The following is a 288,358-nucleotide window of genomic DNA, read 5'->3' as shown; positions in this document are numbered from 1 at the left end:
TAGCCACTTTGTAACCCCAGCTCAGAGGCCTAGATATAACATATCTTAAAAGCAAAAGGAAAATTTTATCGAGAGAAATAAATTAATTGGAAAACTTAACATAGAAAAAAAACAATTTAGAGGAAAAGAGAGTCATAGAGATACCAATCATCTTACCATCGCCCCAGTTCTGCTGACTCAGCACGAGGTCTAGAACTCTATTGAAAAACAGCAAATTCCAAAGTATGTTCTATAGACAGCTTCTCAAGTGGCCTTTAAAGAAGACTGGTGATAATTAGTAAACCTATTGCATTTTTTTTTAAGATTTTATTTATTTATTCATGAGAGACACCGAGAGAGAGGGGCAGAGACACAGGCAGAGGGAGAAGCAGGCTACGCAGGGAACCCGATGTGGGACTCGATCCCAGGACCACGCCCTGAGCCAAAGGCAGACGCTCAACCACTGAGCACCCAGGCAATCCACCTATCGCATTTCATATAAAAGGATGAGTGAAAACCCTTCCAATTTGGACATTTTTTTCTTTCTAATTTGGATATTTCTACAGTGTGAAAAATCATTTTTTTGAGATTTTTTTTCATGTTTTTATATTTTTTTATATTTATTCTTTTTAACATTTTACATTTTTATTTATGCAAGAGAAGGTGTGAGCAGAGAGAGGAACAGAGGGAGAGGGACAAGCAGACTCCATGCTGAGCAGGGATGTGGGAGCTTGATCTCCTGACCCTGAGATCATGACCTGAGTCAAAATCAAGAGTTGGATGCTTCACTGACTGAGCCACCCAGGTACCCCTGCTGCTGTTTTTAAATGTAGACTCTTCTTCTACCCTTCCCTTCAACCTTTCCTTAAGAGAATCACCATCTCAGCACCTGGCCAAAGGGCCATAAATCCAGGAGTGTTAAATTTAAAATAGTTTGTTAAAACCCCAACATTTTCTTGGTGGCCATATACCAAGCTTCAAGTACTCTCTTTTAGACAAGTGTTGGCAAAATATTTTACCCAGAATTAGATTTATGAATAGTGCAGGATAAAGTGACTAATTGGCAAAATAATGAAGATGGGCAGGGAGTGATGGGGGGTGGGCTGGTGTCGCTTTGCTTACAGAGTTAAGGTTCTAGAAATAATAGAGGATAGGATATGTTCCTCAGACATAAATAGTTATAATGAGTGTGGTAACACATAAAGGATAACCTACTTAAACACATGTTGCCTGTTGAAGAAAATGAACAGACCAGAACTCATGGGACAAAATAAAATCATCGCTTTTGAGGCAGCAAATCTTTTGCTTCCCAGAGACCCCTTATAACAGATGTCACTTAATTAGCATTCCACTGGTTCCACTCCATCACAGGGGAACTTGACCTCTCTCACCTCCAAATTATGGAGTGGACCAGCAGAAAAAATGTTTCCTGCTCCCAGAAAATGGCTTGCAAAAGGAGAAGAGTCTAGTTGTCCATATAACATAATTCTTCCCAGGCTTTACTGGCATTTATTTGTTTTTAAAGATTGCATTTATTTGTGTGAGAGAGAGCACAACTAGGGTGAGGAGCAGAGGGAGAAGCAGACTCCCTGCTGAGCAGGGAGCCTAACACGACGCTGGATCCCAAGACCTCAGGATCATGACCTGAGCCGAAGGCAGATGCTTAACGACTGAGCCACCCAGGCGCCCCTTCACTGGCATTTAGAAGTTAGAAACTGGCCTGAATTCTGAGGGCTAGTTCATGACACAACAAGAATTGGAAATTAATCAACCAATTAATCAATTAATCAATCTGGCCCCATAATCACAATTCTATATGCTACTTGGATAGAAATAAGACAACTGTTGATTAATCAATTGGGTGAAGGGAATAAAATGCTTGGAAATATAATGATTAAGAGTACAATGTTAGTGATGCTGTTACTAATATCGGTACCTAAAATATAATTGTATGAGGACCTATAGGAATGTCCACCTCTCTCCTTTATCAAGTGTTTACAAGTGTTTTGGTGAGACCCGAGGGGTATTTCACATTGGTTCAGGCCTGTCCTCCAAGGATCTTCTAGATAAGGCTCCTTGTTGATGTCCTTGAGGTAGTCAGAATTCTAAAACATTTCCTGAGATTTCTCACCTCCCTGGTATACACATCTTGCATAATCCCTTGGCTAAATATGGTAGATGGATTTTACTGTCTGGTGAGGTTACATTATATACGTGATATATGGCACAGACGACTTTAAGATATGGAGATGACTCCCCATGGGCCTGACCTAATCAGGTGAGTCCTATAAAAGCAGGGAGGTGACAGGGAGATGCTCAGAAATGAGGATAGGAAATGAGGACCACCACCAGGAGTGGAGACTGACCCCCCAGACTAAAAAAAATTGGGACCTCAAGATCCTGAATGATACTGAAAGTGGACTCTCCCCTCAATAATCTGGCCTCCAGATCAAACCAGCCTGGCCAACACCTTGATTTCAGCCTTACGAGATCCTAAGCCAAGAACCCAAACAAGCCCACGTGGACCTTTCACTACAGAACTGTGATCATGGGGTGCCTGGGGAGTTGTTGGTGAACGGTCTGCCTTCAGCTCAGGTTATGATCCCAGGGTCCTGGGATCGAGCCCCACATTGCACTCCCTACTCACTGGGTTGCCTGCTTCTCCCTCTCCCTCTGCAACTCCCCCTGCTTGTTCTTTCTCTGTCGTGAATAATTAAAAAAAAAAATAAATAAATAAATAAATAAATAAAAGAACCGTGAGACCATAAATGGGTGTTGTGTTGAGCTGCTAAATTTGTGGCAATTTATTATGCCCCACAGAAAGGGAATACAGTCCCTGAGCCACAGTGAGTTAAGGGAGGGGCCCAGCATGGTCAGCTTCAGAAGGCATCCTCCTTGAGAACATCTCTGTGCTCAAGCCGTCCTGCTGCATGCAGAGCAGAGCCTTCCAGGAGGAACCAGGCCAGCTTCCTGCAGTGCTCCCCAGGGGCCAGTCTCTGGGCATCTCACAGAACTGGGGAGAAATTTCTCATAAATCTCTGAATCCTTCTGCCCCCAGGACCTGAGCAGTACTGCCTGTGCCTGAAAGCAGCCAGCCTCCTGGGGAAAACAGCCCTGGCCCCCTTAACTTTCAGCTCTGTCTTTCCACAAACCTCAGTCCTGAGCCTGATGGAGAACCTGAGAGAACACTACCTCCTACTTCTTTTCTCTCTCCTCTCTCACCCTAACCACAGCATCAGGATGTCAGAGCCAGACACCAGCTCCCTGATTTCTGTGCAACAATGTGAGCAAAAGAATGTTAGGGACAGCAAGTCTGTGTCCTCCCAAATTCATATATGGAAGCCCTACCCCCCACCCCCTCCCCGCAGTGTGATAGTATTTGGAGGTGGGTCTTTGGTGGGAAGTGATTAGGTTCAGATGAGGTCATGAGGGTGGGGGCCCATGATGGGGGGTAGCACCCTCCTAAGAAGAGAGAGGCTTCTCTCCCTTGTGTGCACATAGCAAGAAGGTGCCCACCATCCACAGAACAGGAAATGGATTCTTAACCAATACTGAGTGTGCTAGGACCTTGATGGTGGACTTCCCAGCCCCCAGAACCATGAGAAGTAAATTGTTTAAGGCCCACCCCCCTCATCTGTGGTATAATTTGCTATAGCAGCCTGAACTGAGTAAGACTGAGAAGCTCTTGGGGGTCCTCCCCCTGGGGCTACTGCAAGGCTCCCTGAAGGCCTCAACAGTTTGCAGGTCACTGTTACTCTCTGGGAGACCCTGCCTGAGAAGGAAGCCAGCCTGAGAAAGGAAGAGTCAATAGGGAGCATGGTGGGGGGTGGGAGAGGGCGTGGCAACAAGACCTTGAACCTGGATTCCATCTTTTTATTTTTATTTTTTTTTATAGATTTTATTTATTTATTCATGACAGAGAGAGAGAGAGAGAAGGAGGGAGAGGCAGAGACACAGGCAGAGGGAGAAGCAGGCTCCATGTAGGGAGCATGATGTGGGACTCGATCCTGGGTCCCCAGGATCACGCCCTGGGCTGAACCACGAGGCCACCGGGGCTGCCCTCCATCTTTTTAGACCAGAGCTAATGCATGCATTTTTTTTTTTCCACTCAATCCTCTTTGAGTTGGGTTTTTAGCACTTACATGGAAAAAATTCTGTCAAAGCAGTATGGTTTGTTCCCAGAGAATTCCTCTGGCCTCCTCACCCAATCAGCCCCAGTTCTACCACAAGCACCCTCCCTCAACTACCCTTATCACACCTGACTCGCTGAAACGTCTGGTTCACGAATGCAGCATTATATTCGCACCCTGTTTAATGTTTGGTTTCAGGCTGATGGAGCTTTCTACATTTTTTTTATTCATTTTTTTTTTTTAATGCGGCATTGTCTTTCCTAAGTCATCTCTCCATTATTCTGGACAAATAATAACCAGATAAAAGTTTCCTAATGGCTTTAATTAAAGTTCATGAACTACTTCTTCTAGGGAAATTTAGCCAGCTCTCATGGTCAAATAGTTTATGATCTTTCCGGGCCAGAAGTGCAGGAGAAAGGAAGATGTAGAGATGCCGTAAACAAACAATCGCCCGGGGCCCTCGGTTTGGGAGATGAGACTGTCAGGGGAGAAATAGTACATATAAAAGTAAAAAACGACTTTGGTGTCCATGCAAGGGTGTTTGTGTGGCACTTATATTGGAGATTAGGAAAAGCTCTACAGAAGATTTAAATGGGGGAGAAATGCCACACTGTCCAAGAAGTCATCTCTGTAGATGCGCTGCTTCTTTTAAATGAGTTCCTGCACCCTGGTGAGCCTGAGAAAGTTGCTATGAATATTTTTTTCCTAAGATTTGAGAGAGTATGCATGCACGCACACACATGCGCACACACAAACACACATGTGTAAGTGCATGCGGAGGGTGGAGAGGGGCAGAGCGAGAGGGAGAGAGAGAGAATCTCAAGCAGAGACAGGGGCACATCTCACGACCCTGAGATCATGACCTGAGCTGAAATCAAGAGGTGGACGCTTAACTGACTGAGCCACCAGGTGTCCCAAGTTGCTATGAATCTTAACTCATTATTTTATCCACTCTATTGGGGCAGAGTCAAACCTGTTGCACAAGTGTGTGCTGCCATTAGTAAACAAGATCAAGCGTAATCATGATAAGCTTTCACCACCACTTACTGGGCACTTGATTGGTGGTAGGCATTGGGCTACACACTTTACATTCAGGCCTCTGCAAGGTAGGGGCACCTGGGTGGCTCAGAGGTTGAGTACCTTTGGCTCAAGTTGTGATCCCAGGGTCCTGGCATCGAGTCCTGCATCAGGCTCCCCACAGAGAACCTGCCTCTCCCTCTCGCTGTGTGTTTCTCATGAATAAATAAACAAATAAAATATTTTTTTAAATATGCAAAGTGGGGGATCCCTGGGTGGCTCAGCGGTTTAGCGCCTGCCTTTGGCCCCAGGGTATGAGCCTGGAGTCCCGGGATCTAGTCCCGTGTCAGGCTCCCTGCATGGAGCCTGCTTCTCCCTCTGCTTGTGTCTCTGCCTCTCTCTCTATCATGAATAAATAAATTTTAAAAATCTTAAAAAAATATGCAAAGTGAATAATAGTATTTCCCCTTGGTGAGTTTCAGGCAGGTTAGAGTACTTACACTTACAGTATTCTATCAGGTAGCTAGTCTGTGTGCCTGGGTGGGGGTGGGGGAGGATTCCATCCACACATGAAATGTACAGTATACAACTGCTATTTTCCTAATTCACAGCATCACCTTCTACACAGACCTCTATGCACTCAACACAGGCACACACGTGTGTGCACACCCACTTCCTGCTCCAATAGCTCGTTTTGTTTATCCTCAACCCCAGCATTTTGTGTTCTAAGGAGGAGACCCCAGACACAGCCTGAAGCATTAAGTATTGATCCAGTTGAGCCAATCATGGCAATTTCATCCCCCTTCTTTAATTTGTTTAGAAAGTGGTCTATGACCCAATTCTGTCAAAGGAGATACAGTGAGAATACATGGCCAGAGCTTCCTGAAAATGTTTCTTATCTCTTTAAAAAGGAAGAGATGCAAGGAAGAGAAAGGCTCTTTTTTCTGCTTCTGAACAGTGATGTAAGCTCAGGACCCACCACAGCCATTGTGTGATCCTGAGGGCAGTGAGACGTTATGCCAAGGATGACAAAGCAGAAAGTAAAAAAATAAAAATAAAAAATCTGGGCTCCTAATAGCATCATTGAAACTCTGCAGTGGCCAACCTAGAAGCTATTTCAACTTGAGATTTAATATTTGAAAAATAAATCCCTTTATTTATTGAACATTGTGACTTGGATCTGGTGAGTCTTGAAGTCAGACATTTTTTAAGATACTCATAATATTTCATTGCACATTTGTGAGAATTCCAGTAAATGAGATACCCACTGACTGACATTCTATGCCTCTTCTCCTCACTTTGACTCCTCCTATCCTGTAAGCCATAATGGTCTGTTATTCACTAAAATATTTTTTTTCCTACAAAAATAAAAGAAGGCAGCCACCCAACCTAACACATGATTATTTGACACCTGGTGGCTTCAATCATGATCCTAGGATCCTGAGATCAAGTTCCACATCAGGCTCCCTGCAGGGAACCTGTTTTTCCCTCTGCCTGTGTGTGTGTCTCTCTCTCTCATGAATAAATAAATAAAATCTCAAAAAAAAAAAAAAAAAAGCCTACAGCACGCCCATCTTGCTGGACTCCTTTATTCCCATGACAACCTTGATGAGCAAGCAACCACATTGGGGAACCCCCAGCAACAAGGAGCTTTAAGAGTCCTCCAGATGTGCAGGGTGACCTCCAGCAGACAACCAACAAGCTGAAGCCCTCAGTCCTACAGCCACAAGAAAGTGAATTCTGCTAACTGTGAGTTTGGAGGTGGGCTCTCCCACAGCCAACCTTCTGGATAAGTCCCAGCTGGCACCTTAAAGGTGGTCTTACAGAGGACCCAGCTAAGTCATGCCAAGACTCCTGACCCACAGAAACTGTGGGAAAAGGAAGAGGTGTTGTTTTAAACCCCTATACTTGTAAGCATTTGTCATGCAGCAATGCAAGCTACCCTACATGTTGGCATTTGCATCATGCAAACAGTAGGCATTTCAGGCAGCTTCCTTGTCTCACCCTGGTTCCCTCCTTGACTGAACATATTTTGGCAGCTACAGAGTTTGGGAGGAGGATTTAACAGAACCGAGTCATATCTCGCCTATTCGGTTCAACTAACTAAACTAGCACTACTGCTCCCCCTCCCTTATGAGGTGTTAAGCACAGTGATTAAGAATATTTAGTGCTTTGTAGTTTTGACCTAATTCTATTTTATAAAAAGCAGAGTTTAAAAAAATAATACCAGTAATCCCTGGGTTCTGTCTGTATCCATTTTTACAAGCATCTAACAGCCCAAGAAAGTACCTCCTCTTTATTTCTTGCCGTCTCTGGCAGCTCCTGGTAAAAACCAGCGTTCGAGGAAAGAATTTAGCGGTGATCAGGATGCAAGCCACAACAGGCTGAATTTCCAGGTGCTTTTTTTTTTTTTAATATAAAAATTTCAGAAGATCTGCAGTCAGAGAAACTTGGGTTTAATTCGAGCTGCTCCATAATTCACAAGGTGTAGGACTTGAGAAAATTATGTTTCTCCTAGCCTCCTGTTCCTTATCTGAAAAACGCAGAGCCCAATAATAACTGGCACATCCAAAGGCCTTCAGGACATAGTACCAGTAGCGTTCTCGGCACAGCACTTGGCACAGAACCCGCAGCCAAGAGAGGACGATGACAGAAAACATTTAACAAATGCCACTTCCGTGTGAGATACTGAACCAAAGTTCTACTTCCCCTAGTCCGTTACACTCTTATTACAAACGTAGTTGTATCATGACCCATTTTACAGATGGCAACACTAATCCCTAGAGGGAGCAAGGGACTCAACCCAGCATTCTATAGATCATTAGTGAACCAAAAGGAAGCAGTTTAATTTCAGAGCCGACTCCACCAGGCTCCCCTCTCCTCCATACTCTCCACTGTTAACTGCTGATCTTTAGCCAAGATTTCATTTCCCTGAACTTTCTTTTTTTGAAGCCTATTTGCTAATATTACATGCCCCGTATTAACAGGTAATGATACAAGGAAATGTCTCAAGTTGTCCTTTGAGATTGCTTTGCTAGAAGTCACACTTACATCTCCTTAGCTTTTAGGGAAAAAAAAATCATTTTCTTTTTAAAGGGAGAGATTTGGGCTTCTTCTCAATTTTACTTCCTGTTCAGCTCATCAGATGAACCTTGCAAATGATGCACCTGCTCCGCCAAGGTGCACTGTGTCTGTTCTCCATAATCTGTTGGCGATCTTAATTGATGTAGCACTGAGTGTCTCCGGTTGGACACACAGTTCATTTCATCTGATGGACTCTTCAAAATATCCAAGTATCAATTAGTGGAGTCACTGGGCACTCCAGGAGGACTGTTGCCTTTCTTCACACAAACGCATAATGCCCTGAAGGAGACCCCCCTCTTTCTTCACCCAGTCCCACCCGCTCTAGTTCACCCACACAGAGTAGGAAGAAGAATCTTAGAGATTTCATCCCCATCCTCTATTTGCATTTGAATAAACAGATTACTCTTCAATGAACTTTGAGGAACAAACAAAAATGCAAAACCCTGAAGTCAGGAAGACTAAAATACAATGATTATGAATAGGAGTAGAGGGAGAGTCTGGTCCAGGTAAACATACATTAGTCATGAGTTTCATATAGGCCAGAAATATTTCCTTCTGCTCTCACCCATCAAGGTGGAAAACTGATTCACCTGCTCTGTCAAGGCATATTGTGTCTGTTCTCCATAATCCGTTGGCAATCTTAATTGATGTGGCACTGTCTCTGGTTGGACACATAATCATAGCCTTAGTTCTATTATGTATATTCTGCTGTTGGAGGATGAGGAAAACAATCTACAGGTGTTACATTGCAGAATTTCATTAAATTCTCTCTCCAACCTGCCCTCAAACCAATCCAGTGGCTTATTAATTTTGTAAACCTAGATGTAGTTCATTAAAGGTAGGACATTCAGGTATTAAATTCCACTGATCATACTGGATGGAATAGTTTAAAAAGAAGCTGGATTACCTTTTCACAGAACTTATATTCAGAATTTGCAGTCAATGTTCGCATCTTGCCTCAGCATCTATTTTTTTTTTTTTTTTTTTTTTGGCCAGCCACCCATGGATTTTTAAGGCATCTTCCCCTTTCCATTCTCAACATAACCTCATCAATCCTAGAACTGAACCAAAGAGTCCTGAGCACACTCAGATTTGGGCATGTTATCTAAGCCCGATCAGCAAAAGTGAACAGTGAGGCTTTCCCTAGAAATATTAGGGAGAAAGGGCTCGCTTTTCTTCCCTGGATTTGACTTTGGTAGGATTTAGCCTGAGGTTGTCCTGGCAACCACGCTGCAAATAGAAAAGAAAGGTTGTCTGGGAATGGAATCAAGTAAAGATGCAGAGTTGAGCAATGAAGAAAGAAAAGAAAGTAACTTTTAACAGTGTGAGTCCCTGTTTCCAGCCCGACCTGAACTAGATCTTGCCCTATTCTGTTCAATTGTTTGAGCCAGTAAATTTAATTTTTCTGCCAGCACAAATGGGAATGGATATTTTGACACTTGCCACTAAAGGAGAGCAAAAAGATATAATTTCTGATAGTTGTTAAATGAATACAGATAATTTCCTTGTTCATTTTGATTAAAGCACACAAACAAAAAGAGGCCCCACTACACATCTGATAGGCATGGCTGGAAGCACTTTCTTTCCGAGTCTCCCAACTCTACGTTCTAACCATTTCTTCTATTGACTCCATGTGACCCATAGAGTGTGAGCTAAGAGCTCAGACTAGGCAGCCAGACCAGCTGATTCAATTCTTGTTTCATTAACCACCATGAAACCAGCAAGCCCCTTCTTACCCCCTCTGGGCTCCAGTATCCACATCTATAATAAAAGCATATTCCTCCTAAGGGTATTATAAGGCAAGAATGGGAAAATTTATGAGAACCATGGAACAGTATCTGGCACGCTCTTAATGTAAATGAATAAAATGTCAGTCTTAAAATCTCATTCACCTGAGAGTTGTCATATTTATAATAAATGTTCTATATCAATTGACATGAATATATAAACCATGGATACCAATTTTTAAATTTTTAAATTTACTTCCTCGTCTAATACCAACTCTTCCCTACTAGCTACCCACAGCCATTTTGCTCCCCGTGGTCCACCATCCCAAATTTACATCTAAAAGAAGGTTATAGAAATTGTTCCTCTGCTTTTTCCCAAACAAATTAAACTTAGAAAGGCACTTATAAACTGGTTCACATGCCTGTGAAAATACTTGGTTATAATTAATGCATTGACCTTACTCTATCTGTATGTATAATCCACCTGTTTCAAAATGAAGAACATGCCCTAACAGAAGAATAGGTCACTAATATTAGAGCCTGAGGGATCTGAAATAGGCTCATGGAGCAGTTACTATGTGACAGAGGAAAGTTACCTGAATACAAGAAATACTTCGGCTTACATGGTCACCTTTTTTAGGGTCTACTTGGATCCACGATCCCCAAAGAGACATTTCTAGTTAAGGAACTTAATTAGCAGAGTCTTTCATTAATCCTCCTATATCACAACAATTCTAAGCATCTACTTGCGGGAGAGACGGTGGAGTTACAAAAACTATGGTATATAATCCTCCTCGTGGAGTTCCCACTCTAGTGGAGAAGACAAAACCAAAATAATATAAAAGCAATGTGATAATATATCTCAGTAACTATGTTCCAATTCCCTCCTAGGAGCTATATTAAATGCTGGTGATACAAAGATGAATTCTCACATAAATCGTACCCTTGGAGAACTCAGAGCCACGTGCCTGTGACATATGTAAGACGGTAAAGCCAAATGTAATGCACTACTGTGGCACACAGGGGATGCAAGCAATTAATGATGTCTCTGGAGAGGAGGTTGGCTAGAAGGGTTGTCCAAATTCTGTGATAGTTTCTTAATAGGATGCTCTCTGGGGACAGGTGGTTTAGGAAGATTTTGAGTGTTCTCAGACTAAAAGGAAGCCTAACCATGACTGGGTCCCCAATGTTTAGCATGGTACTTCATAAATAAAACTCAGCTTAACATGGAGAGCGCCACTGTATTCTTCCTATCCCCAGGAGTGTAAATTTTATCTACTGAGAAGACATCTTTATATAACTTGGCGAAAAGACCCACTCAGATGAGTAGATGTCAGCTCTCCTCCAAAGAAGGCAACCTCAATGAGCAGAAAGAAAAGACCACAGGACTTCCTCTAGGGGCTAAGTATTGCCAAGGGCAGAAAATTAGATGAAATCTAAGAACTCCGTATAGCACATGCTCCATAAACAAAATTAAAGATTTATCACAACACAAGGTTATGTGTTTGCAGAAAAGGGCTGGGCATCCTTATAAATCAATGAGGAAAGAAAGAACATTCCCAGAATATAAGCTCCAGGAGAACAGGACCCAGGTATGTCTAATGTGCTATGTGTCCTCCATGCTGAACCAAGTGACCAGCACAGACAAGGTGTGCAATAAACAGTCTCTATATAGATACTTGATTTTAAATCCAAATTACTGAAGATTTACACACTATAATTTCCAGAATGAAAGGGGAAAATGATCTTTCAAATGCCATGGTGGAAATATAATTTGATGTGAACTTTAGAGGTTTGAAGAGAGCAAATTGGCAGTCTGTATCAAATGCTTTGAACATGTGCTTCATCATCATCATCATCATCATCATCATGTAAGCTCAATACCTTTTAGCTGACATGTCAGGCACTATGCCAAGTACTTAATATGTATGCGTTCATTTAATCCTCATCACAGCTTATGTGCTAGATATTCATAGTAACTCCAGGCTTACACGTATGGAAGCATTCTTGAAAAGAGACGTGTCAAGTTACAGAGCAAGCAAGTGGCTCAACCAAAATTCTAACACAGCCACTTCTGATGTGAGGCTCAAAGCATCTCAATGCTATGGTACATTGTCCCTAAATAGATAATATAATGCATTTTTTTATTGTGCTGTGTCATTTCTACTAATTATATGAGAATAATTAAGTCTGTGCTTCAAAATCCAGTCAAAGTATAAGTTTTGCTTAACGTTCTTGCTATGTCATTTTGTGTCTTACTAAAATTATATTACTTGAGGCTCTGGTTCACATTTCTTTGCAAAAATGTCATTTCCACTCAATAGTTTGGAGAATCTGGGGGGTAATAAGGCAGCTTAAAATTAAACATCAGTTACCATATCTGTTAAAATCTGTTGGTGCTCCACATTGCAGACCCCCTACTGGCTCTCTCTCTTCTTGGATTGCCATGCCATTATATTTCTAGAATAAGCTTCCTCTATACCAAGTCACTCTTCTCATTTGTTTTTATATTCACATCTACAGACCTCCACTTTTGGTAAATAGACCATTTAGTGAATTAGCTTTCAATGAACTAGTCCATACTTTCTACTCTACAGCCACCAGGGGAAAATATACTGAATTCGTTCATTATGCAGAACAATTGACCTCCTTCAACTCAATTGCTCCATTTTAGACTAGACTCTGGGATTGGTTAAATAATTTACAGTATAGTAATACAATAGAATACTATAGAACAAATAAAAATTATGTTGTACAAGGACAGTTAAAAATCTGGCAAGACATTTAAAAAATATTGAGTGAATACATACATTAAGGTTACAAAAAGAATAAAATATATTACACCACATCAAAGGAAAAATTGAAGTTGCATTTGTGTTTATAACGATATACATCACAATTTTTAATCATAGTTTTGTTTTATTTTTATTTTTTTTAATCATAGTTTTTTCTGCATTGTGGGATTATAGGCTTTTTAAAAAACCTACATAAACATATACAAAAATATGTACAATTGTATACATTGATGATACCTGGAAGAAAATTCCAAATACTTATCTGTATTATCTAATTACTCTAAAATAAATAGTATAGGATGTGACTCCACAAGGGCAGGAATTTCTGCCTGTAACCCATTCTCTAGAGTGCTCCCAGAAACGTCATAGGTACTCAATATATAATTTTTGAAGGAATAAATATATATTCTTTTATTATATAATTTTAAAGGCTATTTTTTCAAATGATACTGAGAAAATTAATCATCTGTAAAGTAAAAGAACTGGGTACCTAAAATATACCGTGTACCAAAAATAAATTGCAAATAGATATAAGGCTCGAATATAACATGTAAGTCTCTTGTCTACCTCCAATCTATTCCTGATACAGTCTGAGCGATCTTTCTACAACACACTTTTGGGCATCTCACTCATCTGTTTAAAAACTTGGAAGGCTTTCCCACTACCTGGGTATTAAAGCTTAAAATGTAAAAAATACTCAGCACAGCCTTGAGGCCCTTCATGGTACAGTACCTGCCAACCACTCCCATTCATCTTGTTCTCTCTCTCTACCCCAATTGCAATGGGATTGTTCTCTTCTCAGAGAGCTCAAGACTCTTTGCTTTAGGGACTTCCCACATGCCATTTCCATCCTCCTGGAATGTCTCCCCACAGAATTCTCATAAATAACCAATCACTCCTCATCTTTCAAATGGGTCTTCCTGGATATTTGCATGGTTTCAAAGTATCACCCTATAACATACACATTTATTAAAAAGGGAAAAAAACTGTAACTTTATAGTACAGAAGCCGGCAAACACTTCCTCAATCAAGGGGGCAAATCTTCCTCAGGGTATAGATTAAAAAGAACACAACATTACTTCTATAGTATTCCTGCCAAGATGCATAACCTGAAGCTAATTATGAGGAAACACCATCAAACCTAAACAGGGATATTCTCTGTCCTGCCATCACTCTTCAAAAACAGCAAGGTCATGAAAAACAAATACTGAAGAACTCTTCAGATTAAAGGACACTAAAAGACTCAACAAATAAATGCAATGCAGAATTCTAGATTGAATCCCAGACCAAGAAAGGACATTGGTGGGCCAAACAGAAGAATCTAAGAAGATTATGTTGATTAAAGCTAAAGTGTTATTGTTGTTAATTTCCTGGTTTTGTTATTTGTAATCTGGTTATATGAAAATATCGTTTCTTAGAAAATACACATTGAAATATTTATAAGCGAAATGGCATCATTTCTACAACTTACTGTCAATCATTTGAGAAAATAAATATATGTATACACACACACACACACACACACACACACAGTGTAGCTCTAGGTTATAAGGCAAAGTAGTAAAATGCTGACATTTGAGGAATCCAGGTGAAGGGGTTATGAAAATTCTTTATTCTATTTTTGCAGGATTTTTGATTAACACTTTTATTTTGAGATAATTATAGATTTGCATTTACTTGTAAGAAATAATGTGGAGACATGTCTCACACACTTTATCCAGTTTCATCTAGTGGTAATAGCTTGCAAAACCATAGCACAGGACTACAGCCAGGCTGTTGGCACTGATGCACCTGGCACCGATACAGAACTTCATCAGCACAATGCTGCTCATTGACCTTTCATAGCCACACCTCTTCCCAATCCCTGGCACTCTGACCCTCCACTGACCACTAATCTCTCCCCCATCTCTATAATGTGCTCCTTCTAAGAATTGTTTAAAAATGGACACATATGGTCAGTATGCTTTGGGGACTGGCTTTTCAGACATAGTAAAATTCCCTGGAGATTCATCTAGGTTGTGGTTGGTATTGATAGTTTGTTACTTTTATTGCTGAATTGTATTCCATGGTATGTATATATTAGTTTGCTTGAGGTTATTGAACATTTGGGTTGTCTTTTTTTTTTTTTTTTTCCAATTTGGTGCTGCTGTGAATAAAGCTGCTATAAACGTAAATATATAGGTTTTTAAATTGAATATAGGTCTTCATTTATTTGAGATAAATGCCCAGGAGGATAATTGCTGGGTCATAGCCTGGTCACATGTTTATTTATTTATTTATTTTAAGAAACTGCCACCTTGCTTTCCAGAGTGGTTGTTCCATTTTCTGTTTTTCTCAGCAATGTAGGAGTAATCCAGATTCTCCCCATCCTTACCAATATTTGGGATTACCATGATTGTTTTTCTAATTGTAGCCATTCTAGTAGGCGCATAGTAGTATCTCACTGTGGTTCTAATTTGCATTTCCCTGAGAGCTAATGTGGAACATCTCTTCATATGCTTATTTTCTATCTACATATCTTCTTCTTTTCCCCTTTGTTGCTATTATAAACAATGCTGCTAAAAATATCTGTGTTAAAGTCTCTGCATGGGCATATTTTTAAAATTCTCTTGCATGCAAACCCAAGAGCAGAATTATGGGGTCATATGGTAATCCTATTTCTGAAATTTTGAGCAACTATCAAACTGCTCTCAAAAGTGAACAGTACAATTTTACATTCTAACCAGCACTGTATTAGGGTTTCAATTTCTACAAATCCTCACCAAATCTTTTCATTGCCTTTTGATTTTAGGTATTTCTAAAATGTGAGTGTAAAGCCTCTCACTGTGGTTTTAGTCTACATTTTCCTGATGACTAATGAGGTTGAGCACATTGTCACATACTGACTCTGGTCATTCAGACACTTTCTTTGGAGAAATACCTAGTCAAGTCATTTGTCCACTTTTTAAACGGGTTACCTATCTTCTTACTACTGAGCTGTAAGAGTTCTTTGCATATTTTGGATATGAGTCCCGTACTTACCTGATCTACAAATATTTTCTTCTAGGCTGTGATTTGTTTTACTTCACTTTCTTGGTTTCTGTCTTTTGAAGGACATTTTAAATTTTTATGAAATTCACAGGTATTTTTAATTTATACATCAGAATATATAATTTATATATTGAAAAAATAATTATTTGGAAAAGATAAACTGAAATATTAACATGGATTCGTCATATACTTACTTGGCTTAGGATCACAGAGATGAAGTAAACACAACATACAGTTATAAGGGAAGCAGTCATAAATAGTATCCATATTCAAAGTATCCATTCTAAGCCTCACTACCAAATACGTCACATTACTATTTATATACACAAATCCCTAAGTCTGATGTAATATCATCCTACCATTCAACAGGAGGATTCACCCAGTATAAATGTCAGTCTTCTTCAGTGAATCATAAGGAATGTCATTAATGGTGACTACACAGGACACTATGAAGCCAGTATAGTGAGTACAGATATTTTAGTTATAATTGAAATACCACTGAGACATTCTTATTAAAACCTGAACTTTTTCACACGACAAATCTTTTTACTATTCATTAGGCCATCTTTTGATAAAAGGTTTGTATGAAGTGAAAAAACAAAACAAAACATTTCTCTCATAAAAAAAAAACATATCATCTTGAAATGGAAAAACACCTATTACAAATGAAACCTGACCAATAAAAAAAATTATATTCCAAGACCAATTTATGAAAGTCTCTAGAGAAACAATATTCCTTAGGTTCCTTAAATGAGTAACAAACTGATGTTTCAAAAAATTCACTTATTTTCAAAGAATATATATTTAAGAATTTCAACACTAAAAATAATGGAAAGTGGATGTTCGAAAAATACATTTAGAAAATTAGCCTTTAAAATTGCTTTTCAAAAAAAAAAAATAATAAAATAAAATAAAATTGCTTTTCCTCAGAAGAATCATCTTGAATCATCAATGAAGAAACATTGCAGCCCATCTCTTCTCACTACTTGGGAAACAGAGAATGATGTTAGTTCCATGTAAGAGACATAAAGAGCCAATAGTTAGATGAGAAATGGACTACCTGCAGATGGTTTTATCTAGAAGAAGGATACTATGCCCTAAAAGTGAAAACCAGACTAGAATTCCACTAGGAAACTGTTCAAATGATCCTATCAATAATTTATACACAATGATGTTGAATGAAATTTTTTATTTTAACAAAGAACATTGGGTGTTGCATGTTTAATAAGGAACGAGCATATCTGGATACGTTATAAAATGTTATCCTACATTGCTTTGCTTTTTTTCTCTTCAAATAGTTATTAATAAATTATTACACTCAGTTAAACTGAACATCAGTTTATAAAGTACCAATTATCAGAATAATTATTCTGGGATAATCCTTGGATATTTGCTGACCTGGAGATTCAATATTTGTTCAGTGAGGCAAAGTAGTATTGTCCTAGGGTATGTCTTTTAAACATCTACATTTTGAGATGTAGATGTTGTTCCCCCTGTCAAATATTATTTGCTATTTGATAAGCAAAACCCATATTAAGCATTAATCTTGACTGCCCCCTTTTCATGCTTATATTCAACAAATTTATATATACCTGGAAGTATGCATGTTGCCAATGCTTGTAGAAAACTTACTAACATTTAAGCACTATGTATATATTTATACAAAAATCCTGTATGAATGGAAATTAGGTACTTCATTTTAAGAGGAGGAATTTGAAGCATAAAGAGTATCAGAAGCTTTCTCAAGAGGTCATACCTAGTAAATGGAAAGTGGGCTTTTTGTCTTTAGAGCTCAACTCTTTAACAACCACACCATACTGTCTCCTTATTAAAAATTTAAGTGTTTTCCAAGCAAACACAAGTCTACAATCCTTTATCTGAAGCCCGAGGGGCGGAATTTGATTCTGTGTTGAGAACTTTTCAATTTTAGAAGGGTAATATACTTGTCTGGTAACCAATCATCTTACCGTTTCTGCAGTCGAATGTATGAATGAGGGTTACACCTGCCTCAACTCGGCTTAGGTTATGTTTTACCAACACATGAATTTTGCCTATGATTTTTCCAAAAACAAAAAGTCTGATGTTCAGAACCTTGTGTACTTGAGAATTACAAATAAGTAGTAAGTTGCCAACTTAGCATTGCATGGAGTTCATCCAAAGGCTCACGACACATTACGTTATCCATTCTGCCTAAGTTGACTCTTCTGCAAACCACAGCCTCCTTTAGAGACATTGCTACTGTATACACTCGGACTCTGAGCTTCCACAGCCCTGAGACAGCCCTATCCTATCTTAAATTTGAAGCACCTGAAGTAACATGAATTTGGGCGGTTGGGGGGGATCTCATTATCAAATAATTTTTTTAAATAAAAACTTGAAAGCATTTTTTTTCTTTAAAAACTTTGCTTAGGAGTAAAGAAAACTGCTTACATTTTTATATATAAAAAACTAATATTGGGCAGCCCTGGTGGCTCAGTGGTTTAGCGCCACCTTCAGCCCAGGGCCTGATCCTAGAGACCTGGGATCGAGTCCCACGCCTGCTTCTCTCTCTGCCTATGTCTCTGCCTCTCTCTCTCTCTCTCTCTCTCTCTCTCTCTCTCTCGGTCTCTCATGAATAAATAAATAAAATATTAAAAAAAAACTAATATCACCTAAGTCTACAAGTATACCCACAATAAAAAAAAATGACTGAAAGATATACTAAATTGTTAGCAGGCTGCTGTTAACAATGATTTCTCATTTTACCTTTCCATATATATATTTTTTTTCAGTTTTCTATACACATTTTCACTCACTCAGTTAACATAACATCTGTGTTACCTGCTGTTCAGTGAGTGAATGAATACTGGGTGCTCAGAAAAGAACAAAAAGTTTCTGATTTCCTAATGTTTATAGCCCACTAGAAAACCAAGAATGAATTTCATTAAGAAAACATATAGGAGGGCACTTGGGTGGCTCAGTGGTTGAGTGTCTGCCTTTGGCTCAGGTGATGATCCCAGAGTCCTGGGATCTAGATCTGCACTGGGCTCCCCACAGGGGGCCTGCTTCTTCCTCTGCCTATGTCTCTGCCTCTCTGTGTCTCTCACAAATAAATAAATAAAATCTTAAAAAAAAAAAAAAAAGAAAGAAAGAAAGAAAGAAAGAAAGAAAGAAAGAAAGAAAGAAAACATATAGGGAAAAATTCAACCAGTACTTTAAAATAGATATACTAAAATCTCACTGAATTACTTAAATTATGAGAGAAATAAAGATAAATATGAATTAATTTAAATTTATATTTCTTTGAACTTAGTAAAATGCTTACAGGGGGATCCCTGGGTGGCTCAGCGGTTTAGCACCTCCCTTCGGCCCAGGGAGTGATCCTGGAGTCCCAGGATTGAATCCCACACTGGGCTCCCTGCATGGAGCCTGCTTTTCCCTCTGACTGTGTCTCAGCCTCTCTCTCTCTCTCTCTCTCTCTCTCTCTCTCTGTCTCTCATGAATAAATAAATAAAATCTTTTTTAAAAATGCTTACAGTTTCATAACTTTCAACAATCTCTACTAATATTATCAAGGAAATGGAATAAAGAAAGTGAACATTGTAAGTGAAACGAAAAGTTACATTCCAGGAACATAAAAACTGTTGCATTGGAAAGTTGATTAAAATTTACTTTCAATTATTTATCTTAGTTCATTACTCATTTCCTTTACAAACCCCTTTTTAAAAATTGTGCAATGATACATTTTACCACACCAGGCCTGAAACATGGCAATTTTCAAAAGTATGATTTCCAAATTAATATGAAATGCAGTAGAAATCTTGCTATTTGCAAGGACACAGATGGAACTAGAGGGTATTATGCTAAGTGAAATATGTCAGTCAGAGAAAGATAAATACCATATGATTTTGCTCCTATGTGGAATTTAAGAAACAAAACAGATGAACATAAGGGAAGGGTAAGAAAAATAAGATGAAATCAGAGGGAGAAAACTATAAGAGTCTCTTAACTATAAGAGACTGAGAGTTGCTAGAGGGGGAAGGTGGGAGGGGATGGGGTAACTGGGTGATGGGCGTTAAGGAGGGCACTAAATGTAATGAGCACTGGGTGTTACATATAACTGATGAATCTCTAAATTCTATCTCTGAAACTAATAATACTCTGTATGTTAATTGAATTTAATTTAAATTTTAAAAATGTTTTAAAAATACATGGAATGCAGTATCATCTGCAAAATACCTAGTAAGTGATCAATACCCACTAAATAAACCAAAATATAGCTACGGTATACCATACACAGCTGACCCTTGAGCAACAAGGATGTTAGAGGCACTGACCCTCCACACAGTCAAAAATCTGCATTTAACTTTTGACTGCTCTAAAACTCAACTACCAATAGTCTGTTGACCAGAAGCCTTACTGATAACAGCAACAGTAGATCAACACATATTTTGTACACTACACATCTCATACACTGTATTCTTAAGGTAAGCTAGAGAAAAGAACTTTATTAAGAAATCATAAGGAAGAGAAAATACATTTAGAGGACTGTACCGTATTTATTGGAAAAAAATCTGCACATAAGTGGACCCACACAGTTCAAACCATGTGGTTCAAGAGTCAATGGTGGGGCCATAGCATATGTCCTATGTCCTATAGATGTATCAATAACATCTAGCTAAATATGACAGTGTAGCTAAAATGACATCTTGAAACAATTCAGTAACAGTCCCTTGGCCTATCCTAAAATGCAGTTTCTCTATTTATGGTTTTATAATACCTGGTGGAAGAATTCAGTTAAAATTCCACTTTTGATCTTAAACAAAAACAAAGACTTAGAGTGATGGATCATTCTCCTTACTGAACTGACCATTTGTTTACTCATTTGTGGTCAACTACACAACAAAAACAATTGTTTCAAATGATAAATTAACCAGCAAACATGGATACTATTTCTTTCTTCCTGAGCAATTATTACATGCCAGGAACTATCCTAATATTATAGAGGACTATTCCATTTAACCTACAGTGTAACCCTATTAGACAGCAGACACTATTATAAAGTCAAGGAAACTGACCTACAGAGAGCTTAAATAATTTGCCCAAATTATACAAATAATAAATTGTGGAGCTGGGATTAGATTTGAAACAAAATTATTCCAAGTAAATTACTTCCTTAATTCGTAAATCAGTTGAGAAGAGCTGAAAACAAAATTAAAATGAGTTTAGTATAACGATTTAAAGACTGTCCAGACATTTGTCACCACAATTCCCTCAGAGATCTGTTTTTCTTGCTTCCAAAAGTGATCAGGCCCTGAGACAAACTGAACATTATTAAATTCCAAAAAAAACAAGGTAGATATAATGGCAAATTATTAATTTGAGAAAAAAGTCCAACTGTCAAAGGAATGATGAATGTTTGGGTTGACAAGACAAGAATATATTTCTTTTGTTGTTATGTAAAAATCAAGCTTCATGTAAAATTAAGTCATAATCAGAAGACATTTGAAGAATATGCAGTAAAAAAACTCTTACCATATAGACCGGAATTATTCAAAGTCCTTTTGTTGAGTCCTTCAAAGGATTACATAGAAATTATAATACTGTTGATAAAATGCAACAAACAAGTAGCACTGGCTGCAGCAAAAATGCTTTTGTATCAGCTGAGATTCACATGTTAATTCCTTAAGCACTGACTGAACTCCAACAATATGCCAGAGACAAGGACCAGTGAATAGGACATACCAAATCTGATAAAGACCTAACCTGATGTCTGACAAAGACATAAGGAATTCCTTCCACACTACAGTCTGTTTTGCTTATTTAATAACCATTTATGTAAAAGACATTGCAACTAAATGTTTTGGCAAATATTAATTTGTTTATCACAACCATCCCATGAGGCAGTGTGAAAGAAAAAAATTATTCATGATACTTATTAAAAGGATAAGGCAGACTTTTTTTCAGGGTAACTAGTGTACTGTGGTTTATCAGCAGGGAAGAGGGATTAGGTTCAGTTTTGAATGCAACAAGGAGAAATGGGGATTTATAGAGTGGAGAGGGTTAGTAGCAAACAGAAGATTACAAGGGGGTTAAGGTCATTCTTGCTAAGTAACCTAACAGGTGAAGACAAGCCAGGGTGATGAGATACCAAGATATTCCCTGGGGGATGAGGAATTTGGTCAGATATCAATGGAGATCATGTACCATGGGTGGGAGATTCTGGCCAAACTGACTTATCAGGATTCTTGCCAAAGGTAGGGACATAAGCCCAAGGTCAGGCAGAGGGCTCAGAGGAGCTCTACTAAAGGTTGGTCAGGGACAGAATCTCTACTAGTAGGTATTACTTTAATCCGCATTTTATGAAAAAGGAAACCAAGGCAAAATGTGGTTAGGTAGACTGGTTAATAGCATACAGCCCGTAGATAATGGAGCCAGGAAATTACTATCAATGCTGCTTTACGAATAAAACTGTATATTTTGTCTTGACAACACACATGTGCACACACGTGCTCTACATCATCTTCATATGCATTAAGCTCTTTAAATCAGATTTCCTCTCCTAGGCAGTACTTGGGATGGGAATTGCCAACACTTCTCATGAACAATACTTTTACTCTGTTTTCTCTGCTTACTGACATTTTATGAACTAAAATAAATCAGGAACCTAATCTGAAATGAGTTGGCATTCGTTCTGCCCTGCCTAACAATATGTCGATTTTATATGTTAAGAAGGCACTATTGGCTGTGTACAAGCATCTTTTCACTTATCTTTTTCTAAACAGCAATATACTCAGATAAAAGGTTCACTTCCCCAAATCTCCTTTTAGGAGGGGTGGACCTGTGATGGAGTTCTCATCTATAAAATTTAAGTGGGAATCTATTGCATGGAAAACTCTTACATTCCTAAAATGGTGGTAGATCTGCCTGCACTTCCCTGTGGCCTCTTCTCTTCTTCTCTCCCTGCCTAGAATGCACGTATCATGGCCATGGCTTCCGTAGCCATGCTGAGGTTGTGGGTGGAGGCCCCACAGTTGAGAAAAGCAAAGCAGAACCACAAATGCAATTTGGATCCATGCCTGCATCATGGAGCTACCATCTCATCTTAGATTTCTTCTTTAGCTCACTTACTTTGTGAAAAAAATAAATGCTCATTTGATTAATCCACTGCAGTAGAATTTGTCTCATGCACCTGAAAACAAGCACAAATAATACACGCACTTTGAAAGGGAAATTATTGATGTGATTTTCTCATCCTTGGTGAACATCTCACTATAACTATTAAGTGCTTACAGTAAATATTACCACTGACAAAACTTTATTCAATAAAGTGAGGTACATAATTTTAAGCAACAACAAGCAAAAAAAGAGAGATATTACTCAGAAATTGCTTTCCCTATTGTTTCTAGCACTCTTCTTCTTCTGGTTATTTCAACATATGACTGCTACAGAAATAAAAGTTGCATTTTGAATTCAGGCCCTCTGGTATTGACCAGTTACTTGGAATAATGGTAACCCTAGAAAAATTAAAATGGAGGGGTTAGAGATTCATATTCTGAAACATCGATGGGATACAATGCAAATCGTGCAGCCTCAATCTCAGATATAATCTGGCCTGAATTTAAAGAATTTAAACAGGTCCTTAAATTCAGTCTTTGTGAAAAGGACTGTGAGGTTTTCAAAAGAGAACACATTCAAGTATATTCTGACTTCATTCTGAAAGCCCACTCACTACTCTTCAAGCACCTTTGTTTGCCTCAAAACCCGCTGCTTCCAGAAATGCAATCTTCATCTGTAAGTGGTTTTGTAGCAATGATTAAGGAAAGAAGATCAGAAAATCCAATGGCCCAGATTATTTGAGGAGAGAGGTGGCATGAAAAATGGTCCCTGGCATATAATTTCACTTTTGAGAAACAGAAAACCTACAGGGAGGAAAAAAAAAAAAAATTACAGACGCTAAGGTCTCTGAACTGCCTTAGAAAGAGAAAAACAGTTTAGATTGCTCTGCTGCCATAACAAGCACCGGAGTTTATTGTTTTGTTTGCAGACTGAGGTCTGCAGAAAATAAATATCCGTAGCTGAGGGAATCTAGAGATAATGAACATCCAGAAGTGCGACTACACCCCGAGGTATTTGGGCAATCGTTTTACTGACAGAAAAAAGGAGATAAAGTAGCAGAAAGAAATCTTAGCGGTGGTGAAACAAAGAGGGAGAGGTTACAAGAAAGAGCAGCGGATGGGTAAGGAAAAGAACTCTATTACCAATCGGCAGCCACATCTACACAAGGCTTATTAAAGAACAGAATTCACTTGAATTCTGCTGTATGGCCTTTAGCATCTGGAATGCTAAATCAACCAGAGAACCAGTTACAATCCCACAAAGCTGACCCCCATCCTGTTTCATTCTCTTCCATCAGCTCCATCTCCTTGCAGAGAGCACTGTAAGACCATCACACCCGCCCAGGAAGGTTCCATTCATACACATGGACAGAAAACGCTTCTAAGTCAATGGTACCGAACAGCTCGTGGTACCAGAAAACTCAAGTCAGTAAGTTCATTTCTCTTCTCTTTTATAAATTCTGTATCACTCTACGGAATGACTTTTTTAAAATGCTGTGTTGGGAGGTTTTGGTTGTTTTTAATTCACGTCTCAGGTCCCAGATTATTTCTAATACCTTGGCAACTAACATGGAAAATCTGGGTTATGTGGTGTTCTAGACAGCAAAATCTTAATATTCCTAAGGCGAGGCTGGGTCATTGCAAAATGGCCAAGTGTCTGATGAATTAAGCACCTACTTGAATTGCCTTTATTCACTCACATATGAATTTATTGATTCCACGACCATCTATCTTGTACCTCCTATACCCAAAGCAATCTTCCAGGTGCTGATCCATACAGGCAAGTGTCCTAAACATAGATTTTGCCCTCAGCACATATAAGATATGTTAGAAAGAGAAAATAAGCATATTTATAAGAAAATGTAAAAAGTAGGTGATAACTTCAATGATATAAAATAATCTGGGAAACCAGTATGGGAACATTTTCATCTATGAAATAAAGAAAAACTTTATGGACACAGTGTGTGAACTTGACCTTTATGACTGTTCAGAATTTAGTTATGATGACATAGGAGCAAGAGAAAGGAAACAGTCAGCTAAGGCATTATAATGGAAAAATGTATTGTTCATGGAGAAAGGTAAGAATATGTCTGGAGAGCAGCATTCATCAAAATCAGGAAGTGAAATCATGTCCTAGGATTCTCTTTCTTATTATTCAGTTATATCTGTACTGCCGATATGAAGTTTGCATGTCAACTCACTTTCACTGACTTAGTATTTTTTTGTTAAAATGATTTATTTATTTTCTTAACAATACATTGTACTTAAAAACATTACTGGGACTCCTGGGTGGCTCAGTGGTTGGGCGTCTGCCTTTGGGTCAGGTCATCATCCTAGAGTCCCGGGATCAAGTCCCACATCAGGCTCACTGCATGGAGCCTGCTTCTCCCCCTGCCTATGTCTCTGCCTCTCTCTCTCTCTCTGTCTCTCTCATGAATAAATAAATCAAATCTTTTTTAAAAAATTACAAACATACAAAAAAAATCAGTATCATTTGGCATAAATACAAAGTAAACATACATAAAATTTAACTGAAAATAATGCAAAATTTCTTTAGGCCTTGTTGGTTGCTAGAGGTCTGTTGTCAAGGTTAAGAATGCAGATTACTGAGAGTCAGGAAGGGATTAGTACCAAACCAAGAGTTTCTCCTGGACACAACGTAGGAAACGGAACCAGAAGAAAAGAAAACCAATGTCTCATCATTGAATGCAGCTTAGTGTTATGTCTGAGTTCCACAAAAACACAGCTCATATTTACCAAAGAGGTAAGTGGCGTATTTTGGGAAAATCAACCTACAGGAAAATCAACCTTGGTTTCAAATCATAACTCTCAATAAAATAACCAGCAATCCTATGTGTTAAGCTTTGTTGAAAAGGTGCCTGTCTCTGTCTCTTTCCCCCCTTCTCTATGTCTCTGTCATAAATGTGTGTGTAATATATATAACATATATCATCACATAGAATTACATACAGCATTATAAATATACCAATTATATATAACCTATGTCCTATGTAAGCATATATAAACATTGATATATAGAGATAGATATATATAATTGACCCTTGAACAACACAGGTTGGAACTGTGCAGATCCACTAACATGTGAATTCTTTTTTCAAAAAATATAGTACGGTACTGTAATGTTTTTTATCTTCCTTATGATTTTTTCCAGCTTATTTTGTTGTAAGATTAGAGTATATAAAACATGTAACATACAAAGCATGTGTTAACTGTTTATGTTATCAGTAAGGCTTCCAGTCAAGTTTTGGGGAAGTCAAGTTATACATGGATTTTTGACTGTTGGGGGAGGTAAGGAAGGGAAAGGCACCTCTAACCTTTGTGTTGTTCAAGGATCAACTGTACATATGAGAAGAGAAACAGAGAGATAGAGATATCTAAATGTAAATTTACATCTGTATCATTTAATGTCAATATACACATATATACAGATATATCTATATAGAGACATAGGTAGATAAATATATAAAGAGAAAGACATATATAGAGAGACAGGTAGATATCCAAATGTACAGCTGTCTATCTAACTGCCACAGATAGAGAAAGAGAGAGAGACTGGTATATGCTATACCTGCAATATAGTATTACAATCCTAAAAATAAGCTAGGTCAAAGTTTGGGACCAAATCATAGAACTTCAGACCAGACATCACTAAAAGTACTATTTCAGAAAAAAGAAAAGCACATCAGAAAATGAGCATAGTATCATAAACAAGAAAAACCATAAAAATGGTCTTGGTTAGTGCTAAAAGGGAAATAAAATGGCAACAGAACTTACAAAATTCTAATTTAAGCGCTCATCAATATTCATGTCTATAGATATAATCACATATAAATTTATTTAAATTTCAGAAAATTTTGAAATAGGTTACATATATTAGTCATATCAAAAATCTTCAGTAATGCTTTAAATCTCCCAGGCAAAAAGAGAACAATTCAAATAACCGGCTGCCATCTATAGACCTCATCAAGCAATAATTTTGTCCTTTTGTGGGGGATGGTATTCCCCCAGAGATTTTACTGATCTCTTTTTTGTTTGGTAAAATGACTAACTGTTTGAGCATTCCAGCAAAAGAACATAAATGACTGTTGCTTACAGTCAAGACTCAAATATCCATATGCAAATAATTTCCAATGTGTTCGTTATCCCAGTCTGCCATTATCCTTCTGCCAAGAAGAGTTTTCTAGGCCAATTTTCCCCACTGCTGATTGGGATATACTTAGAAAATTCACAGTGGTTTCAGCATGAGCCTCAGCAAACCATAATTAGGTGAGTCTGCTGAAACAAAACACAGCCAAACTAAATAATGCATTCCAAGACCAAGTATCGACTACAGTAGATAATATAAGCCTCTGAGCTGCCATCCATTGGCATAGATAAATGAAAATTACATTTTATCTTCACTTTATACTTGAGTCTATATGAAAAAGGAGGAACAAAGTGCTTGATTCTCACATCTGCCCTTTTCACCCTAGGTATTCATTTAGAAAAGAGTGTTGAGAAAGTATTTGTATATCCAGAGGAAACGTCTCGGTCTGTGATGTTCATAAATCCAATTTGTCATTCTGTCTTTATTTATCATCTAATTAGAGAAATCATACCATTTCTGACTCCCATTTCTCCTCACCTCTTTCCCACAGAAAATAAGAGCAAAAGAAGATGCATCTCATTTGATGATATGAGTTTATAGTTCACAAATTAATCAGTAGTTGGCTTGTCCATCTAGTGATTCTAATGGAAGACAAACTGATGATGACCTTAACTAGAAGAACACATTGTAGGCGAATTAAAACAACTTTCATTTTCTGAGAATTAACTATGTGGTAGACACTTTGCTAAGCATTGATAAAATGAATTGTGTTATGTAACACTGTAAGGTAGGAACTGTCGGTATCCTCCTTTTACAAGTGGAGAAACATACTCAAAAATATTAAGTCCCTCATCCAAAGACATAGTGAGAAAGTAGCAGAGGCTTGGCATGAACCCAGGTATGCCTGACTTCAATGCCCAGCTTCTTCCACATTCTTTGCCATTTCCAGATCCATGGACACTACAGCACTAAACAATCACAAGCCGGAAATGCTCAGTAGGATCAGTTAAAGTTAAACTAAATCACTTACATCCTCAAATACGATTGAAGTTTGGAGTCCTTGCAAAGCAGAGAAACAGAAGATGGAAAAATCTCTAGTGGCCAGAGAACGATAAAGGCCAGAAGCCTGAAGGTCATGTCATCTACCCTGCAGATTTCTATGTTGGCTGTTTCAAAGTTGCTGCTTAATTTTGTTGTCTTTTCTAACCTATTTATTCAAAAAAGGTCATTTCAAGCTCAATGTCTTCTTGATGGTGACATCCTGATCTTTATCAGAATTTCCAACTGGATTTACTAAAGCCTGAGAAGGTCAATGGCACTGAGTCATGGGCTCTGACCACCCTGTAGTTGAGACTATTTGGCTCACTGCTCTTTGCTCTTTCACTAATCACTCCCACTATTTGTTTAACATTGTGGTTCTTCAGATAAAATTCTTCATGTTAGGCTTAAGGACTCAAAGATTCAATACTACTTCCCATCCAATGTCTGCTATAATCAAGTTTCAATTAAATAAAATGATTTGGGAAAGGAAGAAACTGTATTTTATGTAAGAGGAATCTCATGCGTTAAATTTATTGTTAAAAAAGTGCCAAAGCATGTGCCAGATGCTGTGTAAGGAAAAACCGCAAGTTTTCTGTTCACAGGGAGATGGCATGCTTGAGGGTATCTCCTGTATATACACCAATCCCCTTTACATCATCTTCTCATTAATGAAAACTGTCATTTGAGGAACCACTGCTCTGCCGGAGTCCACATGATTTGGGTTAATCTGGCCCAATCCTGGCTGCTGAAGAAGGGTAGTGTGTAAAAAAAGGATGAAACACATGACTCAGTCCTGGCCAATTGGCACCATCCATTCCACTAGCCATATTGATGAACTCCAAGATGGGCTATGACCCAAGTGGGGCAAATGAGACTTATTTCAGAACTTTTTTCTGGAAATTTGAAAGCATGGCTGCTAAATCCTGGAGCAGCTGTAACCATCTTACCACTGTAAGGAAAGAAAGTGCCTGAGAGAGAAGAATCCAACACACACAGAGTAAAGAGAAGTAGAAAAATTCCTATGATGCTATTTGATCCCATAGATCCAGCTTAAGTTGTGTCTATCTCAGGGCCTCATAAGTTATAAGATAATGAATTTTCCTTGTTTCTTTTTTTCTTCCTGGGCTAGATTAAGGAGGAATTCTATTCACTTATAAGCAGAAAAGTTCTGATTAATAACTCTAAAAATAATCTTAGCTTTTATCTTTTTTTTAAAGGCTATTTTTAAAATGAAGAGTTCTATTTTCCTGCCATAATAAATACAGGAAGGTATCATAAGCTTTCTTGCTAAGTTAGGGTCTTAGGCTGAACATCCAATTTCAATCTTATCAGGGGAAGAGACTGGCTATAGTAAGTTTTGGCTCTGAAGCCACCCTGGAAGTAAGGGATTATAAAAGAAGTAGCTGGTACTCATTTATTTTCCTTTTTCTTGAAAAATCAAAGGAAGCATTAAAAAATGTTTATTTGCAATATATATGTAATTGATAAATGACTTTTCTGATTGGTAGAGACAGAGGCAATTTTATTAGATCTTGAAAGCCTATCTTCTACTTTGGCAAGGCTGGCTTACATCTAACCTGATTTGTCATCTGAGAAGAATGCTTCTTTCCATGGCCTAACTTCCCAAAAGTTAGAGTGGCAAGTATCCTATCTATTTTGGTGAAAAAGAAATTGGAAGACGACATAGCACCACTCACCTGAGGTTGTCGAAAAGGATCTGCCATTGGTTTTCTCTAGTCAACCAAGCCAACCATTGAAAGCCAAATGATGAGAAAAATTTAAAAAGAAACCAGCTGTCTGGGGGTAATCATACAGATCTTTGGTGATACAAAGGTTATAAGAGTCATAGATTGTCTAAGCCTCAATGGCCTCTGGGACCATCTAGCTCAATGGCTTCATTCCACTTTGGCTCCCTACAGCCCATTTTTCCTTCATCAGCAGAGATACCTTAGGTGAAATAAATAGAACAATACAACAATTGAAAAATTGAAAAATCTCCAACATTTCCCCACTATGCTTGGGATAACATAAAAACCCTTAACTTGGTCTAGCAGATGATTCACATTCTAATTCATGCCCACCTATTCTCTTCATCTGCCTAGACTCCCCCTACTGCCTTACTGACTGTTTTTTCTCATTTTCTGAAATGAGTTCCTTCCAGACTCAGGCCTGTTTACTTTATTCTCCTTAATCTCTTTCACCTGGACAATTCCAATTCCTCCTACAATCTTGGCTTACAGTTAATTTATTTAGAATTGTTCTTTGGCATTACTAAAACAATTAAAACTGCTCATGTAAATGTTAATTGGACTTGCCACATATTCTTTACATTTCCCATAATCTTTCATTATTTAGTTAGTGTATACATCTTTCAATGTTTGTTTGCTCACTGGTCTTTAAGCTATAAGGCCAAAGAAAATGTTTGTTTTACAACAAACTAATGGTCCTGGCATATAGCAGGTATTTAACAAGTTTCTTCAAAGAATTAGTAAAATAAATTGGAACTTCTAGAGAAGTGAATTATCTTCCCCTTGGAACCAAAAATGTTTTAGATATTTCCATATTTTTGATCCATGGATTCCAATGACTCTCTAGCATTTGTTTTTAGTGGTAATGAGAGATTGGCATATTTGTGTAAGTCATATATATATTTACATATACTATAATTTCTTTTCAATTTTCTGCTAATTATATTAATACAAAATTATAAATTGTAATATGTTAGGAAAGAAAATATAACTGAAAGTATCAGAAGGTACAGTATGTAGTAAGGTGGATGTTATCTCATATACAAATGTTTTATATAGGGACACCTGTGTGGCTCAGCAGTTGAGTGCCTGCCTTTGGCTCAAGGTGTAATCCTGGTCCTGGGATCAAGTCCCACATCGGGCTCCCTATGGGGAGCCTGCTTCTCCCTCTGCCTATGTCTCTGCCTCTCTGTGTGTGTGTCTCTCATGAATAAATACATAAAATCTTTTCAAAAAATGTTTTATACAGAATAGACATGGGTCTATCCTTCATAGGTACACATGTATACACATACATACATGCACATCTATACACACATCTGGATATAGTAAGTCACATTACAAAATGTATCTCATTATAAATTACAATCAAAGTGCTCAAAAATCACAAAACTAGCCTTCCAATGAATGATAAGCCCTTATTAGCTTCTAATTCTTCAAAAGCATTTTTTTTCTCTAGTCTATCACCACACTTATAAAAGTCACCATTGGTATCCTGGGGCACTTGGGTGGTTCAGTTGGTTAAGTTTCTTTGAGTCAGGTCATGATCTCAGCATCCTGGGATCGAGCCCCCAAGTTGGGCTCCCTGCTCAGTGGGAAGTCTGTTTCTCACCCTCTCCCTCGGGCCTTGCTCCTGCTTACGCTCTCTCTCAAATAAATAAATTTTTTATAAAAATTTTAAAAAGTCACCATTGGTATCCTATCTTGTATTTTGTGTCTTCTGTGACTCAAAATGGTAGAATGAACTTGGGATTCATAACCAACTAATATTCATGCAGAAAAAGCATGCATCCCCATTGTCTGAAAGTACCTTTCAATATCATGAAACAGTAAGATCAATAATTCAAAGCACATGTTCCCAAATCCAACCAAAGGCTTAGAAGTTCTAAGTTTTCTAAAATAAAGTACACACACACACACACACACACACCTCACTGAATATTTATTTTCCCTCAGTCCTTCAGGGAGTGGCTGCCCTCAGAGAAACTAGTTTCACAGTTCAACTGAAAAAACATGGACTTGTAAGTCCAGGAAACAAGTACTTCTTAAGTGAGGTTTGGGCGACCCAACAAGGAATTATAAATGAAAGAAGAACAAAATCCTGTGCCTGAAAATCTGTTAGGAATCTGGTTCCTATTTCCAATTAGTCTTATGTCCGTGGTCTTCTTTAAGAGGCAGGCTCTAGAATCTGCTGGATCTTAGTTAATCAATTTTAACTGGACCTTTAGTAGAGGCCAATATATGATGGAAAGGAAAGAAAATTAGCAGTGACTAAGAAGGCATTTTTTAAGACCAAAGTGCCTGAATTTAAATTCCAATTCTGACACTTCCCACAAGGGAGATCTTCAGCAAAGTACTAGAGCTCACCTGATCTCAGATCTCTCATCTGTAAAGGGGACAGGCCAGGGCCTTGCCATAAGGACAAAATGAGGGCATTCAGGTAAAATTATAAGCTTTGCAGCTGGCATGTAGAAAGATCCGGTGTGTATTTGCTACTGTTGTTACTTCTGTTATATTTATGGTCATCATTAATAAGCCTACTACAGTCTTCCCTGACTAAAATATAGCTCCTCTAATTTGTCATTGTACCTGCATATTTCAATTTTATGTTTCTGTTCCAGTATATTGGAAGATGTAAGTTCCAATTCCATTCAATTCAACACCAGACAGATTTGTTGAGGATCTACTATGTGCAAGGCAATATGCTAGGTATTCGTGATATGGACATGAAGAAGATACAATGCCTGTTTTCTTAAAGATTCTCTTTAACACTGTATTCTTTAAAAACTTCTGCCATGATGGGTGATGGTACATTTTATGTCTACGGTTTCTTCTCTTTCAGAAAGACTGTCAGTAAAAACCACTGTAATATATTACCCATATAACAACAGTGCAATAATATTGATCAATTCAAAAAGTAAAGAGTTGCTTAGCTGCATTTTAAGCAAAGCTTTAATAACCACAAAAACGAAACATACTCTGTTATCAAAGCTTATCTTCTCAAAATCATTAAAGCCAAGTGAACAAAAACATTTTTAGGTGCTTTCATCAGACTGAAAAAAAAAAAAAAACTTGATATTTGAATTAAATTTTACTAAGAAACAGGACATCTGAAGGTGATTTTGCCCATTATTTGATTTCACAGAAATAATTCAAAGTTCAATTCTACAGCTAGTTAAAAATTTTTTTTCAAGTACTTATTTAAAAATAAAACCTACACAGTTATTGGGCACCTGGGTAACTCAGTGGTTGAGTGTCTGTCTTTGCCTCAGGTCAGGACTCTTAGGTCCTGGGATCAAGACCTGCATCGGGCTCCCTGCAGGAAGCCTGATTCACCCTATGCCTACGTCTCTGCCTTTCATTGTGTGTCTCTCATGAATAAATAAATAAATAAAATATTCAAAGAAAAAAACCTACAATTATTGTTCAGTGAGTCATTCGAACTGAGGGTTTCAATATCATTGGGTCAATCCACAGTGTTGAAAGCACAAAAGTAACAGAATGGTAGAAAGCATACAATAAAATACATCACTTGCTTCTAGAAGGATCAGTAATCAGTCCATCTTAAATAATTCTTTTATCAAATTGGAGAAGTCAACCCCAGGGGAAAGCATGATATGGTCTGCTCTGATTCAGAACAGAAATGCTCACATTTCAGATACTTCACCTTGCTCCCCAGCCTGCATGTGGTATAACTGGGCTGGGTGTTCTGGAGGGGGAGATTGGGAAGACCAACATGTTGGAAACCCCTGCCCTATCCCAGGCTCAACAGCTATTATTCCACCTTACAACGAAACTGCTTGACAGATCAAAAATGTTGGCCATGTCTTTGCATAAAAAATGTAACATCTTTAGCTTCCATTTTTACTTAAAGATGATCTACCATTTTTGCAATTACTATAGTTGGATTTTCTATATTTTTTAGGAAGGCTTAGCTCTCCTTGGGAGCAATCAATTAAGCTAGAAGTGGCCATGGTGCAAAGGGCTCAGACCAACCTGAAAAGCCACCAAGATACAAAAGCACACCACCTTCCACACCAGGATTTCCCCCACATAAGAAAGCGCCCCCCCGCCCCCACCCCACTCCACCCCACCCTTGCTGCAATAGAGGATCTCACTCTTATATTTAAAACTAAACCCGTTCCCTCTGGATCTCATCCTGTGTCATCTACTCAAACTTCTCCCAGATTTCCTCCACCACCATTGGAGCCAAAATGCCCTCTGCTCTACCCAATTACAATTTAATTTATTTAATTTGCATGTAGCTCTTCTCTGAACCATCCTGGCATAAAGGGCTGGTGGAGGGGCATCCCATAATGGAAACAAACAAGGAATGGGCTACACAGGCTCAGCTTAACTGGACCATTCCACTCGGCCAAACACACTCTTTTTTTTTTTTTTTTTTAAGATTTTATTATTTATTCATGAGACACACAGAGAGGGGCAGAGACACAGGTAGAGGGAGAAGCACAGGAAGCCTGATGCAGGACCCCATCCCAGGACCCTGGGATCATGACCTGAGCCAAAGGCAGACGCTCAACCAACTGAGCCACCCAAGTGCCCCCAAACCTTGTTATCACAAGACTGTAATGACTTTGCAGTCTCTCCTTTTCCACCTTGCTCATTTTTCTCTCAGCATGTACATTCTCCTTAAATTTCCTTTTATTTCAATCAATTAATGTGTATAAAAATCCCTAAGCATACAAAAATCTCGTAATTTATAAAATCTTGTACCAAATAAAAAAACTCTACAAGAACTATTTTAAAAGCACCCATGTATTCAATTACTTCTTATAAAACTCTCATGGGTAGTTACTACTACTACCTTTGTTGTATAAAATTGAATAAAGAGGCACAGAGAGGCTAAGTCACTCTCTCAAGTTCTCACTGCTGGTAAACTCTGGTGTTGGGCTCCAAATGCAGGCATTTTGAATGTAAAATTCACACCCTTAAGTACAATACTTACATTCCATATATTAAATTCCTTAATTCAAATACATAAGAAAATTCCAAATAGCATTATTCATCAAACAATAGGGAATCATGTGGAAGGTGAGTCTTGGTAGTACATCAGATGACTAAAAAGCAAATTCACGCAAAGTAACATCCAGACAGATGGATTAGAGGCTGCCATAATCTCCTGCACTAATAACTGCCCCCGCTTCCTCACTCCCCATGGGGAGAACCTTTTCCATCCTCTCAAAGGCTTATCCCCAACAAGCCCTGACAAGTAGGCAGTCTTGTCCGATCTCACTGCCCCACAATCACCAACAACCCCAGTTAGGCCCTTGAGAATCTCTACCCCAGAAATTTTCAAACTGTATTTAAAAGATTCACTTGGGCTCTGAACTTGAAAAGCTATGTACTGGTAGGTTGGGATGGCTTAGCTACAGAGACAGAGAACAAATTATATCTACACAGACAAGCAGAGATTCCATTTGAGTCATGAAAGATAAAAAGATTAACTTTAATTTTTAACTTTATAGTTTTTGGTTCCATTCTCTCAAATCTGTGTATATTTTCTCCCTCTGAGATCTTAATACACTCTGATCCTCCCAACATAGTTATACATACACAAACACGTGCAAATATTTTTTGTTTCTGGAACTTAATCAAGTTGCATGAGGTTTCTGTTGGAACCAAAAATTACAGAAAGCAAGAATCAAAGTTATTATAACAAAAATAGCAATGAGGCTAATCGCTCAGTGGAGGCTACTCATCGTAAATAAAATGCTAACATATCTATACTGGCAATTCAGTCAACAAAGATAACATAAAAAAATCAAACACCCTACAATTTACTTTGGTATCTAAATTGGCCATACCTCTTAATGACCCTTCTTTCATAAAATAGACCAATTTTATGTCTGCTTGCATTGGTCCACTGAGACAGAAGTGTTTGGGTAGCCTCAGAGTCATAGATTAGGACTAAGAGGTGACACTGGGTCTAGCTGACCATGTAAGAGTCATAAAATTTATAGCATCAAGACCCAATAAGTCAGCAATCTGAAATGTGGGATCCACGTTGCCACAAAAGTCCTATGGCCCACTGCCCTGTGAGACCCTGTCTCTGGTCCCTATGATGTTATAGGGACATCACAGGAGAGACGTGGTTTCCCTAGCGAAAATGCAAAGTTGTCTTAGCAGCCTACACTGCTCTTTCAGTCATTAAATGGTTCAGATTTTTTAAAGATTTTATTTATTTATTCATGAGAAACACAGAGAGAGAGAGGCAGAGACACAGACAGAGGAAGAAGCAGGCTCCATGCAGGGAGCCTGATGTGGGACTTGATCCCAGGAGTCTGGGCTCAGGATCACACCCTGAGCCAAAAGCAGAGGCTCAACCCCCAGCGTCCCTAAATGGTCCAGATTCTTGACTGAATACTTACTTCCATATTAGATAATGTGCTCAAAAAATCTAAGGTAACCACAACTGCTGTGAAGGTAAGAACATAGTTCTCTGGCACCAGATGGATGAGAGACTGATCACGCTGCTCCTTTAGGGCTGTAGGACCTTGACTAAGTTGCTTACCTACTCTGAGCATGAGGCTCATGGAGGTAAATGAATAGAATGAATGAACAGAATAATTTTCCTTTCATAAGGTTGTTATAAAGATCATATGTGATAATGTTTTGAAAGTTCCTGGAGAAGCCCCCCAGCAGAGAGTACGCACTCATAAATGTGAGTCATCATCACCATCGGCCCTGTTAGGAACCCCCCCCAGCACATCCAACTCTTCATGGTAGCTGTTAGATTCAGGTAGTAAAGTGTGTCCCTCTCCTGCTGTGAATCCACTCGTATCCACTTACCCACAGTGTTTACAATTAATTTAACACTTACAGTCATGCTTATTTGTGATCTAAACATTTAAGACCAAAGGCTCTCATTTCTGAGCTCCCTTTTCATACATATCTTATTTCTTACCCCCTCAAATCCTGGATTCCTAACAATGTACTCTCATACCACCAAGAAATTCTAGAGGACTTGATGTGGAACTAAATGGGCTTTCTTGTGTCTCCTTTTGAGAATGCCTCTTGCCCTTAAAGTTACTGACGGGTCATTGTTATTTCTTAAGCAACTGATTAGGAAAACATGCTGGTTTTATGGGGTGTAATGTTTGAGACCTGAAAGCAGGAAACCTAAAACCACTCAGCTTTTTAAGAGACAATACTGACACTTGGTTCAAGTTGCCCTTGGGACCTACAAAACTGACCTTAGGGCAGTAACTCCCAGAGCAGAGAAAATACAGAATTTTAGAGACTGTAGCCTCCAAATGCTGTTGACCATGTTCAAACTTTACAAGACAGCTTTCCTGCATTTCCCTGTATCATTCGCTCATGTCTTGTGGTTAATACTTGTATAGTTTCCACTGTTACTCTGAAAACCAGGTGTGAGGTCATGTGGCAGGTACACGGTGACATTTTGCTGCTTTACACTCCAGCACATTCCCTAATTAAAGTGAAATGTGTGGTCCAGGAGAGGATATTTTCTAAATGAAACCAGTGATAATCATTTCAGAGATCTATTCTGAAGCTCATTTGCTTTATCTCTTTCCAATTAACTATTTGCTTTCTCTTCCCATACTGTTTCAAAACACAATTCCTTTCTTGGGTTTGGCACAGTGCAATCAATATGCATTCTTAATGTGCAAACTCCTCTGCTTGGACACTATATAAATATGAATACCATCTCCATTCCTACCATTTAGTAATCATCTGCCTCCAACTGTTTAATCACAGGTGGCCTTCTGTGAGGTGGGAAACTCTAGAGGGGAACAGATGGACCAACAGGAGCAGGGTAGAGCTCCAGTGGAAGAATTCCATATCTGAAAAGCAAATGGCCCAATGATGTAACATGTCCCACCTCTCACCTCCATTTCTATGTGGCCATCAACAAAGTTCTCCTTCCATTTAGAGCAGTTTATGTTTATGCAGAAAATGAACAAATGCAGAGTTACATCCAGGAACCAGCATATGCTATGACCCTTACTAAGGTACATCTTTAAAAAATATTAGCTTTGATTTCTTGTTGGATTAAATAGAGGAAATCCAACTTGCCACTTAGTGGTTTCACTGAAGGTCAGAATTTAGGATTGGTGACAAGCTCTAGGAGGAAAAGGATCTGGAAGCTAGGACTAAAGCTTGCCTGGAATGTTTAAAGGAAAACAGAAACTTTATCTCAAACATAAAGAAAATGAAAAGTATGTACCAAAGATGTAGCTTTATTGCTATTGCTACAGAAACTATAGGCCAAGATTTTTAAAGTGGCTTTATCCATGGGCCTCGGATTATTTCATGGTCATTGTCAAGTGTCCGTGGCATAGCAAGCCTGCAATCTTTTCTTGCCTTTATTGTGGATGTCTAGAAAACAAAGTAAAGCACCTCAGTCAAATCTCCTTGAAAATACACTAAAGATGGATCAACCAGCAAATCCATGATTGACATTCACTAGTAGAAGCATCCTTATCCATAAAATGCTTTCAGTAGAGTGTACCTGGTCTGTTTGGGGGTAGTCAGTGGTCTGACTCAATCTGGACTCAAAGGCTCTATGGGGCATGGTTCTCTGAAAAATGCCGAATGAGCTATTTAGCTATCCGAGTGTAAAATGGAGATGTTTGTACAAGTCATGTACCTGCATACACTTCTTACACACCTTGCATGTTAAATTTGGCTGAAGCATGTCCAAATATAGCAAGAAAGGACCTGGGGAGCCTCACTGACAGTCCTTGGCTTCTCCTTGCTTTGCTGACACTTGGTGATCACTTGTATCCTTGAAGTAATCAGGAAATCTTGACACTAAGACCTTAGATTCTGCACTCACTTTACAATTTAATCAAAGCCTCAATATGCAAAACAATAATGCAGTACTTAACGGTATAAATCTAGTTACTGCCCTTCAACTAGTTACATTATTTTACTTATAAACTCAGAGTGAAATGCAGATTCAAATTATTAAATTACAGTTTGAAGATATACTAAAATACCATTTATTAGAAAGTACGCATACACACTCTCTTATAAATACTTAGGAAATATCAAACTGTTACAAGTAGTGGCTATCGTAGATTAAAATTGAGTGGAGGAGATATGAGTCCTCTTCCTTTTTATGCTTTTCAAGTATAATCATGGATTATCAAAATAAAAATCTAGTATAGACACATTTAAAGTAAAAGAGTTAAGTATGTTATATGTAATGCAATGGCTTTGAAGAGCACAACACATTCACATTGGTGATTAGGAAAGGTAGCTCTAGGTGTGCCTGGGTGGCTCAGCTGGTTGAGTCTGACTCTTGATTTCAACTAGGGGTGTGATTTTTGGGGTTGTGAGAGCGAGCCCCTCATCAGGCTCCATGCTCAGATTCTCTCTTCCTCCTTCCTTCTGCCCCTCTCCCTGCTCTCTCTCTAAATAAATGAATTAATTAGTTTTTTTTAAAGTATAAAAAAAAAAAAAAGGAAGAAATAGTAGCTCTAGTCTCCTATGATTCTCATCATCCAATTTATTTTTGGTTTTTGCATTGCATACCCTACAGTATCAAGTCATTCCTGGTTTATACAGATAAGCAAATCCAAATGCTAAGCATTTTCCAATTTCCTTTCAAACTTTAGTCTTCAGTTGACTCATTCAAAAGCATGAGAATAAGGTCGTAATATTTGTTTCAAAGTTGAAAATTAAGAATAATAAATGATTACTCAGAAATTGCTTTCCCTATTGTTTCCAGCACTCTTCCTTCTTCTGGTTGAATAATAAATGCTTGATGTAAAAATAAATATAAAAGTGAGACAAGGAAGTATAGTCCAACGATTCCATTCTTACATGTGTGCCCTGGAGCAGCTCTCACACATTTGCCTAAGGAGATGTGCGCAACCATACACACTGTACCAGTCTTTGCAAGAATGAAAACTGTAAACAACTTATATATACATCAATTGAAAGATAAATCCATTGGGATATATTCTTACAAGAGGATTACTGCACAGTGATTAAATAAATGAAATAGGGATAATTTATCAGCCTGAATAAATCTAAAAAAAAAAGTTCAGTGAAAAAAGGAAATGATCAGAGGATGTTGCAGAAAGATATATTTAGCAAAATATTATTTACCTTACTTAACAACAAAAATATGATACTACATTTTAAATATTGTCCTGTGGACCATACATTTATGTTAAAATATTAAAATCAGTGATGTAGATACACAGCAGCTTCAAAATAGCACTAACTAGAGGTGGGGAAAAGAGGCTGATAGGAGAGGAAATGGAATAGTGTAGAGATAATTGCATCTGTAGTGTTTTGTTTCTTTAAAAAATTAAACATTTAAAAAGTTAATATTTATTATATCTGGGTTATACATAGGTATTATCCTATTTTACTATTATCTGTATTTTTATCTATTTGTGAGATATTTCACATCTCAAATGATATAAAAATGATTTTATGTAATATATACATATATAAAATACATGTATCTCTAATGATACGTATGTTTATATAAAAACTATTACTATATTGCAAATGTTCATGTATTTGTACATACAAAACAGAGATACTTATGAAAGATACTTTACATATAAAAGATATATAGAATATATAGTGTATTCATAAATATATAATTCAAAACGGGAAAATTACAGTGCTCACTTCAGTAATGCATATACTATGATACAGAGAAGATTTAGCACACCCCCTGAGTAGGAATGACCTCAAACTCATGAAGCTTTTCAAATTTTTGAGTACACTCATCGTGACCAGCACTGAGTAATGTATAGCATTGTTGCATCAGTATATTATACACCTGAAACTAATATAACGCCGTATGTTAATTATATCGGAATTAAAAAAATTAAAAGAGAATGACAGAACACAGTACATACCATATGTTACTATCAAATGAGAAACAAACAGGAAACACCCCCGAAATGAGATGATGGCATTCTGCTAGATGCTATACACTTCCTGTTATCTCCTGCCCTTGCACCAGTAACTAATACTATATACAGTACCATATGGACAGGGCCAGGGCAGAGCTGCAAACTTTCCAAATGAATGATGGATTGACAAAGAGTTCACGTGGGTGAATGAGATGTCAGGTTAATTCTGAGCTCTGCACAGCAGCAGCCGCAGTAACAAATAAGACCTGACACTGACCTGGTGTCTCCCTGCACCAGCCTGTTCCAAGGGCCTTACCTACTTAAGTTCATTTGCGTCCTACACAGCTGGGTGACTCAGGTGTTATTACCGTGCCCATTTCCCAGATGAGGAGCTGAATCACAAAGAACACCAAGCCACCTGCCATACCACACAGGTCAAAAAAAAAAAAAAAAAAAATCACCCGGGCAGCATCTGAGCCAGGTGCTCTGGCCCCAAAGTCGAGATTCCTAACTAAAGAGTTCCCTTGGCAGCTTCACTCACTTTCACTGGTGTTTTCAAACCATTTTAGGCAAGTTTTAAAAATAAAATATGGGGGGTGGGGGGGCTGCCAGGCTGGCTCAGTCGGTAGAGCAAAGGGACTCTTAACCTCGCCTTATAAGTTCGAGCCCCACAATTGGTCGTAGAGGTTGCTTAAAAATAAAATCTTAAAAAATAAAAATCTAAAAAAATTTAAAAATTAAAAAAAATTAAAATAATTAAATTTAAAAAAACAGCAAGTTTTCACAATACCCCCTTAGCAGCACTGACAAACAAAAAAATATTACCACTCATGGCAGGAATCTTTGCTATTGGGCAGGTGTAAACCAGGAGACCTCCCTGAACCCCATTTTCAAGAATAGCAATCAGCACAGAGCACGTGCCTCCCGCACCCCCCATTCCCTCCTCCTCCCCCCACTCCCTCCTTCCTCCACCCCATCCCTTCTTCTTATCCCCCCTCCCTCCATCCTCCTCCCCTCCCCCTCTACCCCATTCCCCCTTATCCCCCTCCCTCCACCCCCCTCCCCATCCCTCCCCATCCCTCCTGATACCCCCCTCCCCCCTCCCCATCTCTCCTCCTGATACCCCCCTCCCCCCTCCCCATCCCTCCTCCTGATACCCCCCTCCCCCCTCCCCATCCCTCCTCCTGATACCCCCTCCCCCCTCCCCATCCCTCCTCCTGATACCCCCTCCCCCCTCCCCATCCCTCCTCCTGATACCCCCCTCCCCCCTCTCCATCCCTCCTCCTGATACCCCCTCCCCCTCCCCATCCCTCCTCCTGATACCCCCCTCCCCCCTCCCCATCCCTCCTCCTGATACCCCCCTCCCCCCCTCCATCCCTCCTCCTGATACCCCCTCCCCGCTCCCCATCCCCCTCCCTAGCTCCTTCCCTATCCCCCCTCCACCCCCTCCCCATTCCTCCTCCTGATACCCCCTCTCCCCTCCCCATCTCCCCTCTCCTCCTACCCCCCTCCCCGCCCCGGGTCAAAGACATCAGGGCTTAGGAGTGTACCCGGGGTTGAACACGGGCTGGCCATGTTCCAGAAAGTCCAAGCCCCGGGCACTGCGCGGCTGCAAGCCCACGACCACCGCACCGAGGCCAGCGCAGCCCGCGAACCCGCAGGCCCTCCAGATGCCGGGCTCCCTCCGACCACCGCAGGCCGCGGTCCTCCAAGCGCAGGTCCCGCCTCTCAGAAGCAGCCCCGGAGGCGCACCAGGCCCCGGTGCGGTGACAGCTCCCCGCACCAACCAGGCCTCTTCACCGGCCCGGAAGCGGTGTGCTGGGCGGGGCTAAGAGGTCACGGCCCCTCCGTGCTGGCCCCGCCCCATCCGGGGAGTGCACGCTCGCGGCTTCCGGTCTTTGCAGCCATTTTCCCCGATCGCAAGCCTGGAGTGAGCTCCCCGGGGGTGTGGCCCCCTGTTCAGTGCTCGTGGCTGGGCCCCGTGGAAGCCTCTAGAAACTCTTTAATGCTGAGGGGGTCAGGGAGGAGCTGAGATCTGCTCTCTGGCCCAACACCGGCCTCGCGTGCACGTTCCCTGGCGGCGCAGGTGATGCGGCCTCCTCCTACCTTTCGCCTGGGGGGGTCCATGGCTGGTTTCTGACGTCACCACAATCCCGCGGGTGGAGCCAACATCCGGTTACACCAAGTGAAGCAGAGGCCCCTGGGGAGGAAGGGAAGCTGGGACTCTCCTAGCCGGTAAGCAGAGCGCCTGCACCCCGGGACCGCTGTGGCCCCCACCCCCTGAGAAGATGCTGCGGCGGCTCATGTTCTCATGACTCTCCCCTGCGACGCTCTCTCCCCTTTTCCCAAGCTCGTCCGTGCGCCTTCTTGCCAGGGGCCTCAGCTGCGATTCTAGCCCCACCTGTATTCTCTGCACGCCTCTGCCCTGCTAGATCTTCTGAGAGAAAATCTGATGGGACCAGTCACCAGCTCCCCCAGACGCAGAGCATCCTCCCTAGCAGGACCCCTCCAGCTCCCGGCCTCTCTAGGGACTGGGCCGCTTCCGGGTGTACGTGGCCTTAGGAAGTTCCTTAACCTCCAGGAGTTATCACAGCGTATGTTTTCAATGAAATGATACATGGGGGGCAGCCCGGGTGGCTCAGAGGTCTAGCCCCGGCCTTCAGCCCAGGGTGTGATCCTGGAGACCCGGGATGGAGTCCCACGTGGGCTCCCTGCATGGAGCCTGCTTCTTCCTCTGCCTGTGTCTCTGACTCTCTCTCTGTCTCTCATGATTAAGTAAAATCTTTAAAAAATAAATAAATAAAAGAAATGATACATGGGGAGGTATTCAGTAGCATGTTCAGGTAGTATAGGCTCTGTCCTATACCTGAACAGGTTGTCGAGGCTTGTCACAGCGTAGTATTAGTGAAGCCTCTTTCTCCCTCAATACTGGCATAATTTTGACCATGTGTCATTTTGGGCATCTTACCTATGCCCATGTTACATTTACTTTTGGATCAAACATCAACCTCCAATCCAGGTAGAGAGGGCTGGGTGTCATAGTCCCTCCGCTCAAAATCTGGCTATGACCTAGGAACCCTGCCAGGTGTTTTGTGGATAAGGACCATGCCGGCATAACAGATTCTCAACATGTCACAGACTCCTTTCTATGAACCCATGAGTAGTACAAACCACTGATACCAGGCCTCCAAGAACAAGCATTTTCTATAGAGAAGAACCAAACCTGCGTTTATCTGGTAGCATATATACGTTAGGACCTTTTATTTGGTTTTTAACACCCTTAAACATTTGTGTTAACACCAAAAATAAATTGTCTCGTTTCTCTGGGTTGAGCTGAAAAAGGAGAAACCATGCCTCGATTCTCTTGCTTTCCTGATGGATTAGCTCTGGCTCTTCCTAAGGCACAGCTAAGATCCAGATGACCTTTCTCCTAGCCCTAGGCTTCTCCAGGCCATGCACATAAGAAATCAAAAGCAGAGGAGAAGATGTAACTTGACAGTCTCTCTATGCAGAATGTCGAGAGGTACTCCGAGCGGCTCTTCAACCGTTAAAGGCTTCAGGATTCCAAATGGCCATGCAAGGCAGTCTTGTTCAGTACTTAGCTTGTCATGGTCCTTTGGGTCAAAGGAAGTTTCCAGAGAAAGATCAACAAAGTCAGTGCCTGCACGCCAAGATTCAAGAGACCAGAGCGAACATAACCATCTGTACTTTTTTATTGAACTGGGGAAAGTGGCAGAAGGAGAAACTGGCAGCTACATCTGTAGTCTAGAATTTATTAAGCTTGCGTACACATATATAGAGTCTTGAAGTTAATTTTTTTCTTGTGACTGACACATACTATAATGATATCCTACACTTACTAGAACACAATAGCAATGTTCACATATACCAGGAATGAATTTCACATACCAGACAAATTTCTAAGAGGGGGGAGATTAGACAACTCCTGGAAGCAGGTATTCAGCAGCTAAAAGAGCTGCTAAAATAATTGAAATAGGGTATTTTTATGTGTCTGGAAAGAAGTATTGAAAACACTATGCATTATTTATTTTTTAAATGGTGTATTTTTTTTATTGTGTCAGCTAAAAAAATTTTCTTCTTACTGCTGGTAAAACAACAAGCACTACAACAGAAATGATCCTTCACAGAATCAAAGATAGAGGGGAACAGAGAAATCTGATTATGGTGTCTAGCTTTCAAAATCGCACCTAAAGATTGTACTCCGTGCTACATTTGCATGATCTAAGTCCTAATGAAAGGAAAGCAAATAAGAATTAGAAAAACTTTCGACCGTTTTTTTTTACTTTGAGATGCAGTCCTCTGTGCTCATCCTATAGGCCTTGAAAAACTCAAGCTAATAATATCATTTAGAGGGAAATTGAAGAGGATGTCAAAAATCTTAATATGGAAGTCAAGATACTTAAGGAGGTGATGATTGCTGCAGAGGTGATGATCTTAAATTTGTGGAAAAAAAAAAAACACCCAAGATAGCAATGGCTTAACTACTTGCCTATTTATTTCTCTCTTTGTGTGTCCAAATTTCCTCTTGTAAAAGGGTACCAGTCAGATTGGATTAGGACCCACCTAATGATCTCATTTTAACTTAATCCCTGTTTTAAGTACAGTCACATTCTGATGTACTGGGGGTTAGGTCTACAACATCTAGATTTAAGTGGAGGGAGAGAGACAACAATTCAGCCCATAATGGGTAGGTATGAAATAAGCATCAAACACATCATTGGCCTCCTGTTAGTAGCGAAAGAATGGATTCTTGTTTGGAGTCCAGTTTGTCCCCGCTGGGTCTACCTGGATTGAGTAGAGGTCCCACACTGGCTTCAGCACACCTTGTTCTGCAGGCCACAGTAATGGGTTCAGACATGAATCCAATCAGAGTGGATCCCAGCAGTTCTGTAGGGATGAGTAGAGGCTTGCTGTTTCTGGGTAGACTTTAATCTATGAGGTTGTGCAGAAGCCAACTTGCCATCACTAAGTGAGTTCCTGGAATGGGGTAGTGGGCAGCATGGTACACCCCATGGACACTGGCCATAATTTCAGTCCTACTGAATGAAATACTGAGAGATCAAGTGAAAGTTCTACTGACATCATGTGAATGCTGAATCTGGCAACATGCCTGGAAGTAACATGATTCTCAAAGTGAATTTGAGTTGTTATTTTTCTCTTAAAGCTGAAAAAAGTTCTAACCAATCTAATAGGTACCATACATTATGGAGATGTTAAACTTTGAGTTGTTGCACTGACACCCTCTTTCTTAGAAACGAGGAAAAAAATAATGACACATTCAGGGATCCCTGGGTGGCGCAGCGGTTTAGCGCCTGCCTTTGGCCCAGGGCGCGATCATGGAGACCCGGGATTGAATCCCACGTCGGGCTCCCGGTGCATGGAGCCTGCTTCTCCCTCTGCCTGTGTCTCTGCCTCTCTCTCTCTCTCTCTCTCTGTGACTATCATAAATAAAAATTTAAAAAAAGATAAAAAAAAAATTTGTATAATGACACATTCATGTCATGAAACAAGTTTAGGCATTAGGAATGTTGCTAAAGTGCATTGAAAAATCACCTTGAATTATTTGAAGCCATGTCAGATCAAAATTGCCATCTCTCTAGTAAATAACAAGGATCTCACTTACCAGACTTGAACACATCCATGTCTCAAGATGTGAGGCATTCTGAGGACCATTTTGCCCCCCCTCAAATGGTCATTGATTCTGCAATTCTTCCTTGAGTGTTTATAATAGACTACAGTTCTCTACAAAACATAGCATCATGTTATCCTCTTATCTGAGGTCAACATTTTGGGCAAAAGGCTTCAAACATATTGAAGCTACCATTCCAGCAACTACAAGATCAAGGATACCTGCCGGAAAAATGAATATGCAACATTGTACACACATATCTAGCCTGTTGCTTTGGAAATTTAATGAAGATAAATGTCATTGTTAGCAACTCAGTGTTGCACTCAGGTGGCAGGACAAGCCATTCTTGTATGAGCCAAGCCCTGAGTGTACATTATGGGAGGATGTTTATTTATGATGCACTGCAACCCAGCCAGAATGCTACCTTGGCATTGCTGGTCTCGAGGAGAAGGAAACCCCAAAGCAGTTGGTCTCTACAGACTTAAAAGTAAAACAGAATAAAATAAAAACGAAAGCCTGTAGTCTCTGCATAATATATGTGCGTGAGAGAGAAAACACACCCATTAAACTGCAGCCTTTCAGAGCATGATGTCACAAGTCAGATCCTATTAAAGGAAGCAGAAGATGAATGTTTGCTCCAGGCAGCTGGAAGGAGTCAAAAATAAAATACATTGTCAATCTTTCCACTGGGTGCCTAAATTGTAAAAGATGATTTCCAGCATCACACAGATGCCTTCCAATGAATAACTTCTTCCCAAGGAAGAAATTCCAAGCAGTCAGTAAATATAATATATGGATAGTCTGATTAGCAGAGGGGGACTTGTATGTGATACAGTTTATTGGCCCAAATCAAAACCTGACTGATTTTTGGGGAAGAAGAAGAAGATAGATCTGGGGAGGACTGAGAGAAGAGAAAGAATCCACACCAAGCAAAGTGGATGGTTAGAGCACTCAGAGTAACTCAGTTCACATAAACTCCCCAGTTGAACACATCATATTCCTTAAAAGTGGGGATGCACTTGCAATGGCTCCCTCCAACCAGACTATATATATGATTACCCCATCTCTCCACTTCATGCAGTCACCTCTGTGAACCCCAACGACTGGTTTCATTATCCGCAAATGATGTTAATGTCATTTGACTTGGGAGAGTTTTAAACATTAAAATTAAGAATGACATTGGGCCTGTCCTCCAGCACAATTCTGTAGGCACACAAGGAGATAAAACATACACCCTACACCACAAGTATGTTGCCAGGGAGAAAAGAAGGTCCTCCAGTAGCCAATATATATGGAGGAGGGAAACCCTCTTTGGAGTAGGACCAAGAACCAAAAATCAAAGCTACTGTCTAATTTCAAACTATCACTAAACATCTCTCGTATATTATATACACACATCCGCACGCATCTGGGCAGAGAGCCACAGCATACGTCTTTACTTCCACAAGTGCACCACAATGATATATGCCACCGAGAGGCTCAGGTGAATATGAAGTGAAGGGAACACAAAACAGTGGGGGCAAGAAAGAAGAGAAACAAGAGAGCAGATGTAAAAGAAGTATGTGGAGAACAGAAGGACTGAGAAAAGGATATGAATGGAAAATGGCAGCGTCATCAGTTTGCTTTATTAAGTGTTGTTTGGCATGCCTCCAGATCAGAGACTCACGCTCTACTGAGTTGAAATTAATGAATGACTGCCATATTGAATTGCAGAGGTATTGGATATTGGATAGAAAGTTAGTTTGAATTTAGAGTAGAAATTTAATGTTCCAATTTGTCATTCTAAGATAACAGAATTTCCCTCATCTCCTAGATATGTTGATTGACCCTAACATCTTTTGGGAAGAGGAATTCTGTATTACAGATTTTCATATGGCATTGATAACAACAACTTTCCAGATATCAGCCTTTAGATTTTAGAATGGCTGTTACAAGATAAGATTCTGAGGGATATTTTGCAACACTCCCAAAGTTTAAGCTAGCAAGTCTAGAAGTATCTTTTAAAAATAATAATACTAAAACATTAGCAAACCATAAGGATTTACTATCTAATATTTGATAAAAGAGTGACAGGTGGACCGATGTCCAAAAACAAAAGAGCAACGAGAACAGAATCAAACACCAGATTTTGGCAATCATCTACAAACTTAGGTGGGAAGGAACTCTACAAATCCCACTCATGTGGGAAGGAACTCTACAAAAGTAAAGTACAAACTCTACTCACCTGGGCATGAGAGATATTCTTCAAATTCCATGTCAGATCTAGTTCCAAGTCATTATCTGTGTTAAGAGGGATTCTGAGGCTAAATGGAAAAAGAGCTGGCTTTCCTTTCCTCACACCACTTCTGATATCAAACATATTTTTTTTTCTTCCTCTGACCAATTCTTCAACACCAGCTGGGTCCCAATTCAATTCCAACATTATCTACCTGGAGTTAGCACCAGATCTCAAGCTAAGGGCTTAGTCACAAAAGATTGCCTCTATTTCAGATGTTAATTACAAGGTGGAGCCTCCCATGCTTCTGACCAGCTAGCTATAAATTGGAAGTCCCCAGCATCCCCTCCTCAGGTTGCTGTAATGGCTCAAAAACACCTAAAGGAAACAGTTATATTTACCAGCATATTATATAATACAGGAAATCATAAAGATTACAGATGAACAGACAAAAAGATATATAGGGCAAGGTCCAGAAGGGTACCCATCTCAAATTCTGTCCCTGTCGAATTGGGGTGCATCACCTTACCAGCAGCTGGATGTGTTTGCCAACCTGGAAACTCTCTGAACTCTGCACTTCAGGGATATTCATGGAGGCATAACCGATTATTAACTCAGTCTCTGGCCCCTTTTCCCATTCTGGAGGATGGAGGAGGAGAGAGGCTGAAAGTTCCAAGCTTCTCATCATGCTTGGTCTTTCTGATGAACAGCTCCATCTTAAAGCTATCCAGGAATCACCTAATTAAAACAAAAGACTTCTGTCACTCAAGACATTTATAAGGCTTTTAGAAACTCTGTGTCAGGAACTATGGTCAAAGACCAAATAACAAAAGAAGCTTCTAGCATACCTCTATCACTCAGATTTTTTTTTTTTTAAGATTTTATTTATTTATTCATGAAAGACACAGAGAGAGAGGCAGAGACACAGGCAGAGGGAGAAACAGGCTCCATGTAGGGAGCCCGACGTGGGACTCGATCCCGGGTCTCCAGGATCACACCCTGAGCCAAAGGCGGTGCTAAACCGCTGAGCCACCTGGGTTGCCCTATCACTCAGATTATAAGGATTTTAAGAACCTGTGTCAGAAACTGGGTGGGGGGGGGGGGTGAAGGGTGGTGGAGACTAGACCAAGATATATGTGTGTGTGTGTATATATATGTATCCTTATTGCACAAAGGTTCAAGAAGAAAAACTATAGTTGTGAATACAGGGAAGTGACAGCTCCACCTCATCCTACTTAGGTATTTCTGTTAAAGCTAAAGAAATTGAAGCCCTCATCTTTAAAAATGTTAAATAATTTTCATAACACTTCAAAGTGAATGGCTAGAAACTCTCTTATGAGATCCTAAGTTTCATGATATTCTTACCACCATCAGTAGAGCATTTGCTGACAAGCTGTGTTACCTCCTACATTGATGGTCTGGTACATTTAATAGAGAGTTGGATCAAAAATGTAATCAACTGAACATTTACAACTGCAGATGGCCCATTATGAACAACCACGTTATGAAAATTTAACCCAGCCAAGCCATCCAAAATATGATCTCACTAGACAAAATGGCTACCAAGAATGTTTCCAAGTTATCATCTTGATAAGGGAATTCCCAAACTACAAATGAACTCAATTCTTCCTTTACTCTGTAGTTTCCTAAATTGCAGCACAAGGAACTGTAAAGAGAAAAGGAGATGTACGACACATCTTCAAGCAGAAATGTCAACCTGTTGGCTTCTTGTGGGTTGGTGATTAACCAAGATCTCCTCACCATGTTTTGAAAAATAACACACACACACATACCCACACACCAAAGAGAAAACAAAAGCAGTTGTGCTAAGAACTTGGTCATCTATACGTGTTAATAACGGGATTTGCTTTAACCTAATTGAACTTTTGCTTTTATGCCTATTTCATGTTGTCTTTGATTTTGACCTATCATTTTATAATCTGAGGTATTTTTCAATGTGATTCCATTGGAAGCCCTTGCTAAACTTGGGTCATTTAAAAATGAGAGAAGCATGGCTTTAGAATTCAAGTTGACATTCAGGTAAAAAGGCAATTTGGAATGCTGATCTGGCATTTAAGCATCTAATTTAGCACGTAGTATCATAAGATAATAGAAGTTATCTCATACCAACAACCCAATGTGGACTCATCAGTTAATATACACTGGCCATTGTTAATATAATCACATCCTACATAATTGTACTATCATGTAGCTGATTTCTTCCTTCTGTCCAGTAATATATGTTGAAAAATCTTTGCCAAATATTTCCTTCAATCTCAATATATCTTCTATCTATGCCACTCATCTGTTTTAATAATTTGATTTACCATTTTTTTTTTTAGTTTGACATTTATTTTTGTTAACTCACACTAGGGAGTAATCAATTCTTAGTATGCCTGCTTGTTTAATAATGCATTCCAATATATTCCGGTGATTGATCTCAAACATTCTGGTGTATGGTTCCCAGAAGTGGCAATTTACCACCTTTTAGAAAATTACTACACGTCTGTCTCCAAATTTGATCCTTCACTCAGCCAATACCATCTGTTATAGATGGATGGCAGAGTGATCCCTGAGCCACGTGTCCAAGTTTTTCAGTATGTTATTATAATTTAATAGTAGAGAATGTCATCTCACATTTAAAGTGACCAAGTGATCTCTTCTTTTGGGGTCAGGAAACTATGGCCCATGGGCCAACTCTAGCCCAACACATATTTTTATAGTGCACAACAACAAAACCTTTTTTTTTAAATATTTCTAAAATGTTGAAGAATTTAAGAATAGAATGACATTGCATGACATGTGAAAATTACATGAAATTCAAATTTCAGTTTCTCTAAATTAAGTTCTACTAGAACACAGCCACCTTACTGATTTACATATCATATAGGCAGCCTTTGTGCTGTGACAGCAGAGTTAAGTAGTTGCCAGAGACAAGGCTCCCAAAGCTAAAACTATTTAAAGGTTCTAGGCCTTTCCAAAAAAAACTTTGCCAATCCTTGACTTATTTTAATGTTGTAATATGTCTTTAATCTTCCCCTTAATGATGCCTGCTTGACACTTTTAGATTGAAAGTCAGATTTCTTGGTAAAGAAGATGAAGACAAAATGAATGAATGGCTGTGCCATCATTTCACTTCCCACTATGCCCGAAGCAGATGTGCCACTTCCAATTTTTCTTGCCTGACACATCACTATGAAGCATTTTCCCCTTTAGATAATATTTCTACAAGGTTTAATGCATCACAACCTTAGTCTTCCTAAACCTCTTCCTATAGAACTGTGACTACTTCCCTCCTCTGCTCATGTTCCTGAACACTTCAGAAATCTACCTGCCCACACACATTGGCTTCTTCAGTTCTTTCTTTCCCACATGACCAGGTAATTATATATTAAATCTAAATAACTGGTTATCTTCTTTCAGTGACAGTATGTTTTAGAATCTCTTTTCAAGTGATTTTATTTCTACTCTTTTTAAATCTGATTTTGTATAGGCAAATATGGGAATTGAACTTAGGTGACACCAGCCCTCCACTCTAATTCTTCAGACATCATAGACATTGCTAAAAGTCGAACGTGCTATTCACTTAGCCCCCAGCCCATTGTGATCTTAGACCTCTGATTGAGTAGGAGATTAAGAGACCAGTTAAAGTCTGGAAGCCCTGGGTTAATCTCACAGTCTGAGAAACAGAAATCCCTCTTTCAAAACCAGAATTTAGTCATTTCCTTCTGTGTAGGGACTGATAGTATTTATTGAAAGTTGCAAAGTTTTTGAATTACGTCTGGTTCACTAAAGTTCTATAGCCTCAAGATATTAAAAAAAAGTAAGGAAAATGCCTGCTCAGGATTTGCTAACGTGGAAATTTTAAAAACCAAAATGTATTTGTTAGGAATATAATCTTTATCTCTCAGTGTAAGAACATGAGAAAATGCATTCTGATAAGAGACTTCTTCCAGATTGCAAATATATTTTTTCATGGCAAGAAGAAAGAAGGCATTTGAGGGGAAATTGATCCAGATTCTCAAGTTATTCCTGAGAAAAAGAGTCACCTAGCTGCCCATCTGAGGAATGTATCATCTGTTTTGAACAACATTCTGGAAAAAATTAATAATAAGGCTTCCTTTTTCCTTTGTAAAAATGTATCTATTATAAGTAGATGTATGATACATTCACTAACAGGTATACAGAGCAAAAATCTCAACTATTAGTTGAACATATGAAAATTACTGGTATTTGACAATTTTTAATCATTACAACTATAATTTGATGCTCAAACCTAATGTTTTAGAAAGACCCAAGTATGAAATACACTCAAACCTAAAATCATTTTGAATGGAGCTTGAAGTAAAAAATCCCAGTGACAGCATATATAGATTTTTTTAACCAAAGAACAACTTTGGAAGCTCTACTTGCTACCAGTTTCTTCATTTATTAGTATTATACAGACTCCTATCAGTTCATTTTTTTCCATATAATAGTTTTTAAAAATTAGAAAGATTTAAGTTTAATTGGAGGCCCCTGTTTAGACTCTTTGAAACATATCCTAAAAAAGTAATAACAGGGACACCTGGGTGGCTCAGTGGTTGAGTCTCTGCCTTTGGATCAAGTCATGATCCCATGGTTCTAGGATTAAGTCCCACATCAGGCTCCCCAGAGGGAGCCTGCTTCTCCCTCTGCCTATGTCTCTGCCTCTCTCTGTGTGTGTCTCATGAAAAAATAAATGAAATCTTTAAAAAAAAAAGTGATGACAGGCTTTCAGATAAGGATGTATTCTAATGACAATCACCAATCATCCAGCAAGATCTCCCACAGAAATAGCCCATGAAACAAAAGGCAGCTTCAGAATTGGAAATGATAGTTTGTCATCCAAATACCCAGAATCTCTAGAAATTTCTGTAAGAGAGTACATCGAGTTTCTGTAGTTTTAAGAAGCCTCACAAAGCTATTCTCCTTCCGTGAAAGAGTTATTGCTTGGGATATGCTAGGAGAAGACCCTGGAAAAACTCCACTAACAAACATGAAATCACACGATGTGCATGCTGAACTTCACAACTTATATATTTGCCTGATGGAAGATGGAGAGGAAAAGTGGTAGAGGGAGAAAGAGAGGTGGGAAGAGAGAAAGGGAAGGAAAGAAGTCAAGGGTTAAATGAATTATATCATCAAAAGGAACTGAAATCAAGGAGGGGAGTAAAATAATGTAAGATGGTTACATTAAACACTAAAAAAGATTACTGAGAGAAATCAAGTAAGAACTAGATAAATTGGTATATATACCACTATTATTTGTTGAATCACACAACAGTATAACAACAACCCCAATCATAATTCTATTGGTTTTTGCTTTTGTGGGTTTTTTGTGGGGGTTTTTTGTAGAAATTGAGCTGAGTCTAAAATTTATAGGAAATTCAAAAAATTTAGAATATCCAAAGAAGTCTTGAAAATTAACCAAGTTAGGGCAGCCGGGGTGGCTCAGGGGTTTAGCACTGCCATCAGTCCAGGGCGTGATCCTGGAGACCTGGGATCCTGCTTCTCCCTCTGCCTGTGTCTCTGCCTCTGTGTGTGTGTGTGTGTGTGTGTGTGTGTGTATGTGTATTCCCATGAATAAATAAATAAAATCTTTAAAAAAAAAAAAAAGAAAATTAACCAAGTTAGAGAGCTTCTATCACTTGACTTCAAGGCTTACTGTAAGGCTAGAGTGCCCAAGACAAACTTGATTATGATCCACTTGATCAACGAGCCATCTACCCATCCATTCATCATTTATTATAATGCATGCCCCAAATGGGGCATTGGATATACAAAGAATTATACATGATCTAATTGTCAAAGACTTCTCAGCTTAGTTGGTGCTTTAAACATGGGCAACAATTAAAATACAAATATAAATACAAATATAGATAAATTTAAATACATAGTATTGTTGGAGTATAGAGGAAGTAGTAGAGATGCCTTAAAGTGTGTCTAGGAACCTGAGTAGGCATGTAAGGTGTGGATAATGGAGAGCTATTATCTGGAGGCTCTGAGGGGGACAGTCCATCTCCAGGCTCATTCAGGTTGCATGTAAGGTGTGGATAATGGAGAGATGAAGGAGACAAGGCCGGTAGTAGGATGAGGCCAGGACACACAAGGCTGTATAGGTCTTCAAAGAAGCTTTATGCAACAAAGAACCAGTGTTTAGTTTTTTTGTTTGCTCATTTTGGTTTTGGTTTTATAAGCGGATGATGTATCACAGTTGATTTTGTACAAAGATAACTTGGTAAGATGAGTCAGCAGATTTGCATGGCATGATTAAAAGCAGGAAACCAGTTATGCCATTTAATACGTAAAAATGTCCCCCAGATATATTTTCTCACTTGAACACTGGCAAGACAACTGATAACCACTTAGAATATGGGAAAAATTTTATTTCCCTAAAGTGTATAAATGTACATTGCCATCAGTAAGTGGAATATTGGATGATTGATTACACATTATTCCGTCATTATGCAGCCATCAGAAGGCATTTCTGAAGCTTATCCCCATTTGGGAGCTCATAACAAGTTATTAGTGCATCAGCATGCCGTGGCAGCCATTTTTTTCCCAAGCCCCAGTGAAATCCATGTGAGGAACATGTGCTTACTCTACCATTGATACTTCGAGACCAATACCAGGAAGGAAATACAGTATGAATATAATTTCAGGTTAATTCAATTAACATTTTTCATTTGCCTTCTGGACCTGGACTCCTTTTTTTCCCATATGAAAACTTACATAAATAAGTAATGAAAACATCAAATGTGACTTGGACCTATCAGTCCCCCTTATAGACCTAGGGCAAGGAATTATATCTCAGGAGCCACCTCAGCCCTGGTGGACCATACCATCACAAGCTCTGATGTGGAAATAGAATGCATGCTATCTAATGCAGCAGTCTTCAATTATCTGCTCTAGTGGAAAGAGTAATCAGCTTTCATGTTATAGTGTAATTTGTATCTTTACATTCTGGCCCACCTAGACTGGGGAGCTCACGGTATGGTAAGAACATCCTCATGAAGTAAGAAGAGCATGAATTTTGAAGACAATATTAAGAGGTTTCCTTTACCTCTGTAAAGCATATCTGTTGTGTCCGCTAATCCTCATCTTTGATCCTTCCATCTGGAAGGCACATTGGCTTGAACTGCACCTTGATATGTAATCAATAGCTTTACTATACATCACTTATAATAGCTCATTGTAAATGTTAGAAAATCCCACATGAAAATCCAAATTTTCAGCTGCTGTTGAAAAATTAAAAGATAGGGCAAGCTGGTTCCTACACTCCCAAAGACAGTAGTCAGCTGTAGCCCAGTGGTGGCTTCCTTCATTCTGATGTGCAGCCCTATTGGCCATCAGCTGACTGGTCTTCTAGGTGTTTCAGTCCACAACTCCTCCATATGGGTAAGAGAACATGCAACAGTTCATTACATGGTTTCTGGGCTCATAGAGACCCCCATTTGCTTCCCAACCCTGCATTATACTGTGCTGTGTCCCCTTAGACTTGGCCAACCTATCTCTAAAGTGGCAGTGAATAGAAACACCTTCAAGGATGCTACAAAGAGTTAAGTGAGCTAAAACATAAAAATGTGCTCATTAGGGGCTGTATTGATCAGCTGGGGCTGTCACAATAAAATATCACAGACTGGAGACTTAAAAAATAGAAATCCATTTTCTCACAGTTTGGGAAACTGAAAGTCCAAGGTCAAAGTGCCAACAGGGTCTGTTTCCGAGGAGGCCTCTCTCCTTGGCTGGCAGGTGCTGTGCCCTTACATGGTGTTTTCTCTGAGCGCATGCACTCCTGGTGTCTCTTTTTCTCCCCATCAGGACACCTGCCCTGTTAGATGAGGGCCCCACCTTATGACCTCATTAACATGGGAGCTCAGGGCTTCAACCTATGACTTTGGGGGGGGGGGGTAATAGGTGGGGGGAAGGAAACAATTTGTTCCATAACAGGCACTTTACACAGATCAGCTTAAAACAACATGGAAAACACTTCGCTACACATTTTACAGAAGAAGAAACAAAGACAAGGTAATGAGGTTGTTTGCCTAACGTCATACCACTAGCAAGTGGAGGAAATGGGGTGAAAACTAGATCATTTGGGTTCAAATTCTGCCCTTCTTCCTCTTTTCAGGACTGTCCAATCAGCTCTCTTTGTGTCTTTCATTCCCCTCATCTCTCTTTTCTCTTTCTTCATTTACAGGAATCTGCATAGACATGTCCCTGCTCTTTCTTAGAAACAAATTTCTTTTAAGTTTCCTTTAAAAGGGAAAAACAGGGTAAGAAAACTATCAGCTCGAGCTAACCAAGATAGACACTGGCGCTGTCCCTTCTGCACCACACTTTGTAGACACCATGGGCTTCATTAGAGATGTAAGCAACCAATACATTGTGGGATTGAAACATTCAGTTGGAAAGACAAGGAAAATGTGTAAATGTGATAGTTATTCAGGAGTCATAAGTGGAAGCAAGGGCATCACTAATGGCATATTCACTTCATCTATCCACCCTCACTAACCTCCTATCAGTGTGGGATTTCTACTGTAACCAATTACCACAAAGTCAGGGCCTAACGCAACTCACATTATCATCCCACAGTTTTGTAAGTAAGAAGTCTGGGCAGCCTCAACTGGCTTCTCTGCTCAGGGTTCCAAGTTAAGCTTCAGCCAGCTGGGATATTATCTGGAGGCTCTGAGGGGGACAGTCCATCACCAGGCTCATTCAGGTTGCTGGCAGAGCTCAGTCCCCCGTGTTTGTATGACTGAGGTCCCTGTTTCCTTGCTGACTGTTGGGCTGAGATATTTCTCAGCTTCTAGAAGCTTCTGCACATATTCCTTGACTCATAGCCTCCTCCTTCTCCCAAGCCAGCAAGAGCGTATGCATTCCTCCTCTTGCTTCCAATCTCTCTGAATTGTTCCTGCTCTTAAGGGAAATCTAAACTTTGAAGACCCCTGTGATTACACTGGGCCCACTCGGATAATCCAAGATAACTTCCCTATGTTAAGATCAACCTATTGAGGTTTGCTCTGTATTTTAGCAAACTTAACTGTATCTGCAAAGTCCCTTTTACCAGGTAGCATAACATTCCCAGGCATGAAACTACAGACATCAGAAGGGCCAAAATTCTGTGCCTACTGCACTCACCCAACACACAAACATGCCTGAGTATAGGTCTTCACCAGTCATGCTAATTTCCAGCTCATAGAATTGACAATAAAGTTTGAATGCATATAAAACTAGGGAGGAATGTATCACTTCTCTTCTAGAATTACTTTTTTTTTAATGCATAAGGAATCTTGGAAAAAAAAAAGATTTATAAAATTTTTTAAAAATGCATTAAGGAATCTGATTCCTACTATGAAGGGAGTGCAGAAGGATTGGGTTAGGGTGGGAAAGGTTAAATGGACATGTGTGCAATAATCACTCATTCTAAGAGGGAGGTAGATGGGTTCTGCAGAGGCTGAAATCATCCACCTGAATAAGGAAGAATCTTGTATATATACAGTTCTAGAAATCTCCATAAAGTTTGTGAACCCAAACCCTTCCATCCAGAGGTATCCACAAGAATAGGGTTGTGTTTTTTTTTTTCAACTAATCCTAACTATCGCCCTGATATTATGATGAGCTGAATAATGCCCCCTATAGATGTCCATATCCCAATCCCCAGGACCTGTGAATTTGTGACCTTTGTGGCAAAGGGACTTTGTAGATGTGATTAAGTTAATGATTTTGAGATGGGGAGACTATCATGGATTATCCAGGTGGGTCCAATGGAGGGGTCAGAGACAGTGATGTGCAGAAGAAGCAGAGGTCAGAGATAGAAAGATTTGAAGATTCTGGGCTGGTGGCTTTGGAGATAGATGGAGGGTGTGGGCTTTGAGCCAAGGAAATCAGGTGGCCTCTAGAAACTGGAAAGGGCAAGGGAACAGATTCTCCCCTAGGGCATCCAGATGGAACACGACCCTGCTAATACATTGATTTTCCAACTTCTGACTTCCTGAACTTAAGATCATAAATCTGCGTTAAGACACCTCATTGGTGGTGATTCATTATAGCAGCAATAGGAAACTAATCCATCTGGCCATATGTTTGAGTCACGGAAGCCCGTTAGCCTCTCACTCTCCATGCTTTCCTGTTACAATGGGGAGATCTTCCTCCCTCTCAGGATAATGGTGAAAACAAAGTATTTCAAAGTAGACATCAGATAAAAGTCCATTCCCTTACTTGACAGATAACACTCAGTCAGAAAGAGGTCTCCTGCCTCACCAGGCTACATTTCCTTTTCTTTGCAACTGCATTTTTAAAATTTATTTATTTGACAGAGAGAGAGACCACAAGCAGGGGAGCAGCAGGCAGAGGGAGAGAGAGAGGCAGGCTCCCCACTGAGCAGGGAGCCTGACGCAGAGCTCGATACCAGGACCCTGAGGTCATGCCCGGAGCCGAAAGCAGACACTTAACCCACTGAGCCACCCAGGCGCCCCTGCAACTGTATTTTTAGGGAAGGTACAAGAATGAGAGAGGAGACAACAGACTCCAGAATTTTGTCTCATTTATTGAAACAGTCTTGATGGATTTTTATCCTTTTATTTTTTTATTCAACAACCCTAAACTGGTATCAGTGTGAATAAAGTGAAGGTAGGTTTGTGCAAATAAAATAGTGGGAAATTAACATTTTATTACATGTAAGAGCTCACTAATGCCACAGCAAAACTGCCACCTTAGCATTAAATATCTGTGCAAAGTACACGATGTAACTTGGCAGGTGGCCACCAGGCAGCTTACTTGGGAACACAGTCACCAAGTTTGGAAGCTGAAGCCAGAAAAAGAAACCATTTTGCCGGCAGTTATGCTGTGGTAGCATGCTGAAACATCTTCCTGGACCCTCTGGTCCTGAAAAGTCTTTGCTGAATCTTGAAGCTTCAATGAGATTTCATCACTTTTTGTCCCTGCCTCCAATTTATGGCCCCCTCGTAGCAGCAGCTTAAGTGACAAGCTCAGCTCTTGCTGCTCCACCTTCATATCCGGTGACAGATGACAAACAGGACCCCAAACTTTCTTACCATGAAGTTTATTCTCTCCTGATGTCTCCATTGTGCTTTAATGCACACCAAGCCGAAATTACAAATAGAAATGTAGCCCTGGTTCTGTGAAATGACATTTTATTCTTTGGCTCCTCTCTCTGATAACTGTTTTTGTTATCCTATTAGCCAGATGCAGACAGACTCTGAAGTCATCTACACAATGCTTATGTGCTTGTATCGTCTTTGTATGAAAACAGGTTTCGCTCCCTTTCTTTGTGCGAGGAAAAAAAGATTATATTAACAGTTTCAGACACCTCTGCGGCAAAAATGCAGAAAGGCCACAATTAAACCTCAGTCAAGGATAATAATCTGGAAGTTGCATATAAAAAGCCACCCATGCCATCATGGATAAGGAACTGTGGTTGCAAATAATCTTTAGAAAGTTGCTTTTTCTGTAACTTGGGCTAGACCGAAGCTGTGACTCAATCTTCCTCATCTGGTAGCATTTCTTTTTGCTTTGATTTTGGCTGTCTGGTTCACAGTTGTAGTGATAACAAAAGCCTTGCAATTTAAAAGCAATGAAATTCTCAGTTGATAGGGCCTGGGAAGCTATAACCGGCGAATTTGATTGTGTTACAAACAAGTTCACTCTCAAAAAAAGGCAGCAGATGCTGCAGCTGCCCACCAACCAACCCAATCCCCACTGAACTCCACATCTACAAAGATAATTAAACTGTAATTAAATGCTCTGTCCCCTTTTAAGCAACGGATCATGCAATTTAAGCACTCTTCCACTGGGATTGGACAGTCACGTGTCCTGGGGAAAAAAGACGACTTTGAATTGATTTTGCTTCACTGTGTGAACAAGTAAATGAAATAATCCATCTGAGAAGCGACGGGCAAGAAGTAACAGGCTTGCTCCACCCCAAACCTGGTCTCAATGAAATTTGCATGGCATAGGGTTACTCAAGATCATTTGCAAAAATAAAGGATAGAGCATGGTAGAGGAAATCACCCCAGCCAGGAAAGGTTTGAGGTGGTTGACCCTGGGAACCGAATCTCAGTTTCTCAAGAAACTGATGGTAAAGCAAAGAATATTTCAAAAGTAGAGACTTGGGGCTTTAATAACTTTTCCCTCTGCCAGTGGTTGTACATACACAGACATACACACCTTTTCCCCTTCGGTCCAACAAGGATGGGAAGATACCATGATTTGCCTGGAATCACACTGTCCAGTTATGGAAATCCAGCTTCCGATCCCTGACCTCTGCACTCTGGCTCACGCATTCATATCTCACTGTCCATACACCTGCTTCTTCCAGCTCCAAAATTTGAGTATTTATTGAGAGACTCTATGAATAGATTTGTATCATTAATTATGAAAGGATACAAAAACTAGGAGAGGTTATTGCAAGCATGCCTGTCAGGTTCTATTCTAAAGACTTGGTATGTACGCTCAGTTAATCCTCATAACAACCTTACAAAGCAGGTTCTGCCTCTGATATTTACCTCCTCAAAGGGCCTCCTCCAACTGTGCTTTCTAAAATACTTCCATTCTACTTGTCCTTCCCTACTTATCACCAACTGGCACCGTGTCACACGAGTACTTGTTATTTCTTTCTTCTTTCTCTCTCCTAGTGACATCTAAGTTCCTTAGTCATGGACTTATTTTATTCACTGAGTATTTGTTGAGTCTTCTAATGAATCATAATCTTTATAATCTTTTGTTCAAAAATGTATGGTACCAAAGGTAATAGAGCTAAAGTGGATCTAGGATTCTAACTAGAGTTCATCTGAATCTTCAGTCAATGTTTTAAATTACAAACCAGTCTTTTCTTCTTAAACATGGCCTGCCATGGTTCCACATAGATAATACTCTCTACTAAATATGGTTGGAAAAGAATCGAGAAGCAAGTTTTCAAAAGGCCAGGGATCCAGGTTCTATATTTAACTCATGATCTTCTTAATCCCAAATAGATAGATGATAGATAGATCTGTATATAAAGAAATATATATTTACTTCCCTAACTACATTAGTCCTGCCTCTCCTCAGATTCGATCCAGGGCATTTATTCCAGATATTAATAAGTAAGATGTTTCCACAAAACGATGACCAATAATGTTGGCCAAGAAAGTGTTCCCTAGTGTTTGTAATGATGCTGAAGAAACTGCTGCTGGTAACACTGGGCCCACGTCATACCCATTCAGTACATTCAGAGCCATTTATCAGGCACAAAGTTAAGAACTTACAGTTATTATCCCATTAAATAGTCACACGTACTAAATAAGATGAGTGTTAGAGTTATCCCCCCCCCTTTTAAAAGATTTTATTTATTTATTCATGAGAGACACAGAGAGAGAGAGAGATGCATAGACACAGGCAGAGGGAGAAGCAGGCTCCATGCATGGAGCCCGACGTGGGACTCGATCCCAAGTCTCCAGGATCACACTCCGGGCTGCAGGCGGCGCTAAACTGCTCGCCACTGGGGCTGCCAGTTATCTCCTTTTATAGAGGAAAAATTGAGATATAAAGAGGTTGAAGAACTCCCCCAAGGTCTCAGAGCCCATCAATTTGTACAGCTTAAACCATACCAAGTCTGTCACTTGATCTTTCAAGCACTAGTCTGTGTTATAATCTATTTACTTGTGGTTCTGAAGCAAACACATGATTCTGTATGAAATAAGTAGAAACCAACAATTAAAACTCTTAAAATATCTCCAAATGAGTGAAATAGGTAAATTAGAAAAATAGTAACTGAGGACATTGGGGAGCAGATAGTCTAACGTACTGTGAGTAGAAAGCCCTTAGCCCTTGTACTGTGTAATTCAATCACATCTTGTAATACTGAATTATATTTATCATTTAATCTAGCAAGCCTGTGGTGGGCACACCACAGTGACCCACAGTGAGTCATGCCCTTATATAATCTCTCCTCTTTAGTGCAAGCAGATCATATGGCATGCTTCTAATCAATAGATTATAGAAAAAGCAATGGGATAACACACCCATGATTAGGTTTTCTTAATAGATCAGAGGGAGAGAGGTTTACCGTTCACCTTGAAGGAGGAAGCAGCCATGTGAAGTCTGTATGGATAAGGCCACGTGACAGGAGCTGTAGGTACCTCTAGGAGCTGAGAGGAGCCCTACACCAATAGCCAACAAGAAAATGGGACCTCAGTTCCATGGCTGTAAGAAAATGAATTCTGCCAACAGTCTGAGTGAGCTTGGAGGTGGATCCTCCCCCAATCGAGTCTCCAGATGAGAATATATCCCAGAAGATGCCTTCATTGTAGTCTTATGACAACCTCAGCAAAGGACCCACCTGAGCCATACCTGCCCCATAGCAACTGGGAGATAATAAATGTATATTGCCTAAAGTAGCTTTATGTGTGGTGCAATTCATTTTGGAGATTCTAACTTAAAGGAATGAAGTAGAAGCACATGACGATATATGTTCAAGGGTATCTGTGACAGCATTATTCATATGGGAAAAGTGGGAATAATCTGAACACATATCAGTAGTGGAATGGTTGAATAACTTGTGGTTTATTCATAGTATGGATTATTATATAGATTAAAAAACAGTAAGTTATCAATTTCTATTGACCTGGAGGAATGTCTGTGATGAATTAGTTTTAAGAGGGGATCTGGAATAACATTAATAATATAATAAAGAAAAAGTAAATATTCTTGTTTGTTTATATTTAGCATAGAGAAATATTTGAAAAGATAAACTCTATGCTATTAATATTGGTTATTGGGGATCCCTGGGTGGCTCAGCAGTTCAGCACCTGCCTTTGGCCCAGGGCGTGATCCTAGAGTCCCGGGATCGAGTCCTGCGTCAGACTCCCGGCATGGAGCCTGCTTCTCTCTCTGCCTGTGTCTCTGCCTCTCTCTCTCTCTCTCTCTCTCTCATGAATAAATAAATAAAATCTTTTTAAAAAATTGGTTATTTAGGCAAGATAGAGGGAAGCTAGTGGGAAGTTAGTGGGAGACAGAATATGAAGGTATATTTCATCTGTGTCATTCGTTTGTTATTACAACTGATATTAATTGAGCATCCATTATGAGCCTTGTTCTAGGCATGACGGTAACTTTCATCATCTTGTTATAGGAGAAGCCAGACAACTGAATTAGCAAATAAATGAGCAAGATCATATCAAGTAAGAATAGTTGCTATAGAGAAAATAAAATAAAATGTGAGCCAGACTGGGTGGTCTCACTCATCTTACTGAATTCCTAGTATTCTATATCAGAGCTCTTTCAAAGTGTCTTAGGATGCTAAGCTTCCAAAAGGGATGCCATCCAGTTTTGTGATTTTGAGTTTATTTGTTGTCAACCTTTAGAACACAACAATTTAGGGCTGCCAAACATTTTTTTTAATTAAAAAAAAATTTTTTTCAAATTTTTAAATACATACCAGAATTGAAATCAAAATTTCAATCTAGTCAAAAATAACCTGTGCCTTTACTGATGCATTACCGCATCTTTGATGCTGAATGGCAGTCATCTGAAGGGGTTTTATGTCACCATTTGTGTTAAACATGTTTTATTTGTATAGTTTTTAACAGTAGTGTTTTTTAGGACACCTAAGTGGCTTAGTCAGTTAAGCATCTGACCCCTGATCTCAGCTGAGGTCTTGACCTGAGTCATGAGTTCAAGCCCCGTGTTGGGCTCCATGCTGGGCATGGAGACTACTTAAAAAAATAAAATAAAAATACTTTTTTTAAAAAAGTAGTGTTTTTAAACTAAGAAGAAAAACCTACGGGAATGACAAAAAAAAAAAAAAAAAATGCCAGCCTTGAGAATGTTCAACTAGAACTCTTCCTCATCCACAGAGCTTGCCAGAACTGCCTCACACCTGCCTTCCTTCCTCCCACACATCAGGTTTGGCGACTACTTGCATGCTGTTCCTGTTTGCCAGCTGTGTAGACGGTAGAGCTGTTCCTCTTTTACTTTCCTCCCCTTTTCACACACTGGGGAGAACTCAGGCTGCTAGGAATGTTTCTTCACAAATACCTTTCCTTCTTCCCTAAAATTGTCTCTCCCTGATTCACCCGCAACATGTAGGCATGTCATGGTTCATATCATATCATGGTTTTGATGTAGAGCTTCAGAGCCACAGAGAACTTCAGAAATCGTCACAGGCAAAGGTAGCATTCTACAGAGGAAAGAAACAAGAACTCAACAAGCAGAATAAAAAGGTTGACAGCATGGATTTTGGATGCTGACATTGAGTATTCACATCCAAGTTGATCTACTGCCTCCATGACCTTGGGTGAAGAATTTGGTACCATTTCATGTGTTGTGGATTCAATTCAAATCAGTAGATATTCATTAAACACTGTGCTGCCACATGAGGCGCACTGAGGAAAAGCAAATGGGCTCTTGTGTGTGGAACTTCATGGAATTAATTTACAATCTAGTGGACATAGTACTACTTACCTCCTAGTGTGGCAGTGAAAATTAAGTGAGGAATATTAGTAGAGCGCTTAGAGCAGTCGGTGGCATGTAATAATAATGATAATGCAATGGTTATAATCATACCATCATTATAATAATAATAAATGTTGTAATGATAATTATTGCTATTATTGCTGTCATTTTATCATTTAATAATAATAATGTATATAATCACCACATCATAGGGTCACTGTCAAGATCAAACAAATAATTTATGTAAAATGCTTAGTAAAAAGCATCCAGGAATCATTCAGTGCATTATATCTATTATGATTATTGCTCTGTCAAGTGGTTTTGCCAAAGGCAGAGTCCTGGCAGAGCTGAGTTGAGAATTTCTGCCACATGCTCAGGCCATTTTCCATACCTAACAGGCTGTCCTACAGTTAATTGATTTTCTGCCTGTCTCCTCCAGTCAGCCTTGAACCCTACATTTTCTCTGGCTCAGCTCATCGTGCCAGGCCCCAAGTGAGATCTCCACTCACTATGGCCTAACCGTGAAAACAAAACCGTGAAACATGATAATTTTAGAGACCTTCTGGTACCTTTGGGGACCTTTTATCATTATTCAGTTATTCAACATTCACCTGATATTTTGTGAACTCCTATTCAGCACAACCCCCTCCCAGATGAAGTGAACCCCCCAAGGTCTGTTCTTTATTCCTCTCCTTGTTTTCATTAGGACCCTTACCAAAATTTGCAATTATTTTAGTGTTTGTCTATGTGTTTTTGTCTGTCTCCCCAACGGGATATATAACTTCTAGAGGGACGGCTATCACTTATTCATCGGCATCTCCTCAGCACGTGGTGTGTGATAAGTGTGCTGCATGATCAATATTCATGAATTGGCAAACAGGCCAGATCACTGCCCTTGTTCAGATCAAATTCTGGCAGAGGACAAACTGCTGGTTTGTGCTACTACATGGAAGCACCTCAAAAGCCGTAGGGCAAGTGATGAGCCAGGCACAAACCACCAGCAGCTACTAGCTGATTCTGTCTATGCACAACGCCCAGAATAAGCAAATCCAGAGAGACAGGAAGTAGACTGACAGCCCCGTGGAGCCACGGGTGAGAATGGGGTTGCCCTGCAAATGGCACTAGGGATCTTTTGAGGGTGAAATAACTGTTTAAGAATGGAAGATAGTGAAGGTGGCACACCTCTATACATGTGCGAAGAAGGGTAAATTTGCGATATATAAATTATACCTCAATAAAGCAGTGGGTTTTTTAAAAAAAGATTTTAAAATCTTTTAAAAAGATTTTATTTTATTTATTTATTCATGAGAGACACAGAGAGAGGCAGAGATATAGGCAGAGGGAGAAGCAGGCTGCCTGCGGGAAGCCCAATGCGGGACTCGATCCCAGGATACTCAACCCCTGAGCCACCCAGGTGCCCCTCAATAAAGTGGTTTTAAAGCCAAACATCCCAGTGGAGGAACAGACCTTAGACAAGTCATGACTCAGTTACCAATTTGATTCCAGCTGTGATAAGTTCTGGGAAGGGAGAGTCCAGGGTCCTGATCACATACCATGCCCTGCAGCCTGGGGTCAGGGGGGCAGGAAAAGCATCTCTGGGAAAGGAAGGTTTAAGTTGAGTTAGGATAGGGTAGCAAAGGGATTATTAAGGGAAGGGTAAGAGAACAGGTTGTGAGGGGCTCAGGCATGAGAATGAGCATAGCTGTGGTGGCTGTTTGAAGAAATGAGTGAGGAAGGGGGACATTCATATGGCTGCAGCAGAGACTTGACAGAGGAGAGGAGGTCCAGGTGAGGCTGGAGAGGGCCTGGGGTGACAGCCACAAAGGGACAGCTTTTAAGGACTGACTCATGTAAGTTCCATTTTGGAACACTACTGATGGCTGCAGTGTGGACAATGGGATTAAATCCAGCAGCTGGGCAAGAGTCACTGTAAAGACTCATGAGGGAGCTGTCCTTAACTTTGAGATTGCCTTGGTTTCCTCCCCTAGTTAGCCAAAGGATGGGCTTTTGCATATAATCCCCATAGAGACTGACCAATGTCCTGTTCGTTGCTGGTTCAGATCACATTAGGAAGAAATCAGAAACATGTCCTGCTATGCAGGTCAGAGTTATAAAATATTAAAAAAAAGAAAAAAGAAAAGAAAAAAAAGACATTTATTTTAGAGAAAGAGAGAGAGCATGCGCAGGAGGCATCAGAGGAGAGGGAGAAAGAATCCCAAGCAGATTTGGGTGCTGAGCATGGAGCCCAACACAGGGCTCAGTCTCACGACCTTGAGATCAGGACCTGAACTGGATGCTTAACCCATTTCACCACCCAGGCACCTCTAGAAAACATTTGAATCCAGACAAATTTGACTCACCACCTAATTGAAAGACTTCAAAGAAAGACTCCTAGAATTTCCCCCACAGCTCGGATACCTCTGCCCTCACCAGTCAACTTTCAGGAGGTGGTCCATTAAGAGCAGAACAATGGGAGAGAACCCGGGTTTGCAGTCAAGCCTTGGATCCCTGGCCAAAGACACTGGGCAAGATCCTTGATTTAGACAAAATATGCTCCGCAGACTCTCACTCAGATACCAAACCAGATGATTTTAGTTGTAGGAGAATCAAAACACCCATTTTCAATAAAAGCTATTTTTTGAAGAAATCTCCATTTAAAAAACATCACACACGCACACACACACACATACATCCTATCTGAAACATCCTGTGGTCTCATTGTGAATTATTTCTTTTATTCTCCCTCATTCTTCTAAAAATACACAGTACTTCATTAACACCAGAAGGCTCTCTCTTGAATCATTTTACATCGGTGGAGAAACAAGCATTCTGTGTAATGAGAACACCAGCTTTTCCCAGTGCATTCTTACAGAGCCATACAGTGATCAAGGACATCTTATAAATCATTTTCCCTCGCCTGTGTTTCATGTTCCTTATCCAGCCTTTCCCACCCTTTCTCAAGCATCCCCGCTTCCAGCGGCTGCTTAAGAAAAAGGAGGGTGTTGGTGATCCCTCTCTGCTCAGATGTCCCCAGGAAGGCTATGCCGTGTGTCAGAACCTCAAAGGGGCTTCCACGACGACTTCCTTATTTCAAAGGTAAATGAATTGTGCACAGGAGAGATTTAGCGGAAAAGGGGTGTATAGACATAGACTTCAATTATTTTCGAAGTATATGTGTAACGTACATAACTTTGGAAACACACCTATACACACACATGTACTTACATGCTACTTTACACACGTACGTGTCATATTCCCTTTTAGAAAAACAAGGAAAATGGATGAGCTTCTTTAAATGATTATAGTCATAGTAGGTAACACCTCTGCTTAAAACCCTTAAAAGCATCATATTTCACTCGGAATGAAATTCAAAAGATAGAGCCCGCAAAGCTTTTTAGAACCTTTGTGATCCCCACCCTCGTGTCACCAACCTCCTTTTCTACCTTTTTCTTCATACATCATCAGAGCCGTACTGGACTCCTCGCCACTCTTCTGACATATTCCTTCTTCTACCTCAGGGCCTTTGCATGTGCTGTTCTCACTGCCTGAATTGTTCTTTCCCCAGAGAACTGCTTTGCTGCCTCCCCCAGCTCCCCACAAATATCACTTCTATCACCCAGCTCTTCCTTCTCACTCCCCTTAATTTTCTCTCCTAGCCTTAGTGCCACCTGTCACATTGTATATGGGTCATGCATCGCTTATATCTACCCCACTTTAACGAATTCTCCATGACAGCTGGAATTTTGTCAAACTCATCTTAGAGCCCCTCATGCCTAGAGAACAGTGTTGGGAGGAGGCTCTGTAATGTTTGCTGGATAAACGAGGATGGTCTGATCCCATGGGACTAGACTACTGCCAATCACAAAACTTAGAGCTGGAAGGGATTGGAAAACAGCAACTCATCCATCTGGCCCGCCAAGGTGGCAAGACCACACCCACACACGACACCCAGCTGAACCCGTGCCCTGAAATCAAAGTCCTGAGGAACATCGCAGTCTGGAAAGGGCAGCTCAAAGAGCCAGCTGCCGCCAACAGGCCCTGTCACCACAGACCCTGGGGAAGGTTCTGGATGCCAGATCCTTACCAAGGAGGTCAGTGTGGTTCTCAGAGCTGTGGGTTAAGTCTATGGTACCCAGTAAGGAGGAGCAAGCAGGGCTGGGTGGCCGCATGCTCCTTGGCAATAGGAAATCTATGCCTGGTTTTCAGGCTTGCTGTCTCTCACTAGGCTCACTGATAAAGAACCTGTAGCCTAAAAATCAACTGTGCCAGCTACCTGCAGACCAAACGGAGTCTTACACACAAAGTCTGTTGCAAAGCGATACAGTCTGCTGGCCACAGTTGAAGCTCGCAGGGCACCATGTGGCCAGGAGGATGTACTGGGCTGCTGGGCCCTTCCTCTGATGCCCAGTGGGGCCCCTACAGGAGGACAGTCGCAGGCCAGCCACACGTGCCACCCCTGTGGGGCCGATGCTGAAAGCAGCTCTGGTCTGCATCTCCTGCTCTACCCCCCCCCCCTTTTTTCTATCCCATCTCACCCCAGCCAGGGCACAATCCACCTCAAAGAGATGAGGTTCTTTTACGTGGAAAAGGACCAGTCTTGGCTCCATTTTTCATGGTGGGAAATCCAGGAGGTTTGCAGGCAATAAATGCACACAATCACCTTCTCATCAGTGAGCAGAGGAGAGGAGAGGAGAGATGGGGAGAGGACGGCCAGCAGGGGCCAACGGACAAGAAGGAGAAATACACCAAGAAAAAGGGGAAGAAATGGTTTATTCCCATTAGAGGAAGGGAGGCAGATTGCGAATGGACGGGTATGAGAAATAGAACTGGACAGCGGGCAGGAAGAAGGGCCCAGCACTGGGGTTGGGGCGGGGGGGCAGCCTCAGTAGAATAAATAGATTAAATCTATTAACACAACTTGACCTCCAAGGAGAAGTTACTGACACTGGCTGAGCACTTCATACACGCTGGTCAGAGCTGAGGATGAACTCCTTCCTAATGACGTGTCCTGGCTCAACACTGTCATTTGGGGATTGAGGAAATCTCCGGGGGTCCCCATCTATGGGGGCAGAGAAACAAATGAACAGTTCAAAGCCTGCCTACTGGGTGCTCACTCTCTCGCTCTGTCTCGCTCTCTCTCTCTCTCTCTCATCATCCACTTTGCCCTCCCAGCTCTGGTGTTTGCACCTTGCTGGCTGTCATGCAGACACAGCCATTCACTTCTGATTGGGTGCTTTTGTGCTGAGCTTCTCCAGGTGGACAGGCTGAAAAAAAATCTTTTAAAAAGGGTTGCACATCCTATGGCTTTAAACAGGTCTTTCGGCAGCAGCCCTCCTGTCAGAATCCACGGGTCTTAGAAAGTGGAATGGAAGCCACAGTTTGGTTTTTTTTCTGCCTCCATCCTCGAGACAGTTCTCCAACCATCTATGAACACACGCTTCTATTCTTTCACGTTGGCAGCTATGCTTCTAGAGAGGGTGCCTAGAATAATACAGATGCCCCCCCCCCCCTTGTATACAGTTTGCATAGCAAATGCTACAGAATAAATATTATGGTCTTGGTGTGGCAAGGATCTAAGCAAAGTGCCCTAAGACAGATAAAAAAGGAAAAGTGTGTAAGCTATTTTTACTTTATGAGCTATAAACCCCGGCTTAGGCAGGAATCAGAGAACCCAGCAGACATCATTAAACAAAAAGTTGCTTGAGCTTTGTTCCCTTTTCCTTTTTTTCTGAATGAGAACACCGCCACCTGCTGGGAAATTTCTAAATTGCTACCAGCAATTTTGGAAACAAGCAGGAGACGGAATTTAAACCCAAACGCGACCTCACGGGTCAGTGGCTGACAGCAAGAAGGAACTGTAGATAATAGAAGGAGCACAGATTTCAAATTGCTTGCTGACCCTTTCCAGTCCCTTATATATATGACTTGTTCCCAGGAGACCAAACATCTTCCAAATCCTTCTTTGTTCTTCTACAACTCATCTTCCCTGCACATGGTTGCCCAGGTCTTGGGGCTCTTCTTGCTGCTATGACTCACATTTTCCCCATTATTTAATGCCTGGTGCATTACTCATCATCTCAAAGAATGCGGAGACCACCTCGATGGTCCACACTGGAGTTCGGTCTTCCCAAAGGAGCTCGTGCACCATAAGACATGCAACTTGATAAAATAATCTGCTCGGCTCATTACCCCTGGGAAGTTCCAACTTTCTCCTCAACTAAGGTATGAGCTGCTGGGTCTCTCTCTCTCTATCTCTCTCTCTCTCTCTCTTTTTTAAAGACTTTCATTTATTAATTCATGAGGGACACAGAGAGAGAGGCTGAGACACAGGCAGAAGGAGAAGCAGGCTCCGGCAGGGAGCCCAATGCGGGACTTGATTCCAGGACCCCGGGATCATGACCTGAGCCAAAGGCAGATGCTCAATCACTGAGCCACCCAAGTGCCCCAGAGCTCCTGGGTCTCTTAAATGCCTATGCCAAGGTCTCTTACTGGGGGCTACAGAGACAATCCAGTCTGGAAATAAGCTGGGTTTGGACAAGCACATTATCAAAACAAACAAAAGCCATTGTTTCAACATTAAGAGATTTCCCATAAGAATTTGGAAATCTTAGTATCTGCCAGAGCTAAGTCCACACGGAATAGGCATGTTTCTTTTTCCCCTACAGTCTCCACCCTTCCCTATTGTCCCATTAATATCAGGTGTGAATTTGACTTGCCACTTATCATTATGTCGGCTCTGAGTTTTTTCTTATGTTTAAGAAATATTTTTATAACCATGTCTCTATTAAAAGTGGGGAGATAAATGATAAATGCCCAAGCAGAGCATATAACCAAAAAAACCCATGGTAGAAAGCATATTTCTCTGGGATCTTACCCAGGTGATACACAAACATACAATCCACTTCATCCGTTTCTGTTACTTGTCTGGCCTTTGTGAACCTTGAAGTTCTAATCTCCGGTTTGGGGTAAGCAGCTAGGTTTTTGCTCCATCCAAAATCCAAAATGCTCTCCCCACTGAGCCCACCCAATGCGTTTCTCTCCCTTTGCATGTAGAACAGTGACTGGGAAATTTTTTTCCCTTAAAGAGCTAGACAGGAAGCATTTTGGGTTTTGTGGGCCATATGGTTTCTTTCACCACTCGACTCTGCTGCTGTAGCACCAAAGCAGCCAGAGAGGGATGCCTGGGTGGCTCAGCGGTTGTGCACCTGCCTTTGGCCCAGGGTATGATCCTGGAGTCCTGGGATCGAGTCCCACATCGGGCTCCCTGCATGGAGCCTGCTTCTCCCGCTGCAGGGGTCTCTGCCTCTCTCTCTCTCTCTCTATCTCTATCTCTCTCTGTATGAATAAATAAATAAAATAAAAAGAAAACAGCCACAGATAATATGGAAACAAATGAGCATGGCTGTGTGCCAGTAAAACTTTATTAACATAAACAGACAACAGGCTGCCAATCACGGCAATAGGATCCCTATCCATCGTTGGATCTTCCTTTTGACATCATTTCCTCCAGCTTAGGTCAGGCCGCACCTGCCATATGTTCTCAGTGAAATAACTCTTGATTTCAAATCTATTCTTCCCTGCTAGGCTGGACGCCCCAAACTCCAAGGCCAGGGACTCCTGTATCTCCAGGGCCATCGGCAGTCACGTGATACGTGAGGGTGTAGCTGAAGGAATGACCTTGTGAAGGAAGCCAGGTGAGGGCTGTAACAAGGGCCAAAATGCTTTTGTTGCAATGAGATTGAAATCGGCTGCTTCTCTCTCTGGAAACACCTCCGAGCAAGAGCCCTTCACAACCGATATGGGGATACTCCTGGCTCAGGGACCCAGGCTCCCCCTAACTTGTAGTTCTGTCCCCTAAGACACGACACCCAGGGGTGTTGTCCGGGCCCCCGTGTCAGCTCCCCCCACCGTGCTTGCATGGCAGAGCTGAAACTCCAGGGCACGGTTCTCAAAACGCAGGTGAATGTGGGTGAACGTGCAGAGGCGAGGTCATATCATGAGACTGCCACAACCCTTTTTATTTTATTGACTCCTCTGCCTATGGAGTAAATCCTCAATAAGAATTAGCTCTTGTTACAATTCAAAGCATTGCCCTACCTCAGACTTCTGCATTGCTACTGCCTGGAATGTTCTTCAAGATTTCCTATGACTCCCTTCCCCCAAAACAGGCAACCCCCCCACACCCCCTTCTTTATCAATTTGCTGTCATTTATTTTCACAGAACCTAGCACCACCCGATATGTCTGCTTATTTGCTTACCATCTGTCTCACATCCAAGAGTAGAAGCCCCAGGAGGACAGGAAGGGCCCGCTACCCAGTAGGCCTTCAGTAAATATTGGCCAACAAAGGAATTACTGTTGTTGTCATTATTTCACAGCAAGGAAGAAAGGAAAAGAGAATTCCTAATGCTGTACGATTCACAGAGAACTGAACACCCCGAGCCCAAGCTCACCCTGGCAGTCCTGGTTTGCTCTGAGTCCAGCAACAAAAGAAATATCCTTACTCAAATCACACCCGCTGCCTACATGCTGTTGCCCACTGGTGCTGCATTAGAGCCTTGCTTCTTACGACTGCGTCCTCTGCTAATGTGTGTATGGCTGGAGTAAAGAGCAATGGGTTAATCATTACAGGATGCGCTAGAGCACCAGAGCTGGATGTTTAAAGAAGACAAAGGTATTTACTTATGTATATACTATCATCCCAAAAAGGACATTAGCGGAATGTTAATTTCATAAAAGTGAAAAGTGCACAGTTAGAAATTAATTTCTTTGACTTCGATATATCCCCTTTCTAATGCGTGCTACTTCCATGTCGTCTGTCTCAAACCAGGATGCTCAGCCTCGCCAAAATTTTCTATTTCCCAGATGTGGCATAGAATCAGTAGAACTTCTAGACCTCAGAGGATGATGTGAAGTGAGGCAGAAGGTATTTCAGAGATAACCAGCAGCTGCTTCTTAGAGCTTTGACAAAAGACCCCAGGACCTTCGCACAACCCAGGCGGAGCACGAGCCCTGGTAGTAGCGGAGGGTGATTTGCCTATGAATCCAGCTGGATGAGGGCCCAGAGAAAAGTTTAACTTAGCTGGAAAGAAATTTGGAAATATCATATCTAGCCTTCTTGAGTTTAGGGACCCAGATCCATGCCTCCCATCCAATCTAGTCAGAGAAGGAGGTTTCCATGTACCTAGCACCAGACTCATCCCTCTGCCAAGCCAACAGAAGGCAGAGTACCAAGAGCAGGGATAGCTTCACTTCTCCTGGGGAAAAATATATCTTTCTACTTGAGAGGCACAGATTGAAGGACAAATGTGCTTGAGCAACCCCTTCCCTGGAGGACCAGAGTCATCTCCTCCGTACCGGTCTCCACACTTCCATCCTTCTGCCCCAGAGTCTCCTCTCCACAGAACAAGGATCCCTTTAAAATGGGACCACTCTATTCCCCTTCTAAACTCCCCCCACCCCCCACCCCCCGTGGCTTTGCATCAAGCCTGGGGAAAAGTTACATCCTATGGTGACCTTCAAGGTCGATGGCAGCCACCCTGGCCTTCCTGCCACAGGGCCTTTGCTCTCAGTGTTCCTTCTGCCTGAAAAGCCCATGCCCTCAAAATTTCTCATGGCCATCTTCCTCACTTTATTTAGGTCTCAGGAAGATCTTTCTTGGCTGGTCTATTTAAAATAGCTTTTCTTGTGACACCTGGGTGGCTCAGTGGTTGAGCATCTGCCTTTGGCTCAGGTCGTGTTCCCGGAGTCCCGGCTTCTCCCTCTGCCTGTGTCTCTGTGTCTCTCATGAATAAATAAATAAATAAAATATTTTAAAAAATAAAAAATAAAAAATTGCTTTTCTTTCCCATCTCTGCCATACTCTGTCTGCCCTGCTTTACTTCTCCTGTAGCAATAATCATACGTGACATGTTAATTATTTATTTGAATGTTGTTTGCCCTCTCTCTTAAAATACAGCCCTTGGAGAACAGGGGCTTTGTCTACTCCTGTTTCCCTAGGAATTTGCCTGACATAGAGAAGGCACCCAATAAAAACTACTCAGTGAGTGAATCCATACATCCAAACATTTACCTTCTAGTATTATGTTTTATCAATGGAATGTTCTAAGAGGTAGTGAGCTCACCATCACTGGAGACACCCAAATGGTAACTGAACTAATCTCAGCAGATTTTTGGAGTGGAGATTATGGTATTTGATATACCGAGAGGAGGTTTTATATCCTAAGACACATGGACATCTACATGAATAACTTCAGGGAGTCTGAGATCTTGTAGGTTATCTCAAAGTTTCATGTGCATGGCTGGATTTTTCCAAAGAGAGATTTCTAGACGTGTTTGCTGGCTATTCATCAGACATTGATGGAAATGCAGAAGATTCAGGAATGCACAAGGCAGACACAAGTCACTGCTCTTGTGAACGTTCAGATCTAATGAAGCCAACAGATGACAAAAGGTCCAAAAGAGTGCTTGGGGTCCCTAACTGAGGAGTTCAGGGGGCCAAGGCAAAGGCCCTAAAATCAGTCTTGGGAGTCAAGGAAATGACTTTTGCCTGAAAACACCAGAAATGATTGGCCTAGGTCAGGCGACGCTGGAACCAGTGACCTGGAAGACTCCTTCCCAAACATGGCGGAGAAGCAGGCCCAGAATGGCCCCATCAGGTGGATGATACTTATGCTCTTTAGAGCTGACTCTCCTTGCTCCGAAAGGCAGAAATCATCATTTTCCCATAAGCCAAAGTTTGACAATAGTCAAGACACCAAATAAGGCCTCTAAGAGCAATGCCCGCAGAAAGTCATCATTAGCACTTAGCGCCACCGAAGATCAATCTGTCCCTGTGAACGTTAATGAGGACAGGAGGATGTCACAGGGAGACCCGGGCTTGGGGAGCCTGGAGGAGTCACATTATTATGCACCATTCAGAGCTCCACAGGAACAAAGCCCAGACCATTCTTTGCCAGTCCACGTGAGCACAGGGGTTTGTCTGTAGAAAGCCTCCAGAGCCCCGGATGCAGAGAGCTTACCATTTGCTTAGTTGACTCTCCAGCCCATGGGAAAGGCTTTGTACGAAAAGATGCCCTTCCACCGGTGGAAGCAGAAAGGACCCACCGAGAAGAGTAGTTTCATGTGGGCCTGCCAGAGCCTGAGGCCAGGGGGAGCCTGCCCCGAACTATTCAGGCTCCAGAGCAGTCCATGGCAGTGCCCACCAGCCCCATGGGTGTGGAAAATTGAAACTCCACATCCCTCAAGTTTCTAGCCAATATGATGGATGTGAGTGTTACCTCCTCCATCGAGTTGTAGATAAGAAGAAATCAGAGGTCCTGCGGGCAGGTGAACTGTTGCCAGTTCTTTCTCCTCCTTCTCTTGAGCTTCTGCAGGAGCTCCTAAAGCACTGCCTCTCTGGGCTCCGTATAAAACAGGCTTAATTTATTAGGCACATCTTATGCTGGAATGAGGACCAGCTACATAATTGGTGGTGCCAATTGGAACAAAACCAAACAGCAAAATCAAACCCTTGTTCAAGAATTTCCAGGAATTTCAGGATCATGACAGCAGAACCCTATAAACCAAGTACAGGGTCCTTAGTGCTAAGGGTGAGATCCTGAGTGATCGTCATACAACCATGAAGCCAGCCCTGGCTAGAAGAGCAGGTTCATAATATTAAGGCTAGTTATTATGCAACTACCACGATTCCTACTACCATGATTTCCTGATTTCTTAATTTGGGATCAGACTCTATTTTGGTGCCTATTCTCTCAATCCATCTGAATAATACCAAAGGGAATGGATGGGACGTGAACTCTTAACCTCTCTGTTCTACAAACAAGGGAATCAGGTCTCAAGGGTTTGTGTGCAGTTGAGGGAGATGTCACAGGCTTGGGATCCAGGTCTTTATGTCTGTAACAGCAGCAGGGATCCTCATTTTAGGCTTAACTACATATGCAGACACATAAGATGACCAGCAAGCACACTTGACCCTCAGGCAGAGGTGGTCTGGGAAGGCGAGCCAGCCAGGTGTGCAGCATGAGCATTGCTCTTCAGTGGGAGGAGAGGTTCCATGGGAGGAATGTGCCCAGTGACAAGAGTCATCACCCAAAGGGGAATGCAGAATTGCGCTTCCCATCATACAATTATGGTTCACTTGTGGCTGCTCCCAGGACCATGCACTCTTCTACTCGGTGGTCTTTTTATGCTGATCAGTGTTTTCTGGTAACACAGCTGGCATATCTTCTGTAACAGGTTCCCAAGAGAACAGAGGTGGAAAGTTAGTCCAAGGCCAAGTATGTCCCCCGCAGAAGAAAGGATTTGGTACCCTGTGCCCACAAATGCTCTTTACCACCACAAAGCAATTCCTTAATATGTAAGGAATTCTTCCTACTTCAAGGCCACAGGAGAGCCAATTCCAGGAAGGACGTTGCCTGGTATCCTCCACTCTATCCTAGCTCCTCCAAGTGGGTGCGCCATGATTAATCTCTTTAGCCAAAAAATTTGTTTTGCTTACTGGTAGTATTTGTTCCTAGCAAGGAGGAAGTCATAACAAAACAAACAAACAAACAAAAAATGGAAAACATGTAAATTTAACTATTTTTGAAAATGTCTAGGGTAAAATGCACCCTTGGCTCATTGGTACCACTTCTAGGATTCTAGCTAAAGATGAATGTTCATGGGTGCTCACTGCAACACCACTGATAGGAAACATTTTGAAAACAATTAAAAAGTTCAAGTGTAGGGGATCCCTGGGTGGCTCAGTGGTTTAGCACCTGCCTTTGGCCCGGGGAGCGATCCTGGAGTCCCGGGATGGAGTCCCGCGACAGGCTCCAGGCATGGAGCCTGCTTCTCCCTCCTCCTGTGTCTCTGCCCCCCCTGCCCATGCCTATCATAAATAAATAAATAAATCTTTAAAAAAAATAAAAGTTCAAGTGTAGACCAATAAAAAAATTCATGGGAAATACATATATTGAAATATGAAACTAATAAAAAGCATGTGTTTTAAGTTGCTCTTTTTTAAATATGCTATTTATTCATTTGAGAGAGCGAGCGCATATGCACCCAATGTGGGGAGGCACAGAAGGTGAGGGAGAGAGGGAGAAGCAGGCTCCCTACTAAGTGGGGAGCCTGATATAGGGCTTGATCCCAGGACCCCAGGATCATGACCTGAGCCAAAGGCAGATGCTTATCGGACTGAGCCACCAAGCCTTCCCTTAAATTTCCTTCATGCTCTAAAGACAATCATTTTGAATGAAAAAAAAGCCACTATTCATAAGTATAATTATAATTTCTGAAATAGGGATGGACTTTACATTTACGCACAGAAGTGACAAAGGAAACCCCAAAATGTTGAAAGTGGTCCGACGCAGTCAGTGAGAATACAGCTCGTTTTATCTTTCTTACGCTTCCCTATTTCTGCATTTTCCAGAATTTTCCCTCTTTGTGCATTTTCCACAATGTCCTTGCTGGAATGTTTAAAAAAGAAAACAAGAAGCTTATATAAACAACAGCACAGGCATAAGAGTTTAATAATTCCAGGGAAGCTGAGCGGTAGGGTTTCCAGCTAATAGGGAGTTAGGGGCTAGCAAATAATTACTCAGTCTGGCATTCTGGGGGGTTTTCACTGCCGGGTTCACAAACGTTGCCGTTGAAAGAGCTTCTTCATCCTCACAGATGGGAAGCTCCCTGAACTGGGGGCTGTCCTGAGTGGGCCCTGCATGCCTGCCCTACAAGATTTCTTCGCGAAAGAGCAATTAACCACCTCAAGAAAGCCAAACGCACTTTGCTTTAACCATCTCCTTTGATAAAATCAAATGAGAATACATCCCCTAGAAAAAAGCAAGAATCCATATTTTCTAAATCTTATGATTTCCAGATTATGAAAGCCTTAGTCCCTGCAGGAATTGGACAATATCAACGGACATTCATAAGAAAAGTTTAAACTAAAAAAAAGAAAAAAAGAAAAGTTTAAACTCACACTAAGCCCCACAACCTAAATATTAATACGGAGCGTATAGGCTGTGTGGCGTGCTTCCCCCCTGGGTTGTGTGTGGACACACGTACTTGCTACATACATGCGTGCCTTCACTCTTCACATACACGTATATCTATGTAAATATATGCACGTATATAAATCCACAACTTTCCACACAAATGGTGTTAGATGTGTCCTGTTCAACCTTTTTCACTCAGGAACATGTCATCTAGTCAACAAATATTTGCTGAGCACCTGCTACATGCCAGATATTCTCGTGGGTGCTTAGGACAGCTCACTGAACTGAGCAAAGATCTTTGCCCTCATAGAACTTAACTTTCTAGGGAGGGGACATGGGAGCAACCACAAAGTCATGAAAAGGGGATTAAGGTTCATGATGTGTTAGAAAGGGATGCATGGAAAGGGAAAAAAGACCCACTGACTGGGAGCCCCGGGGATCCACGGTCAGAGGCGGGCAACAGGCATTTTTAAAGAGAGCTGTCAGGCTAGGACTTGGAGAAGCATTCATTTGAGCAAAGATCTTGACAAAATCAAGGAAATGAGAGATGGGAGTCGCCAGTGGAAGGCAGTCAGGGCCAAGGTACTGAATGAGATGCAGCTGCCTCCAGGAAGGAGGGGGGGTTCAGGAAGGATGGGGAGGGGGGCGAAGGTAGGAGACAGGGTGACGCAGAGCGGGAGGGAAGGAAGAAAAGCCGAGGGGTGGGGGACCTCAGAGTGGCAGCCTGTGTGGACTTTGTCAAAGGCCACTGTTAAGGACCTTGGCCTCTCCACATGGCAGGAAACAATATTGTGATTGATCGGGGCTGGCCACCGTGGATATGGACGTGGAGACCATGGGTGTGTAGTTGTCATCACCAACAGTGAAGGTGGCAACCTTGGGCCATCAGCCGACGATCCCTGTCAACCCACTAATTTATGGACAGGAAAATCTGGTGAGTTATGCAACGTGGGCTTTATATTTCACATTTGTGATGGGTACAGTGGACGTTCCGAGACCTAATTCAAATGTACCAGTAAAAAGTAGATTTAGCTTTCTCATGCAGTGATGGGAAAGGTGCATGTGCATGCACGCACGCGCATGTGTGCACACACACAGACAAGGGGAAAAAGGTGGCACAGGAGACAGGTGTTGGAGGAGATCAGTGGATCGGCACACGTGTTTTTACTAGTGAGTACAGACCCTCCAGCAGTCAGGGCCTAGAGGTCGACATCTTCCACAGCTGCCCCTGTTCCACGGGCTGGATCTAGTCGAAGACAAACATAGGCAAACATAACGCTCTCTGGGCCTTCCTCCCCTCTGTCTTTGGAGCGCTGTTCCCCACACATGGCGGGTCCCTGCACCCTGACCTGCTCTCCCATCCACACCCCACCCCCAACAACAAGCTCCCTTCTCTCCGGCCACACTTGGTCCTTGACACCCCTGCCTCTGGGCTCCTGCCCTTGCTGCACCCTTCTTAGAATGCTCTTCCTCTAGGCTCTGGGATGTTGACCCACTTCAGGTGGTTGCTCAAAGTCATCTTCTTATGGGGACTCTCCATGACCACCCTATTCAGATTTAGGACACACCGCCCAGAATCCCCATGCCAGCCCTGCTTGGCTTTCTCGGCGGCATCAGCAGCTGCCATCCCACAAACACTGCCTGTTCTTTACTTCCCTTGACTAGAATAGAAGCACCGTGAGGGCGGAGAATTTGGTCCTTTTTATCCACTGTGAGGTCTTCCATGTCTAAAGCACGTAAGAGGCCCTCAATAGACACTTGCTGAATGGGTGAGCGAGTGAAGGCTGTAAGGAGCCCTGTGCTGTACAGCTTTGCCTCTTCTGTGGCATCACAGCATCTGCTCTTTAACAAAAAAAAAAAATCAGATATCTACCCAATAGTCCCTTGAAATGAGGTAGAAGGGGCTTCTACACACGGCAATGAGATGGGCAGGCTTCCTGCATGCCACTCCAGAGAGGGGGGCATCGGGGGCATCGGGGACCAGACACTAGACTCTCTCGTGCCATGGCCAGACAGCTAAGTCTACCTAACTGTCTTCATTGCCTTTCTTTTCCATCAGTTTTACAATATTATCCTTCTCTTCCATGGCCTCACCTTCCTCTGAGGCTCCAAAAATCCTCTAGCGTGTCCCCCTGTCCTCCTTCCACAACACCTACCTGCCCAGGGCGGGCAATGCCTCTTAGGCTTCATCATTCTTTAGGTATCACCTCCTTCCAGGAAGCCCTCCAAGGCCATTCCAGTTAGGATTAGGTTCCCCTCTTCTGGGCTTCCAAAATACTCAGGACTCACCTACCACCAGAGCCTGCTCAACACGCTGAGCTTGTATCTCTGCCCTCTCAAGCTCTCCCTCCACAATATTGAGTGACTTGAGAAAAATCACTTCAATATGTGGTTCTTCATGTTCCCTGCAACCTCACATGATGCTTGGCACATACCAAGGGCATTAGTCCATTTAGGAAATGAGTGGATAAATGAATGAATGTATGTGTGTGTGTTACTCTGGGCTTTTTTGATGAAGACAATGCGATCATTCAATAAACTATTACTCCCTGCTCCGCTGGGTACGTCCAACTTTAAACAAAATGGTATGTTGAGAAAAGACAAAATGAAAGACACAACAAGGAAACATCTGGGGCACTCCAGCATCCCGAATGTCCCCAAATTATTCGTTTACATAGTCAAATAATGGGTCGAAGATGTTTGGAACTGCAAACCATCAGATGTCTTCAAGCAAGTGCCTGGTGCGCTGCTAGGTACACTGCTGGCATCATCCTCGTGGGTGAAATAAGGAAAAGAACATCCAGCCTCCAGGATGGCCCCAAGAGGGTACACTGCAGGTCCCCACCTCCCCACACAGCTGGACAGTGGGGAGGAGGTTGGGCGATGGCTGAGTTAACTCACTCCACATCAGCAAGGCTTCAATGGAATTACCCATGCCACTGGCACACACCTCTCTCTCTGCCCCTCTTTGGGATTCCTGAGCCCCAGGGAATAGGGGGGCTGAAAACAGGCACATTTAGATAGCAGAGGGAAGGTGATCTTGAGTCTCTGTCTCCAGCAGAAAAGAAGCACTGCTATTTCTTATAGAGAATCTGAGTAAGTTGATACAAGGGAAATGTCTCCCTCTTCTCTCCAGGCAACTCTGCATCAGGAGGCTTTCTTATCACAGCAGGATCTATCATGCATTTGTCTCAAATTCACTTGCTGTGTTTTTCTGCATGCAATTGAAAAAAATAAATAAAACTAATCTTTTGCGTCAGATATTTGCATACAAATGATATCTGGCACTTTTATAACATCGTATTGAATCTTCAAGGCGCTCTGATGTGGCGCCGTATAATCTTATAATGGGAAAATACAGTTTTTTTTAATAACCAATTGCTTTTTTCACAGATGGATCTGTAAGGGAGTTATCATAAGGCGAGAGAGAGAGAGAGAGAGAGAGAGAAAGAAAGAAAAAGAAATCCTACAACAACAACAACAAAAATAAACCAGGTCTGCAATTCTGACAGCTTCTTCCAATGAAAGGTAGTTAAATGGGCCTTTGAATTACCGGATCCTACACCGCGGATTGTTTTGCTTAGAGAATGAGTTTTGCAAACACTTCTACAGAACCAACATGATTAGAGAAGCGATGCTGAGACAGCTCCGTGATGATTGTGGGAAGGGTCTCTGGGCCTTAACTAAATTCAAGGCAAGAGTATGGCTCTTATTGCAAAAGCTAGGTTGATCCCACCTTGGGAAGACGCCACTGTTGAGATGCGATGTGTCACCCGGCGGGAGACAAGGAAGCGTGCAGTGGGCTTGGAGCTCCCAGCCCCGTGCAAGTCACTAGGTAGCAGAAGGTTAGCTGAGGACAAGGCACAGGCTGACACCCGCAAATGCCCCCCCTCCCCGGGGGGGGGGGGCGGATATGTGTGACATTCCTCAGGTACTCCTGCTGCCCCAAGCATTTTTATCAATAACTTTATCAATAAACTTCTAGGAGGAAATGTAGATACAATTAAATGTCCTTATAACCTGCAGCCCATTGACAGACACTTGAATCGGGTGGAGTGTACTGTTCCTCCAGGAAGCTCCCAACTATCTTAAGGTCTTGCTAGAAGGAAACACAACCTTACCTTGACAATGGCAAGGCCTCGAGGAAAAACAACGTCAACTGGCTATGGCAAGGCCTCGGCTATCCTGAGTCTTCTTTAACATACAAAAATCCTTTTTTTTTTTTTTTAAACAAAAAATAAGACCATCTTATTCATGAGAGACACAGAAAGAGAGAGAGAGAGAGGCAGAGGGAGAAGCAGGCCCCATGCAAGGAGCCCGACACGGGACTCGATCCCGGGACTCCAGGATCACATCCTCGGTCAAAGGCAGGCACTAAACTGCTGAACCACCCCGGGATCCCCCCCCAAAAAATCCTTTTGAAACCTCCCTTTTCTTACCTCCCCCAACACCCTGGTAAATAATCAGCCACCCCTCACAACCCCAGGGCAGCAACTCTTTCTGCCCCCAGGTCCTGTCCCTGGGCTTTAATAATGTGGAGGCTGAGAAAATTAAGGCCATTCCAACTCAAGTTTAGCATTAGCACAAGTACAGCCATCTTAGGCCCCTGTGAGTAAGAGCTGAACTTTACAGGAAAAACTGCAGAATGTCCCTGACAGGGAATCCCATATCAGAAAGACAACAGAGCTCAAAACAGAGTTTTTACAGGAAAAAACTGCAGAATGCCCTCGGCAGAGAATCCCATATCAGATCTTAAGAAACTCCCCCACCCTTTCCCCCATATTGGAATGGAAAAAATTCCTCCACCCCTTCTGAAAATCCCCTAGACCAGCCCATAAAAACCCACCTGTAACCCACTTTGGGGTCCAAGCCCCTGCTCCGCTGTGTCGGGTATACTTGGACCCAAGCTCGAGCTTGCAAATAAACCCTCGTGTGCTTGCATCAGTGTCAGCATCTTGGTGGTTTCTCAGATTTGCAATCTTTGGCACAACAAATAAAACCACCATTTTGCACCAAAGACATCTCAAGAATTCTTTCTTGGTCTTCGGCCCCAGACCTCACCCCACGAAACCTCACCTATATTCCAAAACGACATCAGAAGGTCGTCAAAAGCAACACTGAGTGCCAGACCCTGGGCTTCGTGCTCATCAACTCCCATGAGTCTCCAAAGAGCGCCCCCTGCACACAGTGCCTGCTGCACGCGCGCCTTCAAGTCCCTGCGGAATAAACACATGAACCTGTCCATCCATTTTATGAAACCGAGGCCAGAAGAAACTTGCCTAAAGTCCTCCTGGGATTCAAACCCAGTTCTGCTGAACACAGATGTCTTTTCCCTTGCATCATCTGTTGGGGAGAGGCGTGTCCTTGCAGCCACGGAAGGAAGGCTCAGGCACAGAAAATGAGCAAGACGCATAGACCGATGCATTCTTGAAATGAAGAGATACCCCCAGGTCACGTAATGACTTTCATGGGCCATAAATACTTCTGCCTTCATGGGCCCCTTCTTCCATAAAATGGTATTAAAAATTATATGATACAACTGAGTTTGTAAAAAAAAAAAAAAAAGACCAATATAATCCACGTTGGATTTTTCTTCCGATTTTAAAAGAGAGCAAAAGATTGTTATGGGCCTTTAAAAGTATCATGGGTCCCAGGCACCCCAGGCCGTGCACCTACTGTGTCTAACAGAGAAGGGCACCCCGTAAAGGTGCCATCAACTAGAAAACCCACACACAAAACGGATATACTAAGTCCACATGCCTGCAAGCTGGTGATGCTCACAGCACTTGCCAAACACCCCGGAAATAAATACCTGACAGCTCAGTTACGGTTATGTTGGCTCCGGATCCTAGAGACCCATCCCAGCGGCTGCCCACACAGCAACTTTTCATATGAAATCATTCCAGCCAGGGGCAGTCCAGGGTTGGCACGGCTCCGAGCGTCGTGGGCATCTGCTCCTTGAGGAAGGCAAAGGCCATCACCTCCGGGCCTGCCCCCTGTATTCAGATCAAGAGGAGAGGCCAGGCCTCAAGGCCTAAAGGCTTCGCCCCGCAGAAGCCTTGTTTTCCGGGGGGAAGGAAGCCTTCTGCAGGCCACACTGGGGCTCTGTGATGTTCCAGAGAATCTGGGAAAGTAGGTACTTCCAAGTGCAGTCATTACCTCCCCCAAACAAAATCAGGTTCATAAGAGAAGAAGGGCCAGTGGGGGAGAAGACCAGAGCCCGGGCAGGCGCCCGGCAGGCGGGCAGCAGTGTCGGCTTCAGCAGCCCTGAGTCCTGTACACCGAACTCTCTAGTCCCCATGAGAGACCAAGTCTTCGAGAACGGTGCCCAGGCCCGGGAAGCTGGGGGGTAGCAGAAATCGGGGAGGGTTGTTCGGTTTCCAGCAGAATGAGAGAGTCCAGGCCACGTGGCCCTGGGTCAGCACCGGGGCAGCAGCAGAAGACGAGCTGCTGCCCTGCTGGGCGCTTGCTAACGCGGCCGCACCAATGTCTCCAGGCTGCCGTCAGTTGGTCAACGGCTCACTTGCTAGGACAGGACCGGGCACTGTCCCTCCGGGCCCGGGATGGGCCGCTGGGCCGCCGGCGTCCACTGCTGCCCGGCTCAGTCTCACGGCCTCGCTAGGTTTTACCCTGAGTGCTATTCCCTCAACAAGAACGACACCCCTGGGTGCTCTCCAGACCCGGAGACCCAAAACTCTGCTCAGCGGGGCCTCCCCAGGGGGTGGCGGGCCGCTTGGAACCATGGCCACTGAGCCCCAGTCACGGTCAGCGCCCGTGAGCTGAACCGGGAGCAGGACTGGACGAAGTACTGAGCTCTTCTGCTCCGTGGGGATCCGGGCAGCGGCTGTCTGGTTTGCTTTCCTCCAGGGGTCCTCGGGTGCGGGGTGGGGGTACTCCCCAGGGGACATGCGGCAACAGCTGGAGATCATTCGGGGTGGTGGGGAGGCGCTGCAGGCACCCAGCGGGTGGCGGCCAGGGAGGCTGCTAGACATCCAAGGGCGCACAGAACTGGCCCCCCTGCGCCCCATAATGAAGAAGGATCCAGGCCCAAATATCCCTACTGCTGAAGTTCAGAAATGCTACTTTATCTGAATGTGCAGAAAGTCTTGTGAAATAGGAGCTCAAGGGTCCTGGGAGGGGTCAAGGGACCCTCAAGTGGCGAGCAGGGACTACAATCCAGGTGTGAAGCCAAAGGCCGTGCTCTCAACTAGCCCGACTTGGATGCCCTCCCGTCTTACCTGTGGGCTCACACATCTGCCCCCACCTGCTCCGTGCTCACATCCTGCAACAGGCCTTGGCGATTGCCTTGAGGTATTTGCCCATCAGCAGTGTGGTCATCTAGAAGCAGCCAGAAATGGGACTTTTTAATATTTTTACACCTATTCTTTTGCTCTTCCATCCTGTTGACTGTTGACCCACATGCCTGGTGGTTAATCTCCCACAGTTTGAATTTTCACTTTTCCCTCTGTCAGTTGGGAGGACTTGATCTGGGCTCCCTGAAGCTCACCGTCCGCATCTGTAAAAGGCAAGTAGGCCTCGGCCCAGGCTTGTGGGGAAGATTAAATGAGATAATGCGTGAGCTCTGCGCCTGGCACATGGTGAACACACAGTTAATAGCACAGTAAGTCCTCTTGTTCCAATCTCTAGTGTTCTGGCCGAAAAACTGGTGCTGATGAAAGGTGAAATGGAAGTTATTACCATGTAGCAGAAATCATTTTAAGACAATTTAGAGTAGGATTGTTTTTTTTCTTTTTTTTAAAGAGACTTTTTATTTTTAAAAAATTTTTATTATTTTTTGAGAGAGAGCACGAGAGAGAATGCAAGAGGGGAGAGGGGTGGGCGGCGGAGGGAAAGAGGGAGAAAGAATCCCAAGCAGACTCCCTGATGAGTGTGGAGCCCAGTACAGGGCTTGATCTTACTACTCTAAGATCATGACCTGAGCCAGAATCAAGAGTCAGGATGCTTAACCAATTGAGCCACCCATGCACTGCAGGATTGTCTTTTTTCTTTCGTTTTAACCTTACTCATTCTGGCACACCGTGAGAAATGTAGCTTATGTTATGATACAAAACATACACACACACACCCCCCAAACAAAAAGTTTACATCATATACTTAAGCATTACCAAATAGGGTTCATTCCGATTTGTTTTTTTCCATTTCACTTTTAAAAAATGCTTGTTGTAGCACATTACATTTATTTTACCCACAGGTTAAGAATACCATACGCTGTATGATTCCATTTATATGAAAGTCTAAAACGACAAAACTATAGGGTGAGAAAGCAGTTAAACTATTTCCCAGGAGTTCAGTGGGGGTCTCAGAGAGCAAAGGGGCTAGAGGGACATTGGGGGTGATGGAATGTTCTAGATCTTAATTGTGGTGTGGCTACAGGACAGTGTATATTTGTCAAAATTCATCAAACTGTACAAATAAAAAGGGTGGATGTTATGTTAATTGGAGTGTTATAAATGCTGATTGTTTCAGAGTATTGTGATGGTTAGTTAACTAGCAGTGTTCAGTTCTACTCGATTTGGAATTCCCTCACGTTCATAGGACATATTACAGGAATACGCATATTAACTATCTAAGAAGCCAAGAACCACGCATCTTTGTTGGCCAGCCATAAAAATAGGTACCCATTACCTTCAAAACAGATACCAGGGCCTTATTAGCTCACTCAGTGATCACAACCGTACTTTGAGTTAGAAGTTGTTTCAGTGATTTTAGAGAGGAGAAGACTGAGGCATGTACAGGTCACATTACCCATCCAGATTTTTGTAGCTAATAAGCAGTAGAAGGTGAGATTCAACCCTAGGCTCATCTACAATAATACATATTTGGTCTTTGTCTAAACACTTGTGATCTCCAGGTGATAGAGTTTAGGTGGGGACCGGTTGCCAGAAAGACATGATTCGAAGAGTAGAACTTTCAGCCCAACAGAGAGACCAGAAATGGAGTTCAATCGCCAATGGCCAATAATCTAACCAATCATGCCTAGACGATCAGACCTACATAGAAACCCCTAAATGACAGCATTTGGAAAGGAATTTGTGAACACCTTGTGGTCCTGGGAGGGTGATGTGCTCCATGCCCTTCCTTCATACCTCGCCTTATGCATCTCTTCTATTTGGCTGCCCCTGAGTCACATCCTTTATAATAAACTGGTAGTAGTAGTAGTAGGTAAAGTGCCTTCCTGAGTTCTGTGTGTGCTGATCTAGAAAATTACTGAACCTGAAGAGGTGTCCTGGGAATCCCAGATTCATAGCCAGTTGGTCAGAAGTGCAGGCAGCAACCTGACACAGGGGTAGTCTTGGGGGCCAAGCCTTCTACCTGTGGGGTCTGCATTAACTCTGGGGACACAGCTTCAGAACTGAATTATAAGACACCCAGCTGGTGCCAGAACTTATGGCTGCTCTGGGGAAAAAAAAATCCACACATTTGGTATCAGAAGTGTTGAGAGTGAAAACAAAGCTGACGGATCCCAAGGCCCATGGTTTAACCTCCAGGAGCAGGACCTCCCATCCTGAGGAAAGTCTTTATTTTCTATTTCCCTCTAAACGCTCCCAGAGTCATTTGGCTTCAATGACTATTTGTCATTCTTAAATGTTGGATCCAATCTGCTGCTGCCACTTGAAGAAATAGATCTTACATGTTTTGACAGATGTTAGATGTTACATATCAAGGAACACTACAGCACCAAAAGCAATACAGTTTGGTTTTCTATAAGAAGGCTGATGAATAACAACAAACAAACAAAAAAATTTTTTTTCAGTGTTTCAGTGATTTTAAGAGACACTAAAGCAAAGACCAAGGTCCCAGCATTTGCAGTCTTTCCAGAAAACTGTGGTTTCATCACACCAGCTAGTCAATTAATAACGTCTGGACAAAGGTATTTACTGAACCATCACGCCTATGACAAAATTTCCCATGCTACCATTGCTAAAGAAGATGAATGTTTTAAAGTCTCAGAGTGGCTCAAGGTGGAAAAAAGGAACAAAAATATTAAATAATTAGGAAAACAAGATTAAAAGAAGAAAGGTCCCCTCATTGTACCATGAGAATCATGGAGCCATTTCCCCGTGTTTCTCACCCCTTGGTCTCTGTCCTCACCTGTAAGCTTATATTAGTAATAGCTAATAGTAATAATCATAGTTAATACCAATGCAAACCCAATTTAATTTGGGGGGTTTACATGGAAGGCCTACTGTAGATTTCAGCTCACAGACTTTCTTTTTCCTTCTATTCTTGGACCTATGAGGCATTTACTAGATTCTTTTTATATTGGTTTATATTCATTTCCAGTACTTAAACACTGGGAAATTTCACAAATCCAGAGTTCCAGCTTTTAATTAACCAAAGACACAAAAACAACACCCCTGATAACTTAGAAACCCCCAGTGATTTAGGAACTCTTGGTCTCACATTTCTGCATGGCAACACTTGGCTGTCCCACTGAACTGGGGCTCCTGGATTCCACTGCTACCCAAGCTCCACCCAAGCTCCCTTATTGTATTGCCTGTCTGGCCTCTACAGGCATGTGAATTTGGCCTTCAGTTTAAATAGGACCATTACTAAATTACTAATTATCTTAGTAAAAACAAAAAACAACAAAAAAACAAAAAACAAAAAGAAAAACAAAAAACCAAAACTAATGCCATCTCTTACTGCTGACTGACAGACTGTCCAATGAAATAGTGGCAAGTCCACTTGTTTTGTTTTGTTTTTTTTAAGATTTTATTTATTTATTCATGAGAGACACCAAGAGAGAAGCAGAGACACAGGCAGAGGGAGAAGCAGGCTCCATGCAGGGAGCCCAATGCAGGACTCGATCCTGGGCCCCCAGGATCACGTCCTGGGCCAAAGGCAGATGCTCAACCACTGAGCCACCCAGGTGTCCCATGTCCACTTGTTATTCTCATCAGTACACTCTGGATAGGCAGTCAACATTGTCCCATTGCGTAGCAAGGAACACAGAGGCCAAGCAAAGCAATGTAATCGTTCAGTGTAGTAGAAACCATGTTCTAGAATTCTGACCGGCTCAATTCAAGAACATTCCTACTTACCGGCTCTCAGAATTTAAGTAATTACTTTTGCCCTCTGCCTCTCAGCTTCCTCTTCCTAAAATAATACCACTCATATGTAGGTGAGGGTCAAACAAGATAATTTATTAAAAAATCTCTGGAAAACAGCTATTTCTCATTCAGTAGTATTCCCATTGTCTCTTTTCTACAATATGGATATTATGGTTGTCTCATAAATAAGGCCAGAAGCATCTTTCATTTTATTTTATTTTATTTATTTATTTTTAAAAGATTTTATTTATTTATTCATGAGAGACAGAGAGAGAGGCAGAGACACAGGCAGAGGGGGAAGCAGGCTCCATGCAGGGAGCCTGACGTGGGACTCGATCCCCGGTCTCCAGGACCAGGTCCTAGGCTGAAGGCAGCGCTAAACCGCTGAGACACCCAGGTGTCCCATCTTTCATTTTAAACATAGTCTCTCATTTCATGCCATCTTGGAGGAGAGGTGCTTGATTTGGGAAGAACTCCAAAGCTGAAGTATTTTTACAATTTTTAAAGAATTTCCATACCTATGACTTCATGGGGTCTTCACCAAATGGACAGGAGAATTGGTGCTGTTATTTTGTAGATGGGGATATTGGGTCAAAAGTCTGCATTTCAGCTATCTCTGGAACTTTTTCAGTTTATAGTAGCCGGCAAGGCAGTTTTGAAAATAACTTTGATTATTACCCCTACTTCATTGAGAGGTTAAGCGCGTGGTGCAGAGTAACACAACCACATAGTAACTGAGAGGCTGCCAGATAGAGATTTTTTTCCTCCCACTCATCAGTTCTTAAAGTGGGGTCCTTACAACCCCAATCCTAAAAGATGCTCCATGGAGAAGAGCTCTCCTAAATTTCAGAAACTACTACAGTGTCTACAATGAGCTTTAACATAATAAAGACAGCGAAGAGGGTGATACTGGAGGACGTTTGTTTTAATCTACATATTTAATACCTGCAACACTCTAGCTGGAAACTTGCATTCCAAAATTTGCCAAGCTGAGATCTTCAAGAAGAACAAAACAAAAAAATACTCCTCGAATCCCTCACTCCAAAAGCAGCTTCTGTCTTTAGTCTACACCAGAAGCTTTGGTAATTAGCATAATGGGTGTTATGAGTGGTTTTTCTTGCTGAATAAAGGGGTATCCAAGAATCTATGGCATCACTAGAAAGGATCCCTTTGAGGATTAGGGAACAGGACTCTTGCAGAGCCAAGAACCTTCACCTGGCAAAACGGTGCCCTTGCAGGCTTAGGATTCCCCACGGGTCCTCTTTTTGATTCATTAGCCAGGAGTCTCTCCCTCCTCCCACTAGAACATTAGCTCAATCTTGCTGCTAGAATATGGTCCCACCTGCCTCAGTGAGCTCTTTACCACACCGTACAATCAGAATATCTGAATGCAGGGAGCTCATCACTCGGGCCGCATCACGGTTTCTGTACCTGATGGCTCTTACTGTTAGCAGGTGTTTGAAAATTTGGTGCAATTGCATCGTAAACTACTATGCAAGGGCCACGTGTGACAGCGCGGAGACCTGCCTTCACCTACCTTTAGTCATTGAAAGCCGCTGATTCGGTATCAACAACAACCAGCCAAACTGGTGTTGAGTCCAGTTGCAACAAAAATTCTGCATCTTACAGCCTAGACTATTACATTTACCCGGTGTCAGGTGCCAAGAAGTTCTCAAAGTAAAGAAACTAGTTTGACTCTACACTTACCAAAAATTCACGTAAGGACCAAACGCCCCCCGCCTCCCCCCCCCAAAAAAAACCCCCCAAGAACCTGAATTGGCAACTCACGGAATGCGCTTGGGGAAATCCTGGTCTAGAGCGCTCTGACCCCTTTGCTATTAACTGACATTCCCCCCAGGCAACGAAAGGCCCAGAATTAGATAGTGGGCTTTTATGACTTCAGAGCTGAGTCCTTCCTATTGTTCTCTGCTCTTTTCTTCCTTCTCCAAGTAAATCACAGGATCATCAGAAACCCTATTGAAGCTGCTCCAGGACTGCACTGTGATCTTTATCTTCAAAGCCATCCTGCCAGGCCTCTGGCTCACAATTTGCATGACAGCTAAAGGAAAGTAAATTTGGGGGCTGGCTTTCTTTGATAACCAAATGCTTCTCTTTCTTTCTTTGTTACGAAGGTACAACTTTAAAAGGAATTCAGTGATGAGGAAAATAATTCTATGGTATTTAGCGCAGTGCAGTCACTGTGACTGGCTCGGGCCATTTGCTCAAAATAGGACCGGTGCCCTGGTGTCTTCAATAGAGCTCAATTATCAAATGACTGGCCTGGAAGGTTTAAAAGGCGAGCAACAGTTCTGGGTGGGAGCCACGTGCGGAAGCAGGAGGGAGGCAGAGAGAGACACCCGAGGCATCATCCGCTGTCCCGCTCACCTTGGCCTTCTCTCCACACAGGACTGGCCTCGGAATTTGAGACCAAGCATAAAACAAAAGTGCAGAGCTCCTTGTTTGAAAAGCAGGAAAGAGGTGCCACTCGAGGAACTGGAACATCAAGTGTTTTCCTTTCTCCCTCCCCCTCCCTTAACTCGTCTCTGTGCTTCTCGCTTGCTGTTCAGGTCATCGTGAGAAAAATGAAAATTTTAAGCTACTCCCATGAGTTTTTTTTTTTTAATTTTTTAAAGATATTTATTTATTTATTTATGATAGTCACAGAGAGAGAGAGAGAGGCAGAGACACAGGCAGAGGGAGAAGCAGGCTCCATGCCGGGAGCCTGACGTGGGATTCGATCCCGGGTCTCCAGGATCGTGCCCTTGGCCAAAGGCAGGCGCCAAACCGCTGCGCCATCCAGGGATCCCCCTACTCCCATGAGTTTTACGGGTCACCTTTACACTGTGCAGTGCCCATCTTAAATGTGACTATAAGAACATTTAACTCATGGGGCGCCTGGGTGGGGCGGTTGGTTGAGCGGCCAACTCTTGGTTTGGGCTCAGGTGGTGATCTCCGGGTCCCGGGATGGAGCCCCAGGATGGAGCCCCAGGATGGGCTCTGTGCCCAGGGTGAGTCTGCTTGAGATTCTCTCTCCCTCTGCCCCTCCATGCTTTCCCCTACACATGTACTCTCTCTCTCTTTCTCAAATAAATCTTTCTTAAAGGACATTTAATTCACATGCTGAATCACCAAAATTGCACTACTAGCATTTTGTGGCCCCAACGTGCATATATATTTTGTTCCTGCCAGTACGGGGGGGAACACCGCACAAGATGAACACAACTATTTTTTATTTCACACTGTGATGCGTGCACATTCTAGCAACAACACTCTAGCTTAGGTTTAATGATGGACAAGAAAGGACTGAAGGCAAAAGGAACTCTGGGTTGCCCGATTTTGCCTTTCCCTTCTAACTCCTATAGGAAAGTGACTTAAGATATGACAGGCTGCTTTGGTTGTTTTCTTTGGTTGCTGTCTTCTTTCTGCATTTGAAGCAAGTTCTGGTTCAGAGGGAAAGTCTCCCTGGTTCAGAAGGAAAGGCCCCTGCTTATCTGGTGGTGGATGTAACACACTCATCTTGAACTCGCTCTGGGTCCCAGTGACCTCCCACACACCTTGGGTCCTCTGAACTTTTATGCACCCTGAGTGCTACTTGCAAACAAGGCATCAAGGCACAGTGAGCGGAGGCTCACACTTCAGTTGCCTTCTCTGCTCATACACGTGCTCCACTGTCCCACTGGACTTTACTCACAAACACAAGTTCAAAGATAAAAGCACAAGAATTTCAAGACGGCTACAGGAGAGCATTAAACCAAGAACGGGACCCTTTGGAGAATGGATCCGTGTGTGACTGCCTGGGTCGCATCCATAAAACCGCCCTGCTGTGGGTTCTAAATACAGAGCCGGGGTCTTACACCCTAGGGCCTACATGTGGGGCTGTGGCAAGGCAGAGAACATAATGTGGGGCAGAGATTCTCATATTTCTTGTCTACAGTGTTTTTAAGATCTCAGGAAATTTCCTCTTAACACCTTTAGGCCAAAAGAAACACATAGCAGCTCCATTTCTCAAGTTGCTAGGTCCAAACAACTTCAGTATTTATGTCCTAACAAATTAGTAGCCATTTGAAAAAATACACCTAAGTCAAAAGAAAAAATATTTATATTTTATTCTTAACTAACCACAAATCCTAGGTAAGGGGATGTGTGTGTCTGCCGGGCACTGAAGCTCCTCAAACCCTGGGAATAAGATGATTCCCACTGCCACCCTCACTTTCCTGCCCATGTGATTTTCACACAGTACTTCTGCTTTTTATCAGAGCAACGACTCAAAACCCAGCTTCACAAAAATGGTATCACGGGAGTTAATTTTTGTGTGACCTAATGTTGAAATTGAACAGCCTCCAGCCAGTAGTCATTCCCAAGGGTCTAATACATGTTGAGTACCATGGTCTCCTGCAAAAAACTCGATATATCCCGCAGCACCTCTGTGAGTTCCCTGTGGCACCCCAGGGTACCTTAGCACACAGTTTGGGAAACAAAAGTGCAGCAGTGATGAGTGTGGGCGCTGGAGTTAGACTGTCCTGGAGACAGTAAACTGCGATTTCATGATGCATCCATGGTGGACTCACGTTCCACTTCTTTATTTACAAAACCAATATTTACTGAGCACCCACTAATTTCACTAGGTGTTTTGTTTGGTGCTGAAGGTACAAAGCTAAGGCAAGTAGACGTTAACACCTGCCCTCAGGGAGCTTGAGAAGCCTGGAAAAGGCAGACAATCCAATAACCACAGGAAAATGTCATTCTGGCTGGCGGTTTCTTAGTAAAAAGAGCAGGGCGGGAAGGAAGCCCTTGCACATGGGGCATCTTAGAGAAACAAAGAAGGTCAAACTCTGTCTCCTTATTAGTTGTTATGACAACAAAGAAACTATTGCCAAGGCACTGAAAATGCCACGTGGGAGCCCACGTCCAGGGCCACAGTCACAACACATCTCCCCTTTCTGTGTGTAGCCCACACATAGGATCGCACTTGTACCTGTGTGCCCGAGATCCCACGTCTCCTGGCATCCCAGCTCCTCCTGCTGACTTCCTGGAGGGGCCTTGGGGAAGAACACCTTGCTGATTTTCTCTAAGGGCCAAATAGCACCTGGTGGGAACTCTCCATTTCTATTTCCTCAAGGTCTAAGGCGGGATTTTTCTCCCACCCACCCTGGAATTCCCCAGAGATGCTGATTTGAAAAGGTAGAACCATGGGCCCCACCCCAGATCTACTGAATGAGCATCTTTTGCCAGCATTTGACAACTACAAACTCAGAGAGTAGAATGTGGGTGGGGCCATCTTAATCCAGCACAGCTGTGGGCAAATGAGTAGCGCAAGGTCCAGCCTTGGCGGAATCGAATTATCACAGATTGAGTCAATGAGCTTCCTCTGACATCAGCCAACTGTTGACTTTCATCAGAAGATGGGCAGCCTTACCTCCAATATTTAACCGAAAGAACTTAAAACCTCAATATGAATGGAAAGTATGGAGTTGGCTGTGTTAATGGGAATCTGAGAATGGATATATTTTTTCTGGGACTGAGGGGAAGGTTTTGTTAACATGGTTGACCCTTGAACAACACAGGGGTAAGGGTCACTGACTTCTGCTCCATTGAAAATCTGAGGATAACTTGATTCCCTCAAAACTTAACTACCAACGGCCTACTATTGACTAGATGTCTTACCAATAATACAGTTGATAAATACATATTTTGCATGTTGCATGTATTACCTATTATATTCTGCTAATAAGGTATGCTGGAGAAAAGAAAATGTTAAGAAGAGTATGAGAAAATACATTTACAGTACTGTACTTATCGCAAAAAAATCCGCATATAGGTGAACCCACACATTTCAAACCTGTGTTGTTCAACAGTCCGCGATAGTTTGTATAGTATTCCCCATCTCCAAAGTCAAGATTGTCCCCAGATGGAATTATAAAATGTCACTTTATGTAAATTTATATTCTCTCTACCTTTGTTCTGTTTTCTGAGCTATAGGCTGAAATACTCTGAGCCCATGGGCCAGGCACTGTGAAGCCAGGTACACTGCTTTGGCTTCATTCACACCATTCCCGGCAACTCCAACACACAGCCTGGCACACTCAGGGATGATCCTGAATAAGCACTTGGTAAATGAATGAATGAATTTCAGAAACCACAATAGTCTTACCCTGGAAGGCGTTTTAATAACTACTACATTATTGTGCCTTAAAATGAGTAAAAGATCTTTATAGCACTGGTCCTGCATGCAAAGGGGACACACAGAACATAGATTTTACTCCCCATTCCCCCCCCCCGACACCTCCCACAAAAAAAATAATAATACTGCTTTTCTCAGTATATAATTGAAGCAGAAACAATTCTGCAGCTTAACCTCCAGAGCCAGTTCATTTCTAATGTTGGCACGAGTGCTTTAGAATATAGTTTGAATCATGTACAAATCCACCATGGCTTTGAAACGCTCCCCTTGGCTTACACTTAGGTGGTCACCACCTGGGTTAGAGATTAGAAAAATGAAAATAGAAATCATTTCAAATCCCTATTCCCTTTACTTAAGGCCCAAGATTAAAGTGTTTAAATTTCTCATGGTTTCTATCTCAAACCAGAAACTAATAAAAGGGAGTATTTGAGGTTCTTATGATTTAGGGTAGGGGTTGGCAACTATAGTGTGGGTGACTCCAGCCTGCCACAGGTGTTCGTAAATAAAGTTTTACTGGCACACGGCCACACCTATCTGCTTATGTCCTGTCGATGGTTGCTTTTGTGATGCAGCAGAAACAGAGACCATATACCTTAAATATTCATATTCTTGTCTTTTAAAGAAAAGTGTGCTGCCCCCTAAGGCAGCACCTGTTAGGGCCTTATACAGGAGGCTCAGAAATCGGATTGCCTGGGTTCAAATGTGAGTCTACCATTTAGTAGCTGTTCAAGGATGGGGGCAGCAGGTGGCTCAGTGGTTTAGCACCGCCTTCAGCCCAGGGCGTGATCCTGGAGACCCAGGATCGAGTCCCGCGTCAGGCTCCCTGCATGGCGCCTGCTTGTTCCTCTGCCTCTCTCTTCTTCTATGTCTCAAACAAATAAATAAGTAAAATCTTAAAAAAAAAAAAAAAAAGGATGGGCGGTGCTAATGCCCTGGTAGCCTCTGCAAGCAAACCAAAATGTAAGCCCCAGTCAGGGCATGGGAATCCAAGAAAATGAAATCCAAGCACAATGAATCATGAGCAGCCAACTAGGCTTTCTCAAATAAAACCACACTTAAATTAGAGTCAATCCAATAATTTCCTTGCTTTGCTTCCTCATCTTCTCTATAAAAACCCCTCCCTGGTTCCTGTCCCCGGAGCATCGCTAACCACCTTTGGTTTGGCACTGCCCACTTCAAACAATTTTTGCTCAAGTAAACTTGAAACTTTTAACATGCCTCCATTTACCTTTTAACGAAGCTAAGAGATCTTGGGCCTTATTATTTCAATGCTTTAGGTTTTTTAAAGCTCAGTTTCTCCATCTATAAAATAGAAACAAGAATTATACTTACCCCATGACCTGTTGTGGGGACTAATTAAAATAATGTAGGGAAACCACTCAGAATAGGACTCTTTTTTTGGTCAATATGTTTCTTTTTTATAAAGTCCTAAAGGAGGTTCTGATGTAAGTTTACTACATTCAGCGACATTTCTTTGCACGTTCATTAACTTTAGACTTAATTCAGCAACTTTGACTTCATTATAACTATAATTATTTCTTGAATTCCATCCCATTTATCTTCTTTAGCTTAAGCCCCCTCAGCAGCCAAGGTCCTGGGACCCTGGGAGAACCTCTTATGAGACCGTTTTAGAAGAGAAAGAAAATAAAACAAGAGCCAGCTAGAGTCAGGACAATACATGGTGAAGAACTTGTCAAACGTGTGGCAAACCAAATTTTTAAAATATGAATTTGGATACACCTGGGAGAAGGAGGATGAGCTGACATAATGTGGCAAGTAGCTACACAGAACACAGAGAACACAAATGCATTCCAGCAGAGCCATTAGCACTGTGTCACTTATGTGTCCCTCATCTGCTAATTCTTAGCTGAATTTAGCCCTCCTTCCCCCCTGATTTTTCTCCACCCCTGAGACAGACACAGACTAACCAACAGTGTCCTTGGAAATCCCAACTAATTCAGATCCAACAGGGATTTTTGCTAGGCAGACCTGGATTTTGGGGTTTCACTGGTCAACCTCCATTTTGGAGGAGGGGGAATTTTGGGAAATTATGCACTTTTTGGGAAGAACACAAATGAAAATGAACCTTTTTATGGCCCTTGCTTGGTGCTGAGTAAAATTCACTTTTTTTTCCCCCTAGAAGATACAGGGTAGATTTTATTGGGGGAAATCATAATTTTAGAAGGGCCTAACTCAGTGCCCAGCACTGAGAAGATCTACAATCAATATTAACTTGCCACCCCTTATAGAAATAATTCTGTCCTCAGAATAGGAGTTTATTCATCTATCCTTTCAATTATCACATATTTTTCAAGCATGAGCTATGCATAAGGCATGGGTCTAGAGCCTGGGAAATAAGATCGCCAGATTTAGCAAAGAAAAGTACCAACTGGGCAGCCCAGGTGGCTCAGCGGATTAGCACCGCCTTCAGCCCAGGGTGTGATCCTGGAGACCTGGGATCGAGTCCCATGTCGGGCTCCCTGCATGGAGCCTGCTTCTCCCTCTGCCTGTGTCTCTGCCTCTCTCTCTCTCTCTCTCTCTCTCTGTGTCTTTCATGAATAAATAAATAAAATCTTAAAAAAAAAAATACCAACCTTCTCATCAAATTCCAATTCTGAGATACACAATGAACAATTTTCGGTGTTTTTATTATCTTATGCAATATTTGGGATATCTTTACACTAAAAAACTAGTCACTGTGTATCAAATTTAGTTGGATGTCCTGTATTGTATCAAGGAACCCTACTGACAATAGAGCAGGGACCGACACCCCCCACCATCCCTGCTTCCCACGCAGCCATAACCATTCTGGCCTTGGCACCTCCCAAGATTTCATTCCCATCTGGCAGTTCCTAGTGGGAAAGCCTGGGGAACACAGTGACCGTGTCTTCGGAAGCACATGGCCCCTGGGGACCCACTTAGCAGCTGTCACTCTGTATTATAATTGTAACTTTATTTCCCTGTCATACTCCTCGGCACTTAAGGTCCTTGGTGATGGGGACCACGCCTCTTTGTCCCTCCATCCCTGGATTCCACCTAGCACGGTGTCTGGGACTAGAAGATGCTCCCTACAGACCAGCTTAATGAACAGTGGGCAGATGTGTCAACGGTTGCCTTGACATCAAGTGCAATCCCAGACATGGCTCCTAGGGAAGATACTCACCTTCATAAATCCTGAAGCTGTAAGAGAAAACCAGATTGCCAGAGTCCAAAGAACATATGGGTGAAGAACGCTCTTTTATTTTTAAAATGATTTACGAAGGTAGTCCAAACAAAACCAAGGCTTTAAAAAAAGGGGAGGTCGGGGGTAGGTAGGAGGAAGATCGTGTGAGAGCAAAACTGTCAGCCTGAAAAGAATACTAAAGGGTCCTTTGAAGTCACTTCTAAACCTGATAGGTAAGAGTCGGTCAAAGCATTGATTTAACTAACTGGTAATGTAATAAAAGATGATTTCCGATAGTTAACCAGAACCATAATATATATCAACAACGGAGGGATACGGCATCAACAAATAACAAATAATGAAGAGCCATTTTATTGTCAGTACTGACTGTCATACAATTGAAACACTCAGAAGGAAAAAATCACAAGAATCCACAAAAGGAGAGATTCAGAGAAGTGCAAGGGACACGGTATCTACAATAGAAAATCATTCTGTGGCATTGACTCCTTTCTGTCCAGCTGTAAAAGAGGGAACAAAAAGTCGGTATCTATAGAGCATGTTTCAATCACGCTAAGATTTAAAAATAAAAAAAAGAAAGAAAAAAGAAAAGAAAGACAAATATTGCATTGCAGTTTCCCAAATGACCACACAATCAGGCAGGACTTTCAGCCTCTTTCCTTCGTGGCTTCTTTCCTCATTGTCATCCTGGTGGCTCCGCAGCGGCCAACACTTCACAAGTGTCACAGGAAGGTTCTAGGCAGCTCCTGTCAGTGTTCGGATCGGTAGGCAGGGAAAGTCTCTGTCCGATGAAGCTTCAGAGGGCTGGAGACATCTTTTCCAAAAAAGAATTTAAAACCAGCGGTTATATTTCAAGAAAGCCCACGATGACATGAGCTAGTAACAAGTGTCTTGGTAACAGAAACAAGTAACAGGCAGCATTGGATACCCCCCCCCCAAAACCAGGGCACTTGCAGAGATATGCAAATAAGGGTCAGGAGAGCCATCACGATTAACATATTATTTGCATGTGGTCTTTGCACCCGAGCTGAGATAGGACCACTAGCAGCTACCCTCCTCCTAGAATTTTTAGCTTCATCAACCCCTGTGTTCAGGATATTTAGGGGAAATGAGAAGGAATCACAGGACTCTGAAAAAAACTTCTGTTGAGGACATTCTCTGGGAACCTACCCAGAAATACGGCATCATTACACTTCTACTTAGGAAGTTTTGTTGTAAGGACTCTCTAAGATCCACACGGGCTTTATTATTTCAGGTCTAGATTCCAAACCAAGGAAAGTGAAGAAGTCCGGAAGGCAACACGCTGCGGGGGCACGGTCAGCAGCCTCTGCGAGCCAGACAGGGGTTAGCAAAGCTTCTTTAGAAAGGGCCAGATACTAGAAATCTTGGATTTTGCAGACCGCCTGGGCTCAGTGCACCTACTCCACTCTGCTGCCCGCAGCCGAAAGGCAACCGCAGTGACTACAGGACTCTCGGGCACGGATGCCTGAGCAGGCCCTGTTAACGGGGACAGCCAGCGGCTGGATGGGCCGCAGGTTCAGGCCATAGGTTCAGGCCGCAGACTCAGGCTGCAGGTTCAGGCCGCAGCCACCCGCCCACACGGGCTCGATTTGACACAAACCAGAGACTTTTCTGCCACCTGCTGGCTAGAGGCTGCCTCTGCCAGGAAATTCACGCGGGCGCCTGTGCCAGCCGCTCTCCGGGGAGCACAGCAAACCCAGCATACTGAGGACAGCATTTTTTTCTTTTATTAAGATCTTATCTATTTAACAGAGAGAGAGAGAGAGAGAGAGAGAGAGAGAGAAAGCATGAGCAGGGGGCAGCAGGCAGAGGGAGAGGGAGAAGCCGACACCCCGCTGAGCAGGGAGCTGGATGCGGCTCCATCCCAAGACCCCAGGGTCCTGACCTGAGCTGGAGGCAGATGCTTCAGGGACTGGGCCACCCGGGCACCCAGAATACAGCATTCCTGGGGGCCAAACGTGTGGTCAACACCTAACACAGCAGCGCAGCTGTGGCTACGTGGAGCACACATGCCTTGCAGGACACATTCAGAACAATGATGTTTTTATTTATTTTTTATTTTTAATTTTTTTTATTATTTTTATTTTTTTTTTCAATGATGTTTTTAAACAATGAGCCAAGCCAAAAAGGTTTATGGTGGCATTTTGGCCTAGTTAATACGCCATCACCTTGTCACAAACAGCCCTGAGCTCCACAGAGACCCGTCAAGAAGTCACGGATTTGCATATTTGCCAGCCTCAAATCTGAAGCGTTAAGGAAATGACAGACCTAGTGAGACAGTCGCTCGCACACAACAGTGGCGATTATTAGAGAAGCTTGAATATTCAGATGTCTCAAATTACAAGAAATTTAATTGTAATTAATTTTTAATTTAATTGTAAATTTCTTCCGACCTCCTAACCATTTTGAACAGAAATTCCATCTTCTTTCCACTACACACGCCGTAACACAGAGCAACTGTGTTAATGAGTTTAAATAACACAAGGGGAGCCTGGCCGGCTCAGGCAGTAGAGCAACTGACTCTTGACCTCGGGGTCGTGAGTTCGAGCCCCACGTTGGGTATAGAGGTTACTTAATGAGTCTGAGCACCACAGATAAACATCCAGCACATCTTTATTACAGTTTGATAAAAGTTCCCACAGGAAGCCGACAGTGTACAGTGTTGATGAAAAACCCAAATCCCTGGTCAAGTACAAAGCCCCTCCTGAGCCTTCATCCGTTTAGCTCCTTGGATTGTAAAAGTTTGTGAGAAAAGTGACAGATAAAAATGAAAATAAAAATGAAAGCACCTGCAGCCTCTATCATCACGCTGGCTCACTGAGCCTTTCTGGCTTGGCGTGAGTGCTATTTTTAGCTTAAAGCCAGGAAATGGATAGAATCACCTGTCCCACATTTTGCAATTCACGCAAAGGTCATGTAGACCGTGTCTGGGTCCAGACCTGTTCTCTGGCCTGCACAGGTCATAAAGTATTTAGAATTGCCTGTCAATATTTAAATAACTTCACACTTTCATAGAGGTGCCGATTTGCCTGTTCTCTTACAAAACTGGACGGCACACGGTCCTATCTGCTGCCCCAGGGCCCCTGTGATTCGCCAGGGACCCCAGCACACACCCCCACACCGTGCCCTGTTTCACTGCTTGCACGTCCTCCCTGATCCCATAGACACGAGAGTCTGAGACCCTCATTTATTTGTTACATTTTCACTTCTGCTCAGATCTTAATCTCTTGTCTCTTAACTGATGTACAGACCACGTCTGTGACTACATTAGATTTAATACTGAAAACCCAATGTCAACGTCTCTGAAGCAGCCACTTACCCTAGGAAACTACCACCCTTATAATAACGATGTAGGGCAGCCCGGGTGGCTCAGTGGTTTAGCGTCGCCTTCAGCCCAGGGCCTGGTTCTAGAGACCTGGGATCGAGTCCCACGTCGGGCTCCCTGCATGGAGCCTGCCTCCCTCTGCCTGTGTCTCTGCCTCTCTCTCTCTGTGTCTCTCATGAATAAATAATAAATAAAATAAAATAAAATAAAATAAAATAAAATAAAATAAAATAAAATAAATAAAATACAATGTAAATTGCATGAGCTAGAATCAGTCCCCTGGGGGAGCCATTTCCATTCGATGGTATGTGCCTTTGAAACAGCCACGGTGGTGGAGTTTCTGCTCACAGGTAAGAACATAGGATAAAAGAAAGAAAGGAGTCCCTCCTCCAGTCCCTCCACCCAGTAGCCATGTGGTCTTCAGCAAGTCTTTGACCTCCAAGGGTCTCAGGTTCTGCCTTCACTGAAATGGAGAACACAGTCCTGCTCTGGCCAATTCAAAGTGTTGCAGGAGAAGCAGAGACGGTGACATGAAGGATGCCCGGCAGAGACTACGACACAAACATCCGGTGCCAATCTTTGACTACCTAAAACTACGCAAAGTCGAATCTGATAAATGATGCCTATTTTCTTCTTGTTTTTAAACCAGCGACACTATCTTCCAAGGCAATTCCAACAGAAGGTTTCTGGAAATATTAAGCAATGGAGCACTTTGGAGTAAGGGTAAAGATTCCTAAGAAGATAACTCTGAGATGGAGGTGTGAGTGTTCAAGCTGGATGCACCTGCTGTCTCCGACTGCCCCTTATGTCCCCGCCACAGGACCCCCGTTCTGATCTTTACCCCAGCCCATTTCTGTCTCCGGGCCTTTGCAGTCGCTGAGCTCTCTGTGGAGAATGCTTTTCCCTGGCTCTCAGTGTGGCTGCTTCTCCTCTGACTGCAGGTCTTAGGGTAAATGCTGCAGGCTCCTGTGAGCACCCCATCTAAAAAAAGTCCCTTTGTCATCAACCTCCCCAAACCAAGAACTTTGGCTTTGCTATATTTTCCATAACACACACTTTCTTTTCAATGTGACACGGGCCAAATTTAAAATTATATATATTTGTGTAATTATTGTCTGTGACTCTTCCTTAGACTTGGGGCTCTAGGAGGGCGGAAGCGTGCCCGTCTGGCAGCCTGTGTATCTCCATCACCTAGCACACTACTTGGCATAGAGTCGATGCTCAAGGAATCCTTACCAACTCAATGAATGAGTGAGTGCTTGAATGAAGAGAGAAAGGTCACTTTCTCGGTAGGTGACCTCAGACACACTACTAACCCTTCAAATTCTCAGTTTCTTAGTTGCAAATGAGAATAGTATACGTTCATGTAGCTGCTCTAAGGACTAAGTGAGACCAAGTATGGTAAGTACAAAGCCTGCAATGCAGCAGGTCTTCAAGAGAAGCTATCTTCATCAAAGACACTCGTCCAATATATATTGTCTGACTTGTGAGGAACAAACCTAGTGCTTCACCAATGTACATGAAAAAAAAAAGACATTATGTACATGCAAAAAAAAAATTTGCAGAGCTCTGGTTTAAGCAAGATTAACCAGGTTCTTTTTTAGGACATCTCAAAACCTTGAAGATAGTGGTTGGCATTCTCAATCTCCAAAAAGACATTTTAACCTAACATGTAGCATTTCCCCCAAACTTACCGGACACAGTACTATTTTGGGAAAGGGCCATATCTACCGGGGTTAGTGCTCCACGGAACACACTTGGGAACACATCACTCGGCCTTATTTTACGCGATGCGCTCCTGAAAGAATCCCATGGTTACAGTGTTCAACTTGATAAATGCTTCTCTCTCTCTTTTTTTAAAAAAAGATTTTATTTATTTGAGAGAGAGGGAGACCACTAGCAGGGGGAGGGGCAGAGGGAGAGAGAGAAGCGGACTCTCTACTGAGCAGGGAGCCTGATGCGGGGCTCGATCCCAGGACCCTGGGATCATGACCAGAGCCGAAGGCAGACGTTTCACCGACTGAACTGCCCAGTGCCCCAGATAAATGCTTCTCTTTCATGATTTTCTTCCAGTATTCATGATAAACATCTTTCACATGTTGATTTTGCATATGCTCAACCCTAGAAGGGAATTTCTATAGGAAAACTGGAAATGGGGCAGGAGAAGCAGTGATGATTAAATATGTCTTCATACACGGGGCCATGTCAAAGCCAGCACCTCTTCCCCACCGCAGTAATAATAATTCCAAACCTACCCAGCAGGTGGCTCTACAGGACTAAATTTGAAGGAGAAAATGATCTGTTCTCCAACCAGATGGACAAATGCCCCTGTAAATTTGCATGCCTTCCAAGATTAGCTTCCAGATCTGTCATCTGGAAAAGGCATCCTGCAGTACCCCCAGGTAAATGAGCTGGCCAGAGGAATCACAACTCACAAACACCATCACAACAAGAAGACCTCATCTGCCATGTGAGCCCAATACACGACACACACAGGGCAATGATGCCATTCATTTTTTTTTTCCAGTTTCAGTTTTATTCAGGGTGTGGGAGGAAAGAGGAAGGTAGGTGGCATAGGAGGAACAACAGGTGGACTTATCCTATTTGTCATGTAAGCGACCACCTCTGATAAACAAGATAATTTTAGGGAAGCTGAGAACTTTTTTTTTTTAAAGTAATAAATTACTGGTAAGTTGAGTCCCATTCTACACATAGACCACATATTGGCCCTGTAGCTCAATGAATATTGGTGCCTCAAAAGCGATCCACAAGATAAAACGAATGCAGACAAATCTACGCAGACCATGCAGGTGAAGAAATCTCTCAGTAAACACTGGTACAAATTAAATATGGAAATAAAGCACAGGTAGCAAAAGTATGTAGAAGCAAATCATCTGATGGAATAATTAGTACAAAAACATAAAGCAAAAAGTAATAATAACTCTGAAGCAATTATTATGCCATTTTCATGCATACGGATAGTCTAAGATACTAGGATATTCACCACGTGGTATCAGTGTGCCAAACAGGGAGACTGTAAGAACTCAAATGGAAATTTGTGTTCAGCGAAGATCATAATGTGACAAAGAAAAAACAATAGAAGTTTTAACTCTCATCTTCAAAACCTAGGACACAATCATCTTCAAAACCCTACAGATCATCAATACAAAGCTTGATAATCCATCAGCTCTGCAGAAAATCTGTGGTAGGACTTCTCATTACAATTGCCATTAATCTCACTAGAAACTAAGAAATCACTATCTTCAAATTACTGGTCTGGAACTACTGTGACTGTGATCACTTGAAAAAATCTATACCAAGGCTCTTGAACCTAATTTTACAATAATATCTCATTACTTTCGAGTGATGGATTATAGGGCTAATTAATAGTAAAAACAGTAAAGGGAATACACCAAAATTTAATTTTGATGAGTTGTTTGATTTGCGCCATGCTGGTTTTGATAGAAAGAAATAATGGGAACTTCTCAAAGAATGCAAATTTTTTTCTTTGTTGTGATGCTTTGTACTGCTCTGCTCTACCTCTAGAGGCAACATCATCACTATTATTATTTTAGAATTAGTGGATTACTAGTCTTTGACAATCATCCCAGACCCGTGAGCTGTGTATGGCTTTCCAACTGTAATATGGGCTTTTTGCATGCAGGTAAATTCACAAATTTTATTCTTTGTTCTTGAAAAAAAATATTTATATGCTGGAAATAGAGCTATTTCCTTCATAGTATCCAGAGGTAGACATTGTCAGAATAGTCATATATACCCTAGGAAGATACAGTGTGTAACAGTATCCACAACATCCTCTTTATACCTAAAAAAGATTTTTTGGAGCCCAAAAATATTTTGTAAAGTATTATTACACCGTTAGGGTCCTGATAAGACCCTCAGGCCTCACCGTTTCTGATGAATGTCTACTCATTTTGGTTATGGATAGTTAGATTAGTTAAGGATAGGAAGGTGGGGTATGCTCTTCATATTATCTTTTCTATGTCCTGAGGATTCTCAATCTCTGGAATATTAGAAAAAATCGAAAACTGCATCATATCCAAGTGTTCAGGACATCCCACCCTCAGTGCACCTTTGCAAACATGCTATTCTAGGGAAATCCCGCCATACATCACCTTTGCTGCAAACTGACTTCTCCAATTACTACTCTGTATCTCAGGAATTAAGGTCACTTATCAATTTCCTCCCTACGCCTACATCAACTTTGGTTCTCAACTTTGTTTTGCAAGCCAGGCACACAGCATCCAGATATACTTTTTTTGTAAAGGTCATCTTGGCAAGTGTAGAAAGTCAAGTTACAAAGCAATTCAATAGCTTTGTGTGAACTTCTGTTATGCATGCTTCTTCTAAGCTTTCAATAATTACTATTTATCTTATTTTATGTTAAAAAATATAGCCAGGTGCTAGAGTAGTATAAAGGCAGTAGTATAAAGGCAGGTTGTCAAGTGGTCTTTGTGACAACCTGATTTACCCCAACTCTCTCTCCCTCTCTCTGCTTATGTTCTGGCAAGTAAGCTTGTCATCAGTTATTTGTGAGTGTAGTCACTCACATAGGCACTCGGGATATATTTTCAGAGTATCCACAGTGTGCCATGCCCTCTGCTAATGAGCAGGACTTAGAGTCACAAAGACGAGAATGTAAGTACCCTCAGTGCCTCTTTTTTTTTTTTAGGATTTTATTTATTTAGGGGATCCTAAATGAGCCAACCGCTGGGTGGCTCAGTGGTTTAGCACCTGCCTTCGGCCCAGGGCATGATCCTAGAGACCTGGGATCGAGTCCTACGTTGGGCTCCTTGCATGGAGCCTGCTTCTGCCTCTGCTTCTGCCTCTGCCTATGTCTCTGCCTCTCTCTTTGTCTCTCATGAATAAATAAATAAAATCTTCACTGCTTCCTGGAAGAGGAGTCAACTGGCCATACAATTCAACACGGCATGAACACTGTGCTAAGGACTATAAAGAAGAGTGTCAGTGCCCTCGTCCTGGGAGCACACATGATCAAGATTCCACGCCAGTGATCAGGGAGCCGGGAGGGTTTCCTTGGAGTCAGGAGGTAAGATCTGGAGGTGACCAAGAGGCCTAGGATGGGGGCAAAGGCACAGAATTCCAGAAAAAAGAACAGGAAAAGCTCTTTGGGGGAGAGATAGCCAGCAGGGGGCGCTGAAACGATGGCTGATGGGCGAGGGGACAGAGGTTGCCACTTCAGCTGAGGCCACTGTTTTTTATGGCCCTTCATTTGTTCTTAGATTCATTTATTCAGCAAATTTCTGCATATGGACTAGATGCCGTCTAGCGTGTGCCCTTCAAAGTTCTGGTATCTTGCAGCTCATCATGGAAAGTTCTTCACCTGGGGTCCCCCGTGTAGGCCTATTTATTTTTTCTTTTTTTAAAAATATTTTTTTATTTATTTTTATTTATTTATGATAGTCACACAGAGAGAGAGAGAGAGAGAGGCAGAGACACAGGAGGAGGGAGAAGCAGGCTCCAAGCACCGGGAGCCCGACGTGGGATTCGATCCCGGGTCTCCAGGATCGCGCCCTGGGCCAAAGGCAGGTGCCAAACCGCTGCGCCACCCAGGGATCCCCTATTTATTTTTTCTAAGTGACATACGCACAGGCTATTCTTACAAACTATACAACAGGGACGCCTGGGTGGCTCAGCGGTTGAGCAGCTGCCTTTGGCCCAGGGCATGATTCCGGGATCCAGGATCGAGTCCCACATCCGGCTCCTTGCAGGGAGCCTGCTTCTCCCTCTGCCTATGTCTCTGCCTCTCTCTCTTTGTGTCTCTCAAGAGTAAATAAATAAAATCTTTTTAAAAAAACAAACAAACTATACAACATAAAAGCTGCATTTGAAAAGAGGAAAATACTTAAAATTTGTGTCTCATTGTTCCTGCTGTCCCCTCTGTGTGCTCTTCTGTATCCTGTCTCTGAGGCCACTGTTCTAGCAGACAGGCTTCTCAGGGTTTGCTTGGAGCCCGGGCAGGACCAGAACCCAGGACCCCGTCCCAGTGCATCTCTTTCCAACAGCACATGCTTCCTAAGCTTGAGTCGCCTGGAGGGCTTGAGAACACACAGGTGGCTGGGCCCCCGGCCCCTGAGCTCCTGATCCTGTAGGCCTCAGAAGGGGCCTGAAACTGCATTCTGGCAAGTTCCCAAATGCTGCCGCTGAGGGCACCAGACCGTTTCCCGAAGCGCAGAGCGCAGCCCTCTGGCCCCCACGCCGTGCAGGGGCCGGGCCCAGGGGGGTTTGCTCAGCCACCTCCTGGGCCTGAGCACCGGGGCTGCCTGGAGCGGAGGGCCCAGGCATCTGCATTTGGAGCAAGTCGCCCAGGATGGGGCGACGGAGGCCAGGGCTCCCGGGGCTGCTTACCTTGCAGGCGGCAGAGCTGCCCGGCGCTGCGCTGCCGCGTGATGTGCTGCCAGTAGGCGCTGCGGGGCAGGGGCACCATGGTGCTCAGGGAGGCGGCCCGCTCGCTCATCTTCATCTGCAGCTGCAGGGAGGGAGGAAAGCACGTGTCAGCGCCCCCGGGACTGGAGGGGTCAGTCCCCCGACAGGGGAGACCGGGACCGCAGGCTGGGAGCCGGGACCGCAGCGACCAGGTGGGACAGCCACTTGCTTCTGTCGCTGGGCGGCATCCGCTGGCCCCGCGCTGGCCACAGTGGCCGCTCCCTCTGGCTCCCTCTGCGGAGCCTCCCTGGACCCAGCGCAGCCCACCTCTCACCACTGATCCCCGGGGGCCTTGCGGACCCCAGCCGGGCCAGTATCACACGACCCCCCGGGAACATGTCTTGGGACTTTTGCAGAAGAGAGAATCAATAGAGGCAAGCCAAGGGCCTCTTTTTTGTTTTGTTTTGTGTTGTGGCCCGGTTTGTTCACTGCTGTCTCCCCCAGGTCTAGCATATTTCCTGGCACATGGTAGGTGCTCAATAAATGCGTGTTGCACTGAATGAATGGGCCTCCTTGAGGGGTGGCTGAGGACAGGAGATGGACAGGAGCCTGTCTTGGAACAACGAGGAGAAAGCAAGCCAGTCAGTGAGCTGATTCAGAGGGAGACAGCCAAGCAAAGGGGGTGACCATGGATCCCACCTAAACCTGGAAACTAGCCCTGGACTTCTCAATCAGGTGAGCCGATCACCTCTTTTCAGTTCAAGCTGATTTGAAGTGGGGACCTGTCACTAGCATCAGAACTAAATAAACCCTGTCTGCTCCTCCAAGCGGCCGATCCTTGTTCCTGATACTCAGGGAGGCAAGGGGAAGCCGGGGCTCTTGGCCCAGGTGCTGGGGAGTAGCCCGGGGCCTGCCTGACACACTGCGGGGACTGATCTTACGAGGGACGTTTCAGGGAGAAGGTGGCCTCACAGAGTGGGTAGGAGTTGAGTGGAAGGTACATGGGGACATGGGGACAATACAGCTGGGAGAGCGCGAGTGTGACATGAGCCCTCCCGCCACCCTCTCATCTCAGCCCGCTCTCAATGCAATCACGGTAGAGCTTTATTTCGCATTAACAGGAGAGGTGAGTATTTGCAATGTTTGAGTTCCTGGAGTTGTCTGAATATCAAATAACCCACCTCGGTGTTAGAAATTGTGCCCAGAAACGCACAGATCTGCACACGCATTGCAGCAGGACACAGGTTGCAAGCAGGAAAAACTGGTGGAAACTTGATTCTCTACCACTGAGGACCTGATTAAACACACTGTGACACTATGACCTGTTCGGCAACTGCAAACCAGAGGAAGGAGGATTTCCATCAACTAAAAAGGAAACATTTATATATTGTATTATTAAGGAAACAGTGAGTCCCAGACCATGGTGTCTAGTGGAATGTCATTTTAATTGCTCATATGAGAAGCAGTGACATTACACACCTGCCCACTTGGCTTGTATTAGAGTTCAGTGACTGCTTAGCACCTGCGTAGCACAAACTAGGTAGGAAAAAATGAAGGAATTATTATTATTATTATTATTATTATTATGAATTGCAAGGCCCATTTAAAGATTTTTTTTTTAAAGAAAACTCTTGATTCTACACACCTCACCAGTATGACAGATCCAGGCTTAATATCTGTCCATCCATCCAGTGAAACCAAATTAATATGAGGCTTCATATCCTGGAGACCAAAACCCATTCTAGTTGATGAGATTGAACTTGAAAAAAAGATTATAACCATTTATTCCAGAGATAATTTAATTTACCTGTGTTGCATTTACACACAATGGATTGAATTCTCGGTCCTCTCATAATAGGACAAGTACCAAAATGTGTCCCCAGGTAGAATTAGATAGCAGGAGGTTGTATGGGGACATTTTTTCCCCCTAAACGTGTCCTGTTAGATCAAAAGGCGAAGAGCCGAGAACAAAGCTTGTAGAAGAGTTCTGTGGCTGTTTCTATACTTCTGCCCAAGTGAGAGTCTCAAAGCTTAAGAGCAAAAAACAAAAACAAAGAAACAGAAACCTATTTGCCAGTGACTTCGGGTGACTTCCGGTGACATTCAACCACACACAGAACACATAAATAAATAAATAAATAAATAAATAAATAAATAAATGGAGGGAAAGAACTGGATTTCCAAGGTACTGATTATTGGATTTTCTTAATAAAAAGAGATCCTAGGTAATATAATAAAAAATTTAATATGAAGAAAACATTCGGGAAATAGCCATCGCTTCAAATTATTCACTACAGCGCTGTGAACATATTTCTGCAAGCCAGCATGATTTGACTGTATTTTTAGAAAGCTTATTTAGGAACAAGAATGCAATGGCACCAACATCATGTTTCATGGAGAAGAACACTGCACAGCCTGGCTCTCTCTACGTCTTCCTCAGCTCTTTGAGGTTTAAAAACCCTAGTTTATGAAAAAAAGGGGCATTTGAATTGTCTCTGGAGAAGAATAATGAAAAAAAAATCTTATTTAGCAATGCGATTCTTTAAGGGCGAGAAGTCATTCGGTGAGATGTCTATCAGGAAAGTTTCCATCTTCATTCTTTATTGCTGCAAGGCACTCGAGCCTTGGTCTCAACACCCAGTGCAGGGGGCGGGAATGGATGCTCACTGACACCAGAGGTGGAAATAAAGAGTAATACTACACTTTCGGAGGATTTAAAATTAGGTCATCTTGAGTACATGGAGAGAAAGGTTGTATCCTTCCTCCTATTTCTTTTTTTAACCTTGCACACTTCTATATAGCTTGGTTTTTTTACATTTATAAAATCATAGTAATATCACATTAAGAAGTAAAAAGTTAAGATTACCCCAAACCATAAAAATTTAAAGTACAGCCATTTCTGCTATATGGACGTTTCTGAACCCCCCTCCCCCATCTGCAATACTGTTGGGAAAATCTGTTTCTGAGATGACCCCTCAAAACATATGCTGCTTTCTAACCGAAATCCTTGCTCCTCTGAGAGACAGCTTGGAGGCTGGCGGTTTTGCAAGGGTTAAAAAAAATAAAACAGGAAAACATTTGGTTAGAAATGCTGTCTTCAGAAGGCTGGGCTCTACAGATGGAGCACAGGGTCTTCCCAAGAGGTGTGTACTGCTGGGTGTGTAGCCACAGGAACGAGAGCTGGGCCAGAGCGGGACAAGGTGGGGATGCACCTCTCTGGGTAGTGCCTTCGATTCCTCTGCTCATTTCCTCTTAAACTGCAGCTGGAAGCGGCTCTGTCTGGGCAATAGTTTATTGAGGGCTTTTCCCTCTCCTGCTAAAGGTTATAATTCCACTCCTGCTATTTCAGGCTTCCCTTGCCTAGAAAAAAAGGCAAAGGTTGTTGTTTTTTTGGTTTTTTTTTTTTTTTTTTTTTTTGCACCAATACACTTTGATATGAGAAAGAATCATTCTTAAATTTATCAAGTGCATTTGAACTCCATGTGAACACAGAAATGGTGTTGGAAGTAGAACTTTACACCATATCTGACAGTCTTATTCCCACCTGTCCACCAAAACAGGCATCCTTGAATTCTATATATATTTTAAAAAGGACAGGAAAATTATCCAAATCATACATTTTGCATCCTGCAACTATTAGGAAAATTTAGTACAATCCCGGAACACCAAACTATGGGACTATCCAGCCCAGTCTCCTGGGTTAACAAGCCCAAAAGCTAGCACCCAAGTTCCCACAGCAAGGTGGCAGCTGGCACCTCTTCCCAGGACCTGAGCTCCATCTCTCAGAACATACAGACGGGCCCTATTGGTTCTCCACATTGACTCAAGTTCAAGGTTAAATTCAGATCACCTCCTAACACCTTGGCTGCCACATGGGGAGCAGTCTTTACAAGAGCTCATAAACATTCGAAGTTTGATTTTCCCAGAGATGATAAGCTTACAAAGTTTGGCCACCTGATCAAATAAATGGAGAGTGCATTTATTCAGCTTATCATCAAGTGCTTGTTGATTTGGAGGCACAGTCTACAACCTCAAAGAGCTTTTGTCTAAGGCAGTACAATCAGGGCAAAGCAGAGGAAATCTGGGTGCCCTGGGACCACAGGAAAGCAGCGTCAGAATCTGAGCAGCAGGAGTGACAAGGGATGGAATAGTCAGAGAGGAATCCCAAGAGGAGCCGTCACCCACACAGTCTAACCCCCAGGTGTCTCTTTCTGGGTCACTGAGATGCCAGTAGTTCTGCACGCTTAGTACAACTCCCAGACTAGCTCCGGTCTGCAGGAGGGCCGAGGATGTCTGAGGTCAGACTAGGTGTCCTTAGTTGCTGCTTCTACATGTTAGACTCTTGCCCAGATGTGTGTGCACTAGCAGATGTGGGGATGCTACGCCCAGGGAGCCATGAACGCAATCTGTGCAACGCTTGGAGATAGCAAAGGAAATGTGGAGATCTAAGACTGGTTGGAGGATCAGTGACTAAAAATCAGAATTTTAGAACCAGAAGGGAATTTTGCTATTTGTTTTGTTCACTGACGTATTCTCAGCTCTCAGAACAGTGCCTGGTAAACAGTGGCTGCTCGGTACACTCTTGCCGAGTGAAAGAATGAATCCAATCAACGATGCAGGAGAGTTGGCTCAAACCAGCTTGCAAAAGCCAAGCGTTACATTTTTCGGGCATTTTGTGAGCTGGTTGTTAAATACGGCCAACGGTAAAAAACTAAATTATACAAATTTACAGTTAAATAAATTGTATATATAACATACACACAATCGTATACCTGTTATTCAAGTAATAACCTATTACTCAAAACTCATCACCTCCTGGTTTGTCTTACTATCATCTCTGCTCTGAGATAATTTGCGTCTGTGACATCTACTTGGTAGAAACGCTGTATATCACTTCCCAACTCTGTGTACACAGGCATGCGCTTTTTTCAGAGAGCCATTTATTAAACATTTGCCAGTACATGAGTGAATCCAACCATAAATGTAAAAGAAGGGAGCCAACCGAACATGGAAGACAGACCGGCTGCATGTGGTCTGTGTGCACCCCATTTCCCCACTTCTCACCTGGTTGATGCCTACCTTCCTTTCAGGAGTCCACTCAGGAACCCCTCAACATTTTCCTGCTATCTCTTCTCCCTTAACGACATCAAGTGCTCCTACCAGACATCTCTAGCCCCATTTCTTTTTTGAAATTAAAAAAAAAAAAAAAAGATTTTTATTTATTTATTTGAGAGAGAGAGGGGAAGAGACAGAGCATGTGCAAGCATGAGTGGGGGGAGGAGAGGGGCAGAGGGACAAGCAGACTCCCCGTTGAGCGGGGCTCAATCTCAGGATCCTGAGAGGATGACTGAGCCACCCAGGCACAACTCATGCTCCATTCTTACTCCCATCATTTCACTATTTTTTTTTTAATTTTTATTTATTTACGATAGTCACAGAGAGAGAGAGAGAGGCAGAGACATAGGCAGAGGGAGAAGCAGGCTCCATGCACCGGGAGCCCGATGTGGGATTCAATCCTGGGTCTCCAGGATCGTGCCCTGGGCCAAAGGCAGGCGCCAAACTGCTGCGCCACCCAGGGATCCCCACTATTTTTTTTATAGCTGCTAACCTCACCTCTACTGTAGACCAAGAACTCCTGGAAAGTGGTATGTATTTTATCTCCATATCCCCAATACCTCACTAGGGCCTCCAACGGCTTTACAAATACAGAAGAATGAATGAATGAATGAATGAATGAATGAACGAACGAACGAACCCCACTTTTGCCCAGGTAGCAGGGAACAGTTTTCACAAATCAATCCTCATCAACTCAGCAAATGGGAAGCATGGTTAGCCCAAGTTTGAATTCCAGTGGAAGCTCTAAGTCCAGGGTAAACTACCACAGCTCTCACTGGCTGTGGGGGACGTGGTAGTAAGAGTGTGCTTCATCCTACTTTGCTATTCAAGTGATGATCAGCAGCAAGGCCTTAGGGAAAGATCTGCCTACGTGCAGACGCACAGTTGGCCAGGAGAGTCCAGCAGCAGGGACAACACATTTATTTATTCTATTAGCAATGTTAGCACAAGATCCCACCAGGGAAGAAAGACAGACTTTGTGAAAGTCAAACAAATGCCTTCTTGTGCTTGAATGATTGAACTTCCTCCCTCAACAGCAGGAGTACATATAGGTTTCTTCCTAACCCCAGCCTAAGTGAGTTCAGATGCTGCCCAGTGGCCGGAAGTACTCAACCAATCAATGGATGTAACTGATAGGGTTTCGAAGGCACAGAACCATTATGTTGCTGGGAAGAGGGACTGACTATGGAAAAGGAAACCGTGCTCCAGTGTAGGCTGTGCTCCCCTGGAACCATGTGATATGGGACACATCCTCCTCTTGTCTTAGCCTGAAGGCATCCTTCAGAACTTTCCTTAAAAAAAAAAACTATTTATTTATTCATGAAGACACAGAGACAGAGGCAGAGACACAGGCAGAGGGAGAAGCAGGCTCCCTGCAGGGAGCCGGATGCGGGACTAAATCCCAGGACCCCAGGATCATGACCTGAGCTAAAGGCAGATGCTCAACCACTGAGCCACCCAGGTGCCCTTTCACAGAACTTCCCTTTTAATGAGACAAAAAAACTAAACACATAAGAAATAATCAGATTGCAGTAAAAAAGAATGAGGCCCTGCTACCTGCTACCACATGGATGAACCTAAAAGCATGATGCCACATGAATGAGGCCATTTGCAAAAGACCGTATGTTGTATGAGCCCATTTTTATGAAAAGTACAGAACAGGCAAATCCAGAGAGAAAGAGAAGGTCAATTAGTGGGGTTGCCTATGGCTGGGCAGGGGATGGCTACAGGAGACGGGTTTCTTTTGGCAGTGATGGAAATATTCTGGAGTTGACATTGGTGACGAGAATGTATGTGATTGGTTATGTGAACGTACCGAAACCATGAAATTTTACAGTTTAAAGGGTGTAAGGCATGTGAATACATATGTGAATCATATCCCAGTAAACTGTCATCAGAAAAATAAAACCAGACAGTAGGATGTGCTATGCAGACTATTAAAAAATGCATGATATAATAAATTAGAGGGCGGTGACTTCCGGTCAGTCAGTCCCAGGGGAAGTGATGTTTAAACCTGAGTGACACCAGGCCCCAGCATGGTCCCCCATCATTATCACCGTCAACAACACCCACAGATCCTTTTAAATACCTCCCAGTGTTCACAGTGAGGGAAATGCCAACTGCCCAGCCCCTTCTCTCATAATGATGGGCAAATCCTATCAACCCTCTTGGGAGAGAAAAAATTCTAATGGGCTCTATAGCTTTGCAGTGAGCAAAACAAATAAACAACTGTCCTCCACGCCAGTAACCACAATTTTGGTTTCTGTGTTCTTCATTTGGTTCGGCTGACACTTGTTGCTTAGGCCCTTCTTTTACAAGTGTGAGACGCTGAGTACAGAGCAGTGGTGAGTCTTAGCCAAAATACTACACCATATTGTCCTTCTCCGGGGCCCAACTGTTTTACAGCAGAGTATTGTGTTTTGCAAAATGGAAAACAGCACGACAGCATGTAACTACCTGCCGCCGAGGGGGATCATGAGTACCATATGCCGTGTCTGGGACATCAGGCTGGACCCATTTGGAAACAGGCACACATCATCACGATGGCAGGTCAGTACGTCAAACCCTCATTCCCTCCTCCCCCACCTCTTCTACTTGCACCAGGTTGCTCCTTAGAGGAACTAGAGCGGGGATTTGCCAAGAGCAACTCTGCATCTGCAAAGCAGATCATACACTTCCAGCTCCCCAGCCCGGGTTCTGGCTCTGACGTGACTGAACCAGGACAGGGTTTTGACAATGAGGTTCAGCTGTGAGTCAGAGCCGCCTCCCCACCAGAACGTCTGCTCAACCTGACAGACTCCCAGGGCTCCTGCAGTTCTGAGAGCATCCTCAGCTTAATGAAGTATATAGAAACCAGCTTATTTTCTACGGATATTTTAAGCACAGAATGTGGGCAGGGTTGAGTCAGAGGGACAATTCAAGAGAGAAATAGTAAAACTGTGTTCCCCCAAAAAAGGCGGCCTCTCAATAACTCCTTTATCCCACCCACCACTTAGCCTTGTTCCCACTACACCCCTGTTCATTGACGTTCTCCACTGGGCTTTTTGAGCGGTGCCTTCACGTTCTGCTTCCTTATTCTCCAATGAAAAGAATAGCTAAAAATATACCTTACCTCTGCTTTCCAGACCTGGAGGTCAACAGTTCTCCAACTTTAGAGCAAGCAGAATAATCACTGGAAGGCTCATTCAAATGCAGATTCCCAGGCCCCACTAATCAGGAATTTGCATTTCTACCAAGTCTCCAGATGGTTCTGGTCCAGGGACCACACTTTGAAAACCACTGTCCTGGGCAGCCCAGGTGGCTCAGAGGTTTAGCATCGCCTTCAGGCCAGTGCCTGATCCTGGAGACCTGGGATCGAGTCCCACATTGGGGTCCCTACATGGAGCCTGCTTCTCCCTTTGCCTGTGTCTCTGCCTCTCTTTCTCTCTCTGTGTGTCTCTCATGAATAAAAAAATAATAAAATAAAATAAAATAAAATAAAATAAAATAAAATAAAATAAAAAAAGAAACCACTGCCCTATGTCCTTTGGACCCATCATGCTGGGGAAAGAAAACCCAAAAAACATTTTCCATTGTGGTAAGAGCCCAAACTTGGTAAAAAATTGGGTTAAAGTCTGGAGTCTGCATGACTCTAGGCTAGGTATTTAACCTCCTGTACTCCTTACTATATCATCAGTAAAAAAGAGAGAGAAAAATAGCTTCTACTTTGCAGTTAATTTTAAGAGCATCCATGGTTTATCGTGGGGTTCCATAAATTTAGCAATATTGTAATTAAGCCTGTATCAATCAAAACACTGTCTTCACAGCAAGAGTTTCTGAAAAGGGTCCTAATAGGAATATTCACATCTTTTTAAACCTAAATATTTGATACTGGACCATTCCTGGCTTAAGGACAGCAACTTTAAAAACTCTTCAGGGGACAACAACAAAAAAGCCACCCAATTAAACTGAAAACACAAATATGCTTAGAGAATATATTTAATACCTGGTCTCAGTACACAATGAATTCAATGAATAAGTAGGAACAAAGCTCTTAGAGTAGGAAATGGAATAACCGTAGGAGGAGGAGAAAATCCAAAAGCTTTAAAGTCACCCTAAAACCAAAATTTCCATCTCCTCCACCTGTGCAGCTCTACTTTTACATCTGGTAGCATTTTGCTTTAGCACCTGAAAGGGAGTGGGAGGGAGGTTCACATTTTTGTGATGTTTATGACCCATTTTTTAAAAATCTGTAATAAATTGTATTCTTTCTTTCCTAGTACTTATAAAGTTTTATTATGTTCAGGAAATACACAATAGAATATAAGGTAGATTTGAGATAGGCCCTCTACACATCACCTAGGAAAAACAAAAGCAAAGAAATAAAGAGAACTTTTAACATGTTAATAATTATCTTTCAGTCTTTTTTTAAATATGCATATATAATGTGTATTTAACACAAATTTTATGACCATGGATATACTGTTATGCCATCCTCTTTTTTTACATTTAATATATTGTGGACATACCTTACCGTTCCTACCCACTACTATCTTCTGCATGGCCATTTTAATGTCTATGTCACAGCCCATCCTTGGTCTGTGCCATACTTTTTTTGCTTGTTTCCCTAACCATTTATAATTTACCAGATGAGATCATGGAATTAAATTCTGATCCAATCCCCTTCCTAACATTTTTTTTTAATTTTTATTTATTTATTTATGATAGTCACAGAGAGAGAGAGAGGCAGAGACATAGGCAGAGGGAGAAGCAGGCTCCATGCACCAGGAGCCTGATGTGGGATTCGATCCCGGGTCTCCAGGATCGCGCCCTGGGCCAAAGGCAGGCGCCAAACCGCTGCGCCACCCAAGGATCCCCCTAACATTTTTTTTTTTTTTTTGCTCAGCACAATTTTTATTCTGGGACCCACTATTTTAATAACAAGTTTATAAATAGATTTTAAAATTTAATTTGAATTTACATGTTAAATTGAATTTTAGAGTGACTCTAAAATTGCTTTTTTTTGAGTAACATCAGAAGAGTAGAGGAGTTGGTAATTTCATTTTTATTCTTAAGCAAAACTGTCTTACCTTCACATTACTGTGCATCTATACAACAGACTAACCTGCAATCATTAAAAAGAAAAAAGGTAGATCTCTGTGAAGTGATGTTGAAACAATCCTACAAATAAGGTGCCATGATCACTTAGCTATACGTGCTCACAGGGAGAGCTCATCCCTGGGGTGGGTTTAAGTATCATCTATCCGCACTGTGATGATTCTCAAATGCATAGCTGGAGCTCCGATCCGTCCCCAAAACCTCAGACTTGAGTATTTACCATCCCACGCCCACCCATATGCTTAGTAGACATCTCTCATTTAACATGCACATTCCTAAACTACCATTTCTCACTGTCCACTCCCTCCAATCTCTTCCCCTACTAGATACATGGTTCTTCCATTCTACCTGTTGCTCTGCTGCAAGCAGAGGAAGCCCCGTGAAGCTACCTTGTTTACTCCCTGTCCTACAGGATTGCTTACCCATCAGCAAATCTTGTTTCCCCAATCTTCAAAATGTGTTGAGAATCCCTCACTTTTCACCATGTCCAGCCCACCATCTCGGTCCATGTCATGGCACTCACCTACATGCCAAGACGGCTGAAATGGCTCCCCATTGTGTCTTCCTGTTGGTACTCTTATCCCACCTACCTGAAGTCTTTTCCAAATAGCTGCCAGGCAGATGGTTTCGAAAGTGAAATCAGCATATCTCACCTTTCTCAAAACCCTCCAATGACCTCCCAACTCAGCCCAGAAAATGCCAAAGTCTTTATCACAGCTACAAGGTCATATAGTGCCTGACTTCTAGTTACTTCTAGACCACACTTCCTAGTCCCCCTCTCTCTACCTTATCCACTTCAAAATCATAGCCTTCTTGACGTTGAACATGCAAAACACAAAACACCTCAGGAACTTAAGGTTCCCTCTGGTTGAACAATTGGCCCTCAGAAATTTTCAAGGCTCACTCTTTACTTCCCTCAGCTCTCTGCCAGAGTATCACCCCATCAGCGCAATAAACCTCCATCATTGTCTCCTGCTTTACACTGTAATGTTCTTCAGGGCACTCACCAACTCTCGGTATAGATTTATATGTCTATAAATTTATAGATCAACAGTAGTTGATTGTCTGTCTCATCCTCCACAACAATGCGGCAAATTTCTTTGAAGACAAGGACTGTTTCTTGTTCTCTGATGTACTCCTGCTTCCTAGAACAGGGCCTGCCACAAGGTAGTTACTCAGATTTTTAGAATGAATGAATGTATTAACAAGTAGACATGTTTTCTATCTAATAAGGGAGACATATTCTAGAAGGATGCAAAAGAATCTGGCAAAGTGTTTGCTCCTGAGAAAGTAAATTTGGGGGTTTGGGGTGATAAAGCATGGGAAGGAGACTTATATTACACTGCAGGTCCTCATGCAGGATCTGCATTTTACATCGTGCACAAATCCAAATTCTTAATCCAAAAGTCTCCTTTTGATACTGAATGCATCTCAAAATAAATCAGAGCTTCCTCTCTCCGCTGCACCCCATCCACTCACGAGTTTAAAGAACCCTGTAGCTATGAATAAGGCACTGAGGGCTATGTACAAAGACACCACTCCTCCAAGACCAGGCTTGCACAGAGCAAACATCTCTCTGCTTCCTACACTGTAGCCTGACAGGTCCTCCCCCTCCCCAGCCCTTACCCCTTTGGATCTTCTCCAGATGAGACTTATGAGAAAATGAATACCAGGAGAACTTAAAAGGAGACCAGAAAAAAAGTTCTCAAAGAAGCTACAACATAATTTCAAATCTCTAGCCAGAGAGAAGTACTTCAAATAGCTCATGAATAGTAAATATGTTTTGAACTGAATCTTAAGATGTTAGGTTTATTCTTACAAAATCCAGACCAAATGTCTCCCTTAAAAGAGAACAGTGGCCTTAGACAATACTTGAAAAAAGAAAAATGACATAAAAATCACGCATGTGTTTGTGGAGCATGCAACCTCTTTACCAAGTCTGACAAATCTCGATTTCTGAAGTTTATCAAACACACTGTAAAGTTCTAGCAAATATATCTTGTATGGTTTGGTGCTAGGAGTCATTTATTGAGATAACTACATTTGCTGCATTCTGTGGGGTTCTTTCTGCTTGATGAAGCAGATTCATTTAATCAATACAAACTGCTTAAAATGCTAATTGCTACTCTAAGTGGCAGTAACCAACCCCTCCTGAGCACAGATGCAAATGCTGTTGAAAAAGTTTTATAATCATTGCGGGGCAACCACGGGCTTGATGAAAAGATGTAATTCATTCTCACGGTATACAGAGGTGTGCAGAGAGGCTCTTGGGCCTGCCTCTCCTCCACCTGCTGGACAGGTGTACTCCCCTTTGTGTGGGAGGAGGAATGATTCCTTAAAAGGCACTAGTTTTCTTCAGTAAGAGAGCTTCACATGTTCTTGCTTTCCCAAACTCTGTAAACATAGACCACTGATACACATGTAAAGAGTGGTTAGTGTACAATAATTAGACACAGGCCCACATTGACACTCTGTTCCCAGCAGAGTGGTACGCTCACTGCTTGGTGTATGTCTTCCTGTGAATCTTTATAGATTCAAGGGATGTGGTCCCATGCTGTGCTGTTGCTAGCTCTTGTCCCATTTCTTCCAGGGACCAAGGAGCCAGATCCCCAGAGTCACTTTAGAGTAGTGGTTCTCAAAGTGTGGTCCCTGGACCAGCAACATCAGCATCACTTGAGAACTGACTAGACATTCATATTCCAAGGCCCAACCACAGGCCTGTGCAAGACAGGCAGTACAGCCCAGTGACCTGTGGCTCAATCAGCCTTCCCCGTGACTCTGACCTACTCTGATGATGGAGAAGCACTGTCCCAAGTCTCCATTCCCCATCCTCTCACCCTTTCCCCTGTGCGCAGCCCCCCGACACCCACATACACTGGGGTCCTAGAAGTCCTCTGTTTCCTACCTTCACAAAGTCCCCAAATTTGATCCTCCCTGTCAGTCCCCATTGAATACATGCCCTTACTTTCCACTCCTCTCGTAACTCCTCACATACTAATTGTGAGCTACTGAGCCTCAGTTTCTCTATGTAACAGACCTAATAGTGCTCCCACGGAAACACAAAGTACTCTGGTATCTTCAAGGGCAATACAGCAACACCCATTTGACTTAAATAATACTCACAACCTTTAATTCAGCAATCCTGCTCTTGGGTTTAGAAAATTCAAGTGGATTAAGTAACGTTCAGAAGCTCAGTTATAGTTAACATATATAGGAGCACGGACACATGGATGTATGGTACAGAATTGCTTTTTTAGGGCCCCCCAAAATCTGATATTCCTTTCGATAGGCTTAATAAGTTAATGTTCCACCAAGACCTTGAAATATCAAGCATTTCACTGAAATGAATGAAGAATAGCAAGGTTGGCAACCTCTCCTGTCAAGGGCCAGATAGCACGTAGCGTTGCAGGCCATACAGTCTGCAACATGCCAATAAATCAGCACTTTTGTTTTAGTGTGAAAACAGCCACAGCAACATATCAATGAATGGGCAAAACTGTGTGCCAATAAAACTTTACTTATAAAGACAGGCATAAGCCAGATTTTGCTCATGGGCCACAGCTGGCTAACCTTGAATCAGACCTGTGATATATGTCTTTAAAGTATTGTATTTCCATCAGGAATTTACTATTAAATGAGAAAACCAAGAGAGTAGTTTTAAAAATGTGTGATAGGATCACAATTTTATAATACAAACAATGACTTCCAAACACCCATCTGTGTACGTATCTACGTGTGTGTCTATCTCCGTGCATCTGTGGATACGGATTTCTGTACAGGATCACATGGGTACAGAGAAAAACATGGAAAGAGGAGTACAAACTTCTGAGCAAGGTTTAGGAGTTGCTAAGGAGGGGAAGGAGGGAATGGGATGGGATGCATACAGATAAATCACGGAGAGAGAAAATACTGTAGTACTAATCGTCATTGATATGATCATATTTTTGCAGTTAGTTAAATTTTACATACATGTATTTCTATAAAAATAGGATTCAAGAACCAACCCCTATCTCTTAGGATAGCTGTGAAAATTAAGTGAAATACAGCATTCAGACCCTCAGCACAAAGCCACATGAAGCCACTCATTCCAACTTTCATTATCCCTCTATTAGACTAAGCCCTTAACTCGGTTAGCTGCTCCCACTCCCAAACAGCCCTGCCTCTCCCCTACCCCTTTCAATGAATTCTGTACAGAACGTTCTTTAGTTCATTCATTCATTGCACCCATTTATATGCTTTGGGCATCTACCTGTAAGTCATGCACCATTGCCAGGGGCTGGAAACATAAAAATGAATAAAAATGAATGAAAAATGAATGTGGAGGAACATAGTTCCTCCACACCCCAGGATTTCATAGTAAATGGCCAGAGAGTGGAAGGCCAGCTTTGGTCATGTGGTCCACCGTCCACCTCTCCACTGGAGCTCCCTCCTCTACAAAAGGGAAGAGACTCTCATGTAAGCAGAGCTCTCCTTCACGCAGGTGGGGGAGGGGAGAAGATTCCTTGTACGTGTGTCACACGTCTGGTGCCTGACATGATTCCTGGCACGCAGGAGGTAAGCAGTAAGATGTGGATCAATGATTAAGTCACTATGAAACCTCTATAATCTCCCGCCCACTTTGCTGTTTTATTCTTTCTTACTACAAGTCAATGATAACAATAGCTCCAGTTGATTTGTATTGAGTAGGTGCCAGCAGGATGTCAAGAAACCTTTTGCCTTATCCCATCCGGTCAGGTAGGTCCTAATAAAACACCCCTTTCTAGAGCGAGGAGCAAATACTAATGGTGGTGAAGTCACTGGCTAAAGACATCGAGCCAGCATTTACAACCTGGCTCCCTTATCACTCCAGAGCTAAAGTTCGTATCACCATCCTGTGTGTTCTCCTTGGAAGCACTGAGGATGTTACAAAATCCTTAAAGGATGGGCTCAAATCTTCTTCCTAATGATAAAAAGCACCTGAATTTTATTTCCAAAGCTTAGAGAAATGGCAACTGGCCCAAAGTCTAGGCTGCTTAGAGAGCGTTATGCCCCTGCCATCTTGAGCAACAGAATCTACCAGTGATTCGACCAGACTCTCAGACCCCCAATGTCCCAGGGGCCTTCTCTCAAGTGGAAACTAGCAATCTGCCAAACATGTGGTCTTCCTTGGCTTCCTAATGAAATCCATTCTCATGGCAGTCTGATCCTGATTCCAGCTCTGACAGATGTTTGGCATAAACCACCCAACGAGCTGTCTTTACTTCCTCTGACCCTTCTCCCTTGTTCTGACATTTGCAGGGAAAGTGATGGGTATTCCCATCATCAAAATGTTACCAAGATATCAGAGAATATTATTGAAGTGTCAAGGAAAGAGAACACGCAGAGGCTTACTTAATGAACGCTACAAAGAGTAGAGCCAGGCAGAGAAAAGAAAAAGTAGATACAAGAGCAAGACTGCTTTCCTGTTAAGGAAAAATGCAGCAGGGACACTACACTTGGTGAGCAGAACTCACGAAAACAATGCCTCCTTTGTCCCCCCCCAGCTTTGATAAAGCAGACTGTTACTGAACTCAACCATTTGGGGCCAAATTTCCAAATGAAGCATTTTGCTGAACACCAGATGCACTCAAATGGTTATTTTCATGGGGAATGAAAGTGATTTGCATCAATTTATTCAGAGCCATCTGAATTCTCAGCCACATGCATAAAACAAAATCACTGCTCCCTTTGATTCTGGTAACTTTTTACGCCTCCTTACAAAGGAAATCCTCTTCCCCACCCATATACATTGAAATTGATATCCTCAGGGACTGGTTTCCATAACCTCTTCAAGCAGACTTGCTGGAAACCTGGGCCTTCCTTGGCTTGGCATTAAGAGGGAACTCGATTTAGTATTTGGGCTTATTCTTCTTTTTCTCTATGCTCATCAAATGATCTCTTTGGCCCCCATCTTTGTTCACTCAACAAACATTTAGTAAGCCCTGTGCCAGGTCCTGAGCATATCACAGACACAGGGAGCCTAGCCTCTGCCCTCCGGAGGCTTCCAGCTTCTCATAGAACGGCCAGTTAGCTTTTGAAGCTAATGCATGAGGCAAAAATCCCATATGGCCGGACTAAACTCTATGGCTCACCTCAACAGGAGCAGGTACTTTTATGACAAGATGCAGTGCACATGCTGGAACTCTGAGACCAGGGTTTGTGTTTTCTGTCTTATACTTACTCTGGGCACAAGTCTACTGAGCAGAGTGGCCCAGGTGGGCCATGTAGATATGTTATACTTTGCTTTGTTGCACTCTAGAGTTTGCATAACCAGCTCTGTGCATATTTATGGTGTCCTGCAGAGTACCAGTCCCTGCTGGAGCCCTACACAAAAAGCAGGGGCCTTACTTCACAGTCTGATGCTCTCAGGCTTGCACACATGATTAATACCTTAAGTTAACAACAAACGATAACTTGGCCCCATGGCCCAAATTCCTGATATTGCCCGTTGACATCCCATTGCTTCAGTGTGAGTTTCTCCTGGCTCATCCCATGCCAATCTGTGTAAGAAGGGAATCATTACGATAACTCACATTGGTTGAATCTTGCTATGTCCCTCCTAAGTGTCTTGCACATACTAGCCCTTGCAAATCACATCACACTGTGAGGCATAAATACTATTATTATCACCCACATATGACATATACAGTAAACAAGACAAAAGGAGGCCAAGCTACATAGCTCAAAAGTGACATTCAATCCCAGACACATTGACCCATCAATTTCTGGCCCAGCCTTCACACAAAACCTGCCTATCTTTAGAACGGCGTTCCCCACTGTTGACATCTGGGATCAGATTACTCTTTGTTGTGAGGGGCTGTCCCATGTATTACACGATGTTTAGCAGCATCCTTGACCTCCATGCACTAGATGCCAGAAGCATCCCTCCAAACCCCAACCCAGTGTTAATAGCCAAAATGATTCCAGACACTGCCAAATGTCTCCTGGGAGGCAAAACTGCTAGCCACTGAAAATCTCAGGTTTAGGGTGACTATACATTTTAGTTTTCCTGGCTGCATCCTGTTTACATCTGCTTTGCAGGTTTTACTCTTCATCAGGGCCAGCTTCGAGCAGATGACGTGTGCAGTCACACTGAGCCCCACGCTCGATTTGATGCTCTGCCGTCACCATCTTGAAAATCTTAATTTTTGAACAAGGGACCTTATGTATTCACTTTGAATCAGGTCTACAAATTACGTAGCCAATCCTGCTCTTAAGAAGGTCAGCCCTGACTCTCAAAAGTGTCCCAGCTTGGAAAAAACTCCTGTAGTAACCCTACTGATTATACATAACAGAGCCTTTAAAAGCTCACCATGTGATTTTTTGCCTTATTGACTGAAAAATATAAAAGTCTGGCTCACTCTTCTACAACAGGATGCACAGTTGGATTTAGTTACCAAGCAGCACATCCATGCTTACATGTTCAGCATTTTCCATCACAGATTCCCTGATGCATAGCCACCCTGACATTCTCCCCAGTAAGAGCCAGTCTTTGCTACCAGGCAAATGGCCATAATCTTCCACAAAAAGAGGTATAAAGGAAATAGAGATCTTGGCAAAAATATAAAGGGCAAGAGGTATGTATTGTTCCCCTAAACGAGGGGCTGCAAACTCTAATGCCTACATGGGTCATGCAGGTCTTCCGGTTATTGAGATGACAAATAATTAGAACTATGTAACCCTGAAAGGCATTCATCCTCTCAAAATGGTAGCTGTCACTCAATTTTAACCCAGGCAGGCACTGTGTTACCAGATATTCTCATTTTTTCAAAAGATACATCCATGTATTTTAAGTGAAACTTCCCTATGTATACACTGGAAACTAACTTAATTTAAAAAATACCATTTGTGCCAATACTTTGTAGATCAAACAAAAAGTGGTCTGCATGCACCAGCTCACAATGCCTATGCTATCATCCTTGGCGATCTTAACTTTTTTTCCTTGCTTCGGCCATTTGGGGATCTTACCAAAGTTTCTCTTACTACCGGAAGCTGAACCAATAGGTAACTTTACCCTCCCCCTGGGTAGTCACATAGTGGAGGAGGAATTGTAGTTCATGCTTGGATGGGCTGATAAATATTTGGGTAGGAACCTATGAAGTAACTGATTTCCAGTTCTGCAAAAATAATTGAACCTCCCTAAAATGTTGAAACTTTCATAGTCGGTGACAAAGGTCCATCCTGGCACTGTCTTTGAATCCATTCTCTGTACAACATTCTGGTTGTCAGATTCTGGTCATATCATACTCAACCCCTTAATATCATGAAAAAAGAGCCATACAAGGCAAAGCACATCTGCTGGGGCAACTAAAAGCTGAAATTCCTATTAAGTGATCTCTTATAATGACTGATTTGGGTTAAAATAATAAACGGCCTCTGGTTTCACTGAAAGGCATTTGGCATGATTGCTTTGCCTTCAGTAAAGTTCTAGGAGAAAAAGCAAATCCATATGGCTTAGAGGAGAGGGGATGATTACTAATAAGTACATTTGTGTCTAACACCTAAAACCAAGGTGCAGAGTAGGTACCAGTGAACTACAGCTCGCAGGCCAAGTCCTGGTGTCCTATGTTTGTATGGCCCAGAGCTAAAAATGCTTTTAACATTTTTAAGGTAAAAAAAGAGGAGGAGGAGGAAAAGGTGGAAGAGGAGGAGTAAGCAGCAGCACCATGTGTGGCCCACAAAACATAAAATATTTACCATCTGACCCTTTACAGAAAATGTTGCCCAACCCGTGGTGGAAATGGATACATTGCTTATTTCCTAACTTCTCAAAATTGATTTAAAATGGCCCTGAACTGATGCTTCTTGTCTCTCCATCCTCACCATCATCCCTAGCTCCATCCCCTCTGCCATGACTGACTTTTGGAAAACTATTACTCACTACTGCCCATCTGGTAAACTAGATGCATCCTGTGCTCTCATATGAATGTCTTTGGGACCTGTCATGAACTGCTGCTGTCTTACCACCATCAGGATTTCCATGGGCTGCATATTTACAGAGGCACCATCTTCAACATTAGTATCAGTGAGGGTGTTTACAAACAAAGCTACAACCCGTTAGCAACATTCAGTTTGTTGCCTTTTCCTGTAGAGACACCGTCGCCAGCTGACAATGTCCATGGCAGGGTCACAGGAACCTATAGCTACGAGGAGGAGGAATTGCATAAGGCAGGGCGGCACGTAATAACTAGGTAAAAGGACTACTAAAATGCACCACCGCATGTCACAAGTTATTAGATTCTTATAAGAGACTGAAAAGGATGTATTCCGAAAATAAGATTTTCTCCTTAATATACTGGAAAAAAAGTCATAGCAAATTTAAGGAAGAAACCTGAGTTTCATCTGTTTCCGTCCTATCTTTAGATTCCTGGCAGTACTATTGCTGGATAAAGAGATATGTGAATATAATTTTGATAAATAAGGACAAATTGTCCTCCAATGCGATCGTAGCAAACTACACTCCCAGGATTCTACTGTTGTGTGCACTGAGGGGAATAAATCATAACTCCTTATCTAAATTATAAACTCCTTTAAGGATTCAGAAGAGTTTGTTTTTAATGTTTATGTTCTCCATAAAGCTCACTATAATGCTTTCTTTGCAACCAGCAGGTAGGTGTTTGATAAAAGGTTTTTGAATCATAATTATTATGCCAAGATATAAAGAGGGTTTATTCGGGAAGGGAGGGAAGTGGACAGTTGCTTGAAGCAGTACACAGTAAACAAAGAAACAAATTAAATAATGAATAAATAAATTCATAAGTTAACCCAATTAACCAGAGCCCTCAGAGATGAGAAGAGATAAAACCTGATTTTTTTTTTTTTTTTTTTTTGAGGGGGAAGGCTGGGGACAGAGGGACAAGTAGGTGGTGGAGAATGGTGTTTATATTAAAACAAAAAAACAAAAAACAAAAAACAAAAAACAAAACCCAGCAGGGAAGAGCTTATTTCAGTGTCTGAAGAGCAATGAAATTGATTCTAAGATTTCTTTGATTCTCCCTCTATTAAAAAAAAAATTGAATAGTTTATGGCTTTTTCAATTAGGTTGAACAAGAATTACTTGGTTTCCAGAACTGTGGAAGAATGCCACTTGAATTCTACAAATTCCTTCCACATTCTTTGCAAAACCAAGTTTGGAAGTAAATCTATCAATTAGGCAAAGAAGGAGGTGACGGAGAAAGGTTCAGATGAACTCTCACACCTGGGTGCAGTCCAGGGCTCTAGAGCACAGGGGAGAAGTCGTGCCCCGGGGCCTCGATGTCACCCCGGATGGAGCCTCACCTGCAGCCCCGGGGAGAGCCTCCTAAATCAGTCCTTCTCCACCTTGTCACTCCATTTGCCTTGAAGGAAAGTCTAAAAACGACAGGCCCAGGCGAGGAATGAGGAACATCCCACACACCGCCACTCCTTGGTCCAAAATTAGACTTTGTCACAGACACTGATCTCCAAGGTGGCAAAAATAGCAGAAGCTGCTAGAGGGAGTCCCAGGCTGTCCCGGCAGAGTCGCCCTGCAGCTTCTCCAGCAGGGCAGCTGGCAGCTGGCGAGCAAACAAGTTCTTGCTGCTTAGCCTCATTCAACAGTTGGTCCTTCCCTCAGTACGGGAGCCTCCCCCACCCAGCACTCCCTGAGAGTGCGGAATAACAACACATTGCATTCGAAAAGCAAGAACGTGAGAGAGGAATTTTGGCACCAAATAGCAATTTCTATTGAAAACTACCCAAAGAAACGGGATTTCTTGTAACAGTGATCTTTTTAGGCATAAGTCTAAGTTGATAGATATTTCTGAAAGGCACTTTGATATTCAAGGTAATCTGAAAACACTAAGACAGTTTTTACTGGGGACGTAGAGGGATGTAAGAGCTTTCAGACTCTCCAAAGAAGCAATATATGGTGGGGTGGCCACAAGCAGAGGGTTAGGAATCGGACAGAAGGATCTCGCACTCCTGGCTCCAGTAGTGACGAGCTCGATGGCTGCAGCCAGGTGACTGAACCACTCTGGGACTGAGTTTTCTCATCCCTCTGATAGAGACTGTGTTCCTTCCAGGTCAAGGGTCTTGAATAATAATTGAATTGTGAGCCCAACAGGGGCCAGGAGCCTCCTACTCACCACTGTATCCTGGAGCACAGAGCAGAGCATGTCAGGTCCTCAACGACCATTCTTGAATGAACAAATGGATAGGAATGAATGAATGAGTCCACCTTCTGGTTATGGCAGTGATGAGAGAACTAGCAAGTGCTTGGCATATCTTAGGAGGCTTGGTAAATGGTTCTGGCTGCTAGGATGGAAGCGACTCAAGGCAGATAGCAGATGGCCAGTAAATGCACGGTATTATCAGCAAAACACCCCAAAGTAGGAAATATTTTAAAAAGTAAAATCAAAGCACTAAATAAATATTATTCCAGAAGTGTGTGTGGGGTGGGGACAGACACCATGATGGTGGACTCCACGGTCTGCTCCTCCAGGGGTTCACACCCTGTGCGGGCGCCTTCCCTGACTCTGCGAAGGAAGTGTGACTTGCAACTTGCTTTTAATCAGCAGACAGGGTGATAGGAAGTCACTTGCGTGGTATGATACACAGGATTGTGGCCTCCTGTTGGCTTCGAGTCAGTGCTTTGATGGGGAAGCCCATGCAGGAAGGAGCTGAGGGTGGGCTCCATGCTACAGGCAGCAACAACCTGAGGCCTGAAATCCTACTGTGACAAGAAACTAAACCCCACCAACAACCGTGTGACCTCGTGAGTGGATCCTTCCCCACTCTCACCTTGAGACCTGCCTGAAGCATCTCAGCCTTCGGAGAAACCGAAGTCATGCCAACACTCCTGACCCACAGCAACCATGAGATAGTAAATGTGTGTTGTGTTATGGTGCGTAGTCAGTGGTATTTTGTTATGTGGCAACAGAAAATAAATACACGGAGTAATACAGGCCAGCCAGCACTGTCCACAGCATGGGTAGCCAACGCGCAGAGGAGGGCCACTTGCTGAGAGTACCCACAGAGGGGAGGTGGGGACCGTGGGGGAGTGACTGCCCCCAGTCTGCCCAAAGAGGGTGGGTAGTACTGGGCATATCTGATTGTTGTTGCCACGTGGGGACGTGAGATCAGTGCCGTCAGACCTTTCCACTTCTCAAGGTAACACAGAAATCAGAGTTTTACATGAAACTTCTCAATTTTTAAACGTTGGCCACGAATTTGGTATTTTTATTTTTTTTTATTATTTTATTATTTTATTTTATTTTATTTATTTTATTTATTTATTTTTTTTGAATTTGGTATTTTTAGAAGAGCAGTAAGCCAATCTCATGTAAGACAAGGAAAACAGGTCTTGAGAGATAATGCAGAAAAGTGGGCGCTATCCCAGGATGCCTGCTCCAAACGTGAGCCCCATGACTATCCAAGCTGGTGGCCTTGGGCCTTCAACACGGCAGTGGCTGAAGGGTTAGAAAGTCCTTAAAATACTGCTTGTTAGAGAATAGAGACGCGATACATTTTATTACTATGGATATCATTATTGTACTAGTTTCCTGTGGCTGCTGTAACAAATTCCCATGACTCGGTGGCTTAAGACAACATAAATTTATCCCCTTACAGCTTTGGGGACCAGATGCCCAAAGTCAGTCACCAAGCTAAAGCCAAGGTGTTGGCCAGGCGGGGTCCTTTTGGAGGTTCCAGGGGAGAATGTTGCATTTAGGGGCACCCACATCCTTTGGGTCACATCTCACTTCCACTCTCAAAGCCATCAGCATACAAACTTCAAATCTCTCTCTGTGTCCCTCTGCTTCTGCCGTCACATCATTGCTGACCCTTACTCCTCCTGTCTCATAAGGCCCCCTGTGATAACACTGGCTCACCTGGATGATCCAGGATAATCTCCCCATTGCAAAAGCCTTCACTTGATCATATCTGCAAAGTCCCTTTTGCCAAGTAAGGTCCCATTCATGGGTTCCAGGGATTAGGACGGGACATCTTTGAAGCCATGATTCAGCCTATTGCTATTATTATTGTTGTTGTTGTTGTTAGGGGGACCCACAAGCCTCCTCTTTACGGCTGCTGGGATTCAGGTCTCAAGTCTGATCCCAACTAAGGCACTAAGGCTACAACTTCAAACCGGTACAGGTCCCGCGGGGGAGCACCTGTCTGTAGAGGTGGTCTTGGGAGTTTTACAACAAGGCAGCCAACAGAGGGCCAGGGCTTCCTAAAAATGAGGCTGAGCCCAAAAGTTAACATCTCACCATCCTTCTCCATTTATGACCTTGACTATCTGAGAGAAGCGCGCCAGTAGTGACATCCACACAATTCCTAGTTAAGAATATAGCCGGGTCTACATGGATCCATTCCAGTTACCAGAATGTGCAGAACTGTAACTCTGGGAGGGGGAGGCCAGCAGTGTTCTCTTCATTTGCTTCATTGTCATGTGGCATCTCTTTTCTCCCCAAATCAGGGACTGATTCACGTACATCAATTTTAAGCATTTCGTAATCCCCACTTAACTTCCTCGAGATTCATTCAGATCCCATTCTGAAGCTTACTCACCATCCATCTAAAACAGGATGTTTGTTGCTTTAAAAATCATATTCACTTTATGGAACTCGTAAAGCACCCAGCAAATTAAGAGCAAACAACATTATTTTCTAGTTAAATTTGCAAAGGGATGATCTAAACGAATTACTCATATTCCTGATTAATTTTTAGTGGAAGTAATGAGAAGGTTGTAAATGGAAAAACATGTGCATGCAGAACCTGCCTTTCAAGCACAAAACAATTTATGCTAATTGATGGCTTTACCAGTAAGGTATTCTTGGAAAAACCTCTTCAGATATTTAAAGGCATCTAATGGGACACTATACAATTTTAACGCAATGGCATGTTGCCCTGTAAAGTTCCAAGTGACTTGAATTCTACTTTACAGTCACCTGTGTGTCTATCTAACCATCCATCCACCCACCCACCCAACCATCCATCCATTTAGTTCTCTTTTGTGTAAAGATATTTAATTTTTAAAAGATTTTATTTATTTATTTAAAGATTTTATCTATTTGTTCATGAGAGACACAGAGAGAGGCAGAGACATGAGCAGATGGAGAAGCAGTCTCCCTGCAGAGAACCTGATGTGGGATTTGATCCCTGGACCCTGGAATCACGACCTGAGCCAAAGGCAGATGCTCAACCACGGAGCCATCCAGGCGCCCCCATCCATTTATTTCTCTATTGCAAAATCCAAAACTGGTAAGCATATGGGGAAATGAATACCAAGACTGCATTAGTGCAAGAAAACTATTTTGAAATTTGTGGGGAGAAACTCAAGAGAAGAATATTTCATGATGTGTGACAATTACATGAAATTTGAATCTCAACGTCCGTTAATAAAGTTGCTTTGCAAAAGAGCCACACCCACTGTAACTGTTTTTACCTCTGCTTGCTTCTGCATGACAACGGCAGAGTTAAGTAGTTGCGATAGAGACCATCCTACTCCATAAAACCTAGAGCATTTACTGGCTGGCCCTTTAAAGAAAGTTTTGCTGATCTTTGCTCTAAAATCCCAGACTACTGCATGAACAAGTCATTTGGGAATAATCTGAGGCCGCTTGGGGACAGATCATATTACTGGTATGCATTTACTCCTCTTTAAATCCAACCACCCCACACGTTTAAATCATAAATTTTCAAACTACCCTAATCTTACTTACCATGCCAACCCAGTCCCTTTTGGTTTTGCAGATTTCCTTCCAGATGTTACAAGCTCTATGCATGTGTTCGCAGCCACAATGCATGATTTGCATTATTTAACTGTGGTGCGTTAAGATTTTGTGAATGTATTCTTCTTAAAGAAGCAATCCATGAATCATAACTCTCTGTATGGATAACAGTCCCTAGATCAATGCAACGAACAGAGTAGGTGTTCCTAGACAGCTGCATGCCCATGTGTATTTGTGTTCGTGCTGCCTTCATACATTAACGTCCATGAAGGTTGATCAACCAGGGATGGGAGATGCATGGCTCCGGCACGAGGGGGTCCCTGGACAGGTTTCCCTTGGCCCACAAACTACTTTGTTGTTGGTTTTAAGTAGAATTAATTCCCAACAATTACAAACTACTATATCCAGACTCAAACCTTGGCTTTTCTGGAAAAAAATATCTATGTCCCACATAGAGCCCAGTCTACTATCAATGGTCTTCTGGTTTTGGGCTTTTGACATTTCACTTCTTTCCCCTTGGCTCTCTTTTCTCTGGCCCCTGTTACCATCTGAAATTCTAATGTCTGGTACAGCTATAAATGCATTCCTAGAGGTAGATAATCTACATAGTTGTGTCTACAGATGTCCATATGCATCCAAATCGATCCTGACGAACATACCGACTCCAGTGGATTAATGATCATGTCCCTTCCCCAGATTTGTATGTTGAAATCGTCACCCCCAAGGTGATGGTGTTAGGAGGTGGGGCCTTTGGGAGAAGATTAGGCCATAAGGGCAGAACCGTCACAACTTGGATTAGTGCCCTCATAATAGAGACCCCAGAGGGATCCCTCGCCCTTTCCATCAGGGAGACACAGAAAAGAGTCATCTATGAACCTGGAACTCAGTGCCACCAGACACTGAGTAGGCCAGCAACTTCATCTTGGGTGATCAGTGAGAAATAAATAAAATTCTAGGGGAGCCTGGGTGGCTCAGTCGGTTGAGCGTCTGCCTTCGGCTCAGGTCATGCATGATTCCTGGGCTCCCTGCTCAGCAGGGAGTCTGCTTCTCCCTCTCCCTCTGCTGCGCCCCCTGCTTGTGCTCACTCATTCTCTGTGTCAAATGAATAAATAAAATATTTAAAAAAATAAAATCCTATCATTTATAAGCTACCCAGTCCTATGGTATTTGCTGTAGGAGCCCAAACTGATGAAGATACATACACACAAGTAATAACTGAGACACAAAGTAGATAAACAGGGACGTACAGTTACTGTGCTACCAGCTGGCTCTTGAGGTTTTGCAAACATGGCATTTAATCCAAGTGATACAACGTTGAGTACCGGAGTAAGCCATCTGCTCTAATAATGCTGCCTATATTTTTCAGCGTAAAGATTCTAAGATTGCATTCTACAAGGGTATATACACTGGGTCATAAGGAAGAAATTCCAAACGTACCATTGAATTTTTCACGCTCTGGAGCAAGCGCTCGTGCTGCTCAGCTATCGCCAAGGCAGCAGAGTGGACCTTCTGGTAGATGGCCTCTCCATCTCGTGTTTGAAAGATAAACAGCCCTTCCCCAGTTTCACACATCCTGTGAAAACAAAAACAAAAAGCTTCTGAAAATCCAGCTCCAAGAACTTCCGTGCACTGAGGGCCTAGGGTACTCCATGAAATCACACTCATTTATTTCACACAAGATCAGGATTCTTGTCCACATTTGCTAAACAAAGTGAGCTAGAATCAAAATTTCCAATGAACTTTTGTTAATATGGCCAGGAAACCATTCATTCTGGACTAACACGGTGCTGATTTTTTTTTTTTGTCAAGAAGTAAAGGTTAATAAAAAGCTGTTTCTTGATTCTTAGTATAATTCCAGTATTTGGCCTTTCCCACTTTCAAGGAGGCGCCCGTGCAACTGGGTTCTCATTATTGTCCATGAATCAGATCCTTGGAAACTATGCCATCCGGCACAGAGGTGCGAGAAGGATTCTGTGACCCCCAGGTTCTGTGCTTTCCTCAGAGACAAAGGCTTTAAGGATTCTTTCATTTCCAAAATCAACCTGGATTCCTTTTTTTTTTTTTTTTCCTTTTTGCTTTCCCCACTAACTTTTACTTGGACTCTTTTTCAGCATCCCAAGTGGTCCCAAAGGCCCCAACACTCTTTCTTATGGCCTTATGCTGCTAACGGAAAACAGTAGATAGAAAGGCAGAGAAGGGAAAATACTGAGTTTAGGTTGGGCCTCTCCTGTGTTGTGAAGATAAGGATTCACACATAAGGACATGGTGGCCATACAAATACACTTAATAGTTGCGAACTTCCCCAGAATTACTTTGTCTAAATGATAAGCCTGTCACTGCAAACCATGGATTATGCAATTAGTCAAGAATCTAGAAGACAACTGGGAGCTCAGAAAGCATTAGGAAATTCACTCCTTCCTGCACATAAGTATGTACCAAGGCAGAGTGAAATAAGAGGCAAAGGTGGGCTCCGATTGCTGGGCTGGGGTCGCCCCTTGTCAGCTTGTGAGCCGATACGCGTAACAGAGCTTCTCCACGCCTGCATTTCCATTTGTAAAATAAATGGAGTGATAGTAACCATCACCTAAATGTCTTGGAAGTGTTAGATAGGAGACGTGAGTACACAAAGGAAATCTTAATGTTCTTTATTCCACGGGAAGGGAAACTCCATGTAGATGAGATTTGTTCCTGATTTATTCACAGTTCTTTGACTAGTGCCTACAACAGGGCTTGACCTGTATTTGGCACTCAATAAATAACTGTAGAAGGGACTGTGAAATAGCAGGTGGTGCTAGGGAGAGGTAACTAGGAACTTGACCCCGGCCTCCTTGAAGAAGTTTTATTTAAATTGAGGTTTCACGGAGCCACTGTGAGGAAGGCAGTGCTCTGGCAGAGAAGGCAGGAAGAAGAGTCCCGGAAGAACTGCACAGAGAATGCTTTGAGGTTGGACGGAGTCAAGTGACCCAACACCCCAGGGACAGGGTGGCAGGAGGGGCAGCCCTCCTGAGGACCCAGGGATGAGCATGAGTGCCCCGAGATGAGGGCTTCATTCTGCGGAGCCACCACAGGCAAGGATGCCCAACTTTGGAAATGGTTTCCGCTCTTTGCCAATGACATTTCACATCAATACACTGTATTGGAAAAATACTAATGGGATTGCAATTATGAAAACCAAAATAGGGGCATCTGGGTCGCTCAGTGGTTGAGCGTCTGCCTTCGGCTCAGGTCCTGATCCTGGGATCCTGGGATCGAGTCCCGCATCATGTTCCCCGCAGGAAGCCTGCTTCTCCCTCTGCCTGTGTCCCTGCCTCTCTCTCTGTGTCTCTCATGCATGAATAAATAAAATCTTTTTTTTTTAAAAGAAAGAAAACCAAAATAAATGATCTCCTGGTGGATTGTATTAATAAGGAAATTTAAGATTAGAATGCCAGACGGTTCCACATTTCCCCACTTTCAAGATGTATGTTGTACACATGCGTGCGTGTGTGTGTGTGTGTGTGTGTGTGTCCCCTCGTGTTTAGAATTGTTGGACACAGTTACAAGCAGGATGTACCTCATACTCAACATGTGTATTTGTGGTACTCTTAAATCAATGTTACATTTCACAGTTACCATTACATATTTGAAAGAATAGCGTACTTAGACAAACATAAGGCAAATCATAAGAGCTGCAGCAACGTATCTAAAGGCAAAGACATGGGCTTTTTCTTTGAGGAGTTTACAGTTTGCTTGGCTAAACAAGATCCATGTACGTGAACAGGTTCAAGACTCACATCATGCTACGATGAGCCACACTGGTCAGAAGAGCAGCAGATAAAGCAAAGTATAGTTGGGCAAAGGGGTGGGTGTCGATGTTACGTCGTAACAAAGAATATCAGGAAGCCAAAAACTGGGGAGACACCAATCGGAAGCACCTTGCAGAAGAGGCACAAAACTGGGAGCAAAACATTGCAGAATGTTGACATTCTTTTGTCTGTGAAAGTGAGGTGAACAGAGTACGACCCCTCTCCCACTCGTGGCTACAGCATGCCAGACACCATGGTAAGAAAATGCACAGAAAGACCACACGAAGTAAACAAGAGGCTTAACCGCATGGTATCTGGTGGCTCCATCTTTAAGAAAAATCTGGGGAAGGGTCTGTTAGGAGCTTATACAACAGGGCCTCTCTACAGGGGCGCACCTGACATGAGCGATATCGTATGGCCAGATCACCCTTGGCTGTGGGAACTGCCCTCTGTGTTGTAGGATGTTTAGCAGCATCTCTGGTGTCCACCCATTGGCTGCCAATAGAATCCCCTCATTGTGACAACTAAAAATGTCCCCAGACATTGGTAAATATCCCCAAGGTGGCAAAATGTCCCCAGCTGAGAACCACTAAAATAGACCAAAAACAAAGGGGTTGAGGGAGCACCTAACTTCTGCGTTAGCAGTACAACGGCTGTACATGCAAGGCAGCTTGTGGGTTCAGGGGAGCTGTGGCTGCACCACCGATGGTTTCCAGGTTGAGGGAGAGCTCATTCCACACCTGTGGTCTGCAGGGGCTTGCCTGTTCCAATCACTGGCGCCACTGCCTGGTGATCTCAGCTTGAGACAAGGAGGCAGTTGGCTCTGCAGGAGCCGTGCGTGTGTGTGTGTGTGTGTGTGTGTGTGTGTGTGTGTGTTGGCTGGAGACCGGGCAATCTAAGCTGCCTGCTAATGTCATGACTCTCTCGTCCTTTCCTGAGACCAGTGGGGTGAGAAATAGAAATCAGTGCAGGACACTGCAGGATGCGTCACTGTTGCCACTTAGGCTGCTGGGCGCGGGGCTGCTCTGGGGAATGTCTGTCCTCCTTGGACAACTTGCGCTTGTTTGTCAAATCTTTGTGCCGCCTATTTAATAATTTTCAAAATCAACTCAGGTTTCTTCTCCCTTAAACAAATGTATTGTCAACGAGCCACCAAATCAAAAATCATAAGGCGGTAGGCTCCGCCATAAATTGAAGGCAGATGCGAAAATAAATGCAATGAAAACAAAATTCGTCATTGAACTCTGTCTAGGTCCTCTGGTCAAAGACCCGAACGGCACATTTGCTCACTTGTTAGTAACACAGGTAAATTAGAAGGTGTTACAAGATGTGTTCTAGATGTACCAGCACCCCATCGAAATGTTTTTTCTATACTTTTAACCTAAAGGATCGAAAAGGTAATTGAGAAGAAAAAGACCATATCACTGTGAGAATCACATTCATTTACTGTTATGCCTCCGCCACTAAAATCATCCCACAGCTGAGGAAATGGGGGTGTGCATCCCGGAGCCCTACCCTAGGTGATGTGGGAAAGAAGTGGGGAAGATAGAAGTCTCATCCAGATCCCTCATATGCTGGAATCACCGTCAAGTATCCTGACGTCTCGAAGTTTCCACGGCCTCATATCCCAAATGTGAGCAATAAGATCCCCCAAACCTCTTAGGGTGGTGGGAAATGGTGTTTTATCTTTAGCAAAGGATCTTGCAACAAGGTAAGCCCCGAACTGGGATTTGTGGTTGTTATTTTAACCCTTTAAAATGTCAAAGCCAATGAGGACGTGATCCTCAGGGAAAACTTCAGGAGGGAAAACCGCATTTTGGGGATGGAAGGAAACGTGGGTGACCACATCCTGTGACATCGGGGAAGTGGGCAAAAGATGCCTGGGGGTGGGAAGTGTGTGGCTGGGGATGAGAGTCTACGTGTGAGGCTCACCTGCTATGAAAACAGACGAATACAAACCTCCTCTTTGAGAATGGAAATACGAATTCGGGAATAGGATTGTCCCTTTAAGAAAAGAAGCAGCTTTCATTAAATAAAAACTACAATGCAGATGACTGGGGGTTTTATTTCTCCAGCTCCAGTGACGTAGACTGTGCTTGTTCCCGAGTGTTAGTAACAACCTCAATAAAGCTCATCGGCCGAGTGAGCGAGGTGAAGATAGATAGGGTCCCAATTCAGAGGTCGCGTTGCCACATGCTGTCCTTTCTCCTGTGGCTTTACCATCGGTGTCCCCAGGCTTCCTACCAGTTCCCTTAAGTGTGCACATTATCACATTTTATTGTTTTTCTTTTTTCTTTTTTTAATTTTTATGTATTTATGATAGTTACAGAGAGAGAGAGAGGCAGAGACACAGGCAGAGGGAGAAGCAGGCTCCATGCACCGGGAGCCCGACATGGGATTCGATCACGGGTCTCCAGGATCACGCCCTGAGCCAAAGGCAGGTGCTAAACCGCTGCACCACCCAGGGATCCCCATTATCACATTTTACATTCAAATTCTCACGCCACGTATATGGACTTGAGAGTCCATGAAAACGAGACAAACCTATCCAAAGTCATACCCCATGGCTAGTGGTAGAGACAGTGGTAGTTCGTTAATTATATGTGTTCTTAATCACGTGACACGTGAAGTCAAAGAAACATCCCTTTTCCCCCCTTTGGCTTCCGCAATGCTATGCCCTGACCCAATCGAAGGGGGCATATGGCCCTCGCTCCTCCTGCTACATGTTTCCTCTACTGAAACATGCCCCAAACAAGTCTGATCGTCCCCACACCTGCCCCCTGGGGCATTTCCTCCACAGTTTTAGCGGCCCATAGAGGATCCTGACTCCTCTCTCCCTCTCTCCTGACCCACATCCAGCCAGTCAGTACATCCCTCTGGCGTTGTTAGCTTCGACGACATCAGTATCCCAACACGTAAGCCCATGTTCCTTGTTACCAACATCCTTGTGGCCACTCTTGTCCTCACTGTGAGCATATGAGACCCTCCTCCTAACTGGTTTTAGCCTAAGTGTCTAGTTAAAAAAATAATAATAATAAGTCAGACCATGTCACTTCTTTGCTTACCCCTTTCTATGTAGTAAAGACTTTAATCTTGTCCGAAAAACTCTTGTCTAGCCTTTGCGCTGGCAGTCACCTGGGAGGTAATCTGTGTTTGCCTGGGGTTCTTGGGTTGACAAACAGTAACGATGGGGTTTGGGGTGAGGCTTCGGGTCATGTGCTGCCGACTGACCTGGAGGCTGGGTTCAGCCGTGTGCATGATCAATGAATCAGCCGCACATGCATGTAATGGAACCCCGGTAAGAACTCTCAGCGGTGGCTGGGGGGCTTCCCTGGTCGGCAGTACTCTACGTGGACTGTCCGATGGTGATTGGAGGACGGTATGCTGTTCAGAGTCCACACGGAGAGGACACAGAAGCTCTATGCCTGGTACTTCTCTGGGCTCCACCCTCCCCGTGGCTGATGGGAGTTACTCTCTATCCTCTACTGTTATAGGCTTTAACCATGAGTTTCATAGATGTCAGTAAGCTCTGAATCATTCTAGCAAATTATTAAACCTTGGGTGGTTGTGGGGACCCCTCAATTTGCGATTGGTTTCAGATACATGGAAGGTTTTGGGGACCATTCTTTCAAACCTTGCAGTGACCTACCTCTCCCCACCACCCCCAGTACCTCCTTAGCTAAGACTGAAAACCACATGCTTTACAGTGCTCTTCAAGCCCCACACAGCCTGACCTGTTGCATCTCCACCTTTACATACATTGCTCCCTCCTCTTATTCTGCTCCAACCACCGCCAGCCACTTGGCTATTCTTTGCACACTCCACAGAAACCCCCCTCAGCATCTTTTCCCAACCTCCTTCTTCTGGCTGGAACGTTCTCACTGCGGTCCCGATCCCTCCTAGATCTTTTCTCAGGCATCTCTGACTTGGCAAAGCCAGTCCCATTCACCCTGTTTAAAATGGCACCCCCTCCATTGGCACTTTCTATCGAGTGACTTTATTTTTTGCTGTGGACTTATACAATCTAACATCTTTTTTACTTTTTAAAATGTCTGTTATTGTCTATACCCCCTTTCCTCTACGGGGTGAATTTCATAATGGTGGAACACTCGTATATTTTATTCACTGCTACATCCACAGGGCTTGGAACCACACCAGGCTCTAAGGGTGCACCCAACCAACATTTGATGCAAGAAAGAAGTGACTCATTTTTACTAGACCCTTCTAGGATGTGAGGTTCCATCACACATAAAGTGGTCACATACACTGGTGGATCATCGCTGCAGGAAGATGGCCGCACCATACACATGGCCAACAGGTACATGAAAATAGGTCCAGCATCGCTGATCATCAGGGAAATCTAAACAGCACGATATCACCTCACACCTGTTAGAATGGCTAATATGAAAAAGTGTAGAGATAATGAGTATCAGAGAACACGTGGAGAAAAGGAAACACTTGTGCACTGTTGGCGGGAATATAAATCAGTAGAGTCCTGTGGAAAACTGTAAGATGGTGCTTCAAAAAACTAAAAATAGAACTGCCATATGATCTAGTTATTCTACTTCTGGGCATATATTCAAAGAAAATGAAATCACTGTGTCACAGAGATATGTGCATCCCATGTTCTCCGCAGCATTATTTACAAGAGCCAAGACAAGGAAACAGCCAAGTGTCTCCCAATGGGTGAAATGCATAAAGAAACTGTGGCGTCTGTATATGTATATATACAATGTAATATTAACTATAAAAAAGAAGAAAATCCTGCTATTTGTAACAACATGGATGGACCTCCAGGGCATTATGTAAGTGCAATAAGTCAGAGAAAGACAAACACTGTATGCTCTCACTTGTGTGTGGAATATAAAAAAGCCAAACTCACAGAAGCAGACAGTAGCATGGTGGTTGCCAAGGGGGTGCGGTGGGGGGTAAGAGGAGCTGAGCACAGGGCATAAACTTCCAGTTACAGGGTACGTAAATTCTGGGGAGCTAATGTACAGCACTGTGACTACAGTGAGAAATACAGTATTGTACACTTGAAAGCTGTGAAGAGAGTAGATCTTAAATGTTCTCAGCCACACCCACAGAAGGCAATAATTACGTGAGGTGGTGAGGGTGCTGACTAGTAACGCTGTGGCGGTGATCACCTCGGAATGTACACATACACTCTAAATGTAAACAACGTTCTATGTCAATGCTACCTCAAGAAAGCTAGAAAAATAAATAAAATTCAAAATACACAGAAAAGTTTTCCTTAAAAAGGATGGCCACAAGACAGGATGTACGGATGAGATGTTCTTCCCAAAGGTCATGAGGAAGTCATCCTTTCCTTTAGGGATTTCATGGGCTACAATCACAACAAGGAGGTGGAAGGGACCCGGCCAAGAGTCTTACGTATGATGTGGCCTTGCCTTGTCGTGTTCACACCCCCACACCCAGCACAGACCTCCTGAAGATGATTACTAAAAAGCTTACTCCATGGACTCTCACTTCTATTTCCCACCCGCCTCTATTAATGGGGTATTTATAATACACGTGCATCACCTTTATAACTACAATTACTTTTGAGAGAGTACCAATGGGGAATAAACGGCCACATAAATGGCACAAATGTAGTTTGTATTTTTTTGCAAAAGAAAAGAATCACACTTCTCAGCAAGCCCGCATGTGGGATCCAGCACGTGTTTACGCCAATTTGCCTACTCAACATGGCAGGAAGAACGGAGTACAATTTGCTTTCGATCCTTTAATTAGAACGGGTGTGTGTTCCCTAAATATTTAGGAATGAGGAATTACAAAGCAGCTTAGAATCAAGAAGAGAAACAGAGACTATTCAACGATTTATATTAGAATTGTGGTCCTATGCACTCATCAATTGCAGGGGGAAACAATTTTCTTCTCCACCGATAAATTATTTCACCAATTACTTGTTTTCAGAGTGATGTAGACCAGATATGAGTAATTTCTTTTCCAAGGCTGCTAGGATGTCTTGAATCCAAAAAAAAAAAAAAAAACTTTTCATGAATTTGTGCACTCCATTTAAGAAAAATAATTTGTACATGCAATGTCAATTTTCACATATACTTGGCATACCTAAAAGTTTCTTTTAAATGATGTCAAAAGCACAATAGAGGCTCTCTCTGGCTGGTAAAGAGAAGCACTCATGTGTGGTAATTATTCAGTACATCCTGCCAAATGTCACCTGAGCTTCTTTCACTCCTGCAGGTGCTAAACCCAGGGTATTAATTTGAATCAGTCAGGAGGTAAGACAGCGCCTGCCACTGGAGCATGCTAACTCAGCAGCCAGCTATAAAATTAACACTGGTACTTACTGGACACCTGCCACCTTTCTTTAAACAATAACATTTCAAGAATGGTTCCAAGGGAGATGTTGACACAGTCAGAACCTCATGTCGGTTGGATCTTCCCATAAAAAAAATCAGAGCCCCTTCCAGCCTGATGTATTTTATTGAAGTTTCAGGACTTCGAAGGGGGAAAGAAACAAACAAAATACCAGAAAAATTTCAAACAGAAGAGGCAATGTGTCTCTTGGCCCACCAAATAACCTAACTGTTGTCTCCAGGGGCAAGGGGTGGCAATTAATCGTGTAATTGCACTTCATTAGAAAGCTTCTATTCCAACTCTGGATTTATTCAAGGAAAAAAAGAGCACATATGATCTGATTTGCTTATGTTGCTAAGAGAGAGGGGGAGAAACAAGGCCTAGAAGACTCTAATGACCTATGATCACGATACTGCTGTCCAGGAGGGACGAAGCATCCTGGCTCCATGTGCCTGTTCTCCAAAGTAAAAAAACAAATAGGAGGTTCCAGTAACTGGGAAAATTCATACATTAGCACACATATGAATGGTTTTAGGGAACTCTGGTGATATAAGAACGCCTTCTCTTCCCTAGCTGTACATGTTAATGAAGAGCTAGGCTCACCTAGTGGAATATGACATTTAGTTGCCCTAGATATCTACAGGGTCTGGAAGTAAGAAGACCTGAGTGTGGCTCCTAAATCCACCATTTATTAGTCTAATGCCTCTGGCCCAGTCATCCAGGTCTCTAAGTTTCGTTTTAAGATGAGAATGATAATATTCCCTACTTTATATGATCGGTGAATGGCTTAAATGAGACAGCGTGTGTAAAATGCTTAGCATAGTGACCTTCATGTAATAATGGCTCTATAAATACCAGTGATTATTTTCAATGCTGGTATGCCTGCCGGAACAGAGTTTTTCAACTGGATAATTGGACCAGAAACATATTTGTTGTGGGGTATTGTTCTGCACAGTGTATGTTTAGCAGCATCTCTGGCCCCTCTATCCACTAGACGCCAATGGCCCCTTTGTCCAATTGTGACAATCAAAAATGTCTCAAGACGTTGTCAAATGTCCCCTGGGACAACCACATCCCTGGTTGAGAACCACTGTTCTGCATCTCAGCACCATTATGGGTGATATTGCTAATTACAGTCCAACAGCTGCTTTGCCCTATTTGCTTTGAGCAATCATTAAGCGCTGTATTGGACACATTTTGTTAGATTTTCTTTTGTTTTAAACCTTACATCTACCCCTCTTCTGATGGCATCAGTACCCCCTTTCCTGCTTTGGGAGAACCATCCCATTGTATCTGTACCCTGTGTACTTCGTATCAAGTTCTCAGTATAGGACTTGACATCTAGTGAATGTAATGCTCAACAAATGGTAGGAATTTCTCCCTCTTCTATTGGCTGATGGTGTGAGAAGATACCCAAGGTCTTGGAAGCCACTGCATGGAGCCAGGGCAAAGCCATTCTAGAAGAAACAGGACTGAGAGATTTAGACTCTGAATCAAGTCAAAACTGACACCATCCCAACCTCCTGGACTTTTGGTTAGGTGAGCCAATGAATTTCTTTCTTGTTGTGTCAGTTGGCTTGATACACCTGTCTACTACATGCCAGGCATTATGCCACGTATTTGGGTATGCACCTTATCTAATCTCCATGGCAATCTCGTGAGGTACATAGTATACTGTACCCATTCTACAGGTGGCCAGCGGAGCTCAGACAGTTAGTTAGGTCATTCACTTAAGGTCCACATCCAGTATGGGGTAGAGCTGCAATCTCATTTCATTTCCTCCAATTCTCATCCAGTTTATTACACGTGTCAGTCTTGGTGGGGCCACTGAGCAGAAATAACCCTCAGTCCCAACTCGAACAAAGGCTGAAGGTGAGCAGAACTCTGTCCAAAGTCTCTGGGGAGACTCCTTGCATTCTGGAGGACAAGACTGCAAAATCTTTGCAGATGCATGTTGGATACGTGAAAACTATTTGCCTAGAGAGACTCAACTCCTCTCCATTTATCGACACGAAACAAGGAGAAAATTATATTAGTTAATATGAAACTGGTTTGTTTTGAACACATCCAAAAATAGCCAAGGAAAAAATTATCTTCAGTAATAAACCAAGGCAGATATGAAACCTTCATGCTTGGGGGAACACAAATGATCTTATTATCTTGAACACCCTGATGGTGACTATAAGAATTCATCTTTATTTGAGTTTCAGGCAAAATATAAAATAGTAATGTTACCTTGTGTTTAACACTGTCTGTATCCTGCAAACTCAAGTCCTGCTCCAAAAGTAATCATAAAATATCAAAGACACTACTGAGGAGCTGCCCAGCACCCTTCCAGGTCATCTGCCTGCATCGTGGCTGTTATCCACAACAATTCTGCAAAGAGGTTATTACTTGGATAAACTTACGAGGAAGGCTAAACCCTTTGTTCAAGGTCAACACTAATAATGAACAGAAATGAGAAACTCTTGACTCCTGAGCCAGTGCTTCGTCCACCACATCATGCTGTTTGAGAAATGAACAAGATCCTGAGGACACATTCCCAATACTTTCCCTTCTGATGACTCACTCTCAAGTTTGCCCCACAAAGCATGACCACTGAGGAAGAATAGGATTCAGAAGTATAAGTGTTCTAAGTCCCTGCAATATTTGACACACAACACTGTGTGGTATGGGTTGCAGGTATTCTAATCATCTAGTAGCTAGAGATCTTGGACAAAATACCCTAAAGATCGGACCATAAAGAGACCAAAGTCATAGAACAAAATGCTTTCATTTTCCAAGTCAGTCAGTACTTTAGGGTTTTTGGTCAAAGGCCATTGGTATATTTCTGAAGTGTATGTCTCCAATATATCCATAATTTTCATCCACCATTTCTTTTACCTGAGTTACTTCATTTATCTCCCCATATGTATGTACATCTGCCAACTCCATCCCATTGTCCACAAAATGTAAACAAGATTATGCCCCACGCCCTGCCAACACACACACACACACACACACACACACACACACATGCACCTGCTTAAAAATCTCTATGGTTTCCTATCACACTTAGGAGAAATATCAGTCTTTAAAATGATCTTCTGGATCCTTAGCAGTCCACTAGATTAATAAGAATAAATTAAACTTTTGCAAGATATGAGTAACATTAAAACCTGAAAGATAACGTCAAAAAAGTTTAACATTAGTCATGAGATACTAAAAAAGTTTACTAAGGTTTTAGCTTTCAAAAATTCTGATAAAAGACATACTCTTCCTATTACTATTCCTATAAATCCAAGGAATAATTGAAAAATTTTAATGTTTGAATAAAAGCTATCCAAAATAGGCCCCAAACATCCTGATCAATGCAGAATTCCACTGTGCATTGATTTGATACACAAGTGGAAGATGAGATGAGGTATACAGTCGATAGAAAAGTCTATTTCTATCATGAAATATTTTTCATACATAGGTTTCACTGGTAACGATTAATACATAAATAATTCCTGAGAACCAAACAGGGAAATATACCCACTTTCCCAAACAAAATCTGATCTTTCTACAGAGACTTTCCCCTAAGGATAATAAACAAGTAATTCTGACAAAAGAACACTGCTCTGAAGATTACAGTTTTATTTCCTAATGTGAGGACCTTTGCCGTCTCTGGAAGATTCACAGACTCATTTATAGCATTTCAATTTCCAGGTACTTATAACAGAATGGGAAAGAGCTGTTTGGGAAAGAAGAGCTTAAAAACCTTCTAGGAAAAAAAAAACCTTCTAGGATAGTTGTAGGAGAATCAAATTGATCATATTTCTGAAAAGCAAAGCTTAAATAATTGGGCTTTGCTTATAACAGAATGAGCAGATTAAGTTGAGCAGAGCATTATCGTCATATATTCACACAAATTAGGATCTTAGGTGTTTGGAACTTCTGTCTTTACTCTCCTTATATCAAGTATTGTATTGCTGTTGGGAAGAACCATCCAGTTTTACAAACGAACAAAAAATTTTTCAAAGTCACAAGCTGACTGCTTTCAACTTTAATGTAAATGTCAGACCATTTTACAGAGGGATTTGTATTTCTTAAAATTTAGTAATTTAAAATTCTAAAATATAAAATTAATCTGCGATGTTTAAAAAGACAAAAGAGCCCAAATTCTGAGGGGGAGAAAAGTGAATTCCTGATCAGATGAATCTCTTTGTAGCTAATGATCAACCCAGATATTATTAGCACCATCTTCTCTTTCCAAAATTGACTTCTGAAAGGAAAAAAGGAAAGCCCTAGAAATGCTTATTGGGTATTGATTGCAATAAGCCAGTTCTAGAATCAACCTCCTGGAGTTAGCACTATTCATCACACCATGGATGGAACTCAGTCAATGGAGCCTTCAGAAACGAATGGCCCCTCATCCTGATAATGTACCACAGTAAGCCAACAAAGAAACATAAGCAGAATAACAATATGGATATTTTCCAAAACCCAAGAAGTTGGCTTGTGTTCAGCATGACCCAGTAAATGGTACATTTTCAGCATTTTTACCTAATTCAACTGCAGTTTGTGGAATGGAATCAAACTGTGCAATGAAAATTCATATCACATTCATGAAACATCAGAATCCTCCACAGGAAATAAAGCCATATTGAATATATGACTACTTTATAATACACCTAGCACTGTAGGGTCATAGCTCTACAATAGTTGCAGAAGCGCGCTTCAGGGTGGATCTCATAAACAAACCTGGGGAAAGAAAAAAAAAAGTAGAGGAACAGTCATACAACTCACCTCCCTGCCTCAAAAGTGAACCAAGCAGCATCTCGCCCGTACCGCCGCAGGGCACTTAGCGGCCAAGAGATGAGTTTGACTCTGGGATTCTGGACGTCCCAAAGACAGATGTGCTCATATGTAATCTGCAAGGCACATTCGCCATGTACATCTAAGTTAGGGGATGGCATCAAATACACATTGAATCTCTCTGGGAGAAAAACAAAAGGTTAGTCTAAAATCCCGGGAATAAAACATCAAAGACATTGTAGGAATAAAGAGGCATTTCAAAATAATTCTAGCCCATATTCTAGGTTTAGGTTGAATATTCTGGAAGATAAACCTTTCTCATAAATTCACAGTCTCAGAAAATGATTTTTTAAATGAAGACCATGTCAAGTAACATAATAATGACACAGTCTGGCTGTCAACACACACTAAACACTATTTACATGAGCAAAGACCATTTTTAGAATTTTTAAATTTGCATAATAAAAAAATTTGTATGCCAATAAAAGACTAAAGCAGTGAAACCATTAAAAACAATTTTTTTCCTGCCAAGTACATATTAATTACACCCACATTTTTGTGTTCACAAAAGATGCAGGTGCAAAATAATTGTCACACGATTTAATGATATTAGAGTTTTATTGATCAACTCATAATTTTCATAACTAAATGAATAAAACTATATCCCAAATCATTTAAATAAAACTCCATACCAATTACCATGCACTTAACTGACCACCGGTTTGGGAAAAATCCAATGAATGTATTTGAACTAGTTTTAACAAGAACTCTCCTCAGCCAATTACAAATATCCATTTGCTTATTTGGATGACTGTTAAAATTTAACCGAGATTACTCTAAATAAACAACTTGGCTTATTACTGCAACCAAATGTTCATCCCCACAGATTCAGTCATGATATTTGTTACATTTCTTGAAAATTCATTAATTTAGGAAATTAGGAGTCAAAACCTCTAAGCGAAACATGAAGAAAAATATTACTAACAGCAAATACATTTTCACCTATCCACCATTATGGTAGATTGCCTACATCTGACAAATAGTGTGGCACCAATCATATTAGTGGTATTCTAAATTAATTGTTTTATAATAAGGAAGTCATTAGAATTCTTGTAGATTTTAGCTGAGTTTAGTAAGTAGGAGTGTCATGATTGGATGATTTCATGGATCTATTTTTTCCAATTTTCTAAAGTTATTTCAAACTCCCAATAACTCATTATTTGCTGCCTTCTAGCAACTATTATTTTAAAAGTATATTCTAACGGAGTAACAGTTCTCTCGGGGGAATTCTGGAACAAGTCAGATAGACAGTCATCATTAAGTGAGAAGTAACAGAGAAATCGATAATGACCAATTTATTCATGTAGAAATTCTTCTACAACTCTACTTCACTCAAGAATCACAACGGTAACAGTGGTAAGAGCAATTGGTTTTGTTGCAATTACTTGAAGTCATGCAAGTTAATATTGTAAAATGCCTTCAAAGACATAGTTGAGTTTTGTAATGATCCCTACTAGTTATGGACCAGGGATATTCTTATTCCTATTTGACAGAAGAGGAAATCGAGGCACAGATGGTACAGTAGAGGGAACGCCTAGGCACAGCCCATTCTTGGATTCCATTTGCAGCACCATCAGGATACAGCTTCACAAATATAAATTTGTGAAAAATAGGTGCTGGTCTGAGCACTCCAGATTTAAAGAAAAGCAAAACCTAACATATTTTCCTCCTTGTTTGGCTTCATATGCATCCATCCATGAGGCACTACAGGTGCATCTTCTCCGCCCGGAGCATGCTGATTTAGTGAACCATACGAGGGAGAACCCAGGGCTTGGGTGTTATGACCCTGGAAAATGGCTTGGCTTCTCCGCACCTCAGCTTCCCAGTCTACAAAGAGACTTTTCTAAATTAGCCAAGCACTTGTAAGTCTCAGTCAATAACACCTCCATGGAGATGGATTATGGCAGATATGGTGCATCCAAAATAGTCCCAGACTGTAAATGTGTCATGAAGACAGAGTTCCAAGTGAAAGCAAGGGCGTTTTTTACTAACTGGAGAGTGCACCCATGACGAGGGTCAGTACAACTCCACATGTGCCATGTTTGTAATCAAGCCAGGGGACCCATGGCCTTTTTGTTGTGTTCCATCCTCACGGGTGAAGTCAATAGGTTACAACAGAGCAGGACTCCGGGATCCAATCCGCCCTGTCACAAGGCTTCGTTATTTAGAAACAAAGAAATAATCCCTCACTCCCAGACTCACACTGTAAACCAACACTGAGTTTTGCTGAAATGTTCATGGGGGTTTTGGTCATTATTACCTAAACTGATTTATGCCCAGGTTGAGTGTTGAGCTCAAGGAGTTGGCTCACGTGTTTCAGTTAAAAAAAAAAAAAAAAATGGACAGAATTAGGTGGGCTTAAACCTGAGAATACATTCATGAAGTGTGGATTCTACTAAAAACATCGGAAAGCTTTTAGTGCAATACTTTCAGCGAAAAATGCAAGACAAAAAACAAACAAACAAACCCCCCATATCCATTATGTGGTCAAATCAGGATATTATGAGGATAGGTCCAGGAATATAGTCTGGTATCAAACACTAGCTGTAGGAATTGGAGCAAGGGCTATAGCTTTTCTGAGCTTCAGCCTCCTCATCTGTAAAACGCAGGAAAGTGTCATGGGGCTGCCAGGCAAATGACTTAATTAATTGCATTTAATGTATTAAAGGACTTAATGCATCTGCCACAGAAACCAGCACATAGCAGGTTCCCCCAGGTTTCTAGATGATATTATTAATATAGAAACCTTCATATTTGTGCCTCGAAAACACATTAAGAAATACACTGAAATAGTAACACAGGATTTAGGTCAAATAAAGGTTCTTTTAACTTCTCTCTTTATACCATTTTTTTTTTTTGTAATTTCAAAAATTCCACATAGGGAAGACGTCTTATGGTGGGACATAAACAGTGTTAAAGAGAGCGAAGGAGAGAATTTTCTTTACATACCACTCTGTTCTCTCTCAACCCCAGTAGCCAGTAAGTCAGGCTCTCCGAGGCTGATGTCATTGATCCGCGTGCCCACACACTCCATCTGGAGCACTTTGCACCATTCATCCGCCTCAAGATCTGTGGAAACGTCCGAAAGATTAACGCACATGCCCAGCACCTGCTTTGAGCACAAAAAGCAAAAGCCCTCCCTACCTCCGACGAACCTGATTCACAAGCAAAGGTCTTGGAGGTATCATCATTGAAATAAATCCCGATGGCGTGTTTCTTGGTGCTCTTTGGCAACCGAGCTACGTTCTTCACATTGTTGAGCTCTGTAACCTGCAAAAGCAAACCATTGCCAGTCCGATCACACTCCCAGAGTGAGCGCGCCCAGTCACCACCCCCACACCAGTCACCACCCCCACTCCCACTCCGGTGGAAGGCACCCCGCAGGTGAACACCACTTGGCAAAAAAGGGTGTTTTTGAAAGCTGTGAATTCTTTCAGTGTTATCCTTAAGACACAGCAAGGGAGGGGAACGAATTACCTCCCTTTTTCAGTTTTTCTGAAACATAGTAAGTGGCACGAGCTGAAAACTTCATAGAGAGAGAAAACTCATTTTAGGGTTTTTCTCTCCCCAGAGTCTACCTAATGAATAATTCTCGGATCGGTATCCTTGTCCCAGTGGAGACTTTCAAATACTCCAACCCCTGGGGGGACTCCCAGTGAAGGTATCCTCCACTCATCCATCCCAAGGAAGGAAGGGAATGGAGGCCCGGTTTCATAAGGGAAGGGAATGGAGGCCCAGTGAATCATCTCACTCTCTGATATTCAAGAATGGAGTGTCAGAAGTCCCCAAAACACCCCTCCACTTGGGGTTCAAGTCACATATTCCAAAACAGACAAGTGGGTTTTCCCATTCTGTCTTACTCTTGGTTTCTCAATGGTTTACAGGGCCTCCGTTTTAGAGCCTGCATGGCACCCTCCATGGCATCACTTTTTCTTATGGTTAGGGAAAGCCTTGCCCATTAGACCTCTTCTCTCTCCTTCCTCTCTCCCACAGTCTCTTGGTCCCTGTTATAAACACTCAAAATGTTAACACATTTATAAACCACCCCCCTCCCGCTAAGGGTACTGGTTTATTGTGTTTCCAAAATGGCTGTCCCTCCCTCAGTTACATCCAGATCCCCTGCTGCATTCCAGGGTTGTGATCACTGGCTGCGCGATAGAAGGCATCCATGGCTTCAGGGTATTTACAAGATAAATAACACACATTAACAAGTTTAACCTCCCCTTCCTATCGCTCTTTGGGGTTTTTATAAAAGAATGTATCTCCCATCGGTCTTTGCCTTCAGAGCTCATCTTATTCTAGATTCAAGGAATGCCTGGCTCAGGAAGCCGGGGAGGAGAGAAGTCAATATCCTCCACCTATACCCTAACCTGATTATTTTATTCCCCTACTTCTTAACTTCCACTGGCTCTTTTTATAATATAAAGGCAAATTTCTTGGCATAAAATATCTTGACAGTTGCTACTGACCAAATGTTTGTGGCTCCCCAAATTTACATGTTGAAATCCTACCCCTCAAGGTGACAGTATTAAGAGGTGGGACCTTTGAGGGGCACCTGGTGGCTCAGTTGCTTAAGCATCTATGTTTGCCCCAGGTCAGAATCCCAGGGTCCTGGAATCCAGCCCCGCATCAAGCTCAGCCAGGAGTCTGCTTCTCTCTCTGCCTCTGCCTCCCCACTGGCTTGTGCTCTCTCTTGTGCACTCATTCTCTCTCTCTCTCTCAAATAAATAAATAAATAAATAAATAAATAAATAAATAAATAAAATCTTAAAAAAAAAAAAAAGAGGTGGGACCTTTGGTGGGTGATAGGTCTTGAGGGTGAAGCCCTACTGAACAGGATTAGTGTCCTTATAAAAAAGACCCCAGAGAGTTCCTCATGCCTTCTGCCATGTGAGAAGATGCCTTCTATGAACCAGAAAGCAAGGTCTCAGACACTGAATCTGCCAATGCCTTGACCATGGATTTCCCACGTAGATTCTAGAACTATGAGAATTCTATTTCTGTGGTTTATAAGCTACCCAGTGTATGGTATTTTTTTATGGCAGCCCAAATACCTAAGACATCAGTGTTCCCCCCAAAAGCTGGCTAAATAAAGCACTACCTACCTTAGCAGGAAGCTTTAGTAGCTCGACACCACCAACATTATTCTCCAGCTACTCCAAATCCCCCCGAGTTTACCAGATAGAACAGTTTATTTTTTGAAGATTTCATTTATGTATTTATTTTAGAGAGAGGAAGAGTACAAGCAGGGGAAGGGGCAAAAGGAGAGAAAGAATCTCAAGCAGACTCTGTGCTAAGTGCGGAACCTGACACAGGGCTCGATCTCACGACCCTGAGATGGTGACCTGAGCGGAAATCAAGAGTCAGATGCTTAACTGGCTGAGCCACTCAGGCACCCCACAACTGTTTATTTTTTATGTATGTATTTTTGTGCTAATACCCCAATACAAGCACTACTAGCCACAACTACTTATTAGTCTTTCTACTTCCATCGTAACCTCATTAATTCACTGTAAACGCAGCATCCAGACGATCTTTCCACACACAAGTCTGATACCAGCATTTCTGTGCATAAAACAGAACACTTCAGTGACTTCTCTTTGCACCTAGGATAAGCAGCCAAGCCCTTAGAGTGACCATCGAGGCCCTCTGTGGTCTTTCCTGTAGCTACCTTGCCAGCCTCCTCTCTGATACCTTCCCCATGTGTCTCAAGTTCCAGCCACAATGGCTTTTGTTCAAGCCTCAGAAGGCACCATGATTCTCCTGGCATGCTTTCCTTATTTCACTTGCACCCACCGACGGGTCTTAGTTTAAATCTCAGTTACCTGCAGAGCCCTACTCGACACCCCCATCCCTCCACCTAATCAGAGTCTCCAGGCTCTGTCTTCCAGTGACATCTTTGCCCTCACGGCCCTGTAATGGGTATTATGGCCTACAGTTTAGAGCCTGTCTTGCCTTGAGAATGGAAGTTCCCTAGGTTTTTGCTCACCACTGTGTCCCCTGAATCTAAGACAGAACCCGTCACCTTGGGGGAACCCACTGTATATATGTGGATTGATGAACAAAAGACCAAACACACCCACAAATTTACTTGCACGGTGCTTCTTCAAGGTGAATGTCTCTTTCTCCAGAAAAATTTTACTTTTCCTGCAAGGCCAACTTCCTCTGGGAAACTTGCCCTGACTTCAGTGTGAATTACTCATTATCACCTTCTCTCTGTTCCCAGGTATGCGGTATGAAGCTTTGTTCTATTATCTGTTATTGTAATTAATCCATCGATCTCTCCAGCACCCAGCTAGACGTGAGTCTCCTATCAATGACTTACTGATGGTCTGAATCAATGACAGACAATCATCTGAGAATCAACATTTATTGAGTCTGCACCGTATACCACACACTGTGCTTGGACTACTTTTACATAATATGTCAAACTTGATCTTCATAAACACCCTGCGAGATAGATATTATTGCCAGCTATTTTCCAGTTGAAGAAGCTGTGGATGAGAAAGGTCAAAGTCATGTGTGCAAGGTCACAGCTAAAAAATGGCAGCACCAAGTTCTGAATGAGGCAAACTGCCCCCAACGCCAGTGCTCTTCGCCCATCCAAAATACCAAGGACCGACTCTAAATACTTTCAGCACAGAGAATCTTTAGCCCAGAAAGTCATCTCCATCTCATATTCGAGGACTTCTTCTTTTTCACTGGTGTGTACACTGGGGGTAGGGAGGAGCTGGTGGGGGTGCTGAAGTAGGGCATGAGTGCCTCAGGCTTTATTCTGACCCTCTACTGAGCCATTATGTAAGAGTAGTCTACTCTAACCTAAGGCACAGCACCGACTTTGAAATATGTCATTTCACTGCACATCCATTAAAGGTATAGAGGAAGGAATGTCACCTGAAAGGGTCAGGAAATGTAGGGAGAATTGCATGAGTCAGAGCACAATTACCCGTTTTGGAAATTGGTTTAGATAATAAGCAACCCAGCACCCTCGGCCCGGGGGAGGTAAGTGTTCAGGGCAGGCAGGATTATGTTTTTATGTGTCAAAGGACAATCAGGTTCTAACACAACAGTTTCTGCCCCCCAGTTCAGAACTACATCTCAATGAGCATGTGCTTGCACACATACCCCCCCCCCCCAACCAGCCACATTCACACCCTCTTTCTTTCAAAAGAACTGCAATCTATGCCAATCCATAATAGAGCCTTCCTCAAAATACGTGCTAAAGTGAAAATTATGAGAACATTTGCAAATATATTTATATCACTTAAAAACCTGTATAAGACATATTTATTTCCACCATCGCTCCATTTTGTAAATGAGAAAAGCAAAAACAGAACATATTTTTTCATATTCCTTTTACAAAGACATCATTTGCCCCTGAAGAATCACTTTTGAAGCAAATGTAGATTTTGATAAGGTCTCAGGTTCTTGTGTAATATGGATGATATTTTAAACGGGGGCTAGTAAGTGTATCTCATCACCAACACTGACTGTATTGGAGCCTCAATATGACCTCAGAGAAGATGAGCATTCAGGACCATGCGCAGGCAATATCTGCAGGTCACCTTCTGTTTGAACTTCTTGTCTTTTTCTTATGTCTCAGATCAGAAGTTATTTTGTACCAAGTTCAAAACTTTTTAGGAAAACTCCATTCTGAGCCTCTGTAGTCAGAGATTTCATTTTTCTTTCACAGTGTAAGAGAAAAGACACACCCTAAGCTCTATACGAATTTTGCCATTTTTGTGTAGAGATTCACAAGTAAAATGCAAAAGCTTCTTCAAGGTGTAACAGCATCAAGGGAGGAGTGACTTAAACACAATTGTAGGAGAGTTACATTCCCTCTTCAGGAATCTTCCTTGAGGGGGTGCCTGGGTGGCTCAGTGGGTTAAGTGTCTGCCTTCAGCTCAGGTTATGATCCCAGGGTCCTGGGATCGAGCCCCACACATTGGGCTTCCTGCTCATCAGGGAGTTTGCTTCTCCCTCTGTGCTTTCTCTCTCTCTCTCAAATAAATAAATAAAATCTTTAAAAAAAAAAAGAATCTTCCTTGAATCTATTCATTCATCAATTTTTCAACTCATTGCTTATTCATATTTAAAAGGAGGAAACAAACAGAGAACCATTTTACCAGGGAGGGATAAGGAAGTGCTATGAAGACAAAGCTGTGAAAAAGGATTTAGTGTGAGCTCAGGAGAATTCTGCTATTTTACATAAGGGGGCAAGGAGGTCCTTTCAGAGAAGGAAGCATTTGAGCAAAGGCTCATAAGATCTGAAAAGGTGAATCATGAATAACTGGGCCCAGCCATTCCAGGCACAGGTAACAGAAAATGCAGTCTCTGAGGTAGGAATTTACTTGTTTGGCAAGGACACAAGTTTGGTAATAGGTTTTAACATTTGACCTCCTGCCCTTGACATCTGCCCTCAAGGATAAGCCTCCTCTGCAGTCCCCTCTCTCCCCCAGGCATCACCCTGTCCACCTTCCTCATAAGGCTCTGCAGCTCATGCAATGCCAGTGGACCTAAGGAAGTCAATATCTCTAAGCTCTTTCATTTTTTCTTTTTTATTTCAATCTGGCCAAGACTTGTTTTCCGGAGCTCCTTGAACATCTTTATGATGGTCATCTCAAATTCTTTCTCAAGTAATTCATAGACTTCCATTTCTTTAGGGTCACTTTCTAAATATTTATTTTGTTACTTTGATTGAGCTGTTTCCTGTTCCTTCATGTCCCTTGTAAGTTTATGTTGGGATCCACAGATTTGACAAAACATTCACCTCTCTCAGAATTTATGGACTGGTTTTGTACAAGGAAAGAACCAAACAGCCTTGAGCAGAAGAATACAATAACTGAATTGAAAATTCATTAGCAAGGTTTGGAACAGATTTGATCAAGCAGAAGAAAGAATCAGAAAACTTGAAGATCAGTTCTTTGAAATTCTCCAGGCAGAGGAAAACAATGCATGAACAAGAGAACTATGTGTTTGGGATCAGAATGTGATCTCAGTACTCAGTTACCTGAACTGACACCCTGTATATCTTAACAAAGCACGGGCTTAATTCATTATTGGGATTTATATATTACTTTGAGAGCCATGCTAATTATTAGATCATCATAAGCTAAATCCAAAAAGTATACTTTATTTCAACTGAAGCTAAACTACAATTTTAAATATAAAATATTAGGGACACCTAGGTGGTTCACTGGTTGAGCATCTACCTTTGGCTCAGGTCGTCATCCCAGGGTCCTGGGATCAAGTCCTGCATCAGGCTCCCCACAGGGAGCCTGCTTCTCCCTCTGCCTGTGTCTCTGCCTCTCTCTGTGTCTCTCATGAATAAATAAATAAAATCTTTAAAATAAATAAATAATAAAATGTTAAAACATCATATTCAAAACAGAAATAGTTTTATTAAATCACCATGGCAAACATAGTTTATTCCCATTTCTATAAGAAAAAAAATTTAAATATGCATGCTTGCCCACATATATATTCTTCTACATATTTGTAGTGAGGAAGACTAAGGGTCTGGGTAGTCTTCTGTGTTTGTCTCTTTGTATTGTTGGGTTTTTTACTATATGCATCCAAATTAGAAAGGAAGAAGTAAAATTATCTCTGTTTGCAGATGACATCATCTTAACATGTAGAAAATGCTAAAGATCTGTCTCTCACACAAATGCACAAACACCTGTTAGAACTAGTGAATTAATTCAGTAGAGCTGCAGGATACAAAAGGAATGAACAAAAATCACTTGTGTTTCTATATACTGACAGTGAACAATCTCAAAAGAAAATTAAGAAAAAAAACCCTGAGTACAAGAACACTAAAAAGAGTAAAATACTTAACAATAAATGAAACCAAGGAAGAAAAAAATTTATGCACTGGAAACTACAAAACAATGTTGAAGAAAGTTAAATAAGGTACAAATAAATGGGAAGACATCCCTCATTCATGCACTGAAAGACTTAATATTGTTAACAAGTCCACATTTGGGGCGCCTGGGTGGCTCAACTGGTTAATCATCCAACTCTTGATCTTGGCTCAGGTTATGATCTCAGCATTGTGAGATGGAGCCCAGGGTCAGGTTCTAAGCTCAGTGTGGAGTCTGCTAGAGATTCTCTCTCCCTCTGCCCTTCCCTACCTCCCTGCTCATGCACACTCTTTCTCTAAAATAAACAAACAAGCAAATAAATAAATCTTTAAAAAAATAAAATAAGATAAAATGTTTATACTACCTCAGTTATCTACAGAGTCAATGTAACCTCTTTCAAAATCCTGATGCACTATTTGCAGATAGAAAAAGGCCATCCTATAATTTGTATGGAATCCCAAAGGACCCTGAACATGTAGTCAAATGATCTTGAGAAGGAATGAAACTGAAGGCCTCACACTTACTAACTTCAAAATATATTACAAAGGTACAGTAATCAAAACTGGATAGTACTAGCACAAAGACAGACGTACAGACCCATGGAATAAAATAAAGGACTCAGAAATAAACTGTTGCCAAGAAAACACGATGGGGAAAGGAGAGTTTCTTCAACAAATGGTGTTGGGTACCTGGATATCCACTTGCGGAAGTATGCAGGTGGACCCTCATCTTGCACAAAAATCAACTTAAAATTGATTGAAGACTTAAATGCATGTCTTATAAGTATAAACTTCAAAAGAAAATACAGCAGAAAAAAAGTTGCATTAACATTGGCCTGGCAAAGATTTATTGGCTCTTCATGCACTGAATGGGACAAAACAAAAAAAGTCTGCGTAGTAAAGAAAACATTCAACAAAGTGAAAAGCAACCTAAAGAATGGGTTAAAATATTTGCAAACCATCTATCTGTCCAGGGCTTAATATCATATATATATATATATGGAACCCCTTAATATCATACATATATATATATAGAACCCCTACAATTCAACAGCTAACAAGCAACCCAATTAAGAAATGAACAAATGACTTGAATAGACATTTTTTCAAAGACCTAGAAATTGCGAACAGGTATAAGTTGCTAACCGTCACTAATCTTCAGGGAAATGCAAATCAAAACCATGAGATATTCGTCTCTCACATGTTAGGATGGCCATTATTTACAGAAAAAAAAAAAAAAAAAAACCTGAAGGGAAATTGGAATCTCTGTGGATTGTTGGTGGGAATGCTGATGCAGCCACTATGGAAGACATGATGGAGATTTCTTTAAAAATTAAAAATAGAATTCCCACGTGACCAAGCAATTCCCACTTCTGAGTATTGTACATCCAAATATACAAAAACAGGATCTCAAAGAGATATTCGCACTTTCACGTTCAAAGCAGCATTATTCACAACAGACAAGATCTGGAAACAACCTAAGATGTCCACGGACCAATAAACAGATAAAGAAATATGGTATATGCATACTATAGGATATTTATTCAGACTTAAAAAAGGAAGGAAATTCTATCATTTGTGACAAGAAGGATGAACCTGGAGGATATTATGCTATAATAAGCCGGTCATAGAGAGGCAAATACTGCATGATTCCACTTATATAAGTTATCCACGGTAGTGAAAATCTGAAGCAGAAGCTGGAATGGTGGTTGCCAGGGGATGGGGGGAGGGCGCAACCAGAAGCAGCTATTCAATGGGCACAGAGTTTCAATCATAGGAGACAAAAAAGTTCTAGAGATCTGCTATACAGCAGTAGACATATAATTAACAATACTGTACTGTATACTTAAAAAGTTATCAAGAGGGTAGATTTCAAGCCATGTGTTTTTTTTTACCACATTAAAAAAAAAATATTTCCGTAGCAAAATGTAGCTAGAATTTAAGAACATTAGTTTCTTTCCACTGTATTTCTTTTTATTTTATTTTATTTTTATTTTTCCACTGTATTTCTTTTTAAACGTTAACTCTTGTTCATGGCAGGAGATACTGGTCTTCTACTGATGGTAGTAAGAGAATTTGCTCATACCATGAATTTACTTAAACAGAAAAGTGAGGTGATTTCAAGCAAAAGATTAAGTAAATATGACTAGAGGTGCTACTGTGATAAGAAACATTAATGAATAAATGACAAAGGACTGAAAATTGAGAAAAATACCATAAACCTACTACTACTAATAATCTATTATTGTATTATGTTTATTCATGAGAGACCTAGAGAGAGAGGCAGAGACATAGGCAGAAGGAGAAGCAGGCTCCCCACAGGAGCCCAATGCAGGACTTGATCCCAGGACCCCAACCTGAGTCAAACCACTGAGCCACCCAGGCACTCTTACTACTAATATTATGAAACTGAGTTCATTTCATTTCATTTTCTTGAGTCAACAGTCCAGGTGAATCAATTGACCTAAAGGTCCTAGAGTCACCCAGAACAACTCTCACTGGCTTGACAGCTGCAGAACAATAGATTGCGATAGAAACTTGGTAAAGACCTGGTTCCCACTTGAGATCCCAAAGGTCACCCAGCTGAATAACACCATTTGTTTTCCTTTTGCCTTTTTTGCCCATTTCATGACTGCATTTCCTGAGTGATATTTCTAGCCTCATGACCGAAATCTGAAATTTCTTTGAGAAATACGATGAAAGAACTATTCCAAAGAGAGGTCTAAGGTCAGGTCCTTCGATATACATTTTCATTACTAACAGAACAGTTTTGATAGTAGAAAAGAAAGCTGAATCTTGTGATTAAAAATGGTATATAAATAGACTAAATATTTTTACCTACCCTTTTATATACTCTCCAGCTAAAACAATGGCAGATCCCAAGTTAGATAATCGAAATAAATTCTGTTTACTTGGGGGGCTGCCTGTCTGATTACCTTTTCAAATTAATCTGTGACTTCTCAGTTTCAACCTTGCTTTTCATCTACTAGGATAGGTTTAAGCTTACTGACTCCAGAGATTTTTCTCCTGAAATGAACCTAAGAAACATGTAGCTATCAAAAAAGACTGGTAATATCTGTATGGCTTCCAGAAAACTGTCAATATTAGGGCCTTGGAAATGCTTGATTTTCTCTAGAAATTATATGTTTACTCTCAGGAGCCCCACTTCGTGTCAGGCTTAATCTGATTTTGCACATCCTGGGGCCATTTCTTCCTGACGGAAATTATCATGGACTAATTAAAAATTCACAGAAGATAGAGGCTCCCTAAAAAATCTGCTGGTAAAAGATAATGAACACTAAATAGGAAGTTCTCTGATGCATAAAGTATGCTTCTAAGCATGGAGGTTGGAACAGATTAGGCAATGATGAGACTTGGCAGGATGATTCTGTCTCTAGGACTTGGAGGAACTGAAAATAAGGCCAACGGTAAAGTCTGCCCCTCCTACTAATCTTCATTTTCTAGCGTTTATCAAATTATTTGTTCACAATCATCCATTCTCTCCCAGTCCTTCTGATTCTTTACCAATGGGTTTGGACTTGGCCACACAACTGGCTTTGGCCAACAGAACATGACCTGACAGGCCACGTCCAAGAAGACGCTCGAGATGCGTGCATATTTACGTCAGTTCTGCCTTCCTTGAGCTTCAGCCTGTCACTATGAGAGGACTGTTCCCTACCCTCCTGGATCTCTAAATGTACAGACAGATGGATTTCAGCTGAGTGAAATTAATCCAGCTGTGCTCAGGACACCCACGGCCAACCCACGCCCCTCATGTAACAAGGGCAGGAGATAAAAGATGTGTCGCTATAGGCTGCTAAGATTTTGGAACTGTTGTCACAGCAGACGTTGGTTAAGACACCCTCTGTTCAGTGTTCTTCTGGCCAGGAATTCCCATGGAGATTTTCTCTCAAATCTCACCGTAGAGTAACATTGCTTTTTGTACAAAGGAGACCAGATTTCCTAGCCAAACACATCATGATCAACTAGGACACCGGTTATCAACTTAAGTAGTCAAATCGGTTGCTTTTTAAAATCTTTCAGAAGAAAAGAAAGTATTTGTTAATTTAAGAAAAGACACTCTGAACTAAACTCATCTTTCCTACTTGGACCTTAAAGTGTTGAAGAGTACTCAGCTTTTTAAAAAAAAAACACTTGCTTTTGTGTGGGTACATACGGCACCCTGGTTTATAACTTAGGCTACTGCTCAGTGCAGTTCTGCTTGAGACGCTCAGAGCAGGAATTCATGTATTAGGACCTGCGGATCAGACACACACAGTCAAGGACAGAAATCCTGAGAAGATAGCCCAGTGCATCTTTATGTGCACACACTCCTGTGTAACCCACCGCACATACCGGGTCAGAAAAAAAAACATTTTAGTCACTACCACCACTCCCCAGGTCAGTGCTGCCCACAAGTAAGATCACTACTCTGATCTTCATCACGGTTGGCTAGTTCCTTTTTTTTTTTTTTTTTGGTAGTTCTTTTAAAAACTTTATATAGATGGAATAATATTACATATTTTTCGGTGTCCAGATTCTTTTACCCAACCTCATGTCTGTGAGATTTTTTCCATGTTGTCTTCTATATAAGAAGTTTTGGTTTCTATATGATATTCCATTGTATGAATGACCTTTTTGTTTTTAAACATTTGGTTGGCTTTCATTTTAGATGTAGCTCTTATAGAAATATGTGATTTTGGGATACCTGGGTGGCTCAGCAGTTAAGCGTCTGTCTTTGGCTCAGGATGTGATCCCAGGGTCCTGGGATCGAGTCCTACATTGGGCTCCCTATGAAGAGTCTGCTTCTCCCTCTGCCTGTGTCTCTGCCTCTCTCTCTCTGTATCTCTCTCATGAATAAATAAGTAAAATCTTCAAAAAAAAGAAATACGTGATTTTAAGAAACATATAGTTGGGATATTCCATTTTTATTTAATCTTATCCATTGTCTCTTGGTATAGGTGTTAAATAAATGTAAATTAATTCTTACAATTGACATTTTGGGAATTAGTTCAGTCCTCTTCTATTCTTTTATTTTTTAAAGATATTTATTTATTTATTTATTTATTTATTTATTTATTTATTTATTTATTTATTTATTTATTTATAGCATGAGTAGGGGGCAGGGGCAGAGGGAAAAGGAGAGCATCTCAAGCTGATTCCGGACTGAGTGTGGAGCCCAATGAAATCAAGGCTTGATTTCACACCCGTGAGGTGAAATCACCTCACACCTGAGCCCAAATCAAGAGCGGGATGCTTAACTGACTGAGCCTCCCAGGAGCTCCAGCCCTTTTTTATTCTTTCTAATCCCCTTATGCTTTGTTTTTTTTAAAACAAACGTTTTGTCTTTGCCCTTTGCTTTTTGCTCAGGGAATTTTGCGTTATCATTCTCTTTTCCAAAATAATACTGTGAAGATTTTCAAGACAGAGAAGCTGAAAGAATAAGACATTGGGCTCTGTCACCTGGAATCCACAATTATCAACATTTTGCCACCTGTATTTAGTTTGCTTCACCTCTCTTTACATTTAAATATGTGGGAGTGCAAGTGTGTGCGTGTGTACATGCACACTTGTGTACACATTTGGTTTGAAGTATTTGAAAGTAAATTACAGACAGAAACACACATTAACCCTACAACTTTGCAAACCAATTTTAAAAATAGCAGGGTTCACTCACATCACATCAGTGCCATTTTCACAACTAAGAAAATGGGCAACAGTTCCTTGTATTATCTAATTTCCAGTCATCTTCAAAGTTCCTTAGAAGTCCCCAAAATGTCTTTTTAGAACTGTGCCCACATCCCTCCACCACCACCCAGTCTAGGATCCAACAAAGACTAAGGCATTGCATTTCTTCTTCTGAGAGTCTTTCCATTTGGAAGAGTCCTCACATTTTACAAATGATACTATCATTTTGAAAAGATGATGTCCGTTTTCTTGTAGAATATTCCATTTCTAGATCTGTTTATTTTTCCATGATGATCTTAATTTTTCTACCCCTTGTATGTCTTCTGAAATGGAAGCTACACTTAAAGGGTGAATGAGATTCAGAAACAAATACTCCGGAAGACATGCTGTGGGCTTTCCACTGCATCATATACATAATGTCAGAATGCCCCTCTTTTAGTGAGGTGCAGTTTGATCACTTGGGGGTAGCCACCATTTCTATCATAAAATAGCAATTTTTGGATTTGTATTTAAGCTGGGTGACACTTTGGCATCCTGTGAATATCCTGTTCCTCAACTACTTCCAGGGAATTATCTTAGCATCCACTGAAGACTCTTACCTGCAACAAAATGCTATGCATTTATCGTGATGACCACATGATGTATAGAATTGCCGAATCATCATATATAAGCTACTATAACACTGTATGTTAATTATATCTCAATAAAAAATTTTAGAATGCTATTCTTTTTAATCTAATTAGTCTGTCAACCTAAGCCCCTATGTCTACGACTGCCAGAGTCAAGATAAATATTGACAGAGGATGGTTTTAGTGTTCCCATCCCCATACTGCTTTTTATTAAAATAACCTGGAAGCACCACAAATACTAATAGAATTGCTATTACTAGTCACCTATTATTTCAAAATTGTGTAACTACTGCATTTGATCAGGTGAGCAAGTTCATTGATCCAGAATTTACTCTGTATGTTTAGCGGCTAGAAGTGCCTGCCACACACCCCTTATGGTATATGCACTTGGGTGCCCTGATCCTCACTCTTCCACCGAAATGTGCCAATAGGTGAGCTGCTGTACACAATCGGGTAGCTTACGTGGGAAGAGAACTATGCCATTTGTGACTTGACACCATCATCAGTCTCTTCCCAGGTCTTTCTGCGGGGACAACTAGCTAACTGTTAGCACCACTGCAAGTCCTCACTGTAGTTAGTTAGGATTGAGGAAACCCATGTAGAGGTGAATGTGGGGGTCCATGGAGGTCATGCTTCCCAAGCCTGGTGAGAAGGGACATGGGTGATTCTTTGCTTCTCAAGCCTCTATTGGCACTTGCGTGCCATCTTATCGGGACTTCAATCTGCCTGCAACGAGGCAACCTTCCTTCATCAGAGACTCAAGGCAGATGGTGAAGGCGGTCCACCTCGCCTTTCCTGGACCAGCACAGGAAATGACAGAAGGCTACCTTGTTGGTGGTGTGCTTTTTGGCTCCTGCATGTGATTATGTTGGATGGCGTGGCCTGAAAAATCAATCTGAACAACTTCGATTGACTTTTCTCAAGATATATTCCAACCATGTGTTGTCCTCCCACAGATTCCAAATTCCTCTAAGAGAAACAGATTTTTTTCCGTAGCTGGAAGAAATACAGTTGCGCACTGAATTATCCATGTAGGTCCTGCTCATCCAATGGACAGTTCTTTGGAGCTTTCAGACTGTTTCTCTACACCTTTCTACAAATATGGTCTATTGTAGTGCTAGAGGTCATTATACTGAATGGTCACAACTCTCCTGAAATAAAGGCAATGCCCAATTTATTGTTTTCCTGAGCCTAAAAGCCCAATTGAAGATCATTTCATTTATATGGACTTTTACTTTTCAAATCCCTTTAAGCAGGACCACATGGCACTTGCTCTTCTTTGCCTAGAAACACTCTTCCTGTAGATACCTCCATGGCTCATTTCCACCCCCATCTCCTGCTACTCACCTCATCTCAATAACACCATTTCTGATTCGTCTATCTGAAATTGCAAACTCTCATTCCATACTTCCTATCCCTTTTCTCTACTTTAATTTCTTCCTTAGCATTTATCAGTTGCACCAACATACTATAGATTTTACTTGTATACTTCCTTTATATCTGTCTCTTCCCCATTCAAGTAAGGGCAGAGCCACACAGGTGGAGTGGATGAGAATGGCCCGTGGAGCTGAGCTGCCAGCAGCTGGCTTGCCCCTACACTGCAGTCTTAACCACAGGAAGGATGGGAGCATGGCATGAGGGTGAAGGTAAAAGTCTGGGGAGGTCAGCAGACAACCAGGTGGTAAGTGACTCCACCTTCAGACCAGGAGGAAGAAGACAAGGAGGCACCTGAGAGCTTCCCGACCCCTATGCAATTCCTGGTTTTTAGTTTTCTGAAACTCAAAAACACAAAGTACTATGTAATGCCACCAAAGGAAAGAAATATTCAACACTCCCCTAAATTTCTGATAAATCTTTAAGTATGCCACCCAATTAGGAACTACCCCCCCAAAAAAAAAGACTGCCAAATTAACTTGGCTCTTTAAAGCCATGCTCCAGATGTGTTATTCATCATAAATGATAGCGTTCATTGAAATAAATGCTTAACAGCCAGCAATTAACAAAGTGGGCACACTTTAAAAGTTTAATTTGCTACCTATATAGTTTTGCATTAACAACTTGGAAAACAATTACAAATTGCACAATTCAATTTTCCAAATGGGTTATTTTGTAACCAGATGAAGAAACTGTTGAAATTTCTTCTGGTGTTTCAAGGGAAGATTAATACAATCAGGTTTTTAAAAACGTACATATATTCCCTTGAGGAATTGGTATATTCCTGTCAGAATTATGCAATTAGCCAGCATTATGTGGGAATATTAAGCATGTTTCTGGTGTGCTGCAAAGTCAAAAGCCATTTAGGAAAACAAGGATTTGATTTCCAATTTTTCTCCTTCTTTTGCTGAAGGTAATTTACAGATGATGATTTATTTATGTTTACAGAGTAAAAACAAGACCACTACCTAAAAGGCAATTTTCTGCCTTGCTTTTGTAGGCTGTATCCTAATTATTTTTCCCCTTGTGGGACTGAATGAATTAAGTAAGCAATTCACTTTGTATATGCAAATGGCAAAGCTCTGTGGAAGCTTCAAATTGCTTCATTCTCAAAAAATAAATAAATAAATAAATAATTTAAGGCCATTATCTTACTGAAAATGAAGAGGCATAAGCCCCTTTAACGTCTATGGATTGTCTTTGAAAATAAAAACAACATGGAAACAATCCATTTCTGGGTCCCTAATGTTTTCTCAAGTATTAATAAAATAACTATTATTATTATTGTGGTTATGACATTATTATCTGTTGAAAATGTTCAAAGTAGTCTAAAAATACCTTCATAAACATTTCTGTTAAACATTTCCAAAAAAATTCTTATGACATGTTCCAAACCTTTTAACTTTTTTTAATATTGTCTTTCCTAAAAAAGCACCAGTAGTTTGAAGTTACAGTGCCAGGAAGCAGGGACAGGCACATAAGAAGCGACATGCTCAGTTCTGTTCAAAAGTCACCACCCCAGACATCTCTGCCCACTAGCTGCCCCTCAGGATCCTGAACGTGACAGTTTAAGCAAATGTTGTATAAAAGATTTCTTAAGAAAGAACCAGTCTAGACAGTTATATCCCAGTCCCCATATAGATGGTTTCATTCTTTCCAAAAATACCTACATGCCCTTGGTCACTTAAAATAAATTGGGCTAGTGCCTGTCTGAGTTTTAAATTTGGATTGTCTCCCCAAAGAAAGGATCTTTATTTGTCCACGTGAAATAACTGAAATAATCCAATTGTTGCGTCTTCCTTAAAAATAAAAAGCTACACACACCAAAAAAAGGTGCTTACACTGAAAAGTCAGAATGTGAAATTTATAGAGAGAATGGACTTTGGAGTGAAGGGCACTTTCCTACACTGTCAGTGGGTATGTAGCTTCATATAACCTATCTGGAGACAAGTTGGCAGTAACTATAAACATTTTAGAAGTGCAAGTTGTTATCTGAAAATACCACTTCTAAGACCTTTCTTCCAAAAAGATTAGCATGAGTGCATAAAGATAGATGTACACGTTTTCCATCATGATAGAATCTGTAATAGCAAAAAATCGGAGACCATTTCATCCACTAATTTGGGTATTTTTAAACAGATTTGGGTCTATCAATATTAAAGCATACTCTTGAGCTATTAAATTAATGAGGTGTAACCACTAATTACTGACTTGGAAGTAGAGTCAAAATGTGAGGGAAAGGAGACTAGTGTAATTAACGTAACCATTTAGTTTCTCTCATATACCAGAATATTCTGAATGGGAAACGAACTCCTACCAAAAGGTATGCAAGGGCTGGAGGCTCACTGAGAGTGAATGTCCTGGGGAAATCTGTATTTTCAGTCTCCTGAAACACAGTATGTATGGCATATAATGAATTATTCCATTTTTTGCTTTAGAAGTATCATCTGGGGATGTCTGGGTGGCTCAGAGGCTAAGCATTTGCCTTCTGCTCGGGGCATGATCCTGGGGTCCTGGGACTCTCTGCACTGGGCTCCCTGCAAGGGAGACTGCTTCTCCCTCTGCCTATGTCACTGCCTCTCTCTCTCTTTCTCATGAATAAATAAATAAAATCTTAAAAAAAAAATCACCTGTGTATGTGTGAGAATATGCTTCTGTCTGTATAGGTAGAGAGAAAAGAGTCTAAAAAGTACACATTCTAGTAGTATTTTTTTCTGAGGACTGAGGTTAGGGTTTAATAGGATTATTTTCTTTTATTTTACTCCATACACTTCAGAATTGTTTAAATTTGTTACTATGTGGGATCCCTGGGTGGCTCAGCGGTTTAGCGCCTGCCTTCCGCCCAGGGCATGATCCTTTAGACCCGGATCAAGTCCCGCGTCCGGCTCCCTGCATGGGGCCTGCTTCTCCCTCTGCCTGTGTCTCTGCCTCTCTCTCTCTCTGTATCTCTCATGAATAAATAAATAAAATCTTTAAAAAAAATGTTACTATGTGATGTTTATAATTTTAAAAAAGAGAAAAATAAAAGGAAGAAATCTGCCAAAAAATTTTAGATGAAGGAAGTGGATCTTCATCCTTTGTTAACATATTTCCTTCACTAGCGACTCACTTGACCAACATTTGGTGATTTCTTCCTAAAACCTAAAAACCATTTGACTAAGTTTTCACCAACTTGAGAAAATCCATTTTTTTCTCTTGACATCATTTGCAGAGAGCTTTTTAAGCGCTTGAATTCTAGTTGAGTGTTCCCACCTAGATCAAGTCCTAAAGATACATGCTTTTAAGGAATTCATATATGCATGAGGATAAAAAGTATTTACAATCAATGAACTTTGTAGCTAATTTTCGGTCTTCTTATTTTGGTATGTGTTTATGTTTCTTAACAATATAACTAAGTCAAACAAACAGATGGTGATAGAGTAAGCAGATTTAAATTTTCATAGACCCTCAAAAACTAGGGATTCTTTCCAAAATGTAAGGATAACTAATCATTTCAAATGATAAGTCAAATAACTGTGGGATAAGAAAAAAAGCCATTTAAACTATATTATTGTTTTATCAGGTCATAAGTCAAAAATGGTTTGCACATGTTAACTATTTAAAACAAAAGGGCTCTGAACCTAATGCAAGTTAAATGAAAGAATCAGGCATAAAATTAATGAAACATGTGCAGGGTATGAAGGCTGAACATTACAAAATACTGATGAAAGATATTTTAAAAGATTCAAACAAGTGGAGTGACATACCATGTTCATGAAGTGAGAGACTTGACATAAAAAAGATGTCAGTTCTCCCACAATTTGATGTGTAAGTTTAATATAATTCTTCTCAAAATCCTAACATGGGTTTTCTGTAGATATAGGCCAGCTCCACTTAAAATTTATGAAAAGACAGAATAGCTACAACAGTCTTGGAAGAGACTAAGTGGAAGCATCATTTTATCCAATATTAAAGATTATTACGTAGCTACAGTAATCAAGAGGGTATGATATTAGCAGAGAGATAAATACATGGCTCAACGGGAAAGAATAGAGAACCCAGGAATAGAGTCATGCTAATATGCCCAAATGATTTTTGACAAATGTGCAAAAGCAATTTAATGCAAAAAGAATAACTCTTTTTTTTTTAAACAAATGGTTTTGGAGCAACTGGAAATCCATAGGTAAAAAGAACGAAACTCAACCTACCTCTGACACCTCATACAAAAACTAAACTCAAAAAGACTCATGGAGTTAAACATGTAACATAAGTTGATAAGATGTTTGGGGAAGAACAAATAAACAAACAAATGGAGAAAATGTTTAGCATCTAAAGCTAGGCAAAGGGTTTTTACATTTGATACCAAAAGCATATTCCATAAAAGTAAAAATTCAAATATTGGACATTCATCCAAATTAAAACTTTTGCTCTGCAAAAATCCCTATTAAGAGGATGAAAAGACAAGCTGTGGAATGGGAGAAATTATTTGCAACCACATATATGATGAAGGAATATATCTAGACTATATTAAAAAAATAAAAACAAATAAATAAAATAAAAAACTTCCAAAACTCAGTAGCTAAAAATTGGTGAAACACATGGAAAGATATTTCATAGAAAAAAAATATACAGATGGCAAGTTAACTGTACAAAAATATGTTCAACATCATTAGCCATTAGAGAATACAAATTAAAGCCAACATGCGATACTACTATCAGAATGACTAAAATAAAAAATTGTGACAACACCAAATGCTGATGAAGATGCAGAAAAACTGGATCACTCATATGTTGCTGGTGAGAATGTAACATGCTACAGCTACTCTGTAACAACGTTTGGCAGTTTCTTATAAACCTAAAGACGCAGCCCCATGTGATCTAGCAATTGCACCTCTTGGGAATTTATCCCAGAGAAATAAAAGCTTTATTTGTAATAAACAAAAACTAGAAACCCAGATGTTCTTCAGTGGGTGAATATAAACAACCTGTAGTGATCCATACTAAGGAATATTGCTTAGCAATAAAAAAGGGCTATTGATAAACACAAAACTTGGATCAATCTCAAAGAAATTATGGTAAGTGAAAAAAAGCCAAACTCAGAAGGTTATGTACTGCATGATTCTTGAAAAGAAACATCTATAAAAAACATATTAATGCCTGCTGGGGTCAGGACCTGGGAGACGTAATTACAAAAGGAAACACATGGGATCTTTTTGCTGATGGAATCATTCTGTATCTTAACTAAGGTGGTGGGTACAGACGCCCACAGGTGATAAAATTGCACAGAAATAAATACACGTGAGTACAAGTTTGACTATTTGACTATTTATTGACAAATTTGACTATTATTTGCCTATAACTAGGCAAATCTGAATGAAATCAGTGGATTGTACTAATGTCAGTATCCTGGCTGGGATTATTGTATTACAGATTTGCAAAATGTTCCCAATGGGGAAAACTGGATAAAAGATACACATTTTTTTCTCTGTAATTTCTTACCACTGCATATATATGTCTATAATTATCTCAAAATAAGATGAAACACTGAAGAATGTAAACAAATAGTTTTAAAATGTGTTCCTCGGAATATCTCTATGAGTCTCTGGCAACGTGAGGACAAGTAGGGAAAGGATAAACGTCCAGATCTCTCTTCTCCACTCCAACCTCCATTTCTGCTCCTGAATTTCCTCATCTGTAAAATGGGAATAATACTGTCTGTGTTGTGTAACTGCTGTGGAATTTAAGTAACATATCAGAAGTATTTTGTTCAGTGCCTTTTGGGACAAAGTAAGCCCTCCATAAATATCAACTATTACAATGATCAAAGGAAAATCTCTAGCTGAAATGGTATTGTCCAAAAGCACATGTATTTTTTTTAAAAATTATGTATAATTTATCCCAAAGGGCTTACAAAGTATAAAGTGCCATTTACATTATTTAAAAAAAAAAAAACTCGTGAGGCCAGTCTCACTATCTTTTTTCCCAATTTGTAGTTTAGGAACTTAAGACACAATTTAAATGTGGTGAACAGACTTTTTGTCCCAAAACCCATGGGGGTACTACTCTCCCTTCCACCACAAATTCAACCAACATTTAATGAATGCTTATTATATTCCGTATGCTGATAAAGATGCTAAGGGCACAACCCAGAATCCCTGGCCTTCAAGGGCTTAACCAATAGTTACTTAACCAATAGTAAACAAGTATAGAAATAAATGAATGACCTACTTTCAATAGTGATAAGTGTTACGAATTTAATAAGAAATGTGATTTAGACTTGCACAGAGGGTCCAAGCAAGGCCTTTTTGAGGCAAAAATATTTGAGTTAATTCTAAAGAGAAGAAACTATGGGGAAAGGCTTTGCAGACCAAAGTTACAGCAGATGCAAAGGTCCAGAGGCAGAACAAGTTACAGCAAGATGGTGGAGTGGCCTGGGATAGTCTGAGATGTGTGTTGGAACAGAATCACTCAAAGCCTTAATCTGTGGTAATGGCAATGAGTTTAGATACGATACTAAGGGTGATGGGAAGCCTCAAAAAAAGTTTCCTTTAGAGATTATAACCAGCTGGTTGTACAACTCAACAGATGATACATGACCCAATGCCCAGGACATATACCATGGTAAGTATTACAATTTGGATTGACACCACCTTCAACCTGGAATCGAGCACGGTTGTACTACCTGATAAACTTATTTCTTCTCTTTGATTTGGTTGTCTGTGTCCTTCCTCTACTCCTGTAGAGGAGGCATCCAGAATAAATCTGTCTTTACAGTTTCAATGGGTGTTTTTGACTAAAATAGTACTCCGTGACGAATGTGTGTAGCTCTGATGAAAATCTTACCGTAGCTGAGGTGCTGGCGATGTTTTTCATCACGATGCACACATATACACATGCATGCCTAATATAAATAACTGAAAGAAAATGAGATGCTAGGTTCATCACAAATCAAGTATTATGACAGTTGTGTTTGTGGTTTATACATGCTAAAATAGTCCACCTACTAAGTTTAGGGTCGCATGTGGACGCCTGCAAGATTCTCACTTTCTCCTTCTACTCTTGTTCAAGATGTATCTCAGGGATTAAAAAGAAGGTTGGGTGAGAGAGCCTATGAGCCAGTGCAACCTAGAGAGAGGTTTGGTTTGGTCTATGCTGTTTTAAAAATATACTTAAACATTAGAAATTCTCACCAAAAAAAAAAAAAAAAGTGCATTTCTAGGTTCTCTTGAAAGAGTGGAATGCCCGCAACAGCGGGCTCCAATTTCTACAAGGCAGCAAGAATATGGAGCCGGATAATATGAGAGCAAAGAAAACCTGACGATTTGGAGCAGAGACAAGTAAAGGGTAAAGGCAACAGTACTTTTATCATATGACGCTATGTGTCAAGAAATAGTTCCTAACATGAATGGAGAAAGGTATAGATGCTTAAGTATGTTATTCAATGCTATACATATAATCAGTAGGACAGTTCTTTAAAATAATATAATCACCAACATTCATAAGGAAAAGGAAAGAGTTGGTGAGGGATTGTATAAATGAGCCACATCATTAGCTTCCTAAGATGGGTCAGAGGTTGGTAAAATAAGAGAGATATAAACATATCATTTAGAGTCACAGAAACAACTACCAAGAAAATGAAAGCACATTAAAGAAGGTGATGATTAGGTCTGGGGTGTACGGGTTTCCTAGGGCCGCCATAACAAAGCATCACAAATTGGGCGTCTTAAACAACAGAAAAGTCTTTTCTCTGCAGGTGTAAGCCCAAAATCACGAAGTCAGCAGGGTGGTTCCTACTGAAGGCTCTGAGGGAGAATCCGTTGTAGGCTTCTCCTCTAGCTTCTGGCAGTGGCCCACAATCCCTGGCATCCCCTGGTTTGTGGCTGTGGCATTCCACAGCCCCTGTCTTTCCCGTGTGTCTGTGTCTTTTCTTACCAGAACACCAAACCCAGTGACCTCATCCTAGATTGATGATGTCTACAAAAACCCTACTTCCAATGAAGGCTGTATTCACAGGCACCAAATGTTAGGATGTAAACATACATAATTCAGCCCACAATTGGAGGGGAGAGGTAAAGCAAGCAAAAGTTAATTTTTATCGTAAGCCCTTCAATATCATTTGATTTTTTTTAACCTAGTGTGTATTTTATATAGATTTTTAAAATTTAAATATCTGTACAGTGACAGAGTTGTCTTTATTAATAGTAGGACAAAAGCAAGCAGTAAGTTCCAATGACCAAGAATTTGGCAAGATTCTCACACAGCTCTTTTTATTCTCCATATATCAAAAGGTGTCTTCACATTTCCACTTTGCGGTACTATTGTAACTAGGCCCACAAATCCTTTCCTGGGCACCCTAAGTGTCCCTGGGATCCAAAGCAGCCACTGTGCCAGACACCATGCTGGGGCCCAAGGACACACAAAGATAAATAAAGTACAGTTTCCACCTTCCAGAAAATCACAATCCAACAGAGAGGATCATAGTGGGATACTCTGTTGTAGCAGAGTTCCATACCTAGAGTTCATTAGACAATGAGGAAAATGTATTCTATTGTTGCCACCAGTTAGGGTAAACTCTATCAGTTGTCTGCTGCTCAGGAGAGAAAATCCAAGATTAGGAGGTTCGAATATGATAGAAATTATTCCTCTCGCATGAGAGAAACAGAGATAGTCTAGGGCTGACCTGGTGTTCTGTGGCACTGTAAGACCCATGGTCTTTTCCATATGGTGGGTCAAAGATGGCTAACACCTATATTCTAATCAGCAAGAAAGAGAAAGAGATTAAGGACATATTACTTTTTCTGCTTACACTCAGGCTAGGATTTATTCATGTGGCCATACTTCACTACACAGAGGTCTTTTCTTTGGGTAGCCTTGTGTTCGGCTAAAAATTAGCCATCCACCATCAAGGAAGAAAGTCTATGATTAAGGGGTCAGCGCCAATCAGACACAATCTGCCACCAGCATAGCATGAAAACAAATCACTAATTTCAATATGACTGGTGCATCCAAGTAGAAGGGGCCCAGAAGACAGGCTAACTCGGAGTAGGTCAGGAAGAGTCACGGGGAGGTAAAGGCATAGTAGAGACTTTGAGGGATCAATTAATGTCTGCCACATGGACCAGGGAAGGATGTCCATGCAAGAGCAAGAGTATGAGCAAACGCAATGATGGACTAGACAGGAGAGAGGATAAGGAAGAGGGTGAATCTAGGACAATTCCTTGGTTTCTGACTTGACAATAGAATGGATACGGATACCAGTGCCTTACACTGAGACACAGAACTCCAAAAAGGAACCAGGCTTGGGTAGGAAAGATAGTTAATTCAATTTTGAACATATTTCAGGAGCCTCTGGCACACCAATGCATACTTTTACCTCCTTGAGTACTTAAAACAGGAAAATGTGGTTTGAGTATCACAGTTAACCCCTTCACTCAGGTCATGATCCTGGGGTCCTGGGTTCGAGACCCACATTGGGCTCCCTGCAGGGAGCCTGCTTCTCCCTCTGCCTGTGTCTCTGCCTCACTCTGTGTCTCCCATTAATAAATAAATAAAATCTTTAAAAAAAAGAAGCTACTACATACAGTAAGGTTTTGAAAAGATGTATTATAGACAGCCACATAACAAGAGGAAATATTTTAGAAGAGGGAGAAGCTGAGTAAACAAGAATGAGTCATTAGTACAGAAAACATTAACACACAGAGACACACAAGTAATAAGCTGGTGGAAATTCCAGAGAAATAATTTTTAGGATGTTACCTTACTCTGAGGAACCTGGAATCCTACTTTTGCAGAAACCAAGAACAAAATCTGACAATGGGCTTGGGAGATGGAGAGTGTCCTACTGACTTAGGAAGGACAGAATGACAGAACAAGTAACTCTTTGGCAAAAATAATAATGGTGATTACTCTTTGCAGGGAGAGGGTCTCCCATGTTTCTGATACACTCACAAACACATAACCATTTGATACACAAGTCAATGACATGATTTTGGTGAAGTAAGAATGACCATCCTCAGATGCTCACTGTTGAAAAAACAAGCCACGTGGACATTTCATAAACAAGGTGACACACATAAGCAGCATATCCAAAACTGTATTCCTTAGAATTAAATTTAATTGTTTCATGGAACATATGATTTAAAAAAAAAAAAAAAAAAAAAAAGGCAGCTCAAGGCCCAATCGGTTTTGGAGATGCGGACTCAAAGTTACTCAGGTGTCCTAAACGTAGGCCTCCTCAGAGCCTCTGATAAACTATAGCAGATTATAAATCCCAGGAATGGGTGATATGTTACAGCTCCCAAATTTCTTCGACCACAGAACCCTGGTCCTCCTGGAACTCTCCTCTTCTAGAGTCTCTGACATACATTTTGGGAAACACTCTATTAATGAATCCATTGGAACTGTCCTTCTGGCCCAAAGTGAATTGAACCCTGCAGGCTCAGCTATGTGTGATGATGAAGAAGCCATGATGTGACTTGCCTTGGTGTTACATTCATTAAACAAGGAGACCATTGGACTGATGTGGCTGTAATGCCCTGAGAGCCTATGGAAGCAAACCAAATCCTGAGCCCGTACATGCCACAAGGTTATGAAGTCAACATGCTAAGGATGACCAATCACACCCAACTAGGTTTTAAACCATAGCCAGTCAATAACTGCCTTACTTTGCTTCCTCCATTTCTATAAAAGTTCCCTCCCCAACCCTTTTGGTGGAGGACTCCTATCACTTGCAGTTTGGTGCTGCATGATTTGAATCAATGTTTGCTCAAATAAACTCTTAGAATGTTCAATATACCTCAGCTTATCTTTTAACAGAGGTCACCCTTACACAGAGGTTAAGCAACCTATCATACATGTATGTTGGCAAAGCCAGGATTAGGAAGCAGGTTTCCCAAATCTGGGTCTGGCTTACTTCCCACTCCACCATTCGCCTCAGTCTTCCTTCTCACTTAGATTGCCTTCCAATTGTTATTCATCTTGAAAAAGTAAAATTATTCATAGAAACGCTCAACCCCTTCTGGTTGGGGTGAGCAACTTTGATTTCCTGAATGAAAACAGTGAACTTGCCTTTAACAAGAAGGTCGGGAACTATATTTAAAGTCACTGGAGTATTAATATTGTTGCAATTACAGTTAATCAATTTCACAGCCATCTCTGACAGCTGTGGTGCTTGAGGGGAACTTCTTGGAAGAGGTAAAGAAATGAAAAATGAATTGCTCTGTGTGTGCATTATTCATGTATTTATTTTCCAATTTTTTTCATGAGATCATCCTTAGCTACATTTTCGGTGAGGAAGGCACCATGCTTTAAAATTCTGTAGTCAATTTCCTGTTTTAAAACTTTTAATAAGAATCAGATATGCATAAGTGGCTTTTTTTTCTTAATAATATCTCTAAGAATGAAACGAAAGAGGCGCTGTGCTCTCATAAATGCTACAGATCTCCTCCAGGAGGGATGTGGCTACATATGCCACACCATCTCTGTACTGATCAAATAGCACAATGGACAGTTCCTCATTTCTTTCAGAAATTGCTTAATTTATATTCGAATAAATTCTGCAATCTGGTCACGGTGTGCTACTTATAACCTCAGTATTTTATTATCAAGATTCATAAATTACACAGCATTTAGATAAAAAATGCATATCGCAGAGTTCTTCTGGCTTTTTATATGCCCCCAAGAGATTAATACTGAATGTATCAGATCTGAGAGAGTAGGGAGGATGAATGGCTACAGGAACGCATCAAGAGCTTGAAGGCTTAATGTAGATAATTCTTCCATTCTAATGCTTTGAACTTTGGTTAATGATTATTATAGATGAAAGAGAATGTGGCTTACCACAGTCCCCAAAGATTTACATACCAAATTCCAAAGCCAGCAGGTAGAAGTCTGAAATAGGACAAGTTTGTTCTTAATCTTCCTTTACTTGGCTCACATTTAGGGGGGACCATTACAATCCACTTTGGTTTTACACTGGATTCTATCCTCTGAAAACTTCCCAACCCTGGCTTTTTTCTGACCCATCACTATCCACCTCCTATCTTCCAAATCAAGATTCCTTTTCCTGGTTTCAGGGGTCTCAAGCACAGATTTCTTTTGCTAAGCTAAATAAAAGTATGACACAAAGCCATCTGTACCTACTCTATCTCATCTATTGATAATACTCATTGATTCTCAATAAATAGTTTTTTAAAAATGTCTACTATGTATTAGGCAATGATAACGAAGAGTAAACCATGTCGTCCCCTTACCATCAGACAAATAAACCCAAAACTTGCTCTTGTGGACCTTATTTTATGGTGGTTGTGGGGAAGACAGTAAGAAAGAACTAAATAAATATATACATGTAGTGATAACTGCTGGAGAGAAAAATAGAGATGGGCAAGGTGTGCCAAAGAGATCAAGGAACAGCCTGTCTTAGAGGAGGAACTTGAGCATTGATCTGAACAATGCAAGGAAATGAGGTACATGGAGATTTGTGGAAAGAGCATTCCAGAAAAGGAAAAAACACACACAATGCTCTCAGGAAAGCAAAGAGCGCTGGGTGCCTGCAGCACACTAATGTGGGATGGGGAAACTGAGCAGATGATGTTACGGGGGACAAGGGGTCGAATCATGTGACTGTGTAGGCCATTATAAAGACCTGGCTGGGCGTTTTGCACAGTGTACCATGATGTGATGTAAGGGTTTTGAATAGACTGTAGAGGGCCAGGCATTAGGCAGCTGAGTGGCTTGGACCACCATGGCAGCAACAGGGGTCGTAAGAATGTCTCGAGTCTATGCATGTTGAACACAGAGCCAACACCGCTTGCTGACAGCCTGGATTTGGGGAATTCCTATAAAGTATTCCTCACTTGTCTTATTTCTTCTCTTAGGTATGGGAAGTTCTATAAGCAAAACACTGCCCATTTCTTTATTTTTCTATATTAGCTATAGGGGATTGCGAGGAATCAGTTGTTTCTAGGCTCCATCTGGAACTCTACCAAAACAAGAAAGGACCAATCAATATTAGCAGTCACTCACAATGACTCGACAGGACAAGAATCTGATGGTGTCTTAGTCCATCTGAGCTGCTGTAACACACTGCCACAGATCAGGTGGCTTATAAACAACAGAAATTTGTTTCTCACATTTCTAGAGGCTGGGAAGCCCAAGGTAGAGGCACTGGCAGATTCAGTGTTTGGAGAGGTCTCACTTCTCGGTTCACAGATGGCTGTGTCTTCACACAGAGCTTCCTGGGGTCTCTTTCATAAGAGCACTAATTCCAATCATGAGGGCTTCACCCTCATGACCTAACCACCTCCCAAAGGCCGCATCTCCAAATGTCATCATTTGGAGGTTAGTTTTCATCACTTGGGGTTAGTTTTCGACACATGAGTTTTGGGGTGACACAAACGTGCCACCATATGAGGGCAGATGGTGAACTGTAAAGTTACAGACTGGCTGAGGTTCTTAAGAGAAGAGCTAATGCATAACCACAACTTCTGGCCTTTAGATGAAGAGGGGATGAAGCCTTTAGATAATCTTGTTTATAATGAGAAGGCAATGAAGAACAGTGAAGAAAATGGTCAATCATAGTAGGAAATGTGGTCACCAGGATTTGATGGCATCAATATCAATCAGTTAAAGAAGAGAAACAGGGAGAAAAGCTTCTCCCTTTGTCCTATAGGTAAACCAAACATCCCCTCGGGCATTTTGAAGCAAGCCATTCCTGCACCATCATTCACCATCTTATTACTAGGGAAGGTACTGGTACTTGAGGGAAAATTGAGATATAATACATGTCCAAAATGTCTGGATGCCAGTAGTTTCCAGTGTTACAGAAATACTGAGATTGGTGAAGATTATTTGCAAGGGTTCAAAGGTGTGCTATCACTGGCTTCATGGATCACTGCCCCTAAGTAATAGATTTGCAACTCAACAACTCTTGCCTGAGGTCACTCTTATCCAAATAGTGGAAATCATGCACATGGAAGATAAATGGTGGAGGAAATTCTAGGCTCAGAAAGAGATTTCCTTGGGTTCTCCCATATGGAGAAGGTAGGCTGGGAATGAGGCTGACCTCAGAATATGGAACTTTGTTATAAGATAGTGAGGAAATAGAACACATGGAAGATACTACTCTTGACTCCCTTCCCTAGTTATCTCCAAGTCTTGCTTTGTGCTTTTTCTTCCTTTATGTATGTGCAGATGTTCCTATAAAGCACGGCATATGTTTTATTTCTCTGAATTGCAAAGGAATACAGTCTGCCCTATTGCTTTTCATTATTGGATAAACCAAGGTGTCAACACCGGCCCTTAATAAGATGTTGTAAAGTCACCACCTGTGGAGAATTTGCATAAAAAGGAAAGATTATTCACTTTCTATCATGGAGCCAAATTTCTGTGCTAATGAATCTACTGGCTTCACATAAAATTTTAAAGGGCACGTAGCCCCACTCCTGATAAAATCCCACCAAATAAAGCTAAGAATCTCAAGATAGAAAACCAAAACAATTAAAATGTTCTATCATAAAAATAAACCTAATTCCTCCCTAGACAAGCATAGTATTTTCCCAATATGGAAATAACTAGCACCTGGGGGAAAAAGGAAGTTAACCATGCATTTTTACATATTTTCATGAAAAGAGAAAAGACATAGGCTGCCCATTAACAAGAGCCATGAAAAACATTGCCCTGTGGAGGGAAAGACATGTCTAATTTGTAAATCCAAGTATGCCTAGTATTTTCCTTCATTTTCTACTCCCCAAGGATGTATTTTAACACACAATTACTATTTTTAGTGAGGAAAGCTGACTACCACTATTCAAACTGCAAGTCTGAATTAAATTTAGTCATCACGCTTAAAAAAAATAAACTAATGAGTGGCACTTTCTCTTCCTTCACCATTCACCAGCTTTCCAGGTACTTCCCACCTTCTAACCCCACATTCCAAGCACCGAATGAGAATCTAAACCTGCATCAGGTGTTGGATAAGCTATATACCTGGAGACCTAACCATGACTCTCACGGGTCTTCAATGTTGGGAGTTGGGTTTACTATGCAAATTGAAAATTTAAAAAGAACATGGTAAATTCTACACGAGAGACTGGAAAAACAACAAAAACAAATAGTAGGAAGTCAGAAGAGTAATATTATACTAGTCAATTATTTTTAAACAACTAACGAACAGTAATTTAGAGATGTTTTGTCCTTGGAAAAAGTATTATTTGTACTTTTGTTAAATTATCTAGACAAGTTCTCAGATTCAATGAACTCAGATTACCTATTTGCGAACAGATTTCTAGAAAGCCACAACAATCAAGTTTTACCTTATGATAACACCTAAAATATGCAGCACGTTCGTCAGAAAATTTCTCCAGTCTTTTTGGACCTTTGCTTGAAGCTTTCTTGAATACTAGCCAGCATCGCTGATATATCTGGAAGGAAATACAAAGAGTTCAGCATCACTGACTCGGATATTACTGACATTTGCATTTAAATGTTTTCTTTTTGATGTTTTCACCTGTAAAGTATTCATACGCCATAAGCATGATGCTACTTCGGGAAAATAAAATTTTAAAACCCAAAATTGTTCCCACAACTGGCATATTATGTCATTCAATTACTAGACTCAAATGAAAATGAATATTTGAAGGCAAATTTCTTAACTTTTCAATAACAGTTATCAGTAGCAACATTTCAGAAAAATTTCCAAAGATAAAAATCCCAAATCAGTACAAATAATGCAGGCATCTATGCCACATGTCCTCATTTCAAATGGAAATAAATATAGAAACTATGGGCCTGATATATGCTGAAGACTTCACTGACGGCCCAAGAAAGAGACAGCCCCTACGTGTCACCTGACATTCCTCATAATTGAGGGCCAAGGATTGGGCCAGACACTAGACCAGCTAATAGATGACCGATCAAGACCAATCAGATTCCCCCTCATAAAATCTAACCCAGAGACTCAAAGATTAGTTTCAGACTGAGCGCAGGCTGAGTTGAGAGGTCAACACCGGCAGGTTATAAACTAAGATTGGCGACCATGTTGAATCACATGTCTAATAATTAGGCAGTGGAACCTGGTACAGAGAACTAGATAATTTCTACTCCGTGCAGAAGAGACATTTTAGTTCTTTGTCATCTTTCTATTGCTCACTTCTCCTGGTTTTCATGGAAATCATCTCTGTCCCTAGGAATCCACCGCCATCATCACCACTCTTAGTTGAGTAAGGCTGAGTGGAGTTCTGATCCGAGTAACCAAAGCTACCCTGATTGGAAGAACCAATACAAACTAGACACTAAAACATTAATCATGACAAAGAGAGGAAAGTGCAAAGAGCTAATGAGTAAATGGAAAACAATGTTCTCCAAAAGCAAAATGAGATGTTTTAACATAAAAATTATTAAGGATTTTTATTAATGATAATATTCACTGATAGCATAGTTCTGAGTGGCACTCATACTCTGTTGGTGACCTCTAATGGCTGTCTGACAACAAATATGAAGAACCTTCAAAGAATATGAATCTATCCTAAAGACAAAGCCCAAATGCAGCCCAACATTGAAAGAGGAATTCTGAATTCAAGTGCAGACAGGTGGGTAACTATTCAATCACAATTACCTCCCTGATCCTTAAATCACCTTCTAAATACCATATTTATGTGGTTTTGTATAGTCAACCCATAAATAAATTTTATGCACTATAAAGTTTAAGAACCTCTGAGCTAGTAAGAAGAAACAAAAAAGTCCACATAAAACATGTGGCCATTCAAACCATACTCAATTTAAAATGCCTTCTACAACTTTATTAGTAACTGGCAAGTGGATGAGGAGAATTCAGATTTGCTACTACTTGTCTGAATAGATTCTGTTTTTCTCTTCTCACTCAGTAAACTAAACATTCATTAATCATTTTGTTTGAGGTGGTAAAAAAGAACATGAAATCCACTCCATGTTGAAGTTTTGCTCTGAATATAAAGGGTAAGATTTGTGCCCCATGTTGCTAAATGTATAAGATAATTCTAGGGTTATTATTTATAATGATGATAAATGGAAATTACTAAAGCCTCAACAATAAGGACAAAGTTAATGATAGTACTTCTATTACATAGAGTAAGTATGTTGTATGTAACATGATATATAATACAATATAGATGTATGCATCTTCAAGATTATGTAGGCAATCATTTTATTAAAAATGTAGTAATATGAATAGTATACAATATATATGTATTAAATTATGCTACACCAGTAATATATATGTTATCTATCTATAGGTATATTATTTGAAACAAATTTCAGAAGGAATTTCTAATGACATGAGAAAGTGGAGGTTTTTTTGCTTGTTTTTGTTTTGTTTCACAAAAATTAATACTGTAAATTAAATGAAAGAGAACTGCTATTTCTTAAATATCCAGAGGTATCAATAAAATACTACAATTAATATCAATTCTACTGGCTTTCATCTTGCATAATCATTAACTTATCAAGAAGTATAAAAGCATGGAGAGAGAAGCAGAAAAGCAATTCAACAGAGAAAGGATAGCCTTTCAAACAAATGGCACTAGAATAATTGCATATCTGTAGGAAAACAAACAAACAAACAAAAGCACAATAAACACCTTAACTGAAAAGGTTCATCTTAAACAAAATGGATTTAAATATAAAACAAAACTGTAAAACCTCAGGAAAAATAAAAGACCACATTGGGGATTATGGTGTGGACAAAGAATTCCTAGACTTCATACCAAAAGCACAACCCATAAAAGAAAAACTTGCCAAACTGTACCTCCTCAAAACTTAAAAATTTTGCTCTGTGAAAAACTCTAGTAAGAGGATAAAAAGACAAACTACAGACTGGGAAGAAATGTTTGCAAACCACAAATCTGACAAAGGATTAGTATCTGGATACATAAAGAACTCCTACATAAAGAACTCGACAGTAAAGAACCAAACAATCCAATTACAAAATGGAAGGAAAAAAATGAATACACATTTCACTGAAGAGGATGTACAGATGATGAAGAAGCACAGAAAAAATGGTCAACAATATTAGCCAACAGATAAATGTAATTTAAAATCACGAAATATCACTACACATCTATCATATTGGCTGAAATAAAAAATATAATACTACCACCAAATGCCTTTTTGAGAAGGATGCAGAGAAATTGGGTCTCATACTTTGCTGGTTGGACTGTAGAATGGTACAGGCATGCTGAAGCAGCTGTGCAGTTTCTTTAAAAACGCTGACCCCACAGTTGCTTTCTTAGGAAACTATCCCAGAGAAATGCAAACTCCCCCCACCCCATCTGAACATAAATCTTCACAGCAGCTTGATCAGTATCAGTGCAAAACTGGAAACAGCCATATATTCTTCAATGAGTTAAGTACATCCATATCATGGAATACTACTTGGCTATAAAAACTATTTAACTATCAAGACTGCAACAATTTGAATGAATCCTCAGATAATTATGCTGAGTAGAGTAGGGGGTGGGGGGAGCCAAACCTAAAAGGTTACATACTATATGACCCTATTTGTAGCATTCTTGAAATGACAAATTACACAAATGGAAAATAGAAAATAAATAGAAAATAGAACTGTGATTGTCAGGGGTTAGGGACTGCAAGTGGATATGTTGACAAAAGGGTAATATAAGGGACCCCTGAAGCAATGGAACTGTCCTGGATCTTGGCTGCATTAATGTCAATATCTTGGTTATGATGTTGTGTTATAGCTTTGAAGATGTTATCACCAGGGAAACTGGGTAAAGAGTACGGAATCCTTGTGTAATATTTCTTACAACTGAATGTAAATCTACAACTATCTCAAAATACTTAAAAATTTTAGCGGAAAAATGTATGGATATTTATGCAAACTCTTAAAACTACAGCCTAATCTAATAACAGTTATTTACATTCTTCACCAGTCCTTCTTCTATCGCTATCAGACCACAGTCTAATTAACCAGTGGCCTAAAGAACTTTAAGAAGCCAATTTGTAAGAGCCATTGATAACAGTTCAAACATAAAATCCTTTTCAGGATAGAGACCCCATCATGAAAATTAGCATTTCCAGTGCTATGGTTGACACATAGAAGTCTTACCAACATCTCACTCCTGTCTGAATAATGGATGAGACAACTGTGTCCCTTAGAATTTGACCACCACCAGAGGACTGTAAATACAGTGGGACTAACTGTCACTCTGTTCACATAAAGAGTGCGCAAAATAGGCTGTCATTCGACTATTGGCAACCCCTTTCTTTTGTACATGCCCCTGAAAATGTTTTAAAAATTGAGCATGCTAAAGGTTTGCAAAAATAACCAGTGTAGCAAAACACTATTTTCACTTAGGAAGATCATTTACATTTCCTAATTACGCCTCAACTTTCAGACTCACTCTCGAATGATATCATTTCCAACTTCCTTTTATACTTGTTCATTTTCTTCACAATCCAACCAGTCTGTTCGTGGCTGATGTCTAAAGGTTGTTGAAAGCAAGCTAAAGACGCCTCAATTTCACCATGCTTAATAATTTCCACCTTTAATCCATCTGTAGTGAGTTTAGGGGTTTTTGTTTCTCACTTTTCTTTTTCTTCTCTTTTATTCAGTAATAAGGGCAAAAGTGCAATGTTACAAGTAACTGCAAAAATGCTATTATATAAATTCCTATGCAACTATTGGCTGGGGCATCACCATGGAATAGAGTACATCATGTCGGTTGACCAGGAGATAAGGAAAACCAAAATTTGGTTTATGAAAAGGCTCAGGATATTTGTAACATACAAACACGTGGTACAAAAATAATGCAAAAGTTGGGAGCAATCATGCAATCAAAGCCATTCCTTATTCTGTCCTACATCCCACATCAGTGATCCTCAGTGCTGGTCCAGCATCACTCAAGATAATTGTTAATTATGTAGATTCTTAGAGATTAGCCAAGGTCTACTGACTCAGAACCTCCTGGGGTGGGGCCAGACAAATTTGCTCTTTAACACGTTACCCAGGTATTTTATTTGTAACTTGCAAACCCGGGCCATAAATATTCATAAAGATGCAAATAACACAGTGCTTTCCACTTGGGACTGCCAACAAAGAGCTCTCCAACCAATGCTCCACGATGAGATGTGTGGTTTCCCACAAGTGGCACACAGAGGGCTTTGAAGTGGAGCAGTGTGAGACGCTGTCCTGAGTAGAAGAGAGACAATGAGGCAGAAATAAATCTGTTGAGCTCCAGTGAACTCTCAACTTCACCCCAGACATTCTCTGTCCCAAGAACCCTGGAAGAGCCACTTAGTACCTGAGGGTTAAAAACTCACTCTAAATAGCTCAGTACTGTTTAAAGGGAACGACACAGGACTCCCTGAACGTGGTAATATGTGACTGACTAGTTGGGAGTAACACAGACGTTGTCAAAAAGATGACAATTTGAGAACAATCCCACTTGAGGGTTTACAGTTTTTTTCCCTTTAAATTAATTCATTCAACCATCTCCTTCGTATTTTATATAACATATCTACTTACCATCTGTAGTACATTTTAGTTAACATTTTTCTTTCAATTGTTTTTTTTTAAGATTTTATTTATTTATTCATGAGAGACACACACAGAGAGGCAGAGACATAGGTAGAGGGAGAAGCAGGCTCCCTGCAGGGAGCCTGAAGTGGGACTTGATCCCAGGACCCTGGGATCACGACCTGAGCCAAAGGCAGGCGCTCAACCACGGAGCCATCCAGGTGCCCTCAATTGATTTTTTTAACTAATTGTTTTTTAATTTAAAAGAGGAACCTTTTATCCCAAGGATAATAGCTAAGTGTACTTCTCACCAGACATAAAGACTAGATAATCTTAATGATATACTGTTAAGAGAATTTGATGACGGACTAAATTCCCTTCTGAAATATCTCACCTACTGCACGTCAAGGTTCTACAACCTCAGGACTAGTGACATTTAAGGCAAGGTAATTTTTCATAGTGTGAGGGGGTGGGGTATCCTGTATGTTCCAGGATGTTTAGTAGCATCTCTGGCCCTTGCCAACTGAATGCCAGTAGCACACTTCCCCCACTCGGTTGACAACCAAAATTATCTCCAGACATTGCCAAATGTCTCCTGGGGGACGTTTGTCAGAACCACTCCTAGAGATGACTGTACGCTGATCTAAGATTGCACATTTGAAAAATATGAGGCTTTGTGAATATCTTCAAAGTCCCGGATTTGGACAAGTTAATCCGCACGAGCCACTGCTGAAGCTAAAAAGATAAGCACAGCACACAGTTCTGACAGCCTGGGTGGATAGACACCAGATTTCGCAGTTACATGAAAATTTTCTCCAGTGTACATTTTCTCTTGCTAGTTATGGGTGGTGGCTTTATTACATCTAATTTTCAGCCTTAAGTTGTCACCAACCCATAGATGATTTGTACTGTTATTTTTCCATCGTCTTTCTTTACAATTGGATACCCTTAATAACGGCTTAGCTCTGGTTTCAAATCGCTGACGCTTTTACTAGCTTCTTCTCCTAACAAAGAACAGTCTGGTAAATTCACTGAGATTTCCAGTGCCAAAAAGTAGCTGAAACAAGTAAGAATTTGTTTTGGGTTCCTAATTTTATTGGCAGTCCATGACAACAGGCTGCACGACAGAGTCATAAATTCAACTTCTGGAGAATGCATGGGCCATTATAAAGATAACAGAAGGCAAAATTTGGCCACAGAATTTCTGTTAAATGGAAATAATATACTCTCTCCATGTATACTCCAGAAAAAGCAGAAAGCTCAGTAAGATGTGACCATTGAGGTCTCTATGGTCCATTGCCAGTGTCAACAAACTTTTTCCGTAAAGGGCCAGAGGGTAAATATTTTAGTCTTTGGTGATCACAGGTCGTTGCTGGAGCTACCGAACTCTGCAGTCGTAGCACAAAAGTAGTCACAGAATATGTATAAGTGAGTGGTGTGGTTATCTTCCAATAAAACTTAATTTAAAAAAAATCAAGCAGCAGGCCAACTTCTGATCGATGCCAGTATTTCTCAACGGTTTAAGCTCATGTGACCTTTTGATGAACAAAGAAATAGGTTGACATGTCCCTCAAGAGAGAAAATGAGGAGGGAATATAGCTCAGGTGAGAATCTCTATATATTCCACAACTCTCCCACAAGCCCAGATTTTACATATATAAAATTATATTATATTAAAATTATATTAAAATGTTGACCTGGGGCACCTGGGTGGCTCAGTGGTTGAGCATCTGCCGGGTCATGATCCTGGGGTCCTGGAATCGAGTTCCACATCAGGCTCTCCCTGCAGGGAGCCTGCTTCTCCCTCTGTCTTTGTCTCTGCCTCTCTCTGTGTGTCTCTCATGAATAAATATATAAAATCTTTTTAAAAAAATGTTGACGTGTGGGATCCCTGGGTGGCGCAGCGGTTTAGCGCCTGCCTTTGGCCCAGGGCGCGATCCTGGAGACCCGGGATCGAATCCCACGTCGGGCTCCCGGTGCATGGAGCCTGCTTCTCCCTCTGCCTGTGTCTCTGCCTCTCTCTCTCTCTCTCGCTGTGTGCCTATCATAAATAAATAAAAAAAAAATAAAATTAAAAAAAAAATGTTGACGTGATGCTTTTTCTACACCCTCCACCACACTTCTGTGTCCTGTCCACTGTCCAGCATTCTCTACCATGAATTCAGATGCTGTCCTAAAGAGAGACCTCGCATGCACGACACAGATAGCATCCCATCTCCAGCCTTAGGACGTAGTTAGCTTCTGATTATTACCTTTTTCTACGAAGTCAAGGTGCACTTGGGAAGAAAAGGGAGATTTTCCATATTACCGACACCCCCTTCTCTATAATCACGTCGGCTCTTCTCAAAGCATTCTCCCCAGCTGTCAAGATATACCCCCGAGCACACAATACTAAATTAGCCTCACTGCTCACATGCTAACCTACTCTCCAAAACAAATCAAAAGCTCTTCTCATCCAGGAGGCTAATATCAACACCTACCACCGGCTGAACCTTTCCTCTGTGCACTACAGAGTGCTGAGCCCTTTCTGTGCATTCTTTTCTTTCAATTAACCACCCTCCCTGCCACCACCACCCCCAGTCCTGTGAAGCACATCCTGTCACTATGCCCATTTTATAAGGACATACAGCCTCAGCAAGGTTACTTGCTAAGATTACTCGAGGGCATGAAGGTAGCAGAAAAAAAGCCAGGATTTCACTTCGGTTTGCCCCACTCTGGAGAACAAGCTAACCATCACTCCAGGAGTTTCCCAGAAAAGTTGGACTCCTAGAGAGGCACAAACTTATGCCGAGGGTCGAGCCGTCTGTAAGAAGTTTATTTTCAAGCTTATCATAATCTAAAAAGAGACATTTCGTTGTAACCATATGCTCTTTCATCTGGACGAAGACTTTATAGCTTAGCTATTTCAGAGTGACATTTACATTTGTAATGTTAAATTCCCTGGCACCAAGTGTTCATCTCCAGTGATGGTTTTTAATGGAGTAGTTCTGCAGCCGGAGTCTTAACATCCTAGGCTAGGACTCGAAGGTATCCTAGCAGTTTGTCAGAAGTGTTTGCTTTTAAAAGAATTTCACAAAAAATTAAAATAAAATAAAATAAAATAAAATAAAATAAAATAATTTCACACTCTCTCTCCTTAAGAGACAAAGTATTCAGCACTTCTTGACCGAAGTCCAGAAACCCATACATGGAAAGTCTTTTCTTTTCTTTTCTTTTCTTTTCTTTTCTTTTCTTTTCTTTTCTTTCCTTTCCTTTCCTTTTCTTTTCTTTTCTTTTCTTTTCTTTTCTTTTCTTTTTCTTTCTTTTCTTTTCTTTCTTTTCTTTTCTTTCTTTTCTTTTCTTTCTTTTCTTTTCTTTTCTTTCTTTTCTTTTCTTTTCTTTCTTTTCTTTTCTTTTTTTTGTGGAAGGTATTTCTAATTACAAGTATCTCACTTTTTCTTTGGCCTCTCTTGCCTTGCCAACCCTCAGGTTCTTGTTCTCAATTAGTTATGGCTGCAGTAGACCAACATCCTGACCAGTGGCTTCCTCCTAGCATGTGTAGTCGCCTACCTGGGGCTGACCTATCTACCTCTCCTGAAGCGCCCGGTCCTCCACTTTGGTGGTGGACACAAGGTATCCAGCTACCTCCTAGAGTCTCGGACTCCTCTAGTACTTTGAGATGGAGGAAATGCCACTATCTAGGGACAGCCCAGTGGCCACAGAGAATGGGGCCAAACGATGCAATCTGGAGGTGGAGAGGAAGAGTCTTTAACGAAGACAAAACAAGAGGTAGGAATAAGCCCAGCAGATAATTCCACCTCCGTCCTGTCTACCAGGGTCTGCAAAATTCTCCTTCTGAGCTGTGAGAGCTTTTACTTGGATGATCTCGGAGACCAAGGTGGTTGTAACTTTCCAGGCCTACAAATAACTCTACCGTTATGGGATTTCAGCAGATGACACATGAAGAGTAGACAAGGAGTTATTTGGCATCTTTGAATCATAACTTGTAGGCTGCTACCAATACCACTAACTAAAATAATGAGCTGGTTCAGAATTATTTATTTTATGAAGGGAAGAAATTTTTAATGAGTAAACAACATGATCCCACACCTATCATTTACATATAAAGGTATATACCTTTACTTGTAAGGAAAGAAATGCTAATTTCGAGAAGATTGCACAGTGGGTAGCAAGGTACATTTTAAATTCAGTGCGAAGAAAAAGACCAGCAAGAACAGGATAATTAATCATAAAATAAAATTTGTACAAAGAGGATTAAAAATCCTTAAAAAGCATCCACAGGCAATAAATTAGCTATGTCAATCCTTCGCTAAACGGTGAGGGAAATTAGCACAACCTTTTTAAAAGCAGAATTATGCCTACCCTTTGACCTGGAAATATTACTTCGAAGAACTCCCCCCCCCCCCAAGGGAATAATTAAGGAAATATGCAGACATATGGGAATAAGGTTCTTCCACATAAAAACTGAAAACACTCTAAACGTTCCAGGAGACTGGTTTAATTAATTATGGCATATCTGTAAACTGGAAATTGCTATCATTAAAAATGATACTGTAACATAATATTTACACCATAGAAATGCTATTAGTAAATTAAGTTTTAAAAAGTAGGCTATTCTTGCTTTTTAACAGGTTTCTACTCCAATATATATACCCCTTCAGTATATAGGGCCCTGTTGCTTATGCAAGAAGACTGTGGGCCATATTTGACCCTTCGCCACCAGCCCTCCCTCAGACACACACACTCACACATGAAACTATTGGGGAAAAAATCTGTGCTTTAATGGAAAACTGTGCATTCCATACCATAGCACACACACTTCTAGGATTATCTGTTTCGGATTCTGTGGGAGCCCTTCTACTCCTAAATTGCAGACAACTCCTAGAAATGCAACATAATTCTAGTCCATGGAGAGGCAAATTCTGTCCCTGTCCCATGCAGCAGAGGTCCAACCAACTTCCCTCCCCCACTGCCAGTGAGGCAAGTTTTGCCTCCTTTCCAACACTCATTTCACTTCGCCAGGTATATAAATGTGTGGGTTCTCTGGGCTACCCTACTCATAATATTCTGCTTTGTTCTCTCACTTAACTAATGAGTTAAAGCAGAATTTGCAACGTGTTCATTCTCCATCTGTGAAGAGTCATGATTTTACCTGCTTTGGAAAATCGTCTAACGCAATCCAGCAACCTCATGTCCCCGTGTACTTTCCTTCTAGCTAAGCCTGGAATGTTCTTAGTGCTTCTCTAGGGACTCCCACCCCAACCTAACTCACCGTCTCCAGAGTTTCAGAGATTCCCTGCTTCCATTCTGGCTGCATTCTGATTTCTTTTCCTACAGTGCATCTGGGGTGATCTTTAAAACCCTAATCTGACCACATCAATCTGCTGCTTAAAGCATTTCTGTGGCTGCCTGAATTGCCTCTGGGGTAAAAACCAAAGTCTTAAAACATTCCAGAACCTGCAAGAACTGGCCTCTCCCTACCATTTTAAACCTTATTTTGCAACTTTCTTCCTTTATACGTTTTTCACTTGTAAATACATGGATATGCATATTTTAGGAATGTTCAAACAAGTAATACATATGGTTAAAAGGTCTCATGGAGTCAATATCTGCCACAAACGGTTCTTGTCATCAAGGGAAACCCTTTGGTTGTCAGTACAAAGCTGACCAGGGTCGGGAGAGCCAATGCTCTGAGAGAAAGTTATGCACCTCCTTCCCTCTCTCTTCAGATCTACAGGGTGGGAGGAAGCTGAAGAGTGAGGAAGATGTAGAACAAAAGAATCACCTCAAGAAGCCATTAGCAGTTACAGTCATTTATTTGGCTTTTATTTTTAACTAGCCTTTTAGGGGAAAAAAAAACAAACTATCCTTTAAAAATATGCTGGAAAATCTTAGCTGCTGTATGGGCACAACTGGGAGCTGATATCAATCATTAATTCATCGGGCAGATATTTACTGGGCACCTATCCTGTGCCATGGCTGTAAACAAACCAGAAAGAAGTCTCTGCCTTCTCTGGGCTTACAGATCATCCATAAGACACTAAGATTTGTGCACCTGTGTACGTGTGTCTTACAGGACGTGGATAATTTATCATGTGGTCTTTAGTACCACAAAGGAAAATAAACCAAGTTAAAGTGGATAGAAACTGCTGGTGGTGAGTATCTTCAGTGGGGTAACCAGGGAAGTTCTCACAGAGAAACTGCCATCTGAGCAACCACCCAGAAGGGGATGGAATCCAAGAAGGAGTGAACAGAGTAGATACATGGGGGGAGGGAGAGGAGAGGCTCCAGACAAAAGGAACAACAAGTAGGTCTTGAGCAGAGACATGCCTGCATGCAGAAGGAAGCAGAAGGAGGCCAGGGGAAGTCCAGAGAATTCTGGGATGGTGGATGGAGGTGGTGAGTGCAGGTCACACTGCATAGGTCTCGTGGGTCTTCCTGTAAAGTCACTGGCTTTTTCGCTGCATGAGATGAAGAGTTTTGAATGGAAGTAATAAAACCCAATGTATGGTCAACAGACTGCCTGGGTCCAAAGGCAGAAGGAGGGAAAGCAGTCAGGAGCGGCTGCAGTGAGCCTTGAAGGCCAAGATCCAGGCTGGACCCAGGAAAGAAGTGAGGGGGGTGGGGGGAAGAAGTGGTCAGAATCTGCATCTGTTTAGAGCAGAACCAGCAAGATTCACTGATGGGACTGGATGGAGTGGGAGGAAGGAAAGAGCCGAGGATGATTCCCAGGATTTTTAGCCCATGCAAGTGGAAGTATGGAGTTCCCACACCTTGAGTGAGCCTGGGCGACCAGGGTTTGTAGAGTTGACGTGGAATTTGGTGACGGATACGGTGAGTCCGCCATGCCCGCTGAACAGCTAAGCTCCTATAAATATTAATTATCAAACATAACAAGTAGGCAGTTATGTATACATTGGATACGTGAGCCTGTATATACAAGATTTCATTCTATTTTAAAATGAATTAATAATACTCAGAATTGAATGGATTAGTGCATTTAAAGTGCTTCCATTGCTTAGGAAGCCTCCAGAGCAGTCAGTGGCTCCCTACCACCCTGCTAGGTGGTGGTGACCTGCGTACAAACAAGGACAACACACATTTTGGTTCCTCGTTCACTCATTAATTTTTCAAATATTTACTGAGCATCTACTATGTACTGGGCCCTATTTCAACAGTGAAGAAATGGCAGTGCGTGGAGCAGAGTCCCCAAAGCACACTTTCTAGTCCACAGAGACAGATAATGAAGTCTCCCAGCCCCTAGCACAATGCCTGGCACACAGCGATAATAATTACAGACTATGTTTGCGGAACAGTATCCTTTGGTTGTATGTATCCAACTAAATATTTGGCAGAGTTAAAAAAGAAATGATCTCATTGCGGCTTCCAAAGCGACTTCCAGAGCAGTCTTTGAATGATCACCAAACCCACATCACCAAGACTAAATCCCACTTTCATAGCCTGGCCCTACGTCATCTGACCTCTGCCAACTTGCTGGACCTCATCTCCCACCACTTCCTGCTTCACTCATGACACACCGGCCTCCAGAATGTTATATGCCTTTCTGACAAAGGATGACTGAACTTGCCAGAACTTTCTTCCCCTCGCTGTTCAGATGGCCGCCTCCTTTCATCCTTCAGGTCTTCAGTGACATTTGTCTTGTCATTTGACTATTGTTGCACAAAACTCACCGCAGAGCTTAGGAGCTTAAAACAATAACCATGAATCACTCCTCACAAATATGATGGCTGATCTGATCTGGCTTCATTTGTTAATCATGGTAGGCTCATCCACACGTGAGCAGTCAAGTCACAGATTTTCTTGAGTGTGCAAGGGGATGACTCAGCTCCGTCCCATGTGGTCTTGGATTCTCCAACAGGTTGGTTGGGGCTTATTCTCCTGGAGCAAGCAGTAGCCCAAGAGAGTAAGCGGAAAAAGGTAAATATTTTTTAATCTATCTATCTCTTCATTCGGAGATAACAGTCATATGCAGTTGAAGCAAATACTACAGAGAAATCTTGTATATTTTTTATCAGTTTCCCCAAAAGGTAACAGCTTGAGAAACTTTAGTACAGTATCACAGCCAGGATGTTGGCATTTCCTTCAAGACAGGAATCCTCATGTTGCTCTTTTATGGCCATATCTACCTCCTTCCTACAAGACCCCCTCCTTAAACCCTAGCAACATCTAATCTGCTCTCCATTTCTATAACTGGCAAAATAAGAACGTTATGTAAATTCAATCATTCAGCATGTAACCTTTTGAGTTTGTCTTCTTTCACTCTGCATATTCTCTGAAGACTCATCCACGTTGTAGTATCCCACAGTAGTGACCTACCACAGTTTGTTCAATCATTTACTCATTTGAGGAACAACTGGGTCATTTCAGGTTTCTGGCTCTTACCAAAAAAGCTGCCATAAACATTCACGTACAGACTTTTGAGTGAAGAGAAGTCGTCATTTCTCTGGGATAAACCATATCACCCTCTAGGTACTTTCACTTCTCTGGTTTATAATTATCTTTAAAAAAAATTTGTCTACATTTCATTGAGAACTATACCAGAGCAAGGTTAGAATTTTTGCTTCAATCAAAAAATATAATTTAGAAAACTTAAGAGGGGAAGGAAAGCCCATTATGTTTACCCATATTTTTGCTTTCTGACTTCTTTTTTCCTTCCCAATGTTCCAACATTCATTCTTTTAACTGTTCCTTCTTTTTTTTTAAGATTTAATTTTTTTATTCATGAGAGACACAGGGAGAGAGGCGGAGACACAGGCAGAGGGAGAAGCAGGCTCCCTGCGGGGAGCCCGACGTGGGACTCAATCCCAGCACTCCGGGATCATGACCTAAGCCAAAGGCAGACGCTCAACCACTGAGCCACCCAGGTGCCCCTAACCCTTCCTTTCTGTTTTGAAATCCTCCTTTAATTATTTTAGAGTAGATCCGCTGGTGACAAATTCTCCTAGTCCTCTTTCATCTGTGAATGTCTTGTTGCCCCTTCATTCCTGAAGGATACTTCGTTGGTGTAAGAATCTGAGTTGATCATCGTTCTTTTCTTTGGCACTTGACAGGTGTACCTCCTTGTGCTACTTCCTGTCAGCCATTCTTTCTTTCAGCACTCTTTTAGTTCCACCTTCTTTCTGGGCTAGGATGACATGAACGTTAGATCTTTTGTTAGAGTCCCACACATCTCTGAAACTCTGTGAATTTTTTCTTCAGCTTATTTTCTCTCTGTTGTTGAGACTGAGGATTTCCTATTGTTCTACCTCTCCCCTATCCTCTTCATCCTGCTGTTGAGCCCATCCACTAAATATTTTAATTATTGTATTTTCTGTCCTAAAATTTCTACTGGGTTCTCCTTCCTCTCATTTCTTTTGGGGAAACTCTTTCTTTACCGAGACATTCTATTTTTTCATGTGTTTCAAGCATGTTGGTAATTACTCTTTGGAGAATTTTTATCATGGTTCCTTGCACACCTTTGCCACATAAATCTAGCATGTCTGTCATCTCAGTGTTGTCAACCATTGTTTGAGGTCTTGATCCTTGGTACACCAAGCACATTTTGGTATGGAAATGTCGATATTTGGGGTGTTATAGGTTTCCAGATCTTAATTAAACCTTCTATTTTAGCTGGCTTCCTCCAACCCCACTCCAACACAGGAAAGGGTGGGTGGCAGAGCGTGCTTCCCTATTACTGCTGCTAGAAATCCAGGTTTCCCACTCGGAATCATTGATACCTGAGGGGGTCCATCATTACACCTGAGTTGGGATGAGAATTCTGAGTCATCACGTGATCTTCATGCATACTGCACCGGAGGTGGCCTCATTACCTCTGGGTGATAGTGAGAGCCCCAACTCTCCCACAGGCCTCCTCTGACACCACCCCAGTAGGGAAAGAGATGGCACCTCACTGTAGAAGTCCAGGCTCCCCACACAGTCTCCACGGACACCATGATGGAGAAAACCAATTCCTGACCAGTGGGGAAGAAAGTCCTGGCTTCTGACTTGGTCTTCATAGCATCAATTCACAAAGCACCTTGTTACAGATGAAGGGGATCACAATACACCACCCTAAAATACAACACCTTGGAAAAGGATTATTTTGAGTTGAAGGCAGCCAAGAAACAGCAGACACAGGAAAGCTGTCTGTGCTGCCCCCCTTCTGCCTAAGAGCACTCCTTTAGGTGACACAAATTTCTTTTTCTTTTAGGTGTTTCTGCATCCTGTACCAGGAAGACCTGAGATGGCACTGAGGTGAGTCTGTATATTCAACCTTACTAACCCTAACATACTATACATTTCCTAGTCACCTTCCCACAATTTACCACCCCTGGCAAATCAAATCCCCTTTATCTTTAGTCTAGTCACTTCTCCACAATTTATCACCCTTGTTAAAATGGTATATAAAGAAGATTCCAAACCCAACCATTTCTTTGGATTTTTACTTCTTTTCTGTGAAGTCCCCATGCATGTAAAACTATTAATGATATTTGCATGTCTTTTCTCCTATCTCTGTCTTTTATCAGCTAAACTCCCAGTGCCCAGGTACAGCAGTTAAGAGAGTATAGGAGAAGTTTAAACTCTTCTACACATTTGCACAAGGGGCTAATCTAGGCTCCTTACTCTACCTTTGCTGGTACTGGCTGGGAAGTGGCGATAGTCTATTCTGTGGCATTTCACTAATGCAGAGTAGTTACTTTCTAAAAGGTTTCTGTATTGCTAGCCTGCCTCATTTTCTGGTCCTTTGGCCAGAAAAAAAAGTTTTTTTTATTGGTGCTTTTTTGTCTATATATATGGGCATTTCTGGCTTACTGGCTTCTTTAGCTCTCAGTCTGGCATATATAAGGCAAAAAGAAAGTCCAGGAAAGTCACCACTGGGTTGTTCCTCCATCCTAAGGTCCCTAGCTTGTCTACCTCCTTTCCACCTTCCAGGTTCTTAGGTCTCATTGACATGTAATGTTCAGGGGTCATAGGTATACTTAATAGAAGACTAGGAAAAGGTACCTGTCCCAGAGCAAAGATAAATCAATCTATCTATCTATCATCTATCTATCTATCTATCTATCTATCTATCTATCTATCTAAATGCTTTTAATAAGCCTCTGCATCAAGTTTGCTAATATTTCATCTCACATGGTCAAAGAAGGCAGACAAGGACAATAAAGTTTCAAAGTAAAGGTCATGGAAGTAATCAAGACCACCAATGTACTCACAATTGACCACGATGTCACCTGCTCAGAACACCTTCCCACCTTCCAAATCTACAGTACTCCCCACCACTCCCACACACTAACTTCAAATCAATATCTGAAATTATCTCCCTCATCGAGTGGTCTGCATATTTATGTTTTGCCTTCCTCCCTGGAATGTAAAAAAAATATTTTATCTTAATTACCTTGAATCCTCAAGGCCTAGGAGAGCATGAGGTTTTCATTTATTTTGAATGACTGAGTGAATAAATAAATGAGCAAATAAATGAATGAGGAAAAGTCACTCAGAACTCAAGAGATTTCCAGAATTTCATAAGGAATCTGACATTTCCAGATCAGCCTTAACATCTTTATGCAAGAGACAAAAAAAAAAAAAAAAAAGCCCAAGTCATTTAGCATGCAAACATTAAAATGATATTGAGAGGCAGTCTTTTCAAAGAAACAATTATGTAATCACATTTTTCCTTAAAAAGTGCATTCCACAAAATGTTACTTTCTATGCCATGGAGAAAGACTCCAGTGGCTATTTGTCATGTCAGTGTTTTCAAACATCAAGGGTTTTGTCCTAAAACCACAGAGCCTCAAAATGACTATATTTCTCGATAGACCAAAACAAATATATTCCTATAATTAGAAACAGGCTCTCACCAAACTGGAAAGAGACCTTGACACTATGGCAAAAATTTTTTTTAAAATTTAGGGTTTTTCATTAAAAAATGTCCATTCTGGAGCTAAGTTACTGTAATCATTTCAGAAGTTAGCATTTCAATGAGGCTTGCTCCTCCACATTTTTAGGGCAACACTGAGTAAAAGTTATTCTGTGAGAGAGCTCAGTACAGAAAATTAGAATGTCACTCTCCAAGAAAGGAAGAGTAATGAATTCCACAGTTGAGAAGGCACTCTTAAAAAAAAAAATAACCACCAAAAAACCCCACAAGGAACAGACCATTGCCGGAAAAGGGCAGAGGGGTGAAGCATAACATTCGTGTTATAAAAAATTCTGAGCCAAGAATTCAAGAGAAGAAAACCCCAAGTGGCCACTGAGAAATCCCTCATAGATTTTCACGGGCGATTGACAACAAAGAAATATATTTGCAAAAATTCTTGATGGGAGGAGATGTGAAATTGACAGCAGTTGTAAGGTTGGTTGGTTGGTTTGGGCTTTTTTAAATTTTATTTTGGTTTTGTTTTGTTTAGGGATGAGTGCGGTATTAAACACTTTCTATGACCATCATCTTCCTCATCATCATCATCGTCAACCTTCTGAGCCCTGGCTAACATGGCAGACAACCATTATTCCTGTGTCACCTATGCTGTATGAGCTAGGATTTAGTCAGGTCCCCTTTCCATGGGTGAAACACTATGGTCCAGAGACTGAAGCGATGTGCCTATGGCCACACTAAGCTATTAGCCAATGTAATATGGAGCCAACACTTGAAATCAGGTCTGTCCACCTCCCAGACCATGATCTATACCCTAAGCTCAAATCCCCAACATTGGAACAAAAACAACACTTGAGAACCATCTAAGTTTTATAGCTGGTAGTCCTACCATACTGGTCATTTTCTTTCAGAATCCATTCTTTAGGGATTGAAGTTAATCTTGACACTTAACTAAGTCGTTATCAGAGCAGTAAAAAAATAAGACGAATATCAGAAGAGAAGTTATAATACAGGTGCTATCCACAGACGCTGCTGCTAGAAAACAGCATCAGGGGCAGAAGGAGACTTACTTTTTCTAAAATTATAAAATTCAATCAAAAATATAATTTTCATCTTTCATTTTTGACATTTCTTTAGAAAAAATAACCGTTTATCTTGTGGAATAAATGTAATAAATGAACGATGACCAAAAGATATAAAATACAGGTTGTTGTATCACAAATTTAATATTCAGAGAGATACAATGGAAGCTCTAAAAATAGGAAGCCTAGCACAAATCGAGATTAATAGAAATGACATCAGTCCAACTTTGGGCAAAAAAGTCTACCTCTTTCCAGCTTAAGGGTTTCCATCTGATAAATGGTGACACTACTACTTACCGCACAGATTTGTGTTTGTTTTGTTTTGTTTTGTTTTTTTTATTTATGATAGTCACACAGAGAGAGAGAGAGAGAGAGAGGCAGAGACATAGGCAGAGGGAGAAGCAGGCTCCATGCACCGGGAGCCCGACGTGGGATTCGATTCCGGGTCTCCAGGATCGCGTCCTGGGCCAAAGGCAGGCGCCAAACCACTGCGCCACCCAGGGATCCCTACTGCACAGATTTGTGAGTAAGGCCGCCCATACTTGTGTTTAATAAACGTTATTATTATTTTGTTCTTTATATACTGATTTCCTAATTGTGTTTTATTATTTTATCATTACCATTCATCTTCATTTAATTATAATAGATGAAGAAAGGTATCCAAATCCCTGATTATTAAAATTCTGTGAAATAGATTTTTACTATATATATCACCTGGATTATAAAAAATATCTAGGGGCACCTGAGAGGCTCAGTTGGTTAAGCATCTGCCTTTGGCTCAGGTCATGATCTCAGGGTCTTGAGATGGGCTCCCTGCTCAGTCGGGAGTCTGCTTCTCCCTCTCCTGCTGCCTGCCCGCCCGCCCCCCCACCCCCCGCTCATTCTCTCTCTCACATAAATAAGTAAACATTTTTAAAAACCTATATTTGTTTAGATCAGTGGTTTTCAACCGGGGACAAGTTTGCTCTCTGGGGGACACCTGACATTGTCTGGAGACATTATTTACTAGTCACACTTGGGGAGATGTTACTGGCACCTTGTGGGTAGAGGCCAGGGGTGTTGCCAAACATCTGCGAGAGCACAGGATAGGCCTCTACGACAAAGAATTATCTGGCCAAAATGCCAACAGTGTCCAAATTGAGAAAAAGATGACGTTAGATGAAGGAAAGTATTCTCAAAAATAAAGCCTCGACCCTAGATTTAAGAGTATGAATTGATCAAAGTCAGGTCTGTTAGATAAGGCAACATACAGATCCAAAGTATCTTAAATAGAGTAAAACCAAGTATTTGTCACGTTGGAAACCAAGCGTCAAGATGACCAAACATTCCTGTTAATATGACACAATGCTTTAGGGTCACGTAGACATAGATCCCAACAAGCTGAGACATGTCTGTGTCCCAGGACAAGATATTCAAAACTTCAAAGAATTTTCCAAACTAGGTGGCAGCAATTAGTTCTGGACCAGGAAGTCTGGACAAAAAGCCTGAGGAAATGCCACCCAGACTGCAGTTCTCCAAGCCTGCTGGCATCTTGCCCAAGCATGAGCCTGGCTAGAAAAGTCCCTGCAACCAAGATACGGAAAACAAGAGAAAAAGTAGCATGGTAAGGATTAATCAAAGAAAAGAAATACAACACCAGCTGTGAACAGCAAACATCCCTGCATAGAAATCCTTGGGGTGCAGGTGATGTTGAAGTTCTGTGCCAAGTGAGGCACCTACCCACCTACAGCCTTCCCCACCCTCAGGTTCCTCTCCTGGCCCCTTTCTTTCTTGTACCTGAAGAACAATCTTCCCATTTCACACTCTATCATTCCTTTGTCATGTGACTTCCTCTAGGAAACCTTCACTAATGCCTTCTCCCTGGCACCCCCAGGCCAGTATCCATACAGACCATACAAAGAGGCACAGACAACAGAAGTCAGGAGCACTGCCTCAAAAACCAACCTGCCTTAGCTCCAATGTTGATTCCAAGATGTACACACTGTGTGGCTTGGGCAAGTTATTAACCTCTCTGAACTTCATGGGATAACTATAACAGCACCCACCTCATTGGGCTTTCAAGAGGATCCAATGAGTTACAACATTTAAAGCACCTTGAAACAATGCCTGGAACACAATAAACCTTTGATAAGTGATAGACACTCTTACTACAGTGCAAGCTCCATTAGTAGAAGGTATTTGTTTATACTCTTGATTGTTTTATCCTCAGCTCTAGCACAATGCTTGCCACATTGAAGGGACTCAATAATTGCTAATAAATTGTCAGAGTCCTTTCTGATATATGCCCAGAGCACTCTAACTTTCCATCATCATAAACGAATGATACCGAAAGGTAATTTTTAATTCTGTCTCCTAGACTATAAGTTCTGGGAAGGGCAGTGCCTGCTTTATGCATCGCTCTAATTCCTGGATCATAGTGAGCCCACAACAAAATCACTCGCAAATGGAATGAAGAAATAAATGAATGCTTAAAAAATAAATAAGATTTGACAATCTTATTTACAGCTAGTAGCTTTCATACAAATTCCTTCTTTTTGCTTCCTTGGAAACTTGTCTCTACACAATTTTTCTAGAAATGTCTTTGCCTTTAGAGAATAGAAGAAAATGAGAGCTTTTCCACTAAAAAGTAATTGAAACCAACTTTCCCAAGACTGTCTCCAACAGTGATATGTGGAGGCAAGGCCTCAACTTTCATCTTCCTTCTACTCTAGACCAAAAAGAAGCCATGTAGGAAGCTGTTGAATATTCCAAGACCCTGGAAAGGCATTCCCACTCTGGTTCACTGTGAAATGAAGCAGAGTTGGCAATTTCTTTCTCTTATAATATGTTTATCCCCAGATGTCCTATTTGTAGTAGATGACACTCAAACTCACCCAAAATATATATCCTCCCTGGCCAATAAGGCAAGTTCTATGGCAGTTTCAATCTTTTGGAGCTCTAAGGTCCAGAGTTCAAACTGAAGGTGACTCATGATTGACTCATGATTCATCTGAATGAGAATTTTAAGATCCAAAGTACTGCTTTTGCAATACCATGAGATAGGCAAAAGAGAAACACTAATATAAAAATCTATAAAACCATTCCATATCCTTAATAATGGGCGTAATATAATACAAACTTGATGAGTTATGAGTCAACGCTCTATAAGATGAAAACAAACCAATAACCAAGGTAAGTCTGGATCTAGTATTAGATCCAGATAGGAATGTTTCCTCGGGGTCTTTATAACAGATGGAACTGCAGTTAAGCCAACTTCCATGAAAGCAATTTGGCAAGATCTTCCCCCAAAATGTCCATATCCTTTGACCCAGCAATTCCAGAAATTGAGCTTACCATTATACACTTATGTGTGAAATAATGGTCGCACAAAAATGTTCAGGTACCATTATTTGTAACAGCAAAGGACTGGAAGCGACAAGAATACCTATAAAGAGAGCTCTGGTCAACAAAACAAGAATGTCATGGAAGACCATGCGGTTGTCAAGAAGAGAGGCTACTCAGAATCTATCAAAATGGTCTCCTTCAGGAAGGGATGCTAAGTGAAAATGCAAAGTGAATGTCCAGGAGAAATTAAAACATATGTCTACCCAAAAGCTTGTACATAAATGTTCATAGCAACATTATACACGATAGTCCAAAGGTAGAGACAACTTGAATGTCCATCAACCGATAAATAAACAAAAGGTGATCTATCCATAGGATGGAATATTATTCAGTCATAAAAAGGAATAAAGTTTCTTGAACATGAATGAAAGTTGAAAACATTACAGTAAGTTAGAAGAAGACAGACACAAAAGATCACGTATTGTATGATTCCACTTATATGCAATATCCCAAAGGTGCAAATCCATAGACACAGAAAGTAGATTGATGGTTGCATGGGATTGAGAAGGGGAAAATGAGACGGGAAAATCAGGGACGAATGCCGACGGGTAGGAGATATCTATATCTCTATGGACCATACAAAGAAGCATGGATGCCATGACAACAGATGGTTCTCTAGAAGGAAGGGAGCTACCCCCTGCTTCTTGGGACCACCAGGTCTTTGCCAACGTTAAGAAGCCTCAAGAAATTCTAGGCCCAGGAACAGACAAACTGTATCTTCACTTGTCAAACCAGAAAATAGCTATTAAATTAAAATAAAACAAAAAAAAAAAACCTTCAAAGCTGTCTTTCCCTGAGAGAAGGCAAATTCTTCAACACGGGTCCTGAAGTTTGCCACTGGACCCTGACCTGAGGCTGCATTGTCAACACCCATCTCCTGTGTCATCCAAAGACCAAATCCACGTGTTTAGGCACGTTGCTCAAACTGCCCATTTTACAGAGAAATACCGATGAAGAAAGCTCTCTAGGTTGCCCTTTCGGCTCCAAGTACAGTTACGGCAGCGTCCTTATCAGACCTGTACAGAAACCATGACTATTTGGCATCACTTCACAGGATAAAAGACCAGGCCAACTGTGCCTTAATAAACATGGCCTGTGATAAATAAAATCTCATTATTTCACAGACATTACCCATTTGTGGTAAGCAACTGATTTTTTAAAAACAGCTCTACCTTGGAATAGCTATGCTTGTCTGTCACACTGGGGTTTGGGAAGAAAGAAAGGCTGTTTTCTGAACCAGGCGACTGTCCTGCGCGCTCCGAGTTCAGACCCAGCCGTGTGTACGAGGAGATACCTATTATTGGAAGATGGAGCTGCTCCAGGTATTTCTGAAATAACACAGTTTAATTTAATTACATGGCTCGAGGAGGCATGCTGCAATTGGACATCTTTTCTTGTGTTTTCAAGGTTTTTTTTTTTTTTTTTTAAACCAACTGTGCTCGGTTTCTGCCAAATACTCACTTGGTTTATAACTACGAGTCAACAGCAAGCAAGTTCATTCCTCAGGAGACAATCATTATTTCTAATGTTCTTAATACCCTAGTTGTCAGGCCCCACATTTCCTTTCACTTTCCAGGAGCACCCCTGGCAGCCAGCTCTGGATCAAAGGGAACAAATACATTTCTTTCCTGAATATTCACCAGTTAGGACTCCAGGAGTCCTGGCGCCAGCCTGTCGGGGTCCCAGCTTTGGGGCCTCTCCCCTCACAATGCAGAGAAAGGACACCCCTCGGACCACAAGTGCTCTTGAAACAGCCTGGCTTTATCCAACACCATCAACAGAGGAAGGAGGAAACTGGCCATTCTGAAACCTGACCTCTTCAAACCTACAAGAGAGGAATGTGGGGAACGGTTAAAAGGCTCCTGGTTGGCTTTTAGGCAGACCTCTGGGCTACAGATCAATCAGAGAAGGGGTGGCCTTGAGTCAGGAGAGGCAGCCAGGTTTCGAGTAAACCCCAGAGCAAGCGGTTGGAACAGAAAGGAAACAATAGGGCCTGTACAGGGAACTGGCCCAGAAAAAAAAATCACACGCTGGAGCGCACACATTTAAAATAAAAAAGCAATTCGGTTCTTAGACTTTAACCCCAAATTTGCAGGCAGATCTTCAAAATAAATCAGATCACCAAAGGGGAAGCACAAGAGCTGAACACAATTTCTAACAGATCCCTCTATGATTTCACTCAAGATGAAAGGATGGCCTAAATTATGGTAATAGTAAGTTTTAAGATGCAAAAATAGGCAGCACTAGTTTTCCTCGTGGTTTAATTTCAAATGTGTAATAACGGCCAGTATTTAATGCGAGCCCCCAGCTCCAGGTTTTGACATAAACGGAGCCTATATTAACTCTGTCAACAGGGGTATTATGATCCCTGTCTCCACTTTATTAATGAAGAAACTCCCAAAAGGTTACGCCGTCGGCCTTGACATCTCGAAACCAGATCTGCATGGAGAGTTTTCTTTATTCCCTCTCACCTCACACTCAGAAAGGTGTCCCACAATTATTATAAGCCCCGAAGAAATAAAATAATAAAAACTAACTGGGGTATGTGTTAGCTCCTCTTAGGGGGCACTTCGACGAGTTTTTCCTCTGACAGTAATTGTTCCCTGCATAAATATGTTCAAAGGGAGCATGAAAATAAACTAAGAAATTTAATGCTGGAGTCCAAAAAAATCAATTTGGGTCCATTTCAGTGAAGGTCCCTATGTTCAGGCAATATTCCTCTGTACCCCACAGTCACCTGGAAGACTAATGGAAAGGTTTATCTCAGGAGTCTGTTAGCCAATCCCCCACCCTTGGGGAAAGTGCTTCCTTCAGGGCAAGGACATTCATAATTAGACCCACTATAAATAACTCGGGCATTCAGAGCAGTGCCACTTGGAATATTTAACACGTGAGCAGGGCAAGAGCTTGGCCTTGCTCTCTCACCAGACGGTGACCATCACCCACTCGGGAACATCCTCGGATAATGAATGTTCTTCTCCAAAGAGCTGAAAGCAAACTCCATCCAGGAACCACAAATTAAAAGCTATAAAAACCCAACCTTTTTCATTTCCTTATTAAGGTCTGATTTTTAAGCTGATATAGATGAATGTCAGCTACAAGCTCAAGAGCATGCTAATTATTATCTTAATGAAAATTAAGTTTTTAGGAACGATAAGGTAAGACAGCAGAGGGGAAATATCAAAACCCCAAGAAATGACGTGTATTGTGAGTTTGCTTTCAGAAGGGCAGAGAGCAGGGACGCCTGGGTGGCTCAGTGGTTGACTGTCTGCCTTTGGCTCAGGGCATGATGCTGGAGTCCTGGGATCCCCATGAGGAGCCTGCTTCTCCCTCTGCCTGTGTCTCTGCCTCTCTCTGTGTGTCCCTCATGAATAAATAAATAAAATCTTAAAAAAAAAAAAAAAGAATGGCAGAGAGCTGAATCGGAAACCCTCACCCTCCTACTATGTGATCTTGGGCAAATAAATTCCCTAATTCCTTGGTATCCCAGTTTTCTCCAATGGATAATGCAGAAAATTTAGCCAACCCCTTCCTTGCTACTCCCCAGGACAGTTACAGGAGGGAGGCATGCAGAAGTCTACTTCGGAGTCAGTCACCGTGATCGATATTCCTAAAATCAGATCATTTGAGGAGAGCATGTGGTCAGAAAAGCAGAATTTGGGATTTCTGGGAGCTGTAGGGGTTTCGAGGGCAAATCCTGTTAAGTTTCACTGCATCCAAATGAGGAGACTTAGCAGCAATTCTTTGCTTAGTTAGTGGACCAGACTGATACATGAGGACAAGTGGACAAAACCCCAAGGTGCATTTGCACCTGCAGCAAAGGTGCCCCTTGTGTCGTCCTGCTTTAGCATTCACCCCGCCTGTGGCTCTTTCTCTAGTCCCAGACTTACTGACTCCACCTTTTCTCCCCTCTTCCCACAAAGCTACACTCCTCCCCCCAGCCCTCCACCACCTCAACTGGAGTTGATCTAAGAGGTGCAGGGGGCATGGCTGAGAAGTGAGGGGTTGAGGATATTTCATTTGTTAGAAAAAATTCACTGAGCACTGATCACATGCCAGGTACATTTCTTTCACTCTTCGAGGCTTATGAGGGTTGCACTAGCCAAGGCGCTTTGGCTTGCAACAAATGGAAAGCCCATTTACCTTGCCTAAGAAAAAGGGGGATTTATTTACAGGAGACAGGCATGGGACTTTCTAAGTTAAAGAAATTAGAATGTCACAAAGGACTGAAACTCAAACCAGAAAGCTCTTCAGAAAACCACTTCGTCCTCCACCCCCCCACCCCACCCCCGAATTTCAACTCTCAGGGATCATGTGTTTACTCATCTCTGCCTCCCTCTGTGGTCTTCCTCCATTAACTCCTGAATTAATTCACATTTAATTCAATTAAGGATCTCATTCAACATACTTATTGACTATTGACGGAGTGTCTATAGGGCATCAGGCACTGTGCTGGGTGCTGAATCTAAGAGCAGCAGCACAACTGGCGAAAGTCACCTGCTGTGGCGGAGTATAATTCCAACAGATGCAGACCTTCAACATCGAAGTGCAAGATGAAGCAGGCTGGCAGATGTGGTCTAAGCAACAGATATTTCATTTTTGCCCCCAGTTCTTGGCATAGAGTTTCTAAGAGAATTGGAAATTCCTGAGTGACAGGAAGGATGGGAGTTTTAGGGGCATCTTTTATTACCCATAAGCGGCTTCCTTTAACCACGCCTACATTTATGCTACTGGGGTGACTCCTGAGCCCGAGGAACCAACCAGGTGATGAGAGGCTTGCAACTCTCTGCTCCAACTCTCCACTCCCTCCACCTCTGGGGAGGGGAGAGGGCTGGAGACTGAGTTCAAGTACCAATGGCCAATTATTTAATCAATCATGTCAACATAATGAATCCTCCATAGAAGCCTCTAAATGACATACTTTGGGAAGCTTCAGGATTAGTAAACACATCAAGGTGCTGGGACAGTGGCAGGCTCAGAGAGGACGTGGAAGTTCCAGACAGCTCCCCTTCCCCCGCCCTACACCATTCCCTGTTCTAGGCATCTCTTCAAATTAGCTGTTCCTGAGTTATTTCTTTTATAATAATCTGGTAAATGCAAGTAAAGTGTTTTTCCTGAGTTCTGTGAGTTCTTCTAGCGAATTATTGAACTTGAAGAGGGAATCATGGGAGCCCCAAATTTGTAGTCAGCAGGCAGTTGTGTGGCTAGCCTGGGGCTAGCCCCATCTGCAGGAGGGGAAGTCTTGTGGGGTACAGTCCTCAGCCTATGGGGGTCTGTGCGAATTCCAGGAGTCAGCATCAGAATTGAATGGAACTGTTGGACACCCCACTGGTGTTGGAAAACTGGAGGATCAGTGTGGAAAAAGACATGAAGCCAGAAAATGAGGGATAAGGCCAATAGGAGAAGACATGTGCTACTTCAGAGGTTGCTCACAGGTCTCTCTGAGAGGTGTCATTCAACCAAAGGGCTAAATGATGTAAAGGAGCAATTTGAGCCATATACAGAAAAAGAACATTCCAAGTTGACATGAGTGCCAAGGCCCTGAGGCAGTGTGCATGACATAATTAGGAAAAGCAATGCTGCTCATAGAGCAAATGGACAAGTGGGTCGAGGAGACCAACGAAGGAGCCAAATGCATGATTATGTGAAACTTCAGAGGCCAGGGATGGACTCTGGATTTTACTCTTAATAAGACTTGAGACTTGTGGAATTTTGAGCAGAATAGTGGCATGCTCTAACTTACAGTCTCAACTGTCATCTCAACTAAAGGAGCAAGGAAAGCAAGCAAGGAAGCAAGATAGGAAGTTAGGCAGCTGTTGTCATTGTCCAGTAGATAATATATGGAGTTTTGACCTAGAGGGATAACAGTGGGGTATTATGAACTAAATCCTAGATATATTTTGAACATGGAGCTAACAGAAATTGCTAAGGGAGGACCAGTGAAATGTGGAAGAAAGAGAGGAGTTAAGGATGATGTAAAGTTCATGGCCCAGACAACTGGAAGGATGAAGGTGCCATTGGCAGAGATGGGCAGACCTATGAGGGGCATATCTGGGGAGCTGGGTTAGGAGATTGACTGAGGTGCCTTTGGTCCAACTGACCAGAAGAGGAAGGACCCAATGACATGAGCATTACAAGAGTCCGATGTTCAACAGAAACTGTAGGTCAATGAGCATCAGTTGGCAGGTATGTGCATGATAAAAGAACACACCTGATTTTCAAGGACAAAAATGTTAAAAAAAAAAAAACACAACAAAACAGAATTCTCTCTCTTAAGAATCTGAAATAGGGTGTTACTAAAAGCCCGTAAGTCAGATTTACCACAGATAATATGCAATTTCTAATGCATCACATCTCCCTGAAGCCAAAACAAGTATTAATTCAAAGATAAAATCAGACAAATTGGTTATTTCACAGCACAGAGCCAAATTCACAAATAGTTACTGAATGCACCATTCACTCTCAAATGAACTGGTATAGCATCATGTTTAAACAACCCATTTCTCTTTCCTAACCAAATCTCATGAGGGTGGTGTTAGAGACTTTATGATATTTGTTTAAAATACAAACTAGTTATTTGAAAAAATGAATGCAAGATATATTTCAACTTAAAACTAAGACCTAAATGAAGAATTTGGGTCTGTCTTTCAGTAGATACTATAGCCATCTTGTCACTCCTTCATCTTCACTGATATGAGCATTGCTAACTTTTGTGTCTCTATAGAGAATAAGTAATCTAATCATTTCAAGATGGTTTTTAATGTTAAAGGGAATACAAGTAATGGAATAAGGATTCTAATTGATAAGGAAACACAAAATAAATCTAATGTAATTAAATACTAGTATTTATGTAGCATTTAGTCTGGGACAAATACTCAACATTTAATATCTACTACATTTTTAAAAATATTCATACAAGAGAATGCAGTTCAAATTGCCAGAGGGCAATGAAAACAGAAAATGAGACACCGTACACAATAAATAGTCAAGTCTACCCTGAAGTCCTATGGGTGCTAATTCCTACATAGGTGATTCTGGACACGGACATGTTCATTAATGCCACTAAACCTTATTCTCCTTCCTTTCCATGAACATAAATGAGATTAAGGGTGCTTGGGTGGCTCAGTGGTTGAGTGTCTGCCTTTGGTTCAGGTCATGATCCCGGGGACTGAGGCTCGCGTGGGACTCCCCGCAGGGAGCCTGTTTCTCCCTCTCCCTATGTCTCTGCCTCTCTGTGTGCGTCTCTCATGAACAAATAAATATAATCTTAAAAAAAAAAATGAGATCGCGGTGCCTGGGTGGCTCAGTCAGTTAAGCATCTGCCTTGGGCTCAGATCATGATCCCAGGGTCCTGGGATAGAGCCTGGAGTCCAGCCATCTGCTCAGCGGGGAGTCTGCTTCCCCCTTCCCTCTCTTTCTGCCCCTCCTTCCTGCTCATGGGTACATGTGAGCTCTTTCTCTCAAATAAATAAATAAAATATTAAAATAAAACAAAACAAATGAGATTATTATAGTACCCGCCATAGAAGGTCACTGAGGACACTATGAAGTGATGCATGCATAGTGCTCAGCATGGTGCCTGCCAAAAGCAATGACTGTGAAGCATTACCATCAACATCATCACTTTGCCATCCCAACCAGCACCTTCATTAATCCTACAGGAAAATCTCTTCATTCCTGTTTTACCAAGAGAGAAACTAAAGCTCAGATATGTTAAATAAATAACCCAAAGCCACGCAGTTTGTGAATGTCAAAGCCAGATTTACTTCAAAGATTCACTCAAAGTCAAATTGTATGACTCCAGCACACACATAGGTGAGCCTGTTTTGGTACCACATGTTGCCGAAATGACAATGCTTCTAATTTACTTAATTTAAATCTGCTATGGCATTACTTTGTTTCATGGAACTCTTACAAAATAGCATTTGATCCTTGTAAGAATCCATAATTATGTCCATTAGTCAGGTGAAGAAACAGGCCAAGTTAACCCAACTGAGTTAACCAAATGTGAACAAAACCTTGACGAGAGACACAGAATGGGTCAGAACTCATATCTATTATACTCAGTGGTTTAACATTGCACAGAGGGTGGGAAGTCACATTTGAATCAAGTCAGTCCTGCTAATTCCTTAGGAACTTTGCAACATATATTTTAAAATTCTCAAACATCAGAAGAAATCGAAAGAATATTACAAAATAAGAAAATATGATATATGAATCTGATATATGTTATATTTAAAAGTGAGCGCATGGCTTTCAAGAAACTTGATATGGGAGGAATTTTGAGGCTGGGAAACAGTTCTGTAAAAACAGAACTTGCTTCTGCAAAAAAACCTGTTTGAAATTCAGTGTTGCAGAATAAATGCGAAGATGTTAAAGAATTAATTGCTGGTTTACAAGTGGGTTCCCCCTACCCTGTAAATTCTTTGAGGGCAGGAACTAAATCTAACTTTTACATTTCCGAGGCCAGCAGAAATTTTCATCTGCTGTATTGTGATATTGTGATAGAAGTGACACGTATTTGGTCTTCATCCCAGTTTCTGAATAGAGTTCTTAAAACCTTTCCTGAATGAAAGAGGTGAGGAGCATGTTTTGTTATTTATAATAAGTCCCTTTCAACCACACCTGAGTTTAGGTTAATGTGGCAACTCCTTCCTTTGGGAGCTGGTTGCCAGGAAACCAACTCTGTGATTGAAGTATTGGAATTTCAGCCCTATCCCCCTCTCCATCTCCAGGGAGCGGAGAGGGGCTAGAAATTGAGACAATTACCAATGACCAGAGAGATTAGACCAATAATGCCCTGTAATGGAACCTCCACAAAACCTCTAAACAATGGAGTTCAACGAGCATTCAGTTTGTGAATGTATCCATGTGCCACAGGTCGGCACACTCCAAATACAAACTCATGAGGACAGAAGCTGCTGGATTCAGGACACTTCAGGACCTTGCCCTACGTACCTTTTTCACCTGGTTGTTCATTTATCTTCTTTATAATAAACCAGTAACAATACAGTGTTTCCCTGAGTTCCAGAAGCTGTGTTAGCAAATCATCAAACCCAAGGATGGGTCATGGAACCTCCAGTTTGAAGCCAAGTTAGACAGAATTGTGGGTAATGTTGGTGACACACTACTGCAATTGGCATCAGAAGTGGTGGGCAATCTTGTGGGTGAGCCCTTAACCTTGGGTGGGGGGCGCTACACAAACTCTGGGTAGTTGGCATCAGAAAGGAACTAAATTCTAGAAAACTAGCTGATGGCCAGAGGGCTGGAGAACTGGTTGGTGTGGGAAAACCACACACACACACACATTTGTTGTCAGAAGTGTTCTGTGAGTAGAAACTGATCATAGTCAGTAGTAAGTGACTAGTTACTGAATGAATGCATGTGTTATTTTTCCCCCCCGCTTACCGCTAGGCTAGATCTTGGGTCAGTGTAGAGCACAGATCTGGGTTCAAACCATCTGAGTTGGATTCCCGTCTCTATCACTTAGAAGGACCTGAGTTTTGTGAGAATAAAGCTCTTAGCACGGGACCTGAGAAGGAGAAGACCAGAGCTCACACACCACGGCCTACTCTATCGGACCCAAAGAAGACAAGAGAACGTCCCTAAAGCTACAGTATTCCCAAAGGGTTAAATGTAAATTATTTTCTTCCCTCACTTACAGCTTCCATCTGCTGTAAAAGCCTCTTTAAATAAAGCAGGGCTATAGATACACATACAAATACTGTCTCTCCTAGGAGGCAATCATTTAAACAACTCTGCTCAGTTCTTTTTAGACTGAATTAGAACCTTAATTTGAATAAAATCAACCCCCACATCATATTCAAATTTGTGGGGTTTTTTTCTTACAGTAATTAAATATGTATCTGTGGCTGACAATGGGTTCTCCACATGCGTATTTAAATATAGCTCCTCTTCCCACTATAACAGGGTTATATAACCAGACACACTTCTGCCCACTTAAGGAATTATATACAGGGAAATGAGCATCTGGGGGCTGGATGTGGAGACGCCCCAGGGTACATGACACACTGCAAGTGAACATTTTACTATTATACACACCTTTCTCTTTGTTTCCACTGTCCACTTTAAGAGTCAGAAGTAACGGGAGCTGGAAAGAGACGGGTTGTGTCAGGGATTGCTGTCAGCTGTGGCATCGCCCAATTACTGCCGCATCGTGGATTGCATGAGAGCAAGCCCTAGACGTTTATGCCATCACCTGACAAAGCTGGCTCACAGCCAGCAATCTGCTGTCTCTGTGTTACTAGCATACGTTTTGGGTAACTAGCATCTCTTCAAGGGGTACGGAGCCCATCAGGGCACCCTCTCCTTGTTTGAACCATGACTCGTTGCACTGGCAACCAATAGAAGGAATGATCTATCTCCTTGGTAAATACATTAATTTTCAGAACTGGATTAAACAGAGAGAACCCAAGCTCAAAATTCTACGAATCTGCATCCCAAGTGACTTGAGTTGGATCTTCCCCCTTAGAAGATCTCAAAGGAAGACTCCAGTAATCACTAGCAACAAGATACACTAGAGCAGACAAGAAAGTATGCCCACAAAGATGTCCATGTCCTAATGCTGAGATCCCGTGACATTGTTGCCCTCCACGATAGAAGATACTCTGCTGATGTGACTAAGAGAAGGATTCTAATATGGGGAAATTATCCTGGATTATCTCGGTGAGCACCATGTAATTACACATTTCTTTACAAAAGACAGATGAGAGAGAGGGCAGAGTCAGAAAAAGGAGATGTGACGCTAGAATCAGAGGCTAGAGAGATGTGTTCTAAAGATGAAGGAAGGGGCCATGAGCCAAGGAGGGCAAGAAGCCTCTAGAATCTGGAAACGGGGATCCTTGGGTGGCGCAGCGGTTTGGCGCCTGCCTTTGGCCCAGGGCGCGATCCTGGAGACCCGGGATCGAATCCCACGTCGGGCTCCCGGTGCATGGAGCCTGCTTCTCCCTCTGCCTGTGTCTCTGTCTCTGTCTCTCTCTCTCTCTCTCTCTTTCTGTGACTATCATAAATAAATAAAAATTAAAAAAAAAAAATTAGAATCTGGAAACGGCAGGAAAACAGTCTTCCTGACAGCTTCCAGAAGAAATATAGGCCTGCTGACCTCTTGATTTTTGCCCCAAAAGGCCTAATTCAAATATCTGACCTCCAGAACTCTAGGTTAATAAGTGTATGTTCTTTTAAACCACTAAGTTTGTGATAATGTGTTACAACAGCAATATATGATTTCTTAACAAAATTTCAGACATATCTTTTTGGATTTAATTTCCATTTCTGAAAATCAAATCCACATAGAACTATTTCGAACACTGAACCTGAATTATCGTCACTTAACAAAATCTGATTCTTAGAACTGTACTTATGTCTTAGTTGCTCATTTATTTGTTCAAGTATAACACATTTATTTATTAACCCATTTAATATTTTTTTTCATTTGTTGAACTGCCCTTATTGAAAGCTCACTGAGCTAAAGATTAGAAAGACACAAATGAAAATGCCAGCTCCTACCCTCTTTTTTTGCTCTCAGTCTAATATAGCAAAAACACATGTCAAAAATTTCAGTATCCTGTCATAAATAATTTGAGGAAAACAGATATTGTGTATAGTATATAGAGATCTCTCCATGTCCTTACACATGTATAATATATATAAACAAAAATTTAAAATATATAGTGTATAAATATATATACATCTATTTCATTCTATTGCTCTCTCATTCTTTTTAAAACTATATAGAATTCCATAGTACGCATAATTAATAGCCATTTGGCTGCTCCTCTATTAATGGGCAGAGATACTGTTTTTAATTTATTTTTTTGTTTGTTTGTTTGTTTTTAATTTATACCACTATACGAGCTATGGTGCAGTAGTCATCCTATTGTATCTCTGGTTATGCACATGTGTTTCTCTGTAGGTAAGTAAATAAAACATCCTGCAGAACACTCCATACAAGATATCATTTACATAAAAGAACACACATACCAAATAACTATATTTCTGGGGCGACTACATTTATGCATATGCCTAGAAACTATCTGTAATTATTTTATGCAAATTAATAACAGTGGTTACCCCTGGTAAGAAATTAAAGGCAGGATGATATTGCCAAGGGACACTAGCCTTGGCATTTATTTGTAATGTTTTAACTTCCTATAATGAGAATGTGCTTTGCATTATTCATGTAAGGTTAATAATAAAGTATTACAGTGGCATATGTTCCTGAAGCAGAGCAAGAAGACATCAATGGATAGAAACTGAGGAAGAGTCTGCTAGACACAGAAAAGAGGAGGACGGGTGATCATGGCATGGGGCTTCAAGGGAACACAAGAAAAAATTCAGAAGAAAAGACAGAAGAGGCCGGCCAATGATTCACCCAATGCAGAGACTCCAAAGAACATTTAGTGAAAGAACGAGGTCATTATCTCTGAAAGGTTAGATGGGAGCTGATGTTTCCTGGAAGGAACTGTGCCTACAGCATACCTAAAACCGCTGGGAATGAACCCAACCCTTCAGTCAACTATGAATTCATTTTCCCTTCCCTAAAAAACACTTCTTTAAAGTTCAGTGCCCTTCCACTTCTCGAAGACTGAGATTTAATCAACTGGGAAGGAATGTTCTAGGGGCACAGTCCTTGCTTGCCTTGTTCATCATACTATCCTGAGTGCGTCTTCCTGGCTCAGGGATGGCAACTACCAAATATTTCTTATTCGAGTCTAGGTTCCCAGCACTAAGAGTTCCCTTCACGTAAATTGCATTTTCCTTCAGTCTTCTTCCTTACAGGTCAAAGAGTTCCCTGTTCTGGAATATGGGAAGGGGCACTGGGACTATTGGAACTTCCTAGAACCCTCATCATCCCCATACAACTAACTCCGCAAAGTCCACTTATTTCAGCTCTTTGACAAGTCATTACAAACCCGTACTGGTCCAGTAAAAAAATCAGCAATGGTTCCATGGTACCAACTCTACTTCATCCTCATCGATGGTTAATTATCTCCCATCAGATTAAAAGAAGCAGAATTAAGGGGAGGGAAGTCAGTTATGAAATCAGTTATAATGAACCCATATCTCGGAGCCCGAAGTCAGGTCCACAGAACATGAACAGTATCCATGCTGTTTGTTATGGACTGAATTGTGTCCCCTCCCCTCCCCACCCTCAAATTCACATGTTGAAGCTTCAAACCCCAATGTGACTGTATTTGGAAATCAGGCCTTTAAGATGGTGATTAAGGTTCCATGAGGTCATAAGGGTGGGGCCCTAACTCAGTAGGACTGATGCCTTTATAAGAACACCAGTGGTCCTTCTCTCCCCCAACACTCAGAAGAAGGGCCATGTGGGGACAGCTGTCAGCATGCAACAAGAGATGCCTCCCCAGACACCAAACCTTTCTGGTACCCTGATCTTGGGCCTCCAGCCCCTAGAACCATGAGAAAATAAATCTCTGCTGTTCAAGCACTATCCCCACCCCCACCCCCACCCCCCGCCACCCCATCTCTGGTTTTCTGTTATGGCAACTCAAGTAGACTAACACAATGTTTTAAGGAAAGAGCGCACCTGGGTGGCTCAGTGGTTGAGCGTCTGCCTTTGGCTCAGGTCATGATCCCGGGGTCCTGGGGATCAAGTCCCACATTGGGGTCCCACAGGGAGCCTGCTTCTCCCTCTGCCTGTGTCTCTGCCTCTCTCTGAGTGTCTCTCAGGAATAAACAAAAAAAAAAATTTAAAAAAAGGAAGTAAAGATGAACAAATGGATGGATGGAGGGACAGATGGAGAGAAAAAAGAAACAGAATATTTTCATAATTCAGCTCTCTACGATATATTTCACTCAAACCCTACAGCATAAACAGCGATAAACTGATATATGATTTCCTTGAACTTGCTCCTAATTGCCACAGACAGGAACCTGGTGTGACATATTCCCTCTCACATCAGTTTTGTGTGACCTCAAACCCCAAAGAGACACCTTATTTTCATTAATTCCTCAACGAACCCCATCTCCTGTTACTCTTCCCTGACTTGCCAATTCTGTAGGCACAAAAAAAGGAAAAAAAAAAGAAGAAAAGAAAAAGCCAACTTCTCTGGCACAGCTAGCGAAGCTGTCGTTACTAGGCAACCCTCCATATATTTTAAAATAACTTGAGGTTCTTCAGCAAAAGGAAAGGGAATATTTAAGGCCCCGTGAAGCTTCAAATTTTTAAAGCACACCTGAACCAAAGTTAGGAAGAAAAGAGATCTCCTGCCATTTCTGGAATCCTTGGAATTCCTCTTCTGTCTGAAAACTGAAGAACGACCATGGACTCCTAAAACCTCCTGACATCTTTTGACAAGTGGAAAAGGCAAATTCTTATGCTCAATACAGTACTGGAATGAGGAGGGCTTTGCAGAGTAATTCAGAATAATAAAAGAGGCCAAAAATGTCAAGTTGGCACCTGTCAAGCTGGAAGATGTGGCTTCCCCGGGGGAAACTCCTTTTCTCAATCTCCAAAAGGAGCCCTGTATTCAAAGCGTGTGTCCATTAGCTGGAGTGGTTCTGGCATATGGGGTGTGCGTTGGGCCGGGGGGGTGCAAAAGACCCTCTCGAGTAATCAGAATCCAAAATCACTCGGGACTGCACTTGCATTGCACTTGCAATCACTTCCCTTGCATTGCACCCCACAAGCAGTGAGTACAAAAAGTTGTTGGGTGCAGCTACTAGACCCCTCACAATTGTGAGGAGTCACAGCTTCACAATTCCAGATGGGGAGGAGGTCACTCCAAGGTCACCTGAACCATACTAACAAATCCCTCTGACCACCTGTCTTATTTTTAAAGCCTTTACCAAATTAAGGGTTCACAGTCTTTTCTCCTGTTTTATCTAAAACTTACTAACTCAAAAAAAATAAAAAATAAATAAATAAAATAAAACTTACTAACTCCAGTATCCAGAAACTTTTTCTCATAGCCCTTCACAATTTATTCTCCTTCAAAAAATAAACCCACTTTCTTTTTGTACTATTCTCTAGCAAATAAAGAATAATTAGCCAATATCAGCTGCTTAAAATTCCTTCATATTAATTAGACTACTCACAGCCCATTCCTCCTTGAATAATCGCTGTGTCTTTTATCTCCCTTTGAAAGTCTTATCCTCTGGCCCTTTTGTGACTCACTTCTGAATTACCTTCAACCTCCCCACACTTTGTGGAATAAATGGGATAAATCAATGATCAGCAGTGACAAAAGGGCAGCCTGCAAATGCGTGCGGAGAATTTTTTGCCCACAGAGCATTAAAAAAAAAAGAACCAATATTTTTATAATCAGTTTTCACATAAAATTAAAATTCGGATTCTGCTTAAAAAATTGACAAACCAGAGCCCAGATGATGGCCAGCTTCAAATCTGGGACAAAAGAATGTAACCAACCTCTCTGCTCTTTACCTGATTACACAGAATGTATGATTTCCATATTCTTCTGAGATGAAGTGCAGTCATAAACATTTCCTAGGAGGCAGAGTGTTTACTTATTTGTTTATTTAGCTTATATTTCATTCAGTTTTACCTACCAATGTAGGTACGGACACAAGCCCACTTATAAAAAGTTGGCTTACATCTAGCTTAAGAGCAGAAGCTTTGCTACAGAACAGACTCTTATTCACACTTAACCACTCAAGGACAAGCTACTTACAATCTCTCAGCTCAGTTCCCACATTTGTAAAACAGGGATACTATTGCAATTATCATTAACTATGTGGTTGGAGTAGGATTAAATGAAATAATGAATTTAAAGTGTTTGGCACTGTTCCTGGCAGGCAGCACATTCTCAATTAAAGCTCAATAAACCACTGTTAGTATTATTTTACTTATTAGGAACTAACTAACAGAAAACCAATTACTGTGGCTTGTTAGCTCGTGGTCCCAAGATGGGTGCTCAACCTCGGGTAACGTATCCTCGTTAACGCTCTGAGAAAAGTGCCAAGAGACAAGTGTCCAGAGGACTCTGCTCATTATTACTGAAGGGTTTTACTAGATGCCCTTTGGAGTGACTGAGCCCAAGCTGAGAAATGGAGTCATTTTAGCTGGGTACACCAGGACCCCAAACAAACCAGGGACTTGCTGGTAAATTAGGAGAAAAGAGTTATCCATTGGATGGCCAACAATGTCTGCCAAACAAAGCCACATGGTGCCTTTGCTATGGAATAGTTAGTGGAAAACTTCTGAAACAGCCTTACGGACTCCACAAATCCATGCTCCTGCCTCCTTCCTTCATCCCCTTCCACTCTTGTTCTTCCATGTCCTCTCCCAGGGGCTCGTATGACCCTCCCCCTCAAGACCACGTTGACAGTAAATCCATGGCGACTGAGGCCAAAATCTAATAATCATCACCAAAACAGAGTTAGCCTTCCACAGCAAATTTCTTCTAAAGGTGTCTTTTGAAACAGTAGAGTAAGGTGCATATTTCAGTATGAAAGACTACTATTAAGAATGCCACACTTTCACACCAAACCACTTTTACACCCTCATCGTCCCAAAGGTGAAGAATTGATGGCCTGCATTTAAATCATAGCCTGCTGCTACTACTGTTAAGTAAACAGGGTATAAATGGCAGATTCAAATGGACCCAAATAACGATGAGATTCACAATTCCTATTTCTTTTAGAGTATATTTGTCCAAGTGAGTCACTTCCTTAGCATTTCTGCTAATGACCATTAAATGTCATGATAGTCTGAGTATAACTGATGTGCCACAATATTCAGGGGACCCACAGAAAAAAAGAAATGTTGCATTCCAGTTGGCTGTTTTCCCTGGAGGATGATAAATCTCTCTTTTTTCCTTCATTCCCTGAGTAAGCATAGTTTGCAGAAAGAAAAGTTTAAGGGAATTGGGCAGCCCGGGTGGCTCAGCGGTTTAGCACCACCTTCAGTCCAGGGCATGATCCTGGAGACCCAGGATCAAGTCCCATGTCGGGCTCCCTGCATGGAGCCTGCTTCTCCCTCTGCCTGTGTCTCTGACTCTCTTTCTCTGTGTGTCTCTCATGAATAAATAAATAAAATCTTAAAAAAAAAAAAGTTTAAGGGAATAGAGAAAAAAGAAGTAAGGAAATAAGTTTCTCTGAAAGTTTTTGGATGGGTTTCTCACTATTCATTCATTCACTGGTGGATTCCTACTGCATACGTCACTTGGCATCTATCCACTCCCACTAGTAAATAGCACTCAAATTCTCCCTGTGAAACCACCTCTGCTCTGCTGCTATGTGCAAGGTCAACCATGCTCAGGTTCAAGATAGGGTCCTGACTAGGACTCACATACCCCAGCACGTGAGCCACATGATTAGTCTAGTGATAAATATATGATCTAATTCTGGCCAATGAGAGCCAAACTCAGAACGTTTCTTCAACTGTTATGAGAGAAAGATACTCTCTCTCCCATTGGATAAGACTCTGAAAGGATATAAGCCATGCAACTGCCACCCTCCAATACCCACCTTCCAATCTCAAGAAGAATCACTTCCCATCAATGCCATCTGGCCTCTGCAACAAGCCACCCCTCCGGCTAGATGCAACCTGGCCTTTGAATCTTATGAGTCAATCCCTTCCCTTCTAATTGGATTTTCTGCCTACTTGCATCATAACTGATAAAAACTCCAGCTATGAACCCTCACCTAGTATTGGTCAACAGTTGATCAAGACAAAGACAAAGGCTGCTGAACTGTGGATAACCCAGCAGCACACTGGAAAAACATTTTTTTTTTTTTTAAGTTATGAGCTACCTGGCACCTTTTCTACTCCACTTTGTTTTGCTTTATCTTTTGGAAAAACCAGAGGAAATATTGGTTGTGTACGAACAAGTTAGACAAGTTGCTTCTCTTCTCTAGGCCTAAGTGTCCTTATTAGCAAAGCAAATTCAACAACTAACTCTTGCTGAGCACTTACTATGTACCAGGCACTACAATATCTTGCTAATACAGCAGTTCTGGATAGCTGCTGCTATTGTCATCCTCCTTTTAAAGATGGGGAACCATGTCCCTCCAGGAATTAGGCCATTCCCACAGGGTATAATAATGAAGAAACGTTCAACCCAGCATTCACGGCCAGGACAGGCACAGTCATCCTCAAAAGTCATGCTACGTAGCTTTCAAGGTCACAGTAAGGCTTTATGAAGAAGTCTGCGAAAATGTTTAGCTTAGTGCTGGGCAGATACAAAATACACAATAAGTTTCAGCTATTACTGTCAATGTTGTCATTGCTGCTGGAGTCTGGTGGCTTTGTCCCCACACAGAAATACTATTGTGTATTGTCCCGTGTAGCGCAATGGGCAGCAATGGGCAGGTAGTGTGGATCAAGCCAGTTTTGCTGAGCTGTCTGGCTCATTCCCTTTCTAACGGACTGCTTTTTCAACTCCAGGGGCCCAGAAGTGAAATCCAGCAGATGCGTTGGTATACAGGGTGTGCTTCCAGTGGCTGAACAGAGAGAGAGTCATCCTGGCCCAGCAAGGGCACCAAGCCAGGCAGCCTTCCAATCCAGCCCAACCTGGGGCAATGTAAGTGAACTCAAGCGAAGCAGGACAGGGATGAGCTAACTGGATTTCTGGTAGATCAGGAAGGAGAAATGTTCTCTCTCAAACTAGGCCACGGGATCCCATGCCGAATCCATTTAGAAAGCCCACGTGACATTTCTCCTGACTGTCCTAACAATATTGTCCGTTTTCCCAATTAGTCATTAATGTAAAGTGATTTTCTGAGTATACATCTATGGCTGTGGTTTAAGATTAGCAACAAAACACCTCTCTTAACCATGACCAGAAGTTTAACATGAAAGGGTTTATTGCCTCTTTAATTCTGGTAAGAATCTAAAAATCATACAAGTCCAGAGTATAGAATAGACTGTTCCAAATGTTAAGATATTTCAAGTGCATGTATCTTAGGATTAGGTATAAAGCGTGACTATTCACTACTGAGTTTTTGTGGATAAACAGCCACTCCCACAGACACTCTGCCTAATGAAGGAAGGGAGAAAAGAGAACCCACAGCAAAGAAAAAGAAATAGCTTTGTTTCTTATGGCAGCATTGTTTCTAGGACATTGTGTGTGAACGAACAAAGAATGCAAAGAAAAGGAAATGTAAGTCAGTATTTTAAAAAGTATCCATACTCTTGCCAAAAGCTTCTGGTGGACATTTCTAAGTCTCCAGTATAAGTGGACAGTTTTTACTGGATCAGCCCTGAGGCAGCATTTTTCTCCTAGAGCCGTGGAGGTAGGGACAGGTCAGGGTGAGCTGGCGTGCAGGCTGTCCTGGAATTAAATCTTTCTCTGTGATCAAAACTATAGCCTTTACCAGCACGAGTTTCCAACTTACAGGATTTAATTAAAGATATAGGGAAGAGGGGAAGGAAAATATTCTAGTCCGTAATAAATAATCTTGCCTCAAACCCTTTCATTTGTTCTCGCTCTGTATATGTGAAAGACAAAAAGATGAGAACATGAATGTAAAGTGCTTACCAAAATGGCAGATACCTCTCTTGGCTGAAAGCCCACCAGTGGCCTCCCATCATATAGAGAAATGTCAACATCTTTCCAAGAGTATGTCTGCACTTCATGATCTAGCCTCTGCATAGCTCTGCACAAACAACCCTGAACACTTCCTCACCATCGCCCACCCACCTCCCTTCTGACACTCTTCCATCCAGATGTGTTGAGTGGGTGCCATTCCCCACATAGGTCACAACTTTGTTTTAGCCTCACTTCACCTGTGCAATTCCTTCCACCCACAACAGTCATTTTCAGGTGGGGGCACAGACACACAGAGGGAAACAATATTAAAACTTGTATTTGCCTGTGTGTGTGTGTGTGTCTGGAATAAATAAGAAAACAAGTTTACTAAAGTATAACATTATAATATATGGATTGATCATAGAGCACCTATATAATAAATAATTAAATATAAAGATAGTAGGAGTTGCTTTTTTTAATTGAATGCATTATGTCATTAAAGTTTGAACCCTATAAATCTAAAACATCCTCTGGCTTTATAATCCCATCTCAACCCAACTGTGCCTGGAGAAGTCCACTTTGTGATATCCTTCCTCCAAGCCATCCCTGAAGTTCCAAAGCTGGACTGGATGTATCTCCAATGCCTTGTTGCTCCCCTTCCTGTGTCTTACCATTCCTCTCTCCTCATGGTAGTGGGTGATAGCTTCATCATTTCACTTCCTACTTAGATCCTTCCACTGATTCTCAACACACTTAGAATTTATCCACACCCCTCACTGTTCACTCTAAATTCTGTAAGATCTGGACCCATGTATGACTGTTTCCTTTGTCCTCTGGGCTCTGGCTCCATTGGCCTTATTGATCTAGTCTCAGTTACCACCAGAAGCCCATTTTTGTCCTGGGCTCTTCGCCTACTTCTATCTTCTACACAGAGGGCTTCCCCCAAATCTTTGCATGGCTAGGTCCTTCCGGTCATAAGGACTCACTTCTCCTCAAGCACTCAATCTAAAGCAGACACCCACTCACTTGAGATCTGCATTATCCATATGGCAGCCATTAACCACACGTAGTTTCCAAGTGCTTGAAATGTGGCTAGGCCACATGAACTATGTTGTGATAAATAAAATGCCAGGTTTTGAAGACTGAGTAGAAAAAAAGAATGTAAAGGGCAGCCCGGGTGGCTCAGTGGTTTAGCATCGCCTTGGGCCCAGGGCATGATCCTGGAGACCCGGGATCGAGTCCCACATCGGGCTCCCTTCATGGAGCCTGCTTCTCCCTCTTCCTGCATCTCTACCTCTCTCTCTCTCTCTCTGTGTCTCTCATGAATAAATAAATACAATCTTTAAAAGAAAGAAAAAAGAATGCAAAATGTCTCAATAATTTTTATGTTTATTATATGTTAAAATGATAACATTTTAGATATATTGGATTAAATAAAACATATTATTAAACTTCATTTCATCTGTTTCATTTTATTTTTTTAATGTGCCATCTAAAAAATGTAAAATTGCATACATGCAGCTCACAGTATATTTCTATTGGATGTGATGTGTAAGCTCTAGAATAGATTTAATTTTTCACGTGATTCTTAGCCCCATCTACCATTTTCATTTACTCACCTTGTGTTCTCCACACCTGCCCCCTAGGACCTCCTTGAAGGGAGGTTTTCATCTGTCTTGTTCACACTATACCATTAATGTCATCCAAGTTCCTGGCATATGGTAGACACTCAACAAATATTTTCAAAACAAATGAATGATTTTATAGCACTTTTTATACTAAGCTAATGTTTACTGAGCACATGGGTGCATTATAAAAATAAAGTTGATGTCTCTATTTTATAGATGAGGACAGGGATATAGAAAGACTAAGAAAGCTGCAAATCACTTATCTCATAGAAATCATGATGTGGATCTATACGGAGCCTGTGATTCCCCCAAGCGGCACTGCCCCATACCAGTGAGCTCAAATAGAATTTCTGAGTATTTATCTGTCTCTGCAACAGCACCATGAAGACAGGGACAGGAACTCATTCAATGTTGTTTCTCAAGTGCTGACACATAGTAAATATATATGTATATATATATTTATACTAAAATATATAGATTCTGAGCTCTCAGTAACAGTCATGGCAGCAATAACAGTGAACATTTACTGACTATTTACTAAGTGGCAGGCATCCTTGTAAGCATTTACATGCCCACCTGGAAACCTAATGGGCACCTCAAAACTAACATGTTCAATAATCAAATTCTTCATCTTTGCTCCAAAACTTGCTCTAGCTCCCATTTGTCTACATTTCAGTTAATGGCAGTCTCGTTCTTCCAGCTGACCAAGTCAAAATATGGAAGTCATCCCTGACTTTTTTTTCTTTCTTTCCCAGGGCATTTCAACCTGTTTGGAAGTCCTCTTGTTGTTATTTTTACAACATATCCAGAGCCTGACTGCTCCTCACCATGTCCAGTTATAATTGTGGTCCAAGCTGCCCTGAGCATGGCAGTAGCTGCCGTAGGAACTCCCAGCTCTTGCCCGTGCAGTCTGCAGGGCAGCCAGAGTGATGTTTTTGAAATGTAATCCAAAGCACACGCCATTCCCCAGTTCACCGCTATCCAGCGTCTTTCCTCTTGCTCAGAACAAAATGCAACATCCTTGCAATGGCCAAGGAAGTCCTACCCTACTGACCACATCTTCTGCTCCTCTTCCATGCTCACTCTGCTTCGGGTACACTGGCCGACCTGCTGCTCCTTGATCACTCCTCCCCATACTGGTCACCACTGGACATGTATTTTACCTATTTTTTGTTTGGGGGTGGGGGTTATTTTGGTCTTACCATCTGACTCCTCAACTTCATTTGCAAAAATAGGCAGGGCAGAGGTGCCGCTGCCCCATGGATGGACGCTGCCAGGCCCTGATTTAAATCTCACAACTACCAGGGCACCTCGGTAGCTCAGTCGGTTAAGTATCTGCCTTCAGCTCAGGTCATGATCGAGTCCCACATCAGGCTCCCTGTCCAGCAGAGGGTCTTGCTGGAGATTCTCTCTCTCCCTCTGCCCTTCCCCCATTTACTTGCTCATACTCTCTCTCTCAAATAAATAAATAAAATCTTAAAAATATGGCAGCCCGGGTGGCTCAGTGGTTTAGCACCAACTTCAGCCCAGGGCGTGATCTTGGAGACCTGGGATCGAGTCCCACGTCAGGCTCCCTGCATGGAGCCTGCTTCTCCCTCTGCCTGTGTCTCTACCTCTCTCTCTCTCTCTCTCTCTGTCTCTCATGAATAAATAAATAAAATCTTTTTTAAAAATCTTAAAAAAATAAAATAAATCTCACAACTACCCAATGATTTGGAAAGTATAATATCCCCCGCTTAGCAGGGACTTGAAGTGGCTTGCCCAAGATCACATGGCTGGTAAATTCCAGAACCTATCTGAATCCTTGCAGTCAGATGTGGATTTGAGGATTCTGGGAAATGAAAAGATGTCTAGGGAACAACAATGGGACAAACATGAAATGGAAGCATCTCAATGAGAAGCCAGTTCCTGGATGCTTCCATTCATACTTACAAAGGAGGCCTTCAGAATCTCAAAGTCATGAGGTTTTTTCCAGCCACTCAAAGTTGTCCAATGAGTGGAGATCACTACCAAGTCCTCAGAGATCTGAGCAGATCTGTGCTTTTTTCCTGGCCACCAACTCAAAAGCCAACAAGATTTTGAGCCCATGACCTATGTACTCAGGTGTATCTCTGACAGGTCTTCAATGAGTTGGATCTACAGGTGATAAAATCACATCTGGAGCTTTGCTCTGTTCTCTCCAGCCTATCATACTGTCCTCCCCTTTGCTGTTTCCTTCACTTAAGAAGTAGACATGCAGAGGAGCGAGAGGAGAGCTTGGCATCATCTTTCTTCACCACCACATATTCCTTAAACTGTGGGAAGACTAGCTATACCAGCAAAGGCACTAACTAACATGGAATCTCACGGTGAGTAAGAGTACTCATGTTGTCATATCATTCCTTCCAAACGAGTCAAGGAGAATGTTCCAGTCAGTTGCTAGTAATGATTTTAAATCCTCTCCAAAATTTGCTGATCTCCCCTTTCAACAAAGAGAAAGCCTTAGGATCAGTACCACCATGAGCGATGTGTCCAGTAAGAATTCAATAATATTGTTTGGTTTTCCATGCATTTACTTTTATAGTTATCTCTTGTGGTGGATTCATATTATGTCAACTCAGTTATGCTGGAAATACTTTTCAAAGAATTGCCTTCCCTACATATCAGAGTATGGATCACAAGATCTGGAAGGAGGAAGTAAAGCCCTGTATTTATTTTACACCTTGGAAGCTTAGTAAAGGGTGCCACGTTGACACTCAGGAACATTGTCTGAGATCTGTTGGTTCACATGGCAGATGTGGGGCAACAGCTGGGCTGTAGTTTCTTCAGTCCCTACAAACTTCCTTCAGCTCCTCAGAAACCTGGGCAAGCATCTGTTTAGTTCCTTGACGACGGGCACCGTCTTCCCAACTATTCCTTGCAGGACACCCCCATTGTTGAAGATGGTGGAGGCTCCATCAGAGGCTCCCAGCCCATCCTCATAGGTGCCAGTCTGTTTTTGCTTCCTACTACTTCATGTCCATATTTACTTCTGATGTCAGGCTCCAGCATTAGGCACACCCAGACTCCGTAAATCAGACCCTGAAATTAATTAAGAATGAATCCTGAAAACAAATCCCTGACGAAGTACCTCCTCCTGGATCTGCTTCTCTAATGGAACCCAAAGTAATACAGCTTCTACGTATGGAAGGTGACATTTCACATTTAGTACTTCTGTAAAATTTAAGCATGAAGAAAAGTTAACCATTTAAAAGGAAAAATAATGAGTAATAGTCAAAGCTGTCTGCAATTATGATAAAGATTGTGGAGGGGATCTGTGAATCACTGAGATTTGGGAAATACTTCATTATCTTTCCATTGTTTTAAAGAGTCAGGGATGAATGCAGCCGATCTCTGAGTTAGATCCTACCAGTGAGCAAGATTCATGAGCACACGTACTTTGTGACTTCCTACATTTCACTTGATGGTAGTATGTTCCAATACCCCAGTCTTTAAAAAAAAAACAAACACAAAGACCCACTTATATCCATATATTGAAAATGGCAGTATATTGGAGAATTACATTTCAATTTTTAACTACGTAGCTAAAATCGAAACTTTACTGTTTTTATAAGTAAGATGTTCACATGGTTCAAAATTTTAAATGTCAGATGTATATACTGATGAGCCTGGCTCCTACCTCTCTGTGTTCTATCTCCTAAACCAGTCCCTGTCACCTATTTGCAACTACATTTATTAGTTTCTTATGCAAACACAAACACATACAGAGAAATATTAATATACAGCCTTCCCTCCCACTCCTTACACAAAATATAGTATCCATTACACACTGTGGATCAGTACCTCCAGGTGATAATTTAAAAAATATTTTTCAGTAGCACTAAAACCTCACTCCACTTTAAATTCACAATTACATACAGAAAAAAAAAAGATCTAAAGGAACAAAACCTACGTACAAAGATGTTCTTTGCAGTGCTATTTATAGCAATAAAAATGAGATAATAAACTTAAGAATTCAAAGTTAATATAATATTTAACACAGTGGAATAACATGCAGCCAGGAAAAAGAAGAAATGAGCCTGATCTTTAGGTAATGAGGAGAGACTCTCCAAATTTATTAAGCAGCACAGGGTAGGTGCAGAATAATGAATATAGTATATTGGGCAGCCCGGGTGGCTCAGCGGTTTAGCGCCGTCTTCAGCCCAGGGCCTGATTCTGGAGACCTGGGGTCGAGTCCCATGTTGGGCTCCCTGCATGAAGCCTGCTTCTCCCTCTGCCTGTGTCTCTGCCTCTCTCTCTCTCTTTCTCTCTCTCTCTCTGTGTGTGTCTCTCATGAATAAATATTTTTTAAAAAATGAATATAGTATATATGCCATAGATGTGGGAAAATGGAGTATGCAACATAACACATATGTGCATCTATCTGGATGTGTACCAACACATAGAGCTGAAATAGAGCTGAAAAAATATAGTAAGAAGCTATAACATTGATTGCCTACTTGGATAATAATGTGTAGCTGTAAGGAGAATATTCTTTGGGTATCCTTTCTTTTTTTTTAAGATTTCATTTATTTTTTCAGGAGAGACACAGAGAGAGGCAGAGACACAGGCAGAGGGAGAAGCAGGCTTCCCACAGGGAGCCCAATGTGGGACTCGATCCCAGGACCCTGGTACATGACCTGAGCCAAAGGCAGACGCTCAACCACTGAGCCATCCAGGCACCCCTCCTTTCTAACTTTTAATTCTCGAATTTTCAGCCATGTGAATCCAATAAAAAATTTATATCAAGTAGTATACAACTGTTACAGTAATATTAAAATTACTGATTAAATGAGTGCATTTATCATTAATCTATCTTCCAGTTTATTCTGGTTGACCACTTCTCTGTTGGCACTAAGACCTGAGCCTTGCACATAGTAGGTCCTCAAGAAAAAGGAGCTGGATGAATGAATGTGTGAAGTGCAAGGACCCACAGATGCAAATAAGTATATGAAATCTTTTAAGCTACAAGAATGATTAGGTCACTAGTATAATGATTATGAAATAGGTCTCAATTGCTAATGGTTTCTGATAGTGCTGTGCATATACCACTAATACCAGAGGCACACATCCACTCAGGACACAGCTTACCAAAAGATAGCACGCTCTCACTTTCCCAACTTCAGAGTAGAAGCAGATCGATTTATTGATGGAGTATAATTAGGAAAGGGCATAAGCCACAAAACCAAATTCAGTGCTCTCCACTGTTGGCAAGCATAACAAGAACATTGCACTTAGAGTATTAACTGAGGAACCCAGACTTTGCTCAAAATTCAGAAATAGATATCATGTCCTCTCTCCAGTTCTGGAACAAATGAAACCAAAAAGTTCATTGAGATCATTTGGCAGCAGTTATTAATGTGCTCAAGACAGCACAGCTCACCACTACAAAGAGCGTATTTCATTTGTCTCTGGTTATAAGAAAATTCCTAAAGGATTTAGGGAATTTACAGAGGGCCTAAATTATAGAAGTCACAAAACATATATGTATTCCTTTTTAAAAAAATATTTTATTTCTTTATTCATGAGAGACACACAGAGAGGCAGAGACATGGGCAGAGGGAGAAGCAGGCTCCCTGCAGGGAGCCCAATGTGGGACTTGATCCCAGGACCCCGGGATCATGACCTGAACCAAATGCAGATGCACAACCACTGAGCCGCTCAGTCACCCCATATTCCTTTTTTTAAAGTATTTATTTTAATTTCAGTTAGTTAACATACAGTGTTATATTAGGTTCAGGTGTAAAATATAGTGATTCCACACTCCCATACATCACTTAGTGCTCATTATGACAAGTGAACTCATACCCCCCATCCCCTAACTCACGCACCCCTCCATCCCCTTCCCCTCTGGTAACCATCAGTGTGTTCTCTGTAGTGAAGAGTCTGTTTCTTGGTTTGTCTTTTTTTTCCCTTTGTTTATTTGTTTTCTTGCATTCCATACGAGTGAAATCATATGGTATTTGTGTTCTGACTTACTTTGTTTAGCACAATACTCTCTAGCTCTATCCATGTTGTTGCAAATAGCAAGATTTCATTTTTTATGGCTGAATAATATTCCATGGTGTGTGTGTGTGTGTGTGTGTGTGTGTGTGTGTGTGTGTGTATACTATCTCTTCTTTATCCATTCACTAATCGCTTGGACTGCTTCCATACTTTAGCTATTGTAAATAATGCTGCTATAAAACTAAGATGCATGTGCCTATTTGAATTAGTGTTTTTGTATTCTTTGGGTAAATACCCAGCAGTGTGATTGCTAGATCGTAGGGTACGTAGGTTCCTTCTTGAGGAAACTCCACGCTGTTTTCCAGAGTGGCTGCACCAGTTTGCATTCCTACCAACAACAGTGCATGAGGGTTCCTTTTTCTCCACATCCTTGCCAACACCTGTTGATTCCTTTGTTATTGATTTTAGACATTCTGACAGGTATGAGGTGATAACTCATTGTAGTTTTGATTTGCGTTTCCCTGACAGTAACTGATGATGAACATCTTTTCATGTGTCTGCTGACCATCTGTCTATCTTCTTTGGAGAAATATCTATATGTGTCTTCTGCCCATATTTAATTAGATTATTTGTATTTTGGGTGTTGAGCTTTATAAGTTCTTTATATATTTTGGATACTAATCCTTTATCAATATGTGACTTGCCAATATCTTCTCCCATTCGGTAGGTGGTCTTTTAGTCTTGCTGACGGTCTCCTTCACTGTGCAGAAGCTTTTTATTTTGATGTAGTCCCAATAGTTTAGTTTTGCTTTTGTTTCCCTAAAACACTGTGCATATTCTTATGCAAAGAGCCAAAACATGTACTAAGGACCATAGGTATGACTTTGTTTTATAGCTTGGGATCCTCATTCCAGCCCTATCAGCAGTGAATGCACGACTGCCAAGCAGTCAGCTCATCTGCAGCATACGGACAGATTTCTAGTCTTAAAAAACCCGTCTTCATCCCCTCAGACGTTGCTGACAGTGGTGTAAATTGGTGTGGCCCTTAGGGAAGCTAATTCACAGTGTATCAAGAGCCATAAAGAGATGGCTCCTAATCACCTCCATTGAAAGGGAACAATCCAAAACATGGTCAAAGTTAATATAAGCCTGAATGTTATTTGAATTAGAAAGGATTTAATGGTTTTAACTAGCAAGTAATGAAGTATAATATTCAGTGGAGTATAATAGACTTCAAAATTACGGTTTTAAAGTTTATGTAATCCTTTGGGAAATATTTACAATATAACACAATCCATTTCAGAATATACACAGGATATGACATTTTAAATATGTAATAATTGCAATGATGTGAAATTTTAGATAGGCATGGAAAAATGTAAAGTACATACACTAAAATAACAATTTTATGTTGGGGTATTTTTATATTGGGGTAGTTATATTATTACACAGGAAATACTGGAAAACCCAGTGAAATGGTAACAATAAAAAAAGGGGAAATATTTTATTGCCATTGATACAGTCTTTCCTATTTTCTTTGTGTCTAGTGCTCAAATTTAGTTTGAATGAGATGATCTTGGTTATTAAAATTCTTCTAAAGATTCTGCTTACAGAATCCATCTTAGTCTAGCAGTCTATTTTCTTAAAGGAATAAATAAACTCACAAAGAATGCTCAGACACCCCAGCTGCCCGGTCTTTCCATTGTCTTTCAAGCCAGTTGTAGGACATTCACTCTGTCATATTGAAATGCAGCTTTTAGTCCTTTTCCTCATTAGCAACTTTGAGGTTTCTTCTCATTTTCAGAGAATTGGATAAATAAAATAGGTCAAGAAAATATCTAAAAGAAGCAGTTCTCCAGTCCTATTTCAGCTTAGTCTTATGACTGATACTAAAATTACAAGGTCTGGGCATAAAGACCTGCACTAATAATAACAGGGATTAAGCGGAGAAAGGCATGGATCTCAACTTCTTGCTCCTTTGGTTCCTAAACTGAACAATCCTGAGTAGATTACGATTCTCTATAAACTCAACTCTTTATCTGTAAATTGAGGACAAGGACAGTATTTTCTAAGGGACTGAGGCTGAATTCAAACCTCAGAGGGGCACGATCCTATCCTTCCCTGTTTTATATCATAGTCCTAAACAAAATACGTTGTTGTACAATTTATACACATCATTGGGACCATAGCTCTAAAATACTAATGTTAATTTTGCTATACAAGAGCAAACACCAACACTTGCAAAATAACACAGAAAACTAGAAGTGAACAAATTATTCCGGTAACTTGCAATTCCAAATCAGCTTGATTGGCTCTGAAAATCTGACCCAACCTCCTTTTCCCATTTTCTCAATCTGATCACTATCTCTCACTGCCAAATCTGCCATATTGAAATATTTGAGCATAAGTACCCAAATCCCATCTTTCTCCCGTGACAAACTAGAGCTGCTATTGTTCCCCTGATAATATGATGCATAAAAAGACCATTTAATCCTCTAATTTATGACAGTGAGTGAGATATGCTGAAACCCTGAGCTATCAATGCTCTTAATTAAAATGACATTAATAATGATCACTAAAGGAAAATATATTTCATTCTAATTAGGAAGATGTCTTATAATGTTTCTGACAAAGCCATAATAATTACGCTAAGGTGCAGAAGTACTGCTGCCTAGCTAGCTCTCTCGCAAAGGAAAATACACAGTGAAAGTGACAAATGAATGGCTTTACATATGGATGAACCTGATCCATTGGTGTCTAAAGTCCTAACAGCCACGTAAGAGAAAAGACTGACGTCATTACTGGATGATGTCTTTTAGGACAACGCAATATATAAGTATATGCCCTTATATAAAGAATGGTTTTCAATATATTTTAAAATAAACTGAGTTCATAAAATGTCTCATCTCCCAACCAATATTCTTTGTCTCTAGCCAATTTAGGGTCATAATGTTTGTTTTTGTTATACTACAAAAAGTATGAATGTGCATTATAAAAAAATACATAAACAAATAGATACAAAGATAAAGAAATTGAAAAGCATGAAAGTAAAAAGCAGATGACCAAAAAAAAAAAAAAAAAAAAAAAAGCAGATGACCACTCACCTCACTTTACCTCCACCCATCCCACTTCTTAGAGGAGATATCTTATAATAGTTACTACCAGGAACCATTCCTTTCTTCATTTTTCTATGCCCATAGTAAAATATTACGTGCACACATTTGTACCAAAATTGCTCTTTTTTTCTGCCATTTGCTTTTTCTCACACATCACAAGATCTCAGGATAATTTTCCAGAAGATACAACAATGGAGTAAAGCAGAATAGATCAAAACATGAAGACTTCAAATTTTCAGTGGGCAGTTTTTCACCTTATCACAGATAACACCACCTTTCAACTGTCCATTCCTCCCTTTAAAGGATTCCCTTTACCAACACTTTAATTACACGATTTCACATCTTAATTATAAGAGTTTAGAAATACATATATTCAAAGAGTAAAATACCAGGTTTGTTCTTCCAATGAAGACTATTTAAATCAACTTTTTAAATGGACCACAGTTTTAGCCTTGGTCATTCCACAGTCTCTCCATATTTCGGCGTGTGGTGTCCATTCCTTGATTCATTAAGGACCCTTGATGTTTCTGGCAGTGTTTGGCTTATGAGTCCATGGGAACGACCAGCCAGGACCTCCAACTTCAAAATCTGCTTTTCAAAGTAACCAACAACCCACAAAATGCACTTCCTCAATTATTTTATGTAATTTTCACACACCCCTATGAGACAGGCACCATAATTATTAACTGAGAAAACAAATTAAGAGATTAAATAACATTAAACAAAATCATGGTAAGTCTGTGGCCTAGAAAGATCTGTGTGCCACCTGTCACTGAGGTTTATGCTCTCAATCCCCAGGTTGTGGACTTCACAGGTCAATTTCTGAGGGGCCAGCACTTTGAAGAAGTCATGAAATCTCTCTTGGCCTCAGTCTCCCCACCAGTAAAATACAAGGATCAGATGAATCAATATCAAATCGCTTTTGTTATGAATGTCTATTTATTCTGGCCCTTCTCTCTATCCTCTGGTTTCAAAACTTGAAGGCGTTACTCTTTTTATATGTTATCCCTTAAATTTAATATAACCTCCACTTGTGTGCCTCTCTAGGTCAGGGTCAGAGAACAGTAAGAAATATTTTTTAATAACCCTTGTATTCTCCTTATTAGTCATTTTTCCAAACAATATGCCAATGGCTTTTTCAGTTTGAACCTTTAGAAGATGAAACAAAAATTGGTAATTTTTAACTCCATGTGCCTAATGGCCATCTGAAATCATGGTTGCATGTTCCCTGGAATGCATGACCTGAACTTGCAGGAAGCCGACCCACCCTTTGAGTTAATATCAGAGCAATTAGTCTAACAAAAGGATTTTTTCATCTTTGAAATATTCAGCTTCATCTATCTCTGAAAAATAAGCTTCAAAGTTAAACACTAGTAAAAATGTCCAATCTTCTTCACACACACTTTATCCTGTATCCATCTCTCTCAAGTGGATTTAACTTAAGAAATTTATTTCTGTATGATAAAGAACTTTTTCAGCCCCATGTGTAAAACTGTCAATCTCATTAAAAGGTAGCCCAGCAGCCTGGGGAGATGTACTTCTTTCTAAATCTTTAATCAACCTCGAAACATCTGCCAGTCAGCATATCTTCTATAACTCCATCTATTTTACAAATGTTCCCCAGAAATTCACAGTTGCCCAATGAAATTGACAGTTATGAAAAAAAAAAAATCAAATCATCTCCTCTCAGTGAGTGGGCTCCTTGATGGCCAAAGGCCCTGTTCAGGAATAACTTGAATCAAATCCACACACAAAAGCATTTCTCTTCCCTCTGGCTACAAAGCTATAACCAGCACTCTCCTTTTATGATGGTGTGAACAGGTACACAGGGGGAAAAAAAAAAGAAAAACGTAATCAGGACTTTCAGGCAAGAAAAGCTCAAGTAATATGCATATAAATCTTGCCTATGGTTTATTTGGAGCCTCTTCCTCCCAGAAACAAACAAACAAAAACAAAAATCAAAATAAATGAACAAATAAGTCTGATACCAACAGTTTATGGAGTCCAGATTCAATGTAATAAAGTTGTGAAGGTATTTTCTTAATTCATTCATCAGATGATTCTACTGAAGAGGCTGGCGCATTTTCACAACCTAATAAATGAAATAAGCCACCGCACTTTTTTTTTTTTAAGATTTTATTTATTCATGAGACACAGAGAGAGAGAGAGAGAGAGAGGCAGAGACACAGGCAGAGGGAGGAGCAGGCTCCATGCAAGGGAGCCTGATGTGGGACTTGATCCTGGAACTCCAGGATCACGCCCAGGGCCGAAGGCAGGCGCTAAACCGCTGAGCCACCCAGGGATCCCATACCACTGCACTTTTTATGAAAATTAAATGAACGGATCATTTTAGTTTTGAGAACAGTGGGTAAAATACAGAGAATCCATGTACCAATAAATCAAGCAAAGACATATTCTTTCAGGGACCCCTGGCTGGCTCAGTGGTTGAGCATATCTGCCTTCAGATCAGGTCGTGATCCCAGAGTCCTGGGATCGAGTCCCGCATCAGGCTCCCCACAGGGAGCCTGCTTCTCCTCTGCCTGTATCTCTACCTCTGTGTGTGTGTGTGTCTCTCATGAATAAATAAATTAAATCTTTAAAAAAATATATATATTCTTGCAAAAGATCATGCATCCTTCTTTGGAAGTCTGAGCTAAAGCTACAGATTTTCAATTACAGATCGGATCGTTGCAAGTTGAGTTTACTGGGAAGCAGATTCTAAGATTAGAATTCTGGGAGTTCAAAGAGGAGGGCTGGTACACTCTCTACAATCCCTCTGAAGATTCCCCATCCACCCAGAGTCATCCCAAACTGGGCAGCTCTTGAGTGTGGGCTGCGCCCCAAGAAACAGGCTTGGCTTTTGGCCAGGTAACTCTCCTCAGCAGCAGTGTGGGGCTCAGCTGCAAGCTGTCTGTCTACACCACTCTAAGGGTTCCCAGCTGGAGAATGGAATGCTTTGGTCCCAAGGGGAGGGATCTCTGGGAGGCCCACTAAGATGCCTACTGCACAGGTCTAACCCAATCCCGGGCAACCTACAGTTAGGCAATGGATGCTGAAGTATCAAGCCCAATGGCAAAGGTCAAATATTCAAGGATCATGGTGGTATAAGAATTAGGATCCTGCTAAGTCTCCCAACTGGAATGTGAAGGACTGGGTAAAACCATGGAAGGTTCAGCACCTTCCCAGAAGGTCTACTGTTCAATGAAGCACAACCATAAAGTTAAGAGCTTGGAGGAATTCTTTAATTTGCTCATTGATTCAGTCATTGGTTGACTGATTCATTCACTCATTCACCAAACAGTCACAGAATTTCTATAAATGGGAAAAAGCAAGAAGCTGGACAAGAACAAGCTGTGCTCTTGTGGTGCTCACAGACCAGTGGGGGTAAAATCATCAAAGCCATATTCTCAAAACATGTATTTTGAAACAGCCACAAGTGTTAGGAAGAAACATGAGGCAGCACTGTCCAACAGAACTCTCTACAGTGATGGAAATACTCTGTATCTGTGCCACCCAGGATGGTAGCCACTAATTAATGTGGATATTGGACATTTGAAATGTGGCTAGTGTGACTAAGGAATTGAATTTTTTGATGTTTTATTTAATTTTACTTAATTTAAATGTAAAGGGATGCATGTGGTGAGCAGCTCCTCCCACCAGTGAGATGAGGGATGATGTTGGGCATCAGGAAAATCATTTCCAAATCAATGACATCCCAGCTGGGATTTTCAGGATGAGAGAAAAGTAGAGAAAGTAAAAGTAGGAGGGAGAACTTTCTAATCAATGAAACATCTTGTGTATGGGCAGTAATGAAGGAAGAGGCCAGCCAGTGGAAGAACTAAAAAGAGCATATTTGCCTTGAGTACTGATTTGGTGGTAAATGGATCTGAACACTGAGAGGGGCGGTATGAAGTATGGCAGGGTCTACATCACAGAGTGTCTCGAGTACATTACAGAATATTTATGTGTCGGGGGAAGTCATTTGAGAATATTTTAAAGTAGAGGTAGGGTAGGATTAGGTTTGATATTTTTTAGGTGATCAATTTGCAGTAAGCAGAAAAGATTTGGAGAGTGGAAGACTGAGCCGAGGAATGCCGGGAGGAGAACATCCTTCAAGTCACACACACACACACAGACACACACACACAAACACACACACACACAAGTCAGGACTGGTAGAAACAAGTACTGCACTCCTGAGCACTCTCAGTGGGAATACACCTGGTGCGACCTCTTTGAAGGAAAACTGGCTCTATTTACCAAAATTGTAAGGCACACCACTTTCCAAGAGAAACTCCTGTTTTAGGATTTGCCTTCAATACATAGTATCATTCAGACAGGTATGCACAAGGATGTTGACCGCTTTCCTGTTTATTTAGTAAAAATGAGATATGACTGTAAAGTGTCCGCTAAGAGTGTTCACTAGGGAAATTGTGAAAACAGCCAAGTAAATGAACAATGGGCATCCACAAAAAGTGCTGAGAAGTGTTCCAACGTAAATTAGAAGGGACAGGGTACACACAACAATATTAAATATGATCCCATATGTGCAAAGCGAACTATACAGGGACACCCAGGTGGCTCAGTGGTTGAGCGTCTGCCTTCAGCCCAGGGCGTGATCCCGGAGTCCTGGGATTGAGTCCCGCATCGGGCTTCCTGCAGGGAGCCTGCTTCTCCCTCTACCTGTGTCTCTGCCTCTCTCTGTGTGTTTCTCATGAATAAATACATTCTTTAAAAAACAAAACAAACTATACAAAAACACCTGCATTTTTATGTATGTCTATGCACACACGTCTGCATACAAATAGACTAGAATCTGCCCAGAATGGTATACCTGGGAAGTGAGACAAGTCTGGAGTAGGAGAGAAGCTGCCTCGTCATTGTATTCTTTTGTGCATTGTTTTATTTATTTGCCATGTACATGTAATGTAAAACACTAGTTACAAAGAACTGACACACGTACACACAGAGATAGATCATCACAAAAGCCATCTTTTGATGTAGATAAGAGTGGACTCCCTCCCTCCCTCCTTTCTTCCTTCCTCCCTCCTTCTACCCTCCCTCCCTCCCTCCCTCCCTCTCTTCCTCTCTTCCTTCCTTTTTTCTTTCTTGCCAGATTTTCAACTCCATATTTTTGAAATTCAGGATAAATAGTAAATTTACAAAGTTGTCTGGTTTTGTTTGGGGCCTGACCAAACAGCACAACAGAATCCGAGTTTTCCCTGCTATTTCCACTCAGGAGGCTGATGGAGGGGGCAATGGGGAAGACCTTCCTGGAACAAAACAGAGTATTTCGTGTGCTTGGGCATGCTCTTCCCATCCACAACTGCACTCTGGCTCAGTGGTGGACAGGTGGCGAGACAGGAAGGACAAACATTAATACCCCCATCTTGCAGCAATGGAAGCTGAAGTGTGAGAAGTTCTGGTCACAGCAGGTGCCTGGCAGCACAAAAGAAAGGACAGGACAGGACAGGACAAAAGAAAGGCCTTTTTTTTTTTTAATGCCAGCCAGGTTTTTCTCCTCCACATGTCTGGCCTGCGCTGAGGACTGGACTTTGAAAACTATAAAAACGGCTGCAACCAAACATCACACAATGGAACTCCACTAACCTCTTGGAGTTTCTTGGGATTTATAAATAGGTACACACAGTTTGCGTGAGGGTTACTATTTGCTTCATGATTTAATATACTGAATGTTATTGCAGGGTTTAACTCATACTTAAATGTGTGCTGAGCTCCTACTATGTACCCAGACGTTATTTTAGCCACTGAGAATTGTGCCATTAACAAAACCAAAGATGCTACCCTCTTGATGCTTACAGGCAAAGTAGAAAAAAAGAGAGATAAATGAATAATTTAGAGAACTGTTACAGGGACGCCTGGTAGCTCAGCGGTTGGGCACCTCCCTTCAGCCCGAGGTGTGATCCCGGAGTCCTGGGATCGAGTCCCAGATCAGGCTCCCTGCAGGGAACCTACTTCTCCCTCTGCCTGTGTGTCTGCCTCTCTCTGTGTCTCTCATGAATAAATAAAATCTTAAAAAAAAAAGTTACAGTTGTGAGGAATATGATCCTGGATGAAACAAAAAGGAGATGAGACAGAGAATACCCGAAGGGGACCACCTGCAACTGGATGGTCAACAGTTCTCTGGGGAGGTGACTTTCGAGCTGATGACTGGAGCCAGAGCCAGTCACCAAAGGGCATTACAGATAAAAGGAAGCAGTAGGTGCACAGGATATGCATGCAAAGAGCTTGTTATGTGAGGAACAGATCAGAGAGGAAAGGAAAGAAGGAAAGAGAAGCTCAGAGTGCCTGGGTGGCTCAGTCGGTTAAGCATCAAGTCTTGGTTTCGGCTCAGGTCATGATCTCAGGGTCGTGGAATGGAGCACCACATCCAGCCCTACACTCAGTGGGGAGTCTGCTTGTCTCCCTCTCTCTCTACCCCTCCCCCTGCTTGGTCTCTCTCTCTCTCTCTTTCTCTCTCTCTCGGAAATAAAATAAATAAATCTTTAAAAAACCAGATTAAGAGAAGCTCAAGATACTTGCGGTTCTTAATACCCAGGAACCACATAAATGGAATATTCAAAACTGCACCTATCAGTATGCATCTCATCCCGCCTCTCAGCCAGACCCACCTGAAACATCCGACAAGACTGACCAGGTTAATGAAAATATTAACCACATTAATCAATATATATGGGCTGCATTAGTCAGTACTCATTTATTTGATTTGGTAAACACCTTGTTAACCAATTTTCTGATCAAAATTATCAATTTTATAATTTTGTTTTTAGAATAAAAATTAAAAACACAATCACAGTTAACATATGATTTATTGTATCTTCTAAATGGAAGATTTCTGTGTAGCATTTCCCAGGAAGGTGCTTCTCTAATAAAGTAAATCATCTCGTCCATGTTTCTAAATCCTAGTAACAGTTACTTTTTGAGTACCACCCTAAACATAAGAGAGGCCTACAAAACTGAAAAGATTCTAATTCTATAAAATGGCCAAGAACTCAACCTCCGACTGAATTCTCAGAAAATCTATATATAAATGCATCCATCTTTCACTTGCTGGATTAGCAAAACCTTGAAAAAGCTCTCAAAGCATACTTTTGCAAGATGAGAGGAAACAGGCATTCTCATAGATTGCAGGGCAACTTCGATAAAACTTACATGTAAATACACTTTGGACACTAAGTCCCACTTCTAGGAATTTATTTACCAGTACACTCACCGCTGAGTAAGAGGAGGAGTCATCTGGGGCACTGCTTGTAACAGAGAAGAAAAAGAATTACTAAAATGTTCCACACAGACATAAAGCCTGGATTCAAACTCAGGCTCTGCTACGTACCAGCTGTGTGAGTTGGACAAAAACTTACCCACTCAGGCTCTCAGGCTTGTAATCTGTAAAGTGGGCACAAAAATACCTACTTTATGCCCATACTTAATAATAGATAAAGGAAGGAAGGAAAGAAGAATGAATAATCAAATAAATGTACACAATTTACACACTGGAATCCTGTCCAATTATTGAAAAGAATGATACATTACTGAATACAAAAACCAGAGCACAGAAGTGTATGTAATTATATACCGCACATACGTGCGCACACACATGCACACGCACAAAAAGCTACTTATACGTAGACTATTCTGGAAGAAACTATTCACAGTGGTTGCTTCTCGGAACTAGATTCCTGGGGACGAAGTTGAAAGGAAATCTTATTGTTCAATGTATAAATTTTGTACCTTGACCTGTACCATATATACATATTACCCATTACAAGAAGAAATCGAGTAAGATTTCATTTTAAGGGGGTCAGTCTAAACCTCCAGCATTAATTGCTCTATTCGCTGATACTGAATTTGCAGATTTCATACCAACAGCAATTATGAAAAATTCTAGAACATTCCAGCACTCCAGCACAAAATCTACCACAAAATTAGGTAGGATATAATTAGAATACCCCATTCTATTATTCTGACCTGCAGCAAATTCATCCATTCATTTGGCCAGCAAATATTGAACATTAACTGTGGGCAGAGAGCTGGGGTATACACCGTGAACAAGGTAGCTAAGGTCTTTGGCCTCATACAACTTACACCCTAGTAGGAGAAGAAATAACCTACAAAAATATTATGAAGAAAAATATCTGACACAAAAGTTAAGAAAATCTAAAAATCCTATGCATACTCTTAAATTAGAACAATACTCTAGAGGGATGTGAGGAAAAGACTTTTTAGATGTGGTGGTCATGGCAGGTTGCTCTGAGGCAGGAATTATAAAGTTAAAATCTGGAGACCAAGAGAGAGCGGAGCAAGAGAAAATCAGAGAGAAGAAGAGCCATTAATGGAGATCTATTCAAACCCGTGAAGGCCTCTCAGGGCAAACTCCCCGGGAAATGTTCCTTTCAAACCTCACTTCACACCACATTTTACATCTGAATTCATGGATGTTGAGAACTAGACCAGTTTCATAACATCTAGAATTGGGGCCAATGTTGTTAGAATACAACTCAGACCCAAAAAGTGGTTCTTCTGCAAATTAGCCAAAGTATCCGCATTATTTACAGATGAAAACCTGGAACCCTAAAGAAATTGTTCCTGTGAAGAGTTAATTTTGCTAGGGGATTCAAAGAAGTATGATTTCTTGAAGGTTTTTAAAATACATTTCTTTTATTGATTTAACACGTGGTCTTAAGACAATAAAATGCATTTTATTGCTTACCTAAACAGCGCAACTTGTACTAAGGAAAAGCTCTGAAATCAAACTAGTGTTTTTAATTTGAGTTAGTCCATTCATCAGACCGCCTTATTTTTCTTTCTGTTAACCACTAAAGTATTCATTGTAAATATGAATGAAGAGAAGACAAAATAAACGTTTGGGCAAATTTGAGATAAATTTGTGGGAGTTCTTAGGGTGAGAATTGACATGTATACTGTGGTGATACCAGATGGAAGTTTCTTGAGAGGATGGTATTGAGGACATGGGATATTTTTTCTTAGGACTCAATTTTTAAAGTATTTTTATAAAATTGAGCCTAATGGCCACTGCAAGTTTTACATGCAAGGGCTACAAAACCTACTGAAGAAGAGAAGTACAATTGTCTTGAGTCTCCCAAGCTCAGCCATGCATTGGCCACCACTTGGACTTGTTGCCATATCTGAGTTAAACCACCTAACTTCATACTTTTGCCACTCTGTGCTACCTGCACTGTGAGCTAAGTAACCATTAAATAACATTACTTTTTAAATTAAATAAGCTTATTTAAAGAGAAAACTATACATTTTTATCTTAAATGGAAAACCAATATCACGTGAAGGTAAATGTAAAATTTAATGCCATATAAAGTTAATGAACACAATCTTAGCAATAAGATTGCTAGCAGAAGCCTCTGCACCTAAGTATGGATTTCTCTCTTAAAAGGCATTCAGGGAGTGCCTGACTGGCTCATGGGTAGAGCGTGAGACTTTTGATCTCGGAGGTGTAAGTTTGAACTCCATGTTGGGTATAGAGATTACTAAAATTAACAGCAAAGGAAAGTAAAATGCCTTCTGTTTTTCATTACCAAAGCCACGACTCTTCTGCTGAGATGAGTAAATTAACTTCTACCAGCTTATTGTTCTTACAGACAATGAACAAAAAATATCACCTCAGTCTTTCAACAATACAAAAATAAAAATCAACATTCTCTCCCTCACCATTCATTAATTTCCTACAATCATGAGTCAGACACAGGATTAAGAGTTTGATATACTTATCTTTTATGAGAAATATATTACTACCCTCATTTTTGTACATGATGAAGTAAAATTTCAGAAAGAATATGCAATTTCCCTCAAAGCCATAGAGTCAGTAAGTGGTCAAGGTGAGATCCAAGCTAAAGTGTGAGTCTCAAATGTATGCTATTTCCATCATGGAAAAGATAAAGCATCAATTCAATTATGAAAGGAAGAAAAAGAAGGAAGGAAGGAAGGAAGGAAGGAAGGAAGGAAGGAAGGAAGGAAGGAAAGAAAGGTAGATTGTGGTAGCTACTGTCAAAATTATCCTAAATTTCATATCAAAAGACTAGAATACCTAAAACAATTTTGAAAAAGAAAAGTAAAGTAGGGGGAATCAGTCTACCCTGTTTCAAGACTTACTCTATAGCTACACATATAGACATATACAGACATACTACTGCATATATACAGGCACACAAAGCAATGGAACAGAATAAAGGACTTAAGAATAGAAACCTATAAATATGCTCAGTGTAGAGAAGATAGCCTTTCCACAAAGGGTGCTGCAGCAATTGGCCACCATAGGCAAAAAATGAACTTAAACCTAAACGTGCAACTTACATAAAAATTAACTCAAATGAATTTTGGGCTTAAATGTAAAAGGTAATACTCTAAAACATCTAGAAAAAATGTCGGGGATCTTGAGCTGGCCAAAGTGTTAGTACCAAAACCATGATCCATAAAAGCAAAAAGGGAATAAATTAGATTTCACCATAATTAAAAACTTTGGCTCTAGGAAAGACTTTGTTGAGAAGATAGTAAAGAAAAAAAAAAAAGAAGATAGGAAAGATAAACTACCTAATGAAAGGAAACATTTGAGAACCACATGTCTGAAAGGATTGATATCTAGAATATATAAAGAACATTCAAAACTCAACAATTAAAAGACAAATGTCCTAACTGGAAAATGGGCAAAAGACATGAACAGGTATTTTACCAAAATGTATGTCCAGATGGCAAATAAGACATGAAAAGATGCTCAACATCGCTACTTATTAGGGAAATGTAAATCAAAACCACAACGAACTATCACTACACATACATCAGAATGTCCAAAATAAAAAATAGCAAGGACACCAAAAGCTGATGACAACATCATGTGATGGCATGGACACAGAGAAACTGGATCAGATGTTCCTGGTGTGAATATCAATGGTACAAACACTGTGAAGAGCAGTTGGGCAGTTTCCTAAAAAAAATCAGACATGCAAATACCCATATCATCCAGCCCTGGCACTCCTGAGCATTTACCTAGAGGAATGAAAACCTACATTCCTCTAAAATCTGAACACAGACATTTATATAGAACTGGAAACCACCCTAAATATCCTTCAATAGTTGAATGGCTAAGCAAACTTTGGACCATCCATTCCATGGGACACTGTTTAGCAATAAAAGAAGAAATGAACCATGATACCCACAACAATTATGACAATTCCAGAGAATTCTGCTGAGTAAAAAAAAAAAAAAAAAAAAAAAGATCCAAATCCCAAAAGGTTACACACCATATGGCTCCATTATATAATATTCTCAAAATGATAAAACCACAGAAATGGACAACAGATTAGTGGGTTTTAGGGCTTTAGGGCTGTGGGAGGGGGAGCAGGAGGGGAAACTATAAAAGAACAACAGGAAGGACCTATGGTGAGGGAATGTTCTGTCTCTTGACGGTACCAAAGTCAGTATCCTGGTTGCAATATTCACTGTACATTTGAAGGATGTTACCGTTGGGAGAAACTGGGTATGAGAGATCTCTCTGCATTATTTCTCACTGCATGTGAGTCTACTATTATCCAAAAATTTTAAAACTTTTCATTTAAAAAATGAGACAGTGGTTCTTAACCTTTTGGAAGTTGTAAGGCGAGGGAGGTGAGAGGCCTTGGGAGCAGAGCGTTCCGGACTTCCATGAGAATCTGATAAAAGCTATAAAGCATCACCCCAGAAAGGTCACTTGCGTTCTATCCCCAGAGCCTACTTAAAGGACTCCACTCAAGAACATAATACACACAAGCTAACATTTATGTTCTCTGGGAACTGGGGCGTGAAGAGAGACTTAGAACACTAGTAAAATAAAGACAACCCCCCAACTGCTTGGCAAAGATCAGCTTCCAGATACTTATTCAAAATTTAGCCATCTGCATCCTAGAAAGAAGCTATTTTAAAACTTCAACATTCACACATATCTGTGGCATTTCTAAACTCACAATTTCATTTTGAATTTCAAAGGAACAGGGGTTGCAGGAGGGAGGCATCATAATCTCTTCCTGGCTGAGAATCTCCAAAGGCTTAATTTCCACCCAACTGGAATCAAATTCCTGGACTTAAGAGGGAAATCAAATTTGACCTTCTTCATTTCACAAAAATGGAACAGGGAGATTTCTGCAGAGATCCTTGTCCTTTGGTATCTGATCTGTCACTCAGACTAACTCATCTTTAAGTATAGCGAACATTTTAATCTCATGTTAACAATACAAGTCCAAAAACAGACTGTCAATCCCTGGAGAACAGTGACTGGACCTGTCATTCAAGGTGGTTCACCCGGATCTTATACTAGCATGCACTCAATGAACATCTGATGAATGATAAAACAAATGGAAGCAAATATAGTCCACATCTTAAAATACCCAAGGTAATGATTTCCCACCAAAATTACAGTGCTGCTTAAGAAATAAGTATTTCTAGTCAATGAATGAATATGACTTAAAAAATACATTGGCAGATGTGGGGAAAATCATCCCATCAGTAATTTGGTTTATGTCTACACACGAAGTCACTAAATTGGCCAGTCTTTGCTTACGTCGGTTTTGGGAAAGATGATTAAAAGCTGGCTTTCTGCACAATTAATCATTATGTCCACACAGACCATCAAATAAAGATGACTAAAATACCAGCTGAAAAGTACTTCTGACATGGAAACTGGAGAAGTCGATTCACATGGGGCCAAGACACTGAGTGGTCTTGACACAGGCATGTGTATTCAGTGTATGTGACCATAAATTTCACCACTGCAAAATTATCCCCAAAGCCTCTTTGTCATGAGGAGGAAAAACAGTGCTCCATGTATCTTACTGAATAGTTGAATTTTGATGTTATGACTATAACTTTGTCAAGGTCCTATAAAAATGGTGGATCCTCTATGGCTCTTCTATGGATCCAAAAACCCTAAAGGGGAATACTACAGCTGTTTTGGCATCTGGGTCAGGTCAAACAGGGAAACAAAGGAGTGAAAAAAATACTTCTGCCTAAAATCTGGCCATTAACTAACCAATTTTTCAAATCCATTCTCTACCACCCAAGACAAAGACCCTCAAATTAACAGGAATACTTCCTAGTCTGATGAGCTCATTCAAACTGATGTTTCATGGAGATGAGTTTCTTAGTCTCTGATTATCTTTGTCATTTATCTAAGGATCATGAAAATCTTACAAAGGCTAATATTCCTCCTATACCCAGCATCATTGCCAAGCAAAATTTGTGCTTGTACATTAACTACTGAATACGTATTTTGTTTTCCTAACCAAACAGCAAGTTCTTCAAGGATGAGAGCTATTGCGGTAGAAGCAGTAAACATAATAACCACCTAAGCCTCATCATCCCTAACAGCCCTGGTAGTGAGAAAGGGCAGTAATGAACATGAATTGGGTTTCCAATGTGTCAAGCATTGTGTGGAGCCCTTTACAAGGATCATCTATTAGGTGGGTACCAGGAGTCTGCTTATTAGAGTAATGCTTACAAATGGTAAAGAGCTCACCAAAAAGCCACATAACTAGCTGCTGACCTAGGATGTTAACAGTCTCATGTCAGAGTGTATGCTTTTAAACCAGTTTGCAGTGATGGATTTATTCATTCACTCAAGAAATCTTCATCAGGAAGACTGTCGATTAAGTGCTGGGCACTGTTCCAGCACTGGGGTTCAGCTATAATTAAAAGATAGAGAAGTCACAGCCCTCGTGGAGCCTCTTGTGTTGCTACTTGGGGGATACAGGCAATCAACATGTAAAATAAACAGACCAGTACGTGAGGGGATGATAAGTCTAGAGAGAAGAAATGGAAGGGATATGGGGGAGGAGAAATAGAAGAAGATAAGGGGGAGAAGGAAGCAAGAAATAAAAGTAAGCATCTGGAAGGCCTCAGTGGGCAGGTGGCATTTGAGGAAAGACTGAAGAAGATGAGGGAGCTGGGTGGGAAGAGGTACCTGGGGGAACAGCATTCCAAACAGAGGGAACAGCAAGAAAAGGTTCTGAGTCAGCACAGGGCCTCTGAGCCCATCTAAGGCTCTTCCCCTGAATTGCATGGAAAGGCGTTGGCGGCTTGAGCAGTCAGGGGGACAAATTAGGAGATTTTTTACAATATTACAGGTAGGAGATGATTGGCACTTGGGCCAGAATGGTAGTGGCAGCTAGTATGAAAGTCAGATTGTAGATATATTTCAAGGATAGAGCCCACAGGATCTCCTGATAGATTGGTTGTGAGGAAAGAGATAAGAACAGGCAGAAAGAGGTAAGAACAGAGGTTTGTTTGCTGTGTGCTTGCTTGCCTGATTAATTTTTACCAGGGCAACTAAAATGTTGGGACCTCTAGTGGCTGAGATGCAGACTTCAGGAGAAGCAGGTTTGGATGAAACAATCAAGGGTTTGGATGCATTAAATTTGAGATTGTTAGACAACCAGATAGGGATGCAGGCTAGACGGGAGAAGAGGCTTTTGTTGTGTAAGAGCATCGAGAGCAGTCGAGAGACTACATGTAGATGAAGTGAATAGGTCTGAATTTAAACTCTGAGACATGCATGGCAATTATTGATTAGAAATCCTCTTTGTTGCAACGGAGGAAACCAAGTGAGGACAGTTATATGACACCATCTAAGCCATACACTCAGTCAGGTTAATGATGTGCAAATCGTCTGATTCACCATCCGGCTAAGAATACATTTTTAGTGCCTTTTGTGGATTAGCTAGATGACTGCAGACAATTACTCCCTCCCCCCTCTGGCAGAGGCCCCCAAATTGAGACACAGACATTCCTGTATACTGCACCAAGGGCGCAGCTTGAGACTTTCATGAACCAATGGAGATTATGCTGGAGAATGCAGATGGAAAGATAGTGAAACTTTTGAGTTAAAGGAGTTGAATTCCATTCAGCCTTCTGATGTTTACAGAAAAAAGTAAGTCTCTAGGTAAAACGATTGCTTAATCACTTAAACTATATAGGATCTCGACTAAAAGTGACCATTTATCTTTGATTCATGTGAATGGAGATAGTCTTAAAATGTCTCTGTCCCACTGTAAAATCACTTAAACGTATAGAATTTGTAAAAACTTTATTCAGTGAAAACATCTAGATCTGAAAAAAAAAAGAACATTTATGCCATTAGACAGTCCCAGACAGAAAGATATCTATAATCCCCACAACCTTCTAAAAATCCTAACTCACCTTTGATTATACCAAACAAATAATACAATCGGAACCAATGCTCTGCTTTCACTACATTTCCACAATACGATCTTAGTCAATACTTCCAACATTATGAAATAATGTTCATTGTACAGATTAGAAAACTGAGGCCGAGAGAGGTCAAGGTCACGGAGCTAACGAGTAACAGCAAAATTGGCTCTTTCCTCCTTTTCCAAGTCTGAGGGAGCATTCCTTGGCACAACAGCTGCTTACCACGAAATGTTGTTTTCTTGTTTAATTATAAACCCTCCCAAACATGGTTCTAATCCACAGACATTTGTCTGGATTCCATTAATAAAATGACTCTGTCATATTAGTTCCTCAAGAGGCTTAGGGACTGCAAAGTCACACATCACCCTGTAGTTCAACGCACGCATGGGTGCCTACTCTGAACCAGAAGTAATGCCCGAGCCCTGGCTTAGACTGACACACAGCACATGTAGGTCTAGGCAACATGCAGCCTGGATTAACACCACGAACACTGCTTTCTTTGGACAGAGGGTCCCTGTGCCATTCGCTGAAGCGTTCTTTCCCATGACTTGGGGCCTCCATGAAAACTTCAGTCTGCAGTGTTTTCCGACAACTCTGCTATCAGCCCCTTTCATATGCATAAATCATTACGTCAAAAGAAGACTTTAAAAAAACTGGTTAACTGGTGATGAAACCAGCGTTAATAAATAAGAGTAGATTTTGTTGATTAGGTCTTTGACCTTTCTCTCCATGAGCAATAACCATCATTCCATAGACGCTCTAAAATCCACTTGAGTATTAACACAAAGTGAATAAATCCCGAGAAAGTAGACTGCTCGCTGGCATCCAACATCCAACGCGTACAATATAAAATGAACACAAAGTAAAGTATATTTCCTTTCCTTCTGCTTCAAATATCTGTCTGTAAACATTGGCACACATATAGGACCATATTATGTCAGCTGTAATAATATAGAAAAATAATCTCAATTACCATAAACTAGAAAGTTATGGTAACTAGTCTTTCAAATAAATCACCACGTGTCACAATTTGGCATACACTCCGATCCTTATGAATAATTCACATTTTGTGCATTAATAATGCATGTCTTCTTCCTACTGGAATGCTCCCTAACGCAGAATGGATGTCTCTTATCAATTTCCTCAATTGACATGATGGAGTAAATCTAAAATTAGAATGGTGTTTTTCATGCTCCCGTTAAAACTGTAACAGTTCAGCTGACCCATAAAGGTTATCAAAAACATAAAGCTCCTATTATCTCTTGCCCTCTGCATGGGAGTCACTAGGTTAAGCACCCTAACAATAGTTGCTCCTGCTGATGAGAATATGTGGATAGCAGAAAAGATCAAAGGAACTTGCACAGGGCCAATAGGGATTGGTTTGCCCTATTACATTTCTTCCTAATTGTATACGTACTTATTCACAATAACACGGGACATAATTGCTAAAACACGGTCACCAGCAGGGACAAAAAGCAAGCAAGCAAGCAAAGGGTCCAAACAAATCAGGCAAGAGTTTCTAATAATTACAAATGTTTCCTGGCGTCCTCTCTAGCTGGTTACCACTGTGAGATTTCTTTTCAATTTTCAGGAAAATTACCCAGCACGTCAAAAAGTACAAAGAGCAAGGAAGAGGAAGGTGCCAGTGACCTGTATTTGTGGAGACAGACTTTCAGGTTGTCACCGTAACTGTACTCTCGGTGTGGTCACTGCACAGTGGTGCTGATATCATCACTAAAGTAAACTTTCCGCCCCCCCCCCCCAATCCGGACACCCAAACACACACCATAAACGAAAACAGCAACAACACTTGACACAAGGCAAAGAGAATGGAGGTAGATTGGAATGGTGAGGGGGTGGGAGGGGGGATCATTCCAGCATCCGTCCCCAGTCTGGAGAATTCCTTCACCATCACTCAACCTCAAAGAGATGCGGAATGAGTTCTCTCTGAAGCCCTATCAATGAAGAGCAAAGGGAAAGGGGGCAAAAGAGAGGAAGTTTTCAGAGAGGAGCCACCCCTATGCCAGCCTCTGTCCCCTGCAAGTACCCTCAGGTTCATTCATCCTTCCTTGCGGTACCTCTATTTAAGGGAGCATTTGCTCTGTGCCACGTATCCTGTTCCACCCTAAATAAGCTCCCAGTGGTATTGCAGCAGCAGAAATCCGCCACCCGGATGGGGACCAGAGAGAATCAGGTCCGGGCATCCACCCCAACGGGCCTGGCCGGAGGCCAACACCTGGGACCGAGGTGGGTCATCGTCCAGGAGTCGGGCCCGAGACCTCTGGCTCTGCGGGCAGCAGTTCCAACCAGGGGTCAGGGGGTCACTGCCCTTGCGCCCCCCGAGGGCGCCTGGCCCCGGTTCTCGGCCGCCCCCCCCCCACCATCCCCCGGAAAAGTTAAGTTGGCGGCGAGCGGGAGGAGGGGGCACCGGGGGCATCGGGCAGGGGTTCTCAGCTCCAACTCCCTCGGCTCCCGGGGAACATCTATCTCCAGGAGACGGGCTCCAGTGGCTCCAGGAGCCAACACGCGGCCACCGCCAGAAAGCCAAGTCATCCGAGAGATAAAGATAGATGCATGACGGACCCGGCGGTGTGGCCCGGGCGGGGAGCGCCCAGCGCGGGTGGCCGGCGCGGCCCGGGATCCCCCTGCAGCCTCGGGGATGCTGGCGACGGATGGAGACCATCGACCGCACCGGCAGAAGGGAAGAGGGGGGGAAAAAAGGAAAAAAGAAAAAGGATCGATCCTTACCCCTAGGCGTCTGCTCCGGATCCTCACGTACCCTTGCTTCACTATGTCGTTAAAATTGGAAGCCATCCCGGGCGGGCAGCCGGTGACCCCGTCCCCCAGGCGCGCGCACCCCGAGTGGCTCGGGCGCGGGTTAAGGGCAGGGTCGCGGGACGACGCCGGGGTGGAGGAGGAGGAGGAGGAGGTGGGGAGGTGGGGAGGTGGGGGGTGGGGGGAGAAAGTTGAGAAGGCGGAGCTGCTTGGGCTGCGGCTCGGCGCGGCTTTAGGAGGCGCGCATCACTTTGCGCCCCCAAAGCCTGGAAGTGGGCGGCCGGCTCGCAGCCACTTTGGGGGAGCGCGGGGAGCGCAGCGCCGAGGCGAGGCTGGAGCGCGGCGTCAGCTGACTCATGGGCCTGCCTGCCGGGAGGAGGAGCGGCGGCGGCTCGGGGCTCCAGCCCTGCCTCTTCCCGGGGCCGGGAGCTGGAGGGGTGGGGAGGGAGGGGAGGAGGGGGGAGGAGGAGGGAGGAGGGGGTTGGAGGAGGGGCGCGAGCTGGAGGACGGAGAGGAGGTGGTGGCGGAGGGAAGAGAAGGAGGAGGTGCAGGGGTGGAGGAGGAGGTGCAGGGAAGAGGAGGAGGAGGGCAGCGCAGGGGTGAGGCCCCCCCCAGGAGGAGGAGCCCCGCGCCTCCCAGCGCTGGGCCCTGCGCCCACCCCACCCCACCCCATGCAGACTCACAGGACCGCGCTCGCACCTCTCCCCTCCTCTCCAGCCCACCTGGCCCGACCCGCCTCCCCTGCTCCTGCTCCTGCCCTGCCCCTGCCCATTCCCCCCCGCCCCCGCCCCCCGCGGCCAGCCTGCGGAGATAACGCCCCCCCTCTTCTCGCTCAGGTGGCTGATTTTAAGGGGGAGGGGAAATTGCACTTCTCATCACCCCCCCCCCCCCCCCCCCCCGCAAAGGGCTGATTTTTACCTCTGGGCGGGGCGGGTGTCTGGGGAGGCGGTGTGGCCGCCCTTAGCCTTGACCTTGGCCTGGGGGAGGAGGGATCTTGCCAGGCTCAAGCTACAGAAGAGTTCGTCCAGTTTTCTAGGCACCCTGCGCCCCAGCTCTCCGTGAAATCATCCGCTACGTTTTCCTTGTTTGAGCCTCTCTTTCCCGCCCCAACGTTAAATTTCCCAAGGGCTAACACTTGGCCTCGTTAAGATGTGAACCCCCAAAGCCTAGTCCAGAGCAGGTGCTTGATGAATTCTGAGTGCCCCCCCCCCCCCGCCGCAGGGCTCTAAGCCTCATGCCCGCATTAACTCACTTAAACCCCCCTGTACCTCATGAAGTGGGGCCTCCCTTATGTAAATACCAGGCCCATATTTATGCCCCGGGAGCCTAGCAGTAGAGCAGATCCTCAGAACCATGAAGGGATGCCACGTGTAGAATAAGATGAAAAGGGGCACAGATTTCGCACTCACTGCCCCTGACTGCACCCCGTCACCCCCAAGCATGCTTGAATTGATGCCCCGCTGAACTTTACCGGGCACCAGGCTTCTAGGCATTGTCCTAATCCTGTTAAAACATAAGGAGATACCTACGATCGCTCACATTTTATGGAAACTGAAGCTCCAACAAATTGAGACGTGCCCCAGGTCCCACAGGACAGGGACTGAAGGGAGATGGGTGTGATCACAATGTTGCTGGTCAACACCGTCCCATAGCCCTTCTGAAGAGCAGCTGTCATGAAGGGAGGGAGTTTCCTTCCTTTCCAAGGAAGAGCTTTCTAATCATCTGCTCTTATCCACAAAGACAGCAGCTGAAATGGATAGTTCTTGTTCACCAGAGGTGACCAGACCGAGGCTGGATGAGCAACGGTCAGAGAGATGGAGAAGAAAGTTCACTTGGGGAGTGGATTATTTGACCTGATGAAATTTGAAGACCTTTCAACTCTAAGATTATATAAATTTTTCCTTTCCGGCCAAGAATACTGGCCTTTCATTAGTTTGGTTTGGTAGGCATCAGTTAAAGAGAATGTCCCAAGAATGTGTCATAGGAGGGCTGAAACTAAATTGGGACAATCAAAAGGCAAATATTCTGGGAGGAGAACTCTTTTTGCTATATAGTAAATCATTAGCTCGGTCACTGTGTTGCCATTGGATATAAGTGATGTTTTAAGTTTAAATCTCTCAAAAATAAAAAATAAGTTTAAATCTCTCACCAAACAAAAATGAAATGATAAAAATCATTTGGTGAGTTTTTGAAGGCTTTGAACTTAAAAAAAGAAAAGAAAAGAAAAGAAAAGAAAAGAAAAGAAAAGAAAAGAAAAGAAAAGAAAAGAAAAAAGAAAAATGCTGTCCATGGTTGCCATGAAACAGACGTGTTCTTGGAAGGCAGTTGTCCAACACATCTCTGTAGACCAAATCAACAGTATCACTGAAACAAAGGATGAAGGAAATGAGGCATAAGGGCCTACAAGTGAATGGCTCAAGATAAAAGAAATAATTACTGACAAAATCTGAAACTGAGAAATCCACCCCATGATAATTAATCTTGAGTATGATCCACATCCATAAATAATTAAGCGAGACGTGAGGAAACTAGAATCAAACTAGGAAATATCAAGCTAGGTTGTGAAAAGACAAGGGATTTTTTTTTTTTAATCGCAGGGCTGAACTCAGGATACAGTTTTATTTGTTTGTTTCATGTTAAGTCAAACTGTTAAACTTGGAAAATACACAGACTGTACTATTCACGGGAAGGACAGCCACTTGCACTTGTCCAAAACGTGTAATACACAACCATGGCAGGAGAGGAAAGGAGGAATTCAGAGATGTTCAAGGTAAGTGGTGCTTGTAGAGTTGCCCAGTGCACAACTCACACAACTATACACTGCCAAACAGACGTAATGCCGAATACAATTCAGTCTCCCTGGGGATAAATGTGACACACACGAAAAATCATTATTTTAATCCCTGTTTTAAACTCAATTTCTGACACTTCGAGCTTATTCGTAACATGCATTTCTGTTTCCTCAGCACCCAAACTCCCTTCTGCCAACAGTGGTCATCATGCTCATTTTGAGCGTACTTAATCCCCGGTTACGGGTCTAAGCTGGGGGAGTAAGAGTTGATTGTATTGAAATGAAATGAGCATGAGTTTAAAATGAATTACACGTAGTAGTACTTTTCTCTTACTTGGACATCTTGTTGATATGAAACAAAACTCTGTCACGAATTGAATAGGAGTTTCTAACTATCACATGGCAATGCCAGAAATTATTCCCAAGTTTCCCTACTCCGATATCTTCAAAGTGGAAACCCCCTCTAGCTTGAAACATGAATGACTCATGCCATTCCCTCTGTACTCCAGTCAACCAATTATCACCATCATCGCTATTATAAAGCCCTTTTGGACAGAAGATGATGTGCAGACGTCCAGGGGCTTCTGCACGTCTCCAGAGTGGCTGATGGGCTCCCAGGCTTCACCCAAGGAGGCTCTACTTTCCCCAAGCACCGCAGAGCACCAAGGCCGAGGCCGAAATGGCACTTGTCCAGTATCTTTACCAAAAATAGCTTGAGCCTTGGCCCCATTGCCTGCTGCTCTCAGTGGGAGAGTCACAGAAACAGGCAGCCTTCCCTCTGGCAAGGTGAGCCGGCGCCGATGACAGTGATTTGGCTCTCACCGAGGGCAGAGCTCGTTTGCTGTGTGGCCAGGTCCCCGCCACCAGTCCTTAGCCACCTAAAGAAGGATGGCTTCGAAGATGACGCAGAGATCAGGTGAGAGAAAACGTGGAGGCAGGCCTGCTCTGTCATTCCTTGCTTCCTTGCTTCCTTCCCCTTCAACATATATGGACAGAGCACCTGCTGTGGGCGGCCACTGTCCACAATAAGCCTTCACTCACCCCTCCGCCCTCCCCACCCCCCACGCACAGAATCCTTGTTCCCATGGAGCTTAAACCCCAGGCAGAGAGGGGAAAAACAAACAAGCAGATAAACAGTTTAAATAACTATAGATGAGTGTTTAAAGCACAGGAAGTGGTGTGCTATGGGGGTGGGGAGTAATAAGCAGTGTTCCTTTCAGTAAGTCAGGGAAGACTTCTCTGAGGAGGTGACATTTAAGCTAAGATAGGAAAGATGTGAAGAACCTATGGGAAACTGGGGGAAGTGCATTCCACCTAGAGTGAACACTTGAGAAAGCCAAATGCAGGGAATTTTACTTATATGTTGTGTGTGTGTGTGTGTGTGTGTGTGTAATACATGTATAATATACACATACATATGTGTATATACACATATGTATATATTATTGTATTTTATTAAATATATAATTAAACTGTAATATATAATTTTAAATTTTTAAAAATTAAAAATATTATTTATTTCATTTGAGAGAGAGAGAGAGAGAATGGAGGGGGGCAGAACAAGACGGAGAGAGAGAGGGAAACTCTTAAGTAGATTCCACACTGAAAAAAAAAAATTAAAAAAAAATAAATAAAAGATTCCACACTGAGCACAGAGCCTGACATGGGGCTCAATCTCATGACCCTGAGCTCATGACCTGAGCCAAAAAACCAAGGGTCGGGTGCTCTGCCGACTGAGCCACCCAGGTGCCCCAGCAAAGTTATACTTTCAAAACATTATTCTGTCTAATGAATAAAAAATAGATTAGAAGGGACTGCACTGGAAATGGTGAGACCATGCACAATTCTACTTGTAAAGACCTGTACCCAAAAATCTTTAAGGAAAGAGAAATGAAGCTTCCACTGAGAATGTAAATTTTTATCAATTGATACAACCGTTTTGAAGCATGAGTGATATCTATCAAAAAATGTAAGACTTTTATTACTTATCCAGTTCTGGAAATGTACCCAAAGGCAGAAAGATTTAGTTTCAAGAATATTCACAGTAGCATTATTTATGATAATATCTATACTATCTTCATATTGTATATATTAATATAGTATATATACAACTGTGTATTATATCCTAATATATAATATATATAATACTATAAAACATACATTTTACATGGAAGTGGGGACATACATGTAACCAAGTTTCTGAAGGAACTAGATCTATCAAGTACAAGCATTTCCCAATAAGCTTTGGTCATTAAAAAATTATTTCTCTAAACCTAAATGGAATCTCCAGAAGGTCTTTGACTTTGTTTGGTTTTACTAGGTAATAAAGAGTTATCCCAGCCTAATAGCTGATTAACATTGAGTATCATTCAATTTAGGTTTTATCCCTTACCCCCATTCAGGACAGGGAGTATGGGGGTTGGGATGGTTTCATCATTGGTTTTCTGGCTTCTGGCTTCCACAGAATTGGAGCTCAGGGGAAAAGGAAACTTTTACTTGCTCCAAATCTTGCCTTGGAGTCGATGCCCTGTTTGCAACAGGTATATAATGTTTGCTCTTTCTCTCAAGGAGTTCATTAGAGATGCACCTGCTAAGAGCTCTAGCTTCAAGGCCCTTCTCTGCTTGCTGTTTTTACTCCTGTGAATACCCCAGGGTCTCATGTTCCAGGCCTGTGTTGAGTTTTTGCCCTTGCAGGTGATTCTCTTGGTGGATCTATTCGAAGGGAAGGCCTACCTGGCCAGAGGAAAAACTCACTCAGCATTGTCCTAGCCAGTGAAAGGCAGTTCGCTCCCAGGGCAGGCACTGTCCTTAGCTCTGCCATAAGTCAAGGCAACCAGTTGATCCCAGGCTTCCATCTTTAGAATATTAAGGAGTGGGTCTGACGTCAGTCCTTGTGTCCTTTGCACTTGCGGGGATTCATGGCTAGCCTTCTGAATGATTCTCTTGAAGATCACTCCCCTGCGATAAAGTAAGAGGAAATATCTCCCTTCCTTGTCACATGGGGAGGAGAAAATCAACTGTCTTCCAAATAACCTTCCTTCTTTAATCTCCTGAATTACAATGTCTTATTTAGGCTGTAGGTGGTTGGTCAACTAATGCAGACAAAATGGTTTTGAGCTGCTCTTTTTGCAATTTCCGCACGGATAGTCCAACACCCTGCTTCAGAAGGTTTCCTAAATAGTTCCCCCACTGGGCTTTTGAGGTTTCTGCTGAAAGTGAGTCAATAGGAAGAGTCACATTTATCATTCTGTTACACATCCATATCCAAACCATTAAAATGCATATAAAAGATATTCCCTCTCATTCGTTCATCCAACAAATATTATCTGAGCCAGGCTTGCTGGGCAATGAAGAGCCAGTGAAGCAGATAGGAAAGGACCAGACTGCGCTTGTCAGGGTGATGATCCATCAGGAGCACAGATGTTAAAAAAAAAACTCAAATATGTATAAAATTATGCACAAAAGAAAGGTATATGATGCTGTTTGAGGAAGGTCAAAGAGACAGGACCTGGTCCCTTTGGAAGATAGGGTACAGAGAAACCAGGGGCCGGAATAGGAAGAAGGTGCTCTGACCTGAGTGAGGGTAGAGAGGATGGTAGGGAGAAGGCCAACATGTGCCAGTGTTCCAGACAGAAGAGCATGTGGTGCATCTAGAACAGAAGGAGGTCAGGGCACTGGGATTTGGAGAATGAGAAGTGGGTATTAGGAGATGAGACCTGAAGGATAAGACGGTTTCTCAAGATGTTATAGATGATCGATGATGTAGGGCCAGTTTTTTAAAAATGAGGTGGGTTTTTTTTTAAACTAAGGTTGAATATATCTACACTAAAATAGTAGTAGTGATTATTATTTTTTTAAATACTTAGAGTTTTTAAAACTTAAATTCAACTCATTAACATGTGATGTATATTGGTTTCAGAGGTAGAGGGCAGTGGTTCGTCAGTCTCATGTGATACCCAGTGTTCAGGTAACCGGGTGATGGACAATAGGGAGGGAATGTGATATAATTAGCACTGGGTATTATTTGTTGTCAGAAGTACTGGAGATGTCAACTTTCTCCTGTGTGCTTTTTAAAAAATAATAATACATTGTAAATGCAATTTTTAAAAGTAGGATGACTCCTTCTTCCTGCATGGATGGACCTCATGTCTTGAGCATTATAACCAAGGACACAAAAGCAAACATAAACTTCTAGTGAACTTGATTTGGAAGACAAAAAGAGGAGTCTTGTGATCATTAGGCTCTTGCAGATAATCGAGTTTCTCTTCTGATGAGAAGAGCCCTCCCCCCTGTAGGTGGATGCAGAGAGCCAACCCAGCAAGATCTAGGGCAACACATGAGAAAAAGACCAAGAGAAGTAAGTAGATGACAAAGGTACTTAGAATTTATAAAGGTACTTAGAAATTATAGAGGCCCCTTTTCAAAATGAGGCATGTATCCAGGGTTGTCGCAAGAAGATCAGAAGGTCGATATTCCAGAGTTTTCTCAGGGTTGTTGTCCTAGTTCACTGAGTGACATTAATTTCTCCTGCCTCATAACCTGATCTGGAAACCAGAGATAATGGGATCAGCCTCGTTGGTACAGTTTGTTGACGTCCCTGGATAAACTGTGTGAAGAGGGCAACGTCTTAAGTTCAAAATGCTTTGCCAATGTTAATTAATCCTCACAGTACCCCCCTCAAGCCCTGTAATATTATCCACATTTCACAGCTGAGGGACTTGAAGCAAAAAGCCTGAATGACTCGTCCGAAGACACAGAAGAAGCCTGCGTCAGAATGAGGAGGAGCGAGTGACAGAAATGGCATCCGAAGAGGCACCATTCTCACTTCACCCATAAGATACAATTAAAGTAATTGTGTCTGGGGAGTTTTTTTTTTTTTTTTTTTTAATACACTCTCTGTGTCGATGAATTCTAAGGCAAGGAAAAAACCAGCCACATTTACCCAAAAACATGACAGACAGATACGTTTGCAATTTTAAGGACTCCTTTCTTGGGCTGGTGACTGTAATTAGCTGGACACACCAATTCTACTTTTATCTCACTGACCAGAGCTCAGTCACATGCCCTTGGCTTCAAGAGATGGGGAAGTAGGGAAATGAAGATTTATTCAAGGCAACCATGAGCCAGGCTAAGTGCAGGAGTTGACAGCAAGGGCAGAGGGCTGCTGGCTTGAGGACTGGATCACAGAAAACCTATGGGTCAAGTAGTGACCCATAAAGAAGCTACCAGAGTCCCTAGTGATTCTAACATCCTAATATCTTAACATGGCTAAAAACAAATTCACAGTCTTCCTGACATTATCTCCCACTAGTATTTCCTATTTTGTCAGTTAGCATGTGTTGAGCTGAAAATAGCATGAAGCTCAGCCACGAGAATCTCAGACCAAAGGCATTTAATGCTGTAGTTTACGAAATCTAAGATGACATTAATTTCAAAGTGGACCGCCACTTTATGTGCTGGTGAGGAAGAAAAATCACTGCCACTTAACTTTTCACATCGATGACCCACCACAACAATTTTTAATAGATTTATTGAGGTATAATTGACATACAGCAGCCTGCGGATATGCAAAATGTAAAATTTCCTAAGTTCTGGCATATGTGAGCACCAGTGAAGTCATCCCCATAGTCAAGGCAATAAACATATCCTGCATCCCCCCAAATATTGTCATGCCCCTGCTGTCTCATGCCACCATGCTGTGGGCTCCGGTGGTAATCATTTTACAATATATAAATGTATCAAATCAACACGTGTACACCTTAAATGTACACAACATAAATTGTCAATTATATCGCAATATATCTTGGGGAAAAATCCTATTTTTCTATACCTGTTGTACTACAGCTTCCCTTTCCCCCTCCTCGTTTTGTGGAGACCTGCACAGTTGATCTGTGTAGATCTAGTTCATTAAACTGCTGAATCACATTCCATCATTCAACAATAATATGTTTTATTTCTCTCTTCTTTACTGATGGACATCTAAATTATTTCCATTTTATCCCATTACAAGCACTAGGCATTAAATTGTTATGCCTAAAATACGAGAGAAGATCATCACCATAATAATATCTTCCTTTAAAAAAAATCTAAAACTCACTGACGGTCGTTGACACTCAATATCAAAATTCTTAAAAACTATAGGTGCTTGTGGGCTTTTTTTATGAAATCAAACACTCAATAGACCTTCTAAGGAGCAAGTGCAATAAAAAAGGCTGTTTTGCAGAAGCTCTGCAGGGAGAATAAGAAACTGAACTAATATATTTTAAATATTTCTTTGATTTCCCTTGTAAGCTTCAAACTAGAACTCTTACATCAGTCCATTTAAATAACCGCAGACGTATAAGCCTGAGTGGCAGAGGCAGGAACACGCAGAGGCAGGAACATTGCCTTAGTACGTTAGCTCAAAGAAGGGTCACATCTGGCTTCCTCTTGAAGTGACTCCAGCAAGATCCTATTCAGGTTGCACATGGAATACAAGCCACATTCCTCCTTGTCCTACAAGGTCAAACGTGCCCGTGGGTCCTCATCCACCTCCTTGGCTGTCAGCCACCTCCTGCCCCTGCACACCCCCTCCCATCGACAGAGGCCTTCTCACTGTTCCTGAGAGACACCAATTTCCCACCTCAGAGTCTCAGTGTTCCTTGTTCTCCAAACAGTCTCTTTGTTCTCTTGTTCTCACTTCAGTTTTTCCCGTGAACGACTCCTTCTTGTTACTATGCCTCGGCTTGTGTCACCTCCTCTGAGAAGCCTCTCGTGACCTCTGAATTCCAATTCACCTGCTCCTTCCAACCAAGTCACTTGCCCTCATCGAACTCTTTCATTCTTTTCTAAACACTTCTGACAAATGGAAATTCGTTGTTTAGTGATGTGTCAGCAGGTCTCCCATCTGTTCCCCACCCTTGATGAAACTGAGCGTGGGTAGGAACCCTTCTGACTTGCCCGCTGTGAGGCTCAGGGCCTAGGACAATGCCTGGCATTGATGGATGAGTGAATGAACAAATGAATGAGTGAGTGAATGAAATTAAAGCGACACAGCAGTGCCTGCAGGCTACTGTTTATCACTCCTTGTGTCTTGAGATATTGAACAAATGGTAGGAACCTACAAGAACGTCCGCATTGCCTTCACTGTGTCTCTTCGTCTGGTGGGAGCCCCGTGTAGGTAAACACACCTCCTCACTGCGCTGCCTTCAGTGCAGACAGGTACTCATCAAAGGAGAGTACCCAACACATACCTGTTCCTAGAGGCAGTGTACACTGACCAATGAAGTCCAAGCAAACAAGCGAAAACAACCAACAACTACGGCCATTGGAGTCAAGCAGGTATGGTTTGAATTCCCACCCACTACTTATTCTGTCTCTTATCACCTGGGGGATACTCGTCTGGAGACACTTGGGGTGACTGTGGGGGAAGGGGAGCTGCTTGCATCTAGTGGGTGGAGGCCAGGGCTGCTGCTGAACATCCTATGAGGCACAAGATAGCTCCACAACCAAGAATTACCCAGCGCCCGACGCCAAGGGCACCACAGTTGGGAAACCCTGCTCCAAACAAATTACTTAATCTCTGTCGTATTTCATTTTCACATCTGCAAGTTGGGAATAAATAATATCAGCCATATAGGATTACTGTGGGGATTAGTAAAAATGTGTTTAAGGCTCAGGTCTGGAGCATGATAAGTCAATATGTAAATATTGTGTTTATTCTGCCCATCGCATGGTAGATTGTTTGTCTTTCTCTTTGTTTCTAAGGCAGGTGGCTCCTTCTAGGGCTGGGGTTTTCCTTTTCCTTGATCCTCAGTTCCTAGCAGAGGGCCTGACAATGAGGAGATGGTTAAGGTGGTCTCAACTAATTAAATTCGATATTGAATTGACTGGGATGTTTGGGTGGCTCAGCGATTTAGCACCTGCCTTCGGCCCAGGGCGTGATCCTGGAGTCCCACATCGGGCTCCCTGCAGGGAGCCTGCTTCTCCCTCTGCCTGTGTCTCTGCCTCTCTCTCTCTGTGTCTCTCATGAATAAATAAATAAAATCCTTTAAAAATGATATGCCTAAAACATCTTATACTTTGCTCATCTTGTACTTTGTCCCTCTCTCTCAAAATGAGTTTGGTCACTCCCATCAGTCTTGTCCCCTGTATGATCAATTTTTTTTCACTATTTTCTCATGAATCCTCTTGCTGGCCTCTTATGTCAAAGATTAAACTATAGGACATGGAAACTAATGATCTGGACCCTATCTGTCTTTGTCTGGCTTATAGACCAAGCGGATGCAGCACAACTGGGTTTCTTGCTATTTCTCGACAAGCCAATCAGGTATCTGCCTCAGGGCCTTTGCACTTCTGGCTAGAATACTCTTCTTTCTAGATATCAGCATGAGATCTTAATGTTCCTTTCTCTGGTGACAGTGGGGTTGAGCATTATTGTATTTTTTATTAGTGTATTCTAGAAAACCAACTTTTTGTCAGTTGTGTTACAAAACCTTCTGGCCCAAAGTCGTCTGTTCTTTTACTTTATGGTGTGTTTTAAGAAATAGAATTTTTCATTTTTAATGGAGTCAAACTTCTTGATCATTTCTATCATAGTCTTTAAGGGTCTTTTTAAATAAATCTTTCAGTATCTCAACGTCATAACATCTTTTACAATACATTTTTCTACAAGGTTTAAGGTTTTGCTTTTCACATTTAAGTCTTTAATTCATCATGAATGACTGTGCCGTGGAAGACTGGAATCCAGTTCATTTATTTCCATGTGAAACGCCTGGCAGTAGCCCTCCTTCCACATAAATCTACAGGGTCTCACCTGTCATGGTTCCAGCTTCCCTATAGTGGGTCAGCTTCTGTATCTTCAATTATATGCTTGTACCAATGCCCACTCCCTTGTGATCACAGCTTCATTTCAATTTTCCTCCCTCATCTCAGGGCTCCTTCTTGGTTTTTTGGTTTGGGTTTTTTGTTTTGTTTTGTTTTGTTCGCCCCAGGACCTCAGATTAAGCACACCTCAGATGAATTCTTCTGTCTTGTACGTGTCCAGAGCAAGTGTGAACGCACATGACCGTAGTGAGGAGGGGCCTCTCATACTGCCCTAACCCCAAACTCCACACTCTCCCTTAATTCTTCTTCCTCCTACACTTCTGCTCTTAATACTTCCTGATTTATATATATATTGATGTGCTTTTATTTTGCACATAAAGATACATGACTGAATTTCTCATTGAGTTGTGTATCACCAAAATGAAATGAACTTCCTTTACATCAATACTTTGTGCCTTCAAATCTCATGTCTTAGATTAATACATCCTCTTAACATTCTTGTGATGGTCTGAGACATCACTGCCCATCCTTTATTTTTCATCTATAGGTATCATTTTTTTAAAATTTATTTATCCATGAGAGACACACAGAGAGAGGCAGAGACACAGGCAAAGGGAGAAGCAGGCTCCCTGCGGGGAGCCCGGTGTGGGACTCGATCCCAGGACCTCGAGATCACGCCCTGAGCGAAAGGCAATTGCTCAACCACTAAGTCACCCAGGTGTCCCTATAGGTATCATTTTAAAGTATGTTAGTCTTCAGTTAGTATGTAACTGAATGCACCTTTTCACCAGATAATGTGATTTATTTTCATTTTTAACGTTTACAGGTGTGTTTGGCTTTCCTCCTGCCCTCTTAATTTTTGTTTCCTGAGTTTATGCTCTTTTTACTTTTCATCTTTCTCCCGTTTATACACAAGCTGTATTTTCTTTTTAGTTTTTAATAATGCTGATGTAAAAAAATGTTGATAATTGATACTATCTACATCAACTCAGTTTACACTCTGCATTAACATGACTTTATTATGCTAGGAAATTCTAGGTCAGAAAAATGAAATTGCAAATAACTTTATTGTTTGTTTGAGGAACTTGCTGAAAATCCACTTCTCTAAACAATAGACCATTCCCCTTGTTCCCTTCAGTACAAGGAACAATAGTCTCTTCTTCCTACTAAACAATAGATTGCTCAAGTGTATTCGTCAAATTATTGTTTATTCTTGAAGACTCACTTCAAGAGGTTCACCTTGCCACATCCATCATTCCTCAAGTACATCACAAACTCTGCCAAATCCCGATGAGATCTCTGCACTGAAAAGATCCACCTTAAATCAGACCACAAAAACCTCACAAACATCCACTTTTGACTTTCCCCCTAGAGATGGTACTGAGACTCCGCTGTCCCTCACTGCAATAAACAATAAACTTGGCTTTGCTTGGTCTGTAGGTTATTTTAATAATCTCTTTAGGGAGTCTCAGTCAACACTATCCTATTTTTATTACCCTTGGCAGTTAATTTTACAATTTTGTGAATATATTTAAATCTATTTTTGAAAGCCTAACTTTTTGTACATGATAAAAAAATTAAGCAATTTTTATTTCTTCTAGACCCTACCCCTTTCTGGCTTTTGTTAATATGATATAAGATTATAATGCTAAAGATCATAATGAGTTTACAACATACTTGATCTTTGAATAATTATTTTTAACCTCTGTATTAGGTTTTATAAGCATATAAACATCTATGATGGAAAATTTAGCACATTGTTTTATATCATTCCCATCCTACCACTTCTAGTGTCTATTATATAGTATCTGTATAGTCTGAGATTTTTAATTCACAGATCTATTATCCATTTTTTCTGTACCTTGTCAATCAAGAATTATTTTTCAGAACTTAACTATGTATATATATGTTCCTATATTTACATACATGGGCTTGAAATAAAAAAAAACAGATAACAGTAGTCATCAATATGGAGGAAAGTAGGACTAGTAAGCAGAACAAGACTGTTTCTTTTTACCTTATTATTATTTGAATTTTTAAGAGAATTATATAATTATGTGAATGTAAGTTTTAGTCAAACTACAAAGAAAGATTGACTGTATTTAGGTAAGTAGCATCGACGATATTCTAATAAAAGTAAATGTTAAAAGTTGGAGACTAATAAAATTCAAGTGCGACTATGAAAAATAAAAGAATTATTTTTCAGATGTATGAGACAGTGATTCAACAATTCCATACATCATCCGGTGCTGCCTGTTAACTAACTAGAATTTAAATAAAAACTTAAAAAAAATATATAATAATACAGGCAAGCAAAAAAAATGAATCCTTTTTAAAATTTGTGTTCAATATTACTATCACATTTAATGAAATCGCATCTGTTTTGATCAGATCAATGGCAGCTTTTTATACTGTCATTTTCCTTCTCCGAAATTCTTTGAAACATTCTTATGAATGGTAGGAGGGGGACTTTAATTTTATTTCTAGAAAAGGTACTTACATTTGCTGCATGAAATGACCTCATGAGTTTAAACGCAAATCATACAAAGGCCATGTGAAGTACATGGAATTCAACCGGATATCATGATCAACCTTTCCATTGGTGGTATGAATTTGAGAATATATATTTTAAAAACAAGCTCATCCAACTGACAAGTCTTTACCCTTGGGTAGAAGTTCTATTTCTATGTTTTTAAAATTCCATCAATGCATATAAGTCTTAGCAAAGATCAAAGTCAAAGTTTAAGATGGAAGGTAAAAACAAAAGCAAAATTAAATCAAGTGACAAACTTGGGTGAGAGTCACAGAGCCTGTGAATAGACATGAATTTAGTAAATGTGTGTAACTTGAATTTAGGGCAATAGGATACTCAGCCACATCCTGAAGTTATGAAACCATGAGGAGGAAACTAAAGGAGGATTTGGTGAGCCCCAGCAGGGTAACCACCAATTGCAGTCTCTGGGCAAAGCCTCTGCTCACAGATCATTCCACTTCATGGGGATGCTAACTATATTACTTAATTGTGAATAGATTTCTTAAACTTTAAAATTAAGTAAAAGAAATTTGAGAGTAACAAAATCATAGTATTGATAGTTTTCTGTAAATGATGAAATTGTATACACTTTATATGTATGCATTTGAAACATATTACAAAAATGAAAACTTAAAATTTTTGTGAGTTTAAACTTTCATAAATTTCAAAGACTTGGTAACTATTCAGAAAGATGGTTTTTATTAATCCAGTCTCTTGGGGAACACTTAGAGAAAGCGAATATATTAAATTTATAAAAGCTGTTTAAAATATTTGTGGCATTTAAGCTTGTAAAAGAAACCAAATATTTGTCAAAGATCCCATAAAAGTGATTACTACTATATTTGCTGGATTTAAAAAGAGACAAATACATTTATGAGCTAAACTTAAAGCCTAGGAAAGAGTTCATTTTTCTTTTATAACTTCAATCATTTGAATACTATTTTTTTAAACATTTATTTATTTATTCATGAGGGTCACAGAGAGAGAGGCAGAGACACAGGCAGAGGGAGATGCAGACTCCTCGCAGGAGCCTGGTGTGGGACTCGATCCTGGACCCCGGGATCACGACCTGAGCCGAAGGCAGCTGTCCAACCACTGAGCTCCCCAGGCGTCCCAAGAATACTAATTTTTTTTTTTTAATTTTTTTTTAAATTTTTATTTATTTATGATAGTCACAGAGAGAGAGAGAGAGGCAGAGACAAAGGCAGAGGGAGAAGCAGGCTCCATGCACCGGGAGCCCGACGTGGGATTCGATCCCGGGTCTCCAGGACCGTGCCCTGGGCCAAAGGCAGGCGCCAAACCGCTGCGCCACTCAGGGATCCCAGAATACTAATTTTTTATAAAATCTTATGAATAGTATTTTCTATGTGTACAAGCATCCCCTGAGGGCACCAAAAAACCTCACATTAATACATCCTTCCTTTCATACTGCTTCCTTAAGCATTTTTAAAATCATTAAGCAAAGATTTATTGAGCACCTATTATAATCCAGGTAATAGTCAAGACGCTGGGTATGTAGTGAGGTATGAGGGAGGGTTACTAGCAATATGTTTAGACAGACACATATTTTTGTATTTTTCTATATTTTGTGAGAGTGAGGTGTTTAAGCACAATTAAGTTGGACTGCTTCCTTCCCCGTCCACTTCCTGCTTGTTATACATCCCTGTTGTCAGGTAGTATGAGGATGATTGGATCTGGCCATGGGAAAGATGAATTTAGGACACACTGATTTTGGTTTTAGTGGGATATAGTTAAGTATGTGATTCATAATCGTTGGTGTGTTCAGTTAACATTTTCCTCACTGTTCTGGTGTAGGAATTGCTTCCTGAGAGATTCTCAGGGTCTATTGGGTTGGCTCTCCCTCATAAAGACACAAGCACACAAGGACAGAAATGGTATCAAAGTGGGAACACGTTTCTAACCTCACAAGTCTGTGGGCCATGGATGGGAAACAAGGCTTGGAATGTTCCATCAGATGACCGTCTATGAAAGCTTCAGACACCAAAGGTGTCTACCATTGAGAATCCACTTGATAATATAGTATAAGTAACAATAAACACACACTTTCATTCTTCTTGGTGGGAATTCTGAGAAACAGCATTTCAGAATTCCTGAATTCATAGTGTATAAGACACAAAACAGAGTAGTGGTGTATTAAATCACATCTCAGCTCATCTGAGATGTCCTGTCCTGATGAAGTCTTATGGATCTAGACCAAACAGCACACAATGCTGCTCTTCAAACAGAAATAACCAACCATTGTAGAAAAAAGACTGAATTATGTTTCCATTTCCCCTCCAGAAATAAAACTGTGAAATCATTACTACATGATAGAATGATCAGAAGCTAGGTCCATAAAAAATGTAGGGGAAAAGGTGTGCCTCAGCTAACAAGAAAATAAATTCTATGCTATTTTGCTGCATTTGGACATATGTGGCTTGTTCTTCATCAGCTTTTAAGTCATCTATGATTTATGATTTTTAATAATTGATTTCATATTCACTTTCTCATTCTAAGTAAATATTTGCTCTTTAGATAATTCTGTATTCAAAATTTTATACACATTTTTAAAAAGAGGGCTCTAGTAATTGTAAAAGCTTCACGTCTCAAAAACTAGGGTTTGTTATTAATAGTGGATGTCTGGAAAAAATGGAGTTTACAATGTCTGTCTACTGCCCTCAAATAGTGATAGTAATTGTTTGGGCCTAGATTCTTGGGTTTTTTTTTTTTTAATCTTTTTTTCCCCTCCTAAATCCGTAGATATCCTTTCATTGGATCCTGGATTTTAGTATTGCAAAAGACTGGCATAATGGAAAACAGAAGACAACAGGTCAGTGAGAGATGGATTTAGACACCATGACATAAAAAAAAATTGTGCTTCAGTCTGCTTGGGTACAGGCTTCATGGGTACAGCACAGTCTCTGAGTTATCAGAATCTAACTCTGTTACGATTCTGCAAGTTGTAGATCACTGAGAGGTGGGCGAAGTGTGTCTTCATGTGGGAGAGGTTCAAACTCTCTTCAGTCCCTTTGGAAAACACCAGTTTTCATCTTTGGCTACAGCCCATCTCAACATCTCTTTATTCTAGATACATTTCTGCTGTTTGGACTTTCCCTTTATGGAACCAGTCATAACATCAACATGGGTCCTTCACATACATAAAATAAAATCTTTCACATACGTTCATTTTGATATCTGTAGGTAAGTCCTGGTTTTACCTTTTCCTGAAAATTACATTTCAGTGATAGGCAATGCTTCATAATCTTTCCTTCCCCAGAAGGGAAGGTTGGAACTAACCTGATATTTTTGTTTCCTTAGAGATAATTTGGTTTTTCCTCTAGATACTCAAGGTTGGTTTTTTCCCCCCTTGAAGATATAAATGCCATATCATAGATGAATATTATTAGTTCACTGTGACATGCTGAATTTAAAAATAGTCGACAGCCTCTAATTTAAGACAAAATGAAAAATCATTCCGATCCTCTTAGCTGTGAACTCTCTGGTTTAGTGAAATTTGTGGATCTTATTCAATATTGTTGAAACTGCAGCAAACTACTGATTTTTCACATTAAAAGCACTAAACCATCTTGGAATTAGACAAAGCCTGGAGGACACTGTACAAGCCCACACTCTGGGGCAGAGTTTTTATTTCACATCTACTGGGCTTGTTTTGATCCACCCTAATGGTATTATTATTATTTTAAGGATAAATGTTAAAAATCTGATATGTACCATAATGTTATTTTGATCCAAGATTTTTCTCCAAATAGATGATTTGAGATTGTTATTATATTGTCAACCAAGCTTATGGGGCTTGTAATGATGTGGTTTGTAGCAGTCATAAGCCTAAAGCATCACAGAGTTAGCACACTCAGACTGTAAGTTTAAATAAAGAGAAATGCTTATTTTTAGAAAATACTCTGCTTAAAACCTGCCATTTATCCTCATCTCCATTTTCTTCCTCAGGAAACATTCTTCTTCATCTATCATTTAAAATATCCCTTCATAAAAATAAAGGATCCATTTGTTTTATTTCTGTGAATCACACAATCAGCTGAAACACATCAAAACTAATCAATTTGGCAGCAAGGAATGGTAGGAGTTCTAAGACATCTTGATGTTCTCCTAGACTGTAGAATCTCTGCTTGTTACCAGAGCACTAGAGTTTTAAAAATGTAGATCTATCAAAACACTATGTAGAAAAAAATTTCTCCCAGATAAAGTCCATGGTATAATGTTAAGTGAAGAAAGAGAAAGAGAGATGGACAAAAGGATGAGTATCTTAACATTATAATAACATTATAATAAAAACAAATAATAATAACATTATATTATGATATAATAGTCTTAAAAACATTTATAATGTGTATAAAACATTATAATAAAATCAAAATAAATACATTATATTGAATTCATTTAATAATTTAAAAGAAGACTGAAGGATATTCATAGAACACAAAAAATTCATCTCTGGATGTAGAGATTAAAGGTGATTTTAATCTTCATAGTATACCATCCGATGCTTTAGGTTTTATATAACAAGCTGAGATTCATTTTTTAAAAGATTTTATTTATTTATCTGAGAGAGAGAGAGCACGAGTGAGGGGAGGGGCAGAGGGAGAGGGACAAGCAAACTACCCACTGAACAGAGGGAGCCCGACACAGGGCTCGATCCTAGAACCCTGAGATAGATCATGACCTGAGCTGAAGGCAGACGCTTAACTGATTTAGCTATCCAGATGCCTCTAAGCGGAGATTAACTTAAATGAAGAAAAATTAGTATTAAGAAAAAAAAAGAAAATTATTACTCTTTGATGACTGAGTTCAAATATTTATGGTATGGCCCCTGAACACATCTCACACTCTACACTCCAGCCACACACAGGATATAACACAGGACCTACACCTCTTGACTTTTGCCCAACCACACTCACTGCTTGTACTGTTTCTGCTTCAAGAAAACCTTTCCTGATTTCTTTCACAGGCATCAGTTGTATTCACAGCATTTTGGAAATATCTCTTCAATGGAAATTATCATATTATCCTATTTCTTTACATGCTTCCTCCACTCACCTATGGGCTCCCAAGAGCAGAGACCAGATTTTATATAGTTTTGCATCTCCCTTGTCTCTGCCTGACATCCGGGGGTGGGGGGTCTATATTTGTTGAACAAATGAATAAATGAGCAACAAAACACAAAAGAAGATTATGGGAGCTTTTTTCCCCATCTCATGTTGACCTTACCTCTAGAGAGGCCTGAGCATACTTTCTACATCTCCATAAAATTACTGTCTGAAGTGACATTGTTTTCTACAAGTTCAGTGAAAAAGCCAAATGTGGATGGTCCAGGCTGATGAAAACTTCCTTTCTTCCAGAACAAAGAGAAGAAACAATCTTTCACATCTCTGGGGAGAAACTGGTTTTCTCTTAAGAAGTATCCAGTCCATATATAAAGGAAGCAATTTCTGAAACTTGCTGTAGAATCACATGTAGGTCAGAAATTATCATCCTTTTGTGTATATCTCACTTATTTTGAAATGACTTATTATTCTGGCAAAAATACACCTTGGGGAGCTCAGCTCCTATAAAAAGGAAGTTAGTTGGGTGTGTAGTAAAAGAATTCTAGATTTCATAAAGCCTGTCCTATGAATATGCCCTTGTCTTTTCGATTAATCTGTCAGTGATATGTTTAGTAATTACAGAGTACTTTCCCTCAAAGGACTTGAATCTCATTATCCACCCTTTAGTATCCCTATGAAGGAAGCAATCTCATCACAAACCAATGAGAACATGGAATCCTGGTGTTGTGGGTTGAATTGTGCCACATGACAAAAGATATGCTGAGTTTCAATCCCCAGTACCTCAGAATGTGACCTTATTTGGAAATAAGGCCATTGTCAATGTAATTAGTGAAGATGAATCAAAGGAAAAGAGAGTGGGCTCTTAAGCCAATATGGCTGGTGGCTTTACAAGAAGAGAAGAGACTCTGTGACAGAAACACGGGGAGTAAAGCTATGTGTCGACAGAGGCAGAGATTGCAATGATGCTTCTGTAAGCCCAAGAATGCTAAAGATTGCTGGCAAACACCAGAAGCCCGAAGAGGCAGGGAGGGATTTTCCTTTAGAGTCCTCAAAAACAGTATGGTCCTGCCAAGACCGCAACTTCAGACTTCTGGTCTCCAGAACTATAAGACAATAAATTTCCATTGTTTTAACCCACTCAGTTTGCAGTACGTTATCAAAGCATCCTTAGGAAACCACTACATATGGACAGATTCAACCCATTTCCCAGGATTTTGCACCTAAGTTATTGGTGAAAACAGAATGAAATCCATGTCTTCTATCCTCTGAATCAGTCTGTGGCCAAGTAGGAGACAATTACAAGCCTCTAGTTACAATTCTCCCAGTTCTACTATAAATATTGGCCATGAACCGTTGAGTCTTGTAAGTTGTAGAAAGTGGAACATGAATTTGCAGGGAGACAGACTTGTTTTTCCCTTAATTTTCCATTTAACCTTTTGTAAGTTTGGTCTAAAAGTCAAGAACAAACCCAGTAGGGTTAGAGGAGGCTGTAATTTTGCATTATCTTTCACAGAGTCATTTATCTCTCCTGATGTACTGTGAAGTCAAGATTCCTGCTTATTAACCTTTTAGCAAAAGCAAGCCTGACTTTTCAGTTAGAAGCTAAAGTATTAGGAACGATTACCTTAAATGGCACTGCATTTCACATCAAGAAAATTTGGCCTTGTGGCTGTTCTTTTTTAAGTGGCCATTTGTTACCTAATAGAGGGAACAGAGATGGGAACAAATGATGAGCTGAAATGAATGAAATGGATAGATTCAAACTAGGAGTTTGTTTAAGTGCCTGTAAGTGACCAACTTGTAATTCTCGTGACACAAACACATGACACAGCAAGTAGAAGGGGTCCACTTGGAGAGCATGGAGTATAGATCCACACTGTCAGATTTAAAATCCTGGCTCCTCCATTCACCAGCCTTAAGATCCTGGGCAAGTCACATGACCTCTTATGTGCCTTGTTTCCTCATACATCAAGTGGGAGCAAGAAGAATATCTCCCTCTTAGGACTGTTGTTTAAGCATAAAAAGTTCTTAGGATCCAAACTCAAGAGAGGAAAAATGCTGATGGTATTTTGACCCTAGTACATACTAGGAACAAGTAATCACTGGAAGTGCTTTTAAATCCATCTCCAACTATCCATGGCCGCTCAGCCTCAGACAACTAAGCAGACCTGGAGAGCTGAAGCCAACCAACCCCTCAACTCTGCTTCTGAAAGCCCATCAATCCTTAAACTCCCCAGGTCCCCAAACCAACCATTAAAGGCTCAGCTCTCTCTGCTTGTTTAGAGGGACATAAAGCTAGAACAGTTCTCCCTTCCTAGCAATGGAGAAATTCAGCTTTTTATTTCAGATATTGAGTGTGGCTTCTTCCCTCAACACCATAAAGATCAAATCCCTGAATATATACATAGATATATGTATGTATTTGATAGTGCCTGGTGTGTAGGAGGCAGTCAACAGACGTTGATTACAGTTATTAAAAAACTGTGGTGGCCCTGACCTACTGGATGGGCCGGCAGAAAGGAGGGGCAGTAGCTGTGGAAATCTGGTATTTGAAACCTAGCATTCTTCGAGAATCAGGACAACCTGAGTTCAGACCCTTGCTGCCACTTAGCAGCTATCCAAATGCAGGCACATTTCCTTCCTTCCATGAGAGAGGTTGGCAAGCTGTAGCTGGCTAAATCCGGCCCGCTGCTTGTTCTGTAAGCAAAATTTTATTGGAACACAGCTACACCCATTTGTTTAGATGATGGCTCTGGCTGCTTCTGGGCCAAAAAGTTAGAGCTGAAAAGTTGAAATAGACCTGAGAGCCCACCAAGCCTCAAATATGTACTATCTGGCCCTTTACAGAGAAAGTCTACCCTGCTCTGTAAAGCTCAAGACGCGCATATGAAAATCATGTCAATTCCAGCATCTGCTTCACGGAGCTATCATGAATGTCAAGTGTAAGAAAATATGGAGAGTGTGTAGGAGAGCATTTGGCAGAGAGAGCACTGCATCAAGGATTAGGAACCATACAGCTTTTGTTTTTATGTATTTATTTATGTATTTATTTATTATTATTTTTTTAAGATTTTATTTATTTATTCAAGAAAGAGAGAGAGACAGGCAGAGGGAGAAGCAGGCTCCATGCAGGGAGCCCCATGTGGGACTCGATCCCAGGACTCCAGGATCACGCCCTGGGCCAAAGGCAGGCGCTAAACCGCTGAGCCACCCAGGGATCCCATTTGTTTTTATTTTTTAAATTGAATTTGAATTATTTTAGGCGGGGTGCCTTGACTCTTGAGTTGGGCCACATCTCTCACTCTTTCTCCTGTTTTAAAAATGAACTTGAATTCAAACACTGTTTTCCCTGCCGGGCCCATTTAAACAGAGCACACCATCCCAGACATTACCCATCAATCACCATGACTGTGTTTCTTCCAAGAGATCAGCTCTAATCTCATGAGTCCTCTCTGGGTTTAATTATACACCTACATATTTTCTTTACAAGAGAATAATTTGCACGCAGTAGAAGCATAAGTCATGTGATTTAAATTAATTAACTACTGGCACCTGTTATGTGTTTGGTGCTGTTGCAGGCACGGGGCGGGGGGGGGGGGTGTCCTATAAGGGGGGTTGATACGAAGAACCTCCGTAGGGTGGAAGTGTTGGCTGAGACCCTCATGGAAAAGGTAAATAGGAGCACACTGGGAGTGGCAAAGCCTTGAAGCTCCATAAATTTGGCTCCTTCGATGAGACACAGTAAGGCAGATGGGGCCGGGGCACCTGCTTTGGCTCAGGGCGTGATCCTGGAGTCCTGGAATCGATTCCCGCATCAGGCTCCCCAGAGGGAGCCTGCTTCTCCCTCTGCCTATGTCTCTGCTTCTCTCTGTGTGTCTCTCATGAATAAATAAATAAAATCTTAAAAAAAAAAAAAAAGACAGATGAGGCTGAAGCAAAGAGACAGGGATAGTGTGTAAAATAAGGACAAAGGCTTGCCGGCAACGTGGGGCTCATGCCCAAGGTAAGGGGGCAAGGATTCTTCCGATGCATGTGAGACTGCTGAAGCTTTTGAACATTTCAGAATGTTTGCGATCTGGACCTCTCTGGAGGATGGCTGAGTGAATGAATGAATGGTAGCAGCCAGTTTTCTGAGTTCATTAATAAAAAGTCAACAGGGGAGGGCTTACCAACTGCTGAAACCAGGAGGACAGTAAGCCCATCGGAACCTTCCGTGGGGTGAATGCTGGTGTCCTTGGATGTTGCTCGGTGCTGCCGTGTGCCAGACAGGGAAAGGGAAATGCGAACTGGGTGAGGAGCCGCTCTGGAATGGCAGCAGGTGGTACAACTGTCCTCCCCGAATGTTCTTGAAAAAGTCTGTTGTGCAAATATTTAACTCATGAGGTTCTAAAAAAATAAATACATAAAATAAACTCATGAGGTTCTGGCTAGAAATGTGCAGACTGACACACGAACATGTGGAAATCTTTCAGGCTCTGGTTTAAAAGAATCTAGATAAGGGGCCCTTGGCTGTTCATTTGTTTTGTGAATTCTGGTGGGGCAGGGCATAATTTAAAATCCTTCGCCCACAGCACCTTGTCGCTGCCTCTAAAAAATAGCCCAGAGTTTATTGGCAGGGTCCAGACACATCACTGGTCTGCTCCGTTTTGACTGACATGCCTAATTCATTTATTAAATTAATATTATTATGGCTAATACACATCTTAAAATATTTACAGCATAGGAAGTACTGGATTAGGCACATGTTGCATCTTATCCTCACAAACCATTAAAATTATTAGTACTAATAACAGTAAATGAGGGGCTCCTGTGTGGCTCAGCCGGTGGAGCATCTGCCCTGGCTCAGGTCATGATCTCAGGGTCCTAGTTTCGAGCCCCACGTCGGGCTCCCTGCTCATTGGAGAGTCTGCTTCTCCCTTTCCATCTGCTTCTCCCCCAGCTTGTGCTCTCTTTTGCTCTCTCACTCTCATTCTCTCAAATTAATAAATAAAATCTTAAAAAAATAGTAAATGAGTGAACACGGAAGTGCTTACAACAGTACCTCTCACTTAGTTACTACTAGCTGCTATCATCACCAGCCTTATTGCTATTAATATGACTCTTGTATTTGCTATTAACTCAATCTATAGATTAGCAAACTGAGGTTCAGAGAAATTCAGTGACTTCCCCAACCAAGGTCAAAGGACAGGGTGAGAATTGAAACCCCAGAGTCTGACTTTAAGAGCCATGCTCTGAGCCACCAGGCCACACCAGATTTATAATGATAATTATCTCATTGGAAATACGTTATGGGGGATCTCTGGGTGGCTCTGCGGTTTAGTGCCTGCCTTCGGCCCAGGGCATGATCCTGGAGACAAGGGATCGAGTCCCACGTTGGGCTCCCTGCATGGAGCCTGCTTCTCCCTCTGCCTGTGTCTCTGTCTCTGTGTGTGTGTGTGTGTGTGTGTGTCTCATGAATAAATTAAATATTTAAAAAATAATAAATATTAAAAAAGAAAGAAAGAAAATACTTTATGACTTGAGCCAATATTTGAACCAGTTGCCTATAGGATCCATCTATGATATCTGTTTAAGTTTTCCTACACACACGCGCGCATGTGCACACACACACAGCTGTCCACACACAAACCCATTCATAGTTCTAGGTACACTTAGGACGGCCAATGAGTTATAATAATGACTCCTTGCGTGATAAATGTGCTGTGTTTGTCAAGTCCGAAAAAACGCCCCCACAACAACCAGAGTTATTTTTAAAAACCTTTAGACCATATATCACAGTCCTAATAGTGAAACCCAATTCTCAATGAAAAATATTCCATGATTATGATTCCAATCCCTAACAATAAATTCCCTAATGTTGCCATTGTCATTTCAATAGGTGTACTGCTTTCTGTGCAAGAGCCTGGAGACATTTCCAAAGATGTGTTCTGATTAATGCACAATTAAAAAAAAATTTCATTTACTTGTTGGCTGTTTTGCTTAGCTCAGGTGTTTCTTGAATGAGGTCTCAGGGAGGCAAAAAAAAAAAAAAAAAGGATGAGTTCAGTGGGAATATATGAAGAACATAAAAACCTGCAAATGACTGTCAATATGGTGAATATTATTAAGAGGAGGAAATTGTCCCATTTCAATTCATTTCCCAAATAGCACCTGCGAGCAAGTGTCCCGGGCTATGTCCCGGGCTGTGTCACCCACTGAGAAATGTAGCATTCATTTTGCTTGTTTGGGATTTTGATGACAGGTCCCAGGCATACAAACAGCCTCTCTCTGCTTGCTTCTGCTTTTGGCCCATTGACAGCATATGCCAACAAGACCTTCCCCTCGTTCTGTTCAGTGACTCAGGAACATGCAAGGCTGGAGTCAGATTACAAATTAATTCTCATGTGTCCTCCTTTCCGCTCTTTATTTAAAGTTCACTGAAGTGGAAGTTCTTTGCCAAATTAATCGGCAGGCTCTGTGTCCATCCCCAGACCGGGCTGGCACGAATGACAAACTCCCTCTTCATTGTCACCCCCCGGGGAAACCACCTATCAAGCCACTCCTTGCTTTAGTGATTGTGCGATTGCAGGGTCCTTCTTGCCCAGCGCCCTTGTCCAAATGCCAGAAAATAAATGGAGTGGAAGTGTGCCAGCCCAAAGGCCAACACCTCCTTCTTTCCTCACAAAAGCTCGATTGTATTCAAATATCTGGCACAGGCCTCTCAGGAGATAGAGGAGCAGACCACAATCCAGGGCTGGTCATGGGACCCAAGTGGTCATGGGACCCAAGTGTGGCCATTGAGATCGAAGCAGGAATCCCCTGGGGCCCCCTGGGGACTTGAGTTTTCACCCCTGACAAGAGGAGGGCACTGGAAAAGAGCTGCTCCATGCCACTGGCCCTCACTTTGGGAATAACTGGATGAAGGACACTGTGCTCTGAAGAGTCAGGTCCATCTTGTAACTAAGTTCAGAAGACTGCAGGGGGAATATAAAAATTAGTGAAAGGGAATAAAGGGAAAGGAGAGAAAATGAGTGAAAATATCAGTGAGGGTGACAAAACATGAGAGACACCTAACTCTGGGAAATGAACAAGGGGTAGTGGAAAGGGAGGTGGGCAGTCGGTGGGGGTGACTGGGTGATGGACACTGAGGGGGGCACTTGGCGGGATGAGCACTGGGTGTTATGCTATATGTTGGCAAATTGAACTCCAATAATAAAAAAAAAAAGACAGCAGGGATGCTAACCTGGAGCCCAGATACTGTGGAGCCACCAAGCCTTCACCAACAAATCCCGTCACCAGAACTTTTATTTTATGTGAGAAAATGAAACCCTCCTCCAAGATCCTGACAAGTCAGTATTTCCTTACTTGCAGCCAAAATCATTCAAAACTCTTAGACCAGTGCTCTGATTTCTTATGCATCTCCCCACCTCTTTCTGCAACAGCATAAGGGTTAAATTTGGGACTTTCTTTTTTTCTTAATTAAAAAAAAATTTGGGGGGGGGAACAACTTTCTGAGTCAGTCCAGAGGAAGTGACTGTTACAAAATGGCTCTGTTCCCACCAGGATGAGCTGAAGGCCTGGTGGGGGAAGAGGCAGTCATGATAGGGTGTGAGCATGCCCACACATTGCTGCTGAAAACAGTGACAAGAATGTAAGGCCCTGACTGCCTGGTCTTTACTCAGGTCACTTTTTAGGGGTCCATTAGTAGCATAGCAGCAATGTTGAGGCCCATGGTAACATCTCCCCCAGACAGCCAGCAGGCTTGCTTACAGTTTCCTATATTGGCAGCGCATTCCCTGAACTCACCGTTCCTCACTTGCAAACCCACTTAGACTCTAGATAAAAGAAAGCCTCCTTTTATCCTCTCTTGTGGGACTTGGAGGGCAAGGAGGGAGCCAAACCATACTCAAAGCTCAGGCTGCTCACTTTGCATAAAATGTCCTTTGTCTCTGACCCAGAAGCCTCATGTTTTCTGGCAGCATGGATGAAACTGTTCACTTCCAAGCAGGGTAAAAATCTCAGACCCTTCCCTGTTCTCAACAGACCTATGGAGCAAAATGTCCCCCTAGATGAGAGTCACATACTCCCACATCCTAATACTATGGCCTTCATTCCCATCATCCCTCCCATGAAAATTTATAGCAACTGCTTCCTTGAAGTCATGATAATATAGCATTTAAGAGCAGTCTTTGAAATTTGACTGGTTCAGTGTAGTCTGCTATTTGCAACTTTTTTAACCTCCCTGAGCTCCAATTTTCTCATCAGAAAATTAGAGTAATAATAGCACCTTTGCAAAAATGTTTTTGTTAGTTGTAACATTCTTGAAACGTGAAGGCAATGTCTAAGACATGAGCATACAATCCTCACAGCTCCTTGCAGTCCAAACCACTGCAGTCTCTTTCCTAGATGATAGTAACAGTCCTCTATCCAGTTTCTCCGCTTGGTACGCTTGTCCCATTTCAATTCATTTCCCAAATAGCAGCCAGAGCAACACTTCAGAAATCAAATCATGTTTTCTGTCCCTAACATTTTCAATAGAATAGAATCACATGTCAAGTCCTAATTGTGGCTGATAAGACCCTACATGTTTCAATTCCTGTGTACCTTTCTAATATCATTCATCAATCTCTCCATTTTTCACTGTGCTCCTTGAACAATTCAAGTTCATCCCAACCTCTGGGCATTTGCACCTGCTATTACTGCTACAAGGAGTGCTTTCTCTATGGATCTTTGCAGAGCTCACTACTGCTCATCATTTAGGTCTGCATGCAAATACACTCCTTTGGAAAGACTTTCTCTTATCGCTACACCAAGATGTGCCCCTACCAATTAGTTGATTCCTTTATTCCTTTTACTTTCATAGAACTACCTGACATTTTTATTTTTTTGCTTACTTAGAATTTTTATTTTGCTTTTCTCCTTTCATCGGGACATGAGTTACATCTTGCCTAATTGCTATAATTTTGCACCAGGAAAAAAAAAATTTGCACCAGGCAGACTGCCTGGAATCTAATTATATTGTTGAATGAATGAATGGGGTGAGTGAGTGAATGAATGAATGTTACACTTATATCACTAGGATATTAAAGATGCAAAAGTCTGTAGCCTTTGAATGTCCTGATGTATGACTGAGTGATCAAAAAAAAAAAAATTATCACGCCTTTCCCAAACCCATGTTTATTTCTGGTAATTCAGTGGTTTGTGGTCAACTTTATATCTTAACTTTTTTTGCAATGTTCAAACTAAATAAATACAATTTTGAGGAAATTCTTTCATCTTTAAAGATCATCCTTGTGACTTTTGCAGAGCTTTCCCCAGAGATGGATTGTTTTTAGTCACAAATATTCTCTTGATAATCATGCTCACAAGGACTCAGTCTCCTTGTGGGAGCTAAAACATTGAAGGACATCATGGTAGGCTCATAAAAGCCTACAAAGTATGCAGAAAAAAGGCAACCTCATGTTGCTGACTTTTGGATATATGACTTTATTTTTGAGAATTTGGGCTTTTCTTAGACGTTTATGGTTCAAAATAACATTTCCTATGTATAGTAATATATTCCACAGGAAACGAAGAGTTTGGAGACAATCATCTAAAGTGCATTTTTCCATGTTGTTTGAAAATAGCATTTCTGGGGGGAGGGTGGGGGAAGAACTTTTAAAAGGTATGATGTTCTGTTGAAGCATATTTTAGGCTTGATTCTTCCCAAATATTAAGTACAAATAATACATAGCCATGATATCCTAGGGGAAGTCTGGCTAGGTCCTTTACAATTTCACTGCAATACTTAGGCTTTGCCTGCTGATATATATGAATATAATGAAATTGCATGCTGGATTGTAAATGCCTTGCCAGTTTATAAGCAATCTGAAAGACTGCATCTCTCACAATGTTTATCACACTTCTTGGCAGGTAGTATGTGTTTAACATATATTTATTAATTTGTTGGTTGTAAGAATAAGGAAAAGATTATTATTATAAAAAGGAAATATGTGAGTATAACTCATCACAGTCTAGGACTGGTCTGGTGACTCTAATGGTCTCAGTTTCCCTATATGTTTGGTTGCTTCCTTCTTAAGTTTTCTTCCTGATAACCATATGGCTGTTGCTGTTCCAGCCATGCAAGCCCAGATTCTGGCCTGGAAAAAGGAGAAAGGGCAAATAGGAATATGTGAGTTGAGGTTTTTTGTTTTTGTTTTTGTTTTTAATGTGCTTCCCAGGCAGTCCCACCAAGTAACTTCCATTTACATCTCACTGGCCTGAACTTGTCATAGCGTGAGCTCTCTAGTCACAGGATGATAGGAAAGGTAGACTTTTAGGTGAGCACATTGCTTTCATCATCAAAGTCATAGCCTCTTTTAGTAAGAAAAAAAGGTTGAAGACTTATTGGGTGGGCAACTTCTGCCTGAATAATGTATCATGAGCATCCATTTCTCTTGATTTTGGATGACAGTCATAGAAGATTGTACAGATTCAGAGATGAAACATATGGTTTTTGATATGGACTAGTTTAGTACTTTGAATCCATATTCTGATGGATCTAGTCTCAAATTCTCTGAAAATTTAAACACCCAAATTCAGGAGCTTTATCTAAAATAGATGAAAATGCAAATATAGCAGGTCAAATAAAAATGTTATCATTTTAACTAGTGAGTAATGACGATCGTTGAATGCTAAGTGTTGGATAATAAGGTCTTAGGCTATAGCTGATGCTACTAGATTATCATAGATTATGATATGCCTGATAAGTTTAAACATGATCTTTAAAAAAACCCATCAAATGATTAAATCATTTAGAAAAGTCCATTTTGAAAGCTGGCATTATCAATTCCATTACTGATAAGATGTTGCTGTTGCTGTTGCTGCTGCTGCTGCTGCTGCTGCTGCTGCTGGGGTGATGGTGAGGATGATGATGGTATTGGTGGGGGTCTGGTGGAAATAGTAGCTAATATAAAATTAGAGCCTCTTGTGTACCTAGCTCTGTTCTAAACACCGGATGTATTCCATTTGTTGAAGATTCACATCCATCCTATAAAATAGCTCAATATTTTTGACCCCATTTTGTAGATGACTGGATAGAATAACTAACAGTCTGAGTGCATTTCATTCATAAGAATTTGAAGTCTGATCCAGAGTCTGCCTTTTAATGATCACATTAGACTTCCCTAGGGATAAGAAGGAGGTCCAGCAAGACTCAGAAGATCTGAACCCTCACTGCAATGGAAGTCTGTTACCATTGGCTTTATATCCATCTTGTCCTGCTCTCATCTAAAGACCCATCCCCACTCCCTTGCATGTCTGTGATCCTGGAACAAGGGGAAGCCTACAGATAAGTAGATGCAGGAAGCATCTGTGTTAATGTGTCCACGCCATCACTAAGGATATAATGTAGGGAGAATTTTGTTCTGGGACTGAAACTGGTGAACAGTAGAACCCTCTTTTATTGTTTACAATAACTGATAAACAGATTTGGTTTCCTTTCTGATCATTTTTAGATATGAATAACATCTAAAAATCAACTTTCTATCAACCAAGACACTACAGCAATGAATATTGGGGTTGAACAGGGAGGGATACTTAAGCAAGGACTACTTTTTGAGGTAGCTTATTAATCAACAATTTTATATTACAATATTATTTTTAGAAAGAGAGTGTGCGTACATGCTCATGAGCAGTGAGGGGTGGGTAGGGGCAGAGGGAAAAGTAGAGAGAGAATCTTAAGCACACTCCATGTCCAGCATGGAGTCCCATGGCAGACTCAATTCTATGACCCTGAGATCATGACCTGAGCCAAAATCAAGAGTGGGATGCTTAGCCAACTGAGCCACACAGGCACCCCAACAGTAACTTTTAATTTCTTTTGAACCACAGGGTTGAGATAAGAAAATTTCAGATAATGGAGACCCCTCAGAAGTGGGATAATATAATAATATTGTTTTTAACTTGCTTGCTCACTTAACAATGTATCATGAATAGTTCCCATATCATTAAATATCTCTGTGCAATGTACTTGTAAATTGTATATATAATGTTCTATTGGAAAGACATACAATATCTACATGTATATATACTACTAGATACCTCAACTCTAAAAAATTGATAATTAATAATGATATATTATTTACATTTCAGTTAAATATTTGCACATATCCTTAACTATTTGAGATAATCAATTTCTAGGAGTCGGAGTGTCACATTGAAGGATTTACATATAGTAGGAAAAATTATAAATAAGTAGCTTTTAATTAGCATTCACCAAGAGGATGCCTTTGCCAACTTCCCTCCTTGGAGCCACATGAAAAGGTGATGTGGTCACACAGAGCTTGACTCCCACTTATATCCGTGACCTGTTCCACCCCGGCTATATATTGTCTGTACTGAAATATGGAAGCTCCTCCAGCCAGCTATTCTCCAGCAAATGTTTTTCATCTACCTGCTGTTCTTCTGTGTTTCTCTACCTCCTTCTGAAACTACTTCCCTCCCTTCCAAAACTTCCTGCTCTTTGGAAAATCAGTTTTATGGTTACCAGACTCCCCTCTAGCTTTTCCATATACGTCCTCAGGCTCTTCCACATACGTCCTCATCATGGGTGCTCTATCTCGTGGTGTCAACTAAACTCTTACTCTCCTCTGAGAGCACTGCTTTTCTTTTTTTTTTTTTAAGATTTTATTTATTTATTCATGAGAGACACAGAGAGAGAGAGAGAGAGAGAGAGGCAGAGACACAGGCAGAGGGAGAAGCAGGCTCCATGCGGGGAGCCTGATGTGAGACTCGATCCCGGGTCTCCAGGAACACGCCCTGGGCTGAAGTTGACGTTGACGCTAAACCGCTGAGCCACCTGAGCTGCCCAGCACTGCTTTTCTGTAGGGTAGTAAAGAGGGGTTATATGTTCTTCCATTCCTGTTTCCACAGGACAAGGGATGGCTTAACATTCTCCTGGATTCTGACCACTTCTCCTTAGCTCCTGCATTACATCCTGAAGTAAAATACCCTCTGCTTTGGGAGTCATGGCATCTGCTGTCCGCCCAGCTTCTCACCTTATCTCCCACCCACCCCCTTGTCTCACACAAGCAGCCAGGGTAATCTTTTTGAAATATGTAAGTCAGATCATGTCCTGGTTTGTCTAAAACCACATGGTGGTCCCCCATACACAGAAAGTAAGATCTGACATCCTTTCTATGGACTGTAACGCCCTAAAATATTTTGTCCCATTCTCATTTCTTGCTTCTCCCCAAGCACATCCCACCTCAGGGCTTGTAGGTCATGGTTCCATCTGCCTGGCATGTGGTTCCTCTCTCACCTCCTACAGGTCTTGGCTCAAGGCTCTTTTTATTATGGAGGCTTTCTCCAGCCAACACATCTAAAGCAGTGATGGTCTCCTACCCTGATCTGATTCTCTATGTCCTATGTTTTCTCTGCTCTTCCTCATAAGCCCATACCCCTCTCATGAATGAAATGGCATGCCATCCAATGGTCCATCCAAAGGTGAATCTCCAGTGTCTTCAATCTCTGGCACATAAGAAGTAGTCAATCAATATTTGTTGAATGAATGAAGAAAGCAATTATTACTACTTATCTTTAGTCACTCCCCCATGCCTATTTTCACACACTTTCCCTCTGTATAGTATAATGTGATTATCCCTATTCTTCTATCTTACAAACTCCCTGAAGGCTGGGCTTCATCCTACCTTTCCCTGTCTCACCTACACTAGGGAAGGACCTGACCCATAACAAACTCAGAAACATACTTGTTGAACTGGAACCTCCTCCCTTTCAGACCCCTTTCTTGTCTTTCCTGTTGTCCCCATTTCTCAAACAGGAAACAGGCCCAGAGAAGGTCAGAGAATTCCCCAAGCTAATGAATGGCTGAGCCATGATTTCAACTCATGTATTTTTACCCCAAGCCTAGTCCTCTCTCTCTCTTTTTTTAATCTTGTTTTTCCTACTAATGGCCTATCCTCCTCTTGGATTGATATATACAGAAGCTTCCAGCATGATGCACATGCTGTGAAAAGTTATGTTTGAGACCTTGGGATCCTTAATTTGTCAAATGTTTGGAAGAAAAATATACTGCTCTAATTATAGAATGCAGATGGCAATTTGAAAACTTATAAACTATGTCATTTAACAAAGTAGAACATGAGAGAATCATGCTTCATAAAGTGACCTTATTTTCTTAAAGGGACAATTTTTGAGAATCTTACTTTGAAAGGCATAAACAGGCTGCCTCCTCATTCTTGATTATAAGGATACTTAAAGTAAGCCCATTAAGTACCAGTTATAATAATTTTAACTATCAATTATAAAAGTGGGCCTTTCTAATTATAGGCAACATTTAGCATTTGGGACTGAGTTATTGCTGGTTATATAAGTTGCAGATCTAACTAAAGCCAAATATACCCTCGCTGGATTTTACCCCACATTTCTAAATTTCTAATTATATTGTGATGGCATCAGCACTACCCTCTGCAAAAGTTTAAAACCTCATGACTCAAAAAAAAAAAAAAATCTGCAGGGAAACTTCCAGAAGCAAGGGAAAAATGTGAATGAGGACATGGCCTAGTATCAAATCCAAATATCAGGAGAAACAAGCCCTTAAAAACAGAGGTAGTTATAACTGGCCAATTCAATTCTTATTCTCAAGTGATTTTTCTAGAAGTGACACAAAGTCCTCCATTCCACCATTTGTTTTACACAATGCACACTAACCATAAACCAGAATAACAAAACATAGTATGACAATTCTCGTCGTACCACCAGAGCATGGCATGAAAGAATACAGCAATTAATTAATTCTGCAAATATTTATGGAACAGTGAATAAGACCAAAGATCACACCTTTATGGATTCTATATTCACGTTGTAATTAAGACTGATTATAAAACCTATTTAAGAAGTCTTTGAAAATAAGCTTGTCAACCAACTATCTGAGGAGTAAAAAAGACTAAAGTATAAACTCATTAATGTTTTCCCAGATGTCGACATGACATGAATTCAAATGTTAAACTTTTTTAAAGTAACAATGCCTTTATTTGAACCTGTATCAGAAAAACATTGCTTCTCCATTTAAAACAGTGACATAGGGACGCCTGGGTGGCTCAGCAGTTGGGCATCTGCCTTCAGCCCAGGGTATGATCCTGGGGTCCTGGGATCGAGTCCCACGTCGGGCTCCCTGCATGGAGCTTGCTTCTCCCTCTGCCTGTGTCTCTGCCTCTCTCTCTGTGTCTCTTATGAATAAATAATAAAATCTTTTTAAAAAGTGACTTATTTTATATATGTATAGATAGGTATACAATATGTAAAGATATGTATATAATTATATATTACATAATATGATATATAATTATATATAATATATAAATTATAGATACTATAAATAAAGATTATATCAATATATATGTATAGAGATACGAAGACATTCTATGTAATGCATATTTATTTATTCCATATATTTATATACATATTTAAAGAAGAAGAGATTTTTCCATTTAAAGAAAAATACTACATAAATAAGAGAAATGGTACAATAACTATATGGCAAAAATTGTGAAGGTGACATGTGATCAGTTTTGCCAACACTAACTTCCTCAGAAAGTGATTTTTTTTAAGAGGGGCAAGGGGCAGAAGGAAAGGGAGAGAGAAAATCTCAAGCAGACTCTCTCTGAGCCCAGAGCCCAACATGGGGCTCAATCCCATGACCCTGAGCTCATGACCTTAGTCAAAATCAAGAGTTGGTTGTTTAACCAACTGAGCCACCCAGGCGCCCAGAAAGTGATTTTTTAACCCACATAATTCCAAATTGTAGATGTGAAAATGCTTGCTATTAAGAAGAATTGCTTAACTCTAGAACCTTTTGTCAAACATATGAATTAATATATATACATATGCATATATAATAACTAATAACTGTGCAATAACAATACCATTGATTGTGGCTTTATTACATTGCAGGCACTGCTCTAAGCATTTTACACATTTCTTTTTTCTTTTTGTACAAACCCTTGTGTCTAGGGCTGACTTTCAAGAGATCACAGCAAGGGAGCTGCTATGCTACGGCCCAAACCTGACCCTAAAGCTGGTGGGCTAGAAATTATGTTTAGCAACAGGTTCCCCAGGAACATGCATTGCAAACCAGGTGAGGGGCCCCCCTCTCTCCCGCTGCACTGCATTTTATACATTTCAGATCGTTTCATACATACAACACAATTATGAGATAAACTTACTGTTTCATCTTACACTCTAAGGCACTGTGGCACAATAAAACAATGTAATTACAGATGTAAGAATTAGGAAAAAAAAGAAGTGAAACATTCCTATTTTCATATGACATATTTATACATCTGAGAAACTTAAATCAGTGGAAAATTATACAAACAATAAGATAATCTAATAAAGTAGGAGGTATAAAATCAACATGCAAAAACCAATAGCCTTGACATATGTCTAAGAAAATGAGGTGTAGAAGATACAGTGGTTGGGAAGGAAAATAAAAAAGGGAACAAATTAATAAAATACTTAGATGTATACATGACAAGAATGGTTCAAGAATTATGAAGAAAACTATACATTACTCCTGAGGGATCCCAACATTTACATGGACACAAAGAAAGTCACTGTCATAGGAAGACGTGGCATCATAAAAATGTCAATTCTCTGTAACTTAACTTATAACATTGACATTATCTCACTAAAAGTGCAAAAGAGTTTTTTTGAGCTAGACAAGTTTATTATGAAGTTTATTTGCCAGAACAAAAATGTAAAAAAAAAAAAAATCAAGAAAATCCTTAAAAAAGTAAGAATGAAGGTGGGGAATAGCTACCATACCAGATAGTAACAAACACATAAAGCCTCCAAAATGCAAATGATGTGATACTGGCACATGGATAGACGCAGGGAACTATGGATCAGAAAAGAGGTCTAGAGAGAGACATGGATGTATATGCAAATTTTGTATGCCATATATTCAGAATTGCAGTTCAATTGGGCAAAAATGGACATTTTAGTAAGGAATGTTTGAATTACTGGATTGCTACATGGAAAAAGAGAAAACTGACTATAATTCTCATACTGTACACAATAATTTCCAAATAATTAAAGATTTAGATATAAAGCAAAAAATGAAGTAATACAAGGGACGCCTGGGTGGCTCAGTGGTTGAATGTCTGCCTTCTGCTCAGGGCATGATCCCAGGGTCCTGGGATTGAGTCCTGCATCAGGCTCCCCACAGGGAGCCTGCTTCTCCCTCTGCCTGTGTCTCTGCCTCTCTCTGTGTGTCTCTCATGAATAAATACATAAAACCTTTTTAAAAAAATGAAATAATACAAATATTTTTAAAAATTGATGAATCCCTCTGTAACTTGAGTTTGCTGAAAGCTTTCCTAGCCATAAATCAAAACCCAGATGCAATATAGGCAAGGACTGATGAATTTGACTACTTAAAAATAAACTTTTGCACCATAAGCAGAGTAAAAATGTAAATTACAAAACAGGGAAATGGCATTTGCAACGGATATGAAAGGATTAA

The 288,358-nt window shown here is 41.3% G+C and overlaps 1 protein-coding gene and 1 long non-coding RNA gene across 4 annotated transcripts; both read right to left on the bottom strand.

Annotated features, from left to right (window-relative positions):
• Window positions 1-16,673: 16,673 nt before the first annotated feature.
• On the bottom strand, window positions 16,674-42,418 carry LOC144298554 (uncharacterized). Of its 2 annotated transcripts, XR_013365488.1 has the most exons (4): window positions 42,175-42,418; window positions 22,873-22,933; window positions 21,277-21,315; window positions 16,674-16,747 (listed from the first exon to the last, which is right to left on the bottom strand). It is a non-coding gene; the product is annotated as an uncharacterized LOC144298554 (long non-coding RNA). The 2 variants fall into 2 exon arrangements; XR_013365487.1 differs by lacking the exon at window positions 21,277-21,315.
• Window positions 42,419-99,718: 57,300 nt separating this feature from the next.
• On the bottom strand, window positions 99,719-252,006 carry DOK5 (docking protein 5). 2 transcript variants are annotated; one of them, XM_077873630.1, is made up of 8 exons: window positions 251,619-252,002; window positions 181,927-182,034; window positions 152,179-152,293; window positions 151,973-152,092; window positions 148,955-149,144; window positions 135,495-135,630; window positions 109,117-109,237; window positions 99,719-100,194 (listed from the first exon to the last, which is right to left on the bottom strand). In XM_077873630.1, the coding sequence occupies exons 1-8, from the start codon at window positions 251,682-251,684 to the stop codon at window positions 100,130-100,132; spliced, it is 921 nt and encodes a 306-aa protein (XP_077729756.1). In that variant the 5' UTR covers window positions 251,685-252,002; the 3' UTR covers window positions 99,719-100,129. The 2 variants fall into 2 exon arrangements, with proteins under 2 accessions (XP_077729756.1, XP_077729757.1); XM_077873631.1 differs by lacking the exon at window positions 109,117-109,237 and having other exon boundaries at window positions 251,619-252,006.
• Between the last annotated feature and the right edge of the window lie 36,352 nt (window positions 252,007-288,358).

The sequence above is a fragment of the Canis aureus genome, chromosome 26 (assembly GCF_053574225.1).
Source record: "Canis aureus isolate CA01 chromosome 26, VMU_Caureus_v.1.0, whole genome shotgun sequence".
Taxonomy (NCBI): domain Eukaryota; kingdom Metazoa; phylum Chordata; class Mammalia; order Carnivora; family Canidae; genus Canis; species Canis aureus.
Note: the sequence above shows the minus strand (reverse complement) of the source record. Positions and strands in the feature narration are given on the sequence as shown.

Excerpts from the sequence above, each read along its gene's own strand:
- DOK5 (XM_077873630.1), bottom strand. The coding sequence starts at position 251,684 with ATGGCTTCCAATTTTAACGACATAGTGAAGCAAGGGTACGTGAGGATC. Across the intron at positions 182,035-251,618 it reads TCCGGAGCAGACGCCTAGGG|ATATATCAGCGATGCTGGCT; the intron begins GTAAGGATCGAT and ends ATTTCCTTCCAG. Across the intron at positions 149,145-151,972 it reads GGTTGAGAGAGAACAGAGTG|AGAGATTCAATGTGTATTTG; the intron begins GTATGTAAAGAA and ends TTTTTCTCCCAG.